This window comes from Pseudopodoces humilis, chromosome 2, assembly GCF_049639895.1.
Source record: "Pseudopodoces humilis isolate 2021_Gansu_Grassland_sample_001 chromosome 2, ASM4963989v1, whole genome shotgun sequence".
NCBI classification, from domain to species: domain Eukaryota; kingdom Metazoa; phylum Chordata; class Aves; order Passeriformes; family Paridae; genus Pseudopodoces; species Pseudopodoces humilis.
In genome coordinates, this window is record NC_142201.1 from 1,318,815 (window position 1) to 1,605,769 (window position 286,955).

A 286,955-nucleotide genomic window follows, 5' to 3' on the forward strand; every position below is an offset into this window, starting at 1 on the left:
GACAAAATATCTGAGAGGGAACAAAGAGACCAAATATCCATCTATTTATCTGTCTATCCATCTAATTTTAAACCTCAAATAACACTTAATCCAGCAGCGTGTGGTAGGTGTTACTTTGGAAATGAGAACATGAAATTTCAGGCAATCATATCCTCCTGACAGAATTATTTAACCAGAAATGACAGATAACAATCAACCAGAGGAGCCAAGGGTCTCTTAACACCATTAAGTGATGAAGTTGTAAGAATGACAAGTGAAATAATTCCTGGTGTGTTTGTTGACTCGTAGGAGCTGAAGCACCATGTTTCCATGGATATGGAGTTTCTGGTTTGTGCTTTTCCTATTTAAGGATCAATGCTGAGGAGAAAGCAGGATTCAGATCCGTGTTTCTTGTGGAGCGTAAACACCGATATTCCAAAGAGCCAGGTCTCAGCAGGGACAGAAAAGTTGGGATCAGTCCAGAGCCTGCGTTTATGGGGTGAAAAAGGGCTGAAAATCCCCCTCAGCCACCAGGAGGGATCCTGGAATCAGCATGGCCTGGGTTGGGAGGGGATTCAAATCCCACCCATTCCCACCCCTGCCATGGCAGGGCCACCTCCCACTGTCCCAGGTGCTCCCAATGTCCAGCCTGGCCTTGGGCACTGCCAGGGATCCAGGGGCAGCCCCAGCTGCTCTGGCAATTCCATCCCAGCCCCTGCCCACCCTGCCAGGGAACAATTCCTGCCCAAGATCCCAAGATCCAGCCCTGCCCTCTGCCACTGGCAGCCATTCCCTGGCTCCTGGCCCTGCAGCCCTTGGCAATTGTCTCTCTCCAGCTTTCCTGGGGCTCCTTCAGGCCCTGCAAGGCCACCCTGAGCTCAGCCCAAAGCTTCTCCTGGCCAGGCTGAACAATGGCAGCTGGGCCAGCCTTTCCTGCCAGCAGAGCTGCTCCATCCCCCTGCTCAGATCCCTGTCACGTTCACATTCACCTTGTCCCTGACACCAAACCCCCAGGACATCTTTGCTCCCCTCACAAACCATGATGTGGCACGAGGCAGAGGTGGCTGGGCCGAGGTCCCATGGATTTTGGGATTCCAAGGCAGCATCAGCCCCACCCTGCTGCGTGTGAGGGGCTCTGTGATCACCCCCCAGTCGAGCTTTTCCCCCAGTGAACGTTCCTGACTCCTTCTCTTTCCCCACACTCACATTCCCACTGATGTTCCCCTCCACCCTGACATCCTGCTGGTCATTCCTGTGCTTGTGTGGCCACAGGGTCACAGGTGCGACCACGAGCACACCCAGGCAGAGCAGGACATCAGCAGGGAACGCTCATGGAGGGAGGAGTTTGATCAGCAAAACCCTGTCCCAGGGCAGCATCAGAGAGCTTTCATTTACCCAACCTGCCCTAAGGGAGGAGTTTAAAAAGTGCTGGATCTTCTCTGAATCCCAGAGTCAAGGCTGGAGAGCCCTCCAGGATCATCCAGTCCCACCCAGCAGCAGCACCACCCCAAACCCTGTCCCCAAGGGCCACATCCAGACTCCTCTGTCTGGGACAATTCCAGTGACTCCAAACCTCCCTGGGCAGCTCATCCCAAGGCTTGACCGCTCTTCCAGGGAAATTTTCTTTCCCAGTCTCCAACCTGAGCCTCCCCTGGTGCCATTTGAGGCTGTTTCCTCTCATTTTTTTCCTGCCCCTCCTGTCAGGGACTTGTGCAGAGCAGTGAGGTCCCCCCTGAGCCTCCTTTTCTCTTTCTGGCCTGTCCCTCTCTGTGCTCACAAACACCAGGTTGTTGCTGGTTTATCCATTCTGGTCTTACAGAATCAGCTGGCATTGGGCCAACCAGACCATAAATTATCAACAATTTCTGTTGAGAGCAGGGCTCTGCTGTCCAGCACCCCCAGGAACTCACCAGGCTGAGGGACAACAGTGTTCCTGCAAAAATGTGCCCCAGGCAGGGCTGTGACAGTGACACCAGCAAAGAGAAACACCTCAGGCAAGAGCCAGACTCTGTGGAAGGGGGAATGGTGAGAAAAGAAGGAATAATTGGGCAAAACACAGGTTCTCTGTTGGAAGAAAATGGTGACAAAATCTGCTTGATGTTTAATGGTGCAATTCACTCGTGGGGAAGAATTTGTTCATCAGCAGGAATTTGCCCATGGAAAGGGAGCTCAGGCCTTGGCAGGGGCTGCCCAGGGAGCTTTGCAGTGCCCATCCCTGGAGGTGCCCAAGGAAGGGCTGGACGTGGCACTCAGGGCTCTGGGCTGGGGACAAGGTGGGCATCGGGCACAGCTGGGACTCCCTGGGCTGCGAGGGCTTTTCCAGCCCCTGGGATCCTGGGAGTCTGTGGGGACAGAAATCATCTCTGATTTGCACATTTTGAACTGTCAGAATTCCAGACACTCGATGGTGCCATCAGGAAGGCTGTGCCAGGCATCTGTGAGCATGGAAAGGGATCAGGATGTTTCCCAACACTTCTGGCAGGCCGGGCTGTCTGTGTCCCTTCCCAGCCAGTGCTCCCCGTGCTTTTCCCTCGCTGCATTCCCAGATGGGATTGGGAACAACAGAAGCTTTGCAGGCAGGAGTGACCCAGCTGGAATCCTCCCTCCCAGGGGTGGTGTGAGGAGGATGAACATTATCAATAATCACCACATAACCCAGGACAAGAGAGAGGGGGACGAATCAACAGATTTAGCAGTGAGGAAGGGACTGAACTTCCACTGTTTCGTACAGAAGCCTCGGGAATTCCATGCCCAGAAACGCTGCAGGTGTGGGGGTGGGACAGAGGCACCACCAGCTGAATTTTCCTCCCACTCCTGATCCCAGCTCTCAAACCTCTGGGACAGCAGAGATTCCACTTCCAGCTGCAAGGCCGTGTTTTGAATCCCATTCCCCCCCATCCCTACATTTGGGAGCAATCCTCTGCTCAGGCTGAGGTTTCCCTGCTTCAGAGAGGATTTGCCTCAATCCTTTCAGGCACGGCTGAGTTTTGCAGGGCTGGGGAATGAAGCAGGACCTGGCAGCCCTTTCCCAGCTCCTGGGCACAGGGAAGAGCTCGGTCCCTCATGGTCCCAGCAGGACCAGGCATTTCCCCCCTCCCCTGATCTCAGGGGGATGCTCAGCCACTCTGGAAAAACTCGGGCTATTTTCACAGTAATTAAGTCATTTCTTGGCTCCATCCTGCCCTGGGCTGCTCAGCAGATGGAGGGGGCCTCTTTTCCAGCCCTGCCCAGGTTCTGGGCAATCCCCAAATCCCCGTCTGTCATGGGGACACTCCAGAGCCGCTGCTTTGGTGGCTTTGTGAGCGCCACAGCTGCCTCTGGGTGTGTTTTATTTCCAGAACGTTCTGCCTGGACCATCCTGAGGAATCTTGGTTTGGCCAAGCAGAGCTCCTGCCACTCAGGGCCCTTCAGCTGAGTTTCTCCCTCCCTAATTTGGGCAGGTTTGAGCTCTGGAGCGGCTCAACCTTAAGCCCATTCTTTCATATTTTTCTTGTAATTTTTAACTAAGATCTGATTACACCCAGCACATGGCCTCATGAATCAACCTGATTCTGTTGTGACAAGTTTAGCCCTGGGTGTGTGATCTGTCCTAGGAGATCACACAATTTTTCCTTCTCATCCCATTTAATAAATAAAAAAATAAAAAATCCTCTTGCCTGCCCTCTTTCCCTTCTGATTTAATCATCAGCTATTAAAGTGACATGGAGAATAACACCTCTGTTTGCCCAAACTGCTCAGCCTGGCATCTGACAGCTCTCAGGATCACAGAACACTTTCCCTGTTTACTTCCCACCCTGGCATGGACCTTCTGGTTCCTTCTTTCTGTGTCTGATACCGCCTTGGTGGCTGCTGTCCTGCTCTGGGGGAAAAAATGAAGGGAGAAAAGACAACTGAAGGCTGTATCCAAGGAGATTTTTGTGGGGAAAAACAGGAGCTGAACTACTGTTTGTGCCTTCAAATCACCTGAGAAGGAGCAGGTGGACAATAAATCAACACCTGGGATTATTGGGTGATCAGGATCCTTTCATGTCCTCTGTTTCCCTTTTCTCCCTTCCTTTTTTTCCATCTGTTTTTGGGTCATATGAGTAGATAAGGGCCAGGCAAAGGAGATTCTTTTTATTATTTGTGGCCAGAGAAAACGGGTTCTTCAAAAGCAAGCAATAAATCTTATTAATTTCTGTTAATTATCCTGTGAGATTTGCACAGTCCAGATCTAAAATTCACCTTCACTCCCAGGACTGACCTCTCCAGAGCAGCTGCAGCCACCCAGTTCAGTGTCAAGATTGTCTCACAACCTCCTAATTCTCTTTTTTAAAGCTCAATACAGTTCTTTGATAAGATTTTGAGAGCAGAAACAAACCCTTCTCTCCCAGCTGTTTTCATCGGGCTTGGTGAAACCCAGTCCCATCCCTGGAGTGCTGAGGGATCGGGTGACAAAGGCAGGAGTGTTGAAGGGAGGGTGGTGGCACCTGAGCAGCCCTGTGACCTTCACAGCTCCTTGGAGCAAAACCACCGGCCTGGAGGACACTGAAAAGCTGCCCAAATGCTCCTGGGAGAGGAAAGGTCACAGTCCTGAACTGAAACAGAGCTGAGTCAGCTCGGTGAGTGATTTCCAAGGGGGAGAGGAAGCACATCCTGCAGTCCCTGCTGTCCCTGCTGCTGACCAGCATAGAAAATCCCCAGGTGCAGGAGCTGTCCCACCACATATTTATTCCCAGGATCTCATTGTTGAGCTCTTCTGCAAAGGGACAGTCAATAATGTCCCTGGGAAAGGATCTGCCCCAGTCCTGGTCCTTCCCCGGGCAGCCTGGGACTGCTCTGGTCATCTCTGGGCCACCTTCCACCCCACCATGCACCAGCAGGTCCTGACTGTGCCACTGGGAAATCCTGACATTCCCACCAGGAAATCCTGAAATTCCCACCAGGAAACCCTGAAATTCCCACCAGGAAACCCTGAAATTCCCACCAGGAAATCCTGAAACTCCCACCGGGAAATCCTGACATTCCCACCAGGAAATCCTGAAATTCCCACCACTAAATCCTGACATTCCCACAGGTGAATCCTGACATTCCACCAGGAAATCCTGACATTCCCAGTACTAGATCCTGAAATTCCCACCAGCAGCTTCCACCTTGGCTTCATTGGTGAGAAACCTTCCCCACGACACCTGAGCACAGCCAGGCCATAAACCCACGTGGCTGTGTCCTCACGGGAGGGGCCATGGGAGGTTGGATTGGGCTGGAAATGACCCTAAATGACCCCAAATCCCACCCATTCCCAGCCCTGCCATGGCAGGGATACCTCCCACTGTCCCAGGAGCTCCCAATGTCCAGCCTGGCCTTGGGCACTGCCAGGGATCCAGGGGCAGCCCCAGCTGCTCTGGCAATTCCATCCCAGCCCCTGCCCACCCTGCCAGGGAACAATTCCTGCCCAAGATCCCAAGATCCAGCCCTGCCCTCTGCCACTGGCAGCCATTCCCTGGCTCCTGGCCCTGCAGCCCTTGGCAATTGTCTCTCTCCAGCTTTCCTGGGGCTCCTTCAGGCCCTGCAAGGCCACCCTGAGCTCAGCCCAAAGCTTCTCCTGGCCAGGCTGAACAATGGCAGCTGGGCCAGCCTTTCCTGCCAGCAGAGCTGCTCCATCCCTCTGCTCATCCTGGAGCCTCCTCTGGGCTCTCTCCAGCAGCTCCAGCTGCTCCCTGGGCTGGGATCCCAGGGTTGGAAGCTGCACTCCAGGTGGGATCCCATGAGGATGGAGCAGAGGGGCAGAAGGAGGAATCATCTCCTCCCAGGGAAGCACCGCTGGGTTTTCCCACCACGTGGAAGGGCACAGCTGCCCTCTGGCCAGGGCTAAGCTTTAAAAATAATAGCTACACTACCACAAACTGTCCTGAGGCACATAAAAAAGTCATCCAGACATCAAAAATTGTCAAGGAGCTGCTCCCCTGCTGCTTCCCCAGCAATGAAATAAAGTCCTGCTACTCTGGATTTCTCCCAGTTATATTTGAGGCGAGCTGGAGCCCCAGGTTTCCAAATCCTTTTATTGAATTAAGGGCAGAATTCCTGTTTCCAAAGGCTCCCATCAACATGACAACACTGGAGCAAACAAGAACAGCCTATTTAAAAGCAGGCAAACATTTCCCAGATGAAAGACAAACACTGTAGGTATTTATTAAGGCCCTAATCCAACTAAATCTCGAATCCGTTTAGCAAAAGAAAAAAGCTTCAAACAACCATTTTCAAGAGTCTCCAGAGCTCCCAAGACATCTGAAATGTTTTATCTTTCAGGAGGGCTTGTAGTGATAGGACAAAGGGAATGGCTGCCAGTGGCAGAGGGCAGGGCTGGATCTTGGGATCTTGGGCAGGAATTGTTCCCTGGCAGGGTGGGCAGGGGCTGGGATGGAATTGCCAGAGCAGCTGGGGCTGCCCCTGGATCCCTGGCAGTGCCCAAGGCCAGGCTGGACATTGGGAGCTCCTGGGACAGTGGGAGGTGTCCCTGCCATGGCAGGGCTGGGAATGGGTGGGCTCTGAGGTCCCTTCCCAACCCAGAATTCCATGATTCCATTATCTCTGTGCTCCAAGGTATTCCCTCAATGAAAAATTCCTGTGTTTTCTGGATTCTGCTGGGATGAAGGACCACAGGATCTCTGATTCCCTCAGTGTTGCAGGCACAGGGCTCCTCTTTGCAGCTCTCTCAGTGCTTTGCCTTTTTCCTCCCAGATTCAGTCTGGGCTGGAAAAACTCCTCACGTGGTTGGATTCAAAATCTATTTCATGGAATGATGGAATATCCTGAGTGGGAATGACCCCCCAGTGATCCCCCAGTGCCCCCCTGCCCTGCCCAGCTCCCCCAACAAGCCCAGCCTGGGCATCCCTGGATGCTCCTGGAGCTCTGGCAGCCTCGGGGCCGTGCCCATTCCCTGGGGAGCCTGGGCAGTGCCAGCAGCCTCTGGGGAAAGAAGAGCCTTGCCCTAAAAGCCAACCTAAATCCCTGCTGGGCCAGCTGCAGCCGCTCCCTGCTGCTGTCCCTGTGCAGAGACCCGAGCTGTCCCTCAGGAGGAGCCTGCAGGATCCTGGTTTGGACCTTTCCAAAGCTCAAGGTTTTTCCACCAATAGATTTTTCACCCCAAACCCCTGGGAGTTTGTGTCTGGGTAACTTCTGTCCCAATGGATCAGTGATTTTGACAGCTTTGTCCATCACCACTGCAAAGTTTTTCCAGGTGCAGGATGCTCTGCGTGGACACAACACACCTGGAGATCCCTCTGCCTTTCCCTTCCTCCTGGGCCTTCCTTGTCCTCATTCCCATCTTCTTCAGAGGGACTGGCATAAAATCCAAGTTCTCCTTCTTCCACAAAAATGAGATTCCTCTGCTGCCTGTTCTGAGAGCCCGGAGGACAGAGCTGGTATGGTAAAATAACTTATATACAATGCAAATTTCTTTCATTCCAATGGCTTCCCTCCTAACAAGTAACAAAATTCAAGTTTTAGGAGAAAAGCTGTTCAAAGAGCTGCCCAAAATATGAAATTTTCCAGAATTGCCTCGTTTCCAAGAAGAAAAGGAACATTCGCCTGTATTTAGATTAGCAGAGGAATAAATACAGATGATTAAATATATCATGAGTCTGAATTTATTTTTATTTTTCTGATGTGCCACTGGCTTTGTTGTGCAAGGTTTTTCCCATTAGTTATTTTTAGGGGGTTTAGATTGTATTTTCCCCTAAAGGGTGACATAATGTCTTGTTAAGACAATTGACCCAGATAAGACCATGCCAACTTCATCAGAATTGGGCTGATGCATCTGGATTTTGGATATTTTGGTGGGTCACAGACCAATAGTCTCTGTGGCATGGAAAATATTTCCATTTTTCGTTTTGTTTTGTTTTTTTTAGACTGCCAGCTTCAGCAAGGCTCCTCCAAGTTGACACTGGTTAAGAGTGACCTAATTCAAGACAAAGATGCCTGGCCCTGAGGGAGACAGAGCAAAGCAGCCCCCAAATTTAAGGGCGAGGCAGAAAAGTCTTTTGGGTCAGCAAACATCCCGAGGGAATCCTGCTCCTCTGGGACACCACTGGTGCCTGGGGAAGAGCAAGTCACGTTTCAGCAGCTCCTGCAGAAGCTGATTAATCAATCCCCTGCCTTCCCCAGCCTGAAAAATCTGGGGAGCAGAAATAAAGTCCTGCTACTCTGGATTTCTCCCAGTGCCAGGGATGCAGCCACACGTGCCCTGCACTGCCAGCCCTGCTCTGGAGGGGAAGACTCTGAGGACTCTGGTCCCTCAAGCTCTGGTGACCCCCAATTGTTTGTTCCCACAAAAAATAGGGCAAAGCCGTGCTCCAGTTCTGCTGAAAGCAGGCCAGGAAGGGAGGTTTCAAAGGGGTGAGATCTGAGGTTTCTGAGGCTTCCTTCTCGTGCCAAGGGAGAGGTGTGGGCCCGTGGGGGCAGGGAGGGAGAATCCAGCATCTCCAGGGCCAGATTCCTGCTCAGGCAGATGGGAAGAGGGTTTGGGAAAACCAATGGTTGGGAAAAAGGGCAAAACCTCCCAGGGAGAAAAGCTTCTTCTTCAAAGAACTGCTCCTCTCGGCTCACACCGGCACGGTGGGACCAGGAGCTGCCCCTGGATCCCTGGCAGTGCCCAAGGCCAGGCTGGACATTGGGAGCTCCTGGGACAGTGGGAGGTGGCCCTGCCATGGCTGGGGTGGCACTGGATGGGATTTAAGGTCCCTCCCAACCCAAACCATCCCATGGTTCTGTGATCGTTTATGATTCAATGATATTTTGTTTTAACCAGACCCATGGGCAGTTTAATCTCTTGATTTTGGTGATTTTTAAGGGACAAAAGTGAAAATGGAGCTGTTTGCTTGACCCAAGTACAACTATAATAGATTTTAAAAAATAAAATATTCAACCCTTTAGAGGGATGGAGCAGCTCTGCTGGCAGGAAAGGCTGGCCCAGCTGCCATTGTTCAGCCTGGCCAGGAGAAGCTTTGGGCTGAGCTCAGGGTGGCCTTGCAGGGCCTGAAGGAGCCCCAGGAAAGCTGGAGAGAGACAATTGCCAAGGGCTGCAGGGCCAGGAGCCAGGGAATGGCTGCCAGTGGCAGAGGGCAGGGCTGGATCTTGGGATCTTGGGCAGGAATTGTTCCCTGGCAGGGTGGGCAGGGGCTGGGATGGAATTGCCAGAGCAGCTGGGGCTGCCCCTGGATCCCTGGCAGTGCCCAAGGCCAGGCTGGACATTGGGAGCTCCTGGGACAGTGGGAGGTGTCCCTGCCATGGTTTGGGTTGGAACTGGATGATCTTTAAGGTCCCACCTAGCCCAAACCATTCCAGGATTCTTGATCTTTTGTTTTAGCCTGCTTTGTGGGCAACCCTATCTGTTTTAATTTTTAAGGTACAAAGTTAAAGACATTTGTTTGACCCCTGTACAACCATAGCAGATTTTAAAAACAGAATTTGCATCAGAGCCAAGGGGTACCCAAAACAACCCTTTGAACCAGGTATGAAACATCCAGCAGTTCCCAGTCCTTAAATACTCAGTACAATAATGTAGGTGAAATTTAGAGCAAAACTTCCTATTCTTCCTTCTGGAGCTGGAATTCATTTGGTGACTTAATTCTTACTCACAGTGAAGATTGATTTGCTTTGTATTTAATAAAGTATTTTATGCTGGATCGGTGTAGCTTTCCTAATAATTGCTCCATGCTGATCATGTGTCTCTTGGTTTTATTTTGCTTTTAAAGACCATTTTAATGGCATTTCTAAAATAAATTCTGGGACTGAGTCACTTTTATTTTACTGTGTAACACGGGTCCAGAATATCACAGGGTACAGAGAGCAGGTTTCCAGCTCACCACATCCCTCAGGGAATTGGGGGTTTTTATGCTGTTGTTATATTTTGCTCCTGTATTTAAAGTGAGCAGTAAATTTTGGAGCCCTGGTTCCCTCTCTCCTGCCAGTGACTCCCTGGATTTCTTGCACTGTCCCACCTCAGCCTTGCCCCTCTCCCAAAGTGAAGTTGGAGGCTGTTCATCCTTTTATAAGCAGGATTTGGAGTTCTTTCTTCAAGCAATGACCACAGCTAGAAGGAACACAAAATCACTTTAATCCTGACAGGCAGCCACCCTCTTCACGTGATCACTGCAATCCAGCCTCAAAATCAGGAAAAATGTTGAAATCTTGGGTTTAAAATTTACCTGCAGAGCAAATCAGAGGCACCAGAGCCTGGTGAAAATTTCCCAGTTTTCCCAATTCATCCCAGATGGGTCTGCTCAGAATCTGACTGGCCCTGGAATCACAGAGCATCCTGAGCTGGAAGGGACCCACAAGGATCATGAAATTCCTGCTCAGACATCCCAACAATCCCGCCCTGGGCGTCCCTGTGGTGTCCAAAGGCTCCCGGAGCTCCGGCAGCCTCGGGAATGTGACCCCTGGCACACGGGGCCTTCTGAAAAATTAATGACAATTAAGTATCTGAAATCTGAGCTATTTTTGGGCCTTGTCAATGCAGAATCTGAGTGCAGCTGCTGAAGGGAAGCTGGGCAGGGCCACAGTGTCCAGACAGGAGAGTTGCACATTCCAATTACTCCGAAGCTCTAAAGTTTGCTCTGACAGAATCAGGTCTAAAATCCAACCCCCGCCTTTTCTGCACTCAGAAACAGCAGGGAATGTAAAACAACTCCTTGGGCAGGTACATTCCTGGGGAAAACACCATTCCTGGGTGACCACTGCAGCCAGGATTGGGATGCAGAGCACATCCCAAAACCTGTGAGCAGAGGATGAAACCAAATCCTGCCCCAGAGCAGGCACGTGCTTGGCCTTCAGCTCTTTCCCTCGCACAGGTTCGTTATTGCTGCTCTAAAAACCTCTGTCCTGAACAGGTTTTTTGCCTTTAAATCACACAGGTTCAATTTCAGCACCTTCAACTTGAGCAATCTCGTTCCAAGTGTGGTTTATTATGGTTTATGTCAACCGCTGGAGCCCGAAATCATGGATTAAAAGCTAGCAAAAGCTGTTTCTGAGGATTCAGAGCTATTTTTTTTCCCCTCCTGGAGAAGCAATAAGCAGAAGACCTTGCTGACATGGTGCTCAACAATCTCCTGCTATCTCGAGCTGGGGGAGCAAATTGTTCCTTTCAAATTCAGCTCTCTGCACTGGTGTTTCTGTGCAGCTGGAGAAAAGTGTTCCAAGTGTCTCGTTGGGATGTCCTGAAGTGCTCAGCAGTGAGTGCAGATGAAACGCGTGGACTGAGAAAATTTGTGCCTTCTGGTGAAACACAAAAGTTTTGGGGCAGCACGAAGGGCTGGTCCTTTATCACAGCAACACCAACCCCACATTTCTGACTGAGACAGCTCTTTTGGCACAGAAATGGAAATGCAGGCCAGTCCTCAGCAGTGATAATGTTGAAACACTGGCAACTCTCTGAACAGATGAATTCCCTGTTGAAAAAACTGTGACTAAGGAGGCTGAGGATTGAGAGCGTGGCTCAGTGGGATCTGGCTGGCACCCCATAAAACAACATCACACTTCCCTTACAAAAACCCTGCCACTGAAATACCACCCAAACATTAGAGTGCTTGGGAATGAGCAATGAGGAAAGCAAACTGCTTCCCTCCTGCTGAGCACAATCCTTCATCACTCACTCCCACCTCATCATCCCAGCCACCCGTGGCCCTGCAGGAACTGCTCTGCCTTGGGCCGCGGCTCATCCCCGATTCCCTGCGGCTTTTTTTGGGATGTTCCGTGCTTGCACTTCACCCCTGATGCTCCTCCACTTCCCAGCACATCCAGGGCCTCCTCCTCGAGTCCCTGCTCTTGTCTCATCTCTGCTTTTTCTTTGCCCTTTGCTCCTCGCAAACATCAGCGGTGCGTGCGCGCGCTCCCGGAAAATTCCTGCCATTTTCACCGTGATCCATCGGGGAAAAACTCCTGAACTGCCTCTGCAGCAGCTCTGAGGGGCTTCACCTCCACCTCAGGCTGCCCAAAGGTGGCTTTCCATGAATGCCTCAGACGTGCCAAGGCCGTGGGATCCTCCCCGCGCTCCCCCGCGTGTGGCGAAAGCTGTGCCTTGGGAAAGGCGACACTTCGCTAAAACATTGATGAAACGCTCGGGAGCATGAAAGCAGCTGCCAAAGGTTGGTTAAAAATTTAAGGGAGCTGCTTATGAAAAACATTAATGCTCGTTTGAGGTGATGCTGTGTGCTGGGGGGAAGCACCCTGTCAGTGAAACACCCTTTCCCGAGGCTTTTTTTAGGAAAAAAAGCTGTGATAAGTCGCAAGTTCTTGCTTCAGATTAGGAAAAACTCTTCCCTTTTTCATTCTCAAGCCTATTTATCGAGTTTTTACTGATCCTGGTGACAGGGAGGATCTAATTAACCCTTTCCATGGGCCCTGCCAGGCCTGTTCCTGCAAACCTGCTCAACTTCAAGTGGGCAAATAAAGGAGACACGGGAGCGTTCCCATGGCTCAGGTTCCTAATTCCAGAAAGCCAGGGCTGAAACCATGGGGTGAAGGTGGTTGTAAATAGTAAAAACATTTGGATATTTAGAAATGACTCAGAAATAAGCCACTCTTAGGATTAAAAAGCGCTGGAATAAGATCAGGATAATCTACAGTTCGTGAGGCCTTTGCAGCCCCTGGATGGCTCAGCCCAAGACTCCAGGATTTACACACACACATAAACAGAGCTGCTCCAGATCTGCTGAATTTTATCCAATTCCCAAAGCTCTGCTCCCTGAACATCCCCACTAAGTTAAACAAAATCCTCTGCTCAGGATCACACCACGCAGGCCATTGGTCTTTGCAAGTCCTTGTAAGGAGGGTTTGATTAAAACCATGCAGCTCTGATCAAAATTAGCACTGTCTCAAATGTCTCTCTTTCTCCAGGGGTTCTTGGCCAGTCATGGCTTCCATCCCAAATCCCTGAGCTCCTCCACTCCTGGGCACAGCAGAGGGGCCACCAGGGCAGGGACAAAGGTGGCTCCAAGCCATTGTCGTGTCTTACACCCCGTTCCAGGGCCCCTTCTGCTGCTCTGGCCTGAAGGCAGCCCCTTGGGGCAGATAAAACTCCTGTTTCAGGACATAAAACACCCGCATCCCTCACCAGCCAGGACAAACGGGACACATGGGAACGCCAAAGGATCCCCAGGGCTGAAAACGTGGAGGAATCCCCAGGCTGAGGCAAGAGAAGCACTGTCAGCCTCGCTGGTCTCCTTCTCCAAAGCCTCTCCACATGTCCCAGAAAAGCTGTGGCTGCCCCTGGATCCCTGGAAGTTTCCAAGGCCAGGTTGGAGCAAGCTGGGATGGTGGAAGGTGTCCCTGCCCATAATCTTAAACTTCTTTCTGATCCAAACCGTTCCACCACTCTATAGCCTGGGTTAAGCTCAGAGCCTGGAACTCAAAACATTAAAAAAATATTGAAATCAAGTTTCATCTCCCTGCCCTTTTCCTACTTTGATTTATTTGCCCAGTAATTTTTACTTCAGCCAATTGTGTTGCAAAAAGGCACCAATTTTACCTTAAAAAAAAACCCCCATCCGAACAAAAAAAACCCAACCAAAATAAGACTGATAAAAGAAATCCAGTGAAGAACACACGCTATTCCAGCCCCTCAGCCAGCCAGGAAAATGTGCAGATGTAATGGGATCATTAATTTTCTAGTCCCTGGATTAACACCCTGAACAGGCTGAGATAACATTGGCTCCAGCCCCCCATTACCTGGATAATCAGGGGGATTAACAAAGCCTGTGATTAGAAGAGGCTCCTGATTTCTGGAGGCTTTAAATGTCACTGATATCACAAATCTTGGTTAAGCCTTTCTGGTTTATGTGGCGATGGCGTCACAGGGAGAGGAGGAGGAGGAGGGAGAGGTGAAGCCAGGGAAGGGGAAGGAGTAGGAAGAGGTGGCACAGCCTGGGTAAATCTCAATTTTTGTTGTGCACAGCTCAATCTGAGTTCATTGGAATAAATGGGAAGAGTCCCAATGATTTCAGTGGACTTTGGACACAGCCCCAGAACCTTCAAAATGTAAACAGGAGCATCTGGGCCTGTGCCTGGCAGGGCAATTCCCCAAAACAAAACCACCCCAGCACGAGAGGAGCCTCTCCAACAGCCCTGGGGGAGCTGAGCTCCGGGCCCCAGCCCTGACCAGGGACAGTGGCACTCAGGGATTGCAGGATCAGGGAATCCCTGGCTTGGGAGGGAGATCAAAGCTCATCCTGCCATGGCAGGGCCACCTCCCACTGTCCCAGGAGCTCCCAATGTCCAGCCTGGCCTTGGGCACTGCCAGGGATCCAGGGGCAGCCCCAGCTGCTCTGGCAATTCCATCCCAGCCCCTGCCCACCCTGCCAGGGAACAATTCCTGCCCAAGATCCCATCAAATCCTACTCTGAAGCCATTCCCTGGCTCCTGGCCCTGCAGCCCTTGGCCCCAGTCCCTCTCCAGCTCTCCTGGAGCCCCTTCAGGCCCTGCAAGGGGCTCTGAGGTCTCTCCCAACTGGGAAAATTGCTCCCATTGACCCAGAGTCTGCGTTGTCCTTCCCAGACAGAGCAAATGTGACTCTGGGAATGTCATTCCTTGTCTCAGCCCCAAAAGGTTTTGTGAAATCACTCTCAACTCACCTCATGTTCCATTTCTTGCTCCTCCAACCATTTTCCACCTGAGCTTCAAGAAAACTGAGCAGCAGCAATGCCCAAATATTTCAAGAGGTCTGAGGTTTTCTCTGCAGCTCTGCCTTCAGTTGCATGAGCTCTTCAGGAATTTTAGACTTGTCTCAGTCAGTCTGTTCACTCTAAATATCACAATAATGAACTGAATATTCACAGCATGAAAGTAGTCCTGACCTGGCATTAAAGGCATAGTGATTAATGTTTTAAAATATTTAGTGTTCATGGTAAACATTTTTCTCCTACTCTTAGAACAGGGAAGTATCTCAACCCATGCCAGGATTCATATCCTAACATCATTAAAGGTGATGAATTACCCTGGTTTTCATGTGGATGCAAAACACAATTCCTTGGGAATTTCGCTGTAGTTTAATGTTGATTTGTATTTACTCTGCTAAAAAATCCCATTCTCTTTCAATCCTGCTTTTCTGCAGTTCCCCCTGGTTCTCTTGGGGGTCACAAAGTGGAACATTTCATTTCTTTAATATTGCTTTCTTTACATTTGTGTTTGTTGTTCTTTCACCCACTCATTCATTCCTGTTAGAAATTAACTGGCAAAGCCAACTCTCCTCACTGGGAGCCATAAATCCTCCCCTTCACGGGGGACACAGGACAACACCACCCCTCCACAGGCTCCTCTCTCTTCCCCAGCCTCTCCCTTTGGATTTTTGGATCCTCAGACGCAAAATTCTCAATCTCCAGCTGCTGTTTATGGTGTTTTGCACTTAAATTGAAGCACTACATATGATCACTCTTGGCAAATTAAAGCTCTTAAAGGGAGGGAATTCCAGAGGCTGGGACCAAACAGCACCTTGTGTTCTCTGGGAACAGGGACAACAACAAAGCCATTCCCTCCTTCCCCCAGTTTTAGTGGGGAATCCTGGAATTCCAGAGTGGTTTGGGATGGAAGGGACCTTAAATCCCACCCAGTGCCAGCCCTGCCATGGCAGGGACACCTCCCACTGTCCCAGGAGCTCCCAATGTCCAGCCTGGCCTTGGGCACTGCCAGGGATCCAGGGGCAGCCCCAGCTGCTCTGGCAATTCCATCCCAGCCCCTGCCCACCCTGCCAGGGAACAATTCCTGCCCAAGATCCCAAGATCCAGCCCTGCCCTCTGCCACTGGCAGCCATTCCCTGGCTCCTGGCCCTGCAGCCCTTGGCAATTGTCTCTCTCCAGCTTTCCTGGGGCTCCTTCAGGCCCTGCAAGGCCACCCTGAGCTCAGCCCAAAGCTTCTCCTGGCCAGGCTGAACAATGGCAGCTGGGCCAGCCTTTCCTGCCAGCAGAGCTGCTCCATCCCTCTGCTCATCCTGGAGCCTCCTCTGGGCTCTCTCCAGCAGCTCCAGCTGCTCCCTGGGCTGGGTCCCAGGGCTGGGGCAGCTCTGCAGGTGGGGTCTCACCTCAGGGGGCTCGGGGGTGGAATCATCACTCTTGACCTGCTGGAAAACAGCGAAATTCCTTGGAATTTGCAAAAAAACATGAGCACAACATAAAGTTCTGCTTAAAGAAGCTTCCCGAGGGCAACTACTGAAGTAATCTGTGTGGAAAGACCAAAGTGCAGATTTGTTTGAAACAGCCTAAGAAAAAAGAGGAAGAAAATTTCCACTGCGCCACGAAAAAATTTCCACTGCCCCAGCGCTCTGCCCTCCAATGGGAAGGACGATGTTCAACACAAAAAAATAAATCTTTATTCACAGCAGGCTTAGATAATAGACCTCAAAATATTTCCTGGGTGCGTAGCTGTGCATTTTGGAGATGTGATTAAGGCATCCCTAGCCACGGGCGCTGCGTGCGTCTCTCCCTGCGTCACCTCTTTGACGCAGCTGTGGCGCGTGGCGGGAACGTTGGATGCATGGAATATTTCTGGGAGAAGATGCTGGCAGAGGCTCAGGCTCTGCCACAAGGGATGAGGCAGCGTGTCCATCAAGCCCCAACACTCTGCCTGGAAGGCAAACATTCCCTATAGGAAAAAAAAATGATGGTTCCAGTGAGGTCAGAGGCAGGATTCCGGATCTGGGAACGTGCAGGTTGTGGGAAAAGCAGGAGCTGCCTCCAGAGCTCTTCTCAAAAGGCTCCAGATCTTTATTACAAATCCCTCTACTACAAATCCCTGAATATCAGGGAAGACTGAACACAGCTTCAGGGAATGACCTTCAGTTCAGCTCCTTGAAGCCCTGAAGTAAATGTTTTAGAAAAATTGTCAGTGAAGAAGGAAAACATCACAGGGGGAAACTCCACAGGATCTTGTCCAGCTGTGGTGTGAATAAAGCCAGGTTTTCTGCAAGAGTTCAAGGCCAGGATGGAACAGCCTGGGATAGTGAAGGTGTCCTTGCCCATGGCAGGGGCTGGAATGGGATGGGCTTTAAGGTCTCTTCCAACCCCAACCATTCCATCATTTGTAATTCAATGGTTCTGCCATTCTTTGCTCTTTATCCTCCATCCAAACCAATTCCCAGCACCTTTCCCTAAGATTCCTGTCAAGCAAGAAGCAGCCTGGAATGCAGCTCATCCAGAGCTCTGTTTGGGCTGATCAGCCTTAAAATGTTCATTATCATACAAACAAATCCCTGAATTCTGCCTGCCTGCCCTTGGGTGTGATGTTCATGGAATGGTTTGGGCTAGGTGGGACCTTAAAGATCATCCAGTTCCAACCCAAACCATGGCAGGGACACCTCCCACTGTCCCAGGAGCTCCCAATGTCCAGCCTGGCCTTGGGCACTGCCAGGGATCCAGGGGCAGCCCCAGCTGCTCTGGCAATTCCATCCCAGCCCCTGCCCACCCTGCCAGGGAACAATTCCTGCCCAAGATCCCAAGATCCAGCCCTGCCCTCTGCCACTGGCAGCCATTCCCTGGCTCCTGGCCCTGCAGCCCTTGGCAATTGTCTCTCTCCAGCTCTCCTGGGGCTCCTTCAGGCCCTGCAAGGGACTCTGAGCTCAGCCCAAAGCTTCTCCTGGCCAGGCAAGAAGCTGAGCTGACCTTCACTCTCTCCAGTTCCTGATTTTCATGACCCTGGTAGGAATTTAATATCTTTGAAAACCCTTTCCCTCTGTCCCCTGTAGCTGAAATCAGAGGACCCAAAGTGGTGGGAAGGGCAGAGGAGTCTGGCTGTGACGGCACCAGAGCAGCACCTCAGGGACCAGCCAGGCACCAATGTCACCTCTGCTTGTCACAGTGGGACAGGAGATCTCCACCCTCAGCTTTCTCCAGCCCTTGGCACGTGGCACTGCCAGGTACCCACACCTTGGGAAGGGCTGTCCTTCCCCAGGGGACACAAAGGCTGGCACCTGGCAGCTCCCTGCTATCCAACAGCAGATCTCCAGTTATCCATAAATCTCTGGTTGCCACTTTTCTGACATGAAACAGTGAGCAATTTCTTAAATGTACCTTGTGACTCACTGCAGATGAATTCATTGAGTTATCCTTCCTCGTTCGGAGGAGAAATAAATTCACTCACGTTTCATCGTACCTGCACGTGTGGGAATATTTATCCATGTGAGATGACCCGTGGCATTTATCCAGGGGCAATTTGGGAAGTATCAGCTCGTTTTCAGGCACTGTTGTGTGGCTCTGGAATTCTCTGTTTGTCTGGCCAGGGCTGGGATGTTTACTGCAACACAGAGGCTGGGAAATCAGTGCTGGGAGTTTGTCACAGGATCAGAGGGGCTGAGGTGGGAAGAGCCCCCTGGATGCTCAGGATTGTGTCCTGTTGCTGTGGGATCTGGGTCTCCTCAGGGCTGAGCCCCTCTGGGACACCCCCTCAAAGGGGAGATTCCCTTAGCTCAGTTCTGTTTCACAAAGGATACTCCAAAAGCCTCCTTAGCTTTTTGTTTCTCCTGTTTATTAACATATTATCAAAAGCCTTGGCAGGTCTTCCCCAGACTTTCTGCTCAAGTTCACCCATCACAGCTTTGGCTCAAGTTGGCTTGAACAGCACAAAATGGCCCCAAACTGTGCAGTTTCTTTATCTTTATACTCATTTCCCCCCAGTTAACAACAGACAAGTAAATCATTTTTCTTAGTGACCCAATGACCCATCACCTGTGAGCTGCACTGTGACATTTTCTATCCCACCACTCACTATTACCCAAAAACCTCTGGAAGAAGAAGGTGAAGAAGAAAGAAGGACAAGAGACAACATCCTAAATCTTCCATCTTGTCTTCTGCTTTCTAAATTAGTTTATACTCTAACTTTTTCATCCAGTGACTTAAGAAAATTCTCTAATCTATACACACTTTTAGCTTTTCTATTTAATTTAACACTTGTTTTCATGGTGTTTTCTTGGATGTCAGAGCTTGGTATCATAGATAAGGGCACGCTCTGTGCCTCAGACTCCAGCATGTCCAGGTGGTTTTTGAACATCTACAGGGATGGAAAGCTTCCAACAGCTCCTCTGGGCATCCTGGGCTTTTCACTCACAGGGAAAAAGTGTTCCCAGATGTTCCAGGGAAGCTCCTGTGTCCCATTTGTGTCCCCAGCTCTGGCACTGGCACACTGGACACAGCCTGGCCCTTGCTCTTTGTCCCTCCCTGCAGTTTCCATGGGCATGGATGAGACCCTGGAGCCTTCCCACAGCCCCAGCTCTCCCACAGGAGACTTCACCATCCTTTCACCACCTTTGTGCCGTTCCTGGCCAGGCTGAACAATGGCAGCTGGGCCAGCCTTTCCTGCCAGCAGAGCTGCTCCATCCCTCTGCTCATCCTGGAGCCTCCTCTGGGCTCTCTCCAGCAGCTCCAGCTGCTCCCTGGGCTGGTCCCAGGGCTGGGGCAGCTCTGCAGGTGGGGTCTCACCTCAGGGGGCTCAGGGCACAATCCCAATCCCTTTCCTGCTGCCCACGCTGGGGCTCTGGGCTGGGGCACAGGATGGGATGGGATGGGATGGGATCCATGGGATGGGATGGGATGGGATGGGATCCATGGGATGGGATGGGATGGGATGGGATTGATGGGATGGGATGGGATGGGATGGGATGGGATGGGATGGGATGGGATGGGATGGGATGGGATCCATGGGATGGGATGGGATGGGATGGGATCCATGGGATGGGATGGGATGGGATGGGATTGATGGGATGGGATGGGATGGGATGGGATGGGATGGGATGGGATGGGATGGGATGGGATGGGATGGGATGGGATGGGATGGGATGGGATGGGATGGGATGGGATGGGATGGGATGGGATGGGATGGGGCAGGTCCAGCTCTCACCCCTAAGGAGACAATCCCAGGTGTAGCTGGTATCATGGGACATGGAGTGGAAAGAAACGGAGAATGATTTACTCCCCATTTACTCCCTCCAAGTTGTTTCCTTCTTGGTGAATTGAATAGGGGGGATTGGTGAGATTTAAAATTGGTCCAGCTTTTGGAATCCACCTCTGGAATTGGCCTTGCAGCAAACAGATTTTTGGCTTCCCTTCTGGTCAAAACCAACATCTCTGCTGTCACTGGACCACTGAAAGCCAAGATCAAGGCAATTCCTTCTGCCACACTTTGAGCTTCCACATCTCCAGAGGAAGAACATCCCCAGGTCCTGAGCTGGAATCCCAACAGGGACAGGAGTGGAACATTCTCACAGCAACAACAAAGGGCAAAGTCTTTCTCCTCACAGATAATATCACCCCAATATCACCCCTAATATCAAAAATGAGGCTTTTCCCCCTAAACAGCCTGAGGAGCCCCTGGATCTGGGTGGATCACAGGGCCACTCTGAGTCAGACCTTGAGGTTTATCCAATTATTTTTCCATTAAGATAAACTCTCCATGAAGTCAGTGGGAGTTTAATCTGAGAGGGAAGCAGGGAGTGGAACAAGGGGGACATTTCCCCCCTGGCCATTAGACCTGGCTTCAGTAATGTCTGAAAACCACTTCAGGTGCTCCATGGGGCTGAAATGTGCCCTTTCCAACAGCATTCCAGTCTGGGAACGTGGAATATTCCACCAGACTCTGCACATGTTCTCCACAGGTTTCATTTTCTCAGGACTCAAGCACAAAAGCTGAGTTTAAGTGATGGTGGCCTGGCCAAATGGCAGCACTTTATCTTTGGCCCTATTTTGGCTCAGTTTGTTTGGCTCTAAACCACAATTTAAATCCACATCACCTTTAGTCTTCGATTTAAGTCATCTTCTCTTGGAATTGCAGAACAATGATATCCTTTAGATGTCCAGCTCTGCTTGCACAACAGGCTGGCTCTGCTCTGAGAGCAAGAACTGACCTTAACACTCCACTTGATCAGATGTGATTGTGTGGTAAAGTAAATTTTAAAGGTCAGGTGAACTAAGGAGCTTCAAATAATTGCCTGGGCAGCTGGCAGAATAAATTGTGAACTCGCTATATGTTTTCTCTGTTCAACTGATTAAAGTGGCAGGATGCTCACCAGCTACACCTCTGCAAGAGCAGAGTCCAAAACAAGCAAACCCTGTGTTGTTTGGTCTCTTTTCTTGTTTAATCTGGAGCAACTCTTGTTTAAAAAAAAGCATTGATCGGTGCCTGGCAAGGTTTTGTGATTAAAAGAAAGAAAAAAAGCCAAACCCAACCAAAACATGTGTCAGCTTTCTTCCTGAGGTTTGTTTTACTCATTAGTGGGAATGCCTGTAAGCTGTGCTGTAAAATCACCAACAAACTGATCAATGTATTGGTGAGGTGATAAAATGATAACAGAAAAAGCAGAGAGGGGAAAGTGGCCTCATTCTGCTCCCAGTGAAGGCAGGATAAATTCCTGTCATTGTCTTGGAACAGCCAGCAGGAATAGCAGGAATAAAAATTCTAATCAAACCAACAATTGTTCCCTCTTTCACTCCTGTAGCTGAACTGTAGAAATGGGCACTTTGATCTTTTCTGCCAGGGATCCAGGGGCAGCCCCAGCTGCTCTGGCAATTCCATCCCAGCCCCTGCCCACCCTGCCAGGGAACAATTCCTGCCCAAGATCCCATCAAATCCTACTCTGAAGCCATTCCCTGGCTCCTGGCCCTGCAGCCCTTGGCCCCAGTCCCTCTCCAGCTCTCCTGGAGCCCCTTCAGGCCCTGCAAGGGGCTCTGAGCTCTCCCTGGAGCTTCTCCTCTCCAGGTGAGCACCCCCAGCTCTCCCAGGCTGGCTCCAGAGCTCCTCTGGTCTCATTCCCACTCCAACCTCTTCCTCTAAGATGTGTTTGAGAGCTGCAAAACAAAGCTTTAATGTCAGAACTGTCTAGGGCAAGTAACAACCATTGATTTCAACAATTGTCACACAGCCAGAGCTGCTCCCAGAGCCACATTTGAGTCAGCTGTGATTCGCTGGCCTTGCAGGAGGAGCTGAGAGGGATCATCCTGCTCCTGGTGGCGTTTGTGAAAGGCAGGTTACAAAATGTGACGAGCACGAGTAAAGGCTAAAACTGCAGAGGTGATTCCCATGTGGTTCCGAGTGGCTCATCCATTTGGAAACTCCAGAGGTCTCCTCCATCATCTCCCAGGAAAGCAGAGGAGGTGAAAAGGCCTTGGCAGGGATTGGGAACCACCTGGGGGGATGGAGCTGATGGTCTGGGGAAGGGGAAAAGCAGGAACCCCAGAGAGGAACGGCTTGGAGAGCACTCCCTGCACTGAGGCTGCTGCTCTGGAGGTGGAGATAGTACAGATATAACTGAGATAAAGTGTATAGATATGGATGGTGTAGCAATACAGAGATATGTGGATATACAGACATAGAAATACATATAAATTGATATATAGATAAAATATCAATATATCTATCTATCTATCTATCTATCTATATATCTATATATCTATATATCTATATAGATTTATAGATTTATAGATATAAGATATATAGATATATAGATATAGCTATATCTATATATCTATATATCTATATATCTATATAGATATATAGATATATAGATATATAGATATATAGATATATAGATATATAGATATAAGATATATAGATATATAGATATAGCTATATCTATATTTATATCTATATAGATATCTAGATATAAAGATATATAAATATCTAGATATAGCTATATCTTTATTTATCTGATATATAGAGAGAGATATAGATACAGAGAGATTTAGATATATAGATATATAGATACATATACATATAGATATATAGATACAAATATGGATATATAGACATATATATAGTTACATATAAATTTATATAATTATATATAGTTATAGATATTATATTGTATATAATATAATATATATAATAAAAACTATATATGATATATGTGTAAATTATTTTATATAGTTGTATATAATATAGATATATATAGATAAATATAGTTATATATAGTTATATAGATAACTCTCTATATATTTCTATAGAGTTATATATAGATATATAGAGAGATATATCTATATATATAGATATAGAGGGAGAGATATATCTATATATACAGATATATAGAGATATATCTATATATAGATATATAGAGATGTAGAAACAGATTAGATATAGATACAGATATAGATATATAGTTGCAGATATATTGATATCAATATATTGATAGACATAGATATGGATATATAGATGATAAGACATAGATATAGATATATAGATTATACAGATTATATATATAATATATATATGTATATTATATATATTTTATAATATAATGTAATGTAATATAATATATAATTATATATAATGTTATATATAATATTATATAATTATATATTAATTTGTATATATTATTTTATATTATATTTGTGTATATTTGTACATATTCTATATATACAGATATAGATGTAGATGTAGCTCTCTTCAGAACCAGCAGGAAAACCCCATCAAACAACGTAACATTCTGCCAACATCCAAATTCTTCAAACAGGCACTGCAGACTCTGCCACCTTGGCTCTCTCCTTGTTTCCCACTTTGTACCCCTTGGAAACTTCCTATGGATCCTGCTCTGATCATTCCATCCCCATTCCATTGAACATCCTCAGTGACAGACCTTTAACTCTTCTAATTCTGTTGCAAATAAAGAGATTCTCTTAAAATCCTGTTTAAATCTCCAAAAGTCCAACTTGGATTTCCTCGTTCTGACCTATGATAGCAGCCAGTGTTTCCTGTTTTCCTGTACATCAATTTACACCTAAGCAGAGCTTGAATAATTCCATTTCTTAAATTCCCATCACTCTTCCAATTTTTTCTCCAATTCTCCAGCTGTAGAATTTGCCCACATAAAAGTCCCTGAAAAATGAGAGAAAAAGAGAAGGAAACATTGGGAGTGTTTTCTCCCTCCTAATAGTTAATTATAACTACAAATCTGAAATGTCTTCCTTCTGTCCAGCAGCACCACAAAGTATTTAACAAGATTTGGATCCTGATGAGGTTTATTTCTAGACTTCACTTTGAGCAAATAATTACTGGTGTTCCTAATCCTGGGGTTAGTTTAGTGTGGAAAGAGAAGTCCCAATGCCAATACATATGGCCAGGGACATTTGAGCTGATTGAGAAATCCAGGCTTTTTTTGTTTCATTTTGGGTTTTTTTGGTTTTTTTTCCCCTGGAAACAGATATGGCCATTCTAGAACTTTCTAAATTAACCCTGTTTAAATTTAAAGACTGGCAAATTGTTACCCACAAATGGTGTCTTTATCCTTCTCCTTCCCATCAGCTGTTATTCCAAACCTCTGGCCAGTGATTTTACATGCTCTGTGTTGGTTTTCCTTCGCTGGCACCATCCCACAAGGCAGCAGAGCTCAGTGAGGGGGGGATTCTCAGCATTTCTTGCAATATCCACCCCTCCCTCAACGGGAACCCACATGGGAATGTTTCATCTGGCCAGTTAAACATTAGCTGGAAAAAGCATTTGACAATATCCCGTGGAGAAGCAGCTCAGCACTGACAGGGGCTGATGAGCAAACAGATTTTCCCAACCCCATTTCCTTGTGACTTGCTCTTTAGAACTGTTTAGTGAATTAAAAGATGCAACACATAAATGTTAATTATTTAATTGTTGTTGTTCTTCTTACCATTGCAGTGGTTGGGAAGATGTTTTAAAGATAAATCGAATGAGAATCCCCTGAAAAGGTTCATCAAATACAAACAGGAGCAGTGGGAGAAGATGCAAACAGCTGAGGGGAAGGAGCTCAGCAGGAATTTGCCCATGGAAAGGGAGCTCAGGCCTTGGCAGGGGCTGCCCAGGGAGCTTTGCAGTGCCCATCCCTGGAGGTGCCCAAGGAAGGGCTGGACGTGGCACTCAGGGCTCTGGGCTGGGGACAAGGTGGGCATCGGGCACAGCTGGGACTCCATGGGCTGGGGGGGCTTTTCCAGCACCAGGAATTCCAGGATTCTGTGCCAGGGAGGTGCAGAAGATCCCTCCAGCCTCAGGCAGAACCTTACAGGAATTTTAGTGACCCCAAAACTCATCCAAGGGAGTCTGTGACAAGAAATCAGAACAAATTTTTGTTTGTTTGTGTGACAGAGAATTGGGAATTCTGTCCTCCTCCTGTCCTGCAAACACCAACACACTGAACAGAGCTGCAAGACAACAACTCCTGTGAAAATTAAGCCATGGATTAATTCCTCAAGCCCTTCTCTCCAATTTTAGAGCTCTGACAGATCACAATTCCCTGTGGTCTTTGGGGCCACCTGGAGCCCCATAAGCTCAGGGTCAAACTCTGCCTTTTCCCAAACCCAGGACACAGGAAAAATCCTCAGCTCCAGGACATTTTCAGGGCTGAGGAGTCCCTGGGAGCACGGTGACACGTTGGCATGGCTTTCCTGGGCTCAGCTTACACCTGCACCACCAGGGGAACATCAAAACCTGGCTCCTGTTACTCCCCCACGCTGCCACAAGAGATTTTTTTCCAGCCAGGAGCTCCTGTGGCAGCGCTGCCATCAGCCCTGAGCAGCACAAACCTCAGGCAGGGACATTTCCAGGGCTGTTTCTCCATCCCTGAATTTTCCAGCGCGTTCTTCCCTCCTGCTTTGGTCCTGTCAGGTGGCTCCAACACGGACACGACTGCAAGGGACAAACCAGAATTGGTCCAGGGTCTCTGAAGCAGCCATCAGCAGCTTTCCCTGTGCTGGAAAAATATTCAGGAGGGTGTTACTGTCACTGGGCCAGGATCAGGGCAAAAAAATGCCTGCTGAGATATTTCTGTCACGCATCTTCCCTCTTCCAAACCAGATTTTAGGGCCCTGCTATTAAAAATGACTGGATAAAGGAAGGAGTTTTGCTATTTTTGTTTTCATTTTCCCCTCATTTTTTTAAAAAAAGGAAAAACATCTTGAAATGTCTACGTCTACCAAAAAGAAAATAAAAAATTAAAAATCCTGATTCCTTTTTCTTCTCTGCTCAAGGGGAGTGTTTCTTCAAATAAACAAAGATTAAAACACCACAGAAATGAACTCATTTTTTGGTTTGTTTTTCAGTTCATTGCAATTTGAAATACAGGCATAAATAAATGTTTCAGTAGAAATCAAAGTAAATATAAATCACAATAAATGGGGCCCTGAGCAGCTGACCTGTGAATGCCCATGGAAGGGTGGCTGGAATTAGAGGCTCTTTAAGATCCCTACAGCCCAAACCATTCTGTGATTCTAAATGCATTAAGTGATTCTAAATATATTAAATAAATATATTAATAAAAGTTAGAAATGTGAGCCTGCTTCTGGCAATATTGAAAATAAACCTTTGTCGATGTCTTTGGGAGGAAACCTGGGCCTGGCTACTCCACAAACCCAGCAAACCCAAAGGCAAAATCCAAGGAACAGATTTTAAATGGACAGAAAAAGCAGATGATTTTAGAGCTCAAACACCTCTCAGAGGGCAAGGAGAGGAATTTGGACCTGGATTTGAGCATCAATGGCCTGAATGTTGCAGGAAGTCTGAGGAGATGGTCCTGGTGGTCTAAATAAGTTTAAGAAGACTTTCTAGTGCCTTTGAATGATCAGTTCCTTTTATTCCCAGCACAGCAATTCCTTTATCCCAGAACACCTCCCACATCCAGGCCTCAGCAGCAGAGCTAAAGGACAAGCTGATTTTTTTTCCTTATCCACCCAGGCTGGATACAAAGGAAAGGGAAACATGTAAAATCGTTTTTGAGGGAGAACAGGAGCAGATTTAGTCCCTGGGGGTTTATCTGTGACAAGTTTGTTCTGTTGGAGTTGTTTTTTCAGATTACATTGACCCTGAGTCACTTGGAGCAAAAAGGAGGCTGTGACATCTCTTGTAGCACGAAACAAACAATCAAACCTTATTTCTTGCAAATAAACAGAAAAAGAAAAAAAGAAAAAAATATAAAGAAAAAAAAAAAAAGAAGAAGCTGTGGTGATCTGTTTGAGGAAGTAGAAAAATTTCAAGAAATAATTGCAGCTTCCCTTTCACTGCAGGAGAGTTTGTAGTGGGCCTCCTCCCTCATTTCTCACAGCAGGTGCCTCCAGAGCCAGATTAATGGATCCTCTCCCCCAGCCAGGTGCTAATGAAATGATGATACAGTTATTTCCAGCTCTGAGCACAACCTCCAGCTGGCAAATTGCTGGGACGTGCCGGTGAAACAGAGACAAAAGTAGGTGGGGCCACTGCTAAATCGGAGCTTTAATAATCAGATATTAATGATAGCGAAAGCTGAGTGGTATTTACCCTGAAACTCAGAGAGAAAATACCCTCAGGCTATTTTTTATTCCCAATTTCATTAGAGATTATCTTGTTCCTTTTTTTACTTCTGCCCAGCTGAACGCTGCTCTCCTTTCTGTGACATATTTGGGGGTGAAGGAGAAATTTATCCTCTAAATTTTGTTGTGATGACTCTCAGCCCTCAGGAAGAGCTGGGATAAGTCATCATTTGTATTAATTATGGAATCACACAAGGTTTGGGTTGGGAGGGACCTAAAAGCTCATCCCAATCCCACCCCTGCCATGGCAGGGACACCTCCCTCTGTCCCAGGTGCTCCCAGCCCCAGTGTCCAACCTGGCCTTGGGCACTGCCAGGGATGGGGAATCCAAAATTTTCCTGGATAATCAATTCCAGGACCTCCCCGCACTCACAACTCCATCCTCCATGAAGTGACAGAAAGAATTGCAAACTCACGGTGAAATTCTGGATGTTTTTCCTACCCCTTGTGTTTTACTTGTCGCTGCTTTTTGTTGAAGAAATACCTTGCTAAAGGTGGTAAAAAAAATTTTTAAAAGATAGATTATATTCGTTTTTACCTCACCTGACAAAAAAAAAAGCTGCAAACCCAGGACTTGTAGCTGGCCCTTGTGCCTGAAGGATGACTTTGATGTGGCTGTAGCAGTGGATTTCCTACACTTGGTGCAAATTCTGAGCATCTTCTCCTATGATTAAATTTGCCGTTTGTAGAAACAAAAATTGAGGAGCCTGAGGGAGGAGCTGAGCCTTGAGAGCCAAATCTGCCTCAGTCTGCTGCAATTTGGTGAAAAATGGAAGTTCTGTGGCTGCCTTTGTTCTGCTCTTGGCCAAACGCCACAGAGCGCCACGAGAGCGCCTGCTGCCTCAAACTGCAGTGCCTCAGCTCCTCCAGAATCTGTTCTGATCGATTTTATTCCAATCCATACCTAAACTAGGAGATTATTTTAGACTTGGACCTGATTTCCCTGGTTCCACCCCGCAGAGCAGGAGGGTCTGCAGGTACAGGACGGGCTCAGCCGCAACCAAACTGCCGCTCTCCAAAAATTTGCTGCTCTCCAAAAATTTGCCAGAACAAGCCCCTGTTTTGGCTGCTGCTGGGGTGTGTTCAAGGGCAAGCCAAGGGCAGGGCAGCTGTTGATCTCTCTCCCCAGACCGTTGTGGATGCTGCCAGTGTGGTTTTCCTCCCTTGCTTCCCTCCCTGCTTGGCTCACGCCCCGAGCGCGGCCGACGCTGCGCAGCGGAAAAACCCAGCCAGGCTCACGTGCCAGGAGCTGTCTGCTGCCTTTTATCAGCCCCTCTGCATCCCTCCCCTCTCACCACCTGCTGCCAGCGATGATCTGCCCAAAAAAAATGAATGTTTCAGCTGTGGGGATTTCAGTTGTGCTCAAAGGCCGGCCTGCGCGGGGCCTTTGCAGAGGCCTCCTCTGCCCTGGGACAGAACCCTGCAGGTGCCACCTTCTCTGTGGCCCTGGGGACCAGGCTGGCTGCTCTCTGCCTTCTGGAACAATCCTTCAGCTTGCTCCAGAGTGGGATTGGGATTCTCTTTCCGTGTGCAACAGCTGCTTATGGAATTGTTTCGAGGAGGGGCTCGGCAGGGAGACTCCGCCAAAACCTCAGGCTAAAGAATCACCGCTGGTTTGTGATGGGATCATCGGATGATCTGGGGTGTGGAGGGGCCTCAGAACTGTCCCAGAATGTCCAGCCAATGTCTGTGGGTTTTGGGTACACGAACATGTGGGAGTCACAACAGGATTTAATTTGGCAGGAGCTGCCCAGGGAGCTTTGCAGTGCCCATCCCTGGAGGTGCCCAAGGAAGGGCTGGACGTGGCAAAACAAAAGTGACAAAATGGTGACAAAGTGGGGCTCAGTTGAACTCCATGGGCTGGGAGGGCTTTTCCAACCTCAGCAATTCCATGAATCCGTGAAAGAAGAAATGCCAGGGGCTCAGTGTTACAGGGACTATTCTGTCTGTCACATCCTGGCTGTTTATTCACCTTTCACCCCACCTGCCCAGCAGCTGGGCCACGCCAGGAGTTTGTATCCCGGCACACCCCGGAGCTGCCCGTGACTCCCATCCCGCCAGGGGAGGCAGCACCTTTCTCTGACCAGCAGAAAAGGAATATTTTTCCCTCAGGAAGGCCCGGGAGCAGCTCCTCTGTGCGTGCTGGAGCATCTCTGCCTGGCGATGTCGCTTAGCAACGCGGCAGCATCCGCGCAAAGCCCGCGCTGTGGCTCTGCGGTGGCACAGACGTGACTGCGGGCACACGGAGCCGGCTCCATGAGAGCTGTGCCCGGCTCCCCCCGCTGCCAAGGATGCTTTCCCAGCCCTAAAACACCCCGAGCCCCCCCCTCCTCACGGTTCCTGCTCCTCGATGCTCTCCCGAGCTGGTTTGGAGAGGAGGGAGCAGTGGAATTTTACAGCTCCATCCCATGATGCTCTCACTCGCAGTCCCATGGCCTGGCTCATACCTCCGACAAACCGTAAAGTCAGATCACAATGATGTGACTCACTCTCAAACTAAAGATAGATCTTGTCAAAGATCCCTCAGGAGCCCTGGGTGTGCCAGGTTGTTTAGCCAGGGTTGTGCTCTGGGGTGGGTTTTCTCCCCGAGTGTGGGGTCTGGGAATTCCTGGGGGCAGGAAAACACGGAGGGACCTGCACATGAGTGTGACTTTGGCCTCACTCAAGTCCCAGACCTTCACTGTGCCACAGTCTGGGGACTCCCAAAAAACACCACGTGGGCACCTGGCCACAGAAAAGAGGGAGAAATGTTCTTAAGAGAGATCTCTTTGAGGCCTTATGACATTTTTATTTCAGCATTCACCTCCCAGGTGTCTGATACAGAGCAGGGCTGCTGCAGGACACAAAGAGAAGCAGCCAAGACCCCAACCAGGACAAGAGGGGCTCTTGGCCCAGGAGCAGCAGCCCCTGACAAGGCCACGGAGTGTCCCAGGCCTGGACAGGAGCAGGGAAGGGGCAGGACAGGCCAGACCCGCTGTGTTTGTCACCCCAGCCACCCCTGTGGCAGTGTCTGCGCAATGGGGACACGGGGAACACAGCTCTGCCGAAGCTCCATGGGCAGAATCCTGTCCTGAAGGGCACAAAGGAATCAGAATTCCCCCCAGCCAAGCACGGGCTCGACTTTTATCCCACCATAAACACAGCAATGGAAACTGGCAGGTGAGGGAGCTGGATCCCGTTCAGCCCTGTACAATTCCACTGGTGTCAAAGGCATTGCAGCAGGGACAAAACCCAGGCATTATTTTTAACCTGACCGTTGCCTTTTATGCCCTTGATTCAGGAAATCCCTATGCGAGTGCATGATTTTAGTCATGTGAATCTCCTCGGTGTGACTGCTCATGTCCTCAGAGCTAAACACATGCCCAGATCCACGAGGACTGGAGCCTGAAACGGCAGCAGAAGGGAGGGAGAAGGGATGGGAGTGTGGGAATTCCTCAGAGATGTGTGAGAGGGGTCTGCCCACCTGGGCCATGGGAATATTTCTGGCTGTTCCCCCTTCTCAGCCTGACAGTTCCTCTAAACCCAGCAGCAGTTTAAGGTCTGCCTGCTGGGAAGGGGAGGAGAACAAAACACCCAAAATGCTCCTAAAGGATATTAAAAAAGAATTAACAAAGCAGCTTATTATGCAAATGTCCTCTGGGGACTGCAATCCCTGTCTGTGACTTTCCCAACCTTGCCCTGATTCCCTCTCTGCTCTTGCAGGGAACACCCTCGGGGTCTTCACAGGAAACCTCACCAGAGGTGATTTTCTGCACTGCTTTGGCTTCCCTTTTCTGCCATTCCTCAAAAATCCTGACTTCCAAACAGCAGGAATTATGATTTCTGGGCACTGTCAGCAATCCCAGGACCACTAGGGTTGGGAAAAACCCCTCAGGACCATCCAGTGCCACCCCAGCCCCAGCAGCATCACCCCAAACCCTGTCCCCAAGGGCCACATCCACACTCCTCTGGGACAATTCCAGTGACTCCAAACCTCCCTGGGCAGCTCATCCCAAGGCCTGACTGCTCTGTGAAGGAATAAAATATTCCATTGCTCTACAGAAACCTGAACAGCGGCTCTCAAATATTCCTGTCTCACAGCCCTCCACAGGACAGCAGGAAAAGATCAACAAAGGAATTTGGGGGATGATATTTTGTTCAGTTTCCCAAGAAAACTCTTTTAAAACCCCCATTTTGCCCAAGCACTGCTTTCAGCACTTTCCCAGCCCTTTCCCAAAAACCTGAGCACGTTAAAAAGCCTGGCTGCAGAGATGTAACCACGAATCCTGACCCACCAGGGTTATTCCTTCCAGGTGTGACCCCAGTGAGGGTGATTTCCACCTGTGATTTCCACAGCTCCCTCCCCCAGATCTGCAGATCCCGTGGTCTGCAGCACCACCAGTGAGAGCAGCACTGCCAGAACAGATGAAGCCACAGAGAGGATGCTCACACACGGCGTGAACAAGAGTCAGAAGACCTCCTGATTTAATTTGTCACTGCTGTGGGGTAAAAACTCCTAAAAATACCTCTGTCTGTGATTTAATTTCTCATGCTCACCCAAATGAGGGGAAACACCATCTTTGTTTTTTCCAAGCCCCACGTCCACCAAAGTTCCCCTTATTTCTAGAAGGCCTTTTTAAAAATTTCACTGCAAGAGCAACCAGCTCAGTTTAATCCCAACTTTCTGTTTCAGGTTTATGGATTTGCCATTCAAACAGGCAAATCCATGAAATTCATTTCACAGGGCATTGACCAAAGGGAATGTGGAATAATGTTCTTTGGGTTTTGATCAACTGCAAGTTTGCTACGAGGAAAGGGGACAAACAACAGCCTTGAAATGGGTAAAAGCCAACACAATAAGCATGGTTAATGCACAAATAAAGTTATTTTATTAGTGTTGGCTTCCCTCTTGTGGCAATGAACAAACTGGAGCCCTAATATCTAACCAGGCCTGGCGCTCCTCCTCTGCTTTATTTCCTCCAGAGCCACTTGCACATTTCCATAATTTGAGTGACATTTGTGAATTTACAATGATTTTTTTTCGCCCCACGGCAGCGTGTGTGAGAAGGTACCACTGCTATTAATAAACTGTGTTTCATCAACAGAATTGAGAGCTATTTATAAAGGATGCTGGTATCTTGATTTTTCTTTTTCTTTTTTGCAGATGGGGGAACTGAGGTGTGGAATAATTAGAAGCCAATCAGCAGGTCCAAAGCGGAGCTGAAAATAGATCCCAAATCTCCTGAGCCTCAGGGCCACGTTCTGACTGTTCCCCTGCCAAGGTGGGAGATGGTGACACTCAGCTCTTGGTACCCCCCCTTTTTACCTTTGATATTTTACAGCCAACCTCATAAGACAAATAAATCCATCAAACAATCTCTATGACAAAGCAAGTGGACCCACATCACCTTTCCTAAAGATTTGCGGTCAGTGTTTATTCCCCCAGCCAGCTCACCCTTAAATTAATTTTTTTCAGGTGTTCCACAGCATCTTGAAAGAATTTAGATGATTTTTTGAAGTCTACAAGTACCTGGTTATGGGTTTCTCCCCCTTTTACAACATGGAAAATAAACGATAAATAAGCCACCACGAGCTCTCCGGAAGCACCACGTGCACAACAAAATAATAAAGATGAACCTTTTTCCCATAAAAGAGCACTAACCTGAAACCTCCCTGGGAGGGCAGGAAAATGTGGTTTGAGCTGTTTGATTTTGCAAATCAAGAGCTTTTAGGGGAGTGTTGTGATGCTGAGGGCAGAGGGTTCGTTCGCCATTGCCCCTGTTTGGAATTCCCCTAACCATTTTTGTGGGTTTTCAATCATTCTTTCCGGTTTGAAGGGGGAAAAAAAAAAAGTTTTCTGTTCCTCGCCACTGAGTGAAAAACCCTTTTTTAATGGGAAAATGAGTCAGGTGGTGCCTGGGCAGGGAGATTTTGGAGGGTGGGCAAAGGCTCCATCCCCAGGGAACTCTTGATTTACCAGCCCAAGTGGAACTGGTGGTGTGGAAAACACCCACCTGGACTGGATTCAGCAGCAGCTGTGCCTCTGGATCCCTTGGGAAAGAGGGAAAAACCCCACCAAACCCCCACCAACCCCTGGAACAAGCCCATGGATGTGAGGTTGGGGGTGAGCTCAGTCCTGACTTTTTGGGTTCTCTGGGATGTGCCAGGAGAGGAAAACTCCTCCACTGCTGGGAAACACCAGAAGTTTTTCCAGAGGAACTGGTCAGGAAGTTGTTTCCAGCTATACCCTGGCTCCTCTGGGACTCCCAGGTGCCCAGACCCGGGCTCAGACAGGTGCAATTACTGAATAACAGGTGAGGAACAACAGAGCTCAGGTTTCAGGTGAGCTGTGAGGTGAGGGAGGGAAGCACTCGGTGTTTTCAGCACTGCTTCAGTGCTGGGCTCAGCAGTTTAATCCTTGGAGGGGTTTGGGGGTGGTGGTTGGGATTTTTCCCAAAGCCTGGTGAGCCCAGCACGTTCTGTGGCACTGACCTGCTGCTGTCTCCCCTCTGTGAAGAGATCGGGTGGGTTGTTTAAAACCTCCTCTTTCCATCTCTCTGTGCCACGAGGTGTTTGTGGGGTTGGACGAGCTTTGCTCCAGTTTTTAGGACACCTCCTGAAGCAGGGCCCTGAGGGAAACACCTCCCCAGCACCACCACAGGCAGAGAATTGTCACCTTCTTTCTGGAGGTTTCTCAGTGAAAAGGAAAATAAAACACACTTTGCATGATTTTGGTTGTGGTCTGACTCAGCAGGAGACAAAAAAGTGATGTTTTCTCATGACTGAAAGGAGCACTTCGAGGTCACAACCCTACAAACACTGAAGGGGCAGACCCACAAGGGAATGTTCTTCCAGGTGTTTCTCCTGACCTTGCAGATGTTTGAGTGCTCATTAAGTGACCAAACTGAAACCAGGGGAATGTCAAAGGGGCAATATGGGGAATTTAATTGCTTTGCAGGAGGAAAAAACTCCTGAAATCTCCCATCTATGGTAGTGGAGGACTCCATTATTGTGACAGATATCCAAATATGAGGACAGGTTTTATCCAGGCTTCAATTTTCCTTCAAAGCCATCAAGGTACAAACTGTTTATCACTGGGGGATGTTATTTGTCCAAAATTAACCTGTGAAAGGTGCTCTGATTTTAATTCCTGAAAGCATTATCAAACTTTGACCCAGTCCCCAGTTCACTAAAGTGCCCTCAGCACTCCATGACTTCCCTGGCCTCAAAAAGCCAATTTTTCTGTCTATTAAAATGCTGCAAGATCACAGAGTGTTCTGGAATAACAATAAAATAGTTTGGGATATGAAACAACGCTTGAAATAAATCCATTTGAAAACTTCAATGCAGGCACATTATCACCAAAAAAGAAAAAAGCCAAACCTGATTTTTATTAAAGATAAGCAAGTATTTTTCTACATTTTAGACGTGCTTTTCTCTGTAGTTTTTAAAGTTATTGAAAAGCACAGTGATAGAATCCCAGAATGGTTTGGGTGTTGGGAAGGACCTCAAAGCCAAAGTCCCCATGGCAGGGACACCTGCCACTGTCCCAGGAGCTCCCAATGTCCAGCCTGGCCTTGGGCACTGCCAGGGATCCAGGGGCAGCCCCAGCTGCTCTGGCAATTCCATCCCAGCCCCTGCCCACCCTGCCAGGGAACAATTCCTGCCCAAGATCCCATCAAATCCTACTCTGAAGCCATTCCCTGGCTCCTGGCCCTGCAGCCCTTGGCCCCAGTCCCTCTCCAGCTCTCCTGGAGCCCCTTCAGGCCCTGCAAGGGGCTCTGAGCTCTCCCTGGAGCTTCTCCTCTCCAGGTGAATATTCCCAGCTCTCCCAGTCTGTCAACTTGTGTCTCAGTTATGTCAGGCTCAAACCTCTCCTTGTGCCTTGGAGTGTCCCCCTGGAACGCAGCCAGGGAGAGAGGAGGGAATTAAATCCTGACAGCCAAAATAAATCCTGTTGGAGCCACTGCCTTATTCCCGGTGGGACGCTGAGCCGCGTTTCCTAAAGAGCCTCACTCGAACTCTCCAGTCCTGACGTCCTGAAACGATCCCAGCACTCGGAATTTGCAGCAAGAGCGGCACCTAGTGCTTGGATCCTGCAGAATTCCTGCATCCATCCATCCATCCATCATCCATCCATCCATCATCCATCCATCCATCATCCATCCATCCATCATCCATCCATCCATCATCCATCCATCCATCATCCATCATCCATCCATCCATCATCCATCCATCCATCATCCATCCATCCATCCATCATCCATCCATCATCCATCCATCCATCCATCCTCCATCCATCATCCATCCATCATCCATCCATCATCCATCCATCCATCCATCCATCATCCATCCATCATCCATCATCCATCCATCATCTATCCATCATCCATCCATCCATCCATCATCCATCCATCATCCATCATCCATCCATCATCCATCCATCCATCATCCATCCATCCATCCATCATCCATCCATCATCCATCATCCATCCATCATCCATCCATCATCCATCCATCCATCCATCCATCATCCATCCATCCATCCATCATCCATCCATCATCCATCCATCATCCATCATCCATCCATCATCCATCCATCATCCATCATCCATCCATCCATCCATCATCCATCCATCCATCATCCATCCATCATCCATCCATCCATCATCCATCCATCCATCCATCCATCCATCCATCCATCATCCATCCATCCATCCATCCATCATCCATCCATCCATCATCCATCCATCCATCATCCATCCATCCATCCATCATCCATCCATCCATCATCCATCCATCCATCATCCATCCATCCATCCATCATCCATCCATCCATCCATCATCCATCATCCATCCATCATCCATCCATTCATCATCCATCCATCATCCATCCATCATCCATCCATCCATCATCCATCCATCCATCATCCATCCATCCATCCATCATCCATCCATCCATCATCCATCCATCCATCCATCATCCATCCATCATCCATCCATCCATCCATCATCCATCCATCCATCATCCATCATCCATCCATCCATCATCCATCCATCCATCCATCCATCATCCATCATCCATCCATCCATCCATCATCCATCATCCATCCATCCATCCATCATCCATCATCCATCCATCCATCATCCATCCATCATCCATCCATCCATCCATCATCCATCCATCATCCATCCATCCATCCATCATCCATCATCCATCATCCATCCATCCATCATCCATCCATCATCCATCCATCATCCATCCATCCATCCATCATCCATCCATCATCATCCATCCATCCATCCATCCATCCATCCATCCATCCATCCATCCATCCATCCATCCCTGCCAGGTTCCATATCTCCATGGCAGCCACCACCCGAGCCCAGATAAGAATGACTCTGACTCGGTGCCAGCTCTGTTGGGGGGACAAAATAAAGATGGAATAATTAGGGATAGGAAGAATTGAACCATTCCAGATAATTCAGGGACCTGAGTGAGTTGCTCAAGGTCACCAGAGAGAGGGACAGAACTGCCTGCCTTTTTCCACCTGGAAAATCCTTTGGATCAGGAGGTGCTCATTGAGTTTTTCCACAGGGAAGAAATAAATTCCACCTTGTGGAGGTTTCTGTCAGAGAAGCACAGCTGATGTTGAGTCTGGGAAAACTTGTGGGATGCTCCAGGATGTTCCTCCTGAATGGAGGGACAGGTGGGGCTGAGGCAGGTGCAGCTCCTGTAGATCCATGGAGGAGCTGAAATCCACCTGCAGCTCCTGGAGATCCATGGAGGAGCTGAAACCCCCCTGCAGCCCCTGGAGGAGCCCATGCCAGAGCAGGGGATGCACAAAAGGTGCGATTCCATGGGAATTCCACCCTGAGCAGCTCCTGGCTGGGATCTGAGTCCCTGTGGAGACAGGAGCCCACACTGGAGCGGGTTTTCTGGAAAGACTTGGGATTCCTTGGGGAAAAGGACCCCTGCTGAAGCAGGTCCTGCAGGAATGACTCCATGGAAAGGGACCCACACAGGAGCAGCTGGATCTGGAAAAACTGATCCTCTGGGAAGCTCCCATGCTGGAGAAGTCCATGGGGGGCACCAGGGCACAAGGACAGTGACAGGGCCACTGAGGAGCACAAGGACACTGGGGACTCAGGGACACCGTGGGCATGGGGACATTGTGGGCACAGCGACACCACAGGGACACAGGGAAAGGGAACAGGGACACCCTGTGGTGTACAGGGACATCACAGGGACACCAGTGGCACAGGGACACTGTGGGTACAGGGACACCACAGGGACACAGAGAAAGGGAACAGGGACACCACAGGGACGGACATAAGGAACAGGGACACCACAGGGACACTGGGCACAGGGACACTGTGGGTACAGGGACATCACAGGGACACCAGTGGCATAGGGACACTGTGGGTACAGGGACACCACAGGGACACTGTGGGTACAAGAACAGCACAAGGACACTGGGGACACCACAAGGACACCACAAGGACACTGGGGACACAGGGACCCCGGGGGGACGCGGGGGCTGTGCTCCCTCAATGGGCCGGCAGGGGGCGCGAGGCTCGAAGGCGCCGCCCCGCGGAACTACAGCTCCCAGCGTGCCCCGCGGCAGGATCGGCCTCTACCCGCGCTGGGGTGGGCGTGGCCCCGCCGCGCCTGCGCAGTGCGCAGTGACCCTTGGGGGCGGCCGGGAAAGATGGCGGCGGCAGCGGGGCTCGTCTTGAAGGTGAAATTGGGGGGCGGCGGGTCCTGGGCGCCTTTTGGGGGGAACAGTGCTGTCTCCAGCCCCGCCCGGGTCTCGGACCTTCCCCATCCTCGAGCGCTGCGCAGACGCCGCCATTCTCCCCCTTATTCCCCGCCAGGTGCGGCAGCTGAGTACGACGGCAGCGAGACCGGTGTCCAAGCTGGTCAAGGTGAGGGGGCAGCGGCGTTGTCCAAGGGACGGGGTAGGGAGGTCTCAAAGCTGGTGAAGATAAGGGGCAGGGGGTGTCCTGAAGGGGTCGGGAGGGGTCTCCGAGCTGATCGAGGTGGTCAGGGGGTGTCCAGGCTGGTCAAGGTGCCGGGGCAGGGCGCTGTGAGGGGCCGAGATGGTGGCGGTGAGGGGAGGGTGCAGCGCTGGCTCCCGGCTGGCCAGGGCGAGGGGCGGGGGTCTCTCCCCGGCTCCCCCGCTCAGTGCCTGCCCTCGCTCCCGCAGCCGCCCATCCAGGTGTACGGGCTGGAAGGGCGCTATGCCACCGCACTCTACTCGGCAGCCAGCAAGCAGAAGAAGCTGGAGCAGGTGGAGAAGGAGCTGAGCAGGGTGTGGGTAAGGTGTTCCACAGCCGGGGCTCCCGGGGGTGGGAGCAGGGGGAGTTCCCTGCTGCTCCTCACGAGCGGGGGGGCTGGGATCCTGTGACCTGTGAGGCTCCCAGCCTGCTGGCACCTGTACTGCCTGCCTGTGGTCCTGGTGCTTAAATGGGATATTGCCAAGGAATTGTTCCCTGAGAGGGTGGGGGGGCCCTGGAACAGGGTGCCCAGAGAAGCTGTGGTTGCTCCACCCCTGGAAGTGTCCAAGGCCAGGCTGGATGGGGCTTGGAGCAATCTGGGATAGTGGAAGGTGTCCCTGCCCATGGCATGGGGTGAGACTAGGTCTGTCCAATCTGTAAGGTCCCCTCCAACCCAAACCATTCCTTGATTCTCTAGCTGGAGCTGTCATTTCACTTCCCATGAGCTCCAGAGCTCTTTGTTCTCATTCCACGAATGCCCCTGCTGCCTACATTGGCTGCTCCAGGTGGGCCTTGTGATGCCAGGAAAACCCCTGGCCTTTGTCACATCCTTGTGTATTCCCTCAGAGCCTCCTGAAGGACCCCAAGCTGTCCAGTGTGGTGATGAACCCTCACACCAAGAGCTCAGTGAAACAAAAGGCCGTCAATGACGCCCTGGCAAAAGAGAGGATGTCCCCAATCACTGTCAACCTGATGAGTGAGTGACCTCTGGGCTTCAGGAGAACATCCCAGCCATGCCATCCATGGGAATTGCTGCTGGGATCTGCCTCTGGTGGTGCTTTAACCCCTTTGATGTGTGGCTGTTTTGCAGATCTGCTGGCTGAGAACGGCCGCCTGCGTTACACCCCGGGCATCGTCTCTGCCTTCGGGAAGATCATGAGCGCCTTCCGGGGGGAGGTGGTGTGCACGGTCACCACGGCTCAGGTGGGCTGGGAAGCTCTGGATCAGGGCAGCAGCAGGGAGTGGGAGAAAAGACAAACCTCTCCCGGTTAATGCTGCGCTCTGAGATTGAAGTACTTGCTGTGGGGACATGTCTCACCTCTGCCAAGCTGAAAAATTGCTGCAAAGAGCAATTGATATCCACCAGTTCCTGATCCAAAATGAAAACTTCATCCCATTGCAGCACAACAGGTCATGGCTTTCCTGCCATGGGCTGACAAAAGTCAGGCTGGTCTACACGTAGAGCTGCCCTCGTTCTTCATTCAAACAGGAAAATATTTCATGAAATTAGGAAGGCACAAAGTGGTTGTTGTTCCTGTGCTGACCTTGCATTATTCCTGTTCCAGGAAGTGTTTTCCAAGGGACCTGAGGAGAAAATTTGAGTTCTCATTATATCATTTGAGTATTTTTAAGTCCTTGATTTTCCTTTTCTTCTGTTCTTTTTTTTCAGCCCTTGGATGAGGCCAACCTCACTGAACTGAAGAGCGCTCTGAATGGGTTCCTAGCTAAAGGAGAGGTGTTGAAGCTGCAGACTAAGGTCTGGATTTTTGACTTAGAAATAAATATCACTAAGTTCTTGTTAGGGGTTTCTGTGTCTCTGATTTTCAGAAAAAGATTTTATTGAATCCAGTTTCTTTGTTACATAGTTCTGGGCTTTCTTGTAGACAAGATGATGTTTTTATTTCTAAAATCTTCCCTTTGGATGATGATGGACAATGAGCACAAAGTTATCTCAAAAAGGGCACTTTGAAAAGCTTTCTATTTTTTTTTTGCTAGTGTAAAACTTGTACCCTATGGTAACAAACTTCTGCTGATCGACTTTCTGTTCAATGTTCCTTCCTTAGACTGATCCATCAATCCTTGGTGGCATGATTGTCAACATTGGGGAGAAGTACGTGGACATGTCAACAAGGTCCAAGATCCAGAAACTCACAAAAATCATGAGAGAATCTGTCTAAGAGAGCTGCCCTGGTCATTCCCAGGGAAACCATGGAAACAGTCACATGGAAACAATAAAATTCTTCCTTCTTGTGGACATGGTGCCGAGTGTTTTGGTTGGGGAAGCACAGCCATGAAGGAGGAAGATGCTGAAGCTGCCCTGAGTTTATGTAGCTGTGGCTGAACATTAGTGGCACAACTTGAAGATGTGGCTCAGCCTGTTTGCTGGGGAAGGAATGGAAAGAGCACTGGGGGAGCTGATAAATGAGATCAGTGCTGTGGGGGGTCTGCCAGGCTCTCCAGAAAACTCTGGGGGTTGGTCTGTACTGCTCAGGCCAAGGGAAGGGATGGCAGGAAATGGCCCAAAGGCCATTCTAAATGGGAAGGTTTCAAATAGTGACTAGAAAAACATTCTCCAGAAGAGTGGTCTGGCCTTGGAATGAGCTGCCCAGGGAGGTGGTGGAGTCACTGTCTCTGGGAGTGCTCAGGAGAAGTTTGGATGTTGCTCTTGGGAAATGGTTTGAGGTGATGATGGTAGCACTGGATGATTCTGAAGGTCTCTTATAAATGAATTCATGATGCACGTGAGTATTTGGACTGGATGTTCACCCATTTCTTGTGTCCCCAAGGACAACCCAGCGTCTCCTCCCTCCCTTGCCCAATATCCAAGAGCAGAGAGTCCCTAGGCCAGCGTTCCTCTCTGTGGGAGCAGCAGGTGAAAGTTTGGGCACTTCTGCAGCCCTGAGAGAGGGGAAGGCAGCAATTCTCCTTTCTTTCTTTCATTCTTTTCCACACCAAAGGAGACTCCTGCAATGGGAAAAGGAATTGTTCTTGGTGGAGCTGCCCTGTGAGGCTCCAGCCCACAGGAGAGGCCTGGGGGACATCAGGTGTGGTCTCAGCTGCAGGTTGGCACTTCAAAGCAGTGCCAGGAGTGGGAAAGTTGGAGAGAAAACAGATTATCCAGAACCACACTTGATCTGTCTCCTCTCCCTCAGCGCACTTGGAGGAGGTTCTGGATAAATGATGCACGGCAAGGCGATGAAATCAGGAGTAACTCTGATTTTACTCCTGGCGTGCTGCCGTGCAGCCTCGGGAACCAGAGGTGCTCTTGTGCTCGTCTGAAGCGTGCGAGTCCTGCGGGAGTTCCACAGTGATCCTGAAGCCTTGGACCCAGCTGTTGATTTTTAATTGATGCTGCTCCGTTTGGCTTCAAGGTTTCCAAAATAAGGCAGACCACAATAAACAAATTGAAAAGTTCAAAATGAGAACAACAAGTGACAAAACTGTGTGTTTTATAAGGTAGTTTTAAGTCTTTTGTCAGTAGAGATGTTGCTCCTAACTACCTCTTTATGACTTTTGAGCCACATGTATCTCTAATTATACCTTTCTAGCACTGTTAAGCCTTTTAAGACCAGTGTAGAAGAGAACAGTGCAATCAATAGTGGTTTTCTGTCCCAAGTAAACGAAAAAACTCGTTTATCCCAACTAGACTAAAGCCTGTGGGTTTCGTGTCCCATGTCACCCAACGGGGCCGTGTGGCGATACTGGCGCAGCCGAGCGCAGCCCTTGGGGCCGCTGTCCGAATGCATTTGGAAGGGCACGGACACACTTGGAGCGCCTTTGTGCGTCTTTGTGCTCCGTGCTTTTGTTTTGCCGTGCGGGCGGAGCGGGGCCGGCGGGAGCCGCGCTCCCCTCAGAGCCCCTGAGGGCGGCAGCAATGGCGGCGCCGCTCCCTCAGCGGCCGGCCCCGGCCCCGGCGGGCGGGGAGCCCTCGGCAGCGCCCTGCTGGCAGCAGGGAGCGAGCCCCGGGCCCGGGCTCTGGCCCCGTGGCGCCGCACGGCCGAGGGGAGAGCTGCGAGAGTCGGGGCCGCGGCCATTGCCCCGAGCCAGGTGGCCCCGGCCTCGCGTGGTGCCCCTGGGCCGCTGAGCTCCCCGGGCCCGGCCGAGGCGCCGCGGCTGCGCTCGGTGCCCCTGCGTGTCACTGCTGAAGGCAGCGACGAGCCCCGCTGGCCGGGCACAGCCCTGAGGGCCAGCCCTGCTCCCCGGCCTCCCGCGGCACCTGCAGCCGCTGCCCACAGCTCCCTGGCACGTCGCTGCAAAGGCCAATTGCTCGTGGCCGGCGCAGCGCAGGCTGCAAAGGCCGGGCTCTGCAGTGCGGGGCTGGGGCTGGCACACGTGTGCCAGCGTGGCCAAAGCCTCTCAGGGCTCTGGGCACAGCAGGGGCCACAAGGCCACGAGGGGGTCCGGGGGCTGCTCCGGGCCGCTTCCTGCCCGCTGCGCTGGTGTTGGGCTGCCGGCGGTGGCCCTTTGTGACACGGGCGCGTGGGGTCAGGGCCCTCTGTGATGCGGGACACGGTGGTGGCCAGAGAGCCTTGTGACATCAGGGAGCCCCAGCCTGGCTGAGGGTATCCAAGGGGCGCAGAGCCCTGGGGTGCCCAGTCCCAGGAGAGCCGCTGTCTGAGGAGGAAGCAGCTCCCTGCGTCTCTCTTTACGAGAAGACGGTGGACGTTACATTGAGTTACATAGAAGATGGACAGAGACAAGGTGAACCCCAACTCCCAGCCTGCCCAAGGCCACCTGCTGAGCCTGTGGAGGAGGCCACGAGAGAGGGATGAGGCAGGAAGGAGAGGCCAATGGATGGAGAAGGCCAGGATCTTCACTGTGCCAAGGGAGCCATCTCCATCCCGCATGTCCTCATCCTCCTCACAGGTGCCCCTCAAGCTGCCACCGGTGGAGCTGAGGCAGCCAAAGGTGGGACCCAAAAACCTGAACAAACCATCGGTCTCACCAATGGAGCTCAGGCAGCCGCAGGCAGCACTGCAGGGCAGCCGGAGCCGGGCCCTGTCCCTCTGTGGGGACAGGCTGCCAACGCTGCCACAGCTGCCACAGCTGCCACAGCTGCCACAGCTGCCAGAGCTGTCACGGCAGCCACCACTGCCACCACTGCCACAGCTGCCACTGCTGCCACCACTGCCCTGCCTGGTGAGTCCCAGGGACACTCGCAGCCAGGGCACAGAGCTGGGGAGCGCAGGAGAGAAGGGGCCCCAGCCCTGCAGCCCCTGTCCTGGGCAGCCACACACCCCCGTGCCCAGGGTGCTCTTGCCCCCGCTCAGGGTGGCCCAGGAGGGCACAGCCCGTGTGTCCCCGAGCTGGCGGCTGCAACCTGTGCCACCCATCCCCTCGGGGGCTCGAGTCATGGAGCGCAGCCTCACGGGCACAGCTCCAGAAAGACCAGATAACAACGAGCTGTCCCGAGGGGAAAGTGACAGTGACCAGGTGCTGTTCCCAGTGGAAGATGACAGTGAGCTCTTTCCAGTGGACAGCACAAGTGATGAGGAGCTGTCCCCAGTAGAAGAGGCCACTGAGCTCTCTCCAGGGGACAGCAAGAGTGAGCCAGGGGTGTCCTCAGTGGAAGAGGCCATCAACGTGATTCCAGGGGACAGCACGAGTGACCAGGAACTATCCTCAGTGGAAGAAGCCATCGTGGCTGTTTCAGGGGACAGCCCAACAGATGAGGAGCTGTCCTCAGTGGAAGAGGACATCGAGGGCATTGCAGAGGACAACACAAGTGACGAGAAGCTGTCCCCAGTGGAAGAGGCCTCTGAGCTCATTTCAAGGGACAGTCTGATTGATGAGGAGCTGTCCTCAGTGGAAGAGGCCATTGAGGTCGCTCCTGAGGACATCACAAGTGACCTGGAGCTGTCCCCAGCAGAAGAGGCCATCGTGGTCGTTTCAGGGTACAGTCCGACTGATGAGGAGCTGTCCTCAGTGGAAGAGGCCATCGAGGTTGCTCCTGAGGACAGCACAAGTGATGTGGAGCTGTACCCAATGGAAAATGACAAGGAGCACTCCCGAGGGGACAGCAAGAGTGACAAGGAGCTGTCCCCAGGTGAAAAGGAGAGTGAAAAAGAGCTGTCCCAATGGCTAGAACATGAAGCTGGAGAGCTCTCCCAATGGGAAGAACAAGAGGATGAAGAGCTCTGCCATTGGGAAGATGAGGATGAAGCACTCTCCCATAGGGAAGAATGTGAGGTTGAAGAGCTGAGAAGGATGGCCCTGCTTGGTGGTATGGAAGAAGATTCAAGCTCATCACCTGAACTGCCTGAAGTGGAGGAGATATCAAGACATCAGAAGGTGCTGGAATGGCTGGAAGCCAATTTCCCCAATGATTATGGTGATGAGGAGGAGGAAGAGAAGGAAGCTGAACTGAATCAAAGAATGCAATGGTGCAAGCAGAAGGTGGAGGCCCAATGGCGAGAGCTGTTGGACTCCTTGTCACTTCTCAGTTTCAATCTCAGTGACAACGTGCATTCCAAAGGGGAGCAGTGCAAAGACCAAGAGATGTCCCAGGGGGAAGATGCCATCCAGGACAACATCTGGAATAAACCCTTGGTGGATGATGAGGAACCCCTGGAGGGACCCAGCTGCTCCAGGCATGTGGGTGCAGAGCTGGCAGCCGAGGCAGCCCGTGCCCTGCCCAGCGCCTCTCCCGCCCTATGGAGTCCCACGGACACCGAGCTGGCAGCTGCTACCCCGGCCAGAGCTACTGAGGAGGAGGAGCCCCCTGAGCTTCTTGCTCCAGAGGATGGAAAGGCAGCACATTCTCTTGTCCTCAGTGAGGCGAGGACAGCCCCGGACACATGGAGCCTGCTCAGTGTCCTGTTCTATACTCCAGCCAGCAGCCCGGCTCAGCTGAGCATGAACCAGAGCAGCAGCAGTCAGACCCTGCACACGGCTCTGCTGGAGATGCAGGCACTGAGGCAGCAGCAGCAGGAAGAGGATGCCCTGGAAGAAGGGATTGCTGCAGAAAGAGAAGCAGCAATTACAGCAAAAAGGGAAGGGAGCCCGGTGCCTGCCCCGCACGGCCCCCCCAGGCCCTGGCCCCAGCTGGGAGCCCAGGCCCTCGGCGGGCAGCCGGTTGTCCCCAGGAGACGTCCCTCCCGCTTCAGGCGGGCGCTGCGGGCGCTGCGGGCGCTGTTCCGGTGGCCCTGCCTGAGGCCACAGCCGGAGGAGTAAAACAGGGCACCGAGAGCAGGGATTGCTCCCACAGCCTCCCTCCCGGCAGGACTGCGGCTCACACGGGGCGGCCAACACCAACGGGAGCTGGGACACCAACGGGAACAGGACAAGGAGCACAAAGAAGGAGGTGACCATGAAGAAGAGGAAGAAGATGATGAAGAAGGGGAAGGAAATGAAGATGAAGAAGGCGACCAAGATGAAGAAGACCAAGAAGATGAAGAAGGCCAAGAAGATGAAGACGAAGACAAAGAAGATGAGGATGCTAAAGATGAAGAAGACAAAGAAGATGAAGAAGACTGAGATGATGTAGAAGATGAATAAGGCAAAGAAGAGAAAGAGGATGAAGACAAAGAAGAAGATGAAGAAGCAGAAGAAGGAGAAGAAAAAGAGGAGGAGGAATATTTTGAAGATAAATAGGAGAAAAAGAAGAATAGTCATAATTTTAAAAATACCTAGAAGTAGAGGAAGAAGAGAAATAAGAATAAGGATAGGAATAGGAGTAAGAATAAGAATTTTATAACGTAGAAGTAGAGGATTAATAGGAATAGGAACCTGAATTTTAAAATGCATAGATGAAGAAGATTAAGAAAAGTAAGAATTTGAAGTTTAAAATACATAGAAGAAAAGGAAAAGAAGAGTAGTAAGGTGTATAGAAGAAGAAGAAGAAGAAGAAGTAGGAGAAGAAGTAGTTTAGAATCCATAAATGAAGAAGAGCTCAAATGAATAAATGAAATTACCAAATAATTTGTCTTTATTACAGACTGTATTTTTACATTATGATACTATGATATAAAACATGAATAAGCAATTATGTTGTAATTATGATACATTCTGATTTCCCAGAAAATAACCTAAGAAGGAGAGAACACTGTTGCAGTAAGAGAAGAATTTGTATATTTTTGCTAAGCAAGTTTGTAAGGCCCAAGAAAAGCGTCTCCAGATTTGATGTCCCGTCTGTGCGAGGTGCCCATGGATTTTCTGGGTGCCAGTGAGTCCCCTGTGAGCAGGGAGTGCTGAGCCCCAGCGGCAGCGGGAGAGTTCCCGGCTGGGCCGGCAGGGCAGGGCTGGCCCTGCTCTCTGCAGGCAAACGAAAGGCACCCGTTGAGGCCGGCTGAGAGAGAAGTGTGCTGGGAAGCCTTTGCAGCAGGGCTGGGCAGCCCAATGCCCACCTTGTCCCCAGCCCAGAGCCCTGAGTGCCACGTCCAGCCCTTCCTTGGGCACCTCCAGGGATGGGCACTGCAAAGCTCCCTGGGCAGCCCCTGCCAAGGCCTGAGCTCCCTTTCCATGGGCAAATTCCTGCTGCTGTCCACCCTGAGCCTCCCCTGGCCCAGCCTGAGGCCGTTTCCCCTTGTCCTGTTGCTGTTCTCTGGGAGCAGGACCCCACCCGCACCTGCCAGCCCCTCCTGGCAGGGAGTACAGAAGGATTGTTCCTTCCTTAGGCCCTCTCCTCCTCCTCCTCCTCTCTGCTTTCCAAAAGCGAAGAAGAATCACTGCAGGGTGACAAATGCCACATGAGAGTATTTGGACTGGATGTTCACCCATTTCTTGTGTCCCCAGGGACAACCCAGTGTCTCCTCCCTCCCTTGCTCAATATCCAAGAGCAGAGAGTCCCTAGGCCAGCGTTCCTCTCTGTGGGAGCAGCAGGTGAAAGTTTGGGCACTTCTGCAGCCCTGAGAGAGGGGAAGGGAGGAAGGCTGATCAACAGCCAACTGAACGTGGGCCAGCAGAGTGCCCTGGTGGCCAAGAAGGCCAATGGCCCCTGGCCTGGATCAGGAATGGTGCGGCCAGCAGGAGCGGGGAGCTCATTCTTCCCCTGTGCTCGGCACTGCTGAGGCCACACCTCGAGTGCTGTGTCCAGTCCTGGCCCCTCAGTTTGGGAAGGACGCTGAGACACCTGAGCGCGTCCAGAGGAGGCAACGAGGCTGGTGAGGGGCTGGGAACACAAACCCTGTGAGGAACCACTGAGGGAGCTGGGGTTGTTTAGCCTGGAGAAAAGGAGACTCAGAGGTGACCTTATCACTCTCTGCAACTCCCTGAAAAAAGTGGTTGTTGTTATGAAGAAAAACCATTTTCAAGCAAGGTCTGTGTTACGATGTAATGTTGGTGTTGCAGTGTAATGTTGGTTACAAGGTGTACCACAAAGTGAAGAACGTTGTTGCTGTTTCTACCCCATGTGAATTGTATTGAGTTCATCTCTTCCCCGAGTGTTCCAATCCCTGCCGGTCTGGTCACGGTCGCTGCTCCCCAGCGTGGGGTACCCCCAGCCTCAGGGTGCAAATGAGGGGAAAAGGGTCAGGAGTGCTGAGAGCCCCTGGATCAAGCGGAGCGGATGAAAGACAGACAAAAGAGCCTCATAACCCAACTGGCAGAGACACCAGGATGTTCCCAGCCTCGACTCGGAGTCCGTGCCATCCTCAGGGAAGAGCTTGACTGGGATGACAGCCCTACACAAACCAGCCACGAGAGATCTTCCACGGATTCCCGTGAGGACGGAAGCCCCAGGCCTGCCGAGGGCACAGGACTGAAACACCTCCTTCCTGGTGACCTCGTGGGAGCAGTGGCGGCGTGCGCAGCCCCCGAGCCCCCACCCCGCAGCCGATATCTGAATAAAGGCACAAAAAGGACTCAGGTGTCCTGCCCGTTCATTTCAGCTGGAGCCAGGTGGGGTCGGTCTCTTTCTCCAGACAACAACTGACAGAACCAGAGGACTCAGCCTTAAGCTGCACCGAGGGAAATACAGGTTGGATATTAGGAAAAGGTTTTTTACAGAAAGGGTGATAAATTATTGGAGTGGTTTGCCCAGGGAGGCGGTGGAGTCACCATCCCTGGATGTGTTTAGAAAAAGCCTGGATGTGGCACTCGGTGCCATGGTCGAGTTGAGGTGTTAGGGCTGGGTTGGAGTCAATGATGTTGAAGGTCTCTTCCAAGCTGGTGATTGCGTGACTGTGTGATTCTGTGAATGTTCCTTTCATTCTTTTCCACACCAAAGGAGACTCCTGCAATGGGAAAAGGAATTGTTCTTGGTGGAGCTGCCCTGTGAGGCTCCAGCCCACAGGAGAGGCCTGGGGGACATCAGGTGTGGTCCCAGCTGCAGGTTGGCACTTCAAAGCAGTGCCAGGAGTGGGAAAGTTGGAGAGAAAACAGATTATCCAGAACCACACTTGATCTGTCTCCTCTCCCTCAGCGCACTTGGAGGAGGTTCTGGATAAATGATGCACGGCAAGGCGATGAAATCAGGAGTAACTCTGATTTTACTCCTGGCGTGCTGCCGTGCAGCCTCGGGAACCAGAGGTGCTCTTGTGCTCGTCTGAAGCGTGCGAGTCCTGCGGGAGTTCCACAGCGATCCTGAAGCCTTGGACCCAGCTGTTGATTTTTAATTGATGCTGCTCCGTTTGGCTTCAAGGTTTCCAGAATAAAATGGACAACAAGAAACAAATTGAAAAGTTCAAAGTGACAATTCCTTGTGGCCTGGACAGCCGCTGCCCACAGCTCCCTGGCACGTCGCTGCAAAGGCCAATTGCTCGTGGCCGGCGCAGCGCAGGCTGCAAAGGCCGGGCTCTGCAGTGCGGGGCTGGGGCTGGCACACGTGTGCCAGCGTGGCCAAAGCCTCTCAGGGCTCTGGGCACAGCAGGGGCCACAAGGCCACGAGGGGGTCCGGGGGCTGCTCCGGGCCGCTTCCTGCCCGCTGCGCTGGTGTTGGGCTGCCGGCGGTGGCCCTTTGTGACACGGGCGCGTGGGGTCAGGGCCCTCTGTGATGCGGGACACGGTGGTGGCCAGAGAGCCTTGTGACATCAGGGAGCCCCAGCCTGGCTGAGGGTATCCAAGGGGCGCAGAGCCCTGGGGTGCCCAGTCCCTGCATCCGTCTGTGCTAGACGCCGATAGTGATAGGTGCCGATAGCGACAGACGACAGAGACCAGGCAGCTGCTGCCCCGGCCGGAGCTGCTGAGGAGGCAGCAGCGGGGTCAGTGCTGACACTGCGGGACAGACTGGACGACTCTGATGAGGAAATGAAACTTTGGCAGTTCTTGGATGACCTGGAGCCTTTCCTGGAGCGAGACCCAGAGCTGTCCCAGGAACTGTCTGACACGGAAGAGCGCATGGAGGAAGATGTGTTCCACTGGAAAGTGATGAATTACCCTGAACTCTCCAAGTGGGAAGAATACTTGGAGCAAGAACTGTCCCAGGGAGAAGACAGCAGCTCCCAAGTCCCCTCAGACTGGGAAGAATACATCGAGCAAGGGCTGTTCCACAGAGATGTCATCAGCTGTGCCGAAGTTTCTGACTGGGAAGAAGCCGGCATTGGCCAAGGTGTGTTAGGAGGGAACGGCAGCAGAGCCTCAGGACGCTCCAGTTGGGAAGATGACAATGACACGGAGCTTGTCCAGGGGAACTGGGAAGAGGAGACTGAGCACGGCATCGGGACCAAGCCCTTGCGCCCAGAGGATGACGAGTGGGACGAGGTGAGTGTCCTGGAGCTGCCCCCGGAAGAGGATAAGGACCAGAAATGGAGAGTTTTTGCGGCAGACCGGCTCCCGGTCCCTGTTCCTCGCGAGGCCTGGGTTGAGTGCCCGGCACAGGAGCCGTGCAGCCCAGGGCCAGTGCCTGCCCCGCACGGCCCCCCCGGCCCCTGGCCCCAGCGGGGAGCCCAGGCCCTCCGCAGGCAGCCGGCTGCCCCCAGGAGACGTCCCTCCCGCTTCAGGCGGGCGCTGCGGGCGCTGTTCCGCTGCTCCTGCCTGAGGCCACAGCCAGAGGAGTAAAGCAGAGGAGGAAGATGATGAAGACAAAGATAATGAAGAAGATGAAGTAAACGAAGAAGATGAAGAAGACAACTGTCTCATTTTTGAGACACATTTAATAGAGGCTACTCCACAAAGAAGTGTCCCTCCTAAAGGGATCCCCCACCCTCTTGGAACAGACTCTCAGCATAAACCACGACAGCAGCACAGGAGACAACGACAAAGACAAGAAAACAAAGAAGATGAAGACGACAGAGCAGATGAAGAAGACAAAGACTGTGAAGAAGAGGAAGATGAAGGCAAAGAAAACAAAAACAACAAAGATGATGTAGCAGATGAAGAAGACGATAAAGAGAATGAAGACAGACTAAGACAAAGAGGACAAAGACTAATTAGACACGGAACATGAAGAATACTTATTTAAGAATACATAGAAGAAGAATAGTATTAAGAATTAAAAAATAGAAGAAGAAGAGTAATAGGAATAAGAATTTAAATATATATATAAGAAGAAGAGTAATAGGAATTAGAATTTAAGAATACATAGAAGAAGAAGAGTAATAGGAATTAGAATTTAAGAATACATAGAAGAAGAAGAAGAGGAATAGGAATAGGAATTAGAATTTAAGAATACATAGAAGAAACAAAGAAGAAAAGTAGTAAGAAAAATAGAAGTAGTAAGAAGAATAAGAATAGGAATTTAGGAGTACAAAACTAAAGGGAAAATGTAATCAATAAATATAATTAGCAAATAATTTATTTTTGTTACATATTGTATATTTACATCACAGCCCATGCTATAAAAACACGGAAATAGAATATTTTGTATTTCTGATACCTCGTGTCCCTCTCTGCCGCTGCCCATGGCCGGGGAGCCGGGCTGGGTTAGGAAGGCAGCGCGAGTTTGGCGTGGCCGAGGAGCAGCGGCTGCTCCTTCCCAGCCTTGCTGTGGCTGTAAAGGTGCTGCAAAGGCTCTTCTCACCATCCTCACTTGTGTTTTGCACACTAAACCTCCACCAGAAGGACCTTGCAGCTGCCCCTGGGGCTAAAGCCGTGCACCCTCTACTCCCCTGTCCCTGCCCAGGGCCTGCTCAGCAGAAAGCAGCTGTGGAGTCACTTCTGGAGTCCGTACAACTCCTACACTGACAGAGCTCCTGGGCTCTCGTAGTTCCAGCTGAATGTGTCCTGCTCGGTGTCTCCTCCTCTCTGACAGGTGTTTCCTCTTTCTCTCTCTCCCTACCTCACACTTCTTGTGCAATCAAATCCGTGCTGTTGAATAACATCCTCTGTTGGTGTCCTGCGCTCTCACTTGCCCCTCAGTTGGGGCAGAGGCATCTCTCCCTCATCGCATGGTGACACCAGGGCAGGGACACCTCCCACTATCCTGGGTGGCTCCAGCCCCACCCGTGTTTTCCCTTGTTGTAGGTGCCTTTCCCAGAAGGCCAGGATCACACTCCAGGGATGGGGACTCCTCCTCAGCTCCTGCAGCAGCTCCATGTGTGACAGGAGGGCCGGGTCCTGCTCTGCCCTTTGGCTGTGGGGCCATGTCCCGGCACCGCTGCAGGGCCCTGAGCTCTGGGCACACGCGGCAGTGGCCGCTGGTGGCCCCTCTGGTGGCCGTGTCCCTGCTCCTGGCAGAGCCACCTGTCTCGTTAAGGACTTTTGGATTAGGTTCTTTTTCCCTTTGAACTGAAGACTGACGAGAGGGAGGCAGTTTTCTCTTGTTCGGTCTCAGTTGTTTATTTTTCCCTTATCAGCATTACAAGGTACAATGAGCTATGTGCACTATGATAGAAAAGGGGTAAAATGGCTAACAAAGATCTTCTTCAAGGTCTTTTATATGTCCATTTACCCAATTAACAAATGCCAACTAAATTATTTTTCTTAGTGACCCAATGACCCAACACCTGTGTGCTGCACTGTGACATTTTTTACCCAATCACTCACTACCGCCCAAAAACCCCTCGGAGAAGAACATGAAGAAGAAAGAAGAAGGACAAGAGACAACACCCTAAATCCTCCATCTTGTCTCTTGTTCTCTAAACTACTTTTTCACCCAGTGATTTAAGAAACTTTCTAATCTACACACTTACACTTTTCCTATCTAACTTTAACATTTGTTTTCATGTATCACCATGAAAACATGCTCATGAATTTCATATTATATGAAATTCAGTGTTTCTTTGAATCCTAGAACTAAGTATTGGAAACAAGGGCACACACTCTGTATCTCAGACTCCAACAGCCACCAAGGGTGCTGCCAGCAGCTTGGGGACACCTGGGCTTGGTGGCACTCCTGTGCCACCCTGAGTGGGACAATGCCACCCTCGCAGATTCATCCCAGGACAGAGAACCGGTCTTGGGAACAGAAGTCTTGTGTTGGCATAAGATGTTTGTTGGGTTTTTCAGAACTTTTAGTTATTAGTTGTGATTTTTGTTGTTCAGGGAAACAGCAGGGCCAGATAATCCGCTCTTCATTTAGGAATGCTCATCAGGAATAAATATCACTGTGTCTCTCCCTTTTTTCTTAAGAGATACAACCCAGCCTCTCTGTGCTTGAGACTGTAGAATGGGTTATGGGATGTGTTCTAGGCCAAAGTTTGATTTTAACATTCTTGTGATAATTTCTATTTAATACCAGTTTTCTTGTTGCTCTGAGGGGCCACCAGTCTGCATGGAGGGTGATAACCCTTTGAAAGAGCAGCCTGAGAATAAATCATGAGCCCAAACCTCTTCCAGCCCCACTGAGACAGAGGGAAATATCAGGGAGGTGAGTGGCCCCAAACCAGGTTTGTGGGAATTCTCCACCAGCTGTGTTGTTCAGCCTGGAGGAGGCTCAGGGGAGGCCACACCTCGAGTGCTGTGTCCAGCCCTGGCCCCTCAGTTCGGGAAGGACGCTGAGACACCTGAGCGCGTCCAGAGGAGGCAACGAGGCTGGTGAGGGGCTGGGAACACAAACCCTGTGAGGAACCACTGAGGGAGCTGGGGTTGTTTAGCCTGGAGAAAAGGAGACTCAGAGGTGACCTTATCACTCTCTACAACTCCCTGAGAGGTGGCTGGAGCCAGGTGGGGTCGGTCTCTTTCTCCAGGCAACAACTGACAGAACCAGAGGAGTCAGCCTTAAGCTGCACCGAGGGAAATACAGGCTGGATATTAGGAAAAGGTTTTTTACAGAAAGGGTGATAAATTATTGGAGTGGTTTGCCCAGGGAGGCGGTGGAGTCACCATCCCTGGATGTGTTTAGAAAAAGCCTGGATGTGGCACTCGGTGCCGTGGTCGAGTTGAGGTGTTAGGGCTGGGTTGGAGTCAAGGATGTTGAAGGTCTCTTCCAAGCTGGTGATTGTGTGAATTCTGTGATTGCTCTGCACAACTCCCTGACAATGAGAGGGGGGTCGGGCTCTGCTGCTGTGTCCCAAGGGAAAGGAGGAGAGGAAATGGCCTCAAATTGTTTCATATTGGAAATCTGAAAAAATTTTGCTCTGCAAGAGCGGTCAGGCCTTGGGATGAGCTGCCCAGGGAGGTTTGGAGCCGCTCTCTCTGGGAGTGCTCAGGAGGAGTCTGGATGTGGCCCTTGGGGACAGGGTTTGGGGTGACTCTGGTGCTGCTCCAGTGCGACAGGATGACCTTGAAGGTCTCTTCCAGCCCTGCTAATTCAGTGATTCTGCCGCAGCTGAGCACCGGGCTGGCTTTGACGGAGCTGTTTGCTCAGCGCTGGGTACACAGAGCGAGGAAGGGCTGAGGCAGCATCGCCTGGAGTCGAGCTCCATCTGCTGGGAATTTCAGCGAGTCACAGCACGCCGGGAACTTCTTCCCTGCCCTCCTGCCTTGTCCCCTCATGCCCGCGATCCGCAGGGGATGCATTTCCCTCTGGGGCCGATGGGGCAGAGTAGAATCCCCGCTCTGGCAGGAGCTCCGAGCAGCTTCATCCTTCCCCTGGCACACCCAGCAGAGCCAAACTGAGGCAGGAGCTGTGCCTGGGGGTTCTGATTCTGTGCTGCAGAATTGCCACAGGTGTAACGTGCAGAGTTAGAGAATATCCTGAGTTAGGAGGGTCCCGACAATATCCTGATTTAGGCACCCCCAGGGATCCCCCAGTGCCCCCCTGCCCTGCCCAGCTCCCCCAACAAGCCCAGCCTGGGCATCCCTGGATGCTCCTGGAGCTCTGGCAGCCTCGGGGCCGTGCCCATTCCCTGGGGAGCCTGGGCAGTGCCAGCAGCCTCTGGGGAAAGAAGAGCCTTGCCCTAAAAGCCAACCTAAATCCCTGCTGGGCCAGCTGCAGCCGCTCCCTGCTGCTGTCCCTGTGGCAGGAGCAGAGATCAGAGCTGGCCCTTGGCATGAGCTGCAGACCCCAACGAATCTCCTGTCAGTCTCTTTTTCTCCAGCTGGACAATCCAAGATCCTTCAGCTGCTCCTCGTGTGGCCCCTCCATACCCTTCACCATCTTTGTACCCTCCTCTGGACACTCTCTAAGAGCATTCACGTCCTTCTCACATTGTGGTGCCCAAAGCTGCCCTCAGGACTCGAGGTGAGGCTGCCCCAGCCCGGAGCAGAGCTGTGAGCTTTGCAGCCCCGGAGCTGGTTCAGCTCAGAAGGACCCACTCCTATCCAAATGCTTTCAGCAAGGCCATCTCTACAGTTTGTCTTTAACATTTCCACAGGGTGTGCTAACAGCCAAGGTTTTTTTTGTTCCCAAGGCTGTGTCCATGACAGTGACAGCCTCTGCCTGTTTCCCCTGTTGAGTTCCTCTCCTCTCTGACAGGGAAAAATGATTTCTTCTTCCATCCTCCCCAGCCATTCTCCAGGAAGACCTGAGTCAGATGTTTGGTACCTAAACCAAATACCTGAGGAAGGTGGGGAAGAGGGAGACAATTGCTGCAGGGAGACACACAGTTACTGAACCAGCTTAATGTAAACAAGATCTAAAGCAAGAGTTCAAAGTGATTAAAACTAGGGGAAGATGCCAAAGAAGGAAATTCTTCTCTGTTCAGTCACTCAGCTCCAGAGCCAATGAAACCTGCTTCACTATTCCTGAAAGATGATTTATGGACGTGTTTTTATAGTGGACACAACAATAACAACAACTGTGAACCTTTTTATTCACAGAGCTCAAAGGGCTTCTCAAAGATCAGTGTCACTTGTGCAGGAGGAAACTGAGGCACAGGAAGGGAGGGATTTTGCTCCAGCCAGTGGAGAAGCCAGGGATAAACCCTCAGCTAGGTACAATCTGTGCTGAGGTGCATCACTCAGCACACAGAAGTCAGAAAGCTCCATCCACAGGATGGTGAGTGCTGGTACAAATGGAAAAAGAGGCACCTGAGCAATTGAATTCAGAGAAATTCTGAGCAGCAGCAGGGAGGAAATGAGCTTGTTCTCCTCCTTGCATTATTTGCCTACATCAGCATCACAGAAAATAACCTAATTCTTAGAATGGTTTAGCTCTAACACTTCTGCTTCATCAAGGATAGAAAAAAAAACACATTCAGGAGTTTCAGTTTTGGTTTGGTTTGGGTTTTTTCTCCCTACACCTTTTAAAACTGGAAAAAACACAATTTGGGGACTGTTCTTGCATCTTTTTAATAGACAATGAAAAAACCCTCATTCTCTTTTCAGAACCGAGTTTTGTCTCCTAGAGCTTTTTTTCTGTTTGCTAATTGCAATATCCACCTGGGAGGGGTAAGAGACACTGGAAATAGAATTTTGCTTATTTAAAGATTTGGAATACATTTGACCTCCTGCTTGGCTCTCCTCACCCCCAACTCCCTCTTCCCTCCTGTGCCACCAAAACCATCTTTGTGTGGAGGGCACATCTCAATATCCCTGTCGATATTTCTGCAACCAGGCACAAAAATATCCCTCCCAGAAGTGTCTGGAGGGGATGTCTCTCTTCCCCCACTCTTTTCTGAGTGTTCTGTAGTCCTGAAAGCCTTGAGGAGTGACAAAATTCACCACCCACAAAGAGGGGACTCCGTGAGGGACTCGTTTCTCATCTTTAGTGGAGCCACACTGAATGAACCCTTGGAAACTTCTGGAATGCATCACGTGGTGTCTTAATGAGAATTAAGGTGCATGGAGGAACTTTAGGAAGTTGAAAATGTCCAGCTTGGCCATGGGACACTGAGAAAGGAGATAAACGTTTTCCAGCAGGTGATTTTTGCTGAAGACCCAGGGAAGATGGGCAGTACAAAGGGATCCCAAAAATCAGCTCAGATTAATGGGATCACGCTGGGAAAGGCAGGACTGAAAGGTAAAACACCTTTAACACCTTAGGGCTGCAAAGTCACCCAGGTGACCCCGTGGGGTCACAGCCATGGTCTGGATAGCGCTGAAAATCAACCAAAATCCCTGGATTTTGGCCTCTCACACCTGGAGCTGCTCGGAAATATTTGGGATGGCCTGTGGTGCAAGCTGCTGACTCGCCCCAACCTTGTCATGCTGCTTCCCACCAAGTGATGGTCCTGGAAGGATCCAAGTGGGATCTGTGGATCTGCTCCAGGTGGGATCCGTGGATCTGCTCCAAGTAGGATCCATGGATGATCTCAAAGTGGGATCCATGGATCTGCTCCAAGTAAGATCCATGGATCTGCTCCAGGTAGGACCCATGGATCTGCTCCAGGTAGGATCCATGGATCTGCTCCAAGTGGGATCCAGGATTGGCAGGCTCCAACTTTTGGCAACAAAGATCATTCAGCTTTCATCATTTTTAAAGAAGATGCCACTGAACAATTTTTCGGGACCACACTGACAGATTTTATTTTTTTTTTGCCGTGTGCAGAAAGTTTTGATTTTCTGTTCTGAAACAGAACAACTTCCACTCATCCAGCCCCAAAATGATAATTCCTGTGGGATGGACACGCTGGCATTGCACTGGCTGGGATCACACATCCCTCAAAGTTACCTGTGCTGGGCTGACATCTCCGTGCTCCTGGTCTGCAGGAAGCTGGAGAAATATCGGAGATGAGAGATTAGAATTCAGAAAAGAAAGGGAAGATTTTCTTTCCCCCCCTCCTCCACAAATTTAGCCACAGTTTTATGGGGCAAAAATGGAACTGGAAACGTTCCTGTGTAAAATAACCTTGATTCAGAACAACTCATTTCAGAGAGGAAGGGTCAAGTTTGCCATAGAGGCTTCATGAAGGGAATTTGCTGTTTCAGTAAAAATTCACTGATTTTCGAGGGATTTCAGGTCCCTTCCAACCCAACCTGTTCTGTGATTCCATGGACTGGAGGGTCTCCAGTCCTGAGGGATTGTGGTGTGAGAAAACAGGGAAATAAATTGCAGCAGGAATAAACCTGGTGGTGTTGAGAAGCACTTGGAGGTGTCAGAGAGCTCCTCAGGAGCTCTGCCTGGGTCTCCTCTGCTCCCGGGATGTGTCGAGTGTAAATTCAGCATCCTCAGAAAAACTCCAGCTGTTCCTGTGTTGGAGCCATTGGAAAGTGAAACAGCCTGAGGGATTTCTTCGTGCTCCAGGAAACAATTCTGGATCAGGGAGCAGGTTCCTTCTCTTTCTCCAGCCTCGCTTCCCTTTGGAGCCGGGTTTATCCAAAGCCCCTCCCTGCTCTGCAAACAGGCTGGCTTGGAAATCTGTGGATTAGATTTTCTCCCTAAATTGTTTTATCCTCCCGTCAAAAAACCCAAACAATTCCCAGACAGTGACTCGTGCTGACTAATCCAGTCTGGGAGACTTCGAGGTGTCCCTGTAACTTAAAACCAGCAAACAAGCTTCCTAATTCAGTAGCTAGACATTCCAAAGGGGACCTGGAGGTTCTGGGCTTTTATTTTCCTTCTCCTCAGGGTTAAACACGCTTTTATCTGCTCTGTGCCTCCCTCCCCCAGCAGGCTGGAGGTGGGATGAGCTGGAATTCGGACATTCCTTTCCTGCCTACACTTTTAAGTCCTGCTCCACAGGGCATCCCAAAGGGAATCGACAAAGGGAAAAAAAAAAAAGGGAGCAAAGGTGATGTTCTAATAATTGAGATATTCCCAAATCATCTCACAGCCCTGTAAGGAACTGAGTGTTGCAAAAAGATGCAGGGACAAGGAAAAATGGTATTTTTGGCCCTTTTACAGCGCTGGGCTGAGTCAGATTTTAGTCATGTCTGGAGAGCACAGGGCCATTAGCAGGCAGTGCAGCCCAGCAGTGATGGATTTATTTCTGAGCTCTGGAGGTTGTGAACAAGCTCTGGCTGGGAGCAGATAATGCAGTTTATTGTCTGCTCCCTGACCACACACACTGAGCAGGGAACAGCATTCCAGGGAAAGGGATCTCGCTCCTGGCCCTGGGATCCAAGGGTTGTGTTGCTGCTGGGGAGGGGAAAAGCTGTGTGCACCCAAGGGAACACAGCTGGCTTATTTATCCAGAAATTCCTTGGAGCTGGACACACACCTGAGTTATTTATCCAGAAATCCCTTGGAGCTGGACACACACCTGAGTTATTTATCCAGGACATTTCTATGGATTTGCCACACATCTAGCAACATTTTTCCAGGACACCTGTGTGGATTTGCACAGACACCTGGGTTATTTATCCAGAAATTCCTTGGAGCTGGACACACACCTGAGTTATTTATCCAGAAATCCCTTGGAGCAGGACACACACCTGAGTTATTTATCCAGAAATTCCCTGTGGAGCAGGACACACAGCTGGGTTATTTATCCAGAAATTCCCTTGGAGCAGGACACACACCTGAGTTATTTATCCAGAAATCCCTTGGAGCAGGACACACACCTGAGTTATTTATCCAGAAATTCCTTGGAGCAGGACACACACCTGAGTTATTTATCCAGAAATTCCTTGGAGCTGGAAACACACCTGGGTTATTTCCAGGACATCCAGAAATTCCCTTGGAGCAGGACACACACCTGGGTTATTTATCCAGAAATTCCTTGGAGCAGGACACATACCTGAGTTATTTATCCAGAAATTCCCTGTGGAGCTGGACACACAGCTGGGTTATTTATCCAGGACATTTCTATGGATTTGCCACACATCTAGCAACATTTTTCCAGGACACCTGTGTGGATTTGCACAGACACCTGGGTTATTTATCCAGAAAATCCCTTGGAGCTGGACACACACCTGAGTTATTTATCCAGAAATCCCTTGGAGCTGGACACACACCTGAGTTATTTATCCAGAAATTCCTTGGAGCTGGACACACACCTGAGTTATTTATCCAGAAATCCCTTGGAGCTGGACACACACCTGAGTTATTTATCCAGAAATTCCTTGGAGCAGGACACACACCTGAGTTATTTATCCAGAAATTCCTTGGAGCTGGAAACACACCTGGGTTATTTCCAGGACATCCAGAAATTCCCTGTGGAGCTGGACACACACCTGGGTTATTTATCCAGGACATTTCTATGGATTTGCCACACATCTAGCAACATTTTTCCAGGACACCTGTGTGGATTTGCACAGACACCTGGGTTATTTATCCAGAAAATCCCTTGGAGCCTGACACACACCTGGGTTATTTATCCAGAAATTCCCTTGGAGCTGGACACACACCTGGGTTATTTATCCAGAAATTCCCTTGGAGCTGGACACACACCTGGGTTATTTATCCAGAAATTCCCTGTGGAGCTGGACACACACCTGGGTTATTTTTCCAGGGGATTTGTGTGGATTTAGACACACACCTGAGTTATTTTTCCAAGAGATTTGTTTGGATTTGCACACACACCTGGGTTATTTCCAGGACATCCTTTTGGAATTGCACACACACCTGAGCTATTTTTCCAGAAAATCCCCATGGAGCGTGGGTTATTTTTCCAGGATATCCCTGTGGGTTTGGACACACACCTGGATTATTTTTCCAGGACATTCCTATGGATTTGCCACACATCTAGCAACATTTTTCCAGGAGATTTGTGTGGATTTAGACACACACCTGGGTTATTTTTCCAGGACATTTCTATGGATTTGCCACACATCTAGGTTATTTTCCAGGACATCCTTTTGGAATTGGACACACACAGCTGGGTTATTTTTCCAGGACACCTGTGTGGATTTGCACACACAGCTGGGTTATTTTTCCAGGACACCTGTGTGGATTTGCACACACAGCTGGGTTATTTTTCCAGGAGGTTTGTGTGGATTTGCACACACACCTGGGTTATTTTTCCAGGAGGTTTGTGTGGATTTGCACACACACCTGGGTTATTTTTCCAGGACACCTGTGTGGAGCTGGACGGTGCCTTGAGGGCTGATGGTGTTTAATGCACCCTCAGACTCAGGTGCGTGGGAGAGCACGGGAGACAGTGGCCTCTGTAATTACAGCTCATTAAAAGCTGGGTGTGAAGTGCCACGAGAAGTCAACAACGTTTTGCATTCACCCATGGCAGCCTCTCCTCTCACCACCTGCAGCCTCCAGCCTCGGTCTTCATCACCTGCTGTGCCCTTTCCTCCTCCTCCTCCTCATTCCCAGTTGCCCAAACCGGTGTAGTGGGGTCACCTCCGGGTCCCAGAGCGCTGCCCTGGCTTCCCATGGGCTCTCAGCTCCCTCTTTTCCAGCTGCCCCGGGCAGGGAGGAAGGCAGAGGGGCAGGAGAGGGAGCTGCCACACATCTGGAAACTGGGGAATTTCGGGATGGGAGGGATTCTCCTCACTCCAGCTGCCTGGCAAAGAAGGAGGACACAGCCTTTTCCACAAGGACAGGCAGTGGGATCCATGGATCTACTTGAAGTGGGATCCATGGATCTGCTCCAGGTGGGACCCATGGATCTTCTCCACGTGGGATCCATGGATCTGCTCCAGGTGGGACCCATGGATGTGCTCCAGATAGGATCCATGGATCTTCTCCAGGTGTGACCCATGGATCTGCTCCAGGTGGGACCCATGGATCTGCTCCAGGTGGGACCCATGGATCTTCTCCAGGTGTGACCCATGGATCTGCTCCAGGTGGGACCCATGGATCTTCTCCAGGTGTGACCCATGGATCTGCTCCAGGTGGGACCCGTGGATCTTCTCCAGGTGGGATCCATGGATGTGCTCCAGATAGGATCCATGGATCTGCTCCAAGTGGGATCCATGGATCTGCTCCAGGTGGGACCCATGGATCTTCTCCAGTTGGGATCCATGGATCTGCTCCAGTTGGGATCCATGGATCTGCTCCAGTTGGGATCCATGGATCTGCCTTCCCTTCCCTCTCCACAACCAGAGCTCTGCTGCTCTGTTCCCTGTCCTGTCTTCAGCAGCAAATATTTCTGCTGCGATGCCCTTGGGTGTCGTATTTTTGGGTTTGTTTTGACTATTGCTATTTGTGGCTTCTTTTCCTGCGTGTCAGAGCCGGAGGCAAAATAAACACGTGCTCTGCCTCATCACCTACCTCCAGGGAAACGCTCTTGGGTTTCACGGGGTTAGGGGAGGAATCTGCGGCGGAGTCGCTTCAAAAATACCACTGCAATATTTTAGGGTCGTGCTGGAAAGAAATGTCAGGGAGGCCACGCTGAGCAGGATAACCAAAAACCACATCAGAGATGGGGGTGCCAACATTTCTGCCCCTAAAGAGGCACCTGGGACTCAGTCACTGCTTTCCCTTCGTGATTTGGGCTGAATTTTAAATAGATTATATGGATTATGGTTTGAGAGATGGAGGGTTATTCTATGAGCTGTCAGAAGAAAAATGCACCTTTGGTACTTTGTAGCTGGTTTTTCACTTCACTGAGAAAAGCAGCTGAAAGCCAATCCTTGTTTATATAAAAATAGATAAAAATGATATAAAAATATATTTAATAGAATATATAATATATTTAATAGAATATATAATATATTCATATTATATATTTATATTATATATGTTATATTTCATAGTTTATAGTTTATCTTTTTTATTTTAATTTTATATAATATGTAATGTATATAATATATAGTATATAATATGTTGTATATAATATATAATATATATAATATATTATATATAATATATATAATATTGTATATATAATATTGTATATATAATATTGAATATATAATATATATCATATATAGTATATCATATATATTATAGTATATAATATATAGTATATAATAGATAGTAGATAGTAGATAATGGATAAATATTACATATATATAATATTTTATATATATATAAATATTATATATATAATATTTATATATTAAATATATATTTCATATATGTGAATATATTTATTTATAATATAAATATATTTATATATTTAATATAAATATATAAAATTTATATTAAAATATAAATTTTAATATATTTAAAATGGCCTGCCCCTGGCTGGATCTGGGTGATCTTTAAGGTCCCTTCCAACCCCAGCCATTCTGTGATTCCCTGATTATTGTGGAGAAGGATATTACTGAAAACTTCTTTAATATCATGCAATATGTTGTGCAGGCCAAATTTTAGAAGGCATTTTATCTATATCTGCCTGGATCCAGAGGTTTTTAAAATGAACTTTCAATATCTTTTGCTCATTTTGAAAGCTTGGTACACCCATAGTAATGTTTCATTAACACTTCTGTTTCATTATTCATTTAAAGTGAAAAAACCCCAAATCTTTTAAGTAACGTGACCTTAAAATCTGTTTTAATGCTCCTCAAGGGAGGTTCAAACCATCAGTAGCAAAAATGATCCAATCCAAGAAGGAAAAGATGAAGAAAAATAAGAGCTGTAGATAGAACTGAAATACTGAAATTAATTGAGGAGCCAGGGATAAAATGCAATTATGGGGCTGCTGGAGGTGCAAAATCTCCTTTAATGGAATTGTGGATGGTTTGGATTGGAGGGGATTTTAGGGATCATTTCATTCCCAGCCCTGCCATGGCAGGGACACCTCCCACTGTCCCAGGAGCTCCCAATGTCCAGCCTGGCCTTGGGCACTGCCAGGGATCCAGGGGAATCCACAACCTCCCTGGGCAACCTCACTGTAAAATTTCCCTCCTACTTTGGTGTCCTGTTGGATTCCCGGCCTTTCACCAGCTTACTCCACAGCAGGAAAATACCATTTCAACAAAAAAGAAAGAAATCATTAAAAAAAAATCAGTGATGGAAACCTATTTTTGATGTTGTGATTGATGTGAGGTCAGCACCCTCTTCCTGATGGCTCCTTTTTCCCTGAGGGGGTTTTCTTCTCCCAGATAAAAGAATGCACCAGGCCCACGTGCATACTTGTCAAACATTTTATTTGTCATTCACACTAATTATGATATTGAATTTACAGAGGAAACTGTGGTACAAAGAAAGAAAGAAAAGAAAAGGAAAAAAAGGAAGAAAAGTGTTCATTAGAACTACTGCAGCAGTCCAGCTGCTCTGGGTAGTTGTAATGAATTCTCCTGTGGTGCTGGACACAGCCATCCCTGTGGACAGCAAGAATTTACCCTGGGGTGATATCTAGAGATTCCTGGAGTGGGGGGAAAATAATCTGCTTTATTCTCTTTTCCTATCTGCTTCCAAAAATCAGCAGCCAACCCCTGCCCTCCCCAGGAAAAAAAATAATTCCCTGGTAATCAACCCCCACAAAAAAAAAAATCCCCAACCTGATGGGTTCCCCTTCAGGAAAAGTTCAGCGTTGAAAGGGGAAATGTTTTGTAAACATAGCCAGAAAATGCTGAACAAATTCCCTCTGGTGCCACTCTGATGGAGCTGTGTCCCCCCTCAGCCTCACCACCTCTCACTGAAATTTTGGTTTTAAAAAGAGCTGGAATTGTCCAACCCAAAATACCACAAATAACCCACAGATTTTTTTAGATTTTTTTTTTTTCTTTTTCACGTTTGTTTCTCCCCTACCACAAAAAAAGTGAAGGATGATGTTGGATAGAGACCATGCTATAACTGTTTACAAAAGTGAATAAAACGTAGTTCCTCTTGAAGCCTAAAAATAACTAATTGGGAAAAGAAATAAGTCTCACTACAGTATTTCAGCAAACACAAAGGTAAATTCATTAAAAACAGAAAAAAAAAAATAAGAGAAAAATGCAGAGTAATTACAAGCACTAAATATTTTGGCTAGGAAGCTTTGGAAATCTATTTACAGACATAAATACAAGTAACTCTGGGGATGCAACCCTTGAAGGACGAGGAGAAAAACACCGAGTGGTTGGGACTGACCCAGCGAGGTGAACGAAAATCCAACGGGAAAATGGTACAAGGCAGGAAAACAAGGCAGAGTTTTGCTCCGAGGACAGAAAACAGATCCACTCCTCCCTGAATTTCAAACACACCCATGGAAAAGGTCACCCAGGAAGCAGCAGTGAATGTTTCGAGAGCGCAGGAAATTTGGGATATTTTTTGGAGGAGAGGATTTCTTTCCTTCCCAGCGGAGAATTTGGCATCATTCTATAAATCAAACCCTTCTGCATCCTCTTCTCCCTGCATTGAAGCTCCTCTCCAATGCTCTGGAGCAGGAGCTTTTAAATGAGTTTAAATGTTGTTGGAGAGGGAAATATTTGTCCTCAGATCCAGCAAAATTTACATTGAAGACATTTGACGTGCACAAGGAGCTGTGCCTTGTGAAAGGAGCACCCAAGCTGAGAGTGAGAACAGACAGGAGCTGAATTTTGGGAGGGTGAGGTACCTAAAGCACTCTGCTGACTGCAGCTCCAGGGCAGAAGCACGAGAATTCCATTTTTCTGATTCCACCCAGCATCCCGGGATGATAAAATGATATAAATATTTATCTATTATATCCATATAAAAATAGATGCTTATACACTAATTTGGAGATGGGGATGGGGGAAATGTTTTATCCAAGTGTCTTTTTTTCTGCCTGTTAAGTGCTCTTAAAACACAAGAGGAAAAACAGTGAGAGCATTTTCACAGCCTTGAAAAACTCTGCCATCCTTAGCGATGGCTAAAAAACCAAATATTTACAGAAACTGTGATTTCTGATGATTGAATACACTGAAACCCACAGTGATTAAACAGATTAATTGCCAGGGATAATAAACTTGGCTTTTCCTTTCCTTTGCAGTGCTGGACATACCCAGAGAGGTTGAGCTCCAAAATTTGGTTGCTGGCAATAAAAACATGGGAAACACTGGGAAATTCCAGGAAATTGTCATTCACAGGGAAATGTGGTGGTGACCGGTTCTGTATTTCCTCATCCTGTTCACATCAGGGAGAGCCAAATCAAACCTCACCTTTAGGATGAGTGGAGACAAAGGAGAGGCACAGACAGAAGAAATGTTTGATTTAGGGTCTGAGAGTTGCCAGCTCCCTCTTCCTGTGAATCCCCAATATTTTAGCTTCCAGGGTTGGTGAGTTTCAATTCTGAGGGCTAAAAGGGCTGTAGCAGAAAGGAGATTGTGGTGTCCCATGGGCCTGGCAATGTGGTGACCACGTTGAGCTCGCCTTGGTGACCACACCAACCTCACCTTGGTGACCACACTGAGCTCACCCTGGTGACCACGTTGAGCTCGCCTTGGTGACCACACCAACCTCACTTCTGCCACCGGGCTGAACTCACGGAATCATCAAATCATGGAATGGTTTGGGTTGGAAGGGATCTTAAACTCACCCAGTGCCACCCCTGCCATGGGCAGGGACACCTCCCACTGTCCCAGGGTGCTCCAAACCCTGTCCAACCTGGCCTTGGACACTTCCAGGCTTGTGGAATCCACAGCCTCTCTGGGCACCCTGTGCTGGGATGAATTTTACAGGGATGATTTAATTCCAAATATCCCATCTAAGCCTGCCTCCTTCATCTTGATACTATCCCCTTTGTCCTATCACTCCATGCTTTTGTTAAAATTCCCTCTCCAGGTCACCTGGCCCTTCCTGGCTCCTCCAAGCTCCTCTCCCTGCTGTGTTCCCACTCCCAGCTCTGTGCACTTTGGTGGTCCAGTCACAAGGCAGATGTGGGAGCTGTAATCAATTAGGATTTTAATTGAGAGCTGGAATAAATTAGGGTTTGAATTGCACAGAATGTGCTGAAAGGATTCTACAGCAGAGCTACTGCTCAGAGATGCGGGACTTTTATTTTAGGGTATTGAAGAGGTGAGAGTCCAGCTGAGGAAATGCTACAACCGGGGGGGTCTCTGTATTTCTGTATTCAGCAGGGTCTCCAGACTTTTCAAATATATTTCTGATAGAATCTGGACGTTTTCTGTCTTTTCTTACAGAGCAAACTCTGGAAAATTATAAAGGATATTCCATGAAATGAAAAGCACAAGGCCATGTGTTTTAACAGAAACATTTTGGGCTTTTGCTGAGATCTCTTGAAACACTCCCTATTTTCTGCACAAAAACGACCTTATTGACAATGGAAATTCTTCGATTCTTTTCAATACCAAAGTGCTACTGCATCCAACTCGAACAAAGAAGCAAAATCATATATATATATATCTATAAAAAAAAGAGAAAACTTGAAAAACAAATGGTTTTAAATAAATCCAGCTGTTTTGCTGCCTGCAGCCAAGGATCTTTTTAATTTGAATCCTTTTAACTTTTTTTTTTTTTCTTTTTTTTTTCTTAAAACATCAAACACTGATCTGAAGTCCTGCTTTCAAATACTCTCTGAGTTGACCTGCAATTTTTTTTCCTCTGGTTTGAGAGGTACATTAAATAATAATCAGCTCATTTGGGACTGACACGTGTCAACATCAGCAGTTTGGAGTTAAGGAGTAGTACAAGAGCAAACCCTCAATAAAATAGTGCCAAAAACGTTACAGTGACATCTGATATGTTTGTGCTGGGACGACGGGCGGCGGTGACGGCTCCCTGCTGAACCTGCTCGTAGTAAAAGCCTTGTAGATTTACTACAGGGCACAACATTGGCTACACCAACTTCAAATAATCCCTCCTCTTCTCCCAGAGGATGGAAACGGAAGGATTGTCCAGACCCTGGATTTTCTGGAGCTTTCCAGGTGAGCTTTCCAGCCCCATCCAGGAGCGGATGTGTTTGCCAGCAGGATGGAACGTGGCTTTAGTGCTGCACAGAAATCCTGGGGGAAAATCTCACCCAGATTCCGTCAGAGCCAGGACTTCCCCCTCACCGTGGGAATCGCAGAACCAGGGAATGGTTTGGGTTGGAAGGGATCTTAAAGCTCATCCACCAAAATTGCCACGGGCAGGGACACCTTCCACTATCCCAGGCTGCTCCAGCCTGGCCTTGGACACTTCCAGAGATCCAGGGGTAACCACAGCTGCTCTGGGAATTTTATTACAGGGTTTCCTCACCCTCCCAGGGAACAATTCCTTCTCAGTTCCCATCTATCCCTGCCCTCTGGCAGTGGGAAGCCATTCCCTGTGTCCTGACACTCCAGTGGGCAGGTATTTCGTTAGGGAATATTGAATTAGCCTTAGGAAGTATCTACATCCTGATTCCTGATCCTGAGGGTCACCACTGGTGACAAAATAGGAGGAGGGAGAGATGACTCCACCACTTGTAAAGGTACAGAAATCCCCAGGGATTTTGGTGCCTTCCAGCAGGAATTGGCCACCTCAATGCCTTTGAGGATCTAAACTGAGAAAAATGAGAGTGAGATAATTGTAAACAATATTTTTAGGGAATTAGGAGGTCACTTTTGCCCATCGTTATTCCAGCCTTTTTCAATGTGAGAAATTTGACTTTGGCTGCTACCAAAAAAAGGCAATTGCTGATATTTTTTTTTTTAATATAGGCATATTTAAATAATAATAGTATCAACAAATAAGAAAAGTCTAAATATCAAGCATAAATATCCATGAACTCATCAAAGAAATACAGTAGTTGAAAATGACCCAAGGCTGTAGCCGTTGTGTTAAAAAAAAAAAAAGTCCAAGAGATAAAAAGTTAAATTAACTCATTGAAAAAGGGGCTGATTCTTTCAGTTGACAAAGCAAGAAAGAAGCAAGCATGATTAAAACCAAAAAAAAAAAGAAAATTTTTTTTTTTTTTTGCAATTTATAAGGTGCCAAGAGAAATAAAACAAATTAGATGCAAAGCAGGATGAGCTGCATCCTAAAACAAAACAAAACAAAACAAAACACCAAAAAAAATCTAAGCCCAAAACAAAACAAACAAACAAAAAAAACCCCAGTAATAAAAATTTCCGTATTCTTTGGAATATACAAACAAAACAAAGAAAAGAAAGAATGAAGTCCAACATATAAAACCTCTCATTCACAGCATTGCTAAAACAGAAGCGTTCACAGTTTCCCTCTGGGAATCTTCCTATACTTCCTTACACTTAAAATGTCCATAAGATGCAGTAAACTCGCTAAGATTTATTTTTGTTTTTTGGGGTTTTTTTGGTTTTTTTTTAAGGTTTTAAGTCTTAAAAATAGAAGCGAACCGAAACTCTCTTTTAGGGCTGTGGAGACCTTCAAGCCCAGGCACGTTGGGAAGCCACAGGCCTGGAATCAGGTTGGATACCCTTCTACCCACCCTCGCTACCTCTGCACCACCAACTGGAGCATCCTCCTTTCCAGAAGCTCGTTCTCCTGCCGGGAATACTTTGCCGGAGCGACTCGGCTCCACCAGGGCCTGGCGGCGAGAGCCTCCGCTCCTGGGAGCGCTGACTTCGGAAGGGTTTGCTCCTGAAACTCGTGGATGAACGCAGCAGGGCCCACAAGGAAGTTTCTGGGATCCCGCTGGGAAATGGGAAGTCCTTTAGTCCTGACTCCTTGAGCTCCTTCCGATCTCCTCAGTACGGCCTCCACACGGCCTCCTCCAGCCTGGCCGTGCTGGCCATGTTGGTGGGCGAGTTGCTGTGGCTCCCTTCGGCCTCCACCACGTCGCTCTGGTTGGGCAGGTTGGGGTTGAGCAGCGTGGAGCCCGTGGAGGCGTTGGTGCAGGGCGGGTGGATGCGCGGCGGCGAGCGATCCCCGCCGGAGATCATGGAGAACTGGTAGGAGCCGGCCGAGGTGCCGTAGTAGAGGTGGTAGGAAGGGGAGCTGGTCTGGAAGGGGCTGCCCTGAGCCTGGGAGGAGCCGGGGTAGGGCGGCGGGAGGTACGTGTGGTATCTGCTGGCCGTGGACATGGCCGACATGCCGATGCCAATGCCGGAGCTGACGGGGGTGGGTGTGTAGGTGAAGGCTCCCGGGTAGTGCATGCGAGGGTCGGAGATGGACGGCAGCGCCGGGAAGGAGCGGTCGATTCCCACCCGGGGGTCGCTGAACGCCGTCAGGTCAGACGCTCCTGGGAGGTGGGGAAGGGAAGGGAGGCAGAGGAATGTTAGGGGATCCTGGAATTGATTGGGTCAGGAAGAACTTCTGGGATCATCGAGGCCAAGCTGTGCCCAATGCCCACCTTGTCACCTGGAGTGCCATGTCCAGCCCTTCCTTGGGCACCTCCAAAGGTCCCTGGGCAGCCCCTGCCAAGGCCTGAGCTCCCTTTCCATGGGCAAATTCCTGCTGCTGTCCACCCTGAGCCTCCCCTGGCCCAGCCTGAGGCCGTTCCCTCTCCTCCTGTCCCTGTTCCCTGGCAGCAGAGCCCGACCCCCCCGGCTGTCCCCTCCTGCCAGGGACTTGTGCAGAGCCACAAGGGCCCCCTGAGCCTCCTTTGCTCCAGGCTGAGCCCCTTTCCCAGCTCCCTCAGCCCCTCCTGGGGCTCCAGCCCCTTCCCAGATCATTACAGAATCCCTGGAATCCCTGGGGCTGGAAAAGCCCTCGCAGCCCATGGAGTCCCAGCTGTGCCCGATGCCCACCTTGTCCCCAGCCCAGAGCCCTGAGTGCCACGTCCAGCCCTTCCTTGGGCACCTCCAGGGATGGGCACTGCAAAGCTCCCTGGGCAGCCCCTGCCAAGGCCTGAGCTCCCTTTCCATGGGCAAATTCCTGCTGCTGTCCACCCTGAGCCTCCCCTGGCCCAGCCCATGACCTCTCACTCTGAAATGTTCCACAGGAGAATCAAATCCTGCTCTGCTTTATCCATGGAATTACGTTTGGTCCCATCCTCTCTTTCCCTGCCCTGATTAAACAAGCGGAGCAGATCGACTTTAGGAAGGATCCTCATCGTGACTCAGGTTAATGGAAGGTCTCATCCCCAGAGCTGGCAGCTCTGCCTGCTTAAGACAACAATAATAATTACGGAAAATAAAAATCTTTCCAGAAGAAAGACAACTTCTCCTGGCAGCCAAGGCGTGGAGTCTGCAGCAGAGGAGCCGTGTGCTGAAGGAAATACTCCTGAGGAGGAGCAGAGGGAAAACAAAGCTCTTGGCTCTCCCCAGATTCCAGCTGGAGCAGACCCAGTCTGGGATTCTTGGAGCAGACTCACTCCAGAGCCAAGCTCTGAAAGCTCATCAGGACCCACCAGCCCACCTTGACGAGCTTCTCTTAATTTCTTCGAAGAGCTCTGAACTTGCTGTTTGCTTCCTTTAGGATTTGCCATCCAGTTTTTTTCAGGAAAGCTAACGGGAAAACATTTCATTCCCCTGAACCCCGTCACCTTTAGGTTTGACATGGGGAAACACGGTGGAGTGGAGCAGCAGGAGCTTTGGAGGAGCCATGGTTAAGGTGTCAGATTTTAAATGTTACTTCCACACCTCATTCCTGAGGAAGTTCCTAAAACTGCCTGGATACCTCGTTAATCAGAGGAGGGTTCATCCTGCCCTGGCAAAAAGCAGAGTAATGATATTTAATGTCATGATGGCTCAAATATATCCCGTGTTGTTGTTTTTCCCTTAGGTCTTTAGTTGGCAGGGCCTAAAATCCTCCTGAAATTTGCTCTTTGTTCTGCCAAAGAGTGAATTTTTAGAGACCCCAGGTGTGGGTGACAGGAAAGGTTGTGACACATTTTCCCAGGAATGCTGAATGACATTTAATATAAGGAATTGGAACAGGGAAAAGAAGGATGCTGATGTGAATAAAAACCTTTCTAGGTTCCTTCACAAGGCATGGAGAAACTCTGCCAGCTCCAAGGAAAATCCCTGTGGCCATGGGTGGAAAAAGAAGAAGAAGGACCTGGGGGTCCTGGTGGAAAACAAAGGGGCATTCTAATTTCTTTAAAAAAATTTTAATTTCTAATTCTGTGTAAATAAAGAATGAGAATTTTTACGAGACTTCTTTAAAAAAGAAGAAATGCCATTTTCTGAAAAGTCCCGTGTGTTTTCAGCCCTCTCTACAGTGCAATTATCACCCAGACCTAACAAATAATTCAGATTTGGTGTGAGGCTTTCAAAGCAAGCTCTACAAGACAACAACAAAACAGGCTGGAGCATGTTCAAGTGGTTCCCTCTGATCTTAGAAGAAACCCTGAGCCTTCAAATGAGAGCAAGATGTGGAGTTAAAGGAGGGATTTTTTGCAAAAGCTGTATGCAAATTAGAATGATATGGCTCTCGCTCATTTACAGAAAATTCCTGCTGCTGCGCACCCAGATTGGTTCAAGATGTGCAGGTCAGGGACAGTTAAACGTGGTGGAATCGGGGTGGTTTTCACTTCCTTTTTTCTTGTGGCTTCTAAAGCTCTGCAGGACGATTTGATGGATGTGGAAAACAAGAAAATCCAGTGCAACATTTAAAATGCCCAACACCACCATCCTGCAGCCAATGGTCCACCCAAAAGCTGCTGGGCTCTGGATGTAGAGGGAGGGAAGGAAACAGAGCTGGAATATCTGTGCCATCCATTTCTTGGCAATCTGATAATTGCTAATTGAGAACTGATAATTCTCAGCAATCTCAATCATTCTCACAGCTTCCAAGTGCTGCTTTTCCTCGTTTTTCTTCCTTTTTGACAATGCTGGGCTCCCAGCTCCAGGAGCAACCTGGGAAGTGTCCCTGCCCCTGGCAGGGGGTGGGAATGAGATGAACTTTAAGGTCCCTCCCCCACCCCAGACCAGTTTGGGATTCAGGGTGGACAGCAGCAGGAATTTCCCCATGGAAAAGGAGCTCAAGCCTTGGAAAGAACTGCCCAGGGAGCTTTGCAGTGCCCATCCCTGGAGGTGTCACCTGGACGTGGCACTCAGGGCTCTGGGCATGGGGCACAGCTGGGAATCGATGACCTTTGGGATCTTTCCCAACCTCAGTAACGCTGTGATTCGTTTATCAAAACGCAGCTCATTTCCTAAAATTCTCTGTTTCTCTGCTCTTCCCACAAATCCCCCAAAACCTCGGAATGAGCTTTGCCCAGAGAGCCCCTGAAGGGCTGGGGCAGCACCTGGGCCAGCAGTTTGTCACCAAGGCAGTGTCCCTTTGTCATGGAGGGCCCAGGGATGGGGATAGGGCCACCGGTTTGTCACTGGGAAAGTGTCACTTTGGTGTGAGGGTAGCTGGGGTGGGGACAGGGCCACCAGTTTGTCACCAAGGAAGGGTCCCTTGGCTTGGGGGTAGCAAGAGTGGGGACAGGAGCACCAGTGTGTCACCAGGGAAGCATCCCCTTGTCATGGAGGAGCCAGGGTTGGGGACAGGGCCACCAGTTTGTCACCAGGGAAGGGTCCCTTTGTCATGGAGGGCTCAGGGTGGGGACAGGGCCAGCAGTGTGGTGTCCCTTTGTCATGGAGGGCTCAGGGTTGGGGACAGGGCCAGCAGTGTGGTGTCCCTTTGTCATGGAGGGCTCAGGGTGGGGACAGGGCCAGCAGTGTGGTGTCCCTGTGCCATGGAGGGCCCAGGGGTGCTGTCCTTACCCGAGAGGCGGCTGGAGAGCTCGGCCGTGAGCGAGCTCATGCCGCCGGCCCGGCCAGGTGAGATGGGCGTAGCGGGGTGCACGGCGGGCGCGGCGATGGAGCCCAGGTACTGGTAGGACTGGTCGTAGGACCAGGGTGGGGAGGGCTGCACCTGCCGGGTGTCTGCAGACACAAACACAAAAACAAACACAATCACAAACAAACATGAACAAAAAACCACAAACACACACACAAACACAATCAATGTGGGCTGCTCTGCAGGGATAAACTCGACAAGCCACCCTGGAACAGAGGCTGGAAGTGCCCTGGTAATGAAATTCCAGTTCTGTAAATGCCCCTTGTCAGGAGAGCTTCAAGTGAGTTGCTTTCTATAACATTACGTTATTTTATTTTATTTTATTTTATTTTATTTTATTTTATTTTATTTTATTTTTTATTTTATTTTCTATTTTATTTTTTATTTTATTTTTTATTTTACTTTATTTTTTATTTTATTTTATATTTTATTTTTATTTTATTTTATACTTTATTTTATATTTTATTAGATTTTATTATTATGTTATTTTTTATTTTATTTTATTTTTTATTTTTATCTTATTTTATTTCATTTTATTTTGTTATTTATTTTATTTTATTTTATTTTATTTTATTTATTTTTTATTTTATACTTTATTTTATATTTTATTATATTTTATTTTTATTTTATTTTATAATTTATTTTATATTTCATTATATTTTATTTTATTTTATGTTGTTTTTTATTTATGTTATTTATTTATTTCATGTTATTTTATTTATATATATGATTTTATTTATTTTATGTTATTCTATTTGATGTTATTTATTTTATTTTATTATTTTATTTTATGTTGTTATTTATTTATTTATGTTATTTATTTATTTCGTGTTATTTTATTTATATATGTTTTTATTTCTTTTATGTTATTCTATTTGATGTTGGTTTTTATTTTATTTTATTTTATTTTATTTTATTTTATTTATTCATTTATTTTAATCTTTTTTTTCCTTGTGAAGCTCTTCTGCTGTTTCCCGTTAATACCACGCAGGAAAAATTCCCCACAGAATTCCACAAATTCCCCACAGAATTCCACAAATTCCCCACAGAATTCCACACAGGATCTCTAGGTTGGAAGAGACCTCGATGTTCATCAAGTCCAACCCATGCCCTAACACCAGAGAAGAAGAGAGGGAAATCCAGATTAAAATTTCCAAGGGGAAAACTCCTCCTTTGTCTCTGGGGCTGAGGGTTCGCAGCTCTTTTAGCCAAAAATTGTCATGCAGGACATCAAGGGGACCCCAAACCCCACCCAGAGTCACCCCAGCCATGGCAGGGCCACCTCCCACTGTCCCAGGAGCTCCCAATGTCCAGCCTGGCCTTGGGCACTGCCAGGGATCCAGGGGCAGCCCCAGCTGCTCTGGCAATTCCATCCCAGCCCCTGCCCACCCTGCCAGGGAACAATTCCTGCCCAAGATCCCAAGATCCAGCCCTGCCCTCTGCCCCTGGGACCATTCCTCCCTTGTCACTGCAGCTCCTCAGGGGATGCAGACTCCTCTGAAACCACCAAGGGATTCTTTTCTGCCCACAGGACCGGTCTGGATGAGGTTTGAAATCAGAAAAGCCCAAAAAGGAGTTGGTCCAAATGAGTTCCCTCAACTCTTTCCTATTTCATTTTGCTTTCAACTATTCCATTTTGCAGGTGAAGCTGGGATTTTGCCATGTCTCATTTTTGTATAAACCAAAGGAATCAAAGACTTTCCTCCCCCCTTTACCCACCCAGATGATTTTTTTCCTATTTTTAGTAAAATCTTTTCTATTTTCTTCTGCTTTAAGAGCATCCTCCTGCAGCTCCTTTAAGACAAATGCCTTTGTTGAAAAAAAACCCCAAATGCTGGATGATCTGAATGCAGATAAAACTGATACCAGCAAGAAAGGGAAATTTCCCAAGTCTGAGACGAGGACTTTGATCTCCCATCAGAAAGCCCATCTGGAAAATATCCTTTTGTTGTTCTTTAAGGAGATGAGTTTTACATTTTGTTTGTTCCATCTGTTTACAAGGCAGGATTTAAACTCCCAAACTTTTCAAAAGTCACTGGTGAAGATGCAGATTGAAATTAGATTTTTCTGCTGAGTAACAAGCCCAGATATTATAAATATCTAATTTATTTTATTTTTTTCCAGGCAGCTTTCCTTCAGGATAAAATCCTGTTGGTAAAAAAGCAACATCCAACTGCATGAAATGGGCTTCAGGAGGAACAAAAAGTGCACAGAACCTGTGGAGTTCTGTGAAATTCTGTGGAATTGCAGCATCACCTGCTTGTTAATCAGAGTTTATGGGAGGTCACAGGGAGGAACAGGAGGGAATTCAATCTCCAGGGATTAAAATAAACTCCCCAAATCCTCCCCAGAGTGAGCCCTGGGCTGGGGTGACACTGCAGGTTCTGAAATGGGATTGATTCAGTCATCACCCCCTCATTTCAGCAGGCAATCCATGGATTTCAGGACCTCAGAATCCCAGGACTGGAATTCCAGTACAGCATCCCAGCCCAGGGATGGAAGCTGCCTCCTCCAGGTGTGACTTGCTTCACTCTTTCATTGCTGCACTTCTTGAAATGGATTTCTCTGTCTGAGCCTGGCTGTGCTCTGCCACGGCTCCCTCTGCAAGGGCTCTGCTCAGCTGCATCCCTGAATCCTAGAATCCCTGAATCCTAAAATTCCTGAATCCTAAAATCCCTGAATCCCTGAATCCCAGACTGCCAGAATCCCTGAATCCCAGACTGCCAGAATCCCTGAATCCCAGACTCCCAGAATCCCTGAATCCCAAATCCCTGAATGCCAGAATCCTAAAATCCCTGAATCCCAGAATCCCTAAATCCCTGAATCCCAGACTGCCAGAATCCCTAAATCCCTGAATCCCAGACTGCCAGAAACCCTGAATCCCAAATCCCTGAATCCTAAAATCCCTGAATCCCAGACTCCCAGAATCCCTGAATCCCTGAATCCCTGAATCCCAGACTCCCAGAATCCCTAAATCCCTGAATCCCAGACTGCCAGAATCCCTAAATCCCTGAATCCCAAATCCCTGAATCCTAAAATCCCTGAATCCCAGAATCCTTGAATCCCAAGATCCCTGAATCCCAGACTCCCAGAATCCCTAAATCCCTGAATCCCAGACTGCCAGAAACCCTGAATCCCAAATCCCTGAATCCCAAATCCCTGAATCCCAGAATCCTTGAATCCCAAATCCCTGAATCCCAGAATCCCATGGACCCCAGTAAGAAGATGCATGAAAAGATGGATGAAGCGAGATCTGATCACAGCTTTGCTGAATACTGAGCGTGGATTTAAACCTGGCTTCTTTCTTTCAGTGCTGCTAAAAGGAGCCCCCCAGTTTGGGAGAGCTCAGAGGGACCACGGGGGGCCCTGGGCTCACCCCAGAGCTCAGGGCACGGATTGTGGATATTCTGGAATATCCCCAGGAGGAGATTCCAGCCCCTCTCTGGTGCCTGTTCTGCTCCTGTGCACCCCAGAGGTGCCTCCAGGGCTGGCCAGAGGGGCAGGATCAGCCCTGACCTGCTGGGAATGCTCTTCCCAACACACCCCAGAAGGAAAAACTTCAGTGGGCAAAGCTAAAAATCAAAATCTCAGTAAGAGCATCCACAAAAATCCTGGAAGTGCCTGACCCACCTGATCCATTTCCTGTTATCTTGACCTCTGGGGTCCCAGCAGCCCCAGAGACCCCCTTGATTAATTAATCCTCATCCCATTAAGTCTTTCTTAAGTGAAAGTTCAAACAACCAATCAATTTTCTGTCTTGCTGCCCGCATTCCCAACCCCTGAATTCCCTCTTAAAGATTCCCATTTTTGCCATCAGACTGGTTAAGGAGCTGCTGAGGGATGTTAATATAGTGAATTATAGATGTACACACATGAAAGGAGGTTGTGCTGATAACCCCAGGCACCACCTCCCAGGTTTTTAATAATAACTGGAGAAAAACATCCCTGGAATTGCATTTTTATGACCCAATTTGGGTACCAAGAGACAGACCCAGCTCCCAGCAAAATTTGCATTTCCAGCTGCTGGATCAAGGGCCTCGAACAATATTTTTTATTTTGGGAATATCTGCTTTCCTTCACTTTTCAGCTTTCCCAAAATTAAACTTGGAACGGGTTGGAATTGAACACATAAAGAAAAGAAAAAAAAGCAACAAAATCTTTTCCTGCTTTCCAAATAAAGAGGGCTCAGGAGACGGGAGCTGGGCACGGGAAACTGAAGGGGTTGAAGTTAATCTGGTGAAAACCTGGTGCAAATAAACTGGAGTTACCCTGAATATCCGTGAAGCGATTTCCAGGAAAAGCCACTTCAACATGGAAATAACCTCAATAATTTTGGGGTCTGCAGTTTCCAAGCCGAGCGGGATCCCCCAAAACCACTGAAAATCAACCCAAAAATAACCCAAAATAAAAACTCGGTGCCCAGCCCTCCCTCCCACTAGCGATTACTTTCCATTTCTGCTTTTTATGGTGTGAGAAAACGCATTTCAAACATGAAAACAGTTACTAATTGCACCCAACCCCTGCAGGGCCAGAATTATGGTGCAATAATTCACACCTCTGCTGCAGCTCTCCCGTCCCCTTCCCTCCCTCCCCACACCCCATTAAACGCCGGCTATTGAACCATCCTTTCGTGCCTCGTCTTGTTTTATTGCCCCGAAATCGCGGCGTTCTCCGGGCTCTCGGCAGCTGTAATTAACAGCCGCAATTAACCCGTGCAGATGTTGCGCAACCTTTAACGATTTAACCAAACGCGCTCCTGGAGAGGGGAGAGGGATGGGGTGAGAAAAATTCCCAAGAGCGGCTCTCCCCTTCCGCGGAGTGCTCGCGGTGCTTTGGGCCGTTCCCGGCGGCTTTTCCAGCTGTTTTTTCCAGCTGTTATTTTCCAGCTGTTTGCTTTTCCAGCTGTTTTTCCAGCTGTGCCCGCGGTTGCGCGCTGTGGCCGCTCGGTGGTGCTGGTGCTCCGGGCAGCGCCGGCCCCGCGCCCCCCAAATCCCCCAAAAACCCTCCTGAACCCCCACAAACCCCGAGCTGCGGCTTCCCGGAGCCTTCAGAGCGCTCTGGGAACGGCTCCTGCTTCTTCCTTAACCTGGAACTGCCTAAAAATGCCCCCTGTGGGTGTCCGAGAGAGGGATGCACAGGAGGGGGCATGGAATTATGGAATGTCCTGAGTGGGAACAACTCACAGGATCATCAATCCAAGTCCTGCTCCTGCCCAGACCCCCCAACAAGCCCAGCCTGGGCATCCCTGGATGCTCCTGGAGCTCTGGCAGCCTCGGGGCCGTGCCCATTCCCTGGGGAGCCTGGGCAGTGCCAGCAGCCTCTGGGGAAAGAAGAGCCTTGCCCTAAAAGCCAACCTAAATCCCTGCTGGGCCAGCTGCAGCCGCTCCCTGCTGCTGTCCCTGTCTCAGGGAGCTTTGAGGAGCTGCAATCCCAGTGAGTCTCCCCTCAATCTCCTCATTTCCAGCTGGACAATCCAAATCCAAATCCAAATCCAAATCCAAATCCAAATCCAAATCCAAACCCCCTCAGCCTCTCAGCCCTTCAGGCCCTTCCCCATCCTCACCCCAGACCCGACTCCATCCGTGCCCAGCAGGACCTGCCCGGGGAAGGAGGACAAACCTTTCCTGCCAGCCAAAGGAGCCGAGCTCGCTGTGCCACTCAGCAGAGTTTGGCTCCCCAGTTGTTTTTGAGAGCCAAGGACAAAATGCGATGTAACCTGATCCTCTGAATGGTGCTCAGGGGGGTGGGAAGAGATGAGGTTTAAGGTCCCTTCCAACCCAAACCATTCCCTGATTGTAAGAACTTCACACATCACAAGATGAAGGGTCAAGGCCTCTGTCAAAAGCCCAGAGGATTTAGAAATCACTGGGATACAGAAACAGAAAGTCCTGGGATGATAATTCCATGTGATTATTTTTTTTTCCACAATGCAAGGCACACCTGTGCCTCTCATGGAATCCCAAAATCCCAGAGTGGTTTGGGTTGGGAGGGACCTCAAAGCCCCTCCAGTGCCACCCCTGCCATGGCAGGGACACCTCCCACTGCCCCAGGCTGCTCCAAACCCCATCCAGCCTGGCCTGGGACATTTCCAGGGATGGGGAATCCACAACTTCTCTTGGAAAAACGAAAGGATCCCTCCAAAAATGGTGTCATCCTGTCAGGCCCTAGGAAGCCATAAATCAACATCAATTTTCAGTGAGCAATTCATAAACCCCAGGTCAGATTTTTCCTCGAGGTCACAGCAAAAATCCCCTCCCTATTTCAATATAACAAACAAACCATCCCCACCACGCTGCCTAAAAGGAAACCCTCAGGAGATTTTCATATTCTGACCAGAAAAAAGAGCTCCAAATCCCGGGATTTGCAGATCCCGGGAGCTTCCAGGGAACAGTGGATGTGGCTGAGGCTCGCTGTGCCCCGGAGCTCAGGAGGTGTCACCGCAGGGCTCACGGTGCTGCCAGCCCCGGTCCCGGGATGATCCCGCGTTCCTGGAACTGCAGGAAGCAGCAGCAGGATGTGAGTCAGGATGGGAGCGGGGCGGGATGGCAGGGAGCAGGTACACCCGGAATGGGCCAGGCTGAGCCTTCATCCTCCTCACTGCTGCCATCATCCTCCTCTCATTCCCACCTGCATCCTCCTCTCATTCCCTTCATCCTCCTCTCATTCCCACCTTCATCCTCCTCTTATTCCCACCTTCATCCTCCTCTCATTCCCTTCATCCTCCTCTCATTCCCACCTTCATCCTCCTCTCATTCCCTTCATCCTCCTCTCATTCCCACCTTCATCCTCCTCTCATTCCCTTCATCCTCCTCTCATTCCCACCTTCATCCTCCTCTCATTCCCTTCATCCTCCTCTCATTCCCTTCATCCTCCTCTCATTCCCACCTTCATCCTCCTCTCATTCCCTTCATCCTCCTCTCATTCCCACCTTCATCCTCCTCTCATTCCCTTCATCCTCCTCTCATTCCCTTCATCCTCCTCTCATTCCCACCTTCATCCTCCTCTCATTCCCACCTTCATCCTCCTCTCATTCCCTTCATCCTCCTCTCATTCCCTTCATCCTCCTCTCATTCCCACCTTCATCCTCCTCTCATTCCCACCTTCATCCTCCTCTCATTCCCACCTTCATTCTCTCATTCCCACCTTCATCCTCCTCATTCCTACCTTCATCCTCCTCTCATTCCCACCTTCATCCTCCTCTTATTCCCTTCATCCTCCTCTCATTCCCACCTTCATCCTCCTCTCACTGCTGCCTTCATCCTCCTCTCATTCCCTTCATCCTCCTCTCATTCCCAGCTCCATTCCTGCAGGCTGCCTTCCCTCTCTCGCCGTTCCCATTTCACACCTCCCCTCTCCATACTGCGATTATCTGCCCCAAAACAATAAAAAGTGATTTTTTTTTCTTGCCCAGCCAGGCCGGGGAAAGGCTGCTCGGGCAGCCCTGAGCTCCGAGCCCTTAATTAACCGCAAAATTAATGCAAATCCCCCCGGCCCACCCTGGCACCGCCGCAGCAGGTGGAAAATCGCACAAATTTCTGTCAGTCACACTCAAGAAAACCCAAAAGCGGCTCCGCAATTCCAGCGGGGATCGGGAGAGGCAGCGGCTGACAGCGCCCAGGGGCTGGGGGAGAGCTGGGATCAGCTCTCAAACCCGAGACAACCGAGAATTGCCGGCTCCTAAATAACCCTGAAAGCTTTTTCTGAGCTCGGGATTTGTCCCTCTCCCCTTTTCCCGGCTATTTTCCTGGCGTGATTTCCTAATCTTTCCAAAGGGAAACTTCTTGCGGTGTCACTTTGCCTTCCTTCGGAGCTCGAGGCAGGAACGGGCTTGTTCATTCACAGAGGTGTCTTGCCTAATCGAGGAAATGACCTGTGAGCACAGAAATACTCCGTGTACTCTTGTGCTCGGCGGAAAGATGCCAAAAGCTGCCCTAAAAATTCCGGTTTGGCTTTTCCTGCTTTTGCCATCACTTCACGCCCGTCTCTGCCTCTCTTCCCACTCCTTTTCCTGCCCCAGCAGCCTCACAAAAGATCGGGAAATGCTCTGGAATGACTCTGAGCTCCTCTCCCTCGGAAATCAGGCATCCAAAATGAGTCAATCGCTCTCCCTCCCTCTCTCGGGACGCAGCAAATCCCCGGCCCGAGCGGGGAAGGTGCGGCAGTCCCGGCTGCTGGAGCAATTAATTACTCATTAGCATCAATAAAGGGGGACTTTCCAAAGGTCCCGGCCACGGCATGGCCGCTCGAGGTTGGCACTCTCAGCCCTGTCGGAAATCACCGAGCGAGCTGGAAAATTCCACCGGCGGCTCCTTTTGCCCCTCTGCGGGGCGGGTCCCCCGAGCCCCCGAGCTCCCCTTTGGAACCCCTCGGGGGAACTTTTCCAAGGGTTTCTCCTTTCCGCTGGGAATTTCTAGGAGAGGAGCCTGCCCTGCTCTCTCCGAAGCCCCTTTTAGGCTGCTGACAGGTGACAGGAGCCGCTCTGGCGGAGAATGAAGGGGACAGACACGCCGCGAGGGGTGGGAGAGGCTCCCGAATCCCCCCGGCTCTTCCCTGCGAGATGAATCTTTGGCAGGGACCTCCCTCCTCAGTGTTTGCTTTCGTTTGATTTCACTATCCCTGGAGTTTTGCGGAGTGCTGAGAAGGCTGGAGGAGTTTCGGAGCCTCTAAAAACCCTTTGGAATGGGGGAGCGAGGGAGTTTCTCCACGCTAAGGCATCACCTCCTGAGATCAGGAAAACAAACATCAGCCTCAAGCAGAAACCTTTCGAACGAGGCGGCTGAGGCTGTTCTAGCTGTGGGGGTGAGGATTTCCCACCAGCTTTTCTTTAGAAAGAGCTGCCAGGGAAGGAGGAAAACCAAGGGAATGCATCCCAAAGGGTGTTTTTAAAAAAATTTCCTTCAGTGTCCTCACACCCACTCAAGAAAGCGGTGATAGCAAGACACTTGGAGAGGATATTGAAGGCAGCAGGAGAAAGCAAGTGTGGATATTTTAGGGATAAAGGAGGGGAGCGTTTATCCCTCAAGTTTAAGGCTGCCTGAAAGGGCTGTTGGAGCTTTATGTGCGCCCCAAAAGAAACGAGCAGCGTTCTCTGAGCTCCCCTAAAAACCCCCGTGAGCTCCAGAGCAGGAAATGCAGCCAGCCCCGAGCTGTGAAAAATCAGATTTCACAATGGCAGAGCTGCGTGCTGCCCTGGCAGGTCGGTCCATAAAGTGAAATATAAACCTTCTCTCTCCTCCTCCCGGGCTGGCCTCGCTGCTGCGGGGAGGGAGAAGGTGACGGGCAAATCTCAGAGGTGCCAGTGACAGCCCGGCTTGGAAAGCTGAGTTTTGCGAATTAAGGCTGAATTGTTCTTTGTCTCCCAGGTGTGAGTCAGCCTGGAGAGCTGCAGGTATTTGCTCAAGAGGGAGACTCCGTCCCACCCCCATCCCGCAGAGGCGAGGAATGGAAAAAGGAATTCAGCCTTGACCTTCCCGGGAGGAGCCGGGTCCTGGCCTGGGTGGGAGCTCGTCCAGGGATCCAGGGGGATCCAGGGGGATCCAGGGGGATCCAGGGACACGGGGAGGGAGGAAGGCAGCGATGTCACCTCGCTGTGCCCTCCTGGCACCTGCCACCTCTCGCTGCCAGCTGGGGTCCCTGGTGAGGGGATGGCACCTCCCGGAGCTGCCTTGGAAATCCGCAGGGAGAAATCCAACCTCTGGATCAGCCCTGGGAGCTCCCCCCCTGCCAAAGGCCGGCAGGGACAGCTCCTGTGCCCTCCGCAGCCTCCAGGTGCCTCTCTGCTCTCCTCTGTGCCCCTGGGCCAGCTCCGGGAATGGCTCCCAGCTGATGAATTCCCACTGCCCCCCGAGGAATTCCCGCAATCCTGGTTCGAGCTGGAGCACGGGGAGGGCAAGGCTCGGGCTCAGCTGAGTCAGAGCACGGGAGAATTACCTGGTGTCACCCCGGCAGGGAAAGTTCACCCACAACAACAGCTCTGGGGGAGATTTATCTGCTTTGTGCCGCTTCATTCCCATCCCGAGCTCAGGTAGAGCGCAGGGAAAGGAGCCCAGCCTGCCCTGGGCAGGGAATTCGTGCCCTGCAAACACAGCCAGGCTGGGATTCGGGGTGTGAAGTGGAATAACGCTGTCTGCTGCTCCCGGGACAGGTCCAGCCCACCTGAGAGCTCCACAGAGGAGGTGCTGACCTCGGAGCTGCCTGTCTAGACTGCAGACTTTGCTGCCAGCAGGGCAGAGCAGACGCTTGTGGGGTTCGAGTTGTTTCACCCTAAGGGAGACATCCCAGCCGAGCCAGCAGGGTGAATCACAGCCCAGCAACAGCTGTTTTTCTCCTCGATGGCAGAGATACCCGATGACTGTGTCAGACACAGACACACAGTGTACAGATGGCTGGAGCTCAGTGAAATCCCAGCCTGGATACACCTCAGAAGTTTCTCTTTCATGGGGTGAAGCAAGACTAAAGGAAATGGAGAGATATTCCCTGAGCCAGCACCTGGAAGTCACACTGAGTCACTGTTTGCAGACATGTGATTAAATCATGGAATTATGGAATATCCAGAGCTGGAATAATCCCTCAGGATCATCAATCCAAGCCCTGGCTCTGCCCAGACCCCCCAACAAGCCCAGCCTGGGCATCCCTGGATGCTCCTGGAGCTCTGGCAGCCTCGGGGCCGTGCCCATTCCCTGGGGAGCCTGGGCAGTGCCAGCAGCCTCTGGGGAAAGAAGAGCCTTGCCCTAAAAGCCAACCTAAATCCCTGCTGGGCCAGCTGCAGCCGCTCCCTGCTGCTGTCCCTGAGGCAGGAGCAGAGATCAGAGCTGGCCCTTGGGATGAGCTGCAATCCCAGTGAAATCTGGCCTCAGCCCCCTCTGCTCCAGCTGGAGAATCAAATTCCCTCAACCTCTCCTCGTGTGACCCCTCCAGGCCCTTCACCATCCTCATGCCGCTCCTTTGGACACTCTAAGAGCTTTAAATCCTTCTTATATTCTACTGCCAAAGCTGCACCTTCCTCTCTTGGGCAAAGCTTCCACATCCACGGGCTGGACCCGACCCTGCTGCTCCTGTGAGGGTGTTCTGATCCCCTGGAGCCCAGCCCCAGACCTCAAATCTCATCCCATTCCCACCCCTGCCATGGCAGGGACACCTCCCACTGTCCCAGGAGCTCCCAATGTCCAGCCTGGCCTTGGGCACTGCCAGGGATCCAGGGGCAGCCCCAGCCCCAAGTTCCTGTCACAGTAAAACATTTCCAGCTCTGGGTTTACATTTCAAGACAAACCCGGGGCTGAAATCCCCTTGGATGTGTTATTCCCACTGGAAAATCAAGGCCTCAAAGGAAAGGAGAGTTGAATGAAGGAGTTTCTGTCGTTCACTGGGTGATAAATGGGTGAACACAACGTGGCCTCAGGTATCTCACAGGCTGCTCACCTGATGGTGTGAACTAATTACTTCATATCCAAGTCCTTTAGCCTAAAGATAAACAAAAAACCCTCATCAATCTCTCCTTTTCCACTTTCACTGCTTCCCTCCTCTTTTCCAGCATGAAAGCAGTGGAAGAAAAACTTGTTCTCTGGAGCTTACAGTCATTTTATCCCTCACCAAACACTGACCTTGATGTGAACTAATTAGGATGGCAATAGATTATTAATACGAGTGGGCAAGGTGAAGTTTTGTCAGTATAAAAGAGGCCTTTGAAGATAACAGCCATTGCCACTTTCATGATGCCATCCCAAGTGCTCAGAAGAAAGCCTATAAATTAATAAAGGAGAATTCATCCAGGGGCACCGAGTCAGCCCCCAAACCCTTATTCGGGATGGCAAACGAAAATCTGCTTGGATTCTTTTAAATCCCATCACAGATCAGGATTAAAAACAACTTTTGGTAATGAGCAGATCTCTGATGATCTAAAGACACCCTGGCTCATTTGACTGAGGAAGTAAGTGACATATCAAATGCAACCTTCATCCTTGAACAGCTGAGGTCACCTTGAGAGAAATGCTACTGAATGAAACCTCTCTCCAGAGTGCAGCTTTCATTTCCAAGGGGAGCTAAGGTCTTCTCCACATGAACATCAGTTTGTACAGTTTGCCTCAGAACCATGCATAGGTTTTGTTTTAAAAGGTAACTGAGGCTCCTTGTGGTCCTAAACTGAACCAGACTTGGTGGAAACTCTCCTAAGGGATCTGCTCCCCAAAACTCTCAGGCAGGTTTGAGATCTGCAGATGGAAAATGGGAAAAATCAAGCCCACAAGTATGTGCTGAAATCCCCAGCTCAGAGCCTCGTCAGGACCAGAAATCCATTTAAAATTCCACTGAAGAAATGCTTTGCTTCCTCTCCGAGATCCCTCGGTCCTTGGAGAGCAGCAGCCCCTTCCAGCCGAGCCCTGGCCACAGGAGGTGACAGCAGGAGCTGTCCCCTGGGCCACCCTGGGCCAGAGAGGCTGCAGGGGCACAGCCCAGGGGAGCAGCATTGCAGCAAGGTCAGGACTCAGCTCCACCTTCAACCTTTCCAGCACTTGTGGGATGAGGGTCCAGCTCAGCTGGAACATCTGCTCTGCTGGACACAGGGAAATGTCCTTCAGGATTTCATGGAATTATGGAATGTCCTGAGTGGGAACAAACCCCCAGGATCAGCCAGTGCCACCCTGCCCTGCCCAGACCCCCCAACAAGCCCAGCCTGGGCATCCCTGGATGCTCCTGGAGCTCTGGCAGCCTCGGGGCCGTGCCCATTCCCTGGGGGAAGAACCTTTCCCTGATCTCCATCCCAAATTCCCCTGGCCCAGCTCCAGCTGCTCCCTGGGTGCTGTCCCTGCTCAGAACAAGCTGGTTCTAAATCTGAAGGGGAAGCGGGCAGGAGTTTTGAGGGTCCAAGTGCTTCTCTCTGGTTTTTCTGAAGGTGACAAGGAGAAGAAAATCAAATCAACCCACACAGAATCCCTTCAGTGTCCTTCTGAAACAAGGTGCCAGAAGTGACAGCCCTGAAGGAACAGGCAGAGGGTTGGGAATGCTCAGGGTGCTCAGGACACAGTGACCCAGTGTCAGGGTGCTCAGAGCAGGGGCTGCCCCACAAAGGGGATTCACCTGTCAGTGACACTGGGAGGAGACCTGGGGACAGCTGCTGGTGCCCCAAATCCTGGACACATCCCTGCCCTTTCTCCTGGAGCTTTTCCTGGGAAAACCAGACAGAATCCCTGGATTCCTGAGGCTGGAAAAGCCCTCCCAGCCCATGGAGTCCCAGCTGTGCCCGATGCCCACCTTGTCCCCAGCCCAGAGCCCTGAGTGCCACGTCCAGCCCTTCCTTGGGCACCTCCAGGGATGGGCACTGCAAAGCTCCCTGGGCAGCCCCTGCCAAGGCCTGAGCTCCCTTTCCATGGGCAAATTCCTGCTGCTGTCCACCCTGAGCCTCCCCTGGCCCAGCCTGAGGCCGTTCCCTCTCCTCCTGTCCCTGTTCCCTGGCAGCAGAGCCCGACCCCCCCGGCTGTCCCCTCCTGCCAGGGACTTGTGCAGAGCCACAAGGGCCCCCTGAGCCTCCTTTGCTCCAGGCTGAGCCCCTTTCCCAGCTCCCTCAGCCCCTCCTGGGGCTCCAGCCCCTTCCCAGCTCCGTTCCCTGCCCTGGACACGCTCCAGCCCCTCCAGGGCTCTCCTGCACCAGCCACAACTGGAGCCAGCCCTCGAGGGGCCTCTCAGAGCCAGCACAGAGGGACAATCCCTGCCCTGCTTCCCTAAATTTTGTGCCCTTCCATCCCTCTGCCCATTCCTGGTTTGTGTGCAGGGAGGTGTGAGCAGCAAGGGTGGAGTGAGGAATAACAGTGTGGAAGGAAAGTTGTAATCCTGTAGAGAAAAGAAGTGTCAACACATGTCAAATGTTGCAAAATGTCCCCGTGTGGAAGAAATACAGTAATTCCCAGTATTAACCAACAAAGTGCTGTTGTTTTGCCAGGCTGAGGAAGATTGCTTTTATGGAATGGGAAATGCTGGATGTTTTATACAAACAGGAGTTTCACTTTCTCTATTAAACAGCTTCAAAACTGACCTTTAGCTACCAAAACCTGCTGGATTTGAAAAGTCCAGCTTGCTAAAATCTCAAACACAAGCCCATGACCAGCCTGGCTGGCCCGAAATATCCCATAAAATTCTTGTTCTCCCTTAGTCCTGAACCTCTGAAACATCAAAAAGTTTTTAGAAACTCAGCCTGAACACTTCTAAACTTCCCCCAAGGTGCTGAGCAGAGAAGTTTTGGGCAGCTGTAGAAAAGGAGAGTCCCAAGTCATCACTATGAGTAAAAAAAACTTTTTCCCATTTCAGAAACGATCTCAAAGCTAAACATCATCCTGATATGTAAGCAAATATTATTGAAATAAGGGTAAAAGCAAATATTTTTATGTTTAATGTAAAAATCCAACGCAATGGCAAAAAACCAAGGTTACTGTTGGTTATATTGGTGATTCAGTCAGGAGGGATAAACTTCAAAAATGGAATTATTATTATTATTATTATTATTATTATTATTATTGAATTTAATTTTTTTTATATCTGCATTTCCACAATAATAATAAAAAAAGGCTACATTTGGAAACAATTAGTTTAAATTCATCCAGAATTATACATTTGCTGGCGTTGTTTTGCAGTTGTTGATATTTTGAGGCCGCCAGAGAAACGAAACAACACCAAAAAAAAACCCAAAACCCTTTGTTTATTTGTGCAGCTCTTTCATCTGTTTCAATTAAGATCCTGTATTACTCATTTGTTCCCCACCGCCATCCCAAAATGATTTTGGAGCTGCACTGACACCTCCTGCCAGGGAATGAAATTATAAATAAAGGAAATAAATACATAAATAAATAAAGGAAAGGGTCCATCCCCCCGTCCTCCAGCAGCTCTTCCCCATCCTCACCCTCTCCCTGAGCCAGTCTGAACTTCCAGATGAGACACAAGGAGACGAAGCCAGACAATTACCCAGGCAAATGCTGGAAGGATTTGGGCCCCGAGGCAGAAATGCTGTTTGTGAAGGCTGAAGGAGCCATTCCTGCTCCCCACGAGCCCAGCAGCGCTGGAGAGTGGCCACCACTGGACTGGGAGAGGGTTTTGGAGGAGATAACATCGAGCTGCTGTCTGTGTTTCTCACCGCGGGGCCTTTTCCTGGCTGCTCAAACAGAGGCGTGTGAGCACCGGCAGCGCGAGCTTTGCCATCTGTCTCTCTGCTCCCTCCTCAGCCCCCATTCTCCTGCTGGAGACCTCCCCAGCAAGGTGCAAGGGCAGAGCCTCAGCTGGGCCAGCGAGGAGAGGAGAAGATCGTGTTTTGGTTTAATTCTGACCCGTTTCCGTTTCGCTGGCTATGAGCAGGGTAGAGGTGCCTCACTCTTCCTTTTTCCCCTCCCTGCTTTTCTGCTCAAGATGTTTTGGGGTAAAGAATGGAGGCTGCAGCTAGAATGAGTCAGTCAGAGAATGCCAGGATCACTGAGATTGGGAAAGAGTCCAAAATCATCCAGTCCCAGCTGTGCCCGATGCCCACCTTGTCCCCAGCCCAGAGCCCTGAGTGCCACGTCCAGCCCTTCCTTGGGCACCTCCAGGGATGGGCACTGCAAAGCTCCCTGGGCAGCCCCTGCCAAGGCCTGAGCTCCCTTTCCATGGGCAAATTCCTGCTGCTGTCCACCCTGAGCCTCCCCTGGCCCAGCCTGAGGCCGTTCCCTCTCCTCCTGTCCCTGTTCCCTGGCAGCAGAGCCCGACCCCCCCGGCTGTCCCCTCCTGCCAGGGACTTGTGCAGAGCCACAAGGGCCCCCTGAGCCTCCTTTGCTCCAGGCTGAGCCCCTTTCCCAGCTCCCTCAGCCCCTCCTGGGGCTCCAGACCTTTCTCCAGCTTCCCTACATGAACAGATTAAATGATAAAACCTGCCCAGGACAGCTGTGCACCCCCTGCCTCCCTCTGCCACCAGGAATGACAAAAAGAGAAAGGGCAGGAAAAGGTTTTTAACCATTCCAGCTTCCACAGGATGCACCTCTGGGACATCTGTGCTGCAGAACTGGAGGACAAGGAGTGGCTGAAGGGACACCAAGATGAACAACCAAGGCAAACACCTGATATTTAATCTAAACCTACTCCCAGTCTGAAGCCGTTCCCCTTTGTCCTGTCACTCCATTCCTTGTAAATAATCTCTCTCTCCATCTCTCCCCTCAGCTCTGTAAATACATTTTCCCACACAGAAAAGAGGGATCAGCTCCATCCCAGCGCGCCTTGTGAGGAGACAGCGCTCCCTCAGTCCTCCCTTTATTTTTTTTCCCTCCTTCCAACGTGACAAACAAGCGGGATGACAGCCTTTGGTGGAGATGTGTGCAACAAGGCCCTCATTGTCCCAGCCAGGTGTGAGATTGGGATTGACCCAGCGCCAAGAGCCCCGGTATCAGCGCCAGCGGAGCTGCAAACGCACTCCAGCGCTCCCGTAATCCCACTGCAGCCAGCCAGAGACTCAACAATTTAAGGCTTAAGACACACACAGCATAAATCAGAGGAGAATGTACCAGCCAAGCGTCAGCTCCTTGGGCAGATGCCTGCAGACCGTCTGTGCTCATCAGACCTGGCCTCTCTCGCTTATTGGAAACATTTATGGGTTTTTTTTCTCTCTAAAGATGAGAGGCTGGGTGGAGCAGCCAGCTCAGACACATTTCCATTTGCCCTATCTTGCCCCAACAGCCCTCCTCTGCTTGCTTTCTGGAGGCTGCTCAGCTCGTAAAGTCCTTTATTCTGAGTGCAGGAGGGAAGGAATTACATCTTGGGGAAATGTTTAATGTACAAATACAAAAATCACATGGACGTGCCCTCGGTAGGCACCACCCTCCTGAAACAAAACCGTGCCCTGCCATGGGAGCTTGGGAGCCTCTGAACATGATCAAACAAGCACAGGGATTAGCACAGCTGTCTTTCTTTAATTTTCTTTTTCTTTCTTTCTTTCTTTCTTTCTTTCTTTCTTTCTTTCTTTCTTTCTTTCTTTCTTTCTTTCTTTCTTTCTTTCTTTCTTTCTTTCTTTCTTTCTTTCTTTCTTTCTCTCTTTCTCTCTCTTTCTTTCTCTCTTTCTCTCTCTCTTTCTCTCTTTCTTTCTTTCTTTCTTTCTTTCTTTCTTTCTTTCTTTCTTTCTTTCTTTCTCTCTTTCTTTCTCTCTTTCTCTCTCTCTTTCTCTCTCTCTTTGTCCCTTTCTCTTCTTTCTCTTTCTTTCCTCTTCTCTTTCTCTCTCTCCCTCTCCATGACTCCTGCAGGTGCCAGCCTGGTCCTGGTCCCATCCACCTGCAGCTCTGGCTGCCCAGGGCAGGGGGAGGTGGATGCTGGAGAGCACCAGAGTCTCACACACAGCCAGGGATGGTTTCCCCCACTGGAAATGTCTCCTTCCCTTTCCCTGGAATCCCTGGGGCTGGAAAAGCCCTCGCAGCCCATGGAGTCCCAGCTGTGCCCGATGCCCACCTTGTCCCCAGCCCAGAGCCCTGAGTGCCACGTCCAGCCCTTCCTTGGGCACCTCCAGGGATGGGCACTGCAAAGGTCCCTGGGCAGCCCCTGCCAAGGCCTGAGCTCCCTTTCCATGGGCAAATTCCTGCTGCTGTCCACCCTGAGCCTCCCCTGGCCCAGCCTGAGGCCGTTCCCTCTCCTCCTGTCCCTGTTCCCTGGCAGCAGAGCCCGACCCCCCCGGCTGTCCCCTCCTGCCAGGGACTTGTGCAGAGCCACAAGGGCCCCCTGAGCCTCCTTTGCTCCAGGCTGAGCCCCTTTCCCAGCTCCCTCAGCCCCTCCTGGGGCTCCAGCCCCTTCCCAGCTCCGTTCCCTGCCCTGGACACGCTCCAGCCCCTCCAGGGCTCTCCTGCACCAGCCACAACTGGAGCCAGCCCTCGAGGGGCCTCTCAGAGCCAGCACAGAGGGACAATCCCTGCCCTGCTCCTGCTGGACACACAATTCCTCACCCAGCCCAGGGGCCAGTGGCCTCTTGCCCACCTGGGCACCCCTGGGCTCGTGTCCAGCCCCTGGCACCGGCACCCCCAGGGCTTTTCCTGCCAGTCCCCCTTTCTCTCTTTTCTCCTGTTCAACTTAACACAAGCGTTCACTTTTATGCTGTGTGGCGGAGCAGCTCCTGTTTGCTGGTGGATTCCTTCCCCCATGAACTAATTAATCCTGAATTCAAATTTGCCAGTGGTTTTGCATGGAAAATTGCTCATGTTTATGTAGCTCTCAAGGATATCAAAGGCACTGTGCTTTGGAGCAGTTATTCACAGGTTGCCGAATGAGGAGCATTGTTTGGACGTGGGAACTGGAGAATGAAATCCACCTTTATGCAATGAGAGCTGAAAGCATCAGCAGAGCTCCCCTTGCTCAGCCAGCTGTAAATCATCACCCCAGTAAAATCAAGAGTTGCCTTTCACTCACTGTTGTCTTTCCTACGGGCCAGAGGATGCAGCAATTTACAGGAATTCTTTCCATGCAAAGGAATTTTGGTTTCATCAGTTTTTGTTGGTATTGATCACCTGAATTTAATTTGCAAGGAGCTGAGAGAGCCCAAATTGGCCAAGTGATATGCAAAATAATTGATAATTGTAATTTAATGTGCAAAAGGCCAAGAAGAAGTGGGATTGTTCAGCCTGGCCAGGAGAAGCTTTGGGCTGAGCTCAGGGTGGCCTTGCAGGGCCTGAAGGAGCCCCAGGAAAGCTGGAGAGAGACAATTGCCAAGGGCTGCAGGGCCAGGAGCCAGGGAATGGCTGCCAGTGGCAGAGGGCAGGGCTGGATCTTGGGATCTTGGGCAGGAATTGTTCCCTGGCAGGGTGGGCAGGGGCTGGGATGGAATTGCCAGAGCAGCTGGGGCTGCCCCTGGATCCCTGGCAGTGCCCAAGGCCAGGCTGGACATTGGGAGCACCTGGGACAGTGGGAGGTGTCCCTGCCATGGCAGAGGTGGCACTGGATGAGCTGTGAGGTCCTTCCAAATCCAAGCAATTTCTGACAGAGGATGCCAACTCCAGCAGTTTCTGTTTCCAATGATTTCTATTTCTATCTCATTTTTGTGTACCTGACCAAAGCCATTCCAAGCACCTCTTTGGGTAAATATCCCTGGAGGTTCCTGGGCACCAAACCCTGGAAGCTCCCACAGTCCCTGATACCAAACTGAGCATTTTGACAAACCAAAGGAACCTGTGACACAGAGCTGGGAATTTCTCTTTGGAAATCAAACCCAACCCGAGAGCAAACCCACGATTTTCTAATGATCCTCTTAAACATCCTTTAGTTTTTCGATGTTTTTAAGAGAAGAGTTGTACAAACAGGCTGGGAATGGTCAGCTGGAGCAGTTTGATTATCCAATATCCACTTCCTCCGGCCATCGATTGGCTCCTCGAGCACATCCCAGCCCATTGTTCCTGGCCTGTGAACAATCCCCGTTTGTTGGGTCACTGAATACACAGGGAAAACTCAGCCAGGAGTTTGCTAAGGGTGTTGTGTGTACTCAGCCACATGAAAGGAGCCCTGTGAGCGCTGGCACCACGTGGGCTCCTGAGGGAACCATCCTGTTTGATGCAATGTCCTGTCAAAGGCCTGCCAGAGGAGGCTTTGAAAGGAGCCTCCCCAAGCCATGGATAAATCCCAGAATTCCAGAATTAAGGTTGGAAAGACCTCCAAGTTCACGTTCCTGAGCCTCCCCAAGCCATGGATAAATCCCACAATTCCAGAATTAAGGTTGGAAAGACCTCCAAGTTCACGTTCCTGATGCCCACCCAGCCCAGAGTACTGAGGGCCATGTTCAGACCTTCCTTGGACCTCCAAACCTCCCTGGGTAGCCCCTTCCAAGGCCTGACTGCCTTTTCCAGGAAGAAATTTTCCCTAATTATCCAACTAAACCTCCCCTGGCACAGTTTGAGGCTGTTTCCTCTCGTCCTGCGCCTGTTCCCTGCGAGCAGAGCCCGGCCCCCAACAACAGCTCAAGTTTGGAGATGTTCAATTCAGAATTTGAGGGCAAAGAGCACCTTCAGTTACAAAATCCAGGTGGCATCCTCTGGCAGCTGGGCAGCAGCAGGTGAAGGAGAAGCTGCTTTCAGTGGGTGTTTGTTTTTAGGGTAAGGAGCCCTTATTTATTTATTTTTTTGTTTGTTTTATTTACCACGGAAGGTAATTTGAGCTCTGGTATCCAAACCTTGGTGTGTTCTGCCAAGAGGGGATTAAAGAGGAGAATGCTGTGGAAAGAAACTGGGTTTGTCTGTAAAGAACTCAGATTTGATTTACCAGAGTTTTGCAATCAGTGCTTTTAATCTTCCTCATGACTGGGACATTCAAAGGCCAAGAAAATGCTCTGAGGGCCGGTGGGGAACAACCCCAAACACGAGAAAACCTCAAATGCTGAACTTTCGCCATCCAAACTTCAGAATCATGGAATGGTCTGGATCGGGAAGGAACTTAAAGATCATTTTGTTCCAACCCCTGCCACGGGCAGGGACACCTTCCACTATCCCACGTTACTCCAGCCTGGCTTTGGACACTTCCAGGGATGCAGGGGCAGCCACAGCTTCTCTGGCAATTCTATTCCAGGGCCTGCCCATCTTCATAGGGAACAATTCCTTCCCAATATCCAGTTTAAACTAGGGATATTTACTTTAAACACCTCCAGCATGAGGTGAGATTAGCCCTGGGAAAGAGCAGGGAGCCAGACTGAGGTGTTTCCATGGAAAAGGAAGAGCCCCAGGAGACGGAAATGTCCCGTGAGGAAGAGCTGAAAGATGCTACCCCAAAAACGAGGAGAAGAGCGGGAAGAGGCTCCACCTTGGAGAGGTGAGAGAAATAAAGGAGCAAGGAGTGAGGCCAGGAAATTCTCTGGGAGAATCCTGGCACCAAATTCCTGCCCTGGGTCAGAGATCAGCTCCACTTTCCCAAGGACATAACGGAGGAGAAGGGCCCAGGGAGTGGAAGGGGATCAAACCAAACAAACCAGAAGGAATCGCTGTGCAAGTCCAAAGCTGAACTGGGAATACTTGTCCCTGCCTGCCAGCTCTGCTCTCAGGATCCATCAGTTCTCCCGTGGCAAAAGACATGGACTGATTAATGAAAATAAAACTGTGCCTGGGCATGAGTTGCCCAATTTTAGAGCTGCCTAAAGATTCAGGGAGAGGGTTTTCCAAAGGCAGCTCCATAGCTGGGACTGATTTCTCCGTGGTTTAGGTGCTTGGACACCTCCAAAAATCCTCCTGAAACACCTTTCTGCCTCCTGAATTTTCCTAAATTCTCTGTAAAAAAAAAATCAAACTCTCAGTAATTTGCCTAAAAAATCATGGAATTAGGCTCAAAAGTTAGGATAAAATACAGATCTCTCAATTTCTCTGCTTGAAACCCAAGATTTCCTTTTTGTTATTTGCAGTTATCCTTGAGGATGCTCCGTGTGGTGGGAAAAAACGTGGGGAAAAAAGCAGAATAAAAATTGGTGGAAGTGGAGGTGTTGCTTGAGGACTGAGAACATTTTTGTTGCTTTATTTGCTGCTCTTTCAATCCCAGGAAGTGCCAGGCATTTGGAATATGAAGATCAGTATCTCAGATATATCGACACTTGGAAATCTTGCGGATTAACCACCATGACATAACTCTTTCCATTAGTCGATGGAAAAGCCAAACAATTTCAAATCTTTTTTTCTTTTTTTGTTTTTTTTTGTTTTCCCCAAGCTGGATGTGAGGCTCTTGAGCAAGGCTGAGGCCCTGGAGCTGGGAATGCTGCCGGGAACATGGGCAGGTGTTGAGGAACTGGATCCTCACCTCGCTCTGCCCTGTGTGGGATCAAATGAAGGAGGGACAAATCTGTGGCTGAAGGGAAGGAATCCTGGAGGGGATGGACAGATCCCAGTGCTGGAAAGGCAACAGAGGCTCCAGCACAAGGTGGGATTTATCCAGGGGGTTTCTGAGGACCTGGAGGTCCACGTGGGAACTGGGAGTTTGCAGGGAAAGGTTTGATCTTGAGACTGAGATACAGCAGAGGAAAGGGTTGAGATTCATGGAATCATGGAGCCATGGAATCCTGGAGCTATGGAAGGGTTTGGGTTGGAAAGAACTTTAAAGCTCATCCCATTTCAACTCCCAGCCATGGCAGGGCCACCTCCCACTGTCCCAGGAGCTCCCAATGTCCAGCCTGGCCTTGGGCACTGCCAGGGATCCAGGGGCAGCCCCAGCTGCTCTGGCAATTCCATCCCAGCCCCTGCCCACCCTGCCAGGGAACAATTCCTGCCCAAGATCCCATCAAATCCTACTCTGAAGCCATTCCCTGGCTCCTGGCCCTGCAGCCCTTGGCCCCAGTCCCTCTCCAGCTCTCCTGGAGCCCCTTCAGGCCCTGCAAGGGGCTCTGAGCTCTCCCTGGAGCTTCTCCTGTCCAGGTGAGCACCCCCAGCTCTCCCAGCCCGGCTCCAGAGCAGAGAGGGAAGATCCCAGATGTTCTCCTGCCTGTCCTGGAGAATTAAAACTCCCTGGATGAAGCCAGTGGTGCAGAGAATTGATTGAATGGAAGCAAATATGGGCCAGGAGAGCATCTCCTGTCCCTTCCACACCTTGTGCTCTGCACTTACAGAGCAAAATCCATCTTAAATTCCATCTTTGTGTGTCTGAGAGCCCCTGGAAGACATCCAGGGCTGCTCTGATCCTCAGGCACCATCTCCTCATTTCCAGCCTAAATTCATTGACAGTTTAGAGGAGAACAGCTTGTTCTGGAGCCAGCACCAAATGGTTCTGAGCCTCCCTGCCCTGGTTAATGACTGGAATTTTCCTTCCCCTCTTCTTTTCTTCTGGAAAACTGAATTGATCTGGCTCTGCCAACCCCTCCTTTAAACCAAGGCCTCGATTCCTCTGGGTATTCCACCTGGGTGGTCTCAAATTGTTCTGCCTCACGAAATCTCCCAGGAGTAAAGGAGATTCCTGATGCCACAGCTGGAATTCCCAAGGCTGCTTGAAGTTGTCACCACCCCTGGGCCGTGGCACAGCTGATAAGGCAAAGGCTTGGCAGGGATGACCTGTGACAGTCACTGAACTTTATCCCTGTCCAAATCAGCCTTTGGGGAGGATCCAAATGGAATTACAGACTTCACAAATCCGATGGAAGACGTGGCTCCTGCTGAGAGGAGCCCCATTCCACAGGGGATGAAATGATTGAGTGAAAAATGAGGTGGAAAAAATGGACAATGTATTAATATATAATAATTCTAAAATAGCTGCAGTTATTTAATTTATTTTGTAGATCTTAGAGGATCATGGAATGGTTGGGGTTGGAAGGGACCTTAAAGATCATGTAGATCCATGGCAGGGACACCTTCCACTATCCCAGGGTGCTCCAAACCCCGTCCAACCTGGCCTTGGGCGCTGCCAGGGATCCAGAAATGATCTTTAAAGTCCCTTCCAACCCAAATCTTTCTATAATTCCATAAAACAGGAGGTTTGTACCTATATTTGTAATAGGGAGGGGTGAAAAAGCAGGGATTTTTCCTCAGAGTGGATTTCCACGGGCCAGAATTCCAGAGGGATTGTTCTGTGTGTGCTAACCCAGCTCTTTTGCTCATCAGTTTGGATGCAAATTGGTTTGTGACACCACAAATGGACACCAGGATGAATCTGCAGCTGATGGCACTCCAAAAGTGCTCCTTAAAAAGGAAAACTGTGGAAGTTACTGATGGAATTCTGTATCAATATTATCTGCCGAGCCATAATTGCAAAATCACATCCTGCACTCTCAGGGAAAAGATATTTCTCTCCACGAAATTCCCTTTTTTTTTGATGGAGCCTCTTGGAGCCCTGCCAGCTCCACAGATTTGGTTGGCAAAATATTTTGGGAAAGCATCCCCACTTCCACAAATTTCCTGTGGCACTGGAGCTCCTGGTCCACACCACAGCTCCTTCATTTCCACATGAGTTTTTGGTGGCTGCTGGCAGGGAAGGGAGTGGGAAGGAGGAAGATTGTTTCCTCCTCCTCATCCAGAGCGGAAATTCCCACTCCAGGAGATGGAGGAGGATCCATTAAAGGGGATTTTCCCTGATCAGGAGGGACATGACCCAAATTGTGGTGGGGAAACCCTCTGGGGGCTGAGAGAACATCCAGAAGTGCTGGGTCCAGCCCTATCCAGGGCAGGAAGAAGCAGGGCCGAGAGGAAAAGTGCCAAGCTCAGGAAACCCTGGCTCGACATTCCAGGGAGTGGAATATTTTTTTGGGGTTGATTTGTTGTTTTTTTTTGGGATGGAGAAGTTTTTAATGCAGTGGGAAGGGGATGATCAGCTGGGAAAGCACCACGTGCTGGATGAAACACAGAGAGACATCAGAGTGTCCAGAGGGAATGGAAATATCTCAGATTTTAACCTGTGGCACAGAGGGAAGAGCTGGGAACTTCCTGATCCTGGGAAACTCTGGATCTGTTTGGGAGCTGTGAGCAGACCAATCCCAATGCCCAAAACCACCCAAAAACTGCATTTTCCAGCAGCAAAATACGGGGGCAGAGTGACAACCCCATCAAATCCCTTCTGAAACGCTGCAAATTCTTCTGATTCTATTAATGCACAGCTTATGAAGCGAAATTAAAAAGGGAAATATTAAAAATTGGGGCTTGATGCAGGCAGAGAAGGAACAAAGCTGTTGTAATTCCCTGCTTTCAGAGCTGCCCTTGACTCTCCTCCTGCTTTTCACCAGTTCCTGGGAACCCTGATAAACCCAGGCTGTGTTTTTTCGTCTGGGATCCCGATAGCAAGGACCTTGAAATGTCTCTTAAACAAAGTGTGGTGCACCTGGAGGAAGACAAAAGCCAGGCTCGTAACAAAATAATCCCTCAGTCCTCGTGTTTGGTGTTAATTCAAAGAGCTGAGCTTTAAATGATCTCCCTTGCTTTACTTTCAGGGCTAATTCTTCCCTTCAAGAGCTGTCAGCAATTTTATTCCAGCCTCTCGTTTCCAGGGATTTTAGATTTGGTCATAAAAGTGGGAAACTGAACATCTAAGGTTACAAAATTTGCTTAAAAAAAAAAGGAAAAAAAAAGCAAACTCAGGTATTTTAAGGTTATCAAAGCCTAAAAAAGAACCAGAGGTGCAGCTTAAAGCGAATATTTGTTTTCCCTAGACAAAATAGCTTGATTTAATTTCTTTTTCAATAAATAATTAATAAATCCCCAGGTGAAAACATCCAAACAGTTGGAAAATAGTGGAGAATATTCAAGACCAGGAGCTTGGAGCAACCTGGTCCCTGGTTGGTTTTTAAGATTCTTTTCCAACCCAAACAATTTTTGGTTCTATGATTCTGTGAACGTTTTATGGGTTAATTAAAAAAAAAAAAAAAATTAATTGCACATTTTTGGATGACATTCCTAACCCCATTTATTTATGCAATTTATTAACTCCACATCGATGCCTCCCCAAGAATCTTCTGGGCGTGAATTTTCAAATATTTCTGTTGGCCCAGCAAAGGGAATTTCTGCTGTCAAGGAACCTTATGTTCATATATTTTGGAATTACCCTCTCTGGTTAACTTTAACCACTGTAAAATTAGGAATTGTGGATTTAGTGCCTGGTACAGGTTGCTGTTGGGAGAAACTCAACCTTAATACATAGATATATTTATATTTATTAGAAATATCAATTTAAATGCTTCTCAAGGCTCAAAACCTCACAGCTCACATGGCTCTGCCTGGTTTTTGTTTTCCCCTCAGCCCAAAAAAAAGGGGTGAGTTGAGGTCGGAATCTCCTTTTTCTGAGCGTGGAGCTCAAATCCTTTGACATTTTACACTCGGTTCTGGCACGAAGGAATCTCTCAACTTAAACCATGTGGTGGAAGCTTTTCCTCCCCTCCTGTTCCCCTTTGGTCTGGGAATTGGCCATGGTTAAAACTTCCAAGGGAACAGGTGGACGTGGCTCCCTCCTTGTGATATGAAAGAAGCAGAAAACTCGATTAAAGCAATTTATGGGCTCCAAATTCAACTCTTAACGGGGATTTGTATCCGTGACACAAAAGGTTTTGTTCTCCCGTTCGAGACTCGCTAAAATAGGAAGTTAAAATCACCCTCAATCCTTTTCTAGCCAAAAACCTCAACAAATAAACAGTGGTTTAGTGGCATGGCAACCTGCCCCTTGCAATCCAAGAACTGCTCTGAGATGTCTATTTTAGTTTTGTTGTTTTATTTTAAAAAAGATAAATGGGTTTGGATGAGTGGAGGAGCAACTTGTGGCTCCTACTGGTGGGAATTAAAGCAAAATTTTGGGATACTGCTTGGAATTTAGCAATGGGTAGGGGTTTGGTCTTATAAAAAGCACTTTGGGCTCTCTTCAGTGAGAAAGTTTCACCAGAAATGCTTCAGGATGCAAAATGGGCAGGAAGGTGTGAAATGGAATGTTCAGAATTGTTTTTGGTTTTCATGGAATCACAGAATCCCAGACTGGTTTGGGTTGGAAGGGATCTTAAAGATCATTTAATTCCTACCCCTGCCATGGCAGGGACACCTCCCACTGTCCCAGGAGCTCCCAATGTCCAGCCTGGCCTTGGGCACTGCCAGGGATCCAGGGACAGCCCCAGCTGCTCTGGCAATTCCATCCCAGCCCCTGCCCACCCTGCCAGGGAACAATTCCTGCCCAAGATCCCAAGATCCAGCCCTGCCCTCTGCCACTGGCAGCCATTCCCTGGCTCCTGGCCCTGCAGCCCTTGGCAATTGTCTCTCTCCAGGCCCTGCAAGGCCACCCTGAGCTCAGCCCAAAGCTTCTCTTCTCCAAACTGAACAACTAAAGCTCTCCCATCCCCTCCCTCTCCCTTCCCTCCCTTGTTTTGGAGGCCTCTGCTCTGAAACTGAATAAACAAAAATAATAACAAAAATAAATGAAATATCCCAGCTCACACAGGAGATCAACCCTAATCCAATCAGACTTTGATCACCGAGGAGAAAATTATGGTCCTGGAACTTTTTCCCACCCCATTCCTTTTTTCCTGCTATGATAATGTAGATGAGCCCTGAAAGTTAAAAGGTGATGGCAACAGACAAATGAGAGAGGCTTCAATTTGGGGTTTATTTTCCTGATATCCACTGCAAACCTCATCAATTCCATCCTGAACAGATAACACACGTTTGGGAGGGAAAGTGGAACCAGGAGGAGAGGAGAGGAGAGGAGAATGGATGAGGAAACATCCATGGCTGAGCCCATTAAATCCCATTAAATCCTGTTTGAAACAGCAAAGCCCAGTCACCTCTTACAACTATTCCTGGAGGGAGCAGCTGCATCCAGGGCCCAGCATGAAAAAATCCCATCGGGAATTCCACAGGGAAGCAGGGAAGAGGGATCTTGGGTGTTAAACCTGATACTCTGCTAAGCAGAAACTGCTCCCAAGAAGCTGAGGAATGTGAGGCTGCCACCGATACCTCCACCCACATCTGCTGCTGGGCAACCACAATAAAATTTGGGGTTTTTTTTTATAGGAATGGAGCTGTGAGCAGGAGAAACCCAGTGTGGTTAGCTCTGCAAATCAGGGAGAGGAGTGAGGGCAATGTGAGGGGTTGGATCCTTCACCTGAGCTGACCTGGAATTGCTCCAGCCATGAGAAGGAGCTGGGTGTTGCTTCCAGTTTCTTTCTGTCCAGCACATGATAATTTGTTGATTTTTAGTAGTAAAATCAGTTTAGTACGGTCAGATTGGGATTCTGGGGAGAAAAATCTTCCCTGTGAGGAAGGCACAGGTTGCCCACAGAATTTTGTGGCTGCCCCATTCCTGGAAGCATCCAAGATCACCTTGGACTGGGCTTGGAGAAACCTGGGATAGTAGAAGGTGTCCCTGCCCACGGTTGGGGTTGGAACTAAATGATCTTTAGGGTTCTTTCAAAACCAAACCGCTCCCTGATTCTATGATTCTCAAAAAATACCCCGAACCCAGCAGATTTGCAGTAATTCCACTAAACCACAGACCTTCCAAGGAATAAAGGAATAAAGGAAAGTTCCAAGTGCTGCCTGAGGTGAGCGATAACATTTCCTGCCTTCAGGAAAGAGCAACCTGCTCTCAGAAGTAAATCCCAAAATAAGAACTTATCCCGATTCCCTGTAACTATTCCTCTCCAAAATCCCACCAGAGAACTTCGACTGAGCCCATTTCATTCCGGTTGGAAGAAGAGAAGGAAACTCTGTTAGGAACAGCACCTGCTAAAACCAGCACTGTCCCACTTTTTTGGGTCCATCTCCCCATGAATCTGCATTTTGATAGGAACAGCTCAGTGACCTGACCCACAGCCCAAATTTCAGCAGCAATTTTAGCAGGGACAGACTCAACTCTAGGGGATGCCAGATAAGATTCCAAGCTGGATGACTCGGTTTCGTCGGAGCCTGGGAGGAAATCAGACTCCTGAGTGACCCTTTTGCAGGTTGCATTCCAACAAACCCCCCCTGGAAAACCACCAGCCACAGAAATACCTCCAAAGCATCCTGTCCTGAACAAGTCTCAGCCTTCAGAGGTCATTTTGGGAGCATCAGGCCCTTTGCAAAGCTTTTTTTGCTGCTGCCTTCCTGGGAGAGATCAAAGCAAGGCTTTGACAGTATTTCCCTCTCTCCCCAGCACACTCATGGACAAATATCCATTGGGAAATACACCTGGAACAAGGCCTGGCTTTGCAGGACAACAACGGCTCTGCAGCTGTTACAAGGCGAACAAAACCCGTGAGCTGTGCTGGGAAGACACAGAACGGGCCCCTTAAAACCCGCCAGGCTTCCCAAAATCCAAATCTCCATTGGGAAACACCACTTTTCACTCTTTAAATGCTCTCACATATCAAAATTATCCAAGGAAAGCTGAGAAGAGATTGAAGCCCAGCAGGGCCGTGAGCCCCTGTAGGCGGTGGGGATGGAGATGAGCGAGCAGAGGGAGGACACGAAGGGACTCTTTAAAACCTGCCAGGCTTCCCAAATTCCCAAATTCCAACATCCAGGCTTCCCAAAATCCAAACACCCATTGGAAAGCCCCTCTTTTCACTCCTTAAATGCTCTCATGTGTCAAAGATCTCCAAGGAATGCCAAAAAGAAATGGATTCAGAGCAGGGCTGCAAACCCCCGTAGGCCGCAGGGTGGAGGTGGGTGAGTGGGGAAGGACCAGAAGGGGCTCCTTAAAACCTGCCAGGCTTCCCAAAATCCAAACCCCATTGGAAAGCCCCTCTTTTCATTCCTTAAATTATCTAATGTGTCAAAGATCCAACAATCTCCAAGGAAAGCTGCTAACAGATGGAAGCCCAGCAGGGCCATGAGCCCCCGTAGGCCGCGGGGATGGAGATGAGCGAGCAGAGGGAGGACACGAAGGGACTCTTTAAAACCTGCCAGGCTTCCCAAATTCCCAAATTCCAACATCCAGGCTTCCCAAAATCCAAACACCCATTGGGAAAAAACACTTTTCACTCCTTAAAGGCTCTCACATATCAAAGATATCCAAGGAAAGCTGCTAAGAGACAGAAGCCCAGCACGGCTGTGAGCCCCCGTAGGCCACGGGGATGGAGGTGAGCGAGCGGAGGGAGGATTAGAATGGACCTCCCAAATGCCCAAATTCAAACATCCAGGCTTCCCAAAATCCAAACACCCATTGGAAAGCCCCTCTTTTCACTCCTTAAAGTCTCTCATGTGTCAAAGATCCTAAGATCTCCATGGAGACCCCGAAGAGATGGACACCCAGCAGGGCCATGATCCCCCGTAGGCCGCGGGGATGGAGGTGGGCGAGCAGGGGGGAGGATTTTGGGTACTTACCCTGAATCTGACTCTGAGGCTGAGGGTTAAAAGCTGTGCTGTGGTTCAAGGAGGCTCGAGGGTTGGGTGTGGGGGCTGGGTGGTGTGGGCTGACCCTCATGGCTGTGCGACGCAACTGCTCCAACTCGCTCAGGCGCTCAGAAAAGGACAAGCTGCCGGGCTTTGTCTGCTCATCTATTTTCTGCCGATGTCCTAGTGTGGGAGGGGGGGGGAAAAAGATCAGAAAAGCTCACTTGGTACATGAGGATGGTCGGCTTTGGTTTATTTTTAGTTTTTTTTGCCTTGTTTTTGCAACCCCTGATCTGCAGGTGAAGGTTCTGATCTGTGACTGTCTGAAATGAAATTGAAATCAGCTCTCATGCAATCTTATGGTGGGGCAGCCTGAGATGTGGCCTAGGCTGGAGAACCAGAGACACTGAAAATTTCAGGGCCTTTCCCATGGTTTCTAAAAGGAGGAAACGGCCCCGGTGCTAAACCTGCCCTGGGATAACTCCTCAGCGATTCGATCCCAGATTGTCACCAGACACCACAATCAGACAAGTGTTATGGGGCTAGAAAACAACAAACCAAATCAAATCCTGGCTTTGGATACTTTTGCAATGGTTTTATGGTCAGGAATGGGAAATAAACCACGGCAGAAAGGAAGCTGGGATAATGAGGTTTCTCTTGGTGGCTCTGGGAGCTCCAGGAATGTGAGGTCCTGTCAGACACTCAGCTCTAAGAGAGGAAATGCTGAATTTAGAGCGTCAGCCACAGCATGGGGACTTGGGCACAGCCACATGGGAATTACAGGGTCCAGCACTTCCCAAAGCAGCCCTTGGAGAACAGTCCCTATGAAGTTCCAGGGCTCAGAGGGGACAGGGAAGGTCCCAGAGAGCCAGGACAGCATTGGGACACATCCAGATTCAACTGGAAGGACTAAGGTGACACATTTCTACTTTCTGCTGTCCCAGGAGCTCCCAATGTCCAGCCTGGCCTTGGGCACTGCCAGGGATCCAGGGGCAGCCCCAGCTGCTCTGGCAATTCCATCCCAGCCCCTGCCCACCCTGCCAGGGAACAATTCCTGCCCAAGATCCCAAGATCCAGCCCTGCCCTCTGCCACTGGCAGCCATTCCCTGGCTCCTGGCCCTGCAGCCCTTGGCAATTGTCTCTCTCCAGCTTTCCTGGGGCTCCTTCAGGCCCTGCAAGGCCACCCTGAGCTCAGCCCAAAGCTTCTCCTGGCCAGGCTGAACAATGGCAGCTGGACCAGCCTTTTCACAGGTCCCAGCCCCGAGGCTGCCAGAGCTCCTGGATCATTTGGACAGCGCTGCCAGGGGTGGGGTTGTTGGGGGGTCTGAGCAGGGCCAGGGGTGGGACTGGACGATCCCTGTGGGTCCCTTCCAGCTCAGGATACTCCATGATTCTATTCTATGATTCCATGATTTCCCCATATTGGATTTGTCTCAGGGCATCAGCTGCCCCATGGATCTTTGTGCCTTATCCTTTGTCCCTCTTTCCATCGGACACTGTTGTCCTGCCAGGAATGCACAGCTCAAATCTCCAGCCCAGAGCTCAAACATCTGCATTTTTCAACTTATTCACTTGAAGGAACAGGGGAATTTGTGACAAGAAAAGAGGGAATGGCCTTAAGGTAAAGGAAAGCAGGACTAGATGGGATCTGGGGCAGGAATTGTTCCCTGGCAGGGTGGGCAGGGGCTGGGATGGAATTGCCAGAGCAGCTGGGGCTGCCCCTGGATCCCTGGCAGTGCCCAAGGCCAGGCTGGACATTGGGAGCTCCTGGGACAGTGGGAGGTGGCCCTGCCATGGCAGGGCTGGGATTGGGATGAAGTTTAAGGTCTTTTCCAACCCAAACCATTCTGTGATTATATAAAAAAAACGAGACATTCTTTTATTTTCTTTTTTATCCACTGTTCCTCATTCCACACTCCTCCCCTCAGCATTTAATCCATAAAGACTCAAAAAAATCCCCTCTCAATGTTGAATATCACTGAATAAGCACCAAAATGTTCTCTGCAGAGCCCTGTAGGCCCCTTCCTCTACAGAGAACTCTTTCAAGCCACCCTGACAGCTCAGTCAAGACACAGGCCCATTTTATGCACTAAAAGGAAAATGTACATTTAAAAGCAGTTCCCAGTAGCTGCATTTCTAAAATTAAATTTTATAACTTGTCTTATGGTTCCAAATCTCAGTGGCTCGGCATTTCTTCCCGTTGCCAGGCCCTTTGGCACAGCTTGAACTGTCTCAGATTCCACACTGTGCTGTAAATTATCCCAAGGGGAGGGGGAGGAATTAAAATATAAAAAGACATATTATATAGCAGTGGTTTCATCATTAAAGAGACACATTAGGGCTTTAAAAAAAAAAAAAAAAGAAATAAAAAAGGAGGGGAGAAGCAAAGATAGATGAAAAGGACTTTTATCTGACATTCTGGTTGGTCGGGAGCAAATGCTGCATTTGTCAGCTGAGAAAAGCTGGAAGTTCCTCAAGCCTTGGGCTCCTGACCCTGGATGTGAAGGCCAACATGTGGAGTCACAGAAGATGTGTAAAATACCTCATCCACGGGGATTATTTTAAGCTCCTGCAGGCTCAACCCAGGGCTGGCAGAGCCAAGAGTCACATCCTTCCAACTCCAGCCCCACGCTGGCCTTGATTCCTGATTTCAGGTTCTCCTGGGATGTCACCTGCTCTTAAAGGAGTGCAGGAAGGCCAAGTCTGACCCTCTGTGACCTCCCCTTCCCCTCCCAGCTCTCCTGAACCCTGCAGAGCCAGGCTGTTCTCGGGCTGGGGAGATGATCTCTGCCTGACTCACTGAATCCCTGCATCCCTGAGGTTGGAAAAGCTCTCCCAGCCCACGGAATCCCAGCTGTGCTCAGTCCACACCTTCTCCCCAGCCTGGAGATCCAACTGCCACCAGGGATGGGGACTCCAAACCTCCCTGGGAAGCCCATCTGAATGTTTAACAACCCTTTCTGGGAAAAAAATTCCTCCTTGTGTCCAAAATTCCTCCTCATTTCCCAGATATCTTCATATCCTGAATCCACCAAGCAAAACTTGGACCCTCCAGCCCTTCCTGTGCCTCTCCAGAGCGTCCAGCTGAATTTTGGGGGTGTTTCAGCCTCCTGCATGGAGCCTTTTCCACAGCTTGGGATTCCCAGGAGTGCAGGGACACAGCCAAAATCTGTCTCATCCCTTGAATGTGTGGACATTCCATTTGTGCCAAAGCCAGGGAGAAAGAGCAGCACCAACAGGTTCTCCCTCAGGAGAACTCTGCTGATTTTGTACCTACATTTTAATTTTGAGTGGGAATCGCTCAGAACCGAGGCCAGGCAATTGCCACCTTGAGCTGCAGCTCCAAAAGTGCTTCTTTACCCTCCCTGTCCCCAGCCAGAAAATCTATTTATTATTTCTCCTCCTCTGACTGCACAGAACCTGTTTGGCACCAAAGCTGTGTCAGAAAAACCTAACAAATATAAATATTTCTCCCAAGCCACTCTCAAAGCACAGGCAGGCCTTTGTGAGAGCAACTTGTATTTTGGTGTTTATTAGCTCTGCTTTGAAGTTCCCCTCTAAAAACCTTGCAAAGTATCCTCAGCTCACCCCTGGGAGAGCCAGGGGTGTCATTAACCCTTTTTCCAGGTGGAAAATGGAATGGCAGAGGAATGAGGTGCCCTGCCCAGGGCCAGGAGGTGACCCTGTGACAGCCACTCTGCTCCCAGAGCCCTGAGGTGAGCACAGACCTCCTTTTTCCAGGATGAAAAAGAGGAGCAGGAAGGTGTTTGGAAGCTGCTTTGGCTCTGCTGAACCACTTTGGCCACAAATCTTGCTGAAAATCACTCAAATTTCCAGCTGTTGAAGGGAGACCTTGGCTCAGAGCTCACCCGAGGTGGAACTGCTGCCTTGTTCCCTTCCCCGTGTCCCCAGAGTTGTTGGTTTTTGGTTTTTTTACAAGGATAAATTAGCAGAGAAAAGAAAAAAGCACCAATTTTTCCCCTCAGGTTGTGGGGTTGGTGTTTGGGATGCTGGAATAAACAGGAAAAAGCAGCTTGGCTAAACCACAGGGTTTGGGGGCTTTTTAGCTACTTTATTTTATTTTATTTTATTTTATTTTATTTTATTTTATTTTATTTTATTTTATTTTATTTTATTTTATTTTGTTTTATTTTGTTTTGTTTTGTTTTGTTTTATTTTGTTTTATTTTGTTTTATTTTGTTTTATTTTGTTTTATTTTGTTTTATTTTTTATGTTATGGTTTTAATATTTTATTTTATTTTATATATTTTATATTTTATATTTTATATTTTATATTTTATATTTTATATTTTATTTTATGGTATGTCATGTTATTTTATATTTAATTTAATTTTACATTTTATTTTATTTTATTTTATTTTATTTTATTATGCTATTTAATATTTAATATTTAATATTTCATATTTAACATTTCATATTTTCTCTTATGTTATTTCATGTTATTTTATATTTAATTTAATTTAATTTTATATTTTATTTTATTATGTTATGTTATTTTATTTTATATTTATTATATTTTATATTTTATATTTTATATTTTATATTTTATATTTTATATTTTATATTTTATATTTTATGTTATGTTACGTTATTTTAAATTTATTTTAATTCAATTTAATTTAATATTTTATTTCATTTTATTCTATTTTATTTTTATTTTAGATTATCCCTTCCAGACGCTGCCTGAGTGAGGTCAGGAGGATTTTTTTTTGACATGGAATATTACACAGGGAGGGCAGGGCAAACATTGGCTCTTTTGAGCCTTTTAAAACGAGTCAACACCAAAGTGCTTCCCCTCTTAATGGCAGGGAAATGCGCTTTTATAGACTGGGAGAGAGCGTGGAACACTCAGCCTTGGCCTGCAGCCAGATGTTGGGATTGAGGATGTGGAAAAGTGCCTTGGCAGCCTCTGGATTGGTGGCTCTGGAATTCACAAGGATGAGAGCAGCGCTCCAGGGGCAGGAAAAAAAAACCACTTTTCCTTCACCTTCCTTGGAAATTCTGAATTTTCCTTTAATTTTTGAATTTTCCTTTAATTTTTTGATTTTTTTAAATTTTTTAATTTTTTTTTATTTTTTTTTTACTTTTTTTTAAATTTTTTAAAATTTTTTTTAAATTTTAAATTTTTTTTTCAATTTTTTTTTTTTTAAATTTAAATCTGCAGCCAGATGTTGGGATTGAGGATGTGGAAAAGTGCCTTGGCAGCCTCTGGATTGGTGGCTCTGGAATTCACAAGGATGAGAGCAGCGCTCCAGGTGCAGGAAAAAAAAAACACTTTTCCTTCACCTTCCTTGGAAATTCTGAATTTTCCTTTAATTTTTGAATTTTCCTTTAATTTTTGAATTTTTTTTTTAATTTTTAAAATTTTTTTTACTTTTTTTTTAAATTTTTTAAAATTTTTTTAATTTTTTTTATTTTTTTTTTATTTTTTTTTTAAATATTTTTTTAAAATTTTTAAATTTTTTTTATTTTTTTTTTTTACTTTTTTTTTAATTTTTAAAAATTTTTTTTAAATTTTAATTTTTTTTTTTTCAATTTTTTTTTTTTAAATTTAAATCTGCAGCCAGATGTTGGGATTGAGGATGTGGAAAAGTGCCTTGGCAGCCTCTGGATTGGTGGCTCTGGAATTCACAAGGGTGAGAGCAGCGCTCCAGGGGCAGGAAAAAAAAAAAACCACTTTTCCTTCACCTTCCTTGGAAATTCTGAATTTTCCTGTAATTTTTGAATTTTCCTTTAATTTTTTGATTTTTTTAAATTTTTTAATTTTTTTTTATTTTTTTTTTACTTTTTTTTAAATTTTTTAAAATTTTTTTTAAATTTTAAATTTTTTTTTCATTTTTTTTTTTTTTAAATTTAAATCTGCAGCCAGATGTTGGGATTGAGGATGTGGAAAAGTGCCTTGGCACTTTGTGGAAAAGTTGCCTCTGGATTTGTGGCTCTGGAATTCACAAGGATGAGAGCAGCGCTCCAGGGGCAGGAAAAAAAACCACTTTTCCTTCACCTTCCTTGGAAATTTTGATTTTTCCTTCAATTTTTTAATTTTTTTAAAAATTTTTAACCTTTTTTTAAATTTTTTTTTAAAATTTAAATCTGCATCAAGAAAATCTTTTATTTCTCTCCTTTTATTATCTCCTTTTCCTTTCTTTATTTGCAAATTTCAATTACTAAACTTTTTATCCCATCCCACCATGGAAGGTGGAGGCTCGGTGTGGTTTAGTTACTCCTGGATTAACTAAAAACAGTTAAAACTAAAATTAAACTCCCCAAAACAGTGGAGTTTAACTAAGCTGAGCTTTTGTCCTCGAATTCTTCCCCTTCTCTCCTCTGCCCACTCCACTTTTCCTGTGTGGAAAAGGAAATTTCACGCCCAAAAAGTGAATTATTCCCAGGAAAATGCAGAGTGTGGCCAGGCTTTATCAAGGTAAGGAGTGAGTTTGAAGAATCCTCTCTGCTTTGGAGGCATTTTGGACCTTGATCCAAGCATTCCCTCTTTTCAGGGCTGCTTTTATTCAGGATTTTGGGATTAAAAAAATCCCCCAAATTCCATTGTGTCCAGTTAATAAAGCGGATTTTATTAACATTGTTCTGCTAAAATGAATGTGATTATTTTGTATATTTCTGGGAGGAAATGTGCTCACTCACATCACGGTGAACACACCGTGTTTACTGCAAAAAAATAATATAAATTATATATAAAATAATATATATTATAAATAATATATCTCTTGTAAAAAGATTCATTCTTGTAAAATAATTAATTGTAAAAAAATTTTTAAAATAACACTTAAAGAACTGTTCAAGGACAGGGTGGAATGAGAAGAGCTTTAAGGTCCCCCCCAAACCAATTTTTGTGCTTCTATTAATTAAAATATAATGCTTCTATTAATTATAGAATTATTATTTTATTATTCGATGATTAGCATTATTCCATATATAATTATACCGAATAATATAATTATTCTATATAACATATATTATATATAGAATAATGATAATTATCTGTATAATATCTATAGATATAATATCTATATATTATCTATATAATATATAGATATTATCTATATAATATCTATAGATATAATTAATAATAGAATAATAATTCTGTAATTAATAGAAGCATCATATTATTTATTATTTATTTATCATTGTATATTTATTTTATATATTATATTTATTATTATATAATTACATTAAAGTATAATGCTTCTATTAATTATAGAATTATTATTCTATTATTCTATAATTATAATTATTCTATAGATAATTCTATATAATATTATTATATATAATATATATTACATAGAAAATATATAATAATATATAATATTTTAATACTTTTTTATATAAGGTATATAATATATAATACTATATATATCATATAATAGATAATATTATAATATAATTATATATAAGATATATCAAATAATATCATATCATATCATAATCATATATATTATATCTGTATAATATATAATATAATATAATATAATATAATATAATATAATATAATATAATATAATATAATATAATATATATAATATGATAAATATAATATAATAAATATAATTTAATATATATTATATAATATATGTGTAATATAATTTAATATAATATATAATTAAAGAATATAATAATTATCCTACAATTATTAATACAATTAATTAATGTCAGAGCTCACCCACCTCTCCTCCACTGCTCAAAAATAACCTAAAAACTCTCTAAAAAGCAGAATTTTTTAGAAGAAATCCCCGTGGGAGGTGGAGTTTGCAGGAGATTTCTCAGCAATCCCGTCTTTTTTATTCCTGGTTTTGTTTTGGAGTGCTGGACAGCACGAGCCCCAGCCAGGAGATGATCCCAATATTCTCCTGGAATTAGCAGCAGGAGTGGTGTTGGAGCTGGGAAATTTGGGAATGAGTCTCTGATTCCATGAGGCTGATCCAGAGGAGCTCTGGGACACTTCCAGGAGAATTCTTTTATCAGTTCTCCTGCAAAGCTCATCCTGGCTGGAAAAATCTGCTCCTACTCCCTTGGAATAACTGCAGATAAAATTATATTTACGGTACAATCCTGTGCTGAGCATTTAAATTAATTTTAATTTTAAATTAAAATTTACATTTTAAATTTTAAATTTTTAAATTTAGATATAGATATATAGATATAGATATATAGATATATATATATAGATAGATAGATAGATAGATAGATAGATATAGATATAGATATAGATATAGATATAAATATATATAGATATATAGATATAGATATAGATATAGATATAGATATAGATATAGATATATAGATATAGATATAGATATAGATATAGATATAGATATAGATATAGATATATAGATATAGATATAGATATAGATATAGATATAGATATAGATATAGATATAGATATAGATATAGATATATAGATATAGATATAGATATAGATACAGAAATATAAACATCTATAAAATATTCAATATATATTTTTATATAGATAAAGATATATAAATATAAAGATATATAAAGTATCATATATCTTTTTATAAAGATATAGATATAGATATAGGTATATATAGATATATATAGTGTACTAAAACTACAATTATTTTGTGTAGATCCACCTAAACTTCCCCTGAATCTGTCTCTTGTGGAAGTGTAATTATTCCCTGGAATTAACCCCTGGAATTAGGTCATGGCAGTAAAAGCCATGGAGCACTGGGGCTTTGGAGGGAAGAAGTTGATCATGAAAGGGAAACGAGTTTACAAAATTACAGCCTTTGCTTTCTTTTCCCTTTCCCCCATCTCAACCTCTGGAACCCCAAATCCTTGATGATGTTTGATGAGTCCCAATCCTGCCCTGCTTTGCCAAAAGCCTCTTTTGTTTCTTTCTGGTTTGCATCTTCCCAAAGCGCCCCAGGAATCCCCTCCAGCCCAGCTGGAGATGAGGCTCAGCCAGCCAAGCACCAGCTCAAGCAGCAACCAAGAAAAAAATAAAATACAGGCACGAAAAACCTCCTCTCTCCAAGGGAAAGGTGCTGAAAATCCTGGGATCTCCTGGGTTAGGAGGGCACCACAAGGATGATGCAATTCCAGGCCCTGCCCAGAGCCCCCAACAAGCCCAGCCTGGGCATCCCTGGATGCTCCTGGAGCTCTGGCAGCCTCGGGGCCGTGCCCATTCCCTGGGGAGCCTGGGCAGTGCCAGCAGCCTCTGGGGGAAGAAGAGCCTTGCCCTGATCTCCATCCCAAATTCCCCACGCCCAGCTCCAGCAGGAGCTGAGCCCTGGGGAGCTCTGCCCTCAGTGTCCTCTGTTCCAGCTGGACAAACCCTCAGCCACTCCTTGTAGGGCCCCTCCAGACCCTTCCCCACCTTTGCAGCCTCCTTGGGACACCCTCAAGAGATCTGAGCTTACATTGGGACACCCAAACCTGCCCCAGGACTCGAGGCACAAGAGCAGCCCCTGGGAGAAGGTTCTGTTTCTGCTGGACACACACACAGACCTCACTCAGGCACCTCAATCCCATTTCTGGACTCCCTCCCTCATCCTGAGCAGGAAAAACCAGGGATGAGGATTTGTCACCTCTGCAGTGACTCCAAGGAGCAGAGGAACATTTCATCATCAACATCTCCAGGCAGTGCAAGGTCCTCATCACTCACCCTCAGACAGGGCTGAACGAGGCAGCTGCAACTTAAAGTGGCTGTGGCTCGGTGTTTATGTAAACCAGGGGCATTTGGCAACACCAAATTAAATTAAAATTAATTCAATTAATTCAATTAAAAGACCTTTGCTTTTACCAAATCCAGCGCCCGGTGTTGCCGCGCAAAACGCCTGGTTTTCCACAGAAATGAGATTGGCTGTTTTAATCTGCTCCTCCTCTGGACTAAAGCTCCACTGTGAACTCATAAATTTCACGTGGGCTTGATTTTAACTTCTGGAACCCTTTTTTTTTTTTGGTTTTTTGGGTTTTTTTTTTGCTTCCCTGATTTTCTCTGCAGCTGCAGGGAGATATAGTGAGCTACTGTGGAGCACTGTGAAGGCAGGGGCCTCTGAGAAGTTTCCAAACTGGATACAAGCAGGTTTTTCTCTGCCTTGTTTTCCTTGGCTCGGCCCGAGCGGCGCAGGGTGAGTCAAACTGGATTAACTTTCAAGAGGGAAGTGGTTTTGGTCAAGCCAAACTGTTTGTGGTGAGATTGGGAAGATACGGGGGGCAGGTAACGAGGAACAGCCCGTGGTGCCGGCTGGGAGGGAGGGGAATCAGACAAACAGAATCTTTAATGATTAAATCAATGCCCATAAATGTCCCATAAATGTTTGTTTCTTTTTTTTTCCCCGCAGCTTTACGTGCTGGGGGTCGTGACACAGCCTGGATTTTCTGGACTGGTCAGTCCCAGGAGGTGGCCTGGTGGATGTGGGGCTTGATGGACTCGAGCTCCAAACTCAAAGGAAGAATTAAGGAACAAAAGGTCAGGTGCTATTAAAAAAATAAAAATAAAATGTCTCCATGTTTTGTTTATGACTGGGGAAATTCTTTCTGCTGTCCCCTCCCATTTTTACACGCTGTTCCTAATCTGTTCCGTGATTAAGGAAGGCAGGGAAGATGTTCCCATCCTTCTGTCTCTTTAGGATGTGTTTAAGTGATCTATGAGGACATCGTGTCCTTGTAGAACAGACAACTCCTGATGATTCCCAAGCAGAGCTGAGATGGAATCATGGAATGGTTTGGGTTGGAAGGGATCTTAAAGATCCCTGTCATGGGCAGGGACACCATCCACCATCCCACGTTATTCCAGTTTGTCCTTGGACACTTCCAGGGAGCCAGGGGCAGCCACAGCTTCTATTCCAGAACATCCCCACCCTCCCAGGGAACAATTCCTTCCCAATATCCCGTCTAGCCCTGCCCTCCTTCAGCTTAAAGCCTTTCCCTGTGTCCTGCCACTCCACCCCTGGTGAAAAATCCCTCTCCAGCTCTCCTGGAGCCCCTTTAGGCACTGGAAGAACACAATTCCCTCCCTCCTCACACAGCACAGCCACAGGATCAGCCTGACTGACATTTCTCACGAGCACTGACAGAAAATGCATTTCCTCACTGCAATTCCCAAAGAGCAGGAGCACAAAAGGGGATGGAGAGCAAAAGTAAAACCTTTCTTCCGTTCTTCACCACGATGAAGCAAAAGCCTGTGGTGTTTTGTGTGGGCCTGTAAGGAGGGAATGCTCCAGCTGAAAATCCAGGGCAGGCAAAGCTGGGAGGAACTGCAGTGCAGGCGGATTCCCACCCTTTGCACTTGTATTTAGAGAAGAAAACAGGAGCTGCTCACTGAAAATGCTGAGCAGCTTCCTCCAGCCTCTCCCTTACACACGTGGGGTTCTGGGGAACCTGTAAATAAGGAATCTCCTCAAAATCTGAGGCTTTATAAAAGCCAAAATCCTCTTTAGCAAACAGAAGTGTCTGAGCTCTCCATGAGGGGGGAAAGTTTCCCTCTCCCTTCTCCCAGAGCCCTGAGGAGATGAGGAAGATGAGGAAGATGAGGAAGATGAGGAAGATGAGGAAGGTTCTGTGTCCCACCTCCTGTGGGGAGCTGGCTGAAGGGAAACTCGAAAGGAAAACTTCTCATCTGCCAATCCCCGTGGGATTGATGCTCCAACAGCTCATCTTTGCCATCAAATCTCCTTCTCCAAGGGGAAAGGCAAAATAACTCCCTAAAACCCACACCAGGCACCTCCACCGGGGGATCCAGCTCCAGGCCCATCCTTTCCCAGCCCCAGCATCTCCTTCAAACCATTTATTCCCTCACGTTTTCCTATTCCTATGGAAAATGTTCTCTTCCCAAAGGATCTTCATCCCGTCCACTGCTTTTAACAGCTACAAAACCTTTCTAGTGAGAGCTGGCAGGAGAAAGGCCTAGTGAGACATGGTCAGAAACAATCTGCCTTCACCTGATTCTGCTTTTGTCACAGCTCAGAGCACTTCCCCCTGATTTCAGTAAAGAGATGTCAAGGAGAGTCACCAAAATGATTAGATTGAAAATCACGTTAATCCAAGAGGGGTGAAAAAAGAGTTGTGTGGGATGGAGTGACTAAGAAAAGGAATTGGAATAATTTCTACAGGATTGGGCCGGAGTTAACTTCATTCCCAACCCACAGTGCAGCAGCTCTGGCTTCCCATGTCCCTGATTTCTCAAGGATGGAGCTTGTCCTGTCAACATTTCTGTGTTTCATTAAAAAAAACACCACAAAATAATTTGGTTAATTAACCAAATTGCTATAAATTGCAATTTTATAGAATATAATTCTATAGGATCTACCCTGCTCCCAGGTAAGCAGTGTTGTCACCTGGGTTCTTGCTCCACATATTGGATCATTTCATGGAACTAAATAAATGATAAATTCCCTGCCTGACATCACCAAATCTCAACTCTCAAACCTCAGCAGAGAGACTGATAAAAGCCAGGGAAAAGAATCCCAATCCATATGGAAAAGGAGTGTCTGCACCATGAATCCTCCAGGATGGGAGTGTAAAAAACCTGCTGAGTTCCAGCTTATTGATAGGACATAAAGGATCCTCACCATCCTCTGTGCCAGGCATTTCTATAAATTTAATAATCCTTTGTGTTGCCAGAAAAATTCCATAAATACATAAAGGGGGTGGAAAACTGCTGGAGAGGGATTTTCACCAGGGCATGGAGTGCCAGGACAATGGATAATGGCTTCAAGCTGTCAGAGAGCAGGGTTAGATGGGGTATAAGGAAGGAAAGTTTAGGGGTGGCTGGAAGAGTGCCATGAAATAGTCACGTTTCGGTTTTATCTCCACACAAAAGACCTTGAAACCAAGAATTCCTGTCTTTCCTTAATGAGATGATTTATCTGTTAGAATTCAGAGATTCGTAAGTTTTGTTCAAAATTAAAAAAAATAAAATAAATGGAAGCATGTATTGGAAAAGAGGTGACTTTGTTTTCTTTTTTAATTTATTCATTATTGTTATTTGCTTTCAGTTTTCATTTTACTTTTTTTTTTTTTCATTTATACCATGGAATGCTTTGGGTTGGGAGGGATTTTAAGGATCATCTCATCCCAGCCCAGCCATGGCAGGGACACCTCCCACTGTCCCAGGAGCTCCCAATGTCCAGCCTGGCCTTGGGCACTGCCAGGGATCCAGGGGCAGCCCCAGCTGCTCTGGCAATTCCATCCCAGCCCCTGCCCACCCTGCCAGGGAACAATTCCTGCCCAAGATCCCATCCAGCCCTGCCCTCCTTCAGTTTAAAACCATTCCCCTTGTCCTGTCACTCTTTGTCCATATAAAAAGTCCCTCCCTCTCTTTTTTTCCCTTATCCCCTTTAGGTGCTGCAAGGGCTTGAAGGTGTCCCTGATCCTTCTCCTGGCCAGGCTGAACAATGGCAGCTGGGCCAGCCTTTCCTGCCAAGCAGAGCTGCTCCATCCCTCTGCTCATCCTGGAGCCTCCTCTGGGCTCTCTCCAGCAGCTCCAGCTGCTCCCTGGGCTGGGAATTCCTTCATGTCTTTTCTGCTAAATAACCCTCAGCCCCTGTCAGTAACTCTAGATGAGTGGAAGGATCTGATAATCCACCACTGAAATTTATACATTTATATCTTGGGTATTTTCCAATAACAAAATGGTTCCTTTTTTTTTATGGTTTTTAAGTTGTTATTTGGTACAATTCAATTTCCAAAATGAGGCACTTGCAGCAGAAAATGAGCAAGAAATAAAGTCATTAATATTAATTCAGCCCACTGAAGTAATTAAAAGTATATTTTTGGAGAAGAGTTTGATTTTTATGATTATTCTATTAGGAAAAGGTTCTAGGGGTTTAAAAGAGGTTTAGGGTTCCTTAAAAATGACCTCAGCCAGGGCAAGATTTCCTTCAGAACAGAACCAGCAGCTTTTTAGGCTCCTTCTCAACTCCTGCTCAGCAAAACTCCTGCTCCCTCTCTCCCCACCCCTCAGCATCCCACTCTTGGATATTTTATTTTTTTTCCCAAAAGTATTTGGGAAAACAACATATCCAACAGGGAATAATCACATTTAATGCCCATCTTAACTTTAGACTGAGGCTAAATCCTTGTAGCCTTTTCCTTTCACATCACTTGCAGGCACCTGGGCCATGAGTGAATTTTTCAGAGCTATGTAGGTTAAAACAATTCAATGAGGAAAAGCAGATAAAAGCAGTAAAAAGAAGAAAAAAAAACCCTAATTTTTTCAGCAGATGTACACAGCAGGTCAAATGGCCTAAGGGAAATATTTAATTTAGGACTCAGACTATTTCTACCAAGTTTCCTAACCAAAAGTATTTTTATCAGGAGCAGTACTCTTGATCTGGTTTCTGCTAATGATTTTCCCCATGGACTTTGCTCATAAAAACAGAAATTGCTTTATGAATCATAGATTCAGAGAAGTTGGAGAAGAAAATGATGGGTTAGGTCATCCTGCCCTTCTCCCTGACAGTGCAGCAGGATTTCTTTTCAGAAAAAAGTAAAAAAAAATCATTTTGAAAATAAGCAGTTATTCAGAAGTGGGGAATAAAAATGCTCAGTTCAAAAGAGGTTTTAAAAATCCATAATGAAGGCAGGGGAGGAAGAGCCAGGTTTTTAAGTACCTTGGCTCTCTTTACAAGCTGTGACAATTTGAGAAGTTTTGTCTGGGTAGGCACAGACAGGAATCCAAGGGGAGGGAAAGGAAAACGCGGAATTCCCACGGATGGGGATTTATCGCAATCTGAAGCCCAAATTTAGATTTGCTGCTGGACAAAGACCTGGAGATCCCAGCAGTCAGGACCTGATGAACCATGGGATGTGCAGGAACACAATGTCCACGGGCCTTTGTGCAGAGCACAGGCCCTGTGACGGTGTTATTGTCACCTGCTGTCACCTCCACACATCCCAGAGAGCCCAAAAGCCACAGAATCCCGGGAAGGCTGGAAGAGCCCTCCAGGATCACCCAGTCCTACCAGCATCACCCCAAACCCTGTCCCCAAGGGCCACATCCAGACTCCTCTGGGACAATTCCAGCGCCAGTGACTCCATCACTTCCCTGGACAGCTCATCCCAAGGCCTGACCACTCTGGCAAGGAAAAATTGTTCCTAATCCTTAATCTGAACTTCTCCTGACCCCTTGCACTTATTGGAATCCAGGCTGCCTGAGAACCATCAAAACCATCAAGGAAATGAATCAAAATTTGTTGTTGGAGTTGGTTTTAGGAAATGAATCAAGAACTGTTGGAGTTGCTTTTAGGAAATTAATCAAAAAAGGTTGTTGGAGTTGGTTTTGGACCTCAGCAGGTTTTTGTAGATCTCTGGGAGACAGCAGGATCTCATTTTGTTCCCGCTGCTTCCACAGATCTCTGGCGAATCGGGAGAAAACACATCTCGGCCTGTTTGGAATTCCTTCAGCTCAAGTGACCGAGTGAGTCATGGATCTGGGGGAATGTTCCCAAATTTCGATTACTGAGACTAAAACACTCGGATCCAGCAGATTTTTTTTTATTCCCATCCCATTCCAAGAAGGCTGATATCCTTCTAAACCCCTTCAGTCCACAGCAGGCCTGGTTTGCCAGGGATCACCCAGATCCAGGCCAATCCATGTCTCCAGCAAAGGAATTTAGGGAAAAGACTTCAGAGTGGTCGTGGCTGTGGCTGTGATTTGGAAATCTTGGTGAGAAATCAAATTTGAGGACTTTGAAGCCAAATTAAAAATATAATCAGCAAAATATTATCACTGGAAAAGCTGGGAGAGCTGGGCGTGTTCAGCCTGGAGAGGAGATGGCTCCAGGGAGAGCTCGGAGCCTTCCAGAGGCTCTAAAAAGGAAGGAGAAGGACTTTTTTATGCAGGCAGAGAGTGACAGGAAAAGGGGTTTTGAAGAGATGGCAGGGTTAGATGGGACATTGGGAATTAATTCCTCCCTTAGGGGGTGCTGAGGCCTCGGGAGAGGTTGCCCAGAGCAGCTGGGGCTGCCCCTGGATCCCTGGCAGTGCCCAAGGCCAGGCTGGACATTGGGAGCTCCTGGGACAGTGGGAGGTGTCTGGGGGTGAATCATCTTCAATCCCTTCCACCCCCAAACCATTCCATGATCCCACAATCCCTTCTGTGCTGTGTCACGAATGACTCAGCAATAAAACAAGCTGTGAATTCCTGCTGGGTTGGGGGGAGTCCAACCTTGAGGTGCCCAAAACCTCCCTCGCTGTGCAGCTGATTTGCCTAAAACAAGGGATATGAATTCCAGGGAATCCTTTGCATGCATTTGGGTCGGGCAGATACGTGTGCTGCTCCCCTATGGATCATATCTCCACTTCCTTCTCAAAATGCAGAATCTCATTAAATATTAACTCCTCTACCAACTGAAGAATTGATTTCCAACAGAAGGTTTGCCTGCAGGAGGATTTTGTTTCAAGCAGATGCATATTCAAAGAACTAAAGTTTATTCATTGTCTGCAAACCGTGAGCATGCCCAGGTAATTGCATATGCAAATCTGGAATTTGCATACGCAAATATCTTTTTTATGCACACAGCTGCCTGCTTCACTGAGGGTATTTTTCAGAGACAATTCAACCACAATTTAAATAAAACAACCCAAACAAAAAACCAAAGAAATAAGAGTAAATAAATAAGGAGCTTTATGCTGACGGAGTATTTGTTTTAAGGCCTGTCCTTGAATCCAAAAAAATATGTCAGTTTTTCCCTCTAAAAACATGGATCGTGATGCAACTCAGGTAAATGAAGGCTCCAGAAGAAAACCTGAGTTTTCTAAGCTATTTTAGCTGAAGTTTGAAACATTTTTTTCCTGGTTAAGCAGCCCCAAGCTGTGAGTCTCATTCCCTGGAGGGTGTTTGAGTCCTGCTGCTCTGTTCTCCCGGGACAATTCCACTTAAGCAACATCCAGAACTTCTGCCAAGAGTGTGGGAGGGGTGCAGAGAGCTTATCCCAAACCTCAATTTACATTTTGATAACAATATGCAAATGCCCCACTGGGGTAGTGACTGAGGCCAAGCTCTGGGATCCCAGCACGGGGAGCAGCTGGAGCTGCTGGAGAGAGCCCAGAGGAGGCTCCAGGATGAGCAGAGGGATGGAGCAGCTCTGCTGGCAGGAAAGGCTGGCCCAGCTGCCATTGTTCAGCCTGGCCAGGAGAAGCTTTGGGCTGAGCTCAGGGTGGCCTTGCAGGGCCTGAAGGAGCCCCAGGAAAGCTGGAGAGAGACAATTGCCAAGGGCTGCAGGGCCAGGAGCCAGGGAATGGCTGCCAGTGGCAGAGGGCAGGGCTGGATCTTGGGATCTTGGGCAGGAATTGTTCCCTGGCAGGGTGGGCAGGGGCTGGGATGGAATTGCCAGAGCAGCTGGGGCTGCCCCTGGATCCCTGGCAGTGCCCAAGGCCAGGCTGGACATTGGGAGCTCCTGGGACAGTGGGAGGCGTCTGGGGGTGGAATGAAATGATCTTTAAGATCCCTTCCTTCCCAAAGCATTCCCTGATTCTGTGATCTCTCCTCGCACATCTGCTCCACCCTCACTCCATTTCACCCAGACAGAACCATCTGCCTTCAGCACCCGAGGAAAACAACCCCTGTGTGCAAGGCTTGGGCATTCCTTGGGAATATCAAATCCTTCAGCTCCGACTTGTGCTTTATTCTTTTAAAAAAGGGAAGAAAAAAAGAGAGAGAGAAAGAGAGAAAGAAAGAGAGAGAGAGAGAGAGAGAGGGTGAGAGGGTGAGAGAAAGAAAGAAAGAAGGAAAGAAAGAAGGAAAGGAAGAAAGGAAGAAAGGAAGAAAGGAAGAAAGGAAGGAAGGAAGGAAGGAAGGAAGGAAGGAAGGAAGGAAGGAAGGAAGGAAGGAAGGAAGGAAAGAAAGGAAGAAAGGAAGGAAGGAAGGAAGGAAGGAAGGAAGGAAGGAAGGAAGGAAGGAAGGAAGGAAGGAAGGAAGGAAGGAAGGAAGGAAGGAAGGAAGGAAGGAAGGAAGGAAGGAAGGAAGGAAGGAAGGAAGGAAGGAAGGAAGGAAGGAAGGAAGGAAGGAAGGAAGGAAGGAAGGAAGGAAGGAAGAAAGCAAGAAAGAAAGAAAGAAAGAAAGAAAGAAAGAAAAGAAAGAAAGAAAAAGAAAGAAAGAAAAAGAAAAAGAAAAAAAAGAAAAAGAAGAAGAAAAAAAAAGAAAAAGAAAAAGAAAAAGAAAAAGAAAAAGAAAAAGAAAAAGAAAAAGAAAAAGAAAAAGAAAAAGAAAAAGAAAAAGAAAAAGAAAAAAGGATTTTCTCTCTATGCAAATAAATGTCTTCTCCCAAACTGTCCCACAGCTGGGAGTTCAGGGAACCTCAGGATTTATTCCTGTTTGCAGGGTGGCTGAGCCTGAAGGGTTTGATCAATGCCATATTGGTTTCCAATGCTTTAAAATTCTCTTAGCATTTGAAAAGCAAGAAATGATGTGCAAGGTATTGGCTGCCCACCTTTTACCAGCATCCCTTCTGTCAGCTCTTGGGAATGAGCCAAGCCAGGCCTGGCTGGATATTTCAGAAATGCAAGTCACTGGATCAGCTGGACACCATTGAAAAAGAAAACTTCAGGAAGGCAGGCTTAAAACCATTTGTAAAGCTTAAAATGTTCCCATTTCTCCACATGCTGCTGGGTTTGGTGTGGATGGGGATGAGCCCCTACATTATATCAGTTTATCCCTCTGGAAATTCTCTCCTGAGCTCACTTACTTCGTGGTTCCCGAGGTCCATCCACCGTGATCTTGATGGCCCTGTGGTAGGTGGCTACTTGGGGAGGATTTGTGAAGACTGTGATGGTCAGAGTGAAGCTTTTCCCTGCAACAGGAAAAAAAAAAAAAAGAGAATGTTACTGAGCAAAACAAATCCCTGAGCAAGTGTTGAGAAAAGCAAACTCCTCGTTTCTGGTAGGGCTCGAACACCCTGCAAGGCACTAAAAGGTTTTATGGGGTGTAGAATCCTGGTGCTGGATTCATTCCCTCCATGGCAGCTGCTCAAAGCTTTCGGGGAAACAAAATTAATTTATATTTAAATCATCTACACTCTGAAAAAAAAAAAAAAAAGAAAAAAAAGGGAGGTTACCCCTAAGAGTCAGGGTTTATCTGATATTCCTGACTCTGGTGTGTTATCTGTGCTTTCTGAAGGTTCAGGGAGGTTGGGAAATCGTGGCTGGCTTTTCCAGAACTGCCACGGGACTCTGAGCAGCTGCACTTGTTAACACCAAAGAGAAGTGGGTGCTCAGATCCCGCAGGCACGTTGTAAAATCCCACACTCTGTGGCTGAGGCCAGCAGGAGATCAATTCCATCTTGTCAAGCAGAGCCCTCTGAAAATCATCTGCTACTGCAATGCTGAGAAAGAAAGGAATGGGAAAAAAATAAAATTAAAAAAAATCCCTACAGCTTGTCCACAGAGAATTAAAACATTTCATGAAGCCACAGCAGGGTTTAAGGCTCAGTTCCTCTATTATTCAGCAAGAAAACTGTGGAGAAAACAACTTTTCCAAGTTGTTCTGTGCATGGCATGGCTCTATTTTGTATTTACTACCCCTGGATTTACTCTTGGCATTTTTGAAAGAACAGAAGCAACATTCTGCATCTTTGATGAGGCCTCAGATGATGGTGCTGGCCTTGGCAGCAGTAAAAACATTGCCTGGCAGCAGCTTCAGCATCCTTATCTCAGCATCAGAGGGCTCAGAGACTGACAGGGATCTCTGTTATCAGCCAGAGTCATCAGGGGACATCACCCCGAGTGGGAGAACCAGGAATTGTAAAAAAATTGAGGTTCTTCCTCCCTCTCCCTCATTTTACCACCTGCCTCCAGCCTGAGTGTGGAGATTCTTCCCTTCCACCCATTTTTTATTGTTTGCTTCAGTGAGCTCTATAAGGCTAAATTGCAATAGAATTGAAATAGGAATGTAAATTGCATGTAGCAGCAATATTCCCTCTCCCCAGGAACATTCCCTGGCATTCCATCCTGCCCCTGACCCCTGCTCTGCTGCTGATGCTCCTGGGAATCCAAAATCCCTGGGAATTCGGGGCTAGCATCCCCACCCTGGGGATGAGGAGCTGTGGGAGGTGAGGAGTTTTGGCCAGGATCTCACAGGAAAACTGGGATTGGGAATGCTTTGGCTGCTGCAGCTAAACCCAGCTCTAATCCAGAGTCACCAGCAGAAGCTAAACCAAGCCTTGCAAATCCCAGCCTCTTCCCAATCCTTGCTCAAAAGCAATCCTGGAGGTGGATGGAGCTGGAAACATCATTCCACATCCCTCTCTCATGGCATTTGGTCCTGCCTCTACCTCAGACAAGGATGGCTGAGCTCCTGACACCCTTTAAATAGCAAATTTTGTGATAAAGCTTTGCAGCTTTGCTCATCTTTCCCTGCCAGCACAACAGAAAAGGCACCAGGAGCGAAGTTTGATAAATCCCCTCCCAAAAGCTTCACCACTCATCAGAGAGGCAGATCACAGAATCACAAATGAATCACAAAGATCATCAAGTCCAGCTCTCAAGTGAACGGCCTGGACAAGGATTTTCCTTCTTTCCAAAATATAATTCCCTGGATAATTAAATACAAAATATACTTCTCTGTATCATTAAATACAACACTTACCACTAAGAAAAACTTTGAAAATTTACTTTATTCTCTGGACTAATCTGCAGTATTTTCACCTTGCTCCCAATTTGGGATGTTTTTTGACAACTGCTCTGCTAGAACACGGTGTCAGTTTATTCCTTTAGAAGGCTCTGGAGAAGTTTCTATATGGAAAATAAATGCAGGAGAAACCCCAACAACAATAGTGAAATTCAGTAAAACGTGGCCATAATTCCAGTCTCTAAAACCAGAATAAAGAAGAAGAGGGAGAAATCCACAAGGATCGTCCCAGTCCAGCTCTCAAGTGAAGCCTGGACAGAAGGATCTTCCTTCTTTCCAAAATATAATTCCCTGTATCACTAAACACAACACCCAGAGCACTAAAACAGAGAGAGAAATTAAAAATATACTTTATTTACTGGGCTCCTCTGCAGGATTTCCATCTGACTTCTGCTTTGGGGTTTGACACCTGCTGCTCTGCTAGAACACATCATCAATTTATTTCTTCAGAAGGTTCTGGAGAACTTTCTATCTAAAAAATAAATGCAGGGGAAGCCCCAACAACAATATGGAAACACAGTAAAATGCGGCCATAATTCCAGAGAAGAATTCCATAATTCTTTAGGATCAGAATAAAAAAGAAGAGTTCCCACAGGGATAATCCAGTCCAGCTCTCCAGTGAAGCCTGGACAGAAGGATCTTCCTCCTTTCCAAAATTTAATTCCCTGTATCACTAAATAAAACACTTATCACTAAAACAGAGAAATAATTTAAAAATAGACTTTATTTACTGGACTAATCTGCAGGATTTCCATCTTGTTTCTAGTTTGGGTTCTGGGGTTTTTTTTTTGTCAACTGCTCTGCTAGAACACGGTGTGAATTCACTTCTTTAGAAGGCTCTGGAGAAATTTCTATATAGAAAATAAACCCCAACAACAACGCAGCAAAACGTGGCCATAATTCCAATCTACAAGACCAGAATAAAGAAGAAGGAGGAGCTGATTTTCTTTTTCTGCAAGGTTTTTGCCAGAAGAGACTCGGCCGAGCCCGTGTGGGGCTGTGACATGAGCTGGCAGAGCAGGAGGATGCTTGGGTTGCTCCTCGTTGCCAGCAGCCTGCTCATGAACCACATCCTGGTTAACCACAGCCCCCAGAACCACAAACCTGGGTTTTATGGTTCTCTCACCAACAATTCCACCTGCCTTGTATTCCCTGCTCCTTCTGTCCCATTTCCATCCCGATTTATGAAGTTGTTTTATCTCTCTTGCATTATTTGTCGTTTATGGGGCTGGTTAACAAAGGTTGGAGGCATTGGGAGTTAAGTGTGGGGTTTATGGGAATTCCTGGTTTGGGATGACAGCAGGGCCATAAACATCTCCTGGTTTTTATGTGTTATGACACAGATTTTATTTCCAACAACATTTGCATGATACACCCAGAGTGTCTGCACAGATTGCCCAAAACTGAGTCAGGCACAGAGGACCTGACCTCGCTGGTGACTGGAAAAAGAGACCAAACACCCCCAAAAAGTCATCCTGAAACTCTGGCCTTGCTTGGATGCCTCCAAAAGTCACACTGAAAGTCACAGCAAAGCCAACATCAAAATCCCAGAGCCTCTGGGTTCAACATTCCCATAAATCAATGGAAAACCACCCAGAAATCGGCTCAGGGCTGCATGGATGGAAGCCAATCATTCCGGAGTCATCCTGGGAATCTTTGATGAGGATGAAAAGGGTTTTGGGGTGCAAGGGCCACGTCAGACCCCGTTTCTCTCTAGAACTATCCCTGGTGGTTTCTAATACCGGCACCTGATGAGCACAAGGATGAAATTCTCCAGAGGTGGGACAGGGCTCTGCCTTTGGAAACCCTTCCCTCAAATGTGTGAGGGCACAGCCCAGGATTCACTGTTTCCATCAGCTCTTCCCTCCCAACCAGGGCAGGAAAAATTGCTTGGGAATGTTTATGGCTGCAAAGTGGGTAAGGTCAGAACCCTTCCAGAAAAAGGAACGGAACCAGGAGCAGTCCTGGCTGGAATACAAAGCTGAGTTTGGAGTTGGGGGGTTTGGTAGAGACTGGATCTCAAAAGTGCCTTCAAGTGTCACTGATTTGGCACCTGAAGTCAGGGAATTCCAGGATCCCTGAGCCTGGAAAAGCCCTCGCAGCCCAGGGAGTCCCAGCTGTGCCCGATGCCCACCTTGTCCCCAGCCCAGAGCCCTGAGTGCCACGTCCAGCCCTTCCTTGGGCACCTCCAGGGTGTGGGGACTCCACCACCTCAGGTGGATTCTGAGTTGTCCCCACATTTATGGAATTGCTCAGGAGGTCCCTTGAGACTGGACAAAACTCAGAGATCTTCAGAGGAAGAATCAAGCACGAAGTTCAAGAGGGAACGGCCTCAGGCTGGGCCAGGGGAGGCTCAGGGTGGACAGCAGCAGGAATTTGCCCATGGAAAGGGAACTCAGGCCTTGGCAGGGGCTGCCCAGGGAGCTTTGCAGTGCCCATCCCTGGAGGTGCCCAAGGAAGGGCTGGACGTGGCACTCAGGGCTCTGGGCTGGGGACAAGGTGGGCATCGGGCACAGCTGGGACTCCATGGGCTGCGAGGGCTTTTCCAGCCTTGGGAATCCTGGGATTCTGAGATATTGTCCCTTCAACCCAGGCCATTCCATGACTCCATAATCAACCTCCAAGACCAAAGCCTCTGCCTGCACTGAAACCCAGGAATTGGAAACCCCATTCCATTAATCCATCCCACCACCAGAGGCTGGAGCAGAACCAGCTCCCCTCCAGCAAGATTCCAGAACTCTGGAGAGCCCCAAGGGAGCAGGAGGCTGATGAGCTGCGGCCCCTGGGGATGTCTGAGAGGAACCAAAGGGGAGAAGATGAATCCCGGGTGACACCACGGTCACATGAAGCTCCTGTGCCCTGCTTGAGTCATCCCTGAGCACTGTCACCACCAGCTGGGGCTGCAGGGGGGAAAAACACCTCTAATAAAAGTGGCTGCACGGACAGAGGGAAAAGGGATGGGAAGTGTTGGGAAAAAGAGGCCACAACTTGAGCCTCTCTCACTTCATTTTGATCCTTTGAAACATCGAATCCACGGATAAAGGGTCATCCCAGTGGGAACAGAAAAAAAAAAAATGGAGTGAAACATTCAGAAATTTGGCTGTGGAGGGAGGAGAAAAAAGCAAAAAAAAAAAGATGGGGTTGGTGTAATCACTGCTTTTAAATTTTAAATTCAGTTTGGTTGTTTGGGCTTTTTTTTTTTCCTTTTTCTTTTTAAAATATTGTTGCAGTAAATTATTAAATAAAAAGAAGGGGGGGAGGAAAATGAAGGAAAGCAGCCAAGAATATCTGTGCTGACAAGGACAAAAGTTATAGATGGGAAAACAATGAAATGCAAGGCCCAAATGCAACTCAAATGACATTACAGACATTTCTATTCTATTAAGGAGAGAATTCCAGGTTCTAGGAAGAAAAAGGATGATTTTATTTTGGAGGTTTTTTTTAGTCCAGCTTCTTTTAGCCCCTTTGTAGGGGTATTAAGCCACGCTAAATGATCAATTTTCCCCATTTTTCTGGCTCCTCACAGCATCTCCCTGGCTCTCTGCCAAAGCCAGGAGCTCTCCTGCATTCAAACATCTCCAGGATGCCATCCACACGTTCCACATCCATCCCCAAATCTCACCTCCCACACCCTGGGGACCATTTTTTTCTTTTTTTTTTTTTTTTTTTTTTGCTGGTTCTTATCTCTGAGCACTCCAAATCTGATCAATAACAAGTTGAGAAGGGCTGAAATCACTTAACCCTTCATGAATTAACAGCTGCTCACCCCGGGGAGTGTAAGGTTTTTTGCAGGTGTTCAAAGGAGGCAAATTTCTGTGCTCAGGTGGTGGCTTTTTTTTCTCTCCAGCCACCAGTGTGGTTTGGCACAGAATAAAACTTTGCCTCTTTGGTTTGATCTGGTGCTGTTTCATCAGAAGAAAAAACAAAAAAAAACTACAAAAAAACAAAACCCCAAAAGCTGCAGCTGGAGCAAGAGACATAAAAAAAAAAAAATAAAAAAATAAAAAAGAAAGAAATAAAGAAGATGATTTGTTTACCAGCAGCACCACAGATGCCACTGGATTTAAATATGAAATAAAGCTGTTATTCACCTCAGGTTTGTAAATTGTGACCACTGCAGCTCAACGGTCCAAACACCCAAATGAGGGTGGTAACCCAAAAAAATGCAGCAGGGAGAACTTCTGAGCCTTTTCCAGAGCCTAAAGGAGCTCCAAAACTGCTGGAGAAGGACTTGGGACAAAGGATGGAGGGGTAGGAATGGTTTAAGATGGAGGAGGGCAGGGTTAGATGGGATTTTGGGAAGGAATTCCTCCCTGGCACAAAAAACTTGTGGCTGTCCCCATCCCTGGAAGTGTCCAAGGCCAGCTTGGAGCACCCTGGGATGATTTTTAAGGTCCCTCCCAACCCAAACCATTCCATGATTCCAAGAACTGCCCAAGCAAATCAGTCACAGGGGGAAACTGAGCTGCTCCTGGATTTTTATGGATTTTTTTTCTGGATTTAAGCACGTGCCAAACTGGAAATTTGGGAAATACACCCCCTTCCCTCCTGCCCAAGCAGCCTGGCTGGGATAAAGCTGCACTTGGGAACATTTCTCACTCCAGGAAGTTCTTGTGTCCGTGTTTACACAGCAGCTCCTCACCCAGGATGAAATCCCCAGCACTCTAAATCAATAAATGTTCTGTTCTGGATTTCTGGGGGGCCAAAAGGGGTCCTGCTGCAAACTGGAACCCCCAGAAATACTGGAATTTTTTTTCACAATAAAGGTGGAAAAGCGGCTCATTCCTGCAGAAACATGGCTGGTCCTGGTTTTTCCCTTTTCCTTTCCTCCCCAGCTCCCAAATCCTGATTTTTTTATGCAATAAAAGTTGATAAAGCAGCTCATTCCTGCAAGGACATCGTTGATCCTGGCTTTTCCCTTTTCCTTTTCCTTCCCAACTCCCAAATCCTGATTTTTTAAATGCAATAAAGATTGATAAAGCTGCTCATTCCTGCAAGGACATGGTTGGTGCTGGATTTTCCCTTTTCCTCCCCAGCTCCCAAATCCTGACTTTTTTATGCAATAAAAGTTGATAAAGCAGCTCATTCCTGCAGGGACATGGCTGATCCTGGCTTTTCCCTTTTCTTTTCCTCCCCAGCTCCCCAATCTGACTTTTTTCCACAATATCTGTGGGAAAGCAGCTCGTTCCTGCATGGACATGGCTGGTGCTGGATTTTCTCTTTCCTTTTCCTTCCCAATTCCCAAATCCTGATTTTTTTTTTATTCAATAAAGAATGATAAAGCAGCTCATTCCTGCAAGGACATTGTTGATCCTGAGTTTTCCCTTTTCCTTTCCTCCCCAGCTCCCAAACAACTGAATTTTTTTTGCAGATAGGTTGCAAAAGCAGCTCATTCCTGCATGGACATGGCTGGTCCTGGATTTTCCCTTTTCCTTTCCTCCCCAGCTCCCAAATCCTGTTTTTTTTTCCACAATATTTGTGGGAAAGCAGCTCGTTCCTGCATGGACATGGCTGGTGCTGGATTTTCTCTTTCCTTTTCCTTCCCAATTCCCAAATCCTGATTTTTTTCCACAATATTTGTGGGAAATCAGCTCATTCCTGCAAGGACATGGTTGGTGCTGGATTTTCCCTTTTCCTCCCCAGCTCCCAGATCCTGATTTTTTTATGCAATAAAAGTTGATAAAGCAGCTCATTCCTGCAGGGACATCGTTGATCCTGGCTTTTCCCTTTTCCTTTTCCTTCCCAACTCCCAAATCCTGATTTTTTTTTCCACGATAAAGCTGGTCCTGGCTTTCCCCCTTCCCTTTTCCCCCTTCCCTGCAGCACTCCAGAAATTCCCTTCATGCTCCTTCCCTCCCTTTCTCCAGGTTTTTTCCTGCCTGACAATTCCAGTTCTGGGCTGGGAAGCAGCAGAGCTGCTCTGGGGCTCCCAGAACCAGGAGACCAGCAGAAGGTTCTGTCTTGGGGTGGAATCCTCTCAATTATTCTGGTGAAGCCAAAATGCACCGATTATTTTGGCACTTTTAACCTCAGGCAAGGCAGGAATTGCATTGAGCAACCCAAATGACATCACTGAAATCGAGTAATAGAGACATTGTCGAGCTCAGCAGGCACTCAGCTTGAATTTTACCTTATCTGGGTGATAAGGGAAGTCCCTGTTGCTCTTGGGGAGATTTTTCCCTGATAATTTGCTTATTTCAGAAGTCAAAAATATCATCCTGAGGTGGAGACGTGAAATACTGACCCAGGCAGATGCGGAAGCTGGCGCTGCCCTTGGTGTTATTTAATAAAACCTGAGTCTTGCTGCTCCCTGGGATCTCAATTCCTTAGAGGAGAAGTGAAAAGACTCCCAAAAAACGCCTGGGAGGAGTCTCAGGTAGATCCAGGTTCCATGAAAAGAGAAACAATCAGCAAGGGCAGGAGGCTGGGGATGCTGCCTGGGGTAGCAAGTGCCTGAATCAAGGGATGAAAAGGCTCTGGGGGATCCTCAGAGGAGTTCCAGGGTGATCCCAGGATATCAAAAGAGCAGAAATATCTTGGGAAGCTTCCCTGGAGGAGTCTGAAATCTCAGCTCCCTCAAGGAGGAGGGAGGGAGGCTCTAAAGTCACTTTTCCCCTCTTTCCTTGTGCTACCAACATTCAAATCCCTCCCCTCAGAGACACATCTTCCTGATGGGGTGAGCACCCAGCGTGCCAGAAACGTGTCAGTGCCAATTGAAAATCACATTTCTGCTTCAGTGCTGCTTTTTTGTTCCTTCCTGGAGCAGACAACACCTTCAGCATTTCACCTGGAGCCCTCAGAAGCCTCTCCCTTGCACAACAGGGTGTGAAAGGTTGCAAGGGTGGGACTGAGCTCACTAAAAAAGCCACGATTTTTCTGTCTGTGAAGGTTATTTTGGGTTTTTTTTTGGGGGGGGAGGACAGATGTTTACACTCGAATTTGACAATTTGTGTGCAGCCAGTTTCACTTCTGTGCTGCTGAGGGGTTTCACTTCCCTGGGCTCTGGGCTGTGGTGGTGACACCATCCTGTGCTGATCCCAGCCTGGCAAGTGTGGAAAAGGGCAGCACCTGACAGCCTTTCTCTCCTCCAGCAGCTTGGATTTGATGGGCATTCCTTGCAAAAGTTCCTGGCTGTGATGTAAAAGAGGAGTCTCAGCTGAATTCCTGCTGCTTCTGTCACCTTGGTGTGATTTTCCCTGTGATTGTGCTTGAGCAGAGGTGCCACAAAACCACAAAAAGCTGCGTTCAGAGGATGAAAATGTGTGGCAGCTGAGCTGCAGGGGTAGGAAATGGTCGTGGCCATGGATCAGGGAGGAGCTGCAGCAGAAGACAGGAAGGAAAATAGCTGGGAATTTGGGAGAGGAGAGAAATAAAAGAGGATGGAGAAAAGAGGAGGTCTCTGAAGACAGAGTGTCCTACAACAGAATCCCAGACTGGTTTGGGTTGGGAGGGATTTTAAGGATCATCTCGTCCCAGCCCTGCCACGGCAGGGACACCTCCCACTGTCCCAGGAGCTCCCAATGTCCAGCCTGGCCTTGGGCACTGCCAGGGATCCAGGGGCAGCCCCAGCTGCTCTGGCAATTCCATCCCAGCCCCTGCCCACCCTGCCAGGGAACAATTCCTGCCCAAGATCCCATCAAATCCTACTCTGAAGCCATTCCCTGGCTCCTGGCCCTGCAGCCCTTGGCCCCAGCCCCTCTCCAGCTCTCCTGGAGCCCCTTCAGGCCCTGCAAGGGGCTCTGAGCTCTCCCTGGAGCTTCTCCTGGCCAGGTAGGACATTCCCAGCTGGGCCAACCTTTCCTGCCAGCAGAGCTGCTCCATCCCTCTGCTCATCCTGGAGCCTCCTCTGGGCTCTCTCCAGCAGCTCCAGCTGCTCCCTGGGCTGGTCCCAGGGCTGGGGCAGCTCTGCAGGTGGGGTCTCACCTCAGGGGACTCTGGGACACAAAAGCCACCCGAGGGTGACACCCAGGAGCTGACACAGCCACGAGTCACCTCTGCCAACCCCACCAACCCCAACCACCAAACCCTGCACACTGCTGGGCGATTCCAGAGCGGGATTGTTTCGCGCTCTGGCTGCCAGGAGCATCATTTGTGTCTCAGCATCCTGAGGTCCTGTGGAAATCCTGGATTTTGGGCTTTGGAGTGGCTCCTGTGGATGTGTCTGTGCACCAGAGTTACACCAACCTCTGCTGAACGGGTTTTTCCTCCTCAAAAACAACCCCAGTGACCTGCTGGAGCTGAATTTCTGAGGTGGGATGCTGCCTGAGAGTGCAAGCCTGCAGATCAAGTTTCCAAAACAGAGGAAAGCATTAAATCCATAGATTTAATTTTTAGGGGGAGAAGGAAAACCTTTTAATGGAAAAGCCAAGCAGCCTCTAAGTGGAGCTGCTGCTGTAACCACCATAAAATTCTTCTGAACTTGGGTGGAGACAATAATTACAGCCCAGCAGGAATTAAGTGCTTGGGGTGCCCCTGCACAAGTGGCAGCACAAGGAGATCTCAGCTGGAGCCCTTAGAAACAAAAATTAGCATTAAAATATTTAAAGGCTTGAAATAGAGATCTTCAATTTCCACAAGGATGTTTGAGCAGACATTTGGAGAGGGTGGAATTAATTTTTTTCCCCCAGAAATGGCTCTAATGGAAATTTCTGCTGCTTCTATGCACGGGCTCCCCAAAACTTGAATTTTTGCTTCCAAGCTGTGATGTAAATATCAGGGAAGTTTGATTTTTGTTTATTTTTCCTTCCCTCAATGCAAAATCATTTTTGTTTTATATAAAGTGCTCGTCTGCACCAGAGCTCAGGCTGCTTGTGGAGCGCTCAGAAGTGACCTGACCTCCACAAAAAGTGCAGCCAGCTCTCCCCACAAACTGTCCTGGCTGCTGTGTCACTGCTGAGGAGTTCAGGGAAAGGGAAAAACAGGAAAAGCAGGTGGAAAGGACAGTTCAGGATGAAACGGCTCCAATGCAAAGCTTCTCCCACCTTCTCGCTGAAAATGCCTTGGGATTCTTAAGCCTAATGATAGTCCAGAGCCCAGCTATAATTTCAGACCATTCATCAGCTTTTTGAGGTAGAAATTATCCCCCAGACTTTATAGGGCTGACAGAGACATGGAAAGGTTAAGGCCCAGATTCACGAGCGGATTTATCCGTCTGAAGTGGGATTAAGGCCAAAATTACAGCTCTCACCTCTCCCCTTCCCCCAATCCAGGGGCATTTCTGAGGGGGCTTCTCCTGAAAAACATCCCCAAGCCCTCAGAGGGGTCAGTTGGCCTTGGCCTGCAGCCTCTCCTTGCTTTGGAAGCTGCTGCTGCTCTTCTCCAAGGAATGGAGAGAGACAATTGCCAAGGGCTGCAGGGCCAGGAGCCAGGGAATGGCTGCCAGTGGCAGAGGGCAGGGCTGGATCTTGGGATCTTGGGCAGGAATTGTTCCCTGGCAGGGTGGGCAGGGGCTGGGATGGAATTGCCAGAGCAGCTGGGGCTGCCCCTGGATCCCTGGCAGTGCCCAAGGCCAGGCTGGATGTGATTCTGAGCAACCTGGGATAGGGAAAATTCTCCCTGACCGTGACAGGGGGGTTGGAACGAGGTGATCTTTACCATCCCTTCCTTCCCAAGCCATTCCATGATTCCATGGCTCAGTGCAGGAGCTGGGAACAAACGCTCTCCGTGCCCTGTGGAGCACTGGTGACCCCTGGGCATGGCTGCAGGCAGAGGCTGAGGCTCCAGGCAGCCGGGAAGGTGTGGATTCCCTGGAAGAGCACCACCCTGTCTGAGCAGGAAAGGCAAGGAACACTTCCCTCACCCTCAAGGCCATTCCAGCAATAAGGAATTCCACCTGAAGCCGATCGATCCCGACCTGTGCATCCCTCCAGTAGCTCTGTGAGCACAGCAGCTGCCCTGGGACTGTTTCCTCGGAGCTGATTTGCTTGGAGCAAGGAGTCTCCGCGCTGTCATTCCGCTAATGCGGCGCACATCGATCCCAGAGCTCGGAAAAGCCCCGGGGTCACTCGATGGATGCCCAGGGAGGGGGATAACGCTGCCATTACCAGCCTGGAAGCTGCCAGCTTCCACCAGAGACAGCTCCGTGGCCCTGGAGATGGACAGGGCTTTGCGCACAAAGTCCAGCCTCTGCAAAATTTGTGGCTTTGCCAAAGCTTTTCCTTTGGTTCCTCCCTAAATTTCAGGGAAATTGATGTGGACACACACACAGCTGCAAGCAGCGCCCTGCTGGAGAGCTCTGATGGCACCGAGCCTTCCAGGCAGCTCCTTCCCTCTCTTTCCAGAACCTCCTCCCCACACAGGTTCAGTGGGAAAAGCCAACAGGAATTTAGGATCGGTCCTTGAATCATTTTCTGAGCCCCAAACCTGCCCCGCTGCTCAAGGCTTGCACGGGATACCCGCCCTGTTCCCAAAGGCTGCAGCTCTCCAAGGGGAATCCCAGGAATATCATCCAGAGAGGGAGGAAAAGGGGGGCAGAGATGGATGGAGTAACAATTTGGAGAGGCTGAGAAAACTATGTGGAAATAATGCGGTGGGAAAAACATCGGGGAGCAGCATGGGGGCAAAAAGTTGGAGAGACACAGAGTTAAGAAAATAGAAAACTTTTAAAAAACGTCTATTTTTAATATTTTTTTCCTGCTCCTAAAGGGTTTTTGGAAGGGAACAGAGACTGATTCAGCTGGATGAGGGTTTATGCACATGACTGTGCTGGAAAAGACTCTCTTGACAGTGATTGTGAGCCACTGATTTGCAGCATCCTCACTCCTGCTCGAGTTCTCTGGCCAGCCCTAAGCCTGATTTATCTCCCAGCAGGATTTTATTTTGGTGACAAAACAGCTGCTCTTATTGGAGTTGGGATATGGGGGGACACACCCACCCACAAAAATCAGTATATTTTAACCAGAACTCCAGGAGTTCTAAAGGGTGACACCGAAAAAAAACCCAAAAAAAGACAAATTTGAAAAACTAAAATAAATATAAAACCAAGAAGAAAAGAGCTGCAGGGCAAACAGATCTCTCAAAACTATGTAACCTTTTCATCTAGAGAGGTACTTTATTTTCCCTAAACAACATTCTGGGAAGCCCTTTTTATCAGGGAAAAAAAAAAAATAAAAATAATAATTTGGGAAAACGCTCCGAGGGTGGCGTCTGCCTCATCCTCGCCGCCGCAAAAATGTCCAAGCGGAGCTGTGCAGAACCAAAAAATAGATTTATTGTTATTGGGCTGAGGGCAGTGGTTCAGCACTTGGCATGGCCACTGTTTACAGCAGGAATGCTCCCGGAGACAGGAAGTTCTCCGAGCCCTCTGCCGTTATTTTTCTCTTGTTGACGCGTTCGGAGCGGGAGTTTATTCGCCGCGATGAAATCTTTAGTAAGGAGGCAGAGAGGGGTTTTTGGGAGCTGGCAGAGCTCAGCCTCATCCACCATGGGATGGTTTTGGGGAGTCCTGTGAGGAGCAGCACCATCCATGGGGTTCATTTCACAGTTGTGGATTCCCAGATTTGGCTGCTCGGAGAGAGGGAGCACCTTGGGCACCGGGAAAAGCTTCCTCCCCCTTCTCCTGCCACTGCATCCCTGCCGAGGTTTCCATGCCCTTGGAGGGCTGGGTTTGCTGCTCAGCCTCATCCCAGAGAACGTTTTTTGGGAGTCCAAGCCCTGCATGGAGTAGCACCATCCATGGAGTTAATTCCATGACTGGAGATTCCTAAATCCAGCTACTCGGAACAAGCCCGAGGCACCTCAAGCACTGGGAAACATTTTCCTTTCCTCCTTCCATTACTTCCTTGCCAAGGTTTCCATCCCCTTGGAGGGCTGGGTTTGCTGCTCAGCCTCATCCCAGAGAATGTTTTTTGGGAATCCAACCCCTGTGAGGAGCAGCACCATCCATGGGGTTAATTCCATGACTGGAGATTCATACCCCCAGCTGCTCAGAGCGAGAGTGCCCAAGGAACCACGAGCACTGGGAAAAGCTTCTCCCCTCTTTTCCTCCTGCCACTGCATCCCTGCCGAGGTTTCCATGCCCTTGGAGGGCTGGGTTTGCTGCTCAGCCTCATCCCAAAGAATGTTTTTTGGGAATCCAAGCCCTGCATGGAGCAGCATCATCCATGAGGTTAATTCCTCAATCAGAGATTCCTAAATCCAGCTACTCGGAGCAAGCCCAAGGTACCTCGGGTGCTGGAAAAGGATTTTCCTTTCCTCCTTCCATTACTTCCTTGCCAAGGTTTCCATGCCCTTGGAGGGCTGGGTTTGCTGCTCAGCCTCATCCCACAGGATGATTTTTGGGAGTCCAACCGCTGCATGGAGCAGCATCATCCACGGGTTTAATTCCACAATCAGGGATTCACAAATCCAGCTGCTCAGAGCAAATGTGCCCAAGGAACCCTGGGCTCTGGGAGAGGCTTTTCCTCTCCCTTCTCCTGCCCTTACATCCCTGCCAAGGGCCGGCCTCATCCCACAGGATGATTTTTGGGAGTCCAACCCCTGTGAGGAGCAGCACCATCCCTGGGGTTAATTCCACAACTGAGAGTTTGCACAACCCTGGCTGCTCGGATCGAGCCTGAGACACCTCAGGCACTGGGAAAGGCTTTTCCTCTCCTTTCCTCCTTCCATCACTTCCCTGCTGAGGTTTCCATGCCCTTGGAGGGCTGGGTTTGCTGCCCAGCCTCCCTGGGATTGCACCTCGGCTCAAATTAATGACGCAACCGAGCCACCCTAAATCACTTACAACTAAATTTATCACTCCTGGCCTCAGTTTTTTTAAGGGGAAAATTCCCCATCCAGAAGAGAAGGGAGGGAGAAGAGTCCTTGGAGAGGAGTCCGGGAAGATGAGCCTCCAACACACGCCCAGGGCCCTTCCTTTCACTGAGTTACGGAATCATGGAATGAGTTGGGATTGGAAGGAACAATAAAGATCATCCAGTTCCCTTGGCAGGGACACCTGCCACTCTCCCAGGCTGCTCCAACCTGGCCTTGGGCACTTCCGGGGATCTCTGGACATCTCTGGGAAATCCATTCCAGCCCAAGCCCACCATGACAGGGAAGAATTTCTTCCCAATATCCAAAGAAAATTCCCATTCCCTTCCGTTGGCTGTAGCATCCTTCAAACGCCACATCCTTATCAATCCAAACCCCAAATAAATAACTTATTTTAAACTCTATCAATTCACCCTTTTTTTTTCCCGGTTGATTGCCGATGGATTTCTCCTCTTTTCATCCCATCTGGCAAACTCTGCTTGTTGTGACTCCAGGATCTGATCCCACGTCCCCTGCAGCATTCCAAAGGCTTGGATCAGAACCTGGACGCCTGCTTAATACTGGTTTTACGACCCTGCTGAAGGGCAGCATCCTCTGTTTTGCACATACTTTTAGAACTTTTAAGTGCATTTCAGTTAAAAAAAAATAAAATAAAATAAAATCAATTTCAACCAAGTGCTCAAATAACGCAGCCTGCACAGAAGGAGCAGAATTCTGGCTTGGGAAGACCAATAAAAATAATTGGATTTGGAATCCTGGCCAGTAATTTTTGGAGTTTGAGTATTTTTGAGATTTTTTTGTCTTGATTTTTTATTTATATATATATACTTTTTTTTTCCCCTGGGAATGATATCCAGAGGGAAGCAGAAATTGTGCTTGGTAAAATCTCTCGTGTTCTACAAAGCTTCACCTGCTCTGGCTCCGTGAAAATTGAAAAATTCCACCAAATTTACTCCAATCCCTCTAATCCTGAGGAAATACAAGCATGGATTTAATTTTCCATCCTCTCCAAGGTGCAGTTTTTAAAACTGTCCTGGAGCTCCAAGTCTCAGGTTTAGATTGAGATCTCCTGCAGCAAGCCAAGACACTTCTCCATTAGCTACTCTTAGGATAACCCATTAATAATCATTTTCATCTGGAAAACATGTTTATTTGTTGGGATTTTTGGAATCTTACGTCCTCCAAAGGAGATAGGAACTGGGATTAATGATTCCATGAGGAAAATATTTCGTGTTCCCCAAGCCACGGAGCTTTCCCGCTCCAAAATAACTATTTATTTTTAATTTCAGCCAATGAACTTCTACACTGTCAGGCTTTTTTGCATCAGATCCATTTCATCAGAGTGACCTAAACCGGTTCTTTATCCACTAAAAAAACAGGGATACGTTGCAGCAGGAGCAGTTGGAAGCTTGGAATGCTCACGAACGGAGGGCGAAAAATCAAGATTAATTTTGTTTTAAGCAGGTAATCAGGCCAAGGGGGGAGGCTGAGATTGGCTGGAGTTTTAAAAGGACATTTTTCTTCCCGAAATGACTCGGTGGGGCTCCCGAGCCAGACGGGCAGGTTTGCCCAGTAGCATTCTCACACTGGGCTGAGGAATCGGAGCCTTGGATCCCGGCCAAATCCAATGGAAATCTCTTTGGCTGAGGGGGGGGAAAAAAAAAAAAAGCCAAATTGCTTTTCTACCACATCTCCAGGTTTGGGGTGACCCGTGACAGTTTCGCTCCTATTTTGGGCGTGAAGAAAATCAAATGTTTTGGGTTTTTAACTCTTTTAGCAAGCACGAGGCAAACTCTGGGTGTTGGGCACGGGACGAGGCTGAAACTTTGGCTGGTATTTGGTGCCAAATATTGATGAGGGGAAATGAACCCCCCAGCTCAGGGGGATTCACTGTGACCCTCCCAAAACCTGGAGGAAAACACGGAAAATAATGTTTGATACAGACTTTCTTGCTGGATTTCATGGAAGAAATTGAAATTATTTATGAAGGGCGTCAAGAATGAGGAATTTCCTCCTGGGAAGGGACGGAGCTGTGGCTGCTGGGGGGATTTTAATGGGGGTTTCAAACCCGATGATCACCACTCAGAATCATTCCTGATTCTCCATCAGGGATTTAAAACAAGGATTTTAAATCCCCTGAGGGACCCAGGGAGCCTCCACCGTGCCCTGAACCGAGGTGAACTCTCAGTCCCTGCTCGCACAACGCCCCTGGCACCGCATTATCACCGGTGGCACTGAGCTGATCCCAGCTCAAATATTCCACGGCAAACACAGTCGGGCTTCATTTTCCTGCAGCGAAGTATCAAAGGCAGCAGTGCCCTTTGAAGCAGCCACCTTCTGCTGCAGGCTTTGTGCAAATGCCGCAGAACAGCAGCTCCCAAATCCCGCACAAAGGCAAACAATCCCCACCTTTGGAAAACAATCCCCTGGCGGAGGAGTAAACAAAAGCATCCATTAGTCACCGGCCCAAAGATGGGCAGGTGAGGATGTTGAACCTGGGAGCCTGACTAATAGCACGCAGCATTCCCAAATCCCTCCACTTAAAGGATCCTGGGCACCTGGATCTGGATGTCACACCTGGAAACCTCAGGCTGGTGTCTGGGAGCGGCTCAAGGAGCAGGGGAAGGGTTCCTTACTCCCAAGAAATAGGGCCTGCTTTGTCCCAGCTGCTGGATTTTGACCTTGAGGCTCCCCCAGTTGCCTGTTATGATTTCCAGCCTCATTACCATGGCCAGGAACTGAACTACAGGTTTGTTTTTATGAGCTTCTCCAGCACTCTGCCAGCCATTCATTTGAATCTTCTAAACAGTCAGCTCTGAATCATAATGCAAATTCCATTTACTGAAAAGGTGGTACCTTTAATATTCCAAATGACCACGTTTAATGACTGATACTTTTAGACATTACAGCATCTCTCATGTTTTCAGTAAATGGATATAATTTGCTCTGCATTACCCTATTATTATTCCTCGCTGGCATTACAAGGCGACGTTCTCAGCTGCGGGTGTTTTCCATTTGAAGACGGCCCAAACAACACAATTTGAGAGGCAGCTGCCTCTGTACCCTCAGCTAAAAAAGCGCTGCAGGACCCAGAGGAAAACTGGGATGGGGATTTTATTCCTCAAATGTATTTAGTGCTCCGGCAGGGCCGCGCTTCTGCGGCGTTGTGTTTGTGTTGGAAGGGTGTCGGAGGGCGCTTTTCACTTCAAAGGCGAGGGAAAAGCTGTTGTGTATAATCAGGAGAACTTCCTCGCTCTCCAGCCTGACACATCTCCCGTTTGGAATAAAAGCCAGAAGTGGGTCAGCTCTGGGACTCTCCCGAAAATCAGGAACCCGTGTGTGGAAGCAGGATGAGGCTCGGGTGCCACGTGGGAACAGAGGGAGGGGAAAGTGGTGAGGAAGGGGCAGCAATCCCCGACTTCTGAGGGACACCAGAGCACAGATTGCTCCAAAATGAGACCTCCTGGAGTTCAGGAGATGCTGCTCTGCCGCTAAATTGTCCTGGAATAACGCTGGAATACCGTAACGCCCCGTCCCGAATTTAAAGACAAAATTAAACAGAAGGAAAATACATAATAAATTCACACTGGAAATGTGACGGATTTTCATCTCTGACCTTTAAAGAGAGAGGCTGCTCCTTCTCCTGGGCTTTTTCTGAGCCACAGCTCGCTGGCTTCTCTTTGGGGGTTTGGCTGAACCTCCCTGAAGTCCCCTCACCGTTCTATCAGTTTATTTTAAGGGCTTCTTTGGGAATTGATGTGATTTAGGATTAAGGAGTGAAGTTTTAAAGGGTTTTCTGCTGATTTCTTTGGGATGAAGCTTTGTGCACCTGCCCACTCACACATCAGGTGCTATTTGCAGCTTCTCAGTACTTCCATACAGTCCCACTCTAAGTCATCTTCAACTCTTATTTATGCTCCAAAAGCCTTTCTATTTCTACCAGCAGCTACTGGTTATGGTAGAGATAAATCTGATTTTAAACCCCTCTGTCCTGCCTGCTCTCTCCACACTGCAGGAGACATCAAGTGCTGTGACTGTTGAACTTTGAGAGAAAAAAAGGTCAGAGAAAGAGCCTTCAGCAGGCCAGGGACCTGTGGAATTTTTAGATCTGCGTGGGAATTATTTGTATTTTTAGCCTGACTCTCTCTGTTGCAAAGATCAGTTTTTCTGGAGAGTGCTGGGGAGCCCCGAGATGACCACGAGCTGAAAATTCTCATTTTAAATTGAAAATCTGCCACTTAGGCCTAACCACGGGTAGCACCACACTGCCTGAATTACCGAGGGCGGCTGCCAGAGTCGAAATGCCACTCTCTGGGTGGGATTTCATCTCTTTTTTTCCCCCACAACGGGATTTCACCGCTTAAAAAATCAGCGCAACGCGGAAAACGGGCTGGGAAGGAAACACGGGAACCCATCCAGCTCATCCCGTGCCTTTGGCATGGAGCTAGGTTTTCCAGCATTCCTTGGTGGATAAAAACCCCCAGCCCCGTGTCCAGAGGCAGAAGATGAAGCTGAAATCCCCTCCCCGTACCTCTGCCGCTCCTGCCCACGAAGCGCAGGTCGTTGAACCGCGCCACCTGGTTCTTCATGGCGGCCGTGGCGTTGCGCAGCTCCGCCGAGTAATTCTCGTCATTCCCGGCCATCACCGTCACCAGGGTCCCGTCGGGGACGTCCCCCAGGGCCACCACCTGCAACAGCAAGAGCAGAACCCTCGGTTTCCTGCCTTTCATTGAAAAATAGAACCGAGGGGGCGAAAAAGCCGCCGTGAAAAGCTGGGCGGGCCAGGCGGGCGTTGGAGGAGATGGGAATCATTCCTGATTTGTTGGAATGGGAATCCTCTTCTTCCCCACCGAGTGTTGTCCCCTTCTAATCGAGAGCAGAGAATCAAGGATTCTAACTGAGGATTTTTTCATTGGGTTACGGAATCTGAGCTCTGAAATGATAAATTCCACACCCGCCCGCTGTTGAACGGGAGCGTGGAGGTTGATTTGGTGCTGCGCTAAAATGTTTTCCAATCCGGATAAAAAATTCCTCTCCCCATTTCCTGCAGAACCAAAGGACCTAAATTAGTGAATTTTTAAAGGATCATTATATTACCATCACACATATTTTTTTAAAATGCATCTTTTTTTTTTTTTTGTTTTACTCCTCATCATGGATTTCTACCATTTTAAACCAAATTTTTCCTAATTTTTCCAAGGAAAAAATTCCTTGGAATTTTGATGCACCTCCAGAACACCCAGCACGATGTGAAATGGAAAATGCTCCCAGATGAAAAACACAGAAAAAGGGCTTTCCAAAATCTCTGTAATTGTCAATAAATAAATTCAAGTAGCAGCGCTACATGGTTTGATTTATATCAGGAGTTTTTAATGGAGCTGCCCAAGCAGAAATCCAGAGCAAGGCCACGGAAAATCAGGCCTCAATCAAATGTTTAACCCCAATTTACTGAACAATTCCCTTTTTTTTCCCTTCAGGAGCATAAAGAAAATAATTTTCAGACCTCACCCTCGAGTGGATGGATGGAAATCATGACCTGAACTAAGGACTTTCCCCTTTTCCCAAAATATTTGTGCTCCTTGGTGCCAGAATCCATCAAACCTTTAGGAACAGGGGATTCACTGGGTTTTTGATGAGAACTATCAAGATTTGGGAACTCAGATATTCTGATCTGTTGACACTCTTCACACTGGCTTAATGATGAAAAATTTAATTTTTCTTGTATTTTCTTGAATCCCTCAAACAAATCCAACCTGCTGGAACTCCGTGGATATCTGGGATCTCTCTCCATGTCCTCTGATAAAAATCAGAGCTTGAATTATTTTGTCTGATTTTCTTTAGAGCCCATTGCCGTTTCCCCAATTCCACAGCACTACCACCCCCCCAAAAAAAAACAAACCCAGAGATAAAAATCCAGCTTGTTTTTAATTCCTCTTTTGCCCTCTGGAAGAGGAACCAGCCCTGCACTGCGTCCTCTGAGTTGCAGCTCGAGATTTTCCTTCCTCTTAACATTTTCTGACTTCAGTCCAGGCAGTTGCAATTGGCTGAAGTTTGTCACAACCTGATTTTATTTCTCTTTTCTGATCTGTTTGCTCTTTAGAAACGGGATCAGCAGCTCCTTGACTTGATCCAGCCCTGATTTTTATTCCCCAGCCTCCCAAAATATGAGAGAATTCCCCAATTTCAGGTATTTCCCAGCTTTTTTTTTTTCCACAGGAGGCTGAGCTTTTCACTTCTGTCCTCTCCCCTTTGCTCACCCCTAACCCTGATTTTCACTTCCACATGCAAAGCTAAAATCTCTGGGTCAAAATTCCCTCTTTACATCTTGATTTCAACTTCCTCTTTCCCCGTTCCTCCCCGGCCCTGATTTTTGGGTTTTTGTTCTCCTCTCTGGGCTGCAATTTGGTTTTTTTGGGCCTGTTCTCAGCTCAGCTTTTCAGATTTCCCTGATTTTGGCAGAAATGAGGCCCTGCTGGAAATGCTGGAGCTTGGAAATCGTCACAAAATCAGCAACTCCGCAGGCAGTTCTTAAAAATTCCTGCAAAACCTTGATGCATCCACATCTAATGGAGGAAAAACAGGGAAAAGGGAAAATCAGGGCATTACCCTGCCATGCAAATATTGAATTTAAGGGAATTTATGCCAGGATTTTAAGCTTTCACGAGGTTTTTCGTGGATCCAGGGCCAGTCATCTCTGACAGAAATATTTTAAAGCTTTCAAGTCCAAACCTCGGCGATAGAAACGGGAAGAAAATCTTAAAAATGAGTCAAAAAACTGACCCAGCCCAGAAAAGAAACTGGACTTGAAAAGTCACAGACAATAGAAACAGAAATACAAATATTTACATTAGAAAAAAGACTAAACAGATAAGCTGGGACTTGTTCCTGGAGTTATCAAGGACTTTTTTGTACTTTTTACCTCTAAAAAAAACTGTATTTCCAGAGGAGCAAGAAGAATATCAGGTTTGCAGTGCTGTGGGGTATCTAAATTCACTTCTCTGGCATCAATTAATCCAAATTGGCCTCTTAAATTAAGATTCAGGTTCTTAACAGCATTTGGACAATGAATTTATATGGCACTTTATTGGTTATTGTGAATTCTTTTTTCTCATTTTTTTCAGAATCGTTCTTAAATTTAGGACAAACCAATGAAAATTGATCCCTCTGGATTGAAATAATATCCCAATCCCACAGATTTTTTTAGTGGATTTTTCTAAAAGTGAGGAGAAAACTCCTCTCTCTCTGCCTCTTTTTATTCCTACAGTGAATAAAAAGAAGAAATTCTCGATAAAACTCAGCCCTTTTTTGTCAGATGCAAACAAAATTTTGGCAGCAGAGGAATGATCTGAATTTTATTTTTGTTTTCTCCCCTGGGCCAAACGATCTTTAAAAAAATCCCGATTTTTAATAAAATGGCTTTGCAAATACTTCATATTTAGTAGAAAACCACTGAGGTGTGGCAAATTCTTTCAGGAGTTATTCTCTCGGGGTTTATTCTCTCAGGATTTATTCTCTCAGGATTTATTTCTTCAAGGAGAGAGAATTTTTGGGGTGAAGATGAGGAACACGGAGGCAGCAGGTGCTGGCTCATCCCACCCTTCCAGGCTCTCCTAATGAAACCTTTTCCTGACTTTTGTGTGGGTTTGATTATTTTTTTATATATATTTATATATTTTTCCCCCTCCTGGCTATTTCCAGGTGAAATGATCCCAGTTTTCCAAATTTCTGGGAGCTGTGTGAGCGCTGAGGCTGCGGGCGGGGACGGAGGAGGGAAAGCGGCTGCGGATTCTCTGAAAACCCCTGGAATTTTTTTTTTCCCAAGGGAAATTTCCACATCAGCGGCTCATTCCCAACTTCCAGGGATGAGGATCGGGAAGGAGAGGGAAGAGAGGCTGATCCCATCCTTCCTCCTCCACTCCGGGATGTGATCGGGAATGGGATCCCCCTGGAAAAACCGGGATTCCTCTTATCTCCCTTCCCGGATTTCTGCCTTCCAGCAGGAAAACTCCGCTAATTAACAGCCCGGTGCTGAGTGTAATAATTAATCTAAATGTGGGAATTTAGGAAGTGAGCCCGTGATCAGTTCCTCCCTTTGCCCCGCTCTTTATCTGAGGAAAAACAAGAGCAGACACAATAAAACTTTTCCCTCGGCAGCAGGAATTCCCAAAGCCGAGCTGATTCCCTTCTCCCTCGTCTCTCCTCTCCCCAAAACAGAGGAAAGGTTCGAGTCTGGTGGCCTTCAACACGTGAAAAAATAAAAGTTGTGTCGGCCGAGGCAGCCGGGCTTTAGCAGTGACCGCAAAAACAGCCCGGGCTTGACAAATCCCGAGCCTAAGTGGAGCCCCGGGGCTCCCGGGAGCTGCGTGTCTGTGCGGCTCCCGGCTCGGATAAAAGGATAACGACAAGAATTCCCTTCTCCTGCCCTCGCTCGGGAGCCAATCCCCGGCAGCAGCCGGAAAATCAGCGAGTTCAGGGAGTCAGCCACAGTCCCGGCTCAAAAAAAGAGCGTGAGCCAGGGGAGGAGGATTTTACTCCAAGGGAGGAGGATTTTACTCCAAAGGAGATGATTTTACTCCAAAGGAGATGATTTTACTCTAAGGGAGGAGGATTTTACTCCAAGGGAGATGATTTTACTCCAAGGGAGATGATTTTACTCCAAAGGAGATGATTTTACTCCAAGGGAGAAGATTTTACTCCAAAGGAGATGATTTTACTCTAAGGGAGGAGGATTTTACTCCAAGGGAGATGATTTTACTCCAAGGGAGATGATTTTACTCCAAAGGAGATTATTTTACTCCAAAGGAGATGATTTTACTCCAAGGGAGATGATTTTACTCCAAAGGAAGGAGGATTTTACTCCAAGGAAGGAGGATTTTCTCCAAAGGAGATGATTTTACTCCAAGAGAGGAGGATTTTACTCCAAGGGAGGAGGATTTTACTCCAAGGGAGGAGGATTTTCCTGGGAGCCGGGTAACGGGAAGGGAGGAAAGCACCACAAGCATCCCCCGCACGGCTCGGGACAGGAGAGGAGCCGGGATGTTCTCTCCCAGTCCCTTCTCCCCATCTTTTCCCGGATTTTATTTGGCTGTAGCAAGGGACTCTGGAAACTCTGGTTAGGCCGCGACTTTTGCTGTTATTAAAGGCAACCAATAAAAGAGGAAATGTGGTTTTTGGGATTGTCGTTGCGCTGGTTTGTGGTGTTTTCTCCCTCCGAGAGTCCCTGGCAGGGGGAAACCCGGCACGTCCCGAGCGGGGCTGCGGGCGGGTGGCAGCGGGACAGAGGGACAGAGGGACAGAGGGACAGAGGGACAGAGGGACAGAGGGACACAGGGACAGAGGGACAGAGGGACAGAGGGACAGAGGGACACAGGGACAGAGGGACACAGGGACACAGGGACAGAGGGACACAGGGACCTGCCACCACCCTGCGTGACTTCTGGGGGATCCCGGGGCTCCTCCAGTTCCGGGCCGCCCGTACCCATCTGCGGCTCCCCAGCACAGCCAAACTCCTCGGGGCTGGCTTTTGACAAGAAAATGTTTTTATTTCTGGTTTTTCCCCCCCTCTGAATGGGGAGAAGAGGGAGGCAGCGGCTGCCCGGAGCTTTTCCCAGCCCTTCGCATTCCCCGGCTGCTGCCGCTCCTGCCCCGAGCGCGGCCGGGAGCGGGAGGGACGGAAAGGATGGAAGGAAGGAGGGAAGGGATGGAAAGAGGGAAAGGAAAGGATGGGAGGTGGGAAAGGTGGAAGGAAAGAGGAAAAGTAAAGGATAGAAGGAAGGAGGGAAAGAAAAAGATGGAAGGAAAGATGGGAAGGATGGAAGGAAGGAGAAAAAGGGTGGAAGGAAAGAAGGAGGGAAAGGATGGAAGGAAGGAGGGAAGGAAGGAGGGATAGAAAGGATGGAAGGGGAGAAAGAAAAGGATGGAAGGAGGAGTGGAAGAAAGTAAAGGATGGAAGGAGGGAAAGGATGAAAGGAGGGAAAGGATGGAAGGAAAGAAATGATGGAAGGAAAGAAGGATGGAAGGAGGGAAAGAAAAGGATGGAAGGAAGGAAGGATGAAGGAGGGAGGGAAAGGATAGGACGGAGGGAGGGAGGGAAAGGACGGAAAGAGGGAAGCACGCAGCGAGCCGCGCACAGATCCGAGCCCCCATCCCCGGGACGCGCATCCTCCCCCCGATTTTTCCTCCCATCCCCATCCAGCCCTGCCCCAGACCTACCTTGAAGGCGATGGGCAGCGTCTTGTTGCAGCGCCAGTGCGTGGGCAGCACGGAGCAGAGGAAGTTGGGGCTGTCGGTGCGCACCAGCTCCCCGGGGTGATCCGCCAGGACCTCCACCATGCTGCGGTCGGCGCTGCGCAGCTTCCCCGGCAAAGCCCCGCTGTGCTCGGCGCCGGGCAGCGCCAGCGGCTCGCTCATCTTCCCCGGGCTCAGCGTGGTGGAGGGCGGCGTGAAGCGGCGGCTGGTGCTGGTATCTACGGGGATACGCATCACAACAAGCCTTTAGAGCCACACAACACCTCCGCTGAGTTCCTACAGAGCGGCCACGAGAGCGCAACTCCTCGGCGAGCCGCTCTCGGGGGACCAACATAAACGGGAGCTGCTCCTGCGCCGGCCGCCCCGAGTTAATTCGGTGCCCACAGCCTCAACTCTCGGCTCCCCGGGCAGGCGGAACAGATCCCGTTAATCCGATAAACGCCAGGGTCGCGGCTTTAGAGCGCATCGAGTCCGCGGCCGGGGCGCGGAAAGTGAGCGGGGACAAAGCTCATCCCAAAATCCCAGGAAAATGATAAAATAAGGGAGGCGAGCGAGAACGAGACGCGCTGGGAAAGACGCGCGGAGCTTGCGCTCCCCGCTTTCTTCCAGGTGATTTCTCTGCGGTCCCAAGAGAAGCCAAAAGGCGCCGGAGTCTTCTGGGAGGCAAAAATCGCTGTTTGAGGGAGATTCGGGGCTGTTCTTCAGAGGAGGCGGATCGCAAAGGTCAGCTGGCTACAACTGGCCAGAAATTCACGGCCACACACTCACGCACACGCGCATCTACCGGACTTCATCAAATATTTACAATAGAATCTGTAGAGAATTTAAACACAACAGGAATCCATTAATGTTCTCCGAGAGATTTTCCTTTTCCTTTTTTTTTTTTTTTTTCTTTTCCTTTTTTTTTTTTTTTTAAAGCAGCCTTGAAAATGAGCTTCAGTAGTTTGGTTGGCGTGGCTCTGAGAGCGCTCGTGTCACGACCTTTCAATCGTTCTTGCGCAAAAAATAAAAGAAAAAAAGGAAAAAAAAAAGGAAAAAGAAAAGCTCAGTGCATTCAAACTTCAAATCTCTCTCTTTGGTATAACGCTGTTCATTCATTTAAAAGAAAAGTCAGAGCCGAGCTGAGAGGTCCGACAGCTGCAAAGCCGGGCTTGGGGATGTTGGTTAAATTGCGGGTTCTCTCTGTGGTTTTGTGTGTGCAACAGCGCTCTCTCTCTCCCACTCACGTCCTCCTCAGCAGTCGAGCCAAGAGTCTGCAACAACTTCGGCGCTCTTTGCCAATTCTCCTTTTTTTTTTCTTTTTTTTTTTTCAGTATCTCAGACAGTCTTCCTCTAATTCGGCCACAGGAACTCGGCTGCTTAACAATATTTGAACCGCAGCAGGTGGAAGCCTGCTTTGGCAAACATGACTTTTCTCCCTCTAGTCCTGCCGGGATGGAGCCCGCCACGCACGCCGAAACACCAAAAAAAAAACCAAAAAAACCCCGCCGGAGACAAATTAGGAAAAGTAAAAATTAAAAAAAAAAAAAGAGATAATAATAATAATAATAATAAATAAATAAAAGAAAAAAAACACTCAGCGCAATCGCTACTTTTGGAACGGGTGAAATCTTTCCTTCCGCGAATCGAGGAGGCGGCGGGAGGGGCGGAAAGCAGCGATCCTAAAGTTGCCGGCCGCCTTTTAGAGCTGAGCCCGAGCGCATTTCCGCGGCGGGGAGCTTCCCGCGGCCGAGGGAGAATTCCTGCCGGGATGCGCGGTGGGAGCGCGGCCGGCCGGGCTGCCGGAGGTGGCCGGGAGCGAGTCGGGGCGGCGGAGGCGTGCGGAGGAATGTCATTCCCCCGGTGCTTTGCATACGGGGAGGGCACCGGCCAATCACGGCCCTACCGGGGCGCGGCCGGGGGCGCCCGGAATCGGCTCCGGCCCGTGCGCCCGCTCACCGGGGACACCGCGCCCGCTCCCCCGGGGACACCGCTGCTGCCGTGCCCGCTGGGGTTCCTGCTCGCCCCTGGCTCACGGAGCGCCCCCGTGCCCGCCAGGTGCCCGCAGAGCCGCGGCCACCGCCCCGCCGCATGCCCGCTGCATGCCCCGCTCCTCCCCCGGTGGCCCCCGCTCCTCCCCCGGTGGCCCCCGCTCCTCCCCGGGCGAGCTGCCGGCGCTCTCTGCTCCGGGGCTTTTCTTTTTTGGGCACCCCTCGCCACCGCCGCTTCGGTGTCCCCGGCGCCCCCTCCGGCGGGAGCGCGGCCCCGGGGGGCGGCCGGCGCCGCTCGATTTGTTGGGGCGGTGGCGGCGCTCCCAGACAGAGCCGTCCCTCCCTCCCTGCCTGCCTGCCTTCCTCCTCCTCCTCCTCCTCCTCCGCACAGCCCAGCCGGGGACAGCTCGGGCAGAGCCACACGGCCACCAGCGCCTCGCCAGCCGCCGCTCGCTCCGGGCCCGCGGAGCCGGTGGCGAGGATGCCGGGTGGAGGCGTGGCTGTCGGCTCGGGCTGGGGATTTTTTGGGGTTTTGGTGGCTTTTCTTTCTTATTTATTTATTTATTTGTTTTTTCCCGGGTATTTTAATGCTGGTGGCCGATTCCGAGATCCCGACCCGTCCCCACCGCGCTCCCGGCGCTGTTTGCGCTTCTTCCCTCCGGCAACTCTCGCCCCCCTCGGCCGCAGCAACCCCGCGGCTCCTCCGCTGCGGGCAGGGGAAGGGATGGAGGGATGGAGGGATGGATGGATGGATGGATGGATGGATGGATGGATGATGGATGATGGATGGATGGATGGATGATGGATGGATGGATGATGGATGGATGGATGGATGGATGATGGATGGATGATGGATGGATGGATGGATGGATGATGGATGGATGGATGATGGATGGATGGATGGATGATGGATGGATGATGGATGGATGGATGGATGATGGATGGATGATGGATGGATGGATGATGGATGGATGGATGATGGATGGATGGATGGATGGATGGATGGATGGATGATGGATGGATGATGGATGGATGATGGATGGATGCGGGACGGATGGATGGATGGATGGATGGATGGATGGATGGATGGATGGATGATGGATGGATGCGGGACGGATGGGGGATGGATGGATGGATGGGGGATGGATGGATGATGGATGGATGGATGGGGGATGGATGGATGGATGGATGGATGATGGATGATGGATGGATGGATGGGGGATGGATGGATGGATGGATTGACGGACGGACGGACGGACGGATGGATGGATGGATGCGGGACGGATGGATGGATGATGGATGGATGGATGGATGGATGGACGGACGGACGGACGGACGGACACTCGGACGGAGCCTCGCTGGGTGCAGTTCCCGCTGTGGCCGCTGGAGGGCGCGCGCCGCCCGCCGGCCGAGCGGCACCGGAGAGGGCGAGGGGAGACTCCGGGATTTGGGATTTGGGGTCTGGATTTGGGATTTGGGGTCGGGATTTGGGGACGAACCTCGGGAGCTGCTCCCAGCACGGCCCCTCCCGTCCCCACGGAGGCTGAGACCTCCCGCATCCCCCGGGATTTGGGATCGGTGCCGATCCTCGGGAGCTGCTCCCACCACGACCCCTCCTGTCCCCACAGGAGGTGAGACCTCCTGCATCCCCCGGGATTTGGGGTCTGGATTCTGGATTTGGGGTCAGGATTTGGGGTCAGACCTCGGGAGCTGCTCCCAGCACGGCCCCTCCCGTCCCCAGGGGGCTGAGACCCCCGCACCCCCCGGGACAGCCCCAGGGCAGCGGGGGATGCTCGGCTTTGCCTGGAGCCGCTTTGGGGACTCAGCACCGCTCCACCTTTGACACTGCGACCTTCAACGCAATTAAAATAAAAAAAAAACAACCCAAAACATCATTAAAGCGGCGGGGAGAACTCGGCAATGCTGCCGGGAGAGGGATGCTCCGGGGGGCCCGAATTCCCGGCAGGAGCGGAGCTTTTCCCGCATCCCAGCGCGCTCCGGGTGCCTCCTGCCCCGCAGCTCCCGAGGATTCCCATCCTGCCACAGCCCAGGAGAATTCCCAGCTCCTGCCCCCCCTCCAAAAATAAAAACCCCGCACTCGCAGCAGGTCCCTGTTTTTAAACAGCCGAATTCGGTGCTTAATTCACGCCAAGTTCTTAAATTTTTCTACATTTTTAACATTTTTCTTCCCTTTTAATTCATTTTTTTTAATTCCTTTTTTTTTTTTTAATCCCCTGTTCTTCACTTTCTCGCACGCAACGATCCCGAAATTTAAATTACTTTTCTATTTTAAGGGAGGAAAAAAAGAGAAATATCCAGGCGAATGGTACAAACCAGAGTTTAAAAAGCAGCTGGGCTGTGTTAGTGGCTGATAACTTTTTACGGGCACGGCAGAGATAAGAACAGTTATTTTACTTTATTTCACTGATAAAAATAGCGTTCAGGTGGGTTTTTTTTTTTCAGTCAAGAGGCGGAGATAATTTTATATTTAAATTCATGAATGCTTTGAGCTGAGCTTCACCCCCTGCTTTGCATCTCGCCTTAATTCGAGATTGTAAACACAAAATAAACACAAAATAAACACAAAATAAACACAAAATAAACACAAAAAACGCCACAGAAAATCCGTCGCCTTTACATTTTTTCCCCCCATAAATTCCCGGCGATATCAGGACTTTAATGCGGGTTAAACACACAAAAAAATTTAATTATTATTTTTTTTTTAAATTAAAATTTGCGAGGGAAGTTGAGGAGTTAAAAGAGAAAGGACAAACACGGCGGGGAGGATATTTTGGTGCAAATCGAGCTGTTTATTTTACAGCCCCATTAGCACCGCCCGCACCTGCCTGGGGTTGGTTTTATTTCGGGTTTTTTTTCCAGTTTAGTGGTTTTTTTTTGCTTTTTTATACTTTTAAAGCCAATTCTATTCAACCTCTCCCTTCTAATTTGATTTTTTTGTGATAAGGAGAGCAACCCTCGGTGCTGTTTATTGTCCTCGTGCTCTGGAAAAATGGGAATTACGCAGATAAATAAAATAAATAAAATAAATAAAATAAAATAAATGTATTTTGGGAATAGGAAACGATGCAAAGCTGATTCTGCTTCCCCCAAAATGAGGATTTTTAGCACCTGAAATTTAAGACGGGAGCTCGGAAAAGGTTTTGGGATCCTTTTTGGGAATCACCACCGGTGTTACAGCTTCCCCAATTTCTATTTTGACAATTTATGTCAGCTGGAAACAAATCCCAAGGGAATCTCCATGGAATTCCCGGAGCACAAAATCCCGATTTTTTTTCTCTCATCCCGCAGCCAAGGAAAGGTTTGGGAGCACCAGAGAGAGGCAGCAACAATTTCAATGTGAATTTTAAGCAGCCTGAACAACGCAGGTAAATATTCCCTGGCCAAGTTCTTTCCCTTTTCACCTGAATTCCTTTAATTTACACCCAAAAAAATCCCCGACCCTACAAATTTTATTCATTCGTGAAGCTTCTAGAAGCAAAACACGCTTAAAAACGTAAATAAATGTATTTTTATCGGTTTGTTGAATTATTGATTGTGTCAGAGTCACTGCCTGAGCTGAAAAAAAACAATTCCTATAAATGTAAATTAAATTATTTGGGGGTTAAAAATGGAACTCTGCACAGAGAAAAACCAACAGACAATAAAGAAAAAGGTGATTTTTGTCCTCATTTCCTGCAGTTGCGATGGGAAATCTCCCCAAATTCCGCCAGGAATGAGGAGTGGGGCAGGGAAAAGGAGAATTCCCGGATTTCCAAGGTTTGGGATGAGCTGAAATCCCTGCGGGAATCTTGGCTTTGATCCCCCTGGGAGCAGCGGGGGTGAGGAGAGAGGAGAAAACCCGAGAACATTCGGGAATCAATCCCAAAAATGGGATCGGTTGGGATCCTGGGAAAAATTCCCAAGGACTTGCAGCCCCTTTAGGACCCTCAAGAAATAATGGAGCTTAAAATCCCAAATTCTTTAGGACCCTCAGGTGGTAAAGGGGATTAAAACCCCAAATCCTTTAGGATATCAGGTGATTCGGGGGCTTAAAACCCCAAATTCTTTAGGATCCTCAGGTGATCATGACTTAAAACCCCATGGCTTTTAGGGTTTTTAGGTGATAATGGTGCTTAAAACCCCAAATCCTTCAGGATCCTCAGGTGATAAAGGGATTTAAAACCCTAAATCCTTTAGGATTTTTTGGTGATCATGGCTTAAAACCCTCAGGTGATAATGGGGGATAAAACTTCAAATCCTTTAGGATCTTCACGTGTTCATGGTTAAAACCCCATGGCTTTTAGGATCCTCAGGTGATAAAGGGGCTTTAAACCCCAAATCCTTTAGGATCCTTCAATGATCATGGCTTAAAACCCCATCACTTTTAGGATTTTCAGGGGATAATGGTGGGGGTAAAACCTCAAATCCTTTAGGATCCTCAAGTGGTAAAGGGGTTTAAAACCCTAAATCCTTTAGGATTTTCAGGTGATCATGGCTTAAAACCCTCAGGTGATAGTGAGGGGTAAAACCCCAAATTCTTCAGCATCCTCAGATGATCATGACTAAAACCCCATCGCTTTTAGGATCCTCAGGTGGTAAAGGGGATTAAAACCCTAAATCCTTTAGGATCCTCAGGTGATCATGACTAAAACCCCATGGCCTTTAGGATTTTCAGGGGATAATGGTGCTTAAAACCTCAAATCCTTCAGGATCTTCAGGTGGTCATGACTTAGAATCCCATCACTTTTAGGATTTTCAGGTGATAGGGGTGGGTAAAACTTCAAATCCTTCAGGATCCTCAGGTGATAAAGGGATTTAAAACCCTAAGTCCTTTAGGATTTTCTGGTGATCATGGCTTAAAACCCTCAGGTGATAATGAGGGGTAAAACTTCAAATCCTTTAGGATCCTCAGGTGTTCATGACATAAAACCCCATGGCTCTTAGGGTTTTCAGGTGATAATGGTGCTTAAAATCCCAAATCCTTTAGGATCCTCAGATGAGAATGACTTAAAATCCCATCGCTTTTAGGATCCTCAAGTGATAAGGGTGGGTAAAACCTCAAATCCTTTAGGATCCTGTAAGTGATGGGATTTTAAGCCATGATCAGTTTTAGGATCCTCACAAGATAATGGTGCTTAAAACCCCAAATCCTTTAGAATATCAGGTGATAAGGGGGCTTAAAACCCCAAATTCTTTAGGATCCTCCAGTGATCATGGTTTAAAACCCCATCACTTTTAGGATTTTCAGGTGATCATGGTGGGGGTAAAACCTCAAATCCTTTAGGATCCTCAGGTGTTCATGACATAAAACCCCATGGCTTTTAGGATTTTCAGGGGATAATGGTGCTTAAAATCCCAAATCCTTTAGGATCTTCGGGTGATCATGACTTAAAATCCCATCACTTTTAGGATCCTCAAGTGATAAGGGTGGGTAAAACCTCAAATTCTTTAGGATCCTCAGGTGATAAATGGGTTTAAACCCCCAAATCCTTCAGGATCCTCAGATGATAATGACTTAGAAAAACCCATCACTCTTAGGATCCTCAGGTGTTCATGACTTAAAACCCTCAGGTGACAATGGTGGGTAAAACCCCAAATCCTTTAGGATCCTCAGATGATAAAATGGCTTAAAACCCCATGGCTTTTAGGATTTTCAGGTGATAATGGCGCTTAAAATCCCAAATCCTTTAGGATCCTCAGATGATAATGAGTTAAAATCCCATTGCTTTTAGGATTTTCAGGTGATAATGGTGGGTAAAATCCCAAATCCTTTAGGATCTTCAGGTGGTAAAGGGGTTTAAAACCCCAAATCCTTTAGGATCCTCAGATGATAATGACTAAACCCCATCGTTTTTAGGATTTTCAGGTGATGACCCTGCTTTCCCATCCCCTTTAGGCCCCTAAAGCTCCATCCCCTTCTTTCCACCCCATCTTTTCCTTCCAAACAGAAAAATCCACTAAATATTTATGGAGGAGAACGTGGCTCCTGTTTGAGGATGTGGGGAAGGATTTTCCCAAACTTTCAGCAGGTTCTCGGAGAAATGGGTGGGATGGACATGGATTCATGCACAAAGGGAATTTCCTTTTCAACATTCCAGCCCCCTCATCCCTCAGAAATTGCATCCCAAAGATCATTCCTTGATTAAAACTGGTGGGAAGGGAGTGGGGGACAGGCAGGGAAGGACAAAATAAAATTTCTGCCAGACTTCACCAAGGAGTTTCCTCCTTGGATTTACAAAACTGCCAGGGAGAGCTGGGCACTGGCTGAAATTCCTGCTGCAAAAATCCCTTTTTTGGGGTTTGTCCTGGGGAGTTTTGCTCCTTTCCCTGTGGGATGGACGTGTGAAGGCATCACTCTGCAGTGGGGTGGGTTTTTTTACCTTTCTCAAAAGGAATTTGGGGTTTTATAGAATCGTAAAATCATGGAATGGTTTGGGTTGGGAGGGATTTTAAGGATAATCCCATCCCAGTCCTGCCATGGCAGGGACACCTCCCACTGTCCCAGGAGCTCCCAATGTCCAGCCTGGCCTTGGGCACTGCCAGGGATCCAGGGGCAGCCCCAGCTGCTCTGGCAATTCCATCCCAGCCCCTGCCCACCCTGCCAGGGAACAATTCCTGCCCAAGATCCCAAGATCCAGCCCTGCCCTCTGCCACTGGCAGCCATTCCCTGGCTCCTGGCCCTGCAGCCCTTGGCAATTGTCTCTCTCCAGCTTTCCTGGGGCTCCTTCAGGCCCTGCAAGGCCACCCTGAGCTCAGCCCAAAGCTTCTCCTGGCCAGGCTGAACAATGGCAGCTGGGCCAGCCTTTCCTGCCAGCAGAGCTGCTCCATCCCTCTGCTCATCCTGGAGCCTCCTCTGGGCTCTCTCCAGCAGCTCCAGCTGCTCCCTGGGCTGGGATCCAGAATTCCAGCTGTCCTGGAGGTGCAGAGGGATCACACCCAGAGCTCAGGTATCATCCAATCTCCTTTTCCCAGTGCTCAAATCCCAGGAAAGCAGCGGGTTCAGCCCTGAGCAGATCCCATCTCAGGGTATCCTGAGTTATCCTTGGGGCTCTGGTGCCTCCACATCCTCAAAATGAGAAAATCGAGGATCCAAAAGTCCTGGGAATTCCTGCTTTAACTGACGGGCTCTTCCTCAGCTCGGGAGTCTCCTAAAATAATCAAACTCTGGCAGATTCCTGAAATAATCGAGGTGTGAACCAAGTTCCCGAGTTAAACTGGGCCTGGAGGGGCAAAGGGAAGAAGGACTGGGAAAAAAACACGTGGATATTTTGGATCCTGGTTCAGAATAAAAACATCCAGCTAAAAATCCACAAATTCCCAAGGAATCAGGAGCATTTCCCACAGGGAATTGTTATTTTCTATCAGGGAATGAGAGGGAGATTCCAGGGAAGGACAAATGCATCAAATATCAAACTTTGAGCAGCCTGAATCACCACGAACTTGGCCCAAATTTCGAGCAGTGAAATTTTCAATCAGAGAAGTTTTGAAATCTCCCAAATCTGTTTCCCCTCTGCGTGTTCAGTCGTTGTTCAGCTGTTTTCCCAACCTAAAAAATTCTGGGATTCTCTGACTCTGCATCCAAACACAGCTCTGAGTGCTGGATGTGTGCAGGTCATGTTTAAAATTGATTTTTCCATTAAAATCTCATTATTTTTAATAATTATTAATTTTTATTATTTATAAGGATAATAAAAATTATTAATAATAAATAGTATATATTTATTGTATGTAATATAATATATATAATTAAATATAAGTAATACATATAATAATTTATTATATATTAAACCATAATAATTATTTATATTATTATATTATATTAAATTATAAGTAATATACTATATAATATTAAATTATAAATAAATATAATTATATAATAATTATTTATATTATTATATAATTATATTATATAAAATTATAAGTAATATAATACATATAATATGAAATTATAAATAAATATAATTATATTATTATAATATAGTATATAATTTATTGTATTATATACAGAATATTATTTATTAATATTATAAATTATATAAATATATTATTAAATTATAAAAAATTATAAATAAATTTTAAATAATATTAAATAACAATTATATTATCATATATGTAGATATTATTTTATCATTATATATTATATTAATAAATTGATTATATTAATATATATTTATTTTAAAAATCTTTAATAATAAATATTAAATATTAAATATATTAATTTATACTATCATATTAAATGATGCTATTATTATTTATTGTTATTATATTATTTAAGGGAAAAATAAGAATTAAAACCTTTCACAGAGCTAAAACCACTCCTAACACATCTCTACCTATCCCATAAGCCGAGCTTAAATTTGGAACAGGTCTAAATTTGTGAGGTTTAACAGAAAATAACAATTCCCTGTGGGAAATGCTCCTGATTCCTTGGGAATTTGTGGATTTTTAGCTGGATGTTTTTATTCTGAACCAGGATCCAAAATATCCACGTGTTTTTTTCCCAGTCCTTCTTCCCTTTGCCCCTCCAGGCCCAGTTTAACTCGGGAACTTGGTTCACACCTCGATTATTTCAGGAATCTGCCAGAGTTTGATTATTTTAGGAGACTCCCGAGCTGAGGAAGAGCCCGTCAGTTAAAGCAGGAATTCCCAGGACTTTTGGATCCTCGATTTTCTCATTTTGAGGATGTGGAGGCACCAGAGCCCCAAGGATAACTCAGGATACCCTGAGATGAGCAAATTTTCAATTTTTAGGGAAGAAATCTCCATTTTTTTTGGTCTCAGCCTCATTTGAAGAATCAGCTGCAAATCCCAATCCGCCTCCAATCAATCCATGAAAAATCTGGAGCTTTCCAGGATTTGGGGGGAACGTGGAGCAGAATATGAGCTGGAATTTCAAGGGGAAAAAAAGATCTCCAGTGGTGAGGGGAGAGGATTCCTGGAGAAATCTCATCCTCGGGGATGATCCACTTCCAGGGATCCTCTGGCAACCCTCCCCACTAAATGGGCTTAAAAAAAGTGGGAATAATTCCTTTGTTTTAATGGGAATTCTTCCTGCTCCCCCTGGGTGGGTTTTTTTTTGTCTGGAGCTTTTGCCAGGTTTGTCCCCCCTGCCCTTCGATCCCCGGTTCTGGGAGGGGAAAATTCCCAACAAAGCCTCTGCTCTTCATTCCAGCTGGGATTTGAGTGCCAGGATGGGATCGGGGGAGATCCCAGTGCCAGGATGGGATCAGAGGGAGATCCCAGTGCCAGGAAGGGATCAAGGGGAGATCCCAGTGCCAGGGAGAGATCCCAGTGCCAGGATGGGATAAAAGGGAGATCCCAGTGCCAGGATGGGATCAGAGGGAGATTTGAATGCCAGGATGGGATCAGAGTGGAGATCCCAGTGCCAGGATGGGATCAGGGAGAGATCCCAGTGCCAGGATGGGATCAGGAGGAGATCCCAGTGCCAGGATGGGATAAAAGGGAGATCCCAGTGCCAGGATGGGATCAGGAGGAGATCCCAGTGCCAGGATGGGATCAGGGGGAGATCCCAGTGCCAGGATGGGATCAGGAGGAGATCCCAGTGCCAGGATGGGATCAAGGGGAGATCCCAGTGCCAGGGAGAGATCCCAGTGCCAGGATGGGATAAAAGGGAGATCCCAGTGCCAGGATGGGATCAGGAGGAGATCCCAGTGCCAGGATGGGATCAGGGGGAGATCCCAGTGCCAGGATGGGATCAGGGGGAGATCCCAGTGCCAGGATGGGATCAGAGGGAGATTTGAATGCCAGGAAGGGATCAGGGAGAGATCCCAGCGCCAGGATGGGATCAGGGAGAGATCCCAGTGCCAGGATGGGATCAGGAGGAGATCCCAGTGCCAGGATGGGATCAGAGTGGAGATCCCAGTGCCAGGAAGGGATCAGGGAGAGATCCCAGCGCCAGGATGGGATCAGGGAGAGATCCCAGTACCAGGATGGGATCCCTGTGCCAGGATGGGATCAGAGTCACTCCAAGGAGAGAGAAGGAGCAGCCCAGGTGATCCAGGTCGATCCCACAGCCCAGCTGGTGGTCCTGAGGCATCTCCCATAACGTTTGAAAGGAATTTTGTAGGAATTTGGAGGGAATTTGATCCTGAGCTTGCCCTGGTTCTCTGCTCCCTCATTTCCACCCAATTGGTGACGGAGATCCGCAATTCCAGCTTTCCTCATCCCCTTTCCCTTCAGCCTTGCTCCAACCCTGCCCTGAGCCCATCCAAACCTCCCAGATTGTTCCAGCCCTGTTTTTATTTCTAACAAACACCTGAAACTCCAAGCCACAGCCGCTCCTTGGGAAAGGAAATTCACCTTGGAGCGAACAAAACCGAGCAGGATCAGCCTCAGGTCAGATCCAGATGTTGCTTTCCAAAATCCAGATGTTGCACCTGATGCCCACAATGTGCTGGAAATCGACTGCAAAGTTCATTTTTGAGCCTTTTTTCATCTGATTTTCCCCCAGTTTCGCGCAGTGATGAAATCAGGGACTGGAACCGCATTAATCTGAGCTTTTTTTAGCCAGCACAAAGAATCCTGGCAGGAATTTTGGGTGGGAATAATCTGAATTATCGCCATGGAATCAAATCTGCACACAGCAATATTAAAGGAATATTTGGTTTATTCCCTGCACAAACCACCTCTCCTGACAGCCTGGGAATATTTGATTTAACTCCTGTGCCTGCAGTGTCCTGAGGAGCAGGAATTCCATCTGGAACATTCCTAACTGGACACTCACACTCAACCCTGAGCAGGGATTTTGCTCCAAAAACCTTTCCAACCTCAACCCTTCTCGAGATTATCCCGTAAATTCCTTTTTATCCCGTGCTCTCAAGCAGGAAATTCAAATATTCACTGCTCAGATGTGACAAAAAAAGACAAAACCAGAGAATTCCTGCACCTGACAGAGCTGAAAACATCCCACAAACCCCAGCATTTATTCTGGATGTGGCACAACACCCTGGGCAGGTGGAAAAAATGGATTTTTTCCTGTTTTTCCTGCTTTGGGAAAACCTAAGAAATGCTTCCTTTGGAGTGTGGAAGCAAAGATGGGAAAGGCCGGGATCATCCCAAGGGAATTGCTGGGCACAAATTTCAAATTATTTCAAATTTCATCCCCTCAGTGCCGGGGTTTGCACGTGGAAAATGATTCCACACCATCACTCCAAGGGTTCTGCCACAGGGAAAAATTCGGGAGGAATTCAGAGTTCAAGGGATTCAAAACTCAGGATAAAAATCCGTCCCTCGTCCAGCTGAAAAGAGAAATTTCTGCAGTTCTCATGAGCAGGAGGGGCCAAAATAATTTCCTAAAGGTGGGGGAGAGGGGAAAAGGGAAGGAATCTTCAAGCAGGAATGAGAAATAAGAAATATTCCTCCCCTCAATCCCAACTTTCATTCTCTGATGTTCATTGGCTCTTTTAAAATCCCATTAAATGAAATAGTTTTAATTAAAATTTTTAATTTTTAATTTTTAATTTTTAGTTTTTAGTTTTTAGATTTAATTTTTAATTTTTAATTATTTTTTTTTTAAAATCCCATTAAAACCCGGATAAAAACCCCTTTTTCACACAGATTTCAATTAATTTAGCAGGAAAAGAGGGAATTAAGGGCAGACCCACAGGAATATAAAAATGAAATGTATTTTAAGGAATGCCAGCTATTAAAAAAATAAAAATAAAAGGGATGTGATGGGTTGTGCAGGAGGTTCCAGTGATGGTGGGGGAAAAGTTTTATTTCCTATAAATGCACATAAATAAAAAGTAAAAAAAAATATATAAATATAAAAAATATAATATATATAATATATATATATAAATATTAAAATATATAAATATATATAAATAATATATATATATATATATTTAATTTTTTAAAATATATATATAAATATAAAGCAAAACTTTACAGGAAGGGCTATAAAGTCAACTTAAAATTCCTATTATTTTATCCCAAGCATCCTCCTGGGAAAGTTATTTCGGATGCTCTGATGGGATTTTATTTGATTGTGGTTTATGAGGGATTCCAAACTCCTCAATCCTAAAGGCTGAACCTTGAATTTGGGATTAAAAACCATCAAACCTTGGGATTCAAATCCACCAACAGAGCTCATCCTTTTGCTATTTCCCAATTTCCAACAATCCCACCTTAAATTCCACCACAAGGACGTCACCTCCCCCGTCAAAATCAAATCAAATCAATAATAGAATCCAAAATATTTGAAATAAAAGGGATTTTGAAGCGTTTCCTTTTGAAGAAATCACAAAGATTTTCAATATTTTACTCAGAACAACAAAACCCCCTCAAGAGCCCGCAGGAAGTTTCTGATTTCCAACAGAAATTCTGACTTTTAGAGGGTTTTTATCCCCAATTTTTGCTGTTAACCCCCACCCCATGACAAAGGAAAACTTTGGGAGAAGAAAATAAAGAATTTTTACCAAGAAAGAATCTTTACCAAAGAAAACAACAAATTTTTACCAAGGAAAAGAAATAATTTTACCAAGGAAAATAAAGAACTTTTACCAAAGAAAATAAGGATTTTTTACCAAATAAAATAACAGTTTTTTACCAAGGAAAAGAAAGATTTTTTACTAAAGAAAATAAAGAATTTCTACCAAGCAAAAGGAAGCATTTTTACCAAAGAAAATAAAGAATTTTTACCAAGGAAAAGAAAGTATTTTTACCAAGGAAAAGAAAGTATTTTTACCAAGGAAAATAGAGTTTTTACCAAGGAAATTAAAGACTTTTTACTACAGAAAATAAAGAATTTCTACCAAAGAAAATAATTTTTACCAAGGAAAAGAAAGTACTTTTACCAAAGAAAATAATGAATTTTTACCAAGGAAAAGAAAGAATTTTTACCAAAGAAAATAGAATATTTACCAAGGAAAAAAAAAGAATTTTTACCTAGGAAAAGAATTTTTACCAAGGAAAAGGAAGATTTTTTACTACAGAAAATAAAGTATTTTTACCAAGGAAAAAAAAGTACTTTTACCAAAGAAAATAATTTATACCAAGGAAAATAAAGTATTTTTACCAAGGAAAATAAAGTATTTTTACCAAAGAAAATAAATAATTCTTACCAAGGAAAAGGAAGTATTTTTACCAAGGAAAATAAAGTATTTTTACCAAAGAAAATAAAGAATTCTTACCAAGGAAAAGGAAGTATTTTTTCCAAGGAAAATAAAGTATTTTTACCAAGGAGAAGAAAGTACTTTTACCAAAGAAAATAATTTATACCAAGGAAAAGAAAGTATTTTTACCAAAGAAAATAGAGTTTTTACCAAGGAAAAGGAAGTATTTTTACCAAGGAAAAGAAACATTTTTTACTTAAGAAAATAAAGAATTTCTACCAAGGAAAAGAAAGCATTTTTACCAAAGAAAATAGAATATTTACCAAGGAAAAAAAATGAATTTTTACCTAGGAAAAGAATTTTTACCAAGGAAAAGAAACATTTTTTACTACAGAAAATAAAGAATTTTTACCAAGGAAAAGAAAGTATTTTTCCCAAAGCAAACAGAATTTTCCCAAAGAAAAGAAAGAATCTTTACCCAACAACCCCGAGGCCGCTCTGCTTTTCCTCATCAGGTACATGGTCCAGGAGAGGGGCGACGCCAACCCAAAGTGCCCGGGGTTCATTTTTGGGGATTCAGAGATGCCCAAACCCTCCAGGAACCCAGCAGCAACTAAACCCGAGCAGGGCAGAGCTTTTCCTTTTGCCCTCCCCTCCTCTCCTGCCCTAGAGATCGTTATTTACCAGGAGCAAATTGAAAAATGACATCCATGTATTTTTTTTTTCCCCTCTCCACTAAGCAAACCCACGGGAGATTTCCCATCTTTTCCTCTCTCTCCTTCTCCCTCTCCCTCTCTCTCCTGGTTTTTTTTTTGCCTCGGGCGTTTCTAGACGAGTAATTCTCATTTGAGCTCCTCAGATGATTTTTCCCTGCCTGATTCCGGTGGAAGGAGGTGAGGATTTGAGCTCCAAGTTGGGCTGGGAGGGAGAAATTTGGGATTGCTCCCGGTTTTTTTTGGCGGTTTGGGATGTCCAGGTATCTCCTTCCAGTAATTAACGCCATGGAAAATGATTCTTTTCTCAGCTCACGATGTTTTTCCAGGCCCTGCCAGCACGTTGGTATCATGAAAATATCATAAATATAAATATATAATATAAATATGGAAATATTTCTGTCCCCCCACCCACCCTCATTCCATGGGATTAATTCCAGGGATGGGAATAAATAAATAAATTCCTAAATGTGAGTTTGGATCTGTTAAATCCTTCTGGAGGAAAAGTGATTTCACCTCTCAGAGCTCTGGTCTTTAAAGGGAATTTACCCTTCTGAGCTACAAACTGTGTCCCTTTCCATGGAATTCAGCAGTTTTGTGGGAATTCACGGAGGAATACAGGGATGAACGGAGGAAAGAAAAGATGGAAAACCAGATCCCAAAGGCTTCATCCAGACTCTGAATTTTATCCCATTTTTTAGCCCAAGATCCCAAAAATGCTGCAGGCACTGGAAGAGTGAGAAAAGCTGGAGAACGACCAAAATCCAGTTTCAATCCAGATTTCCAGAGCATCTCCTGCACTTGCTGATCCCTGGGTCATCCCTTCCCTCTCTTTTCCTATTTTTATAAGGGAAAGCCAAATTTATTCCCTGGCCTTTCCCACCTCCCACCTCCTAAAAATTGGAGAGATGCTCACAGGGATAAGAAGACACGAAATCCAGTAGGAGAAGTTGTTTCTGGATAATAAAATATTGTGGTTGATGTGGGGAGGGAGATTTGTTATTTGGGTTGGTTTTTTGGGTTTTTTTTGTGGGTTTTTTTTGTGTTTTGCCGATCCCAGGCTGGGATTTTTCCAAGGAAATCAGGGAAAATACATGGGGAATAAAAAGCGGTGGGATTTGCTCCAGTTGCACGTTTCAGTGATAGAATTTTAAATATTATTTCTTATAAAAAAAAGCTAAAAAGCCTCACTTGCCAAACTCCCAGTTCCCTACAAATGCTGGAATAGGAGGAAAATTTGGTGTTTCAGCTTTTCCAGGAATAACCAAAGCTGTTGGTTTGGGGGAGCAGATTCCAATTCTGGGGATCTCAGGAATTCCTTCACCACGGTGGAAAAAAAGGACAAAGGAAAAAAAAAAAAGCAACACAGAATTTTGGGAAAGGCTCATCCAGAAATTCTTTGGTGCTCTGGTAATGGACAGGGAAAATAAATTTTTAAAGAAAAAAGGAAAAATACAAAAGAGTTTTGTTGTTTTGAAGGGAAAAATGAGGGAATAAAGGAGGAAAAAAACAAGGAAAAGAGCGGAAAGAGACGGGAAAAAAAGGCAAAACCATGAAATGAAACAACCCAAACTCTCCCCTCTTGCCCAAGCCTGGGGTTGAGACATTCTTGAACTCCCACAGGAGGTTTGGGCTGAACTTTCATCAACTGCACCCAAGATGTTTCCTGGGCTTTGCAAGATCCCCTCTGTCCCAGGGCAGATAAATCCTGGAGCTGCTATCTCCAAAATTCCTCCTTCCCAGCCCTCCACGGAGCTCAGCTTTCTCCTGTTTTTTTTTGTTTTTTTTTTTTAATTATTATCAGTTTTCACCTCCCTTTTCCTCCTTTTATCAATGTGGGAGCACCTTGGGGATATTTGCATGAAGATAAGGAATGGTGGGGCTGGCTGAGGACATCAGATCTCCAGGGAAAAGCAAATTACAGCCTCAGGAGGGGTTGAATTCCGTGTTTTAATTCCTTCATAAAATGCCTGACTCGACAGAGAATTGGTGAGACTGGAAAAAACTTTTTCCCCCCCCCATTTTTGTTTGGTTATTTTGGGGATTTTAGGGAAAAAATTTAAGAGGAAAATGTCTTTGAGTCACTCTCTGTGAATGCAAAGATGCTCAAGTGAACACTACAAGTGAAATTCCAGCTGAGTTTTGCCATTTTGGATATTACAAAATCATCCTGGAGCTGGCAGGGACAGAGAGAAGGTTTTGAGAGCTGAAAAAAATATGAATTATTCTTATTTTTTCCTTATGTTTTTCCAACTTTTTTCGGGGCTGATCCAGAATTTAGTTGTGATCCAATCCTTATTGAAGGAAAACCAACTTTTTGGCAGCTTTATCACCTGGTTTTAAACCATTTGCCTGAAAAAAAAGTGGAATTAGTTGGGAATTCTGTGCCTTTTGGTGGTGTCCCATTGGCAGGGAGTAGGAAATGTGAAAGTGGATTTCACTTGGAGCTTTCCAAAAGAATAAAATCAAAAAATCAAATCAACAACTCAGGATTTTATCTCTTCAAATATTGCTCCTGGACTGCAGGAAACCTGTCCCAACCATTCCATGCCAATAAAACCTTTCCTTCCTGGAATATGTAAGGCAGAAATGGTGGGAAGTGCTGGGCTTCCCACAAAAATCTCTTTTAATGCTTGGATAAATTGATATTTGTTCATGTAAATGTCTCAAACATGAGGGTTTAGGCTCCTCATTGAATTGTTTGACTTTATGGGCCGTGAAATCCCAAAAAAACAGGCAAAAAAAGGGATTTTACTCTTCCTTCCTGGAATATTCAAGGCAGGAATGGTGGGAAGTGCTGAGCTTCCCACAAAAATCCCTTTTAATGCTTGGATAAATTGATATTTCTTCATTGAAATGTCTCAAACACGAGGGTTTGGGCTCCTCATTGAAATGTTTGACTTTGTGAGATCCCAAAAAACAGGCAAAAAAGGGAATTTTACTCTTCCTTCCTGGAATATTCAAGGCAGGAATGGTGGGAAGTGATGGGCTTCCCACAAAAATCCCTTTTAATGCTTGGATAAATTGATATTTATTCATTTAAACATCTCAAACACGAGGGTTTGGGCTCCTCATTGAAATGTTTGACTTCTGTGGGCTGCGAGATCCCTTTTTTGGGAATTTTATCTGATATCCCTCTGCCCTCTTTGCCTCCAGCCCATCTCATTTCAGGTAGATCACCCAACCAACCAAACCCAACGAGTTCCTCTCCACGAACACAAAGATTTTCGGGCTCCTCTGAGTGAAATTTCTGCCCTCTTTGTCCAAAACCGTAACTCAGCCCCAAAAAAACCCTAAAAGACCGAAACAGGATGAGCACACGCCCTGGTGTGCAGCCCCTTGAAGCATCCACATCCTCTCTGAGAGCTTTTGAAACCCTTTTTATTTCGAAGCAGGTTGTTCCTCTGGAAGCACAATTTCACATCCAGGGGCTCAGGGAATTGCCAAATTCAGGGATGAGGGTGGATTTCCCTGGAAAACGCACTCAGTTGCAGGGGAAATGTAAATGTCAGTTTTGGTTTTTTTTGATAAAGTTGATATTTCTGTGTGTTTTCACTCTGAAATGCTGGAGCTGGACACGTTCTTCTGGGAAAATGAGCTCGGGGAGATCTGGGAGCAACAGCTTCAATTTAATTTGTTTGAAAACGATCGAAAACTTGTTTATCCCCCTTTATTTTGGCCATGGCCAGTCCTTCCATCACCACCTTCAATAAAGCCCAAGAGTTGGGAAATGGGTGCTTTTAGGATGTGAGATTTAGGAAATGAGGGAGCTTTGCAACCTGGGAATGCATCTGAAGAATTGCAAAGCTTTGGATAAAATTTAAATCCATCCTGGGAGATTTTCTGAGCACAGAGCCAGTGCAGAAATGACATTTTCTGTCAGCTCAGCTTCTCTCCTGGCCCTGCAGTTGGACCAGCACAGAAACCAACCCAGGGACTCAAACTGCCCTGGATCTGCTTGGAAAAACAGGGCTGGGAATGGGTCGGGCTGAGAGGGATTTTTAGGATCATCCAATGCCACCCCTGAAATTGAATCCAAACCAAGCCAACCACTTCTCCTGACTGATAGAAAATTCTGATTTTTTGCTAGAATTTTCAACTTGTTTTCAGCTTAGAATCATGGAATGATTTGGGTTGGAAAAATCCTCAAAGATGGTCGAATTCCAAGTCCCTTCCATGGAAGGGACACTTCCTGCTGTCCCAGGTGGCTTCAATCCCTGTCCAGCCTGGCCTTGGGCACTGCCAGGGATCCAGGGGCAGCCCCAGCTGCTCTGGCAATTCCATCCCAGCCCCTGCCCACCCTGCCAGGGAACAATTCCTGCCCAAGATCCCATCTAACCCTGCTCTCCTTCAGTTTAAATCCATTCCCCTTATCCTGTCACTCTCTGCCTCTATAAAAATTCCCCCTCCCTCCTTTCCCCATATTCCCTTTAGGCGCTGAGCTAAAATAACCCCACAAATAAATATTCCAATCAAACACCTCCCAGAACCAGGCAGAGCTCCCAGAACCTCCCAGAACCACCCAAATTCCAAGGAGCCTCCAACATTTTTGTCACCATCCCGGAGCCCTTGCACCTCTTATTTTTGGGGTTGGACGGGAGGAGTTGGTGCCCTGCCTGCCCGTGATCCCTCAGGAGGTTTTCCCATCCTGTGTGGGGATTTAAACTTTCCCAGTGGATTTGGGATTTGGCCAAGTGGCCAGGGTGAGGTGAAGGTCGCTGGCCATGGAGAAGGTGAAGCTCTCCCAGCTTCTCCAGGCTGCAGGAATTCCAGGAATTGGAACTGCGGGGTCCCACAGCCCGGCAGAGCTGCAGGATATTCTCCAATTTAACCCAACTCACGAGGTGAGAACATTTCCAGTCAAAACCAATCCATGTTTTCCTTGTGAAAAGCTGAAGTTTTCACGAGCTGACTTTTCTTTTTGCCCGGGGCATTCTCAGGGTAGGATTTTTCATTTCTCGTTTTCCTCCGCTCACTTGGAACGGAAGGGGATAAAGATTTGAAATCCAGAGTTTTCCTGGGAGGATCCAGGTTGGGATTGGCTGTTCCAAAGGTCTGCTAATTATCTGTTCATCATCTCAGATGTGACCTGAGAGGCCAAAAAACACCATCAGAGAGTGGGGCCTGACAAAAATTCATCAGGAATTTGAGTCATTTGATTTCTGCAATGCCAGGGAGATGCCTGGAAAGCACCAGACCTGGAATTCTCTACCTGAACCCTGCAGAGCCAGAATTTCCATTTTCCTTCCAAAAGGAGGAAAAAAAATCACATCTACACCTACATCACAACTCATCAATGTTTGGAGCAAAACCCATTCCTAAAGCTCCATGTAGCAATTTTCCAGGCCTCAAACGTGGCTGGAATTTCGCTGAGGGATTTTTGGTTTGAGTTTTTGGTTTAAAGGCAGGACTGAACCCCCCCCAGGGAGCAAAGCTTGGTGTCTGTGCCTGAGCTGGAGCCTAAACCCGCCCTGGGCTGGATTATTTGGGTGCTCAGCTGCTCTTGGCCCCCATTCCAGCCCTTCCCAAGCTCCTGGCAGAGGGAAGAGGGAGAAGAGCGAAGGGAGAAGACTGAGGGTTGTCTCTCACAGGTTGGGATGGAGTTTTCCCGGTGTGAAAGGAATTCCACAGCAAATCCTGCCTTGTCTCAGGGTGACACTGATGGCACAACCTCACTCCAGACCTCCTGCTGCCCTCCAGACATTGCTCAGGGAAGTTTTCCACCGCAAGAAGAGAGCAAATCCCAAATCCCAAACCCAATCCCACCTTCCCCGATTTATTCCCGCGCGGAGCAGCTCCAGCAGCCCAAGGCAGGGGGAAAGCAGGAGGTGATGCCCCACCCAGGCCACGTCCCCTCAGCAATCCAGGGACAATCCCAGGGGAAAACCTCCAACGAGAGGGGCACAAAGTCCCAGCAGATCCTCGGGGAAGGGCAGGGAGCTGCTCCCAAGCTCCTTTCCATTATTCCCATCTGGAGATGGAGAGCTCCCGTCTCAGAGAAAGGAGAACTCATGGAGCCATCCCAGATCTCTGGGGCTTTCCTTTGGGAGGAAGAATCCTCCCTTTTCCCCTCTTTTGGCTCCTGCTCCCTGCCCAACAAGGTTGATTAGGCTCGAGGGCAGAAGCAGCATTTTGCACTTTCTTCCGAGCCGGCGTTACGATAGCGGAGCAAACTCACCCCGGCTTTCTTTAATAATTCACAGGGCAGGATTGTGTGGGTACTCTTAACTGCTGCTTAAAAGTAATTAATTGATTTTCTGACATATCAGTTAACGATGTATTGCACTGACATGAAGCTCTGCTCCTGATTGGGCTGGAGGCTTCGGAGCAGCGCGCTCGGCGCAGGAGCTGAGCTGAAAACACCCTAAATTTATTCTGCTATAAAAGGAAAGGCATTTTCCATGGAGTTCTGTCTCAAATTCAGATCCATACGCTGCCTCCAAGGCTGGCAGGGACAGGGATTTCATTGTTATTTACAGGAGGCTGAGAGGATTTAAATTTAGAACATCCGGGAGGTACGAAAAGATAATTTCTGTCAGCAGCATGTGTGAGAGGGGAGGCTGCAGGAGGATTTTTGTGAGTTTAGAAACTGGGAGAGGTTTGGGGCATCTCCTTTCTCCGAGATTGTTGAGATCTGGGTGGATGAGTCTGAAGAAGGAGGACAAGGAAACAAAACCCATTTTTCAGTGCTTTTTTACAGGTTTTTTTATCTTTACGGGAGGTCACCGCTTCTAATAAACCCCAGGGCTGGGTGGTAACAGCAGGTTAAATAAATGATTCTGCTCCAAAAGTTCCAACTTTTGTTACAGCCAAACTACAGAAGATTTCCCTGGCTTTAATGAAATTTAGGAGCTTTTATAAACCCCACAATCCCAAATTCACAAATCTCCCTTTTATAGCTTAGGTTTGAAAGCTCTGCCCTGGATAAATGAGGGAAAGTGCTGGAAAAATTCCCATTTTTTTATGGAGGATATGAATTTACTTGCCTGTGATCTCTGCTTTGATAAAGGAAATCCCATCATGGATAACTTAGGAGGTCACATCCCCACTTTTTATGTGTTCCAGGATGCTTCATGTGTTGGACACTGCTTGGCTCCTGTTCTCAGAGATTTTTCCTCCTTCCCTCCCTTTTCGTGATCCACCACAGAAAAATCATTGAGGAACAGAGCAACTCTCCCCTAAAAGTGTTTTTTTTATTGATATTTTATGTGAAATTGCTTGTAGGGAGCTGCAGGTGCTTTTGTTGTGTTTTCTGCTGCCTTTCCCACTTATTTTTCTCCATCTCCACCCCAAAAAACCTGCCATTTTTATCTCCTGTTTGCCAAGAACGCCAGAACCTTTCTTCCCCACCCTCAGCCTTGTCACCAGATCGAGAAAGGAAATTAATTTGCCCCAGACCATCCTGTTTATGCAATTACAGAATTAGCCAGCTTCACTTCTGCCTGAGGAGCGAAACAACCTCCACCCTCCCGCTTATTTATCACCAATCGCTGAGGTTTCCTCATTAAAAATACCCTCAGACCCCTTCAGGACTTATTTCAACTTCAATAAAACTTAAAGGCTTAAAAGAATCATCAGCACCGAGCGTTTGGTGGGCATTTATCTTTGGGAAAAAAATTAAAAAAAAAGGAGTTTTGAGGAAGAAGAGGAAGAAGAGGAAGAAGAGGAAGAAGAGGAAGAAGAAGAAGAAGAGGAAGAAGAAGAAGAAGAAGAAGAAGAAGAAGAAGAAGAAGAAGAAGAAAAAGAAGAAGAAGAAGAAGAAGAAGAAGAAGAAAAAGAAAAAGAAAAAGAAAAAGAAAAAGAAAAAGAAAAAGAAAAAGAAAAAGAAAAAGAAAAAGAAAAAGAAAAAGAAAAAGAAAAAGAAAAAGAAAAAGAAAAAGAAGAAGAAAAAGAAGAAAAAGAAAAAGAAGAAAAAGAAGAAAAAGAAGAAGAGAGGCCATGAATTATTAACAGCTCGCTCTGTGGAAGGGAGAAAAGTGTCAAGATTTTGCTGAAGTCACGGATTGATTTTCTGACACAACCGTTGGGAAGATGCGGAGCAGCCGCTCGGATGGTGGTGTCAGATATCCAATCCACCAGGAAATGGGATTGCTCCTCCCCAGGCAAGAAAAAGTGGGAAAAGGAGGCAACAATCTGTAGGGTGGCTGGGTAAAAAAATTAAAGAAATCCTGTTTAGGATAGAGCTGGGTAAAATTTTAGGGTCAAAATACTTTAATTTTTTTTTCCCCCCCTCACTGAAATAATTCGTATTTTGGCTGATATTTCATGGATTTATGGCTATTTTCAAAATTAGAATCAAAAATTGGAACCCTGGAACGCTTTGGGTTGGGAGGGACCTTAAAGCTCGTCCTGCCATGACAGGGACACCTCCCACTGTCCCAGCTGCTCCCAATGTCCAGCCTGGCCTTGGGGATCCAGGGGCAGCCCCAGCTGCTCTGGGCAACATTTTTATGTTTCACTGAGTTTTGTTGAATTTTTGTGAAGGCAAATGTGCGTGGGGAGGAAGAATTTTTTCATCCAGCTGATCCCCAAACATCTTGTCTGCCTTCAGGACCCCGTTAAAATGGCTCCTGGCATGAGCTGGTGCAAAACACTGGAATCATTTGCTCTGAATTAGATCAGGAACGGCCCAATTTGGCTTCTGCTGAGCTCTGGTTGCTGCTTTCCTTCTATCCAAAGGTGGAAAGAGAAAACTACAGAATCCCAGGATCACCAAGGTGGAAAGAGCCCTTCAGGATCACCCAGTCCCAGCAGCATCACCCCAAACCCTGTCCCCACATCCAGACTCCCCTGGGACAATTCCAGCGACTCCAAACCTCCCTGGGCAGCTCATCCCAAGGCCTGACCGCTCTTCCAGGGAAATTTTCTTTTCCAGTCTCCAACCTGAGCCTCCCCTGGTGTCATTTGAGGCTGTTTCCTCTCATTTTTCCCTACTCCTCTTGGCAGGGACTTGTGCAGAGCCACAAGGGCCCCCTGAGCCTCCTTTGCTCCAGGCTGAGCCCCTTTCCCAGCTCCCTCAGGAATTCTCCAGCCCTTTCCCAGCTCCCTCAGGAATTCTCCAGGCTTTCCCAGCTCCCTCAGGAATTCTCCAGCCCTTCCCAGCTCCGTTCCCTGCCCTGGACAGCAGCAGGGAGAGGAAGACCAGGATGGCAGGAGAAGGTGGGGTGGTGAGGCCCCACCTGTGCTGGGAGCCCTTTTCCAGCCCTGGGACACCCTTCTGGAAAGGCCCAGGCAGGGATGGTGTTGGAATCTGTGCCAAAAGGGATTTGCAGAGCTGGGAATCAGGGCAGACGTGTCCAACAACAGTGTAAAACAACAGGTTTACAAAATTTACCAAAATTGCTTTTCTGCTTCGCAGAAACCCAACGGTTCTGATGGCAGATAAAGGACAAGGCAAAGCCTGGCCTTAAAAGATGACAAAAAAATTAAAAAATGACATCCAGAAAAAATTCAAACCACATTGGAAGGATGGATTAATCCCAGTTTTACAGGGAAAATCTGATATTTGAAACCAAAGCAACGACAGCTCCCTCAGCACTGAGCAAAAGACGAAGAACCTGGTGCAAAATGTGTCAAACTGGGAGGCTGAATTCCAGTTTCCCGTGGTGGCAAAGGCAGCCTGCTCCTTGTTTTTCAGCTGCCTGTGGAGAAGAGTTTTTGGTGGTCTTTGTTCAGCTCTCAGTGGTTTGGATCCCACCACACGTTTGGCTCCTTTCCAGGGGGGAAAAAAATCCTTTAGCAATTAGGATGGAGATAACAGGATTTCCTTCTCCAGCTGGGTGGTCTCTTTTATTGCCCAGACTAAATTAGATCCAGGAAGGAACAGGTATTTCTGAGGCTACAGCATGACAGCACTGCACTGAAAAATCAGGAGGATGTGTCCCAAAATTTTTAGGAAGATGGAGGCTTGGAAGTTTATAAATGGCTGGAAAGGATTGGAAGGAAGAGGAGAGAGGAATATTGTGGCTCTGGGGAAGATACCGGGGGCATTTCCACAGCATTCCTGCCTGGTTTTATTCCTGATAAAGCCTGGAGACAGGCAGTGAAGCCCCAGTCCAGAATCTGGGAGACAAAAAGGATGTGGAGCTGCTGGAGAGAGCCCAGAGGAGGCTCCAGGATGAGCAGAGGGATGGAGCAGCTCTGCTGGCAGGAAAGGCTGGCCCAGCTGCCATTGTTCAGCCTGGCCAGGAGAAGCTTTGGGCTGAGCTCAGGGTGGCCTTGCAGGGCCTGAAGGAGCCCCAGGAAAGCTGGAGAGAGACAATTGCCAAGGGCTGCAGGGCCAGGAGCCAGGGAATGGCTGCCAGTGGCAGAGGGCAGGGCTGGATCTTGGGATCTTGGGCAGGAATTGTTCCCTGGCAGGGTGGGCAGGGGCTGGGATGGAATTGCCAGAGCAGCTGGGGCTGCCCCTGGATCCCTGGCAGTGCCCAAGGCCAGGCTGGACATTGGGAGCTCCTGGGACAGTGGGAGGTGTCCCTGCCATGGCAGGGCTGGCACTGGATGATTTTAAGCTCCCTACCGACCCAAACCATTCCATGATGCCATAAAGGTTTGGAAAAGTGCTGCTTTAAGCACCCTCACCACTGACTGATTTCTCAGCAGGTCCCTGTAGGCAGAACTTTATCTTCTGCTTTGATAAAAGCTGAGGGGCAGACGAGTAAGAACCAATATTTTATGTTTGTTTCCCTTTCTTCGTGGTGAAATCCTGAAATCCTGAGACCATTTAAATCCACAGCAAAACTCCCCCTCCCTGAGCTGACCCCTGGCATCAGGAACGTGCTGTGGAGTTCAGGGTTGCTCTGCCTGCTGCGAGGGACAGGGAACGGCCAGAGTGACCTCGGCACGTCTCTTTCAGTCTGTTTTCCTTAAATATAACAAAATTCCCATATAAATTCAGTGAGCTGGGCTGGGATCTCTCTGTTTGAGCCCTGATTCCGGGCTGGGATGCTCTGTGTGTGTCCATCCACATCTGGCTACTACTACACGTGTCTCTGGAGTAACCTACTTGATCTTTTTTTTTTTTTTACAACAACTTTTCCCCCTGCTCATCCAAGACCGAGTGGTGAACACAGGTTTGATGTAAAAAACTCTGTGCTCACTTATTTTACACATTTGTACTCCCTTCCCTGAATAATTATTTATTTTCCTTTTTAACAGCCCTGTCACTTCCATAAAATGGTTCAGATTAGAGGAGATCCTGGCTAAATTTAGCTTTTATGGGAGAAAGGAATAAAGCAGAATTAACTGCTTCAAGAGCAAAACCCAAACCACATGAAGGCACGGAACTTGTTGGCGAGGAATCTGACAGCAGTGCTTGGTAGCAACCCCATCTCCTGGGGAGCAGATGTTGGGGGATTTTCACACCAAAACCAGAAACTCAAAGGCTTTGCTGCCTGAAAAACTGACAAACGTTGGGTGGGCACCACGAATTTCCAGGTTATCCATGAAAAATGGGGAGGAATTAAAGCCAAACAGCAGCAAAGTGTTATTGACTGATTTTTTTTTATTTTTTTTCCAAGCAAATCCCCAGCCTAGAGATGTCTCTCCGCCTCCAGGCAGCTTTTAGTGCAGTCTGAATGGTTAATTATTGCCAGCAGTGCTGGAAAAGCTGCTCTGGAGCCACTTGATTCCCCTGGAAGCATCAGGCTCTGTTTGCAGCAGAGCTGGGCACAACTTTCTATAAATTCTGCTCAAATAAACTTGTTACCTTCCCACCCCTGTATTTTATAAATTGATGTTGGGGCTGTTAAGGTGGAGAAAGCAGAATAAAACCCCAACAAAATCAACACCCTTGGGTGGTTTGGGCTCATTTCTCATCAGGAGAAGGGAAATTCAGTGGCCTGGTTTGCAGAGGGGACTCCAAGAAGGAGGTGGAAAATGGCAGTGCCTCTGCCAGGCCTGCAGATCCCGGCTTTTAGGGGGAGAAGCAGACTGGGAAAAGAAGGAATTTGAACTGGAGCAGCGTCCTTTGGTCCCTGGAGCAAGATCTGTGCAGAGCCTGGGTGGGTGGATTCATCCTCAAGGGGATTTTTGAACTCTCGTCACCAGGACAAGAGGGAAAGGCCTCGAGCCGTGCCAGGGCAGGGGCAGGTTGGACATCAGCAGGAATTTTTTCATGGAAAAGGTGGTTAAACATTGGAATGGTCTGCCCAGGGAGGTGTCCAAGGAAGGCCTGGATGTGGCATTTTTGGAGAGCTGGTTCACAAACCACCACCAGTGGAGAGCTCTCCCAGACGCTCTTGACCATGACACAGCCTTTTTTGCCCCAGAATGAACCCAGCAGGATGAAGAGAGTTGAACTCCCTGGAAGCTTCTCCATGAAATTTCCAAGTGCAATCAGAAATCACCACAGCATTAAACCCACCAGAATAGAGTTCAAACCCCCCTGGAAGTCTTTCCATGAATTTTCCACGTGGAATCAGAAATCACCACAGAATGAAACCCACCAGAATAAAGGAACCAAACCCCCTGCCAGACTCTCCAACAAATTTCCACATGGAATCAGAATTACCACAGCATTAAACCCACCAGAATAAAGAGAGATGAACCCTCCTGGAAGCTTCTCCATGAATTTTCCAAGTGCAATCAGAAATCACCACAGCATTAAACCCATCAGAAAAGAGAGATGAACCCCCCTGGAAGCTTCTCCATGAATTTTCCACGTGGAATCACAAATCACCACAGAATGAAACCCATCAGAATAAAGAGAAACCAAATCCCCTGCCAGACTCTCCATGAGTTTTCCAAGTGGAATCAGAATCAGAACAGCATTAAACCCATCAGAAAAGAGAGATAAACCCCACTGGAAGCTTCTCCAAGCAGATGGAATCACAAATCCCCACAGAATAAAGAGAATCACCAGAATAAAGAGAGATGACAGAAGCTGAGGGGCAGATAAGTAAGGACCAATATTTTATGTTTGTCTCCATTTTTTTGTGGTGAAATCCTGAAATCCTGAGACCATTTAAATCCATGGCAAAACTCCCCCTTCCTGAGGGGATCTCTGGCATCAGGAACGTGCTATGAAGTCAGACCCCTGCCAGACTCTCCATCAATTTTCCAAGTGGAACCAAAAATCACCACAGAATGAAACCCACCAGAATTAAGAGAGATTAACCCCCCTGGAAGCTTCTCCATGAATTTTCCAAGTGCAATCAGAAATCACCACAGACTGAAACCCACCAGAATAGAGATCAAACCCCCTGCCAGACTCTCCATCAATTTTCCACATGGAATCAGAATTACCACAGCATTAAACCCACCAGAATAAAGTGAGATGAACCCTCCTGGAAGCTTCTCCATGAATTTTCCAGGTGGAATCACAAATCACCACAGAATAAAGAGACTCACCAGAATAAAGAGAGATGGCAGAAGCTGAAGGGCAGATCAGTAATATCCAATATTTTATGTTTGTCAGACCCCTGGCAGACTCTCCATGAATTTTCCACGTGGAATCAGTAATCACCACAGCATTAAACCCACCAGAACAAGGGAACCAAACCCCCTGACAGACTCTCCATGAATTTTCCAAGTGGATGGAAACAAAAATCACCACAGAATAAAGAGAATCACTGGAATGAAGAGAGATGAACCCCCCTGGAAGTTTCTCCATGGATTTTCCAAGCGGATGGAATCAGAAATCACCACGGGCTTTCTGCAGCTCCCTCCAAGGAAGGACATCACTCCCACAGGTGTCCCAGCAATCCCCATCTCACCAAAACATCCCAAAAATCCAAATAAAACCCACCAGGAGGCCCAGCCTCCTTCACTTGCATTCTGCCTTTTCCCACCTCCCCTCTCCCTACTTCCAACTGGGAAAAAAACAAATAAATTGGATTTAAATGTTACCCCTGGGCACTGAGGGGAAATGGGGAAAGCCAAAAGCAGAGGGAAGTTTTGAAGGGAAGACCAAAAACCTTCCAGCATTTCAAGGGATTTTTAAAAATGATTAAGAGGGACTTTTTATAGAGTGACAGGACAAGGGGAATGGAACTTTCATGGTGCTATCATGCACATTAATATTTTAATAATCACATTCATTTCTTTATCTGTTTATCTGGACACCTGAAACATCAAAAGGAGACACAGGTACAAAACAAATTACCCCAAAAATCCCTGAGAACTCGGTGGAGGACAAACTTGGCCCATTTTCCTCATTTTATTATATTTAAAATAGATATAATTTATATATATTAGTGTATATAGTTTATATATATTAGTATTATAATCTATAGTGTTAGAGAGCAGAAATTTAACCAAAAAACCTGGAATTTTTGGAAGGAAATGCTTTTCTAGCATTAGGAAGAAAAGCAGGATTTGTTTCTGTAAAACAGGAACTCTCTCAGAGCTGTTTCCACACTTGAAGATGTTCTTGGAAAGCTCCTGAGTTGTTTTAAAAAAACTCAGGTGATTTTAAAAAATTTCTTCAATTTGTCAGACAAAATTAAAACGAGGCAAAAATTTAGGAATTTGGCCCTCACTGGTTTAATGAGCCCAATCTCACTTCAGTGCCTGGTGAGATGATGCAGATTATTCCTGTAATTATTGAAAAACACCTGGAAAACAACGGAACCATTTGGCACATCCAGCATGGAAAAATCCTGCTTAATTACCTTAATTTGGGAAATACTCAGGGACAGGGTGGGATTTTGGGGTGTCTGTGCAGGGCCAGGAACTGGACTGGATGATCCTCGTGGATCCCTTCCCGCTCAGGATATTCCAATAATCTGTTTCACACTTCTATTCCAGTAGGGATCCGGATTTTTGTTGAATGGAGAGGGGGAAAAAAAATTAAAAATAGCGATTTCGTCCTAGTCTGAGGTCTCATTTCCTCAGCCTGGAATGAAGCTGGGCATGTCCATCTCCTTTCCTAAATTAATGAATTAATTAAAAAATTGATTTTAATTAATAAAATAATTGAAGTGCTGGAAGTGCATCTTATAATAAGCTTGGCTCCAAACTCCTACTGTAAATTCCTTCAGATTTTAGTCAGTTTTGCTTCTTCCCATATGCAAATTTTATGCAAATTTTATATTGATTGATGTCCTCCAAACGTGCAATCCAAGGCAAAACTTAGCCCCAAATAAGTGGGATTTCCAAACCTCTTTCTGCAAATGGAATTCTAGTGGAATATCCCAAATTAATTTTCCTTTATGCCGTTCTTTTCCTAAGGAATCCCAAGGAATCCCAAGGAATCCCAAGGAATCCCAAGGAATTTTGTTGAGCGTTTCTATTCGTGGAGCCTTTGGAGTCACCTAAATAGGAGCAGTCAGATGTGAGGAAGAATTTGGGAGTTTTTTAAGGTAAAGAGGATAAATTCCCTGGCAGGTTATAGGGAGAAGTCAGAGGCACTGTGGGGTGCCCCATTCCTAAAAATTATAGTTATTCCCAACTACGGGGTTGGGCTCTGGGAACAAGGGACAGGACAGGACGAAATAAACCATCAGCCAGGGGTGGTTTATTCTGGATATTAGCAGCAGGAATTTGCCCATGGAAAGGGAGCTCAGGCCTTGGCAGGGGCTGCCCAGGGAGCTTTGCAGTGCCCATCCCTGGAGGTGCCCAAGGAAGGGCTGGACGTGGCACTCAGGGCTCTGGGCTGGGGACAAGGTGGGCATCGGGCACAGCTGGGACTCCCTGGGCTGGGAGGGCTTTTCCAGCCCCTGGGATTTTGGGATTTAGCCAAACCCACATCCAACCTGGAGGACTCTTCCTCCTTTGCTCGTGGCTGCAATCTCCAAACCCTTCCGAGGGAAGGGAAAAGCAGAACACGAGGGAAGGGCTGGCCTGGCCTCTTTGCTCGATGTGTTCTGGGTTAGGGATCTCTAAACACCCCAAATTTCTGCACTTCACTGGAGAAATCCATCGGGAACCCCAAATAACCGGGAGCACCAAAGGGAGTTGGAGTAAAAGCGAAGGGACTCCAGTGGGAGTTGTTTGCACTGAATCTTGAGGTGTTGAGGCATTTCCTGGGAATTTTTGAGTGCAGTCACCCCCAGTTCTGGGCTGGGGGGTCATTGTCACCCTTGGGGACACGGTGGGCACAGGCTCCTCCTTCCTTGTAAAATTTCCTCCCACCTGGAGCCCCTGGTCCTTCTGGGAGCCAGACCAAGGAGATTAAAAGAGTGAAGAGCCACCACTGAAAAAGCCAATTAATTTAATTTAATTTACTTTAATTTAATTTAATTTCTTCCCATTTTCCTGGCACTGCAGCCCTTTGGAGCTGCTCTTTGAAAGGGACAAGAGCTGACACACAGGCTCAGCCTGACTTCCACACTTTCCTCTTCCCCTTTCCTGATGGGAAAACAATTCCTCCCTCCCAGTCCTGCAGCACTTCCAGCCTGAAGCAGCTATTTTATTTTATTTTATTTTATTTTATTTTATTTTATTTTATTTTATTTTTTAAAATCTATTTCATTTTAATTGAATTGAAATTATTATTATTATCATTATTATAATTATTAGTATTATTAGTATCATTATTATGATTATTAATATTGATATTATTGTTAATATATTTATTATTGTATTTAATTTTTAATTTTTATTTTATTTCCCCCCATTTCATTTGGAAAAATCCTCTGTGCCTGCTTCTTCCAGATGACTTGGAAAAGAATTATTTTTATTTCCACAGCTGATGTGCCCCTATCTGTATCCTCTCCACATCACAATTTTATAATAAATATTTTATTTATTCACTGACTTTCCTGCCTTAAGATGATCCTATGCATTTCCCATTAAAATCTGGATATTGCCCTAAATGTTCCCAAGCTTTTTATCTCCCAGCCTTTTAAAATCCCTGGTTCTGCCTGGGTGATTTTTTGTTGATTACAGTAAAAAGTGGAGAATTATCTTAAAAGTCAGCCCTTCAAACCCCTCAGTGCTTTATCCCCAAAAAAACTCTTCTTGAAGTTCACTTAACTCACCCCAAGTAAGAGTGGGATTAATGTCCAAATTCTTGATTTTTAATGGTCTAGAGAGCTGCTGCTGGTTTTATTGTTTGATGTTGTGCTGGAGACAATGGTTTTGGGGTGGGTTTAATTCCTGAAGATCAGGGATTGGATCTGGAATGAAAAACATCTGTTGGAAGTAAAGCTTAGGAAGTTAAGCCCGGCTCTGTGTCTTACAAAACTCAGCTGAATCCTTTGATTTACGGGGTTTTTTTTCTAACCACGGGGTAGAATTATCTTATCCAGTGTAGTGACACCAAAAAAAAGACAGAAAAATAAAAAGCTTTGGAGTCCCAACATCAAAGAAGCTCAAATATTTCTATTTTCAAGCCTTTGCTGCTTGATTATTGTTGGGAGGGTTTGCAAAATTTCCTTTAGAAGGTGACAAAATGTGAATTAATGACCACAAGAACCACATTTCAGCCACTTCTCCACGATGGTTTTACCATACATGAAGCAATTTCATTTTAATTTCATTCATTTTGTATTTTAGTGAAGAGAAACTCCTCGGTTTTGGAGATTTAAGGTCTAACCAGAGAGTGAAAGTTGAGTTTTAGGGCTTTGTAGGGAGGGCAAGTTGAATAATTGGGGCTGTTACTACACAGAAAATGCTGCAGGATTTAATTGCAGCTCGTTAACCTGAAATAACAGAGGGTTTTATGCATTAATGCGAATTTTCAGGCACAATTTTACTGTATTTGTTTTAAATTCTGTGCTTAATGTACCCACATTTTCCTGCTGAAACCTGGAGTGCCACAGGCTCAGTTTAATCCACAGGAATTTTTTATTCCTGGCATCCAAAACCAAACAGATTTTTGTTCCCCTGCCCTTCTGAATGGAAATAATTCCTCTTTTTGCCTCCATCAAAATATATTTCAATGTGAACGTTTTGGATCCTCACAGAAAATTAGAGACTGGGGGGAATTTTTGAAGAGGAAAGAACAGGATAGGGACTGGAATAAAAGAATAAATAACTGGAGAATAAAAAAAATATATATATATTGGGGGGAATTAAAATAAACACTATCCTGGAATTATTCAAAGTAAAAAATCCCTTTCCAAGCCTTTAAAAATTAGGAATTCTCCTCCAATCAGAGCAGAAGAAAAATGCTGATTGCAGCAGGAAAAGCACAAATCAGCCAAATTCCTTCAACTTCCAACTTCAATTTCATGAAAGTTTTCCATCATCAATCAAAATTTTCCTGTTTGCATCCCTGGGGGCTTTTAGGGACCGTGTTTTAAGGGTAATTAATGGTGCCAAAGCATTAATACATACCCAAATGTATATTGGGTAAATGGCAACATCTATATTATATTTATATTTATATTTATATTTATATTTATATTTATATTTATATTTATATTTATATTTATATTTATATCTATATCTATATCTATATCTATATCTATATTTATGTCTATATTTATATTTATATTTATATCATATTTTTAAAAAATTAGATTAATTTTTGTAAATTTAGATTTAAATTAATTTTGTAAATTTAAATTAAAAGCAGTTTAGGGCTTGTGACTGCCTCAGTTTACAAAGCTGACTTTGCCAATTATCTGCACCCAGGAATGATAATAATAATGATAATGATGAATGATAATAATGATAGTAATAATGATGATGATAATGATGATAATAATAGTAATAATAGTAATAGCAATAGTAATAATAATAATAATAATAATAATAACAACAACAACAACAACTTGATAAAGGTTTTGCAGAGGTAACATGGCTTAAAACCAAGGCTTAAGCTCTGGAAAGCTCTGATGTGCTGTGCTGGAAGGTGCAGTTTTGGGAAGGGCAGCCCAGCTGAGGCTGCAGGTGCCCAATGCTATTCCTGGATTACAGAATCCTGGAATTCCCGAGGCTGGAAAAGCCCTCCCAGCCCATGGAGTCCCAGCTGTGCCCGATGCCCACCTTGTCCCCAGCCCAGAGCCCTGAGTGCCACGTCCAGCCCTTCCTTGGGCACCTCCAGGGATGGGCACTGCAAAGCTCCCTGGGCAGCCCCTGCCAAGGCCTGAGCTCCCTTTCCATGGGCAAATTCCTGCTGCTGTCCACCCTGAGCCTCCCCTGGCCCAGCCTGAGGCCGTTCCCTCTCCTCCTGTCCCTGTTCCCTGGCAGCAGAGCCCGACCCCCCCGGCTGTCCCCTCCTGCCAGGGACTTGTGCAGAGCCACAAGGGCCCCCTGAGCCTCCTTTGCTCCAGGCTGAGCCCCTTTCCCAGCTCCCTCAGCCCCTCCCGGGGCTCCAGACCCTTCCCAGCTCCCTCACGTTCTCCCCGTGTTCTCCAGACCCTTCACCACAGCCTGGTTGGTGGGAGCTGCCCTTCAGAGGTTCCACCCTGATCACAACAAAATCTCCCCTGGCCCTGCAGCAAACACTGAGGAGTTTTTGCTGCATTTCTGAGACGGAGCCAGTTTTGCCCTCAGGATCATTTAAGTGAGCTGGAAACGGATCCCTGCTGCCCCAGGAGCTGAGCACGGCGCCACCAGCTCTCCCTAGTCCCTGGCTACAAAACCGGTCTTTAAAATAGACAAATCCCACTTTTTCTTGATGGGATTCATCTGTACAAGCACTTTGTATACTCTGTACAAGGTCTGGAGCCCTTTGCTGGCACTTTCTGAGGAGAAACTTCCTCACTGACCCATCTTTAACTCCAAAGCTTCGTCGGCCACCTCGAAATAACACGACATGACTTAAATGGAGGATTGATGGAAAACATTAAGATGTGCTGCATATTCAGGAATTAAAACCATCCCAGGAGCTGAGCACGGTGCCACCAGCTCTCCCCGAGTCCCTGGCTACAAAACCGGTCTATAAAATAGACAAATCCCACTTTTTCTTGATGGGATTCATCTTCTGTACAAGCACTTGTAGGGTTTGGAGCTCTTTTCTGGCACTTTCTGAGGAGAAACTTCCCCACTGACCCATCTTTAACTCCAAAGCCTCGTCGGCCACCTCGAAATAACACGACATGACTTAAATGGAGGATTGATGGAAAACATTAAGATGTGATGCATATTCAGGAATTAAAACCATGCTGGCAGCTGCTGAAGGAAAAGGTCATTCCCATCCAGCTGAAATTCCCTGAAGAACCTCAAGGCTTCGCTGGGTGCGCTGATGGAGGAGCGTTAATGACCATGCAAAGATGTGGTCAGGGCTGACCACCAGCCCTCAGCCTCGGCTGGAAAATTATCGACGGCTTTATTGCTTCTTCTTGTCGTGGTTAGGAAATGAAAAGCCTTTCCCTAATCAAGGAATTGCACCAAGGAACTGCTGGGAACGTTTGGCCTCTCTTGTTTTCACGGCCTCCGAGCGGAGCGGGTTTTAGATTTGTCGCCTGTCAGGAGTCGTTTCGGTCACTTTTCTTTTTGGAGTAAAATGATGTTGTTGCTGCTCCTGCCCTCGCCACTCAAAGTTGGGCTTTGGAGCCACTTGGTAAATGCAGGCCAGGGAAAAGTCTGGGGAATGCTCAGGGAATCTGGGAGTTCTGGGGAGGAATGAAACACTGAACCGGTGAATCCAGGAGAAAAGGAAGCAAAGAGAGTTCTGGGGAGAATTAAACCCTGATCAGTGAATCTGGAGTAATAATAAAAATCATAATAATAATGAAAAAAATATTATTGAAACAACTCCAACAACACCAAGTGGTTATAACTGAAGCCACGCTTCAAAAATCAAAATCCTGGGAGGTTTTGGACAGTGAGGAAATTCCTTTTCCTTTTTTCCTTTTCCTTTTTTTCTTTTCCTTTTTTTCTTTTCCTTTTCTGTTTCCTTTTCCTTTACCTTTTCCTTTTCTCTTTTTCCTTTTCCCCTTCTTTTCCTCTTAGTTTCCCTTTCTTTTCCCCCTTCTTTTCCCCTTCTTTTCCCTTTCCATTTCTCCTTCTTTTCCCCTTTTTACCTTTCCCCTTTCCCTTTCCCTTTCCCTTTCCCTTTCCCTTTCCCTTTCCCTTTCCCTTTCCCTTTCCTTCCCACGGAATCTGATGGGATGTGAAATAAAGAGAATAAAAACAGGAATACAAACAGTTTTGGGTATAAAACAGGCTCCAACAAAGACAGGGAATATCCAGGACACAGGAAAACCCCGTCCATGTCCAGAGGTTTGCCAGTGGCCCCACACAGCTGCCGCAGCAGGACGATGACAACATTTAAACTCAATATTTCAACCTACAAAAAAAATCCCAAATCACCACAAAAAGGAGCTGAGCCTTGTCCTGCCTGCCAAAAATCCAAACAACCCTACTGAGAGTCCTCGCTCCCGTTCTCACCTCGCCGTAAGAGTTTGTTTAATCTTCTCCAAACAAAAAAAAAAAACATTAAAACAATATTTTGGTGACGACTAAAAATGTCTCTGAGCCCTGTTCTTATCATTTTTCTCCCTTCTCTAACAACTGCAAAGCTGAATATTCTTCCTGAATTCCTTTTTTTTTTTGTATTTGGGGGTGTCTGGCAGCTCTTTCCTTTCATTTTCATGCTCCGATGTTTTCTCCTATGAAATTTCCCGGCTGCTGGAATGTCCCTTCTCCAGCCCAAAATGCAGAATTAAGTATTTAAAGCTGAACTTGGAATGCTTGGGGGAAATGTAACTGCTAAAAATATCCCCCTTCCAATAGATTTAATTTAGGTTTTCCTTTGATTGGAGGGATTTATTTTTTTTTTTTTTTAGCAGCTAAATTTCAGTTCTGAGCAAGGAATTATTTAGGAATTTCTAATCAAGCAGCCAATTTTGTTTATATGGATTCCAGTTGGGCAACTCCTCCCATAAATACACCCAAAATGCAGTTTTGAGAGCAGGAAAACTACATCCCCAAAAATCTCTCCTGGAAAATAGGAAAAACTGGGATTTCCTGGTTATTATTTGAGGAGAAACCTACTTTGGTTCTTCACCAAACATCAAATCTGCTTCCTGCCTTGAAGAGAATTCCCAAATTTCCCAAGGGGAGATGTGGAGGAAAGGCAAGAGAGGATTTTTGTAGGAAAACCGACCATTTCCATAGCTCCAGACTTTTTTAAACTGCATCACCTGCTTTTGGAAAATGGGAATTTTGGGATGGAATTTAGGCAAGATCACGGAGCCATCAATTCCACTCATCGTGGAATGAATGTTCCTGAATATTCCTAGAAGAAAAACCAAAGTGCTCCCAAAAAAATCCAGCAGTTGAGGGAGTGCTCAGGTCTCTCCTTTTTATATTATGGAGACATTTGGTTTGCAAGGAAACTCCAATAATTTGTGTATTATTCCCGGGGGTCCGAATTTTAGTGTTGCTAAAAATAGCATGAAAGGCATTCCTAGAGGAAAAAAAAAAAAAACAAAAAAAAAATTCCTGGATGATTTTGATTTGGAAGGAGCTGATAATTGTGGGAATGTTTACCCCACATTCCAGGTTTTGTAAAAGATGAGACATTTCTGAGGAAAATATTCCAGGAGAGCACGGGAATTCACTGGCAGGGAAGCACAGCAGGATGACAGGCAGGATTTGGGGGGGAAAAAGATGAAATTCCATAAACCCAGCCCCACTGCTAACAGCTGATTCCAGCTCCTTCCCCAGCCAGAAGGAGAGAAACGAGATGAAAAGAGGAAATCTCGGAAAAGGAAATGAAAAGAGCTTTATTAGCGAGGTTCTTCTCCTGCCTGACCCAATTATCAGATTTTGCATTTAAGTTTAAGACAGCAGATCAAACGACGAGAGCCACTTTGTACTCGTGCCAGGAGCCCAGATGAGATCTCTCAGGGACTCTCCTGCATGCCAGGAATAGGAAACTCTGCCTCTCCCCAAGTTTTTTTGTCTACATATGGTGCAATGTGCAAAAAATAGCCCAAATCAGGAGTGGCTGGGTGAGGGCCAGGATTTATGGCACTTTATCAGCTGGGCTGGGAGGGGGCAGCAGGAGGAAGAGGAAAATCTAATTATAAGTTTCCCCAAATAAGCTAAAAAGAATTACAGGGGAGTCCAAAGGTTGGTGTCATGGTAAGGTAGAGAAAGGAATGAGCGGTTTGGGATGTTCAGCTCCAGATTTGCTCGGGATATTTGGGGTTTTTTTTTTTTGGTTGGGGATAAAAATTCACCTGGAAAGTCTCTGAGGTGAGACACAGCAGCTTCTGAGACACCTTCTAAAGCCCCAGATCTTGAAATCAGAGAGAACAAAGTGGAACAAACACCCTGGAAAGGAGATACGATCAAATCAAAAGCAATCGAAAGGAAACAAAGAAAGGAAATTCTGCAAACGGAGTGACCACAACGAAATAGGCTGAGATGAAATGAGGTGCAGTGAAAAGCACTGAGACTTGCCAAAATTATTCCTGTTGAAATCCCAAAATCAGGCAGGAAAGAAGAATCTCTGCAAGAGATTCTCTCTCTCTGGGTTGCAGCTTTCCAGCTTGGGGGTTTTTAAGGCTGGGATTTGGGACTGAACGAGACACAAGAAAAGGTTTTCCTTCCCCTCATCCTTTGGACACCACTGGAACTCCCTCCACCTTTGCCCACGGGTGGAGAACTCGTCTGTGGGCCACGATGTCAGAAAAATAAATTGTGTTGCTCTCACTCATGCAAATAAAAGCAAAGAACAGCAAAGATCTGGGAGTTAACAGGGCCTGAGCACATCCCTTTAAACAAAATCAGGGGCAGACTTTGCTGGGAGAGTTTAAACTCAGCTTTTCCACAGATCTTCCTCCCTATCCTGCTAGAGATGCTCCCGGGTTTTAATACCTGCACTCATTTTCCCAGCTGGTTGTGACCCTTTGGCTCATTTATTCCTGAAGTATTTTAGGGTTTTGATGCATTTCATTACCACCTGTGCTCCCAAGTGCTGTCCCAGCCTTGTTTTCAGGAGACAACTGCAATCCTGCATTTATTATCCCCTTTGGGCTGAAGCCACTTCTAATGGACTATATTATTATTATCCACCACATTCCTCAGGAGGAAACATCCAGCCCAGACTTGGCTGCCTCGGCCCTAAACTTGTTCCACAGGGAGCTTTTTGGAAAAGGAGGCCAGAACTTTTTATCCTCCTGTTTTCCTACCTATTTTCACTGCAGCTTAAATTTATTTTTGCTTTTCTGTGCTGTCATTCAGCGACAAACACAAACAGACCCTCCTTGCTTTCATCATTTCCCTTTACATAAATATTTAGGGACGACCATCCTGCTTTATCCAGATGTGAGGTAGCCACTTGTGATCCAGATGTTTTTGCATCCCATTTTCTCCTCCTCTTGGGGACCAGAAAAGCCTCAGCATGTGTAGGAAAAAATAGGAAAGAGAGAGATCTCTAAAATCAGAAATACAGGGACGAATGTGAGGGAGAATATTATTCACTCAAGAGCGAAAAACTGTCAAGGAACTTTTTTGAAATGACTTTTTCACACAGTTTTAATTAAATCCTGAATTTTTTTTTGCCACAGGAGGCCTCAGAGGCCAAATTGGAAATGAATCCAAAGAAGTTTAGACAAGAGTTCACAACGAACATGTTGGATGAAGCCACGGAAGGAAAGCTCTGTTGCTGCCTATAATAATTTATAAGCAACTCCCAACCCCAAAATATCCCGATTCCAAGTCCAGATTCTCCTGAGCGTCGCACAAGACGAGATTCTTTTGTGTCACAGGATGATTTTTACAAAGAAGGGACAAACCAAATGACCTCTCATGCAGCAGCAAAGCTCTGAAGAACATTCCTGTTCTCCAGCTCGGAGGCTGAGCTTGGTCAGAGAGGGAAAACCTTGGTTTTCCTTTCAGGAAAATCCCAAATTCTGCCTTTTCCAGGGACTCTTGTGATTTTTCCTTGCTGGAACAAAGATATCATCAGGTGACTGCTGGGAAAACTCCCCCTGGGCTGAAGGAGTGGGGAGATGTTTGTTCTCCCAAGGATCCATCTGGGAAGAGTCTTCTGGAGGGGAAATATCTGGAGCTGATATTCCCAGCTGCCCTTCCCACTTGGAAGCAGCACTGGGGGAAGCTGTGACACGTGAGCACAACGAAATCAACCCCCCAAAACCAACTCTCCAAGGTCTGGGAGCTGTTGTTTCCACAACATTCCCTGGAATGGCCTGGAAAGCTCCAGTCATGCCCGTGATCCCATCCCACAGGGCTGCTCCTTCTCTGTGGGGATGAGAGGCTGATAATTAACAGATAATTAACAGCTTTTGATTCTCTACAAGTCAATCTGAATCAGGAACCTTCGCTCCTTAATCCCTGCTCTATTTTCTTTCCGCCTCATCCATCATCGCCAACACGGAGCTGGGAAGGGAATCATTTTTCTTGGAAATGTTTTGGCTCATCCATGACAGCTCCTCGTGTTGCAGCGTTTTGTGTTCCTTGGTTAAATCCTGCTCATTGTTTGCTCTCTTTTTTTCCCCCCATATTTTTTTTTTTTTTCCCCTAAGCCACGTTGGAATAAGGAAACACAAATATATAAAAAGCAGCTGTTGAAATGTAATTAAAGAACAGACGGGGCCTTGTGCCAGGCCTGCTGAGGGAAAGGAGAGCCTGAACCCTCCTCTGGGCACGCCCCAGAGCTGGGATGCAGCTACTGGAAGCAATTCCTGCTCATGGAGTGGGAGCAGACAAAGGAGAATCCAGAGGGGGAGCACACAAAGGCAGATCCGGAATGGGAATAGGCAAGGGACAGATCCAGAGCGGGAAAAAAGGCAGATCCAAAATGGGAACAAAGACAGATCCAAAATGGGAACAAAGACAGATCCAAAATGGGAACAAAGATCTAAAATGGGAAAAAAGATAGATCCAGAATGGGAACAAAGATCCAAAATGGGAACAAAGATAGATCCAAAATGGGAACAAAGATACATCCAAAATGGGAACAAAGATCTAAAATGGGAAAAAAGATAGATCCAGAATGGGAACAAAGACAGATCCAAAATGGGAACAAAGACAGATCCAAAATGGGAACAAAGACAGATCCAAAATGGGAACAAAGGCAGATCCAAAATGGGAACAAAGATAGATCCAAAATGGGAACAAAGATCTAAAATGGGAAAAAAGATAGATCCAGAACGGGAACAAAGATCCAAAATGGGAACAAAGATAGATCCAAAATGGGAACAAAGACAGATCCAAAATGGGAACAAAGGCAAATCCACAGTGAGAGCAGAGAAAAATCCAGAGTGGAAACAAAGACAGATCCAGAGTGGGAATAGACAAAGTTGAATCCAGAGTGGGAACAGAGAAAAGCAGATCCAGAGAGGGAGCAAAGACAAATCCAGAGTGGGAACAGACAGAGGCAAATCCAGAGTGGGAGCAGAGAAAAGCAGATCCAAAGTGGGAGCAAAGACAGATCCAGTATGGGAATAGATCCACAGCCAGCATCAGTCCTGCCATGTGGCTGCTTCAGTGGGATCAAAGGAGAAGTAATTTATATTTTCATTCCTGCTAAACAAGGCTGTTTTCTTCCAAAGCAAATGTTTAGGAATAGCTTGCATAAAGGAAGCCCGAGCCTGCCCTCTCTGTGCTGTTGGATATTTCACAGGGATTCCAAGAGCTGCAGAGAGCAAAGCTCTTCTGAACCAGAGGGAAATGTCCCATGGTGTCTGGAGAGATAAGGAGAGCTGGAATTTTCCTGTGTTACGACCCCTGTTCTTGGGTGATTTACCACAGAAATGGTCTTCCTTGGAATCATGGAATGGTTTGGGTCGGTAGGGAGCTTAAAATCATCCAGTGCCAGCCCAGCCATGGCAGGGACACCTCCCACTGTCCCAGGAGCTCCCAATGTCCAGCCTGGCCTTGGGCACTGCCAGGGATCCAGGGGCAGCCCCAGCTGCTCTGGCAATTCCATCCCAGCCCCTGCCCACCCTGCCAGGGAACAATTCCTGCCCAAGATCCCAAGATCCAGCCCTGCCCTCTGCCACTGGCAGCCATTCCCTGGCTCCTGGCCCTGCAGCCCTTGGCAATTGTCTCTCTCCAGCTTTCCTGGGGCTCCTTCAGGCCCTGCAAGGCCACCCTGAGCTCAGCCCAAAGCTTCTCCTGGCCAGGCTGAACAATGGCAGCTGGGCCAGCCTTTCCTGCCAGCAGAGCTGCTCCATCCCTCTGCTCATCCTGGAGCCTCCTCTGGGCTCTCTCCAGCAGCTCCAGCTGCTCCCTGGGCTGGTCCCAGGGCTGGGGCAGCTCTGCAGGTGGGGTCTCACCTCAGGGGGCTCAGGGCACAATCCCAATCCCTTTCCTGCTGCCCACCCTCTCCCAGGGCTGCTCCCTCTGCTCATCCCAGCCTGGATTGATCCCAGGGCTTGCCCCGACTCAAGTGCAGGCCTGGCCTTGCTGAACCTCATGAGCTTCCCGAGCTTGTCCATGTCCCTCTGGGTGTCCCCATCCTTCAGCAGTCACCACAACCCTCACCTTTCCCAGCCTGTGAAAATGGCAGAGCATTTCCATTTTCACTTTTCTAAATATATCCCCCAAGCTGCCTGCAAAACAATTTTCTGCAAGAATCCCAAATCCTGCCTTGGCCAAACCAAACCAGCGGCGAGGAAAAGCCAAGGCTGAAGCATTTCCAGATGGTTTTGCCTTTCCAGTGGTGCCACACCACCTTCCATGTGCTGGAAAACACCACCTGGACATTTATTTATTGAGAGATGCTCTATTTTCCCTCACCTGCTGCACATCCCAAAGTTTTTTGACTCCTTTGGTCAATGCCCTAAACTCGAAAAGTCCAAGAAAATTTTAAAAACATGGATTTTTCTGGAAAAAGAAAACAACTCCAAAAAAGCAGGGCTGAAATATAAAATGAAGCAATCCAGGATTTTATTTCTGGTTCATGTTGTCTTCCAAGCTCACCTCTAATACAACAGAGGGAACAGTTTTTCTCCTGATTGATGGAAATTTAAGTCTCCTCATAGGAAGGGTTTCCCTTCCAGAAAATGAAAAGTTTTTTAAAAAAAAAAGTATCAGACAACACAAAGCTGTGCCAAAGAACAGAATTTTCCAAAGATTTGGATGGAATAATCACTTTGTTTTACATGGCAAAATCTGTGCTGAGAAGAAAACACGAAGATGTGGAAAATGCAGAAGCTGGATTTGGTTTTAAGAGTCAATTTTGTGTGCAGGGTTGGAAATCCAGGATTATCCATGTGCTGGTAGGTGAAAAAACTATACAGGAATGAGGGAATATAGCAGAAATTTCGGGATTAAACGGAGCCTAGAAGTTAAACTAGAGGATGTGGGTGTCGTTAGAGGGGTGAAAAGTGAATTTTGGTGGGAAATATTGACAGTTAATCTTCCTAATTTGAGTGGAAGTGTCCCTGCCCATAGCAGGGGTTAGAATGGGATGAGTTTTAAGGTGCCTCCCATCCCAAACAACTCTGAGGTGACTTTTTTACACCAAGCCTAAATTTTGCTGCCTTGGCACCTTGGGATAAACTCCTGGAATGCACTGAGGAAAATGGGAACCTGTTCCCCTCAGATCGCTGCTCTTGGACTCAAAATTTGGGGAAATTTTGGTCTGTCTCTCTTCAGACTCCTCCTGCAGGGATTGCCCTCATCTGAGAGCTGCATAAACACCCAAAATTCCGCCCCAGCCCTTGTGAAGTGGTGTGAGAACGGGTTAAAATGGGTTTATTCAGGCTTTTAACCACGATCTTTCTCTTCTAATGTGAATTCCCAGTAAATCTTGGAGCGTTCTGCAAACAGAGACCGGTGCCATTTATCTCTACTTGGCACATGGGAGATGGACTTAGAGGAAGGGGGATCTTATCAGCTCAGAGTTAGGCCCTGACTGATTAAACCCAGCCTATCTGGGAGCCCAACAGCAGCAGAACCGCTTTGGAGTGGGTTTTTGGGGATGTGACTTGGGCAGACAAGAGAAGAAAATCATTCTGGGTTTCTCCAGGGAGACTGTCCCGCTTAAGAGCAAGCCTGGCTTTCTTAAGCTGAGCTGTCCCCCTGACTTCTGTGGGACAAAATAATGGACTGAAAGGTAAGCCAGAGGTTGAATTAGTGCTTTTGTAGGGTTGAGCCCTTCTGAGTCACCAAAACACCACTGCAGCCCCTCAAACTGAGATAAACCCACCTCAAATCGAGGTAAATCCCCCTCAAATTGGGATAAACCTGCCTTAAATCGAGGTAAACCCACCTCAAATTGAAGTAAACTCACCTCAAATCAAGATGAATCCACCTCAAATTGGGATAAACCTGCCTCAAATCGAGGTAAACCTGCCTCAAATTGGGATAAACCTGCCTCAAATTGAGGTAAACGCCTCAAATTGAGATAAACCCATCTCAAATCGAGGCAAACTCACCTCAAATTGGGATAAAAGCCCCTCAAATCGAGGTAAACCCCCCTCAATTGAGGTAAACCCGCCTTGAATTGAGATAAACCTGCTTCAAATAGGGATAAACCCCCCTCAAATTGGGATAAACCTGCCTCAAATAGGGATAAACCTGCCTCAAATCAAGGTAAACCCGCCTCAAATCAGGATAAACCTGCCTCAAATCGAGGTAAACCTCCCTCAAATCGGGATAAAACCCCCTCAAATCGAGGTAAACCCCCCTCAATTGAGGTAAATCCCCCTCAAATTGGGATAAACACCCCTGAAATCGGGATAAACCCCCCTCAAATCAGGATAAACCCACTCCCAACCCCGACAGGGCCTGGCTGGAGGGATCCATGGCATCCCTGAAGGAATAAACCAGCCCAAAAGTGGCACCACTCAGGGGCTACAAAACCCAAATCATTTCATAACAGAAGCGCTGCCCTCCCTCAAACGCAGCCAGGCCTGGAAGCAGCAGGAAAAGCAGGAATTACGGAGGAATTAAGAGAGCTCAGCTCTTTCTGAGGGTTTGGAGCTCCCGGTTGTTTGTGCCAGAGACACAGGACTTTAAAATTAAATTTCTTCCGGCCCAGATGTGCTGGGAGGGAGAGAAGGAGGCAGGAAACTCAGCTTTTCCAATGTATTTATTTAGTCCAGACATCATCCACCCTCTGGACTCTTGGAGAGGCAGGTGAGGACACCAATTCCTGCTCAGGGACGTGTGGCCGCGCTGCCCAGAGCCAGCAGCGGACACAGCTGGTGACCACTGGCCTTGCAAAACCTCTGGGGGATCCAAGATTCCCTCTGGGAATTCTTATCCAGGTGCAATTCCCTCCTGAGCGTGGCAGGACACGGAACTGGGATCATGGAAGTTCAACACCTGAATTAAATATTCCCCCCCCTGGCACTTATGGCGGTCTGGGGAAGGGATGGGAGAGGGAGCAGATCCTGCAGGGCACATTTCATCCACATTTCATGGATTCTCCATCCCTGGAAATGCCCCAGGACAGGTGGGACAGGACACGAACCACCCTGGGATAGTGGAAGGTGTTCCTGCCCATGGCAGGGGGTGGAACAAAATCATCTTTAACGTCCCTTCCAATCCAAACCATTCCATAATTCCATGATCCATGCCCTGGAGCCAGCTGGAACCCTCGGCTGGGCTGGAATTCCACTCGAATGGAGCACAGACAAGTCTCTGCTTCAGCAGCAAGTGCTGACACCATCAGCTGCCACCGATTTAATTTGATTTTCTCTCGTGACCTCCTGGCTGCTCCCAAGGAGGCTCACACGGGATGCAGCCCGGAAAGGGAGGATTCAGGATTCAGTTTGGATGTTGTGGAGTGGCAGAGTCTTTAAATGTTGGATATTCCCAGCACAAGGCTGAGAAATATCCACAGAATAAACCAGTTTGGATCAGCGAGGAAGGAAACGGGTGCTTTGACACCGCTGATGAATCTTTCCTTACCGATGTTGTGTTTGTGTGACAAAACCACGCTGCCAGCAACCACTGAATCCCAGATTTTGGGTGGAAAAAGATGTGGAGGAGCCTTTTGGGCAGCATTCATAGAAAGGAGGGAAAAAAAATGCAGGAAGAGGAGGAAAAAGCCCGGAGAGAGGAAAAATTTCCAGGCGTAGCTTTGTAGCAGCGGAGTTTATTTGCTCGGCTACCTGAGTACAAGCAAGCTCTGTGTGCTCCAGCCCACGGAAAGATTCCTGCAGGGATCCATCCAGAGGGAGAGGCTGGAAAAGCAGCATCAGCTTATCTGGGAAATGGGAAAACCAGGAATGACCCAAATATTTTGACGGGCACGTGGATTTCTCCTCCTGCCTCCAGCCACACAAAGAAGGAGCTTCCCACGCTGTGTGGAATTTGTGTCCCGTTATTTTCATCCCGTTTTTTTTTTCTCCCAGGGAAAATGGGAGCAGTGCTGTTGGATGGGGAAAATGGCATTTTCCTGCTGGGAGAAGCAGGAGAAACGTGGAGATGCTCTCCAGGTACAGGGACAGAGTCAGGGACACACCACAGGAAACCAAATCCAACTGGAGATCTGGATTTAGGAGGGATGGGATTTATCCTGAAGGATTAACCAACAGCAGCTAAGCCAGGCTTAAAGGCAGAACTGCCACAAAATTCCCCTGGATGCTCCAGTACAGCAAAGTGACCCTCCCTGCTCCTCCTGGCCTTCCCCAGGCTTGGAATTCCATCCCTGCCAGCCTGGCAGGATTTGTTTAGTCCGGGCTGGCTCCTGCTGAGGCAGGGCCGGGTCAGGCACAGTCAGGTCTTTGTTCAGGGAGCCACCGCCTAAAGCTGGAATTAAATCCTGAATTAAATAAGTTTAGTCTGCTCCCGAGCCACGTGTCCTTGTGTTTTCTGAGGGCAGGCTTGGACAGCAGCCCCTGCTGGGATATCCCAGAGGAAAGAGGAAAAAAGTAAAAAACAACCCCCAAAAAACCAAACCAGCGGCACTAAAACCAGGCCTCACCTAAAACTACCCTTAAATGCTGGGAATGCAGGAGTTGTAAAAAGAGGGAAGAGGGAAAAGCTGCAGGTTGTGGTTTGGCTGATGGGTTTTGAGGTTATTTTGAGGTTATTTTCCCGGGAAATGAGCACATCCAGCTTCTCTGCAGCAGGATGTGAGGCTGCTCAGACAAATCCACGCTCCAGTCCCTGTCCAAGCTCCAATCCCTCTCCATGCTCCAGTCAGGAGCTGGAAATACTGAGCTTGGTCAGGCCGAGGGCGCTGATTTGATGTTGCAGGAATGTGCCCTGGATTGGGATCAATAGAAATGTTTATTTTGGGATGTGGCACCTCAGGTTGGGAGCTGACTCCTTCCCAAAGCACCCCAGGCCCCGGGAGCTTCACCCCCGGCTGATGGCTGGGGCAGGGCTGGGGGATTGCCTTTGGAAACTCCCATGCTGGAGCAGGGAATTCCCACTCCTTTTCTTAGAAAGAAACGAATCTAAACCAGATTTGGGGGCCCTGATGGGCTCGGAAAGTGCTGGGTGAGAAAAAGCTGAAATCGGAAAAATCAGATTTTCTGCTGCCCTCAAATCCAAACCAAGCCCAGCCACTGCTCCTGTGCGATGGAAACTCAGGAATTTTCTTGCTAGAATGTTGTTCTTGATTTAATCATAGAATCATGGAGTGGTTTGGGGTGGAAAAATCCTTAAAGATAATCTAATTCTACTCCCCAGCCATGGCAGGGACACCTCCCACTGTCCCAGGAGCTCCCAATGTCCAGCCTGGCCTTGGGCACTGCCAGGGATCCAGGGGCAGCCCCAGCTGCTCTGGCAATTCCATCCCAGCCCCTGCCCACCCTGCCAGGGAACAATTCCTGCCCAAGATCCCATCCAGCCCTGCCCTCTTCCATCTTAAAATGATTTCCTCTTTTTCCATCACTCCATTCCCTTCTCCAAAATCCCCCTCCAGACTCCTGGTAAGCCTCCATTACCTTTTGGAATCTTCCCACCACACTTTGCATTTTTGTTTTCCAGCTTTTTTTCCTTGTCTGAAATCAGTCAAGTCAACCTCAGCCCTTCCTGGAGGCTTTTCTGGGTCATTTCTTTACAAAAATTCATGGCAGAGCGTCCTGGGACAGCACAAGGTGTCCCAGTCCAGGGCAGGGGTGGCACTGGATGAGCTTTAAGGTCCCTCCCAGCCCTAAATCAATCTGGAATTTCATTTTATGATTCCCTGATGGGTGGAGGAGCCACTTTCAGATGTACCAGGGGCACAAAATCCTTCAAACATCACCGGGGCAGATTCCTGGTGCTGAACCAAGACAACATTTCCCTTTGAGCAGCACAAAACCCTCAGGGAAAGCAACAGAAAAGAGAGGAAACCCCAACAACAGAAAAGAAGGAAAACCCAAACTCTTTATAAAAGGTTTCCTGCTCGTCTGTGTAATATAATTTAACAATAATGAAATTCTGGAGTTATTATTCTCAAGTTTTAATAATAAAACCTCTCCAGCAGCACAGCCATTCATTTTTTTTTTTTGCTTTCCCAAGCCAGGTCAGCCTGTGAGGTTCCAGCTTTAGTGCTTGGATGGAGCAAGCAAAGCTTTTTTGGACAAGAACTGAGAGGCTGACAAGGAACACAGTGTGCAGGACATGTGCAGGCACTCCAACAAAAATGCAAATCCAACTCTGCAGTCTCCAGCTTTTCCGGTCGGGAAGAATTGCCAGAAAATAATTCCAGTCAGGGAAAACAAAAAAGATGCTGCTGCTGCTGCTGCTGCTGGAGAAATTCTCTTCAATTGTTTCCAAACTCACTTTTTTTTTTTGGAATAGCTGAGGAAAATGTCAGGACACAGCTCCTGGTTGTCTCTCCCTGCTCAGGGCAGCCTGGGCATGGAGCTGCTCCAGCCTGGAAGGGTTTGAGGTGGATCCTGAGCCCTTTGGAATGATGTTAAATCCCAGGATTTCATCAGCCAGAGCTGATCTCAGCCAGGTGGGAGAAGGGAAAAGCCCAGGTGGGGCTGAACGGGGCACAGCACTCAAAAAACAGGGAATCATGGAATGGTTTGGGAAAGAAGGGACATAAACACCACCTGATTCCACCTCCTGCCTCTGGCAAGGACCTGTTCCACCACCCCAGGCTGCTCCAAGCCCCATCCAGCCTGAGCTTGGACACTTCCAGGGATGGGGAGTCCACTCCCAAAGAGATTTTTTTTTCCTACCCAAAGCATTTGGAAATAACCTTTTTGGGAAATTTATTCCTTGGGAATAACCTTTCTGGGAAATCTATTCCTTGGGAATAACCCTTTTTTCAGGATAAATGAGAAGGTTGCAGCCAATTCCAGGAAATAAGAGGAGCCCAGAGGCAGCAGAGGAGGAAGGGATAGGAAAGAAAAATCCCATGGGAGCTTCCACCATCGGGGCCACCACCAAAGGAACCTCTGGGCCTTTGATCCTTGCCCTGCTCGAGGGAACAACTTTACAACAAAACAAACCTCTGGCTCCTCCAGCAGCACCTATTCCCAGGAAAAACCTCCTCAAAGCCCCTCTGCACCATTCCCATGGGATGGGAAGAAGGAAAAGTGTCACATCTTGGAGCAGCAGCTCAGCCCAGAGCAGCCTGAGGACAAAGGCTCTGCTCCAAAGGGAGCTGCCAACGTCTCATTCCCGCTTATCCAGCACCAAAGCCTCCAGGAATCTTCTCCCAGTCCTTAAAGCAGCGTTCAAACCCTGAGCAAGAGGGACACCAAGAACCTCAACCCCTTCCAAGCCACTATCCCAACAAACTCCTGGAAAAATTCAATCCCTCCAAGCCACTGTCCCCCCAAAAAAAACCTGGAAAAACTGGCCAGAGAGGCAGGAAAATAAATCAGGATGTGCAGTCAGGGACAGGAATCCTTCCCTGCCAGCTTGGATTCGGGAAGCAGCAGCTTGGATATCAGGGAAGGACAGAGGTAAGAGCTAAAGGAGAATTATTTGGGTTGTAATCAGCAAAAAAAAAACTTAATCTTGACCTGAAAGCTCGGCCAGAACCTCCTGCTGATGTGGCTGGGTGAAATCTAAATAAACAATATGAATTTCCTCAGCAAAAAGGAGCATCCCAAAGCCTTTCGCTCATTTACACCAAGAAAACTTTATCCCCTCTGGTGAAGGGGTGAAGTTCTCCTACAAAGCAAATAAATACAGGAATAAACAAAAGGAAAATTGAGATCAGCTGGAGCCTAAAATCCTTTTTCAGCACTGATGGTTTTGGGATGAAACCCATCAGATTTGCAGAGTCTGCCCTGTGCTGCTCACTGAGGTCAAGGAGCTCCAGATAATTCAGATTTCTGCCTTTCCACCAAAAGAAGCCACCCAAAAAAATCTTCTGTTTTCCCTGGACAGACAGAATTGGTGGCCCAGAATCCCTGGTTGTTAATAAATCCACTCTAATCACCCTGCTAACGAGATTTTGGGGTGGTTTGTGAGGTTGTAGCACAAAGATATCAACTGGAAAGCCCCCAAAAAATCACTGATAACCTTCAAATTATCTCTAAGATTTTCCTGTTTTAAACAGATCTCAGATCTTCTGTAAGAACTCCAATCATGAACTTACAGTGCACCAATTATTTCAGATTTTAATTTTAATTTATTCAGTGGACAACAGGGCACTTTGAAAATGATCTTTGCATCATTTTCCAGATCTGGTGTAAATTCATCCCTTAATTCCAATTTGATCTCTGCAAACAGGATCTGGCATAAAAAGGGGCTAAAATGAAAGGATAAGAAAATGAACATAAAATTGGGCAATTTCCAGGTCAGCATCACTCATTAGAGGAAAATTTAATATTTCCAGACTAAACTTTGCAATAAATGGCTCCTCAAATATCTGTGAAAATCGATTTGGGCTTAAAAGAACATGAAAACTGAATTGAAATAAATAAAATTCGATAAATAAATTTGGATTTCCTCTGTTTCTTACTGTTACAATGGCAAAGGGCCAGGAACAGCCACCAGCCAACTGTGAAGATAATAATTGAAATAAAAATAAGGGAAAAATATGGATTTTCCAGAGTGGGGTGGTTGATTATCCTAAAGTTAATTAAAAATTATTCAACTAATTATAAATTATAATTATATAAACTATTTAGAATTTTATAATTTTTAAAAATTATTTTAAATTTATATGTTATATTTTTATTTTTAATTTTTAATTATTTTAAATTTATATTTTATATTTTTATTTTTTATTTTTATTTATTTTATATTATTTTAAATTATTTTAAATTTTATAAATTTTTAATTATAATTATATAAACTATTTACAATTTTATAAATTTTTAAATTATTTTAAATTTTTATTTTTTATTTTTTACTTTTTATTTTTATTTTTTATTTTTTATTTATTTTTAATTCTTCTAAATTATTTTAAATTATTTTAAATTTTATAAATTTTTAAATTATTTTAAATTTTTATTTTTTATTTTTTACTTTTTATTTTTATTTTTTATTTTTTATTTATTTTTAATTCTTCTAAATTATTTTAAATTATTTTAAATTTTAAAAATTTTTAAATTATTTAAATTTTTATTTTTTATTTTTTACTTTTTTGTTTTTTACCTTTTATTTTTTATTTTTTATGTTCAATTATTTTAAATTATTTTAAATTATTTATAATTTTATAAATTTTTAAATTATTTTAAATTTTTATTTTTATTTTTTATTTTAAATTATTTTAAATTTTATAAATTTTTAAATTATAATTATATAAACTATTTATAATTCTATAAACTATTAAAGGGACTTTCCACAAGGGCACGGAGCGATAGGAAAAGGGGGAATGGGCTCAGTTTAAACTGAACTTGGATGTTTTAGGGGATGAGGAAACCACAGCTTCTGTGGGAAATCCATTCCAAGAAGGAATTTCTTCCCAAAAATCCCATTTAATCCAGTTTAAAGCCATTCCCATCGCTCCATGCCCTGTGAAAACTCCCTGATTTTATTGTTGCCACAATTGGGATGGGGAACTCCGGCCGGGATTTAAGGCAGAGGTACCAAATCCTTTTGGGACAAACACTTCCCACCTGGAAAACTCCTGGAATCTCACGGGCAATCCCAGTTTTGTGACAGCTCCGAAATTTTAGGATACCCTAAAAAAAAACCACCGTGCTCATCTCAGAGAAATATTTTGGAAAAGTCGATGAGAAGGCGCTGACAGCTCCCCCCTGATCCCGCCGGGATATTCCCGGTGATGACAGCAGCTCCAGAAAAACCAGAAAAAGGAATAAAACCAGGAATAAAAACCAGATCCAAACAAGCTGCTCTCTACTGGCACGGAATGTTTTCCCCATTTCCAGCGTCACCTCGGAGTCTGGAAACTGGAACCAACCCTGAAATTCCAAAGGATTTGATGAGGGGAAAAAAGCCTGGACAGAGACAGAATTCCTGGAAAAACTCTTCCCGAATCCGGCAAATCTGCGCTGCCCGCCTAAACTCGGGATTAGCTGCGCGACTTGGAGCAGTGGAAGTGAGGCAATTAGGAGGTGATTGAGATAATTAAATGCTTTCCTAGAACTGCCCAGGAACCTCTGGAATTCCAGGAATTCCAGGAATTTCGCCGGCAGGGCGGGAGAGGTAGATAAGAGTGGAGACAAAGAAGGTGAGCTCATCTGCCAGGGCTTTGTGCCCTTGCCAAAATTCCCTTTTTTTTTTAATAACAGCCAGGCTAAAAATCCTTGGGATCACCCTGCTCCTATCCTGTTTTCCCGCATTTTATTTTCCCGGTTGAAAGCACAATTACACTGAGTTTATCCACTCTAGGCTGGACTAAAACAGAGGAGAGACTCCGGTGATCCCCATGAGGTAGGAATGTGGCATCCCGAGGATGACTGAGCATGGAAAAGCGACTCCTGGGCTCAGATTCCCCAATCCCGCTGCTGCACGAGGTGTCTGGGATAAACCTGAACTAAATTTAGCCCCGTCTTGTCTAAGCCGGCCTAAATTCTGCTCCCTTTATAGTCAGGGCGTGATTCCAGCTCCTTATCCTGGAGATTTATCTTGGGATGGGAACAAACCCTCTAAGGAGGCGCCTCCCTGCTCCTCTCTCCCCACAGGAACAGGGAATAAACTGATGGAGCTGGATTTTTCCATAAAATCTGCCTCATCCTGGATATCTCTCCCTTTACAAATTCTCCTTTTCCTGGGCATTTTTTTGGGAATTTGAACTCTCCAGGAAAGTAGACCCAAAGCACAACTTGTAGACAAGCAGGGATGGCATAAAACTGAAAGATTTAATATTTATCCTGCATGGAATTATGGTTTTTTTACCCTCCCAAGAGCTGCACAAAGTAATCCAACAACACTGATGTCACGACTTCCCCACATTTCCCAGGGAATAAACTGATGGAGTTGGATTTTTCCATAAAATCAGCCTCATCCCAAACATCTCATCCTTTACAAGTCTCTTCTTCCCGGGCATTTTTTGGGAATTTGAACTCTCCAGGAAAGCAGATCCAAAGCACAATTTGCAGGAAGCAGGGCAAGCATAAATTTGAGATATTATTTATCCGACATGGAATTTTTTCTTTCCAGGAGCTGCACAAGTTGATCCAACAGTTGTAAACTAAAAATATTCGTTTTCTGCTTTTTTTTTTTTCCTAAGGCTTCATTACAGTGATTACAGCATCAATAAAACAATAATAAAACCTCTCCACCAGACAGAAATTCTCCTAAAATTTCCAAAGGAATCGCTCAAGGCTTTGGATGTGAACTTTCCATTAGAGGAACTGCACGGAGTCACAAAATTCCTTGGGAATTTGTGTGTCCCAAGGATTTTTCCTGCCTGCAAAAGCAGTTACAGCACTCGAGTTAAACGGTGAAAAACGTGAAACGTCTGAGGTGGATCAGGTTTTGCACACAATGCAGTGAGATAAAGATCTAATTTAGGGAATTCTATCCATCCATCCCGATTTAGCCCTCTTGGAGCAGGGAGACAGCTGGAAGTGAAATCACCGGGGCACATGGCAGTGAGTCAGACAGGAGAAAGGGGAACGGGAGACTCCCACAAGTGGGAAAACCTCGGGATCCAAACGCCGAAGGCATTTCCAAGCGCACGTGGCTGAGCCGTGAGCTGCACTTTGATGCTGAGTGAGCACCAAGGGAAGGAGCTGCCTGTAAAACGTGACTCATCCATTCTTTTCCTTGGAAAAGACAAGGAAAAAAATAAAAATCCCACCCTGTGAAGGAGTTCTGCTGCATGACATCACCTCGGGTAGGAATAGACATGGAAATGTTCCTTGGGAATTCCAGGGATGGGGATCTGCCTTAGCCAGCTTGGGAAGGGAACTGGGGGATGCTGAACTCTGGGAATATCCTATTTATGGGATATAGGGAGATATGGGAATAACACTGGGTTTGGTTTGCTGGTAACATGAAGGAGAAAAAGGAGGAGGAGGAGGAGAAGGAGAAGGAGAAGGAGAAGGAGAAGGAGAAGGAGAAGGAGAAGGAGAAGGAGAAGGAGAAGGAGAAGGAGAAGGAGAAGGAGAAGGAGGAGGAGGAGAAGGAGATGAAGATGAAGATGAAGAAGATCAAGAACAAGAACAAGAACAAAAAGAAGAAGAAGAGGAAGAAGAAGAAGAAGAAGAAGAAGAAGAAGAAGAAGAAGAAGAAGAAGAACAAGAACAAGAACAAGAAGAAGAACAAGAAGAAGAACAAGAACAAGAAGAAATGACCCTTTTTATTTTGTATCATTTTTGGTATGTTCAGGAAGAAGGTCCTAAGTTGCTCAGGGAATCCTCCCCAGCTTTAGGAAAATGTTTCTGGCCTGAATAATCTGAGTGCCTTGGAAAAGGGATTGCAAAGGAAAAATCCCATCTTTTCCCTGAGAAGATGAGCGGTGTTTCAAAACTGCAAAGCCGGGAGAGATGTCCTGCCCAAAACAGAGGAACTCACAGGCTTGTCCTGAAATTCCCACTTTCTTTAAAAAGGATTTAGGGACAGACTCATAAATACAGCTGGAATTCAAGAAGAAAGGCCTCAGGGACAGTTTCCTACATGCCAGCAAGTTGGAATCATGGAATCATGGAATGGTTTGGGTTGGAAGAGACCTCAGAGCCCACCCAGTGCCAGCCCTGCCATGGCAGGGACACCTCCCACTGTCCCAGGTGCTCCCAATGTCCAGCCTGGCCTTGGGCACTTCCAGGGATGAGAACTCCACAACCTCCCTGGACAAATCCCAAAGCTCTCTGAGCTCATCCAGCTCATCCCTCACCTCCCATCCATGATTTGGGACTTTCTGGACTGGGATGTTCTCCCAGCTCCTGTGGCTGGACATGGCCACAGCCACCACCATCAACCACTGTGGCCTACTGAGGAAATTCCCAGGTTTTGGCAGAATCTGTGGGATGGGGCGTGCTGTGGAGGACCCCACCCCATTCCTGGTCCCTCCAAACCCTGGGGACAACCGTGGTCACCAGGAGGTGACCCCGCACACCACGAGTGGTCAGCCCTGCACTGGTTTCCTGCAGCCCCTCCACTTCTGCCTCCCAAATCCTCCATCCAGCTCCCAAAATCCAGACTCCTCACGGATTGAGGCTGCAGGGGTGACCCAGGTCAAAAGTTCAGCCATGGGGTGGCCAAGGAACTCATTCCTTTCCTTGTTTTTCCCCAAAATCCTCTTATCTGGAGTGAAAGCTGCTCCCAGCGTTGAACGAGGATCAACGCCCTGGGCAAGGCCACGGGATGTCCCAAATCTCCACGGTCAATTCCATGATAACTTCCCACAGATTAAATGGGACTTTCAGCATCATTGGGAGGGTTTTGGTGAAAACAGAGCAACCACAGGTTGTGCTTTATCTCCCAATCATTTTTCACCCCCCAAACCTCACAGTGGGGGTCTTGTTTTACAGGATTTTTTGCCGTCAGCCCCCATGGAAAAGAGATCTTTTAGCAGGGATAATTCCAACTGGAAACTCAAACGTGTTTTATGACGGCTCCACATCCCTGTGTAGGGTCCATTCTTCTCCAAACAGGTTCTCCCCTGCCAAAAATCAGTGTCCAGGGAAGGAAGATGAAACCCTTCCAGGGTGGTTGGGATTCCTATTTCCAGGTGCAAAACCAAGGAAAGCCGCAGCGGATACCTGATACTCCGACATCTCTCTGAGGGAAGGGAGGATAATCAGAGCTGAGAGGGAGGAGGGTGGTGGGGAAATGGAAGAGGGAGGTCAGAAAAGACATCCAGGAAGTTCCACCCTGGTGTGGAGCTCTGCAACCATCCTGGCTTGGAAAGCAGCTCCAGGATTTAAAGATTCCCTCTCCAGAGCATGAGGAAGCACAAGGGATTTTGGATTATCATCCGTGGCCACAGTTCTTGCCATCATCTCCAGGAGAGTGCATGGGACATTCCTGAAATCACAATCAGGTGTGGGGTACTTCCATATCCTCCATTCCCCTTGGAATGTCATTTGGATGACCAGCCATATCTGCTCCAAAAAATACAAATAAACCAAAGGCACAGGAAATTTCCTTTAGGTTTGGGTGTGTTGTTTTGTTGATTTTGTTGGTTTTTTTTTTAAATTAAAGATGGAGCCTCTGGGTTAATTCTGGGATTTTTTTTTCCCCCCTTTTTCTTATCTGAAACATTTTCCATGAGCTGCCTTGGAAGCTGCCCTGTTCCTATGGATGTTTGTGGTGTTGGCACAGGGAGGCATCAGCCGTGGCACCAAGGCTTTCCTGTAAAGCAGCATTTTTGTGGCTGGGTGAATTCATTGCTTGTGAAAGGTGACTCAGGGAGAGCTGTGAAGACTGAGATCCATAAAAAAAGAGGGAAAGCAAACGATTTTCCCACTCACAATTCCCCAGAATTCACAAGGAGCTGCTCCAGGGGGAAGAGGGGACACGCAGACCCCGCTGGGACCACCAGGAAACAAACCCACAGCTGGGATAGCAAGGAGCCAGCTCATTCCTCATCCCCCTGATGTGGGAATTCCAAACACAGAAAGCTCCCAAAATGCTGTGAATACAAGTTTAGACACAGACATGGACACAGGGTTTGACCTGAGGCCTCGGAGAAAGCTTCAAACTTAGAATCATGAGTAAGGATGTGAGTTTAAATAGAAAGACATCAGGTTAAATTGTAAGAAGTTTCAAGGTTGTAAAGATATGGAAGTAATTATAAAAGAAATGAGAAGTTTAAGGTGTAATAAGCAGTTTTGTGTGTCACTGTATGATTGGATAAGAAAGTCTGCACTGCAAAGACGTATAAAACAAAATAATTCATAACTGGTGTGAAAGTAGAAACATTCTTTTGTGACATTGGTTTGTTGGCTAAATAACTTTTAAAAGACCTTGTGACCACTGACCAAGAATATCTGGGGAATAAGGGGAAGATGAACTTGCTCCTTGATGAGGTTGTAGAAGAAAATAATAAATTGTGATTTGAAATGTCTCTCTGTGGTCCCCGAGGCTGCCAGAGCTCCAGGAGAGTTTGGACAGCGCTGCCAGGGGTGCTCAGGGTGGGGTTGTTGGCAGGTCTGGGGTGGGATTGGATCTTTGTGACTCAGCATATTCTGTGATCATTCCTAAAAAATTGGCAGGATTGGATTCAAGTGCCTCAAGCCATTCACAGCAACAGCTTCTCAACTTCCCACGTGGAATAATTTGGGATTGAAGAGACATTAAAGCTCATCCAGTGCCACCCCAAACCATGGCAGGGCCACCTCCCACTGTCCCAGGAGCTCCCAATGTCCAGCCTGGCCTTGGGCACTGCCAGGGATCCAGGGGCAGCCCCAGCTGCTCTGGCAATTCCATCCCAGCCCCTGCCCACCCTGCCAGGGAACAATTCCTGCCCAAGATCCCAAGATCCAGCCCTGCCCTCTGCCACTGGCAGCCATTCCCTGGCTCCTGGCCCTGCAGCCCTTGGCAATTGTCTCTCTCCAGCTTTCCTGGGGCTCCTTCAGGCCCTGCAAGGCCACCCTGAGCTCAGCCCAAAGCTTCTCCTGGCCAGGCTGAACAATGGCAGCTGGGCCAGCCTTTCCTGCCAGCAGAGCTGCTCCAGCCTGGCTTTGGACACTTCCAGGGATAAGCCTCGGATTTTCCTCCTTGTGCCATGTGGGCTCTCCATTTTTTTTGGAACAATCCCCTCCTGCTGCTGTTGGAACCGCTCAGGAGATCCAGCCAGGGTCACAACCAGGGGTGTTTAACAGAAATCACAAAGTGCACAAACGAACGGGTGAAACCTTGCAGTGGCAGCTCAATTCCATCAGCCTCTCAGGGAAGAACATTTTTTTCTAACTTTAGGGTGCAATAATCTGCTTTTGGAATTCCCTGGGTGCAACCCCACCGTTTTCATCCTGCAATTCCCATCCCTGCACATTCCCAGAGCTCCCTCTCCACGGACAGAGCCAGGGGCAGGAGCTGTGCCTTTGAAGTGACTCTTACAGGACACCACAAATCCCCTGGAAATCTGCCAAAAGCTCCGCTTTATTTTGAAATGTTTCACTTTTTGACTCGAGAGCTTGTCTGCAGTCCTGGAAACACCATTAGGGGTCTGTGTGACTCAATTTATGACTCAGGAAACTGCTGCTTCTGTCTCTCAAAGCAGCACATTTTGAGATCCAGACTTCAGCCCAAGCAAAGACAGATCAAACTGAATTTTTTCCCCCCCTTCTCTGAGTAATTTAATTTGTCTGCACATTCAAAAAAAAAAAAAAAAACCAAAAAAGGGAAGAAAATAAAAAAGGGAAGAAAATAAAATAAGTCCTCACTTTATATAATTTTTTTAATAAAAGCCCACTGGACATTGAGATAATGGAGTTGTTTGTCCCATGGTTTGGCTGATATTTTATTATTTCATGTTTTCTTTTACGTGCCCACAAATCTGAGGGGTAGCTGTGTCCTGGAAGTCCCTTTGGAACTCTGAGGCTTCTCCTCAGCACCCTGAGCCCTCAATCCTTCCCCAGACAACACAGAAAACTCACTCTGCTCTGAGAACTCAGCCATTCCACAGCCTTCACCCCATAAAACTGGAAAAACTGGGTTTTTTTAGGATTATCTTTGTGTTTCTTTCCACAAGCACCTCTCCTCCTCCTTGAACCACACTCAACACAACTCGGCAGCTTTAATTTTTCTCTTTAAGTTCCACAAGCTCTTGGCACAGAACTTTCCTCTCAAACTGGAGACTTCCAGAGTTAAATCCTGATTTTCCTGCCTGTTCCTGCCCTGAGACTCTCCCCAGGCACCAGAACGACCTTTTCTTCCCACCAGGGCAGGGTGGTTTCTCATGCTCTGTGTCCTCCTTGGCCAATCCAACGTTCTTGCAAAAAAAAAGTATAAATTAAAAAAAAATGGGAGATAAACAAACCCAAGTTCTTTTCAGCCAGGGATTGAAGAGGAGGCCAGAAAACCCCATCAATTCTAGGATTTAACTCTCTTGGAGCCCCTGCAGGCACTGGAAGGGCTCTGAGGTCTCCCTGATCCTTCCCAGCTCTTCCAGAGAAGAAAACCAGGCCTGAGAGTTTCATTTTAGTGCTTTCCACACCATGTCACGGCAATATTTAAATTCAATTTACGCTCCCAAATTCTCAGATGTGAAATATAAAATTAAATTATCTGTGTCTCGTTGAAAACCTCGAGTGGCAAAGCCATTGACTGAGGTCATCTCCACCTGATCCCACCACTTCCCACCCCATTTGCAGGAAACTTCCCCTAAAACCTGGTTTAGAACCAGCTCTAAGCAGGATTTCCCCTCCTGCCTTTCACTTCAGGCAGTTTCTCTTTCTTTTTAATTTTGATTTCCAGCACAAATCTGCCAAGTCCAGAAAAATAGGAAGAGAAACTCCTTCCTTTCCCCTACCCCGGGCTGAAATATTTTAGAAAAAGTGACTTAGACTCGATTTCTTCTATGAGTCAAGCAGAATGCAGAGTTCAGGGAAGGGTTTGGGATGTTTTTGGGAGGATGGGGCGATGCTGTGGCTGGAATGAGGAGGAAGAAGAAGCCAATTAAAGCCAGGAGGTCGATGCACACCCCGGCTCTGGAGCTGCTTCCCTAAAGGAAAGGAAACTGTTGGATGCAGAGGAAATGAGGCTGTGGTAGGGAAAGCCTTGGCTTTGCTCCATGTTATTTTTTTTTAGGATGATGTTGGAGAGGGTGAGAGAAGCTTTTGCTGAGTTTCCAGCACTCGGTCACAGCTCCCTGGGAATGCTTCTCACACCCAAGGAATGCACCTGTGCTGGGGAAAGCTGTCCCAGTTTCCAGCAGGAAAGCAGAGCCCAGCTCCTCTGGCTGCTTCCCTGCTCCACCAACATCTCCTGTCTGGAGCAGGGATCAAACCCTGGGAATGAAATCCAGCTGAGTTCATGGAAAATTCTGCGGCCATACAGCTTGTTTGGCCTGCAAAGCAGGGAATGATGGAATTCCTGTGGGGAATAAACCCCCAGGGATCCCCCAGTGCCCCCCTGCCCTGCCCAGCTCCCCCAACAAGCCCAGCCTGGGCATCCCTGGATGCTCCTGGAGCTCTGGCAGCCTCGGGGCCGTGCCCATTCCCTGGGGAGCCTGGGCAGTGCCAGCAGCCTCTGGGGAAAGAAGAGCCTTGCCCTAAAAGCCAACCTAAATCCCTGCTGGGCCAGCTGCAGCCGCTCCCTGGGGCTGTCCCTGTGCAGAGATGGGAGCTCTGAGGAGCTGCAGCCCCTGAGGAGTCTCCCCTCACTCTCTTCTTCCCCAGCTGAACATTCCAAGCACCCTCAGCTCCTCCTCCCCCCCTCCAGGCTCTTCCCCATCCTTTTGTCCCTCTTTTGGGTGTTCTCCAATACTTTAATATTTTTTTTTTTTTTATTTATTTTTGTGCTCAAAACTTGCCCAGGGCTGGAGGTGAGGCAGCCAGAGCGGGACAATCCCTCCCTTCCCCAGCTGGAAATCCCATCCTTTTCCCAGGACACCTCTCCCTGTCTCCCAAGGGATGTGCTGGAAGCAGCAGAATCATTTCCAAGTGCCCAGGACAAAGGGAGGCAGAGCAGGAAACTCTCCCTCCTTGGATCCCTGCACACCATCCAAGAGTTTCCAAGTTTATGAAAACATCACGAGGCCAAGAGGAAAAACATCCACTCCTGGCTTTTCAAAACACAGCAACTGAAGCTTCTTGATAATTAGCAAGGATTTTTGGTTTTTTGGTTTGTTTCTGGCTCCCCTCACATGTGCAGAGCGCTGCCCACACCCCAGCTGCTGCCTGGAAAAGCAAACACAGACACAAGTGTGAATTACTGAGCTCCTGATGGGGCAGGAGTCATCCAGCCTTTGAGTCAGGCTTTACAAAAATACAAAAAAATTGGATTTTTTTGGGGTTTTGAGAAGGAGTTTTCAGGCCTGGCCTCCAGAGGATGGAGCCTGGATCATCTCCTGCTCTGCCAACAGCACCTGGGGCCCGGCTGTGCTCTGTGGGACTGAAAATACTGAGGGAAATTTGAGATCTGGGTTAAAAGTTTCATTCATGGCCAAGCTCTATTTTTTCCCTTTTTAATTTTTTTTTTTCCTGGTGAAAAGATTTGGAACAGAATTGCCAGAGCAGCTGGGGCTGCCCCTGGATCCCTGGCAGTGCCCAAGGCCAGGCTGGACATTGGGAGCTCCTGGGACAGTGGGAGGTGGCCCTGCCATGGCAGGGCTGGGAATGGGATGAGTTCTGAGTTTTCCTGACCACGTTCTGGGATTCCATGATTTTTTTAACACTCTTTGAAGCTCAGTTCCAAACCCTAAATCCTCATTTCCTAACCCTAACTCAAAGCACCCGAGAGGAAGGGAGTGAATTCCCTCCCACAGAAATAAGGGAATCGTTGTTGGTTTGCCCCCCTGCTCCAAAATCCACCCCCAGCTCTCTCCCAGACCCACAAATCCAGCAATCCCTGCTCCTCCTGGATTCCAGCCTTTCCTGAATATCCCGAGGAAACAGCACAGCCTCTGTCCATCCCACTACCTGCTCTTGACAAAGTCATTCCATAATTAGTCAAACAACCCCAGTGATTAAGCACGGTGATTAATGGCTTTGAACAGGACAGGCTTAGGGAGCAGGATGAAATTCCCTTCTACATAAACTCCCCATGGAAATCCTGAGCATCACAGGGCGTCTGTATCTCCCTCAAAAATGAACAATTTAAGTTAAAATCACCTGGGAATGCCCCAAATTTTCCAACTTTATGGCAGAAAAATCCCATTTCCAAGGCAGGGGAAGCAAATAATCCTTGCTGTGTTTTCCTGGTTGCCCTTTTCAGGGAGGAGATGTGGGAGCAGATGGAATTTTGGCTGGAGCAGTCGTAGTTCTAATTCCATATCCTGAAGGTCTTGATTTTTTTATTGATTAATTAAGAAATAAATAATAATTGCAATGGTAGTAATAATGATAATGATGATAGGGATGATAGTGATGTAATAATATCATGATAATGATGATGATGATGGTGATAATAATAATAACAATAATAATGATGATTAATAATATAATAAATACAAGAATAAATATAAGAATAGATAAATATAGGTATAAATATAAAGTATAAATATAAATATAAATATAAGTATAAATATAAATATAAAAATGTAAATGTAAAAATGTAAATGTAAACATAAATATACATATAATAATGATAATGATGATAATGATAATAATGATAATGATAATAATGATGATAATGATAATGATAATGATAATGATAATAATAATAATAATAATAATAATAATAATAATAATAATAATAATAATAATAATAATAATAATAATAATAATAATAATAATAATAATAATTCTTCCAGCCCTTCCCTATCCTCATTTTGTGGCTAAAATGGGAACAGATTTTGTTCCAAGCTGGGATCTGACAGGATGAAATTTCAGTGTGGTAGGACATCAAACACTCGTGGACAGAAAAAGGAGCTGCTGATCCAAGCAAATATCCGTGTGCTGAGGGTAATGGAGAGGCAGGTGCCTGGATTTTAAAGGGAAATCTGCTCATGATGTGTTGGGTAACAGGGAATTATCCTGGGTTTGCTGTTTCCCTAAAGAATGGAGAGGAGCTAAAGGGAAACTCGATCCATGGGAGGGAAAGGAGTGGAGCATCCTCAGTCCTGGGGCACTTCGGGTGGAGCTCAGAGGGAAAATCTCTGCTCCTGGCACAGGGACAGCACCCAGGGCATGGTTGGAACTGAGCCAGGAGGGATTTAGGTTGGCTTTTAGGGCAAGGCTCTTCTTTCCCCAGAGGCTGCTGGCACTGCCCAGGCTCCCCAGGGAATGGGCACGGCCCCGAGGCTGCCAGAGCTCCAGGAGCATCCAGGGATGCCCAGGCTGGGCTTGTTGGGGGAGCTGGGCAGGGGATCAGCCTGGCCTGGCCAGGAGGAAACAAAAAAATCCTGGGAGGATTTGAACCTGGAGAACCTGGAGGGAGCCCCAGGAAAGCTGGAGAGAGACAATTGCCAAGGGCTGCAGGGCCAGGAGCCAGGGAATGGCTGCCAGTGGCAGAGGGCAGGGCTGGATCTTGGGATCTTGGGCAGGAATTGTTCCCTGGCAGGGTGGGCAGGGGCTGGGATGGAATTGCCAGAGCAGCTGGGGCTGCCCCTGGATCCCTGGCAGTGCCCAAGGCCAGGCTGGACATTGGGAGCTCCTGGGACAGTGGGAGGTGTCCCTGCCATGGCAGGGGTGGGATTGGGATGATCCCTAAAATCCCTCCCAACCCAAACCATTCCATGATTCCCATTTTTATAACTAAATTTCCTGCATCACTTCTCTTTCTAAAGTTTCTTACTAAAAATATATTAATATTTTATATAATATTGAATACTATATAATATATATAATATAACATATAATATATATATTATATATTATATATTATATAATATATTAGATGATATATAATATATATAATATTAATATTATATATAATATATTACTATTATATATTTTAACCTGAGGCAAAAAAAAAGGACAAAAAGAAAAGCTGGAACCCTCCAATCGTTGAATTCAGGTGTGTGAGGAAGGAATTTAGTGGAAGAGGAATAATTATTGGGAATTCCACAGAAAATTTAAGGAATATCCCTGCCACTGTGTAACTTCTTAATTCTCTTTTAAAGAAAACAACCCATAAAGACACAGAATAAAAACACTGAATAGAGAAATTCAGGATATTTTTGCTATCATTCCCAATTTTTTTTGGGAATTCCCAACAATTCCTTCCCAATTTCCCATCTAAAGCTCCCATTTCCAAGAAAAACAGAATATCCCAGCTTTGAAATGAACTCCCTGGAAAGCCACAAGAGTGTCCTGCTCCCTTTTTCCTTTGGAAAGCCGAGGATTCCAGGGAGCAGCTGGCTGTAACAGGAGCCCTGCACCCCACAATCCCTTCTGGGCGTGGATCCCAATAAAAAGGGGGATGTTGGATGTCCTTGGGCAGGTGTTACTGGATTAAAGGGGATAAATTCTGATCTGGGTCATTTTAGCATTACTTTAGTCAATATTATTGACTGTGAAACCTCCTAGGGAAGGAGGGATTTGGGTTTGGTTTTTTGGGGAGTTCTTTCAGATATATTTTATTTAAAAATATATTAGTTTTGTTAAATATAGACATAATCCCAGGGCCTGAAGGAGCTGACAAGAAGGAGAGAGATAATTCCCAAGGGTTGCAGGGCCAGGAGCCAGGGAATGGCTGCCAGTGGCAGAGGGCAGGGCTGGATCTTGGGATCTTGGGCAGGAATTGTTCCCTGTGATGGCAATGAGGGACTGGAATAGAATTCCCAGAGAAGCTGGGGCTGCCTCTGGATCCCTGGAATTGTCCAAGGCCAGTCAGGGGCTTGGAGCAACCTGGGACAGTGGGAGGTGTCCCTGCCTTGGCATTTTATGATCCTTAAAATCCCTCCCAACCCAAAGCATTCCCTGGATCTGAAAACCTGAATTTAACCTGAACAGGCAGAGGCAATTCATGAGGAGAAAAATCATTCCTGATCCTCCAGAAGTTTCTGTGCTGGGAGCTTCGCAGCTTTTTGTTGCTCTTATGGCAAGAATAATGTTTGCTTTAGGGAAGGAATTATTTGGTGCTGCTCAGAAAAGAGAGCTCATTCAGAGGAGGGGGAAAATCTTTCCCAGAGGTCACAGAGGTTTCCTGTTTGTTTTTGAGTGGGAGCAGCAACGTTTGGTTTTACAGCTTCATCCCTCTTCACATCTTTTTCTGTCTGCAAACACTGATCCTCCTCTCTGGCAGCTGCATCCCAGGATCACCAAGGTGGGAAAAGCCCTTCAGGATCCTCCAGCCCCACCAGCATCATCCCAAACCCTGTCCCCAAGGGCCACATCCACACTCCTCCTCCAGCACAGGCAACTTATTCCATTTCCTGACTACTCCTGTGGGGGGAAAAAGTCTCAAATCCCTTTTCAGAACCTCCCCTGGTGCATTTTAAGTCCATTTTTTTTTTTTCCATCCTTTCAATTGAGTTGTGACATCTCCAAGTCTGAGGCAGAAACACAGATCTTTTTCTCACTGCTGGCCCCTGAGCCCAGAAATGCTCTTGGCTCTGTGTCACCAGCTCTGATCTCCTCCAGAAGTGCTCTGGGCACAGCTCAGACTCAGCCCAAGGAAGAGCTTGGGGACATCAGGCTGCCAGGGTGGCACACGTGGGTGCAAACCCCCAAAAAAACCCCAAACCGTGACGGGTCCACACCTTTTCAATCCGCTAATCCACAACCTCCTCCTTGCCCAGCGCCCAGCCCCGCAGGAGAGGGGCAAAGCCAGCAGGAGAGAGCTCCAGACCCTTCTGAGAAAGCAGAATAACTGCAAAAAGCTCGCCTGGGGACAGGAAGGCAGCGATGGGGAGCGGGGACGGAACTGCTGCAAGAGTTCAGCCTTATCAGCCCCACGCAGGGGCTGCGGTTTGTTCGCTCTCGCAACCCTCCTGCAACTGCCACTTGTTTTCCTACAAACAGGATGCCCCAAAGAGGCCGGCAGCTGGCCCAGGACTCTGGGGAAGGGGGTGTTTGGGGTGCTCAGTGCCAGCTTGGAGCCTCTGGGGGTTTTTCCTGGAGGAAAAGTGGGTGCAGGTGTGTCCCCAGCTCCTTCCTGCAGCCCCCGGGGCTGCTGAGCCAAACTAAAACAAAAACTGGTGGTGAGGCTCAGTTGTGTGGGGAAAGGCTGAGCTCCCTTTTTGCTCCCTTCTTGTGACTGCACCTCAGATTTGCTGCTGAGGAAGGGGTGGTGCTGCACTGAAATGTTGAGGGAATATCTCTGGTGTGCCCAGGGAAACTGAGGATGCTCCATCCCTGGAATTGTCCAAGGCCAGGTTGGATGAAGCTCGGAGCAAGCTGGGAGAGCGAGTGGCAGGGGGAATGAAACAACCTTGAGTGTCCCTTCCAACCCAAACCATTCCATGATTCCATGTGGATTTCCAGGATTTCTTCCCTTTGCAGTCCCCCTTGGCTGCAGTGAGGGCTGAATCAATGCAAATGGTACTAAAAAGCCAAAGGAGCAGCTGGAGGTGGCCAAGAAAGGCCTGGATGTGGAGCTGGGGACAAGGTGGGCATCGGGCACCAAGACTTGATGGCCTCAGAGGTCTTTTCCAGCCTCAGGGATTCTGGGATTCTGTGGATCCTGACACCATTTCCACCTCCCTGCCCCAAATTTTGCAGCTCAGGCTGGTCAAGGAGCGCATTCTGCTCTCCAAGGTCACTTGGGCACAGAAACCTGCAAACGAGGCAGGCACCAGCCTGGAATTTTACCCAGAAGGGAGATATGGGAAAAACCAAAACAAGCTCTGCCCCTGCTCTGATAATTCCCTGGGCAAAGGTTATTCCCTGTGCCAGAGGTGGAGCCTTTTCCAACGGCAGCTTTGGCTTTGCAGAGCTCCGCACCCTGCGGGCGTTTCTGGAACTTCCCAGCTCCCAGGGAGAGCAGGAGGGGGTGGGAAAAAAAAAAAGTAGCTCTGGAATTCAATTTTTTGAAATAAAAATGGAGTTTTGCTTAGCAATTCTTTACTGCAAGAAAACAAAAAAAACAAAAAACAAACCTAAAAGAAACCAAAACAAAAAAAACACAAAAAAAAACAAAAAAAAGAAGAAATTATTTTAAATGCATGAATGAAGTCTCCATGTGCCACAACAACCTCCTGCTCTGCTGGAGCCTGGAGTTTAGGGTTTTCATCCTATGAAAATTTTAGGATTTTAGGATTTTAGGGAGCTCATCAAGAATATCCTGAGTTGGAAGGGACACAGCTTGATGACCAGAAACAGCTCTTGGCATTTTCAAGTTCTCCTGCTGCTCAAAAGTGACTGGAGAACACTTTTTTTTCCCCCTTCTGGATTCTCTTTGTGGTTTTTATTTGAACTGGGTTGCAGCTGGAGAGATACAATATTAGAGCCCTGAAATAATGTGTGGTGCTCAGGAAATTTCTGATTAAAACATCAGCTTGATTCAATCTGAATTCTGAGGTAAAGACGAGATCTTTTGGGAGATAGTTGGGCTCAGAACTGTAAAATTGAGGTTCTCAGAACTGCTGAACTAACGATCTGCCCCTCCTTCCCTAATTCTTCATCCATGAAGATGAGGAGTATCCTATTCTCAGAGTAATTTAAGCATTTCAGGATGGATTTGACTACCTTTGGGTGTCAACTGAACTGCAAGCTCCTCTCTCAGGCTGCTTTTGTGGAGGCAGAGCTCGTGTGATCTCTCCTCCTTGTCTCCGGCCCTCCCCCAGCTTTTGTGGTTTGTGGGCCAACTTTAGTAAAGTTGATAGAGCAGAAGTGGGCTGAAGTTCCTTTGGCTTTCATGAAACGTGGCTGAGAGGCTCTGCCAGAGCTCCCTCCCAGCTGAAGGGAGCCTGAGGGAGGTTTTAGACTCCTCAAGAAAGGAAAAACCTTCCATCAGATTAAATCCCTCTTGGATTTTAGAGACCTCAGGCACAAAGCACACCCATGGCTGTAGGAAATCAGCTTCCCTGGGTCTGCCCAGGACAGCAGCTCCTGGCTTTTGAATTGCATTAAACCAGACTTGTCTTGAATTCAGGTGATGCTTCAACCCGAAATTTTATCCTCCAAGGGGAAGAATCTGAGTGGCTTTGCACGTTTTCAATGAGAGCTTCTTGGAATTTCCCACTAAAGCAAGGCTTAGCTAGAAAATGAAAGACAAATTCCCCTGAGAAGCAAGGGAGGTTCTCACCACACTGCACAGGTTGTGGGGAAGGCCCCCATTAACAACACAGGGATTTCATGGAATTAAAATCCATGGAGTAATTGCCTGGGGTGTTCCAGGCAATCAATCCATCCCCATCCTGAGTGCTTCTCCATTTCCTTCAGAACATGGCCAGGTCAGGGAGTGTCCAGCCCTGGTTCCTCAGCACAACAGGGACAGGAGATCCTGGAGCTGAGGAAGGGCCTGGAGCATCTCCGTGCCCAGGAGAGGCTGAGGGAGCTGGGGCTGCTCAGCCTGGAGAGGAGCCCCAGCTGAGAGGGGCCTCAGCCCTGGCTGTGCCTGGGTGTCCCTGAGGTGTCCCTGGCTGTCCCTGTCCATCCCTGTCCGTCCCTGTCCATCCCTGTCCGTCCCTGTCCATCCCTGTCCATCCCTGTCCGTCCCTGTCCATCCCTGTCCATCCCTGGCTGTCCCTGTCCATCCCTGTCCATCCCTGTCCATCCCTGGCTGTCCCTGTCCATCCCTGTCCATCCCTGTCCGTCCCTGTCCATCCCTGTCCATCCCTGGCTGTCCCTGTCCATCCCTGTCCGTCCCTGTCCATCCCTGGCTGTCCCTGTCCATCCCTGTCCATCCCTGTCCATCCCTGTCCGTCCCTGGGTGCAGGAGGGGCAGAGCAGGCCCAGGCTCTGCTCCAGGCCCAGCAATGGCACCAGAGCCACGGGCAGGGGCTGAGCCCAGCAATTCCCCCTGCACAGGAGCACAACTTGTGCCCTGCTCTAATTTTGACTTGATCCAACCCTTTGGCTCAACACCCTCCTCGCTTTTTATCTACCACATCACAACTTGCATCAGAACTCTGACACCAGCTGCCTCCCGAGTTTCACATCTGTTCAAGTGAAAAAGCAACAACGAAGAAACCAGTTTAGAAATAATTCTCTTTTTTTCCTGCCATTTTCTCCCTCCCACGCCCAGCACATGCCACTTTTGAGTTCTGCGTTACCAAAATTAACGTTGATGTCACTGCCAACAGGCCCAGGCTCATGCAGGAACCTTCTAGGAGAGCCTGGAAAAAGGAAATTGAGATCCCAAAGGAACCTCTTGATCCAGTGGGATTTATGCACAGAGTCCTGAACTTGAGATTTTGGGAAAAAATCAGGAACTTTGGAGGTGGATTCAGCCCTTGTTGGCTCAGGACCCTGTGTAAACTCAGAAATTAAAGAGGAGGACTGCACAGCAGCTCCAGGAGAAGCCAATCCTTCCATCCCAGAGAGTCTGTGGATTTCCCATCCCTGGAAGTGTCCAAGCCAGGCTGGATGGGAATTGGAACAACCTGGGATAGTGGAAAGCTCTAAGTGGAAAGTGGCTGAAATAAGATGATTTTTAAGGTCCCTCCCAAATCAATCCATGATTCCTTCCCGACTTTCTAAAAAATCTCCAGGGATCAGGATCAAAGAGAGGAATTCCAAGTGCCAGGCACAGAAGCAGGATTTCTTTGGGCCACCTGCATCCATCCAATCCCAACCCAAAGTGGGAAGACACCAGTGAAGGAAAGAACAATTTAATAACCCAGTAGGATGAACAATGGGGGATTGACTTCAAACACCGAGCTTCCCAAAAAAAAAAAAAAACCCAAAAACCTGGAAAAATGCCAGTGGATTATTCTGGGAGCACAACCTGGGGGAGTTTTCTCTATTCCTTTATTTTAACTCACGGGCAAAGGCAGTTCCAAACACCTGTGTCTCAAATATCAGCAGCTGGGCCTCAGATTTCCAGCACCCAACCATTCCCTGAAATCCTGGCAGCTCCAGCTGGTCGGGAATGTGCCCCATTCCAGCTGGAAAATGCAGCCCCCAGTGGAAACAGAGGTCAGCAGAGGAAAAGTGGCTTTGCTATTCAAGAGCTAAATCAGACACACAACGAAAAACTTCTTCCCCTTCCTGACTTTCTCACCCTCTTTTTCTGCACTGAATTCTGGTTAAAAAGATATAAAAAAAAATTAAATTGATTTTATTTTTATTTTTAATCCACTCAGTTGTTTTATTATTTTTTTTTTGCCTTCATTTCACGCTAACTCAAAGCAGGTTTCAGCTGCAGAAATGCAAACCAGCAGCAAAATTTGCAACCTAAGATCATGGGACATGAGAAATGTCTGGGTGAATTGGCAAATGTTGCAAAGAGCAGCATTTCCTGCAAACCTCAGTCACGAGGGAGTTTGTTTTCTCACTGAAGAGAAAGGAGTGAGTGAAACTTTGCTGCAGGTAATGACATCCCAAAAATAGGACAGCTCGTGTTTTATTATAGGTTATTTATTTAAGTTCTCATTCTTCTTTGAAGTGCACTTTCAAATAAAAGAGGCCTTAATTTTCTGCAGGAAAAGAAAAAAATATTTTTCAATGAAAAAATATTTTTCAATAAAAATATATTTTCCAATAAAAATATTCTTCAATAAAAATATTTTTCAATAAAAAATATTTTCAAAAAAATTTAAAAAAAATCCAGCAATGCTATAAAATATTCAAGTTTTTTACCTTAACAAGTGATGGATTTCAGCCAGAAAACAAATTAAGGAACAGGGAAAAGATTTTCTTTGGAAATGAGTTGAAATCTCAACACAAATTTCTGTTAAATCATGTTTAGTTTTTTTTTTTTTCCACAAAAAAATGTTACTTGTGAATTTATTTTTTTTTTAAATCCTACATTTAAAAAAGTGTGTAGGAATTTGTATAAGCCTGAAGCTTCAGAGGTTGATCCTGATCCCCTCAGACACCGGGATCTGGAGCATCCCCTGATCCCTCTGCCTGGAATGGGCTTTTCCAAAGGCTGAAAAGGAGCTGAGACAGATGAAAAACCTCCAACTGCTTCTGTTTAAAAAGTGCTTTTGATCTCCAACTGGGCTTAATCAAAGCAGGAACACCCCAAAACCTCAAAAGCTGCTTCTTCCCTCTCCACATGGGTCTTGGATGTGCCCAGAACTTGGAGCTGTCACAGGAGGGAAGAATTGGGAAGGGGCTTCCCTGGAAAAATGAGCCAAGCTAGCAGTGCAGAGCTGGAATTGGGGCCTGTGGCTCACACAGAAGTGTTTTTTATTCAGCACATCCTGAGAATGGGGCAAAACAGGGCAGGAAGGGCCAGGATTGAGCTGTTGGAGCAAACCAGAGGAGGCTCCAGGATGAGCAGAGGGATGGAGCAGCTCTGCTGGCAGGAAAGGCTGGCCCAGCTGCCATTGTTCAGCCTGGCCAGGAGAAGCTTTGGGCTGAGCTCAGGGTGGCCTTGCAGGGCCTGAAGGAGCCCCAGGAAAGCTGGAGAGAGACAATTGCCAAGGGCTGCAGGGCCAGGAGCCAGGGAATGGCTGCCAGTGGCAGAGGGCAGGGCTGGATCTTGGGATCTTGGGCAGGAATTGTTCCCTGGCAGGGTGGGCAGGGGCTGGGATGGAATTGGCAGAGCAGCTGGGGCTGCCCCTGGATCCCTGGCAGTGCCCAAGGCCAGGCTGGACATTGGGAGCTCCTGGGACAGTGGGAGGTGGCCCTGCCATGGCTGGGGGTGGATGGGATGATCCTTAAAATCCCTCCCAACCCAAACCATTCCATGATTCCATGACACTGCTCCAAAGCAAAAAGCAGATATTTGAAGAGGAAGTGCTGGCCTGGGCCATCAGTGCCACAGGTTTTTCTGCAGCACAAGAGTCATCCCAGGTCTCATCCAGAGCCCAAAGCCATCAGCCAGGTCCTTCCAGTGGTTTCCTGGACTCTTGGATCAGATTCCACGTACACAAAATACTGGTAGCCTTAATTGCCCCAGTGAAATGTGACCCTCAATCATCTTTCCTTGCCTAGAAATCAGTTTAACGACACAAATCCACCCCACAGGGGAACCTTAAATCCCTCTTCATGTTGGTGATGTCTTGTTATCCCAAATGGGATTTATAGAATATCCTGAGGGGAAGGGATCCACAGGATCCTGAATCCAATTCCAGGCCCTGCCCAGACCCCCCAACAAGCCCAGCCTGGGCATCCCTGGATGCTCCTGGAGCTCTGGCAGCCTCGGGGCTGTGCCCGTTCCCTGGGGAACTGGTGACAAAAATTACCATTGCCATTGCAATCCCTATTAGAGGAAAATAAAACCACCCCAGCATTAAAAGTTCTGATTGTTACTCTGAAATCTCAATGACTCATTGCTTTTAAATGCCAAAAGTTTATCCTATCTCTGGTTTTTTAACCTTGCCAAGTCATTCAGGTTTAGTTTCCAGGCACGCTGTATATGAAACCCTGCTTCTTTTAGAAAACTAAATCATTTTCTCCAGTTAGGGACAGCCAGGAGAAGTTCATGTTCCTATAAAAGACTCAACTCTTGGTTTCAATGTGCAAAGTTTTTTTTTTTATGCCTGCTGTGAAAAGTGTGTGGGTGTTCAGCCCCATCCATTATCACTTTTACAGCTTTGATAAAGAGAAAACGCTGCAGGCTGAGGGGTCTTTTTCCTCTCAGAGGTGGCCAAAAGGATGGAAAAAGTTGTACCTAAATTTCTTGCAGGGGGTTTGGAACAATGAAACCACCACATATTGCAGCAAGTGATTCACCAACACTCACAAATACAGACTCTGAAAGGTTTGGGTTGGAAAGACCTTAAAGATCATCTTGTTCTACCCCATCCATGGCAGGGACACCTCCCAGTGTCCCAGGAGCTCCCAATGTCCAGCCTGGCCTTGGGCACTGCCAGGGATCCAGGGGCAGCCCCAGCTGCTCTGGGAATTTCATTCTAAGAATTTCTCCCTAATTTTTAACCTAAACCTCTCTCTTTTAGTTTAAAATTTTGTTCACGAAGTCTGAACTTGAGTGCACCTTCCAGATATGAATTCTATTCCATCTGAGTCACACAAACCCCAGAGCTCATTTACATGGAGGTCCTGAAAACCAGAAGTGTTTTACAGAAGTCTGATATTATCTGCTAACTGAATTCTGAAATGCAAAGCCCTTCCCATGAGCTGGGTGGAGCCCTGCTCTCAGATCCGGGGCCTCTCTGCCTCGTGTGCTCTGGGGGCTTCCTTGGTTTTTCACAGAATCCCGGGATCCCCAGGATGGGAAGAGCCCATCAGGATCACCCAGCAGCACCACCCCAAACCCTGTCCCCACATCCAGACTCCTCTGGACAATTCCAGCGACTCCAAACCTCCCTGGGCAGCTCATCCCAAGGCCTGACCGCTCTTCCAGGGAAATTTTCTTTCCCAATCTTCACCCTGAGCCTCCCCTGGTGCCATTTGAGGCTGTTTCCTCTCCTCACCTCTTCACTTTCACCAACCCTCCCTCACTGCAGTGAGGTCCCTCCTGAGCCTCCTTTTCTCCAGGCTGAGCTCCTTTCCCACCTCCCTCAGCTGCCCCTCCCAGGATTTGTTTTCCAGACCCTTTTCCCATCTCTGGGCACTCTCCAGCCCCTCGATGTCCTTTGGAACGTGAGGGGAGCCCCATCAGATGTCAGGATGAGCTGCGGTGCTGAGTGAGGGCAGGAGATGAACCCCAGGGCTTTCAATGCTCATTTTCTACAGCCAGGGCAGATTTAAGGCAGTAAGGTTTTAAACACATCCTTGCAGCCACATTTCCCCTTTTTTGGGGGAATGAAAATGTGTCCTGGAGCCAGTTGTTAGGATAAAACCCTGGATCCCCCCCAGACAGGGACAAAGTGGCCATCAACCGGTCAGTCTGGAGAAGAGGAGGCTCAGGAGGGATCTCAGTGCTCTGCACAACTCCCTGCTAGGAGGGGAGAGTGGTGTGAGGGCTGGGAATTCTCTGGGAGTGTTCAGGAGGAGTCTGGATGTGGCCCTTGGGGGTCATGGTTTGAGGCTGATGCTGGTGCTGTCGATAGTGGGAGTGGATGATCCTGAAGATCTTTTCCCACCCTGATAATTCCAGGATTCTGTGGATCTCTGAGCCCAGGTCTGGCTGTCCCAGCACAGGTGAATGCCATAAAACCACGTTAAAAAAAAAATGAACTTCTGAGAGCTGCAGCTGGTGCCGGGGCTCTGAAGGCCCCAGACATTTGTCACAAAGGACACACACGCTCAGCTTCACCCTGAACCTGCCAGGGATTTCCCAAACACTCCTTTCCCTTCTAAACACCACAAAAAAGCCACTGGAAGGGCTGGCTCACAGCTCCCGATTTGATGAGGGTGGCAGGGCTCACCCCAAGCACAGCAGCTTGAAATGTTTATAGCAAATCTCATAAAACTTTTTTTTCAGGTTTCCTTCCAGTGCTTTCTCAGAAAGATTTGTAAGACATAAACCTTTCAACCTGCAGACAAAACCTGACCCAAATGCAGCTCCTGGGCTTTCAAAATCACAGCTTCAGCATGAAAGCAGGAGACAGAAAACATCCTGCAAGACAAAATATTCATGAGGCAAAAGGAAAAAAAAAAACCCAAGCCCATCTCGGACTGATTTGGGGTTCACTGGAATCAGAAACTCAAAACAAAATCTACAGGCTGCAAACAGAAATTCCCAGTCAGAGAAAGTGCTCTCACAGCTCCTCACGAAGTGAAACTGCCCAGTTTGACAGAGTTTCACTGACAGCAGAAGTGGGGAATCCTCCAGACAACATCAAGGAACAACTGGAAACTCTCCCAGGTAGAGCTGCCCCGACTCTCTCCTTCCCTGCTTCACACTCAGTCCTTCTATGCCCTTTTCTTTCTCCCATTCCAATATTTTGAATAAATCTTTATAGAAAATTGGATGGTTTGGACTAAAATTAGCTTTATTATTAAACTTAAATTGGTTGTAAACAGACTAAAACATTTTGTTTTATTATTAAATTGGTTGTAAAGCCAGGCTTTGGCTGGGATAAAAAAAAAATTTGAAAAATCATTTATTTTGGAAATGACATAAGGAATCTGCATTATTCCTACTCTTTCCATTGGCAGGAGTGGCAATGGAATTGAAATGAGTTGATTTCACCCCCTCTGAGGATATTCTGGTGTGTGCACAGGCTTCCCCCACGGGCTGGAGCCCTTTGTGGCTGCTCTGATGCTCCAACCACCACCACTGCTGATCTCCACTGGTGCCACAGCTCACTGATGCCTTTCAGAGAGGAGATCTCCCTGCACAATTTGGGCAGCTGACTCAAGTTTATACAAATATTACCCAGCCTCTCCAGAGCAAAAGAAAAAACCCCAAGAGGGAGGGCGATGTTTTCTTGTCCTCTCAGCCCAGTGAGTCACCCACAGCCCCTGGCCTGTCTCTCTCCATGGCAAATCCCAGATGTCCTGCAGGAAGCCACAAATCATCTGGCAGATGACAGAGCTGCTTCCAGGAGATCTTTCTCCCCCAGCTTTAACAGGGTTTGTGCTGTGAAATAGGGCAGGGAGAGGCAAAAGGAGAATTTAAGGAGAATTTAACCCTCCCAAAGCTTTTTTTTCTTTTTTTTTTTCCCCTCAACCTGGCTGGGATTGAAATCATTGATGATCTTCAAGGGCTTTTCCAACTTAAACAGTTCCATGATATTCTGTATCTGTGGGCAAATCCAGGAGTTTGTAGGATTCTGTTAAAGCCTTGGATTCAGCGGTGTTTTATGGCAATGAACCTCCCCTGGTGCAATTTAATGCCCACTCTGCCTTTCAGCCTTGTTCCCCATTCCCATTCCTGCCTGGCCTCCTGGGAATCCCTCTGGATGTGCAGCAGGAACCTCTGGAACCCAGCAGGTGCCATCTGCACGTCAAAGTCAGGTATTTCTGCTGGTTTTGGGGTAACCTACAGAGAAATCTGCTGTTTCCTCAGGATTGTTTCTCCTCGGTTTTCAAACCCAGTGTTTCTAAATCCAACCGCAGGAATTTCCTTGCCACTCTTGGTTTGGGTACAGATTCTCCCCTCTCAAATAACAGCATGATTTGAGACACTCATTCTTTATTCTGAAGTCAAATTTCGAAAATTACTTCCATAAACTTGCCACTACCCCTGTTTTTCACGTGCATTTCAAGAGAAGCACTCTGTTATTTTGGGATCAACCCTCAGCAGCCAAACTAAAACTCGATTATCTTCTGGTCATGAAAAAAAAAAAAAAAAGAAAAAAAAAAAAAAAAAGCAGTTTATTTTCTATTTTTACTGCATCCCCTGGCAGTGAAAAAATACTTTCATTTTCCACCAGACAGCCACCTCAGAGCTGGAGTTCGTCCCTCATGGTAAAACACCCACCAATCTCTAATTAATGGCCAAGTGATAAAGGGCAAAGGCAACGCAATCTGAGGGATGTGAAGGCCAGACAGAACCTAAATCCTTTTTCAACAAATCCCAGGGCTGAGTGTGGCTGCTCGAGCGCTCAGGGAAATATTTTGGCGCAGGATAAAATCTCTTGATCTCACCAGAGCAGCGTGTTCAGCTCTGTCAGGCTTTTTTTACTTCCTGCGTTCGGGCCTCGCGACGCTTCTCAAGGCTTTTAAGTGAAAAAAGAGCTCAGGCTGTGTAAATCAGACATTGTGCAAGGTTTTTCTGCTTGTAAGCCAAGGTTTTTATGAGCTTTAGTTCAATTTCCTATTCGCAAGCTGCAGTCGGTGGTTTATAATGCTGACACGAATTAACTCTTTGGGATGGGGCAGGCAAGGAAATTCTCTCTCCACAGTGATAAGGGAATTGATGCTGCTGGGAAAAGGGGATTCCAGACTGGTTTGGGTTGGAAGGGACCTTAAAGCTCATCCCATCCCATGGCAGGGACACCTCCCACTGTCCCAGGCTGCTCCAAGCCCCAGTGTCCAGCCTGGGCACTGCCAGGGATGAGGAATCCACAATTCTGGAGCTGATGGGAAGGAGCCACCGATGGCTTCAGCCTCCACCCCCACCCGGCATCAGGGGCTTGAGGACTTTTCCAATGGGGATCCCTCCATAAGGAAAGTCAGAGCCACTCGTTTTCAACGAGAAGCAGAGTGTCAGGGGAAGGTGTCCCTAAATCCAAGCAGGGAGGACCTTCAGAACAGGAAGAGCTTCTCCATTAAATCACCTCAAAACCTTCAGGATCATCCAGTCCCACCAGCATCACCCCAAACCCTGTCCCCAAGGGCCACATCCAGACTCCTCTGGGACAATTCCAGCGACTCCAAACCTCCCTGGGCAGCTCATCCCAAGGCCTGACCGCTCTTCCAGGGAAATTTTCTTTCCCAGTCTCCACCCTGAGCCTCCCCTGGTGCCATTTGAGGCTGTTTCCTCTCATTTTTTCCCTGTCCCTCCTGTCAGGGAGTTGTGGGGAGCAGTGAGGTCCCCCCTGAGCCTCCTTTTCTCCAGGCTGAGCCCCTTTCCCATCTCAGCTGCTCCTCCCAGGATTTATTTTCCAGCCCCTTCCCAGCTTTGTTGCCCTTCCTTGGACTCACCACATTTTTATTTTGCATTTACAAGGCAAGAATCCCTCCCTGCCTGGGTGCTCCTTGGCACTGTAGCACTCAGAAGGAATTACCCACAGTGTATTTTTCTGGTGGTTTTTTTATGTTTTGTATTTTTTTTATGTTATAAAATTGCTGTGCTGTTATAAAATTATAAATATAATATAATATAATATAATATAATATAATGTAATGTAATGTAATATAATATAATATAATATAATATAATATAATATAATATAATATAATGATTATTATATATATATATAATATATATATATTATACTGTGCTGTTATAAAATTGTGCTCCCAGTCGAGCACAAACCATCCAAATGTCACACCACGGCCATGATTAATTAATAAAAAAAATATCACAAAGGCAAAACCATTTTTTGCAGGAATAAACCTTCTTTGCAGGTTGAAGGGATCAGACCTTGCAGCAAAAAATGAGGGAAAAGTGCCCTCCTGGAAAATATTGTGCTTGGTGCTATTTTGAGCTGCACACAAATATTAGTTCTGTTTTCTTTTATACGCAAAATCATCAGGAAATTTTAAATTGTTGCAATGTAATCATCTTAGGGAATGATAAAATTAGAAAGGGTAAAAGTAGAAATGATAAAAATTAGAATTGATAAAATTAGAAATGATAAAATTAGAAATTATAAAGTTAGAAATGATAAAAGTAGAAATTATAAAAATTAGAAATTATAAAAATTAGAAATTATAAAAATTAGAAATGATAGAAGTAGAAATTATAAAAGTAGAAATGATAAAAGTAGAAATGATAAAATTAGAAATTATAAAAATTAGAAATTATATAAGTCAGAAATTATAAAAATTAGAAATTATAAAAATTAGAAATAATAAAAATAGAAATTGTAAAATTAGAAATTATAAAAGTAGAAATGATAAAATTAGAAATTAAAAAAATTAAAAATAAAAATTAGAAATAATAAAAAGAGAAATTATGAAATTAGAAACTGTAAAAATTAGAAATTATAAAAATCAGAAATAATAAAAAATAGAAATTATAAATTTAGAAATTATAAAAGTAGAAATGGTAAAAGTAGAAATGATAAAAGTAGAAATGATAAAATCAGAAATTGTAAAAATTAGAAATGATAAAAATTAGAAACAATAAAAAATTAGAAATTATAAAAGAAAGTATAAAAATTAAGGGTATGTGTGACGTAATTATTTTGTCCTCCTCTAAAATCTACAGGGTCACTCTTTAGCCCCAGGCCTCATTTTGAGGCCCATCCCAGCAGGTTTCCTTGGGATGCGCTGGGAATTGCTCCTCATTCCCGGCGAGGAGCGGGGTGGGGCGACAGGAACCGGGATCACCCTCGGATCCCGCGGCAGCGCTTCCTCCCCGCTCCTCTCCCCAATTTATCAATATTTATCACTATCAAGCTCCACAAGAATGGATGGGCTTCCTTCCCACAGAGCTGCACGGCCCGATAAAGGGAAATCCACGGAGAAAAGAGCTTTTTGTTCCCCTTTCCCTTCGCGGTTTCGGTTGAGGGAGAAAGCGCAATAAATTTTGGCGGGAATAGCGTGGAAGAGGCGCTTTGGGGACGTTTCTTTGCAAAGCCTGTTGAGAAACAGCCTGACAACGACCCACCCTAGGGATGAGTATTTTTCTTGCTCCAAACGTTCCTTTTGCTGCGCCCAGGATTTTGAAACTGCCCGGAGTTCGTTGGAGTGGAGAAAGGAACGAAAAGGGAACTGCTGGAAAACCGTTCCACGCTCACACACAACGTGTTCTTTTGCAATGATGAAGCGTTTCTTTCACGAATTTACAAAAGTCAAGTGTTGGACCTGAGGTTTTCTGCAGGAAAAACCTCTTTGCCCAAGGTTCTGCAGGATCTGGTGCCAGGATCTGTGCCTGGGCTGCCAAAACTGAATAGAAAATTGTATCTAAATATAAAAACAAGGAATGATTTGAGGTGGAAGGCACCTTGGAGATCATCTGATTCCACCCCCTGCCATGGGCAAGGACACCTCCCACTATCCCAGCTTACTCCAAACCCCATCCAGCCTGGCCCAGAACATTCCAGGAGTTTCTAAAATACCCAGATGACTTCCAGCCTTCAGAGCAGGAAGAGCTTCTCCATTAATTCACCTCAAAACCTCCAGGATCATCCAGTGCCACCCCAGCCCCACCAGCATCACCCCAAACCCTGTCCCCAAGGGCCACATCCCTACACTGCTTGTAGCCCATCCCCCAAAGAAAATTAAATACTGGCGCAGGAGCAACATTTAATTGAGTCAAAAACGAGTAGTAAGAACAAAAATAAACATAATTCTGTGGTGTTGAGCTAAATCTCCTGCTGGATTAAGCAGCTTTAAAGAAACTCCTCCTTTTCTGGACAAGTCAGCCCTTGGTTCTCAACCAGCTGCTCTCAAATTTTTTGGGTTCCTGCCAACCACACGACCCCTGCTCCCCATCCCAGTCCAGTCTGGCACTGCCCCACGAGGTTCACTCTGTTCTTTATCACACACGCACAAGATTTCCTCAAGAACCCTTCCTGTGCTACAGATTAAACACCGAGCAGTTGGCTGAGCTAAAAAAAAATGAAATAAAATAAAATTAAATTAAAAATAAAAAAAATAAAAACAAAAAGGCTGACGAAGGAAGATCCTGCTTGTTATTTTAGCAGTATTGCTTCCTTTCCCTGCTCGGGGTGCTGAGCAATGTCAGCACTTGGGCACCTCTTGCTCACCCCTGAGCATCTCCCCCACCCAGGCACGAAGGTGTTGGTGACTCACAGGCTGCAGTGCCAGGAAAAAGATGGAGAGAAAGCTTTGGATATGAGGAGAAGGGCGGGGGTGGAGGTGGGGGAAGAGGTTTGAGCAGCAGAGCCGGGTAGGATTTGGGCAGGCTGCCCTGCCGGGGAGCTGTGACCCTCAGGAGCTGTGACACAGCAGCTGGGATCAGCCTTCCGCATTCCCCGTTATTAATGGGAATAAACTCCTGACTCACAGGCGCTCTGGGGCTGGAACCAGCTCTGAAGCTCTGCTCTCTGGCCAAGCCTGGCCTGGGACAGGTCCCTGTCACCCACGTGGGCCCAGCCCCGCTGCAGGACAGCGTGGCCAGGGGAAAAGTTCACCTGCAGCAGTTCTTTGGGAAGGCAATTCCCGGGAAACTGAGAAGTTTCCCGTGCCAGCGCCGGGCTGAGCTGTGTGAATAAGCCATGACTAAAGCATCAGCTCCACGGGGGGCGGTGAGAACATGACAAGAACGTTACAACCTCTTGGTCACTGGTGACAAAACACAGATTGCTGGGTGAAGCCCTTCGCTTCCCCCCGGAGCCCCTCCAGGGCTGCAGCTGCTCCTTCGGCCATCGGAGCATCCTCAGAGCCCATCCCCAGCACTCCTTTCCCCGAGCCACGTGAGTTGCAGCAAACTTTAAGCAGGTTCCTTAAGCTTCTTTCTGAGCCTTAAACCCAGCCTAAATCCTGCTCTGCTGGCTGGGCTTGCTGCTCCCTCCCTGCACTGTCATTTGTCATGGCAGCTGCTCAAAAAGTCCCCAGAAAAGAACCCAAAAGGAGCCTGGGCTGCCACTCTTGTACCTCCAGCAATTCCCAGGAGTTATCCCAGCCCACTGGGATTTAGGAAAAGCAAATTCACGAGCATGCAATGGTTGTTTGAACAGCTTAAACGAGTCCTTGTTGTAATCTCTTGAACTGATAAGCAATGAGATGATATTTCTGAGAGCTCAGATAGCAGCTCCCAGAAAAGCCAAGTGCAAAAAACCCCCTGTACCACAAGGAAGTGCCCAGATCCTCTCCAAACATGCATTTTCTGAACCATGGGCAAGCAAAACATCTATTTAGAAAATCTGAATGGCACTTACCTCTCAAGAAGTGCTGGTAAGAAGGAAGTGACTCAAATATGCTGTTTGAAGCCATCCTTTCCTCTTTAAAACTCACTCTCTCTTCACTGGGAGGGAATTTAGGGGTTCTTCCACCTTGGGGAGTGAAAAATGAAGATTGGTCATTGCCACCACCCTCCTCCCAGCCATCCCGCTCGGCTCCATCCCGGCGCCTCGGGAGCGGATCCTGAGGTACTTTTACTCAAAGAACTCCGAAATTCTTTCTTAAAAAGAAGGAGGGGGGGGAAATAAAAAAAAAAAAAAAAAAAAAAGCAGCTTGGTTGTGGTTGATGATGCTTACCACCCTCTGAAACCCTGTGGTTTGCAGGCACAACGATTCGCCCTCCCTGCTGACCAATATCCCGGACCCGCTCTTGGGTGACTGCCTCTGTACCCAACTTGTGGTTCTGTGGTTGTTTATGAGGCCCAAAGAAGTGTTTCACACAACCCAAATTACAAATTTAACTGTTCCCCTTTCCAGGACCTGCCTCCATTGGTTCTTTTCCATCACATGACTGGGGTGATGTCGACTTTCTGCTTCTTTTTTTTTTTTTTTTAGGGAAGGGTTTTTTTTTTTTTAACTTGCTGAAGTCATGCCCTTCCCACTCCACCTGCCCTCCCTGGGGCTCCAGGCAAGGATGGAGTTGCTGAGGGAGGGAAAAAGTGGTGATTCACCAGCGCTGATGCTCCAAAAGGTCTTTGATGAGTTAATTCAACTCCTCTCGTTTGGTTGTTCGAGGTTTTTTTGGAGCTCCTGCTTATTTTGATAGCGATTTCATTTGCTGCTTATTCCATAGGAATTCAGACCTGGGTTTGAGGCTGCTGTGAAGGCAGCAGGATGTGGAACTCATCCTGTAAAACATTGGGAATCAGCTGGAGGGAAGACCCCTGTCTGGGAAAAGAGCACTGTAATGAGGTTTATTTCTTCAAGAAAATGATAAAAAAAAAAAAAAAAGAAGGGGGAGAATAAAAAGTACCAACTATTTTTTTTTTTTTTTAAAGAAAATGGTTAAAAATGGGAGAGATTTAAAAAGCCCCATTTTTATTTGGAATCTCTATGATGGCACCCTCTAAGGGGTGCTGGAAGATCACAGGAAATCTTGGTCTTCCATGGGATCCAGGCCTACAATCCTTCCTTAGCACAGATCCTTCCTTTTTCTTCTCCCTCCCCAAAAGAAGAAGGAAAAAAACCCCTAAAAATAAAAAGCCTACACCAATCATCAGCTGGAAGTTTTGTCTCTGGCTGTGACAATGAAGAAGAGAGAAGAAAATTCAATTACTACTCCATGAATGGGAAAAAAATTAGGTGCTTAATCCACTTGGATTATTCTGTTTATTGCAGCTATGGACATCGAGTCCTGTCACTGCCTGAATTTCTTGTGGAAACACTGCCAGGGTGTCCTGGCTTCCTGCTGGAGTTACTGGGAGCTGGGGGGGAGTGTGCATTTGATTTTCCTTTTTAAAAAGTCAGTTTGCTGAACCAGAGAGTTAAACAATCCTGGAATGGGTTGGAAGGGACCTTGGAAATCATCCAGTGCCATGGCAGGGACAGCTCCCACTGTCCCAGGAGCTCCCAATGTCCAGCCTGGCCTTGGGCACTGCCAGGGATCCAGGGACAGCCCCAGCTGCTCTGGCAATTCCATCCCAGCCCCTGCCCACCCTGCCAGGGAACAATTCCTGCCCAAGATCCCATCAAATCCTACTCTGAAGCCATTCCCTGGCTCCTGGCCCTGCAGCCCTTGGCCCCAGTCCCTCTCCAGCTCTCCTGGAGCCCCTTCAGGCCCTGCAAGGGGCTTTGAGCTCTCCCTGGAGCTTCTCCTCTCCAGGCTGAACAGGTCCAAAATGCCTCTCGTGATGCAAAAGGATTTGCCAATTCCAGCAACACACCTTACCTAGGAAACTGGGATATTTTCCCAAATGAACTTCCTGAGAAAACCCCCCCCCGAGCAATTCTGAGCAGCAGGAACAGGGAACTGAGGACATTTCACTCCCATGCTCTGAGCTTGGCTCGTTCCTGAATAAAATTGGGTTTTTTTTCTGTTTCCCGGCTCTTCCAGATCCCACCACCAACTTTTTGCCTGGATCGGGATAAACCTCTTCCCGCTCCGGAGCTGGATGCCTTCCACTCCCATTTAAACAACCCAAGCAGAGCCCACCTGCCAGCGAGCCCTCCCCGGGGTGAAGCCGAGGGATCGCGCCGGGAAGCGCATCCCGGCTCCCGGCTCAGCTCCGGGTGGGATCCGGGAGGGATCCGGGCGGGATCCGGGCAGGATACGGGTGGGATCCGGATGGGATCCAGGTGGGATCCGGGAGGGATCCGGGCGGGATCCGGGCTCAGCTCCGGGCGGGATCCGGGCAGGATACGGCAGGGAACCGGGAAGGATCTGGGCTCAGCTCCGGGTGGGATCCGGGTGGGATCCAGGAGGGACCCAGGAGGGACCCAGGAGGGATCCAGGAGCGATCCAGGAGGGATCCGGGAGGGATCCAGGCGGGATCCAGGCGGGATCAGGGTGGGATCCAGGAAGGATCCAGGAGGGACCCAGGAGGGACCCAGGAGGGATCCAGGAGGGATCCAGGAGGGACCCAGGAGGGATCCAGGAGGGATCCAGGAGGGACCCAGGAGGGATCCAGGAGGGATCCAGGAGGGACCCAGGAGGGACCCAGGAGGGATCCAGGAGGGATCCGGGAGGGATCCAGGCGGGATCCAGGCGGGATCAGGGTGGGATCCAGGAAGGATCCAGGAGGGACCCAGGAGGGATCCAGGAGGGATCCAGGAGGGACCCAGGAGGGACCCAGGAGGGATCCAGGAGGGATCCAGGCAGGATCCAGGCAGGATCCAGGCGGGCGCTGCGGGACCGGCACCGGCAGAGGGAGCTCGGGCCGGAGGCACCGAATTTTGGCTTCACTTTCGCAGGGTCCCCGCCCCAAAAAGGCGATGATGCGAGTGGAATTCAGGGAGCAGAATTCCAGGATCTCGTGGCACATCCACCTAGGGCAAGACAAAGGCCCAAAAGGTCAGGTTTGTCACCACGGGAAAGGGATTTTTAATCGGGATCCAGAGGAGATGTGTAAAGTGCTGAGTTAACCTGTGAGGAAATATCTGCAATGTCCCAACAGGCAGGATTAGGGAATGATGGAATATCCTGATCCAGCTCCAGCTGCTCCCTGGGTCCTGTCCCTGTCACAGGGGGCAGAGAGCGGAGCTGCCCCTCAGCATGAAGGATTTATTGTGAACATTTTACATGGAGATGAGGCCAACAGGAATGTGTTTCAGGGTATCCAAGGAACCAGGCTGCCACAGGGATGTGTTCTGTGGCAGGATAATCAGATTCCTTAATTTCTTACTGTCTGTCCTGGCACCTGGGATAGGATCCTTCCTGAAGGATCTCGAATCCCTGGATGAGCAGAAGACAAAAACCTTTCAGAGCCTGAAATCTCTCTTTGGGGCCCTGAGCAAGCTGATCCATCCCTGCCCGTGGAATGAGATGATGTTTAGTGTTCCTTCCAACCCAAACCATTCCATGATCCTGCAATTCCCCCGATTCTCTGCTTGGTGCTGCATTCATTTCTCTTTTCCTGGCGCTCAGCAGGTTGGGGCAGGAACGGGATGGGCTGGGATGGACACACAGGGCACAGCTGAGGGACCAGGAACAGTTGGGCTGCTTTTGTCACCTCCTGGCTGCAGATGATGCAAGGGAAAAGCTCGAGTGGCTCCTGTCACTCCAGACTCTGATTTGCCAACAGGCAGCTGGAAATAGCACATGGAGTGGGATTTATTAAGGTCCAACCACCCTGAATCCCTGAGGAATGCTTGATTAAGGTCTAACCACCCCGAATTTTCAAGGCAAGGACGGAGCCACGTGGGTCTCTGCTACACTCAAGCAAGAGGATGAACTGCTCTTCTCCCAGAGGCCACTTCTGTATCCACCATGAATCCCAAAAAAAGGGGGAAAGGTTGTTGGAAATGCTCCATCCACCACAGGGCTGTGTTGAGCTGGGTGCACCTCAGCTGTTCCTGCAGCCTCCCAATAAATCTGTGTCAAAATGTGCCCTCAGCGTGGCTGGCATAGCTCGGAGGAGAGGGATTAATGGAATTGTTCTCAATTCTGGCCTCAGGGAGGGCATCCAAGAGTTGCTGTGCCACTGTTAATGCCAATCTGAAATTATTTTTTTGGAGCTGTCCTGTAATTACTGTCAAAAGAAGTACTTAGAAAAGTCATCCCACTAGGATTTGGGCAGTGCTTGATTTTTAATGAGTGAGATTTGGTCCTCTGTGCCGGCTCTGAGAGGGCCCTCGAGGGCTGGGCCCTGGAAAAGAGCCCTGGAGGGGCTGGAGCGTGTCCAGGGCAGGGAACGGAGCTGGGAAGGGGCTGGAGCCCCAGGAGGGGCTGAGGGAGCTGGGAAAGGGGCTCAGCCTGGAGCAAAGGAGGCTCAGGGGGCCCTTGTGGCTCTGCACAAGTTCCTGGCAGGAGGGGACAGCCGGGGGGGTCGGGCTCTGCTGCCAGGGAACAGGGACAGGAGGAGAGGGAACGGCCTCAGGCTGGGCCAGGGGAGGCTCAGGGTGGACAGCAGCAGGAATTTGCCCATGGAAAGGGAGCTCAGGCCTTGGCAGGGGCTGCCCAGGGAGCTTTGCAGTGCCCATCCCTGGAGGTGCCCAAGGAAGGGCTGGACGTGGCACTCAGGGCTCTGGGCTGGGGACAAGGTGGGCATCGGGCACAGCTGGGACTCCCTGGGCTGCGAGGGCTTTTCCAACCCCTGGGATTTCAGGAATTCTCAAAAGCAACACAACCCAGGATCTCCCTGTCCCAGCTTTCTGTGCTGAGGGTTTTGGCACAAGGAGAGAAACCTGAGAGAAGTCAGAGCTGAGTGTGTGTCCTGCTCCAGACAGGATTTAGATTTTCCACCCGCTCGCTCCTTTGCTTCCTGCTTTTCTGGAAGCCAAAGGGAAAACTTCAGGCTTTCATCACCTGGGTGAGTCTCCCTCCATCCTGCAGTGTCAGAGCATGGTGGCTTCTCAGAACCTCACGAATGAGGTGGAAGGGTTATGAAAATAATAATTAAAATAAATGAGGAGGAGAAAATTCACCCAGTGATGGCATTCCAGAGGAACTGGATCTGCCTGGGAATTGAGGCTGTCACTCAACACAGCACAGAAGAGCAGGAAATATTAAAAAAACACATCCCAATGTTTCACTCTGGCAGCTTTAAAATAAAATGTTTTGACTTTTCATTTCAAAAACTGACCCAGATTAAATAACTCAGCAAAAAAAAAGCCTGACCTAAATGAACTTTTCCTTCTGGTCTTCCTGGTTTACCTCCATCCCAAAAATTCTGCATCAGTGGCTGCAGGAGAATGTTCTGATAAAACATTCCACCACATTTGGTCCTTTTTGTCCCTGGATACAAGACCTCTTTTATTTATTTCAATTTTATTTCTTTCTTTATTCCCATTTATTTCTTTATTTCCATTTTATTTATTTCTTTATTTCCATTGTAATTATTAATTTCCATTTTATTTATTTATTTCCAGTTCATGTCTTTATTTCTTTATTTCCATTGTATTTATTTATTTCCATTTTATTTATTTCCAGTTCATGTCTTTATTTATTTCTTTATTTCCACTGTATTTATCTATTTCCATTTTATTTCTTTATTTCCAGTTCATGTCTTTATTTATTTCTTTATTTCCATTGTATTTATTTATTTCCATTTTTATTTCTTTATTTATTTCCATTTCACTTCTTTATTTCAGCCTCATTAATTTCTTTCTGTTATTTATTTATTTATTCCTATTTTATTTCTTTATTTCCACTTTGGGTTTGTTTTTTTATCAGTAATAGAATTTGCAGGGGATTTCCTCATTTTTTCCATGGTGGTTTGGAAAGAGTCAAATGTTTATGGCCAGCAGAGGAAAAATGCTGGGAAAAAAAAAGGAATAACAGGAAACTCGTGGGGAAAGGGAAGGTCTCAAAATCCAGATAAACACCTAAACATGATTGCATTTAATAGCTCCTCATAAAACTTCTGAATATTTTAAATTTTCTGAATATTTTAAATTTAGTATCAGTGGTGCCAGGGATGGGTTATTCCCTGGAATCAGACGCAACCAGAGGTGATTCCTAGTGGGAAAACCAAAAACTTCCCACCTTAGGGATCTTTTTCCCCTTTTTTTCCTCTCCTAATGTGTGGAAAATCCCAGAGTCCCGCTCCAGCTCTTCCATTGGCAAGTGTCACCACTTTTCACTGCCTCAACATCTGCTCAGGGATCCGTGGCATTGCTCACAAATGGGATAAAACTGAACAGGATTTTCCCTCTTATTTTTTTTCTCCTGGATTTAGGCACCCTGATATGATTCTCCTGATATTATAATGAGGTCATGTCCCACTGCTTATTTTGTAGGATACATTCAAGGATATTCTGGAAAGAAATTAATTTTTTCCCTATTAATGTGAAAAACGAGAATTGAAATATATTTTTAGGAAGAAACTTTAGACAGAGGAGTAATGCAGGTAATTTAGTTATAAAAATTGGAATCATGGAAGCACGGAATGGCTTGGGTTGGAAGAGATTTTAAGGATTGTCCCATTCCCACCCCCTACCATGGCAGGGACACCTTCCCCTGTCCCAGGCTGCTCCAAATCCCATCCAGTTTTGCCTTGGACACTTCCAGGGATCCAGGGACAGCCCCAGCTGCTCTGGGGATTCCATCCCAGCCCCTGCCCACCCTGCCAGGGAACAATTCCTGCCCAAGATCCCATCCATCATTCCATCTGCTACAAACCCCACGAAGAGCTCGGTCAGGGCAATGGCTGAGGGAAAAACCCATCCCAAACTCAATCCTTCTTTTGATTCCAAAGGAATTCTTTGGGATTTGAGAGGATCTGGATGTTATGACCTTGGAGCAGCCTGAACCCAACGTGGGACAAGATTCCATGCCAGGGCCTCCCCACCCTTTCAGGGAAGAATTCCTTCCCAAAATCCCATCTAATCCAAGTGCTTGGCAGTTTGGAGTCAAGGGTCTGACAAGGGATAATCAGGAGCTCATCAGGAGCATCATCAGCTCTTCTGCACCCTTTCCTCCTGCGCCACTTTAGGGCAATTAATGAAACCCTGGTTAATTAAGTCTGAAAAACCTCTCTGGAGTATTGGAAATTTCCTCTTTCCTGCAAGGCAGGGGGAGGAGAGGGAAGTCTCTGGATTGGTGGGATTTTTGTTAAGCTTCCCTGTGAAAAACCTGGGATGGTGGAAGGTTCCCTGCCCGTGGCAGGAGGTGGAACTGGATGAGCTTTAAGGTCTCTTCCAACCCAACCCATTCTGGGATTTCCATGAAAATCTACCTTGGTGTCCAGCCAGCAGAGAGAGGAACAACCACAGAGGTTCTCCCAAAATGTGGGCGACAAAGTAAGGGCGAATTGCTGCAAAATGCTGGAATTGTGTCCATTTATTTGCTTTTATTTCTTTGTACAAAGTCAGTAATTCCCTTATTCCCTTTCGAGCCAGAGAACAAATTTTTTTGAAAAAAGCCTTTACAAAACACAACTGCAGCTCATACATACATGCAAAATAAAAGATATTTTAGCTCCATTTTACTTTTGTCCAGACATTTCTGTGGCCTTCAGCAGAAATCCATCTACGGGAGGCACGTTCAAGGCTAATTAAATCAAATATTCAAATTATCTCCATCAAAGCCGAATAGAAGTGATCAACACCAGATTTCCTTCTGTGTTACTTAAAACTCGTTGCATTTCTGAGTCGTTGGGTAATAATGCATACTGCACACAGTTTCTGTGGGATTGAAATATCATCCCACGGACAATGACATCATATCTTAGGAAAAACCTCAAATAGCAATTCCAGAGGGTAGGAGTTACCCAGTCATGTCTTGATAGCAGGGCCTGGACAACAGCCCTGGAATTGTCTAAGTTAAGGAATATTTGAGAAACAGCAGTATTCTTAAAAAAAAAAAAAAAAAAATCAATATTGACTTATATGTTTTTAATCAGATTCATCTGCTCAGTTTCCATCCTTGGGCACTGCTGAACGTCGGGCACAGGTGGGAACAGCTTTCCTGGGAATGCAGGTGTGGATTTTCCAGGTTTGTACTCACTTCCGTGGCAGCGCAGGGATTTGGGTGCTTTCTGAACCCTTTAAGAAATGATTGGTCCCAACCCAGATCACTCCATGATTCCATTGCCCAACAAGCAGGAAAACCTCTGGAATGAGGCCAGCACTGCTATTCCCGTTTTTCCTGATGCTGAAGCCCCCTGAACCGGCGGGAGCTGAGTCAGGTTCTTCCTGCTGGAAGTTGGCAGGGAAGAGCCATCCCCCTTTTACACGCAGCACATTTAGAAACATCCAGCAGCCAGGCATTTTTCCCTTTCTTCCCAGTGATTAAATGTCCATGAAATGTTTTCATTTATTTGGCGCCAGAGTAATCAAAATCAGTCGGAACCGTGGTGATGAAGGGAAGGAAAACAAGGAAAACAAGGAGGCGTGGGATTGATTGTGCTTCTCCTCCTAGGAGCTGGCAAAACGTCTCCCTTGCAGACAAACATCTTCTCCAGCTGGTAATTATTCCCAGTCCTCGTGGCCTCTGTCCATCCAGGATGAAGCTTGAAAAGCTCTGGAATTGCTGTGGGAGCGTCGGAGCCGGCGTGTGCGTGACTCCGCTGAGGCGGGAGGGAGCTGCTCCCAGAAAACCTCGCTGAATGAGATTTTCCTGCTTTCATGTCTGCCCCAGTGCAGATTCCGGGTCAGGCCTCCTGATCTCCAGCATCCGGTTGGAGCGGGTGTTTTTCACAACAGCCACACAAAAATATTTCCACTCTAAGCCTTCAGCGGCTCCGCAGAGGCAGGGGAGGGGGATGAGGTCGGACAAGGGAAAAAAACACCCTTGTAAACAACAAGAAATCCTCCAAGTTTCTCTGCTTTTCCATTAAAACCCCAACATTTTACTTTCACCTCCTCAAAGCCGGATGGATTTCGAGGACGCTGATTTTGTTTGCGTTTTCCCTCCTATCTCCCCAGGTTTTCCCAGTTGGCCTCGTGGCCACAGAGGGCTGCAGATGTGGCTCTTCCTGCTTTTCCCCAGGAACTGCCCAGGGCATTCCCAGCTTCCTCCAGGAAAAGGCACAATCCAGGTACTGCAGCTCTTGAACCACTCGGGATCAGCTGGGAAGAGCTGGAAGCTCAGGGTTTTCCTAAATTAAAAACCCAAACCAGAACTCAACCACTGAGGTCAAAAAATTAAAACCATTGAGGGCAGTGGTTTTAAATGGAAGGAGGGCAGGGCTGGGTGGGGTATTGGGAAGGAATTGTTCCCTGGAAATATCCAAGGCCGGGCTGGAGAACCTGGGACAGTGGAATGTGTCCCTGGCCCATGGAATGGGATGATCTTTAAGATCTCTTCCAACCAAACCATTTGGGGATTCTGTGGGAGCTGCTCAGGGAAACTGTTGAAGCAGCTGGCAGACCTCCTGTTGTTTTACACTCCAGCCTGAAATCCGGATGGATAATCCAGGATAATTTCTGTGGAAGGACTTTTCCAGCACTATTGACTCCAGGATTGATGCCCATTTACGGACAATTGACTTTACGTCCTCTCCAAGGATAAATCTGGCAAAATATACACTCCAGACTGGGATGTTTTTCCTTTTGATGGACTCCTCTTGGCAAACCTGGATTTTGGGGACTCCAAACTCTGTCCCCACATCTTTCCAAAACCCCTGGGGGTGACAAAGATGTGGGGGACAGAGCAATGACTCCACTTGTCAGCCTCCAAAGCTGAGCTGTTTGCAGACAACAGGAAAACTGGCAAATCTGGGTAAATAATCTGTGTTAAGGTGCCCAAAATCGAAAAGAAGCTTTAATTAGGTTTGTTAATTAGGTTTTAAAAGGTGAATGAAGCTTTTTTTGTGTGTGTGTGACAAAACAAATAAAAAAGAGTGGGAAACTAGGCAGGCTCCTAAACCTGTAGGACCATTCAACCCCTTTTCCAGGCCACGTGACAGTGGCTTGCCAAGTTCTTTCAGATGTTTACAGACAGAAATTCAGTTTATTTACATTTCTCTTAATGCATTTTCTAACTGAATAGAGAGGAGTTAAAAAAAGGCCACAGCAGTAAAAATTAAGACAAAGGAAAGATGGCTCCTCTGGAGGGTCAGGCATTCAAACCTGCAGGATTTCAGGCCAGGGACATCTGTTCCATGCTCCCCGTGCTCAGCTGGAGGAATTTTTCAGGGAAACTCCCTCACTGGGCTAAGCTCCTCCAAAACCTGCTCCAAAGCTTTGTGCTGCTCAAAAATTGCCTCTTTTGCTGGGAGTTTGAGATCTGTCAAGGTAAATGACATTTATTTCTGGGTACTCAGGGAAGAGAAAGCCGAAAAACTTCACCACAGAGTTCTGAAGACTCCAGGAGCAGACTGGGGGCAGAAACCCCACCACAAACTCTGCCTGAGACTTGTTTTGAGTATCACAGAGCTTTGCACTTTATGGTTCTGCTGCTTGATCTGCTCTGCAGTTCCTCACAGGCCACCTCTCCACCAGCTGCCATCCCCTGGAGCCCTCAGCAAATTTTGAGGAGACCAAAAAGGATTTCTGGCCACAAGAAAATGGTTTAAATTTGGGGAGTTGTGTCTTATCTGCATTTTTTACCACACAGACAGTAAACAGCGCTGGCTGTGCTGATTTGAAAGTCTTTTTACTGCTCTGCCTTGGTTCCTACACAGCAAAATGCTCCTGCCTTGGACAGGAAATCCATTTAAATTCACCTGGAAAGTGCTACTTGTCAAATAATTCATTTTAAAGGTTATCTATGGGATGTTTAATGCTGTGGGGGCAGAGTTAACTGCAGTTTGGAATCCCACAGATTATCCTGGAGAGTGTTAAGTAGTTAATTAAAACAGACATTTATAAGCATCTAATTAAAACTGCAACTCGAATATATTCTGTTAGTATTAGGGACTCTGAATCCCGGAGTGGTTTGGGTTAGAAGGGATTTTAAGGATTCCAGTGCCACCCCCAGCCATGGCAGGGACACCTCCCACTGTCCCAGGAGCTCCCAATGTCCAGCCTGGCCTTGGGCACTGCCAGGGATCCAGGGGCAGCCCCAGCTGCTCTGGCAATTCCATCCCAGCCCCTGCCCACCCTGCCAATGTCCCTGTCCCATCTGACCCTGTCCTCCTCCAGCTTAAGGCCATTCCCCATTCTCCTATCACTCCATGTCCTTGTCCAAAGCCCCTCTCCAGGAATCTCCCAGCCTGGGAGATTTCCTCTGGCTGTGTAAAAGCCCAAACCAGCAGCATTTAGTTACAGTCTCTGTACTCAGAGGGCCCCTGCCAAGCCCAGGAGCTCTGTCAGTGTAGGAGTTGTACGGACTCCAGAAGTGACTCCACAGCTGCTTTCTGCTGAGCAGGCCCTGGGCAGGGACAGGGGAGTAGAGGGTGCACGGCTTTAGCCCCAGGGGCAGCTGCAAGGTCCTTCTGGTGGAGGTTTAGTGTGCAAAACACAAGTGAGGATGGTGAGAAAAGCCTTTGCAGCACCTTTACAGCCACAGCAAGGCTGGGAAGGAGCAGCCGCTGCTCCTCAGCCACGCCAAACTCGCGCTGCCTTCCTAACCCAGCCCGGCTCCCCGGCCATGGGCAGCGGCAGAGAGGGACACGAGGTATCAGAAATACAAAATATTCTATTTCCGTGTTTTTATAGCATGGGCTGTGATGTAAATATACAATATGTAACAAAAATAAATTATTTGCTACTTATATTTATTGATTACATTTTCTCTTTATTTTTGTACTCCTAAATTCCTATTCTTATTCTTCTTACTACTCCTATTTTTCTTACTACTTTTCTTCTTTGTTTCTTCTATGTATTTTTAAATTCTTATTCCTATTCCTATTCCTCTTCTTCTTCTTCTATGTATTCTTAAATTCTTATTCCTATTACTCTTCTTCTTCTATGTATTCTTAAATTCTAATTCCTATTACTCTTCTTCTTATATATATATTTAAATTCTTATTCCTATTACTCTTCTTCTAAGTATTTTTTAATTCTTAATACTATTCTTCTTCTATGTATTCTTAAATAAGTATTCTTCATGTTCCGTGTCTAATTAGTCTTTGTCCTCTTTGTCTTAGTCTGTCTTCATTCTCTTTATCGTCTTCTTCATCTGCTACATCATCTTTGTTGTTTTTGTTTTCTTTGCCTTCATCTTCCTCTTCTTCACAGTCTTTGTCTTCTTCATCTGCTCTGTCGTCTTCATCTTCTTTGTTTTCTTGTCTTTGTCGTTGTCTCCTGTGCTGCTGTCGTGGTTTATGCTGAGAGTCTGTTCCAAGAGGGTGGGGGATCCCTTTAGGAGGGACACTTCTTTGTGGAGTGTCCTCTATTAAATGTGTCTCAAAAATGAGACAGTTGTCTTCTTCATCTTCTTCGTTTACTTCATCTTCTTCATTATCTTTGTCTTCATCATCTTCCTCCTCTGCTTTACTCCTCCGGCTGTGGCCTCAGGCAGGAGCAGCGGAACAGCGCCCGCAGCGCCCGCCTGAAGCGGGAGGGACGTCTCCTGGGGGCAGCCGGCTGCCTGCGGAGGGCCTGGGCTCCCAGCTGGGGCCAGGGGCCGGGGGGGCCGTGCGGGGCAGGCACCGGCCCTGGGCTGCACGGCTCCTGTGCCGGGCACTCAACCCAGGCCTCGCGAGGAACAGGGACCGGGAGCCGGTCTGCCGCAAAAACTCTCCATTTCTGGTCCTTATCCTCTTCCGGGGGCAGCTCCAGGACACTCACCTCGTCCCACTCGTCATCCTCTGGGCGCAAGGGCTTGGTCCCGATGCCGTGCTCAGTCTCCTCTTCCCAGTTCCCCTGGACAAGCTCCGTGTCACTGTCATCTTCCCAACTGGAGCGTCCCGAGGCTCTGCTGCCGTTCCCTCCTAACACACCTTGGCCAATGCCGGCTTCTTCCCAGTCGGAAACTTCGGCACAGCTGATGACATCTCTGTGGAACAGCCCTTGCTCGATGTATTCTTCCCAGTCTGAGGGGACTTGGGACCTGCTGTCTTCTCCCTGGGACAGTTCTTGCTCCAAGTATTCTTCCCACTTGGAGAGTTCAGGGTAATTCATCACTTTCCAGTGGAACACATCTTCCTCCATGCGCTCTTCCGTGTCAGACAGTTCCTGGGACAGCTCTGGGTCTCGCTCCAGGAAAGGCTCCAGGTCATCCAAGAACTGCCAAAGTTTCATTTCCTCATCAGAGTCGTCCAGTCTGTCCCGCAGTGTCAGCACTGACCCCGCTGCTGCCTCCTCAGCAGCTCCGGCCGGGGCAGCAGCTGCCGGCTCAGCCTCCATGGCACTGCCCAGGGCAGGAGCAGGTGCTGCCTCTGCTGCCACCGCTGTGCCCTCGGGGCTGGCAGAGCCGGGCCCCTCTGGGGGACAAGGCTGGGTGTCCTCCTCCTTCACTGGGTGCACAGGCTTCTCCCCAGTACTGGAGTTCATGCTGTCCTCCCACTGGGACAGCTCTTGTTCTCCCAAACCTTCTCCTTGGGTCAGCTCAGGGTCACTCCAGGACTCCAAGTCACTCACCCAATCCAAGGATTCCTGGCTGTCTTGCTGTGCCACCACTGAACCTGACAGCTCTGAATCGGACATGGACTCTGCCCACTCCTGCTGCTCACTGGGAGCCTGGGAAACGTCCCCAACTCGCACATGTACAGGGCCTTGGTTGTGATCTTGGCTTCTCCTGGCTCCCCGCTGGGAAATCTCTTGGACTGTCACATCTTCCAACTGGGAAAGCTCCTCATCACTGAAATCTTCCCTCTGGGAAAGCTCTCGGTCCATTTCAACGAAGGGCCTCTCCTCCTTCTCCTCAGTCTCTGTCAGTGGCAGGGCTGACCTGCCCACTGCCCCCGGCCACTGCCCACTGGGGGCTTCCAGCCAGCTGAGCAAAGGGCTGGGGGACCAGGACTTGGAGTTGGCTTTGTCCTTGTCTCTCGTCTGTTGCTTTTGGCACCTATCGCTGTCTAGCACAGACAGACGCAGGGAGCTGCTTCCTCTTGAGAGAGCGGCTCTCCTGGGACTGGGCACCCCAGGGCTCTGCGCCCCTTGGATACCCTCAGCCAGGCTGGGGCTCCCTGATGTCACAAGGCTCTCTGGCCACCACCGTGTCCCGCATCACAGAGGGCCCTGACCCCACGCGCCCGTGTCACAAAGGGCCACCGCCGGCAGCCCAACACCAGCGCAGCGGGCAGGAAGCGGCCCGGAGCAGCCCCCGGACCCCCTCGTGGCCTTGTGGCCTCTGCTGTGCCCAGAGCCCTGAGAGGCTTTGGCCACGCTGGCACACGTGTGCCAGCCCCAGCCCCGCACTGCAGAGCCCGGCCTTTGCAGCCTGCGCTGCGCCGGCCACGAGCAATTGGCCTTTGCAGCGACGTGCCAGGGAGCTGTGGGCAGCGGCTGTCCAGGCCACGAGGAATTGTTACTTTGAACTTTTCAATTTGTTTCTTGTTGTCCATTTTATTCTGGAAACCTTGAACTAAAACTGAGCAGCATCAATTAAAAATCAACAGCTGGGTCCAAGGCTTCAGGATCACTGTGGAACTCCCGCAGGACTCGCACGCTTCAGACGAGCACAAGAGCACCTCTGGTTCCCGAGGCTGCACGGCAGCACGCCAGGAGTAAAATCAGAGTTCCTCCTGATTTCATCGCCTTGCCGTGCATCATTTATCCAGAACCTCCTCCAAGTGCGCTGAGGGAGAGGAGACAGATCAAGTGTGGTTCTGGATAATCTGTTTTCTCTCCAACTTTCCCACTCCTGGCACTGCTTTGAAGTGCCAACCTGCAGCTGGGACCACACCTGATGTCCCCCAGGCCTCTCCTGTGGGCTGGAGCCTCGCAGGGCAGCTCCACCAAGAACAATTCCTTTTCCCATTGCAGGAGTCTCCTTTGGTGTGGAAAAGAATGAAAGAAAGAAAGGAGAATTGCTGCCTTCCCCTCTCTCAGGGCTGCAGAAGTGCCCAAACTTTCACCTGCTGCTCCCACAGAGAGGAACGCTGGCCTAGGGACTCTCTGCTCTTGGATATTGGGCAAGGGAGGGAGGAGACGCTGGGTTGTCCCTGGGGACACAAGAAATGGGTGAACATCTAGTCCAAATACTCTCATGTGGCATTTGTCACCCTTCAGTGATTCTTATTTGGTTTTGGAAAGCAGAGAGGAGGAGGAGGAGGAGGAGAGGGCCTAAGAAAGGCACAATCCTTCTGTACCCCCTGCCAGGAGGGGCTGGCAGGTGCGGGTGGGGTCCTGCTCCCAGAGAACAGCAACAGGACAAGGGGAAACGGCCTCAGGCTGGGCCAGGGGAGGCTCAGGGTGGACAGCAGCAGGAATTTGCCCATGGAAAGGGAGCTCAGGCCTTGGCAGGGGCTGCCCAGGGAGCTTTGCAGTGCCCATCCCTGGAGGTGCCCAAGGAAGGGCTGGACGTGGCACTCAGGGCTCTGGGCTGGGGACAAGGTGGGCATCGGGCACAGCTGGGACTCCATGGGCTGGGAGGGCTTTTCCAGCCTCAGGGATCAGGGATTCAGTGCAAGATATCCCAGAAGAAAGAAAAGCCAATGGCAGAGAAAGGCACAGCCCTGGAGCAGCAGAGGAGCAGCCCCAGGCTGGAGGTCCAGGCACGGCTGCTGAGCACGGAGCCCTGAGGGGCTGCCCGGCAGGAGCAGCACAGCCCCAGGGCTGCGGGGCTGGCCTGGCTGGGGAACACACCCAGCCCGGCTCCAGGGAGTGAACTCTGAGGGGTTTTCAGAAGAAACTGTTCCCTGGCAGGGTGGGCAGGGGCTGGGATGGAATTGCCAGAGCAGCTGGGGCTGCCCCTGGATCCCTGGCAGTGCCCAAGGCCAGGCTGGACATTGGGAGCTCCTGGGACAGTGGGAGGTGTCCCTGCCACCTGTGATGAGGGAGAGATGCCCCTGCCCCAAATAAAGAACAAATATTTTGTTTTTATATCACTTTTATTAAATTAATCTCTATGGTTTTGGCTTTTTTGACCGTGGTTGTATTTTTCTTCCCCCATGCCCTGTGTCCTACTTTTAGATTCCTCTCTCTGTGTGATTCTCTCAAATACAACCCTCTGAGTGAGGGTATTCCCTCAAATATAAAGACTCCGTAGAGGGATTACAGAATGGGCAACTTGTTCCTTTCATGTGGCTTTGGTTCCCATTATCCACAAACTCCTCATCCCATATTTTGCCTTTGGAAGATCTGTTTTCCAACCAGTAAGATATTTACATTTAAAAAGGAAGCTTATCTTATACCAAACACAATTTTATCGCTTCTAAACAGTGGCCAGACACCACAAATCTGAAATCCCTGCAGCAGAGGAGTATTCCTGTCTCTGTGCCTGCTCCAAGGGTGAACCCTTGCCTCTGGAATTTGCTTCCTCCAAGAGTTGAGCAGAGCCAGCCCTCGTGGGGCTGGAGGGCACCCTAGTGAGGAGCTTGGCTTTGGCAAGCCCCAGGCTCAGCTTAGCACATTGTTGCAGGGAGCCATCCAAAATCAGGGAAGAAAGGAGGCTGTCGGGCCAAAGTGGAAGTGTCTGGGTATTATTCCCTGGGATTGCCAGGATGTATTTTTAAATATGGAGAAATGCCCAGAAGTGGTCTGTTCCATGCATCAAAAAGGTCCAACCAAGAATATCCATGTGTGTGGATAAATACACATTCCTATCTGCATATCCTGTCCTGCTCCCTGCCCAGCTTCTCCAAAAATGATTAAAAATGAATGAGAAGGAAAAAATATCACTGTGTTGTGCCAATGGACCCGTGTTAATTGATCCAAATCTCTGGGATTAAACCTTTTGTACAGAGAATCGTGTTTGGGTTGAAAAGGACCTCAAAGATCACCTGAAGATCCCCAGGGCTGTGACTGCTTCATCCCTGGAAGTGTCCAAGGCCAGGTTGGATGGGGCTTGGAGCAGCCTGGGATAGTGGAAGGTGTCCCTGCCCATGGAGGGGGTAGAACTGGATGATTTTTAAGTCACTCCCAACCCAAACCATTCCATGATTCCATGGAAAGGACTGGAGCAATTTACAGCACAAATGAATTTGTCCTGACTTTTTTCCAGGTTCATTTTTAGGGTTCATGTCCCTCTCCAGCTTTTCTTCGATCTCCTTTGCTTGGACAACAGCAGGAGCCAGAACCCTCAGGTGCCACCTGGTTCCATCCCAGCATCTCCAAAATGAGGAATAAATGACAGAGTTAGGAAGAAGGAGGCACCCACCCACATTTTCCAGAAGGAATGGAGGCAAAAAGAGAGGAAATTGCTTTCCCAAGGCTGCCTGGGAAGCCTTGCAGGACTTCTTGCAGTGGCTGTACCCATCCTGCTTGGCCTCCTGTTCCTACCTAAAGCTTTGGCTCCATCCATCCATCCATCCATCCATCCATCCATCCATCCATCCATCCATCCATCCATCCATCATCCATCCATCATCCATCATCCATCCATCCATCATCCATCCATCCATCCATCATCCATCATCCATCCGTCATCCATCCATCATCCATCCATCATCCATCCATCCATCCATCCATCATCCATCCATCCATCCATCCATCCATCATCCATCCATCCATCCATCCATCATCCATCCATCCATCCATCATCCACCCATCATCCATCCATCATCCATCCATCATCCATCCATCCATCCATCCATCCATCCATCCATCCATCCATCCATCCATCATCCATCCATCATCCATCCATCATCCATCCATCCATCCATCCATCCATCCATCATCCATCCATCCATCCATCCATCCATCCATCCATCCATCATCCATCCATCCATCCATCCATCCATCATCCATCATCCATCCATCATCCATCCATCATCCATCCATCCATCCATCCATCCATCCATCCATCCATCCATCCATCCATCCATCCATCCATCCATCATCCATCCATCCATCATCCATCCATCATCCATCATCCATCCATCATCCATCCATCATCCATCCATCATCCATCCATCCATCCATCCATCATGCATCCATCATCCATCATCCATCCATCCATCCATCATCCATCCATCATCCATCCATCCATCCATCCATCCATCATCCATCATCCATCCATCATCCATCCATCCATCATCCATCCATCCATCCATCCATCCATCATCCATCCATCCATCCATCCCTTGGCTCCATCACCTTTGGATAAGTTTCCCATGGGATGTGTTCCTATTGTTGTTGCTGCTCCTGCTGCCGAGCTTTGTGTATGAAAAGGATTTTTCCAGCCTCTTCCTCTGCCCAGCGAGTTCAGTTGCAAACACAAATCCAGCAAAGGTCAGAATTTCACGACCAAACTGCAGCAGAGAAGAAAATCCTCGTTCAAAAGCAGGATGTTTGCCCAGGTATTTGCGTGGTCACCATGCAAATGACCCCGAGAATTTTGCTTAAGGGAATTCCAAATTTCCAGTGTGGATTCAAAGCCACGCCGCAACCAAGGTGGGGGGGAAAAGGGAAGAAAAGGAAGAATAATGAATAAATAGAATTGTATTTAATAATTTAATAATCCTTTCAAAAATGAGGTGGATGTTTGCAGGCTGAACCTGCGGATGGGGGAGGTGAAGGCCACCGTGACTCAGCTCTGAGCAACATCTTGAGCAGAAGGGAGCTCCTGCTCAGCCAGAGCGACGATAATCTGGTATAATCTGCTCTCCATCCCACTAATTGGATGTGCAGGAATCTCTTCCAGCTCCCAGAGGAGACCTGCAAAGCTCTTTGCCTTCTCCTCCCTCTCCCCCTCTCATCCTGTGGCAGCTCCAGCTCCAAAATTTCAGGGAACCTCTCTGTCTACAGGAGGCCAAAACTGAAATCTCCCCTCACCCCCGACTTGATCCAGGCTTTAATAGGATTCCCTGATTCCTAAAATGAGGATTTCTTTTCCCAAAGAAACTTGAGGGTGGTCTGATGGTAGCAAAAAAATCAAACGAGTATTTCCAGCCATCCATGGGGAATACTCAACCTCTGCAATCCTGATATTCCTTGGATCACCAGGGGCCACAGGCTGGATGCTGAAGCTGAGAGTGGAGATGTTCTAGCAGGATCCAAAAGTGCCCAGACTTTCTCCATAAAAAACATCATGGGCAGGTCCTCAGGAGAACCAGGAGGGGAAAAAAAATGGGAAGCAGCTGCTCAAGATGGGGTAAAACTGTGAGGATGAGAGAGGGAATGGAAGGGAAGGCCAAAATCTCTGTGGCTTCCATTTCCACAGGTTTGCAGCCCAGACAAATTTCCTTTTCCTACACTTCCAGAGTTATCTGATGCAACAGCACTGACTTTTCATTTGGCAGTTTTTCACACCAGATCTTTCAAACCTCTGTGGCTGGAGGGAATTGAGAGGAGAATTCCCTGTCTGGGCTCCCATTCCTCTTCCTCAGCTGGATTTGGCTGGAACTGAGAACTCAGGGGCACTTCTGACCACAGAACCAGAGCAGAGAGGACTGGGATGTGATCAAAGGGGGCCACTCTGGGTGGGATCATGGAAAAAAGAGGATAAAAACATCCTGAAGATTGTTCTTGGTGTAATAATAATTTTTATAAAGGGGTTTTATGTAATAGTAACCAATGAGGATGACGATGGGAGAGGCACCATAGCTCAGGACATTCCCAACTGGCCGAGGCAGTGATGGATTCTTGTGGTCTGGCCATGTTCAGGAGGACTTTGGGCCTGTCCCACCATAAAATGTGCTCCAGCTGGACAAATGAAATCCTTATTTCTCTGTTCTGTGGCTGCTCCTGCTGTGCCTTCCTTCTAACTCCAATTCCTTTCAAACTGACCACAATCCATGGAGTTTTCTCCTCCTTTGCTCAGTTTCATCCTGAGGAACATCAACCTCATGTCCTTCCTCCAGCTCCTGGAGACCCCTGAAGCTGCAGCTCTGTGGCTTTTGGATGGAAAAGGAAGCTGTGCCTAGCTGGGATGTTGTACCAGGAATGCCAGGCAGATATTTTAGGAGATATTTTAATATATCCTACCTCAGATCCCAGTTTTTTAGCTGGAATCCACTAATCCCAGCCACTTGGTTTCCAAGCAGAGCTCAGAGCATGGGCAAAACCGTGTCTGGCTGCAAGAGGCATAATCCAAGAGGGGAAAAATCTATGGAAAACCCTGCCATGGCTTTACCCAAAACCCACCTGCCCTGAGTCCTTTGCTGGATGTTCAGGTGGTACCACTGAGCTAAATGCTTGTTGGAGGAGGGGTTAAATCTCCCACTTTTAGGGGATGCTGAACACATTTCCAGGTAAAAAATGAGGAGAGCTGGAGAGTGGCAGAGTGGTGTCACCTTGGCTTGGTGACATTCACCCAGGGAGGGGCTGGAGAAGGAGCTCAGACCCTTCCTGCAGCTCCACTGCAAGTTTGACAAGAGACACGAGACACTCTGATTTGATTCCCAAACCAGATTTTTAAACCAGGAAAATTGGATTCAAGACCTCCCAGATTAAAAAAAAACACCACAGGGTCAGGATGTACCTGAACCTTTCTCAGGCTCAACATTCCAGCAGGGAATTTAAAAATCAGAAACAAGGAGTAACAGGCTCAGGAGGATCCCTGGCAGGCTAGGATCAGTATGGGGAGAGATCAGCTTCAAGCTGGGGATGATTTTCCCCTCCCACCAGCCTCAGAAAAGCTGGAAAATAAAGATTTTCAAAGTTTAAGGATTTCAAAGAGGGTTTTTTTCCCAAGATTTTCAAAGTGAGGTTGTTCCCTTGAGTGCTTGTCTCTGCTCTCACATGAGGTGTATTCCAGGGACTGAATTCTCAGGAGTTGAGGTGTTAATTAAAAATATATTCAGGAAGGTTAAGACTCTGGATTTTGCCTGGCAGCAGCTTTTACATCCCAGGAGGAGAATTCAGCTGCTCAGGAAAGTCCTGCGGGAATTTTTGCCTTCACCTTGATCCCCCTCATGCACCTGCCTGGTGAAAATAAGTGTTGAACTCCCTGTTATCCTCTGGAAGGTTCTGCAGGTCTTTGAGGACTGGGAATTTCACTGCTGGAAGGAAGTTTCACTCCCTGCTGCCCACGTTGGGAAAATGTGGAACCCCCAGCAAACTCCGCCGCTGCCCCTCCGTGTGCTCACCGTCATCCTGGGACATTCCCAGTGCAATTCCCTACCTGAAAACTCCCTGGCAGCTTTTCCTGCTGTTCACTTTCACTGCCAGTGAAGGCCAGCAGTTGCACTAAATAAAAAACCAACCCCAGTTTTATTTAAAACAACTTCAGAAAGAGGATCACGGCTAATAAATTGCAGATTGACGAATGCCAGCCTTGCCTGGGGAGTTCCATTAAATAAAAGCCACAGTTTAACGCTTCAGCAAAAAGATCTGGGCTACCACTGTGACAAAGTATGACCCATTTTTTAATCCATTATTTATTTTGTTGCCATGGACATCTTTAACTTCTCCCTGAATCAGTTAAAGTTAAAAAAGTTTGCTTTTTCAGACATATTCAGAGGAGGTTTTATTCAGAATGAATTAAAGCAGAAAGGGCTGCAGGAAAGAGGAGGCTCCATCTTCAGCTTTTCAGCTGCTGGATCTGTAAGTTTTATGGAGAAGCTGGATATCTGAGTTGTCCATCAAACTGGAAGCTGGATCCCTGGAAAGTCTGGAGAAAAGGAGGCTCAGGGGGGACCTCACTGCTCCCCACAACTCCCTGACAGGAGGGGCAGGGAAAAAATGAGAGGAAATGGCCTCAAATTGCATCAGGGGAGGTTCAGGTTGGAGACTGGGAAAGAAAATTTCCTGGAAGAGCGGTCAGGCCTTGGGATGAGCTGCCCAGGGAGGTTTGGAGTCCAGGGGGAGTCTGGATGTGGCCCTTGGGGACAGGGTTTGGGGTGATGCTGGTGATTCCTCCCTCCAGGAGGAGGGAGCCGGGTCAGGAATAATCACTCGGAGACGGAGAGTAATTAACCAAGTGTCTCAAGGCTGGGTCTGAGTTCTCAGAGCTGTGAACTGAGCGTGAAGCAGCTCAGAAATTCTTCAAGTTTTCCTTCTCTCCTCCCCAACTACAAGACTGGATCTGCTAATGAACCACCCCATTAAATAAGAGAGGAGTAATCCACAATGGAGCAGAAGGAAAAAAAATCGAGTGGTGCTGCTGGGGTGGCACTGGATGATCCTGAAGGGCTCTTCCCACCTTGATGATCCTGGAATTCTGTAAAAATAAAATCCTTCCAAGAGGAGCAGCTGCCTGTGACCATCACCGAGCAAGGAACATCACAAACCCTGCTGGGAGCTCTGGGAACAGCCGCTCCACAGGGATTGCTCTGCCTTACACTGAGAGGGAGCTTGGAATCTTCAGATGGAGTAAAAGCTTCCCACCAAACAGAATTCTACTCACAGACAACTGCACCTTTATTCCTCCCCTCCAACAATCTGCAGAGAGCTAAATTTGGAAAGCCTTTTTAAGGAAATGTAAGGATTTCTTTTTAAAGAAATACACACAGATGGATGCCTTCAATAATTTCCACAGGCTCCAGCCTAAAGCTAAAAATCACCTGTTCCCTTTTCCCCCGGTGGTTTTCCCTTAAAGCTGAGATTTGCAACTGGTGATATCCTCCAGTGAGTGACAGAATGAGGTTATTTGATTCCAGCAGCAAGGAAATTCTGTGTTTTATCACTCACCAGGGGCACGTTGTGTTCTGCTCTTGGAAGTTCGTATTCCTGTGTAAATGTTACAGGAACGAGGCGCTGAACATTCCTGGCCCGCTGGTGGAGTCTGAGCAAACTGGGATTTATTGGTGCATCCAGGGTGTGATGACAGCTTGCTCTCAGGAAAACCTGGATTACAGGAGCCCTGCAGCAGATGTGGAAAGCTTGGACAACACCAGCACAGTTGTCTGGAAAGGAAGGAATGCTGCAGCAGGATGATGATTATTTGTAAGTTCTCAACCATTCCTAAAGCTGGGATTTATGAGAGAGAGGGAGGAATCTTCACCAAGACGTCCTCACACCAAACAGCTCGACTTTAAGAGAATTGCTCTGTGAATTTGCTGTGTTATTTGGGTGAGCTCTGTCTCAGCATAGACACCTCTTGTTTCCCAGAATCATGGAATCATCAGGGTTGGAAGAGACCTTTCAGAACCCCCTGAGTCTCCTCTCCTTCAAACTAAACCCCAAACATCCCCTCCCAGAATGTGTTTTCCAGTCCTTTCCCCTGGTAACCTAAATTTTTGGTGCCCTTTGCCAACTCCATCTTAAAATGGAGCTTGAAAAGTCTCCCACAGTCAATCTTTGCTCTCTCAGGCTTGGGATTTTTTAATTCTGCCTCCACAATTAGGCCAGGTTTAACCTCCATGAGGAGGGAGCCAGGTCAGGAATAATCACTCGGAGACGGAGAGTAATTAACCAAGTGTCTCAAGGCTGGGTCTGAGTTCTCAGAGCTCTGAACTGAGCATGAAGCAGCTCAGAAATTCTTCAAGTTTTCCTTCTCTCCTCCCCAACTACAAGACTGGATCTGCTAATGAACCACCCCATTAAATAAGAGAGGAGTAATCCACTCTGGAGCAGGGCTGGCTGCCAAGGAGTTCAAGTTGTGAGGAGAAAAAAAAATCAAGTGGTGCAGCCCTTCAGGCTGTGAATGTGCCAGAACAGCAGCAACAACCCCAATCTGTTCTCATGGCCCAGAATATCAACCAGACACAAAGAACTTCCATTTAAAACATTTAACATTTTCTGCACGGAGTTTTCCCTGGAGAGAGCGACGTTTCTCGCGTCGTCAGTGGGATGGATTTTACACTTCATTAATTGCCTTGATCTTTTCAGCACGTTAGGCCGGGACATGACAACTTCATCTTGAGTTTGGCTGGATTAATGATTAAAACAAGGCTTTGTGCTCCTGGGTGTCTGCAGGTGCCCACAAACTCCTTCACCAGTCCTTGAAAGGTCAGATATTCCGTGTTCCTGCCACGGGAGCTGGTTGAAAATGGGTGGGTTCGCACTTTTTTAGCAGCAGGGTCACAAGGGAACTTTTAAAAGCCACGAAATTCTCCTGTGATGATCTCCAGGGTGGGAATCAGCCCCGCAGTTGGATCCGTGGAGCTCCATGAGCTGATGTTGGACTGATGGGGGAAAGGAGAGCAGAGGCTGAGACATTCCCAGTTGTTCCCAGGAGAACCTGACGGATCCGAACAATTCCCAATGCCAGGGGTCGCTCCCTGAAGCTCGCCTGGACCGAACCATCCTTGATATCCTGGATATTCCAGTGAAATAAAGATGTAGGGAAAGGTGAAGGCTCTCAGAGCTGGAAGCACTTAAAGCACCTCAGGCTCAGGGTTTAGGCAAGGAAGGTTTAATTTCACCCAACTTCAGCTTTGTAAAGCAAGAGTTGTTGGCTTGACTTCCTGGACAGTGAAGGGTGGGAGGGTGATTCCCAGACTCTACTCTAGGGCTCCCAATTCAAGGAAAACATGGACCTGTTGGAATAAGTCCAGGATGCTCTGGAGCCAGGCTGGGAGAGCTGGAGAGGAGAAGCTCCAGGGAGAGCTCAGAGCCCCTTGCAGGGCCTGAAGGGGCTCCAGGAGAGCTGGAGAGGGACTGGGGCCAAGGGCTGCAGGGCCAGGAGCCAGGGAATGGCTTCAGAGTAGGATTTGATGGGATCTTGGGCAGGAATTGTTCCCTGGCAGGGTGGGCAGGGGCTGGGATGGAATTGCCAGAGCAGCTGGGGCTGCCCCTGGATCCCTGGCAGTGCCCAAGGCCAGGCTGGACATTGGGAGCACCTGGGACAGTGGGAGGTGTCCCTGCCATGGCAGGGCTGGCACTGGGTGGGCTCTGAGGTCCCTCCCAACCCAAACCATTCCATGGTTCCATGATATTTCCCAGCTGAACAAAAACTGAACCATAAATATGGATATTTAGAAATTTCTGGAAATCTTTTTTGCAGAAGTCAAAGCCCTCTCTATTTTCCCCTTTCCACAACTTAGGCCAGAAATGGTTCCCCGGTACAGACCTTTATTTTTAATATTAATAGATCATGGAATCACAGGAAGGAGGGTGCTGACTCCTCTTTTAGGAAGTGTGACCGATTATCCCTCTTTTTATTCCAACAGAAATCAAAAGCAGGGATTTAGGCATCAAATAAATAGAAGCAAATAAAGCAAATGGCAGGAGTGACAGGAAGAGCAGAGAGAGAAAACTTTGGAAGTAAAACACAAAACTTGTGACCTGAATTATGGAGTTATGAAATAGAGTTGGAAGAGACCCACCAGGATCATCGAATTCCAACGGGATCATTTGGACTCAAACAAGCAGCATGTTTTTCCCATTTTATAGGATTTTCTCCTCATTTTTGCCAGCTTTTGGAGCTCCGAAACACGGCACGTAAAAAATAAAACCGAATTGGCATTTGCTGTAATTCCTGGCAGTGTACCCAAGACTTTAATCCGGGAGTGATTATTCAGTGGGAGTGCTGATGTTTTTAATATGTTCAAGGAAACAGTTGGAATATCCTGTAAAATGCAGGATCTGCTCCCTGATTCCTCAGGTGATCTGGGAAGCAGGAGGAGCAAACCCAGCACAAAAAAAAAAAAAAGTGGTTTTGGCTTTTTCCCAACTCCTCATCCCATTTTATGCATTTTGGGGCAGTCATTCCTGTCACTTCATCCTCCTCGATTTCTTCACTTGGAATTTGACTGGAAGCCTTTTGTTTGGGGTCATAAGTGGGTGCTGAGTCAGAATCCCACAAATCCCTGGTGGAGCCAGCCAGGACTGAGCACCTGCTCCGAGACGTTTCCTGTGTGGGCAGCCGAATTCGGGAACGCTTCAAATCCCGGTTCTGGAAAATTCCCGACTTCCAAAGGGGCTTAAAACTGGACGGCACCACCTCAGCTCTCAGCTCTGCTGCTGTTTGGTGTAAAAGCACCTCAACTTTGTGGGATTTAGGGAAGAAAAGTGGGAATCTGGTCCTAAGTCGTTAGTTCAGCCACGTTTCATCATCGTTCTCTTGCTGTCTCCAAGTGCTGTTCCCATCCCAGGTTCATGCTGGAAAAAAAAGGGAATAACTGTGGTAGTAATTTTGAAATATTTTTCACATCTCTCTCTTTAATATATTATTATTATTATTATTATTATTACTATTATTATTATTATTACTATTGTTATTATATTATTATTATTACTATTGCCATTATTATTATTACATTTTTATTTTTATTTATTATTTATTATTCTTATTGTTGTTGTTGTTTTGTTGTTTTTATTATTATTATTATTATCATCATCATCATCATCATTATCATTATCATTATCATTATCATTATTTCCAAGGAACATTATACTTGAAATCCATGAATTTTTGTCTTGCCTCCATATTAAAAAAAAATTTAAAAAAAAATTAAAAATAAAGGAAGAGAAGAAAACACTTCAAATTCCCAGGGGTAATTTTTATACTCCACAGAAAATCCTTTATAATTACACCAAAATTCCATATTAAAAAATTCCCAACCTATTCAAAAAAGGCATGGAAGGAAGGTGTGGAAGAACTGAAGGAATTTAGCCCATAAGTAGTAAAAATCGGCCAAAATCATTGATCCCAAATTGTGGGCAGGGTGATGGATGGGGAAAAAAAATCAAGGCTTGGAATTTTTCCAAGGAAAATTACAGAGATTCCTGAACAGGAGGCCAGAGTTCAGCTTGGGAGGAAATTGGAGCTCCTGATGGCTGAGGGAAGTGCAGAAAATGCATCAAAATAATCAATGGCAAAAGGATTTTGTGGGTTATCCTTGGCTTTCGGATAAATGCAGGATATTCTCTGTAATCCCAGAGATAAATGTGTGGCCAAGGGGTTCCAGTGCTGTTACAACCAAATGGAAGGCAAGGAGAAGGGAACAGGGATGAAATTCCACTTCAAAACTGTGACTTTGAAAGGCGGATATGAGGATTTTCCTGGGAAAAGGAGGAAAACTGAGCAGAAAATCCCCTTCCAGCTAAAGCAGCGAACCTGCCTTGGGAGCCATCCCTTGATGGGGTCAGGCCTGACACTGAAGTTGTGCTCCAAGATCATGGAATCATGGAATGATTTGGGTTGGGAGAGACCTTAATAAAGATCTTCTGCCATGGCAGGGACACCTGCCACTGTCCCAGGAGCTCCCAATGTCCAGCCTGGCCTTGGGCACTGCCAGGGATCCAGGGGCAGCCCCAGCTGCTCTGGCAATTCCATCCCAGCCCCTGCCCACCCTGCCAGGGAACAATTCCTGCCCAAGATCCCATCAAATCCTACTCTGAAGCCATTCCCTGGCTCCTGGCCCTGCAGCCCTTGGCCCCAGTCCCTCTCCAGCTCTCCTGGAGCCCCTTCAGGCCCTGCAAGGGGCTCTGAGCTCTCCCTGGAGCTTCTCCTGGCCGGGTGAGCACCCCCAGCTCTCCCAGGCTGGCTCCAGAGAAAAGGCTTGGAATGTCAGGAATTCTCAAAGAGGAATTTTGGACATCATCAGCAAAGCTCCTCCCCTCAGGGATGATGGTGGTGCTGGAATGAGTTGGGACTGGATGATCCCAAAGTTCTCTTCCCACCCCCACCTCCCTGGGCAACTCATTCCAATGCCTGACCACTCTTCCAGGCAAATTTTTTTCCAAATATCCAATCTGAACCTGCCCTGGTTCAGCTTGGCATGACCCTGCTCTCACCCTGCCATTTTCCACAAAAAAATTCTCCTCTCCTCAAGCTCTGAAAATGAATTGAAATTTAAAAGGGAGATTCAAAATGTTGATGGAGCAAACGTGAGTCACATCCCATGATCTCCAAAGAGTTGGGTGAGGCAAACACCCCAGGAGAGGGGGTGGGATTTTATGGAAGGTCCTGGGTTGTCTTTGACCACGATGAGACATTTTTAGCACGTTAAAAAAAGTCACCCTGGGAAAAGAAATATTTTAAAAAAACAACAACAAAAAAAAGGAAATTAATCTCTACTGGTGAACTGATGAACTTGTGTTCCCACTGTGGAATGCTGAGCAATCCATGGTCTGCTTACTCCATGGAAAACCAGAAAAAGAGAATTTCTCACCTACAAAGCAGCAGTGCCCGCCCACCCCAGAGGTGATGTCATCCCACATTCCTCTTCAAAAATTCCTGCCATTCCAAGCCTTTTCTATGGAGCCAGGCTGGGAGAGCTGGGAATGCTCACCTGGAGAGGAGAAGCTCCAGGGAGAGCTCAGAGCCCCTTGCAGGGCCTGAAGGGGCTCCAGGAGAGCTGGAGAGGGACTGGGGCCAAGGGCTGCAGGGCCAGGAGCCAGGGAATGGCTTCAGAGTAGGATTTGATGGGATCTTGGGCAGGAATTGTTCCCTGGCAGGGTGGGCAGGGGCTGGGATGGAATTGCCAGAGCAGCTGGGGCTGCCCCTGGATCCCTGGCAGTGCCCAAGGCCAGGCTGGACATTGGGAGCTCCTGGGACAGTGGGAGCTGTCCCTGCCATGGCTGGGATGGGATGAGATGAACTTTAGGTCTTTTTGAAGTGCCCCTGTCAACACAATTCACCATAAATTTGAATTTTGCAACAAATTTAAAAGAAAAAAAAAATCCTACCCCAAACCCTTCCAATGGAAAAGAAGTTTGGGTTGCTTGGGAATTTCCATTGGATGTGTCTGTGTTCCTCCAATTAATTAATTTTCACCTGCATTTATGGACATCTTGATTTTTTCATGAAGCAGAGCCTTGGAATGGTTTGGTTTGGGTGGGATCTTAAAGATCCCCCCATCCCACCCCTGCCATGGCAGGGACACCTCCCCTATCCCAGGCTGCTCCCAGCTCCATCCAGCCTGGCCTTGGGTGCTCCAGGGATCCAGGGGCAGCATCAGCCTCTCCGAGCAGCCTATTCCTGGTCGTGTGAATCATCTGAGCTCCGTGCTTACAAAAATAATCCAAACTCTTGCTCTGCCAAATAAAAATGAGTCAAATCCAATGGCCTGGACACTCAGAAACCTCCCAGATCTGAGATTAATTCAGTGATTAGTCTTAGGTGAGGTAAAAAACCTCAAGAGAGGCATTTTCTGAGCATGAAAAGATTTTATTTCAGCACTTCTGAAACTCCTGAGTCTTCATCTCTTGTTGTTTAAAAAGCTCTTCTTGTTGTTGTTTTCCTTTGTTTCCTACTACAAAGTACAAGGGACCTGAAAGGAAACATCCCAAACATTTCATTTGGGTTTCAGGGAATCTTTTGAGAGAGATCCAAACTCAAACCTTCTGCTCTTTGATTTGCCAGGAGTGGAGACATTGCCTTTTATTTTTTTTTTCATTCCTTTTTGTTCCAAATTTTTTTTCAAAACTCCATCTCCCAGCTCCTCATTCCAGGTGGGAATTGCTGCAGCACTTTAGGTGGCTGCTGGGAGCTGCACCCTCAAATGAACAGGTTTAGAGTGATACAAAACACAATAAAATGAAAATAAATGAAAATCAATATAAAAATAAAAATACCAACCATGGTGTTTGGGTTTTTTCCCCAAAAAACTCTTGTTTCTCAATCTTTTTGAATCTGGATTGGGTAAGAAGTTGCAAACTCTTTTTTCTTGGTTTCATCTTTATTTATTTTTTTATAATAATTGGACCACACAGCCTTCTGTCAGTAGAGCTTTTTCTATCACCCTTCAACATCTTGGCCCCTTTGTGTCCAGTTCACACTTTGAGGCACTTTATAAAATTGGTGCCCAAGAAGATTAATTTAATAAATTGAGATTCCCAGCAGTGGCTTTCCCTTCCAGGAAAAAAAAAATAAAAAAGAAAAAAAAAAAGAGATTAAATCACACAGTGACACTTCCAACTGGGAAAGGAAAATCCATGAATTCCCTATTTTCTGTCTTCTGTGAGTTCGGTGTAAATCTGTAGTTAAAAAACACCCCCTATGAATAATGAAAGGCCTAAATTTGACCACCAATAAATTAAAATTTAATTTAAATACGACACTGTGCTTTTTTGGCCTGACACGCCCACCTCATTAACGTAACGAGAGAAAATACTGATGCTAAATAATGATGCAATTTTGTGTCTGCCCGTGCTCTTTTCCAAGGTTCAGCCTCCCACCGAGGAGCAGGCAGACGATTACCCTGGAAAACCTCTCCAAAAAAACCACCCCAGCCTGGAAAGCCCAAGAGGTTGAGCCAGGATTGACTTTGGATACAAGTGGGTGGTAGGAACATAAAAGGGATGGCATCAGATTAGAGCTGGGGCTTTGATCTCGGCTCAAAAGCAATAAAAGAGTCATAAAGGACTTTCACTCTGCATCTCAAAGCTGGAGACAGAGCCTTACTAAACCTCCCAACTGCCCTGGGGCTGATGTTATCACCTGGGCTTTACCCAACACTAAACCCAGCCCAAAGGTCTGAGGTGGTTTGGCTGAGGCAGCTCAGCCCCATCCAGCTCAGCCTCATCCAGTTTATCCTAGCCCTAGCTCTAATCCTTATCCAGTTTAACCTCATCCAGTTTATCCTAACCCTAGCCCTAGCTCTAATCCTCATCCAGTTTATCTTCTCTAGCCTCGTCTTTATCCAGCCTATCCTCTTCCAGTTCAGCTTCATCCATCCCATCCCCATCCAGCTCATCCTCATCCAGGCCATCCTCATCCAGCTGATCCTTATCCATCCCATCCCCATCCATCCCATCCCCAACCATCCCATCCTCATCCATCCCATCCCCATCCAGCCTATCCTCATCCAGGCCATCCTCATCCAGCTGATCCTTATCCAGGACATCCTCATCCAGCTCATCCTCTTCCAGTTCAGCTTCATCCATCCCATCCTCATCCATCCCATCCCCAACCATCCCATCCTCATCCATCCCATCCCCATCCAGCTCATCTTCATCCAGGCCATCCCCATCCATCCCATCCCCATCCAGTTTATTCCAACCCTAGCCCTAATCCTCATCCAGTTCATCTTCTTCAGCCTCATCTTTATCCAGCCCGTCCTCTTCCAGTTTAGATTCATCCATCTCATCCTTATCCAGCCCATCCTCATTCATCCCATCTTCATCCAGCCCGTCCTCATCCAGCTCGTCCTCATCCTTCCTCACAGGGGCCACGACAGTCATGGATTCCTGGTGCCCCCTCCCATCCCCAGTGACAGCCCAATTTCATGGAATCATGGGATGGTTTGGGAAGGAAGGGAACTTAAAGCTCATCCGGTCCTCCAGGGCCACCTCCCACTGTCCCAGGAGCTCCCAATGTCCAGCCTGGCCTTGGGCACTGCCAGGGATCCAGGGGCAGCCCCAGCTGCTCTGGCAATTCCATCCCAGCCCCTGCCCACCCTGCCAGGGAACAATTCCTGCCCAAGATCCCAAGATCCAGCCCTGCCCTCTGCCACTGGCAGCCATTCCCTGGCTCCTGGCCCTGCAGCCCTTGGCAATTGTCTCTCTCCAGCTTTCCTGGGGCTCCTTCAGGCCCTGCAAGGCCACCCTGAGCTCAGCCCAAAGCTTCTCCTGGCCAGGCTGAACAATGGCAGCTGGGCCAGCCTTTCCTGCCAGCAGAGCTGCTCCATCCCTCTGCTCATCCTGGAGCCTCCTCTGGGCTCTCTCCAGCAGCTCCAGCTGCTCCCTGGGCTGGTCCCAGGGCTGGGGCAGCTCTGCAGGTGGGGTCTCACCTCAGGGGGCTCAGGGCACAATCCCAATCCCTTTCCTGCTCTTGAATCCATGGAAATCCCAAACCAGCAGAAAAGACACAAATGCCTCTCCCTCCATCCAGCAGCGATCTCATAAAATGCCTCAGAATTATCACAATTCAGATGAGACTTGAGCTGTGCTGTGACACGAACCTGTCCGGCCTCTTACACAATGTCCCACAATTTGCATAAACCCCGATATTCAAATACAGGAATATTCCTTTTCTCCTAATTGAACCAGTTCATTTTTTCTACTCTTGGGAGTTTTTTACCACTGTAAAAAACTGTACTGCCTCCCCTCAATCCCCCCCGCCTCCCCCAAAAAAGAACCCGACCCATCCTCAAAACTCCTGATTTCCTCTCACCAAACAGGATTTTTTTTTGGACAAATTCCCCTGGAGAAATGGGAAAAAAAAAAACCCAAACCTGACTCTCCCAGAGTTCACTGTGCCCTCGTTTACCTTTTGCATAATAAAAGCTCAGCCTTTAATTGTGAATAGATGTTTTGTGTCGAACCAGGTGTCTTGCAGCACATTAAAAGTCAGCAAAAAGTCAATTTGCTTTGTTTCAAAACATTTCGTTTCAATCGCTGCCAAGGCCTGGGGCTAAACACAAATTCGGGTTTAAGGCAGACAGGGAGGTTTTAAAGTGTTTTTTTTTTTTTTGGTATTCATCTCACCTAATCCTATTTCTTTGGGAGAGATTCGGAGAAGTAAAAGTGTACAGTTGTGATTATGATAAATTGATCCCACAAATAAAGCAATTTCTGTCCAATTAGGGGAAAAGAGTGATCAGAAAGAAATGTCTGGATTTAAAGAGGTTGGATCCTCCTCGTGGCAGTGGAGGTCCTAAACCCATGGATTTAATCGGGGTTTAAGGAGGATTTTTGCAGTTGTGATCTTGGAAATCACCTCCACAAATCCATCCCTGCTCTCCCCAAACCAGCCCAGATCCTTGGCAGAGGGGTGTGAGCACGAGCTTAAACTCCATCCTAAACTGGGGGATGGACCAAGGACATTTTGGAAGTGCCCACACCTGGAAGGATTTTTGTACATTCCCAATTTTATGCACTTGAGTATTCCCAGGGAATTGAATGGGGCTGATCCCACGGGTGAAGGCGCTTGTGGAAAAGAGCCTTTAATGTATTTAAGAAGGAAAAATAATGGATGCACAAAACAAAAGGTGTGATCCACTGGGAATTCCAGCCTGGAGCAGGGTCCTGGCAGGGATCTGAGGCCCTGTGGAGAGAGGAACACACCTGGAGCAGGTTTGGTGGGAGGGCTTGGGATTCCATGGGAAAAGGGACCCACTCTGGGGCAATTCCTGAAGGAATGACCCCATGGAAAAGGGATCAGTTCCTGCAGGAATGACCCCATGGAAAAGGGATCAGTTCCTGCAGGAATGACCCCATGGAAAAGGGATCAGTTCCCACAGGACTGACCCCATGGATTAAAGGGAGCAATTCCTGAATGATTCACCCCATGGATTAAAGGGAGCAATTCCTGAATGATTCACCCCATGTAAAAGGGATCAGTTCCTACAGGAATGACCCCATGGAAAAGGGATCAGTTCCTACAGGAATGACCCCATGGAAAAGGGATCAGTTCCTGAAGGACTGAGCCCATGGAAAAGGGATCCACACTGGGAGCAGTTCCTGAAGGAATGACCCCATGGATAAAAGGGAGCAATTCCTGAAGGATTCACCCCGTGGATAAAAGGGATCAATTCCTGAATGACCCCATGGATTAAAGGGATCAGTTCCTGAAGGAATGACCCCATGGATCAAAGGGACCAGTTCCTGAAGGATTCACCCCGTGGATAAAAGGGATCAATTCCTGAATGACCCCATGGATTAAAGGGATCAGTTCCTGAGGGAATGACCCCATGGATCTTGGAGCTGGAAAGGGAAAGGGAAAAGGGATCAGTTCCTGAAGGAATGACCCCATGGGAAAAGGGATCAGTTCCTGCAGGAATGACCCCATGGATAAAAGGGAGCAATTCCTGAAGGATTCACCCCGTGGATAAAAGGGATCAATTCCTGAATGACCCCATGGATTAAAGGGATCAGTTCCTGAAGGAATGACCCCATGGATCAAAGGGACCAGTTCCTGCAGGAATGACCCCATGGAAAGGGACCCACACTGCCCATAAACCCCATTCCCATCCCCCAGTGCCACAGGTGGGGGGACAAGAGGGAGATTTGGGAATAAACCTGAGCCCTGGAAGGAGGGGAAGGGATGGGGCAAAGATGTTTTTAAGCTTTTATTTAACTTCTTACCCTGCTCTGCTTTTGATTGGTGACGAATCCAAATAATTTCCCCAAATCTGTTTTTTCTGACGGTGATGAGTGACCTCTGCCTGTCTTTATCCTGATACATGAATTTTTTGTTGGATTTTCTCTCCCCTGCCCAGTTGAGGAGGGACTTTGGGGTCAAACCATCCCATTTTTCCTTTTTTTTGCTGCTGGCACTGAGGACAAACACGGTGGACCCGACGTTTTGAGCTGCAGCTGAGTCATCTGTGGCCCGCTCCTCGTTTAAATATTGCGCTCGGGGCGCCACTTTTGTCACCAAACTTGTGACAAAACTCGGGCCTGGTGCCCTAATGAGTAACTGAAATAAACCTGATGGAATTTCTCCGAGACTGAACACTCATTTCAGTCAGTGTGTGACTTGATTTTGGTTTTTGTTTCTTTTTTTGGGAAATTTCAGTTGATGCTCTCAGAGAGATCCAAACCATCCCTGCGAGTTGCGTGGGGAATGTCCCAGGTGTGAGGCTCTCCTTCGTTCTATTTTAAATGATCATCAGTGCTGGTTGTTGAAAAATCTGAATATTTTTATTCAAACCAGGGAGAAAAGTCCCCTGAATTTCTCCTGGGATTAATTCCTGGCATTTGGAATTAAAAGAAGAACAGAGCTCAGAGCCATTCTGAGAGATAAGAGGTAAAACCCACCTGCCCCAGCAGGATAAATCCTTCACCTCTGCCTGTTTCCCAGAGTCTTTCTCACCCCAGCTCTTCCCTGATTATTTCCCTCCATCCCAGTTTTCCAATTTGCTCCCAAGAACCATTCCATGGAAAAACCCGGTGCAGTTACAGCCTATTAAATAAGGACTTTTTAAAGGGCATTAAAAAGGCCACACCTCCCATCCCACTGCCTTTATCAGCGTGAAAATTCAATGTACAGTGGGACTTTTATGGCCACATTAAATATGAGGTGCACAGACCCTCGAATAAAAGCAGATATTCATATTTTTTTTCTGATACCATCTAAAGGATACACTTCATAACTTGTTTAATTAAACATAAATTAACTGTAAAAGCTGCTGTTGAATTTGGGATAATTACAGGATTTGAGAACTGTCACATTCGACTCAGAATAAAAAGCAGAGGTTATAAAAAATTATTAAAGGAATTTGATGATTCATGAAAGAAATTCATTCTGTAACTTGATTTTTCCTCAATTTTTGTTTCAACCACTGTGAGTTGGAATAAATCCTTTAAAAAAAAAATCAGTGAAGAGAAGCTTTGAATGTAAGAAAATTTCTCTGCAGAGAAAAAAAGAATTTTTTTTCTTAAAAAAGAATAAATTTGGGCAGAGTTTTCCTGATTTCAGATGGAAAACTCCCTGCCTGTTTCTCAGAAAGGCAGAAATCCTCTTCCAAAATAAAATAAAGGTGAAAAACTCGTCCATTTTGGAGAATCCCAGTCCCAGAGTGGTGCATCCTTCTTTTATTCTTTAAATCCATTTGTTCTGATGATGTCATCAATGCCTCCCAACAGGGCTGAGTTATTAAATAAAGGGGTTTTATTTCCTGTTGGATGAGGATGTAGAGGAGTTTTATTGGAATTCTGAGCCTTGTAAAAATCCCAGCTTTTTCCAGACAACTTCTGATCCATCTGGGGGGCCTCTGTTTATGTGACTTTGTAAAAAATTTTGGCTTCCCCACCAAACCTGATACAAGAATTGTGCAATAAACACAATTTAATGGTGGTCTGTTACATAAAGCCACCATAATTAATGTGCAATTAAAACACTGTGGAGTTGTTTCATAAATTAATATTCAGATCACCCCAATCCCACATGGAATAGAAAGAAAAACTGTTCCTGCTGCACACAAAATGTGTGAAGCAAATAGGAACCAGATTTCAAATACAGAGGCCATATTTCCTGGAGATCTCCATATGTCTCCTTAATTCCTCTCATGTTTCCAGGATTATTTGCATTTATTTCCTCTTTTTTTTCTTTTTTTGGTCTCAGACCTGCTCCCAGTTCAGTTCTTGTAGAGCCATGGACAAAACTGAACTTTTGATAAATTTTAATGCAATATTCAGGTTTTCTGTTGGATTTCCAGCCGCTCACTTGGGATTTCTCTTCCCTTTGGAGGGGAAGAGATGCTAAAAAATAAAAAAAAAATTAAATGTGGAAGTGGTTTAGCTCGTTCTGCAGAGATTCACGGGGTAAATTTAGGATTAATTGATGGGGTTTAAGCATTTGGAAGAAAATATCTCTAAAAATCTCCTGTATTTGAGCTGCCAAGGCCTGGAGTGACAGAATGAGAGGGAATGGTTTCTCACTGATGGAGGGAAGGCTTTGATGGGATTTTGGGAAGAAATTCCTGGCTGTGAGGCTGATGAGGGATGGGATGGAATTCCCAGAGATCCTGCCCCTGGATCCCTGGCAGTGCCCAAGGCCAGGCTGGACATTGGGAGCACCTGGGACAGTGGGAGAGGATTGGAACTGGATGATCCTCGAGGTCACTCCCAACCCAAACCATTCCAAGAATCTTTGGAATTAACTGGAATTAACTTTGAATAAAATAACTTTGGGATTTTTCCCCCCAACCATGGAAATTCCCAATCCTGCATTTCCCAGTAATTCCTGTTTGCTGCGTCCACCAGGAATTCTCTGGGTGTGGAAGCTCTGAACTGCTCTCCAAAGGGAATTCACCCTCTGGTTGAGCAGCAGAGGCAATTCCTGGCCCCCAAAAGAGGTGGAATTTCAACAACACAACAGAGAAGGACTAAAAACCTCTCCCCACCTGTTTATCTTGCAGGGATGGAACTGGAGGAGCTTTAAGATCCTTTCTACCCCAAACCATCCATGATTTTATGATTCTGCTGTGACAGAGATGTTTTTGTCAGTGTCAGGTCTTAGCTAGAATAAATTTACATAAATAATAAATAAAATAGATTAATTTTGGGAGAGTCAGAAGAGAACCAGCAAGAAGAATAAAACAGAACCAGGAAAAGCCAGGGGAGAGAATGCAAAATTTAAAAATAAACACAATTAATGTGTGCACCACATCTTTCCTCTGTTCCTTTGTGTTGCCTCCAGCTCAGGCCCACCCAGAAGAGCCTAAATATTGATTAATGCCTAATTCCTAAAAAGAATATGAGCTGCAAAGAGATTTCCATCTTCCCAGGCCTGCTTCTGGCACAAGGCACAGGAAAACTCTCTGGATTGGGGTGATCAGCCCAAAATCTGCTTTTAAAACAACAGTTTCAATGAGAATATGAAACAACATGAAACAACACGCTGGGATTCTGTTCCTGGAGCCAGATTTTCCATGCAGAAAGTGGGAAAGGTGCAAATCCAACCTGGCTGGGAGATTAAAATCTGTGACCTCGCTGGGATGTCGGAATATGCTTTGAACTCAGAGGCAGCCTCTTCCCATATTCATTTTCTGCCTTCCACAAGGATTGCCACCGTGAAGACAATGGATAATTACAGGATTGGGATAATTACAGGATTTAAAAACTGTCACATTCAACTTGGACAGAATAAAAAGCTGAGATGGAAAAAAAAGCATTAAGAAATACGGTGAATCCGTTCTTGAACTTGATTTTCCCCCAGGTTTTGTCTCAATCGCTGTGAGTTGGAATAAATCCTTAAAAAAAAAAGAAAAAAGGGTGAAGTGAAAAGAAGCTTTGAATGTAACATAAATTCCCTGCAGGTTTTTCGGAGTAAATTTGTGTGAAGTTTTCCTGATTTCAGAGGGAAAACTCCCTCCTTGTTTCTCAGAAAGGCCGAAATCCTCTTCCAAAATAAAACCAAGGTGGAAAACTTATCCATTGTCAGGACAATACCCCAGAAACCATTGGAGTTCCAAGGCACTGAAGAGGGGGGAAGAAAAAGCGGGAGAAGCAGGAGGGAGGGGGCAGGGAGAGGATATTTGGTCTGCTCTTAATTAAAAGCGGCTGATGACATCGGCTGATTTGTCTGAGGCTTCTGAGCTGTACCCGGTGCTGTTTACACTTGACAGCTGGACATTCTTTCCTGCCTGCATTGTTTGAACTCTGGCCAATGGCACAATCGTGAAATCTCTGAGAGTGGATTCGGAATACAAAATTGACCTTTTTTTTTTTTTTCCCCCTCCCAGACAAAAAGAGAGGTAGGGAAGGAATAACTTGAAGTTACATCAGAGAGGTTGGGATTTATTAGGTTGTACATTCTGTGTTGCAAAGCGGTGCCTCTGGTCATTTTTGGGGCTGGCTATTAAGAGGTTTTGTTTCCTCTCATCTGCTGACAAAAAGAAATCATCATCCTCTGACCTTTCCCTCCCAGAAGATGTCTGGTTTGGGGAGGGCAGGAACCAGAGCATCCCTGTATTCCCACCCTGGGAGCGCGATGCGGAGGGGCTCGCTGGGCTGCGGGGATTATTAGGAGAATAAAAATCATAAATTAAGGAAAGGGTTAAAGAGGAGATCTCTGAATCCAGTTCTCAGTCTGTCATCAACTGAGAAGCTGGAAAATCTTTGTCAAAGCCAAACATGTCCTGAACACTCCAGAAGTTCTTTCTAAACCCCCTCTTCATCCTCCAAAATCGACAGCTTGTTACAAATGGAAACACTTCCCTAAAAAGGAGAGAAAAAAGGAAATTATCTTTGTCTTCTCCCTAAAGTTTGAACTGAACCACAGAGATGATTTGACCCAGATATCTCCAGCTGGAGCAGCCTGCAGGGCTTTGGTTACCAGCTTTGGTCAGGTGATGCTGCTGTTACTCACCAGGGCTGGGGTGCTGATGCTTTTTGTTTTTTGGGCTGGAGCTTGGGCTGAAATCACACACAGAATAAACAGGAAGGATATATTTAGCTCCTGCAGCTTGCTTGTAGCGGGAAATCTTTATTTTAAAGTCCTGCAGTCATCTCATAAAAAGCTTATGGAGCTCTCAGGGTTACCCTCGAGCTGGAGGAATTGTCCTGCAGCGGTGCCTCCACTCCACCTCTCGTTTTATTTTATGTGGAGATTGAGTTACCACCTTTGGTTGATTTGTTAAAAAATCAGAGATTTAGATCAAAGATTAAAATCTAGGAATACACAACCTGTAACATTTAAATATAGGAATAAAAATAGGGAAAAAAAAACCCCTTAAATTCTTAAATTTTGTTAGCCAGCTTTAGTAGTACTGAGCTGTCCTTCACTGAAGTGAAAATCCAAGACAAAAATTCCTGCACTGAATATCCGAGTGCCTTCCTCCTCTACCCTTTTTCTGGGAAGACAGACAGCCAAAGATATGGAAAACCACATTGCACAACCCCAAATGTATGGCAGCAATGTCCCAGCAATGCTGGGAAGGCACCGGGGCAGAGCAGAGCACACAGACCCTTCTGTGGGATTTTCAAAACTGCCCATCATCGGCTGAAATGAAATTAATTGGAATTTTCCCTTCATTTACTTTCAGTTTAGAACAAGGGAAAACGTCCAAAAATTTCACTCCCACTTTAAAGTAGCAACTTTTTCTATTACTCAGTCAAGGTGAGATCTTGATGAGGGTGAATCAGATTTTTCTGAGGTAAAATTTGCCAATTTTCATGGATCTCCTATTTTGGTCTCATTTTCCTCAGAGCCTCAAAAAGCGTCCAGGGAAGATTCCCTGATGGAACACCTGGGAGGCTCCACATTTGCTGTGAAGGATGATTTACATGGAGCACAAGGACTGGGATCTTTCCCAAGCTGGATGGATGCTGGTGCCATCCATGAATTTCTGTTTTATTCCTGTCAGAGCTGTCCTGATCCATCTGTAAATTTCCCACCTGAGAGATCTGGATTTATTTCTTTGTCTCCTTTTTCTCTCTTTCTCTTCAAGTCATTCCATGGAAACTTCCAGGGATGGGGGCTCCAAACCTCCCTGGGCAGCCCCTGCCAATGTCTGATCCCCCTTCCCATGGAGAAATTTTTCTTGTCCTTTTTAATCCCTTCTAGTTTGGCTTCAGCTTCACCAACTGATCATCCCTCTTTTCCTCGGGAGAAAAATCAGGAATATTTTACAAGTAAATCACAATAAATTAACACTAATTCAGAACTGCTCCCAACCAGTGGCACGAAGAACAAATCCAAGGTCAAATCCAAGCCCAATTCCATGCTGCCAGCAGGCACCAAGTGCCATTCCAGCTGGGAATTTCATCCATGTAAGGGAGTGTGGATTTCCACCACAGTTATGCCCTGAGCAGGTGGGCCCGATGAGCAAGAGGATGAGTCAATCCATGTGGGGTTCAAGGGGATTCCCTGGATAGCACTGAATCATCCATCACCAATCCCAAGAAATCATTTCCACACTTGGGAACAAACATTTAAGGCAGCAAAGGGAGGATTTGGGGTCGGCGTTCGTCTCTCACTGCTGAGTCACAGCCTGGACTGGAGGGATGGCCCAGCTGGGTGTGCTCAGCCAGGCAAGGAATAAAAGCCAGGATCAGTTCCCAGCTCCGGATGGGAATTTGGAGGTGCTGATTGTGTTTGTGCTGTCCCCTGGGAGGGAAGAGCTCCCACCATCAGCAGGGCTGGCCTGGCATGTCAGTGCCTCTGACACCATGGTGACATGGTGACATGGACACACAGGGACAACAAGGGGCTGGGAGAAGCCCTGGGGAGGTCACGGTTAATCAGGGAATCATGGAATGGGTTGGGATGGAAAGGATCTTAAAGTGGAAGGCAGGGACACCTCCCACTGTCCCAGAAGCTCCCAATGTCCAGCCTGGCCTTGGGCACTGCCAGGGATCCAGGGACAGCCCCAGCTGCTCTGGCAATTCCATCCCAGCCCCTGCCCACCCTGCCAGGGAACAATTCCTGCCCAAGATCCCATCAAATCCTACTCTGAAGCCATTCCCTGGCTCCTGGCCCTGCAGCCCTTGGCCCCAGTCCCTCTCCAGCTCTCCTGGAGCCCCTTCAGGCCCTGCAAGGGGCTCTGAGCTCTCCCTGGAGCTTCTCCTGGCCAGGTGAGCATTCCCAGCTCTCCCTGGCCATAAATCTATATCCCAAACCAGTTAAACCAACTCAGCTTGGTTTGTTTCCTGCATTTTCCCAGCAAAGAGGGTGAAAACAAGAAGAGAAACACAGGGAAGAATTTTACGACTCCCGGTGTCCCACACAGGGAAAGATGTGGCCTGGGCCACTGTGGGGACAATTCGGTGGCCAAATTCCCACCTGAGCTCCACAGGGATTGCTCAGGATGGGCTTCAAACCCATGGGATGTGCTGGGCTCTCGGTATTGGGGTTTAGTTTCCTGGGAATGCCATTTTTAGTTAATTCCCCAGGATCGATGATCGAAGGCCTGCTTGGAAAACCTGGCCTAACCAAGTTAACCGAGGGGATTTGCCCTTTTTTCCTGCTTTTCTGCTCCTCACATCAATAAACTCACTTCAGGCTGAGCTGAGCTACCCAGTCCAAACCAGAAATGTGGGGTTTTGTGTTTAATTTTATTAAATCAGCTCCTGTAGACCTCTGCCAGTTTACACCAGTGAGGATGTGGCCTGAGCCCTCTAATAACTTGCTTGCTCCTAAATGCAAACACATTTCCTGCTAAAACCTCACAATCTGAGGGAAAAACTAGCACAAAATCCCTAAAAACACCTAGAAAACCAAGGTTTTAAATATGGAGTACAAAGAAATCAAAAATGCGTATCTGTAAAGCTGAGTTAAAATTCCATGTTCTCTGTTTTTAGGAGTATTAGATCAACATCTGTTAGTTTTGCTCCAGTCATCATTTCCAGCAGAAAATTTATTGTTTCAGGGGTTTTATACCTTGTAAAATTTTATAAAGTTGAGGAAAAAGCTGATTTTTAAGGCCTCAGTGCTGTTGTATTTTTTATATGCAACAAATACAAAAGAGAATCACGGTTGTCATGGCTTTTATTATTTTTAGAAAGAAGAAGAACTGCAAATATAATCAGAAATCAAACATTTAACCATTAATATTACACAAAGGATCTGGGAAACCCTCACCAAATATCTGTTAATTGATAGCAAATAAAACCAGACACAGACAGTGGGGAAATTCTCAACCTTCACTTCAAAAATTGAGCACATCTTGAAGTCCATACATCCTGAAAAAGGCATTGGAGTGTGGATGTCACTCTTGGAAAAGGATTTGCTGCTGTGAAGGCCGGATTTGGCCCTCTCAGCTCATTCCTAATGCTCCTGAAATTATTCAAGGACATAAATATTTGGGAGAACGGGGCCTCAGTGAGGAGCTGTGTCTAGGTGAGGAGTGAAATGATCCCAAATGGTGCCATCCTAGAGGAAAACGCTCCCAGACTCGCTGTCCCCACTGGGGAGCTGGGACCAGCATGGGGTAGAACCAAGTGTGTGCCCATGGCAGGAGCTCCAAGGGATTGGATTCTCCTGGGAATGAACCCTGGGAGGGGGGAAAAGAACTTCTATGGCTGACAACAGAGGAATTAAAACTTCCTACGCCCTGCTCAATCCATGTTTGCAAAAACAGGATGGAGGTTCTCCAGGACTGGAGGGACAGGGTACAGGGAATGGGTTCCCACTGCCAGAGAGTAGGATTAGATGGGATTTGGGGAAGGAATTCCTCCTTGTGAGGGTGAGGAGGGGCTGGGATGGGATTGCCAGAGCAGCTGGGGCTGCCCCTGGATCCCTGGCAGTGCCCAAGGCCAGGCTGGACATTGGGAGCTCCTGGGACAGTGGGAGGTGTCCCTGCCATGGCAGGGCTGGCACTGGAGAGACTTTGAGGTCCCTCAACCCCAAACCATTCTGTGGCTCCATAATTCTGTTTTTTCCTGAAGCACAAAGGCCCCTGAGCTGAAACACCCCCAGCTTTAAACACTCCAGGTAAAAATACCTTAAATTTGTCAGATTTAGGGCTCATTCTCAGTAATTTGTTCTCATTTACTCCGGGCATGATCTTTTCACACAAACACACAACTTGCCAGTGCTGACAAAGCCCAGGAAAAAAGATGGATCTAGGACAGACCTGTTCTTCCAAGAGGATTGGGAGTCTTGACTATGAACTCGAGACCATCTCTACTCAATTCTCTCAAGTCTTGTGGAGCATCACTGAGTTTTTTTTCCCTGCCAGTTTGGTGAGGCACTGGAATGAGTTTCCCAGGGAGGTGGTGGTGGGATCTCTGGGAGTTCTCCAGAGGTTTCCCGATGTGGCCCTTGGGGACGGGGTTTCGTGGTGCTGCTTGAGGGTGGGACTGGATGGTCCTGAGGGTCTCTTTCCACCTCGAGGATTTGGATTTTGATTTCCTGAGCATTTTGAAGACCTTGGGACTGTGTTTTCCAAGCAGCTGGCTTGAGTTCTTGGATGTATTTCCATCCTCAGGAGGTCTCACATAGACCTTGGGTGGAAATATTGAGAGGCCACAAGAACAAGTAAGAAACAACACCTGGAGGGATGATTCCAGCTCTGGTATTTCTCCAGGGATGGGACCTGGAACTTTTAATCCCTTTCAGGTTTCTTTATCCTTTCCATTCCCCACCAAACCAGACTTCTCCATGTCACCTAACAAGGAAAATGTAAAGTCCCAGCACTGAAGGTTAATGCAAAGCTTTTGGAATTTTTAACCCTGAGGGGAAAAAAAATTCATCTTTCCCATTCCTAATGTGTGGAACAGGCTGGGATCCCTGGCTTTCTACAGGAATTGTGATTGTTTTGGATCCTAGGAAAAAGTCTTGACCTAAAAAAATAACACAGGGCAATGCTCTTCTCCGTGTTGGGAGCTGCCAATCCCAAATCCCAGCCCCTGAGCTGATTCCTGGGGGATTTGTTCAGATTTCTTTCCATTGGAGATGCTTTTCCTGGGAAAACAGCCTTTGCTGTGATGTTTTCTGGAGTCAGGCTGAGGCTGGCTGGGTGTCACAGCTCCCCAGCCTCCCATTCCAGCTAAAAATCACTCCCCAATTGCTCCCAGTTGGAATTTGCCTCTTATTTTTGGTTAATTTGAAGAAAATTGATGGTGGAGCCTTCTAGGAATCGAAGCTGGGGAAGTTTCCAGCCTGATCCCTCCACGCCTGCTCCTCCAAAGAAATTTCCTCCCATTTTTATCTGTGCCAATGGATCCAGTGGTTCATCCTTATGGCATTCCGAGCTTGGAAAAGCAAAAGAGCACTCAGGGCTACTAAATACCAGGGAATGTTCAAGTGGTTGAGCTGAACGGAGCAACGCCAAGGGCGAATTGATTTTCCTGTGTTATCCCAAGATTTAAGATCCCTGCTGGCACAACCGCCCTTCGGGAGCTGAAATTCCAAGCTGCAGGGATTTGGGAGCGCCTGTGGATGTGTGTGAGCAGGAGAGCCCCACGTGGATCCGTGTCAGGGCAGTTTTCCGTTCCCAGAGGAAATGAAAACCTGATTTTGCTTCCAAGTCAAAATTAAATATCTCATTTTTCCTTATGGGAATTTGCTGGGTTTTTATTAATTTAGGGGGGTTTTGTGTTTTCTTATAATTTCTTTTAGCTGAAAATGTCTTGGAGGAGAGCTTGGAAAGCACCATCCATCCGGGATGGGAGAGGGGAGCAGCAAGGTGAGAGGGAATAAAAAGAAATCCAAGACCAAAACCAAACAGAAGCCAGGAATTTGCAGCTCCTGTGTGTGTCCATCTATTTTTATCCCAGAAGGAAGCTATGTTTTCTTTCCCTCTGCTCTCCTCCTGCTGTGGGATTTCCAGGATCCATCCCAGCACCTGGATTTGCCGGGAGCCTGATGTGTTCTGCCTCCAAATCTGGCAGCTGCTTCACTGGAAGCAGAACAGGAGCAAAGCCGGATACTCCAGACTTCCAGGGGCACCAGAGGGATGTCATTTATTCCTTTTCCTTAGGAATTTTGCTGGCTGCTTTCTTTTGGACATCCAGATAGCAGGAAAAGTGGGGTTTTTCCCTTTTTTTTGGATCATGAATGTATCCTTTCTCCTCACACTCCCCTTACTTCTGTTATAATTCAGAGAAAACTTCTCTTTTTCCCTTTTTTTTTTCTTTCCTGAGGCTGTGAGACAAAGGAAAACTTGGCTGGGGTGAAGTGTCCTGAAAAGGGAAAGAAAGCAAAGGCTGAGGCACCAAAACAGGACTTCCAAATATTTTTCCATTTGCAGAGCAGCAGAGCCTGGAAGGAAAAGCCCCATCCCAACCTCTCCGAGGCCAGTGGGGTGAAGGATCCACGTAAGGAACTCAAACTCGTCAGTCTTCCCCTCATAATTATGATTATTAATTATCTAATTTGATATTGATATAGAATTTCCACGGGCTGGAAATTCCCCTCTGTCCAAGCCCAGATCAAAGAGGTGTTCCTTGCCCAATATTTAATGCCAGCACAAAGCATAAGGACCATTCTGGACTTAAAACTGGTTCTAAGTCTAAGTCTAGGCTGCTCAGAAAAGTGTTTTTTCGCAGATGAATTAAGAGAGCTTAAAAAAAAAATCAATTATTTGGTACTGCAGCCCCAGGTGATTCAATATCAAAGAGAAAATCACCGCTAATTTTGGTATCAGAATCTCTAAATTTAGGCTGAAATGCTGGAAAAATAAAAATCATTGCAATCAAAATCATAAATGGAAGAAGGAAAAGGCCTTTGGAGATTGAACTTGGGTGGAAATGAAACAAAAAGAGTAAAACACAAAAGAAAGAAATTCAAAATGGGAAAGTTTGAGGAAAAGCTCCTTCAGGTTTGGGTGGTCAAAGGCCAAGTGAGGAGAAATCCACAGGAATTTTCCATAAAATGCAAAAATTCCATCAGAACTTTTCTATCAGCAGTGGTTCCCTAAAGAACCAATCAGCTGCTGCAAACACACCAGTAGGAATTTGTGATCCCAAAGGAAAAAGAATTCCTGATCTGCAAATGTGATCCACCCAAAGGATTCCTGAGGAAAGCAGAAAATTCCGGTCACTGGCCCTGTTGAATACCAGAAATCACTCGATGTCTTTTGTCCCTTAATTCATTCAATTAAGTTAATAATGATGAATTCTCAGAGAATAATCCTGTTATTCTGAACAAAATGGGATTTAGGATAATGCCCAGAATGAAGCCAGAGCTGCTGAGGTGGGGAATGGCTCTGGATGTCAAAGGATGAACAATAATCTCTTTCCAGGGGTGATTCCCAGACATTGGGGGATTCCTGGATGCAGCTGTTCCCTGCAGCAGGACATTTTCATTTTTCTTGTATTTTATTTCTCTTTTCTGTCACTGTCCCAACTGAAGAAGGAGATGGAGGACATTGTCTCCGTATCCCAAAAAAAACCAACAAAAGCTTTTCAGAGTGTTTCTCCCTGCTTGAATAAGGTGAGTGTTTGAAAGAGTAAAATGTGGAATATCCTGAGTGGGAGGAATCATGGAATCCAAGCCCTGTTCCCCCCCCAACAAGCCCAGCCTGGGCATCCCTGGATGCTCCTGGAGCTCTGGCAGCCTCGGGGCCGTGCCCATTCCCTGGGGAGCCTGGGCAGTGCCAGCAGCCTCTGGGGAAAGAAGAGCCTTGCCCTAAAAGCCAACCTAAATCCCTGCTGGGCCAGCTGCAGCCGCTCCCTGCTGCTGTCCCTGTGGCAGGAGCAGAGATTGTCCCTCTGAGGAGCTGCAGACTGAAAACTGAATCCCATTTCCCAGGAAAAATGGGCTCCAGAGGGGGTGTGGGCTCCAGCCTCGCTGCCAGGGCGCTGCAGTTTTGTCCCCGAGAGGTTTGGTGGGAGAAGATGCGCGGGAGGTCCCTCACTGGGGGAGGGTGGAAGGGGCAGGTGGTGCCACACGTCAGGAGGGGCTCCCAGGACTCGTTCTTTCCTCACTTCACTCCCACACTCAGTTCCTTGTGGGTGACGCTGGTGGCAGCTCCAGGTTTGCCTGAACATTCTGTGAACTCAGGAGCTCTTCCCAACAGCCCCACTCCACAGAATTCCTGCTCCAGGGTCAATTCAGAGGCCCCTGGCCTGCTGGAGACACTTCAGAGAATCCCGAAATGGTTTGGGTTGGAAGGACCTCATAGCCCATCCCATCCCACCCCAGCCATGGCAGGGACACCTCCCACTGTCCCAGGAGCTCCCAATGTCCAGCCTGGCCTTGGGCACTGCCAGGGATCCAGGGGCAGCCCCAGCTGCTCTGTGGGAAAACTCAGCCTCTCCACCCTCCCAGCGAGGAATTTCTTCCCAATATCCCATCCAAACCCGCTCTCTGTCAGTTTGAAGCCGTTTCCCTTTTTCTTGGCACCCCAGTTCCTGATGCTGAATCCCTCTCTGGCTTCCTTGGATCCCCTTCAGTCCCTGGAAGGTGCTCTGAGGTCTCCACACGTCCTTCTCTTCTCCGAGGCTGCCAGAGCTCCAGGAGCATTTGGACACTGCTGCCAGGGCTGCCCAGGCTGGGATTGCTGGGGGGTCTGGGCAGAGCCAGGACTTGGACTGATGATCCCTGTGGGTCCCTTCCCACTCAGGACATTCCCATTTTCCATTCATGAATTAATTTCCTGGTTTACTTGCTCCTTAGGGCAAAAAATAATTTTTTTTTTTGTTTATTTTTTCCTTTGCTCTCTGCCTTGACAACGTGGCTGAAGATAAGAGCAGAGGAGCATCCCTTCAGCTCCTCAGGGCCACCACCCAATTCCAACTCCTCCTCACCCCCTCACAGAGCTTTTTATTAAAAATAAACATGAAAAGCCAAAGGAAAATCAGCCCAGAACAGCAAAATCCTCCCTTTTGACTCAGAGTCTGACTCCTTCTTCCAGAGGGACTTTTCCCAGGATGGTTCCCACTGGTCTTTGCCCTCCTCCCTGCCGGCTCCTGGGGCTCTCCCAGGGCTGTCACCCCCAGCTTGGACGTGGTGACCTCATGGAGGCGTCAGCCAAGCCTTCACCTTCCAATTTGGGACCCAATATAAGGCCAGGCTTCAGAGGCTCCCAGGGCAGCAGGGCTGGAAGGGAGGGAAGGGCAGGAAAAGCCTTCAGGAGAGGAGTTCAGAGAGTTCAGGAGGGGCCACATTAACCTGTAGAGTCACTCCTTGTAACTTCAAATTTTAATATTTTTACTTTTTTACTTCCTTTTTTTTTTTTTTTTCATTTTTTCCCCTTTTTTTTCCTGTTTTTTTTTTCCACTTTTCCTCACTGAGAATTTCTCAGCCTCACCTTTCCCTCTCTCTCCCTCTCAGCTGCTGTTGTGGTGAAGATTTACATCCGTGAGGAACTGGGAAAACCCTGTGGGGGTGTTCAGCCTGGAGAAGAGAAGGCTCCAGGGAAACCTCATCCCAGATGGGAGATCCTCCCCTGGAACACTTCCCTGTGCACACTGGGACCTGAACACCTCCCTCAAAACACAATCCTCACAGATTTCCTGGGAAGCATGGCTGAAACCCTTTGGAAAATCCCCTTTTTTTAAATCTTGGAGCATTTTCTGTTCTGTTCTGTCTGGCGTGTCCCAAACACAACAATTTAATTCAAAGGTCCAGCCCTCCCCCTGTGTTTAGGATCACCCTGAGGTGCCTATTCCCAGATATTCCCAAGTTTTCCTCTCCGAGCCGTGGAAGATTTGGCCAAGTGGAGAAGCAGCTGCTCCCAGCCCCAGACAGGAACACATTTTTGTAAGGAGTCCAGAGCCTGTCCAAGAAACTTCAGGAGGAGAAATGAGAACCTGTTGCTATCCCAAAATGGAGCTGCTGGCCTTGGATTGGGAAGCTGAGTCATCTCTCCTGCTCCTTCGGGCTCTCCAGCTGTCGGATTTGCTGCTTCATTTTTTCCATTTCCCTCCCTACCTTCTTTTCCAGGTTCTCAAACATCAAATTTCACCTTTCCATGGTGACATCACCAGTTCCACCATGCCCAGCACTCCTCGTTTTTGGAAGGGGGGGGCTGATGCTTTCCAGCAATATCCTCGTTCCCATGGGACACATGGAAATATTCATGGAAAAAAAATCATTTTTGAGCATCCCAAAACCAGCTCTCACCTTTCCTCCCTCTTTCCCAACAACTCCTGCTGTTCTAATTACGAGGTGATTAGAGGTTCCTCTATGTTCCAAGGGATTTTATCCAGTGGATCCCTGATATTCCCACTCCATCAGGCATTTAGGGAAGTGTTGGGGGGCTGAAGTTGTTGGCTTTGCTGTTGGATGTGACTCATGAGCTGGAGGTGGGAAGGTGACATCACCAGCAAAGGGAAATGAGGATTTCAAGGGTTCAAGGATTTCAACTGTAAGGAATAAAATATCCAGACGCAGAGGATTAGCAGGAAAATTTGCCTCTGTCAGGAGCAGGGTATCCCAGAGAGAATAAATTAAATCCTTTTGCTTCCTTCAGCCACCGGTTTCTTGTCAGGCTGGAAAAAAAATTGGAGAAGCCAGAAAATAAAAAAAAAGAAGGGGGAAAAAAAAGAACCCAGCTGGCTTTGACAGAAACGCAGCCATTACCTCAGTGAGCTTCACTGGAGGGCTTTGAAAACAGACAAATTTGCTGGGTTCTGTCCCAGATTCCCAGATTTGGATTTCCTTTCCATAAGGACAGGGAGAGATGTGGAGTTAGACAAAACAAAAGTGGTTTTTAGTAGCTGAACACGAGCAGCAGGAACAGGCCTGAGCTCCCCAGGGACTGAGCTTCTCCTCTTTTGCCTCGTCATGGCCAGAAAGCTCAGCTCTGCTTTTTATCCAGATTCCAGGCTTTGAGGCTCTGGGTGGGAATTCCAGCGTTCCCACCCAGCTGACCCTGATGGAGGGAAGGGGGAAGGAGAATCCTTGGAGCCCTGGAAGGGTTTAGGGCCAGGCTCTGAGCAACCTGGGACAGTGGAAGGTGTCCCATGGGAAAGGGATGGAGTGGGATGAGCTTTTAAAATCCATTCCAAGCCAAACCATTCCATGGTTCCATGAACTCTGAGCCCATGGAGATGATAATACAGCAGGGACCATTCCTAGGGGGTTGGGATCTTCCCCAGGAGCAGCAGGTGGTGAAAAAACCATGGAAACAACGACCACGTGGATGTAAAGGGAGTTTTTCATCCTGGAGCAACAGCAGCAAAAAGTCTTTGTGAGGAAAACCTCCCATCCCTCTTTCAGGAATGGCCTTAAGGTGAAGGAGGGCAAGGTTGGGTGGGATTTTGGGAAGAAATTCCTTGCTGAGAGAGTGGGGAGGGTGTCTCAGGGTGCCCAGAGAAGCTGTGGATTCCCCATCCTTGGAAGTGTCCAAGGCCAGGCAAAGCTGGCACAGTGGAAAGTTTCTAAACCTAAAGACCCTGAAATGTGGTGGAACACAATCCTGGATCTTTCCAGGTGGCTTCCCAAGTGTTGTGCCTGGTTCCTTGGAGCTGTTTGACAGGAAAAGGAGAGGGAAAGGTCGAAACCCTGCTTTTACTGCTGGCTTTGTGCCCAGAAGCGCCCACAGACACCAGGGGCAGATCCAGGCACACAAAACTCAACCCAGACCTCGCTCAGGGTGAGCTGCACCTGGAATTTGTCCTCTGGATCCCTCCCCGGGTGTCCTTTGCAGGTGTCACAGCCCCAGCAGCGAGCAAAGGTGACAAACAGCTCCTCAAAGTGACAAAAATCAATTTTGCTGATGCTTCCCTGCCCAAAACTCAACCCAGTTCTCCACCTTAAGGAGGAGAGAGCAGGGGATGAGCATCCAGGAAGATTTGGGGTGTCCCCAAGGCCGGGTTCAGCAGGCTCACCGTGGCCTCACTGATTTGGGCTCCTCTCTGAATTTTTCTGAGCTCCAGCCTAAAAACGCCTCCCATGAAAGGCCCTTTCACCTTTCTTGTCACCTTTTCTCTCACCACAGCTGCTGGCAGCCAGAGGAGATTGCTGCAGCTCCTCTCAGCTGAGGTTTGGGGAAGAAAAACAAATGCACAAAACCCCAAACCTCCAAAAAACCCCCACGAGCACCGTGCAGAGCGAGGCCTGAGCTGTGCTGTTCTCACGGGGGGGAGGAGAGGAGAAACCTTTTATTGCAGCAGTTTTGCAGCTTCCCCTGCCAGAATGTGGAGAAGAAAACTCTAAAACCTGTTGAAATCTCCATGATTTTTATGGCTGGCACCTGGATTTTTAAGATATCACCTGCCCAGGTGGAGCTTGGCTTAGAGAGAGCTGATCCTGCTCCTCTGGGCTCCCAGGGAAAGCTGATCCTGCAGAAAGCTGGAATTTTTTTCTCTTATGTTTTGTATTAAACTGATCTCCAAGCTTTGGGCACTGGCCTAACCCATCCTGGGTGCTCTCCAGCCTTCATTTCATGTTCCCATTCCTGTTTCCCAGCAGAGTAGGAACTGGATATTAGGGAGGAATTCCTTCCTGTGAGGGTGGTGAGGTCCTGGCACAGAGAAGCTGCGGATGCCTCATCCCTGGAAGTGCCCAGAGCAGCTTGGACAGGTCTTGGAGCAACCTGGGATAGTGGAAGATGCCCCTGGGGGCCTGGGTGAGTTTTAAGGTCCTTTCCAACCCAAACTGTGACATCACCCTGAAATGTGGGGCTTTTTTATTTAATCAGCCATTTTAATTTTTGATATCAAACCAAATTATCTGCAACAAGAGCTTGGAACGGATCCACTCACCCTCCTCTGCACCTGGATTTCCCCCTGGGCTGGTTTTGGGGTTGCTGAGGTGTCCTGCAAGCCTCCCCTACCTGCTCAGCTCTGCCAAGAACCGAGAGCAGAGGCCGTTTCCTGACCCCGCCAGCACCGAGCCCGAAGAAAAGAAACTCTCAGATGTTTCTGGGCAGCAGCTGCACATCAAAAATAGTCCCTGGCCAGCAGCCCTGCCAGCACAGCAAGGCTCTGCTCCCACAAATAGGGCTCACATTTATTGGAAGTGAGCACTGAGTCCTTTTTCCACCTTCTCTTACAAGTGGGAACTGAAAGCTCTCAGTGCAGCTTTGACACCAAAGCTGTTTGCTGGAGATTCAGCTGCTGTGGTGGTGGGTTCTGATCCTTAAAGGGCATTTTTTTCCTGGCTGGATGAGAATTTGTCTTTGTGATTGGTAATTGGATTTGAAATTTTGTTGGGAATGCTCACCTGGCCAGGAGAAGCTCCAGGGAGAGCTCAGAGCCCCTTGCAGGGCCTGAAGGGGCTCCAGGAGAGCTGGAGAGGGACTGGGGCCAAGGGCTGCAGGGCCAGGAGCCAGGGAATGGCTTCAGAGTAGGATTTGATGGGATCTTGGGCAGGAATTGTTCCCTGGCAGGGTGGGCAGGGGCTGGGATGGAATTGCCAGAGCAGCTGGGGCTGTCCCTGGATCCCTGGAAGTCCAGGGACAGTGGGAGGTGTCCCTGCCATGGCAGGTGGGAATGGGATGATCCCTAAAATCCCTTCCCCAATTCCATTTGTTGCTGTGCCACACCAGGATTAAAGCCACATTCCCAGACACATCCTAAACTCCCCACCATTAACACTGAGCTTAACCAGACCCAGCTTTGGGAGGACCTGGGTCTGCCCACCCCAGGTCCTCCCAAAATCCACCACCCCAGGTGTGGATCCAGGCAGGAAAAGGGACAAAACACAAACTGGGAATTAGGACAGAGCAGCCAGAGCCACCAGGAATTTCCCTGGATGTGCTTTGAGGTGGCTGCATTTCCAACCCTCCAATCCCAGATTATTTCCCAGGAGCTGTGAGAAGCCCTTAAAACAACACCAGGTGTAAATCCCAGGAATTCGAAGGCTTTGGGAGGGATTCTGATGTCCCAGCAGGAGGCTGCTCACTTCTGTCACTTTTCATCCCAACCCAGCAAAGCTCAGGTGTGGCTGTGACATTTCCAGCAGCCCAGGTGTCCCCTTGACACATTCCCAGCACCATCCTGCCTCTTCCCAGCTGCTCCAGGGGGAGATTTCCACCCCCACACTCCCAGGAGGAATATCCAGGCAGCAGAGTGTCACTCCTGTCCTTGCAGAAGGCTGAGCTCCACACCCCACTGCCCCCAGGAGCAGGGAATTGTTCTTTAGGGTTTCACTCCTCGTCACAGCTTTTAGGGCATTGCAGGGCACAGTGAGTGCTGATTTTCCACCCCCAGATGGTGGGAATTGTTCTTTTCCAGCCTCCCACTTGCTGTGGTTCCTTGCCAAGGAAAACCCAGGTGCTGCTGGGTTCCTGTCTGGGATCCAGGCAGGAGCCTTCCCTCTGAGTCAGGAGAAACCCAATCCCCCCGGCACGCCGGGAATCGAGGCCGAGTGGCAAATTGCTCAGACAAGACAGAAAAATGAGGTCCTGACCACATCTGGTTGTTAAAGATCCCCGAGTGCTCCTTGCAGAGGTAGGAGCAGGAATCCACAGAATTTTCCAGAGCCTCCTGCCTGGAGTTGGCTCCTCCTCCGCTCCTGGCCATTGATGTCATGGTGTCCTGTCTCCAGCAATTTGGGATGGATCTGCCTGGGACTGGAGAAATATCCTTTTAAGGGTATTGTTCATGGCTCCCTACCTTCCTGTTCCAGGCAAAGCCTTTCCTGAATTGCTCAGGCACTGAGCAGGAGTTGAGTCCAAGAAGTCTCAGCCTGAAGTGATCCTTGCAGCACCAGCCACAGAATCCCAGAATCCCAGAATCCCAGAATCCCAGAATCCCAGAATCCCAGAATCCCAGAATCCCAGAATCCCAGAATTATTGAGGCTGGAAGAGCCCTCCAGGACCATCCAGTGCCACCCCAGCCCCAGCAGCATCACCCCAAACCCTGTCCCCAAGGGCCACATCCAGACTCCTCTGGGACAATTCCAGCGACTCCAAACCTCCCTGGGCAGCTCATCCCAAGGCCTGACCGCTCTTCCAGGGAAATTTTCTTTCCCAATCTCCACCCTGAGCCTCCCCTGGTGCCATTTGAGGCTGTTTCCTCTCATTTTTTCCCTGCCCCTCCTGTCAGGGAGTTGTGGGGAGCAGTGAGGTCCCCCCTGAGCCTCCTTTTCTCCAGGCTGAGCCCCTTTCCCAGCTCAGCTGCTCTTCCCAGGATTTGTTTTCCAGCCCCTTCCCATCTCCATTCCCTCCTCTGGACATGCTCCAACCCCTGAGTGCTGTCCCCACTGTCCCAGCCACCCCACTGCCCCTCAGCCAAGCACTTCTTCAGCATCTCCCTGACCCCAAATGTGCCAAGCTCCATCTCTGGCTGGGTCTCTCCACAGCCTATGGAGAAATCCCAAGGTTTTTAAGCCAGGATCCACATGGATATGATAATGAACCCCTGTTTGCCAACCAAGTGAGTCCTGCTCTCCTCAGCAAACGCAGAGAAGCTGGAGGAGATCTCTGGGGGATCAGCTGAAAGGACACAAAATCCCAGCAGTGACACTGGGAAACCTCATCCCATCACAAATGGGAAAACCTCATCCCATTTTCCCACTTTTAGTCCCTCTTGCCCCCACTCCGGAGCGCCACCGTGGTGGCATTTGCTTTTCTCTCTGTCACCGGCCTAAAAACTCAAATATAAAAGGGCCTTTTTTTGGTTTCCTCTCCAAAAAAAAAGGAACAAAAGTAAGAAAAGACAAAAGAGATGCCTTCCCACAGATATTCCCTGCATCTGGCTACCTCCCCAGGAGTTCCAGGAAATTGGTTGGCTGCCACTTCACACAGCTGGGAGCACTTTGGAGCAGCAGTAGCCTCGGTGCTGATCCTGGTTGGAATGAGAAGGGTGAGGGATGGGAGGGATGGAATAAAACAAGAGTCTGGAATTCCCTCAGGAGCGTTGGGAATGGCTGGGGATGGATAATTCTGCTTCCCAACCCTTTGGAGCACCAAGGAAATTCCAAGGCATGGAAAAAGTGTGTCCTAAGCAGCTGAGGATGGAGGATCACCCCATAAACACCAGTCTGAACTGGGGGACCAAACCAAATCGTGGTGGAGTCACTCCCAGGGAGCTCCAAATGGAAACATGGGATGAAGGCTGGGAGGGAAGGGAGTTCCAGCCTTGGTGGAGTATCCAAGGGAAAAAAGCAAAGAGGGATATAAATCCCATTTTTTGATATGGATTGAGGTCTCCCTAGAGGCCCTGGAATGACAAGAATTGTTGTTGTGGGGAAGTTCAGCTTTCAGATTAATCCCAGCAGAATCCATAATCCTTGGGAATGATTTGGGAGAGATTTCCTTGAAAGTGATTATTGGCTTGATTTTGTCAATGCTGACGATATTTGGGAGGATCTGATTGAAGAGAATTGCCTGCAGTGAAATAATTAGGAATTAATTCGGTTCTCTTAATAAGATTTTTGATTTCAAAAGGGAAAATTTTGACAAAGTAAGGAAATGAGGGATTGAAGCCATCTGGAGTGAGCAAAGTCCGATTTCCTCAAGTCATGGATGCAAGGAAGGGATGGTCCTTTTAGAGCAAATAAAGAAAATTAGGAATAATTAGGGAGCTGACGTGGAATAAAATGGGAAGTTCCAGCTGGAGCTCAGAGGCACAAAATTCAAAGCAGCAAAAATCCAAAGTAACAGAAATCTGGTTTAGATCTTGCAAAGGAAATAAAAAGCAGCAAAAACGGTTTTCAGTTATAGAAATGAGAAGAGAACAAAGAAAGGAGAAGTGAGGACGCTTTGAGGGCAACCTAGAGATCAGAACTAAACAGCCACTCAAAACTCAGGGACTGCTTTCCCTCATTTTCCAGAGAGGATGCAGAAGGTGCTGGTAAAAGCAGGAGGATCGATGGGAGTGGGATGAACTGGGAATGATCACCCTGAGGTGGAAACAAAGCACCAAGAGCTCCCTGCCTCAAACTGGGTGAACTGGGCACTCTCCATGTTCACCTCAGGAAGGATTTTCCTGGGAATTGGGATCTTTGTGCTCTCCTAGATCACCTGGAGAGGCAAAATCCACAGGGAAAAAGAACTTTAGCAAAGGATCGTACTGATATCCAGAGAAATGGGATTACACAGCTACTGGGAGATTGAGGTTGGAAACCACAGAAAATTCCCAGCCCTCTGAGGCCTGAGGCTGTGGCAGAGATTCCCAGGAGGTTCCTCAGGGGCTGGGAAGTTTAATTTAAGGAAAGGAGGCTCAGGGGGCCCCTGTGGCTCTGCACAAGTCCCTGGCAGGAGGGGACAGCCGGGGGGGTCGGGCTCTGCTGCCAGGGAACAGGGACAGGAGGAGAGGGAACGGCCTCAGGCTGGGCCAGGGGAGGCTCAGGGTGGACAGCAGCAGGAATTTGCCCATGGAAAGGGAGCTCAGGCCTTGGCAGGGGCTGCCCAGGGAGCTTTGCAGTGCCCATCCCTGGAGGTGCCCAAGGAAGGGCTGGACGTGGCACTCAGGGCTCTGGGCTGGGGACAAGGTGGGCATCGGGCACAGCTGGGACTCCATGGGCTGCGAGGGCTTTTCCAGCACCAGGGAATTCAGGAATTCTATTTCTGGGCTGGGTTCTGCCCCCAGGTGTTGCCATCAGTGAGGATCTGAGGCAGGACTGGAGACCCCACCGCTCCCTTGGACCTGCACCAGCAAGAATCCCCTTCCAAAATTTGGGGAACCCTGACTGCATCTGGAATTTCTGCCTCCTTAATCCATTTTAACAGCCATGGAAATTAGCATGAAAGCCTAATAATCGTGTCTGGGATCAAGAGAGACAGACAGGTATTGTTTAAATCCACATTTTAGCAGCATTAGTAAGCAAGCACAAGGGAAAACCAGTTCTCTGTTGCAACGCTGGAGGATTTTGGCAGGATTTTGGCAGGAGGAATAAATCCTGAAAGCTCTGCTTGTAATTAATCTCTATCTGCAGCTCGGAGCTCTGTCCAGGAGAATTCCCATTGCTCCAGCTGAAGATGCTTCAAAGTCTGTCGCAAAGGACACACCAGTGAAAAGTTTTGCTGGTAAGGTCTTTAATTATGGGTTTGTTAAACATTTAATTTATAGCTGAAAAAGCAGCTATTGTGAGCTGGGCTGTTATAATAATCTGTGTTTAGCTGTTAAATAAGCTCCTGGCTCTTTGTTAATTCCCAAATATGTCAAGGAAGTAATTTAATACTGGGACGTGGATTTTTTGTTCCTGTCTCCCTCCTTAAGTTGGAGTTAATTGGATGGGTGCTGCACTGGAGCAGAAATGGTGCCAGGCATTTCAAATTCACTAGTTCAGGGGAAGATTTCAGGTTTAAATTCGGAGACATCACAAAGAGACTGAGGCGACTTAAAAAAACGAGGAGAATCCTTGGTCTTTTGGCTCTGCCTCAGTTAATGGCAGCTTTTGAGATGGTTCTCAACAGAACCTCCAGGGGTTTTTGGGGACAAGCCCTGGGGAGAAGAGTTTGGGAGATCTCGTGGGTGAGAAGCTGGACAGGAGCCATCAGTGAGTGCTGGGAGCCCTGAAATCCATCGGCATCCTGGGCTGCATCCCAGGAGGAGAGAGCAGCAGGAAAGGGATTGGGATTGTGCCCCCGAGCCCCCTGAGGTGAGACCCCACCTGCAGAGCTGCCCCAGGGAGCAGCTGGAGCTGCTGGAGAGAGCCCAGAGGAGGCTCCAGGATGAGCAGAGGGATGGAGCAGCTCTGCTGGCAGGAAAGGCTGGCCCAGCTGCCATTGTTCAGCCTGGCCAGGAGAAGCTTTGGGCTGAGCTCAGGGTGGCCTTGCAGGGCCTGAAGGAGCCCCAGGAAAGCTGGAGAGAGACAATTGCCAAGGGCTGCAGGGCCAGGAGCCAGGGAATGGCTGCCAGTGGCAGAGGGCAGGGCTGGATCTTGGGATCTTGGGCAGGAATTGTTCCCTGGCAGGGTGGGCAGGGGCTGGGATGGAATTGCCAGAGCAGCTGGGGCTGCCCCTGGATCCCTGGCAGTGCCCAAGGCCAGGCTGGACATTGGGAGCTCCTGGGACAGTGGGAGGTGGCCCTGCCATGGCAGGGCTGGGATGAGATGATCCCAAAAATCCCTTCCAACCCAACCATTCCATGATTCCACGATTTCCCATGTGTGTGGAGCCTCATCCTTCCAACAACAACCCAAGAGCTGCAGGACAACACCTCACACGTGGAGACCTCCCAGCTCCTGAGGGGGCTGTGCCCATGGCCAGGCTTGGTCATTAATCCAATTTAACTGACCCAGGATTAAAAATTCTGCTCATCAGGCAAGAAAGGAGAGACTCCAATTAAGTTCCTACCTCATTTAACAAAGCCAGAGCAAAGAGTCCAGAAATTACCTGTGGACAGTCTGCCCCAGCCAGGGTTTGTAAACAGCTGACAAATGCATGTTCATTAATTCGGAACTTGCTCCCAGACTTTTTCGAAGCACAAAACAAAGCCACACTCACACAATAAATTATTCACTGCAAATGATTCACCAGCTTTAGAAATTACCTAATCCCTGACCTCTTTTTCCAAACAGTGGGTGGATTTCTCTGGATTGATTTTAATCCCAGAATCTTTATTATTTTCTTTTGTTTTGTTTTGTTTTACCTTTTTTTTTTTTTTTTGTTTCTATTCCATTTTTCTTGCCTGTTACCTTACTCCACTGAGAATTTTTTTCCTTCCCAGCCAGTGAAGTTGGTGTTAATTGTCATTTTGTGCTTGCTGAAGTGACTTTCTGGTTCCTGGGTGCCACACTGCCATCGCTGGTTCACCTCAACCCTCCTCATTTGCATTCTAAACCCTCATGGTCTGGCCAGAAATCCTTTGTCACCACCAGCTCACACCCTTGGAGCAAGGTTTCTCCCTCAAATGCCACAAAACCGCCCTCTGGTCATTTCACATTCCCTCAGGGCGGAAAGAATTGTCCTTGGGGACGGCTTTGGTGGTTTTGAGGTGCTGCCAGTGGCTGCTCCTGGTCGTGAAGTGCTGGAGTTTGGTGTCCACAGCTGATTGATCCCTGATTGATCCCTGATTGATCCCTGATTGATCCCTGATTGATCCCTGATTTCTCAGCACCCACGGAGCCTTTCCCATCACGGATCCTGCTGGAGTGGCCCTGCAGGGATGTGGCTTCTGTCCCCTCTTCCTGCAAATTGTGGGACCAGGAAAAGTGAGGAACATCCCCCAAAATAAATGTCATTAACAGCCCTGCTTTCCACACAATCCCAGAATCTTCCAAGTTGGAAAAGACTCACCAGGATCATCAAAATCCGATGATGCAGGAGCACCACATTAAAATCTGAGCATGGCCCATAATCCTTGGGGTTCTCAGTGGCATTTTTCTGTGTCCCCTCATTTTTCTGTGTCCCCTCGTGGAAAACTTGTGGCTGTGTATATCTTAAAAAGCTTTTTTATTATTATTATTTAATTTTATTTTAAATGAAAAATTTTAAAAAAAACTTCTTATATTCATTTTTTAAATGGACAGAGAAGCTTCTGACAACCGGAACGTTGAAGTTGCGTTGAGTTCCTCTCGAATTATCGATAACCTGTGGGCCTGGAACAGAAAAATTCTGTTGTTCTGCAATTTCTACAACCATGAAACACAAAGTGCAGGC

At 47.4% G+C, this 286,955-nt stretch overlaps 2 protein-coding genes and 1 long non-coding RNA gene across 4 annotated transcripts; 2 read left to right on the top strand and 1 right to left on the bottom strand.

Annotated features, from left to right (window-relative positions):
* Positions 1 to 31,523: 31,523 nt before the first annotated feature.
* LOC148184761 (uncharacterized) lies at positions 31,524 to 32,861 on the top strand. The gene is made up of 3 exons (XR_015772053.1): positions 31,524 to 31,715; positions 32,374 to 32,491; positions 32,686 to 32,861. It is a non-coding gene; the product is annotated as an uncharacterized LOC148184761 (long non-coding RNA).
* Positions 32,862 to 37,887: 5,026 nt separating this feature from the next.
* ATP5PO (ATP synthase peripheral stalk subunit OSCP) lies at positions 37,888 to 40,464 on the top strand. Its single transcript, XM_005526572.2, has 7 exons — positions 37,888 to 37,951; positions 38,088 to 38,138; positions 38,420 to 38,530; positions 39,057 to 39,186; positions 39,301 to 39,413; positions 39,880 to 39,966; positions 40,274 to 40,464. The coding sequence occupies exons 1-7, from the start codon at positions 37,922 to 37,924 to the stop codon at positions 40,385 to 40,387; spliced, it is 636 nt and encodes a 211-aa protein (XP_005526629.1). The 5' UTR covers positions 37,888 to 37,921; the 3' UTR covers positions 40,388 to 40,464.
* Positions 40,465 to 63,261: 22,797 nt separating this feature from the next.
* On the bottom strand, positions 63,262 to 228,191 carry RUNX1 (RUNX family transcription factor 1). 2 transcript variants are annotated; one of them, XM_005526569.3, is made up of 8 exons: positions 228,120 to 228,191; positions 227,801 to 227,914; positions 146,011 to 146,264; positions 140,330 to 140,486; positions 121,109 to 121,213; positions 102,408 to 102,599; positions 72,633 to 72,794; positions 63,262 to 69,214 (listed from the first exon to the last, which is right to left on the bottom strand). In XM_005526569.3, the coding sequence occupies exons 2-8, from the start codon at positions 227,853 to 227,855 to the stop codon at positions 68,721 to 68,723; spliced, it is 1,419 nt and encodes a 472-aa protein (XP_005526626.2). In that variant the 5' UTR covers positions 227,856 to 227,914; positions 228,120 to 228,191; the 3' UTR covers positions 63,262 to 68,720. The 2 variants fall into 2 exon arrangements, with proteins under 2 accessions (XP_005526626.2, XP_087907269.1); XM_088051143.1 differs by lacking the exon at positions 102,408 to 102,599.
* Positions 228,192 to 286,955: the final 58,764 nt, after the last annotated feature.

Bases quoted from the DNA above. Each gene is read 5' to 3' on its own strand.
- ATP5PO (XM_005526572.2), top strand. From the start codon at position 37,922: ATGGCGGCGGCAGCGGGGCTCGTCTTGAAG. The intron at 39,187-39,300 runs GTGAGTGACCTC...GCTGTTTTGCAG, and splicing joins AATCACTGTCAACCTGATGA to ATCTGCTGGCTGAGAACGGC. The intron at 39,414-39,879 runs GTGGGCTGGGAA...CTTTTTTTTCAG, and splicing joins GCACGGTCACCACGGCTCAG to CCCTTGGATGAGGCCAACCT.
- RUNX1 (XM_005526569.3), bottom strand. From the start codon at position 227,855: ATGGCTTCAAACAGCATATTTGAGTCACTTCCTTCTTACCAGCACTTC. The intron at 121,214-140,329 runs GTACGGGGAGGG...TTCCTGTTGCAG, and splicing joins CGTGGGCAGGAGCGGCAGAG to GGAAAAGCTTCACTCTGACC. The intron at 102,600-121,108 runs GTAAGTGAGCTC...CTCCCACACTAG, and splicing joins TGGACCTCGGGAACCACGAA to GACATCGGCAGAAAATAGAT.